The sequence below is a fragment of the Beta vulgaris genome, chromosome 3 (assembly GCF_026745355.1).
Source record: "Beta vulgaris subsp. vulgaris cultivar EL10 chromosome 3, EL10.2, whole genome shotgun sequence".
Classification (NCBI taxonomy): domain Eukaryota; kingdom Viridiplantae; phylum Streptophyta; class Magnoliopsida; order Caryophyllales; family Amaranthaceae; genus Beta; species Beta vulgaris.
Window position 1 is genome coordinate 7470650 of NC_079204.1, and position 288358 is coordinate 7759007.

At 36.8% G+C, this 288358-nt stretch overlaps 25 protein-coding genes, 1 long non-coding RNA gene, 1 other non-coding gene and 1 pseudogene across 47 annotated transcripts; 11 read left to right on the forward strand and 17 right to left on the reverse strand.

Moving 5' to 3' along the window:
• The first annotated feature begins 19239 nt into the window (after positions 1–19239).
• On the forward strand, positions 19240–23109 carry LOC104888476 (receptor protein kinase CLAVATA1). Its single transcript, XM_010673465.4, has 2 exons — positions 19240–21985; positions 22504–23109. Exons 1-2 carry the CDS (start codon positions 19384–19386, stop codon positions 22857–22859), a joined length of 2958 nt encoding a protein of 985 aa, XP_010671767.2. The 5' UTR covers positions 19240–19383; the 3' UTR covers positions 22860–23109.
• Positions 23110–26450: 3341 nt separating this feature from the next.
• Positions 26451–28649, reverse strand: LOC104888478 (FT-interacting protein 3). The gene has a single exon (XM_010673467.3). The coding sequence runs from the start codon at positions 28647–28649 to the stop codon at positions 26451–26453; it is 2199 nt and encodes a 732-aa protein (XP_010671769.2).
• An 863-nt stretch (positions 28650–29512) lies between these two features.
• LOC104888480 (disease susceptibility protein LOV1) lies at positions 29513–39670 on the reverse strand. 2 transcript variants are annotated; one of them, XM_048640967.1, is made up of 3 exons: positions 39596–39670; positions 39009–39082; positions 29513–34022 (listed from the first exon to the last, which is right to left on the reverse strand). In XM_048640967.1, exon 3 carries the CDS (start codon positions 32296–32298, stop codon positions 29524–29526), a length of 2775 nt encoding a protein of 924 aa, XP_048496924.1. In that variant the 5' UTR covers positions 32299–34022; positions 39009–39082; positions 39596–39670; the 3' UTR covers positions 29513–29523. The 2 variants fall into 2 exon arrangements, with proteins under 2 accessions (XP_048496924.1, XP_048496923.1); XM_048640966.1 differs by lacking the exon at positions 39596–39670 and having other exon boundaries at positions 29513–32911; positions 33962–34022; positions 39009–39175.
• LOC104888479 (uncharacterized) lies at positions 33907–36639 on the forward strand. The gene is made up of 2 exons (XM_010673470.4): positions 33907–34048; positions 34440–36639. The coding sequence occupies exons 1-2, from the start codon at positions 34036–34038 to the stop codon at positions 35186–35188; spliced, it is 762 nt and encodes a 253-aa protein (XP_010671772.2). The 5' UTR covers positions 33907–34035; the 3' UTR covers positions 35189–36639.
• A 47-nt stretch (positions 39671–39717) lies between the features above and the next one.
• On the reverse strand, positions 39718–41874 carry LOC125491506 (pentatricopeptide repeat-containing protein At2g19280). The gene has a single exon (XM_048640122.1). The coding sequence runs from the start codon at positions 41872–41874 to the stop codon at positions 39718–39720; it is 2157 nt and encodes a 718-aa protein (XP_048496079.1).
• Positions 41875–45197: 3323 nt separating this feature from the next.
• Positions 45198–45743, reverse strand: LOC109134542 (cell wall / vacuolar inhibitor of fructosidase 2). The gene has a single exon (XM_019248309.2). The coding sequence runs from the start codon at positions 45741–45743 to the stop codon at positions 45198–45200; it is 546 nt and encodes a 181-aa protein (XP_019103854.2).
• Positions 45744–62376: 16633 nt separating this feature from the next.
• Positions 62377–73619, reverse strand: LOC104888482 (nuclear poly(A) polymerase 3). Of its 2 annotated transcripts, XM_010673477.4 has the most exons (10): positions 73023–73617; positions 72860–72937; positions 71052–71159; positions 70037–70099; positions 69792–69953; positions 69425–69538; positions 66597–66659; positions 64205–64510; positions 63757–63927; positions 62377–63278 (listed from the first exon to the last, which is right to left on the reverse strand). In XM_010673477.4, the coding sequence occupies exons 1-10, from the start codon at positions 73161–73163 to the stop codon at positions 62910–62912; spliced, it is 1575 nt and encodes a 524-aa protein (XP_010671779.2). In that variant the 5' UTR covers positions 73164–73617; the 3' UTR covers positions 62377–62909. The 2 variants fall into 2 exon arrangements, with proteins under 2 accessions (XP_010671779.2, XP_010671781.2); XM_010673479.4 differs by lacking the exon at positions 69425–69538 and having other exon boundaries at positions 73023–73619.
• An 8257-nt stretch (positions 73620–81876) lies between these two features.
• On the forward strand, positions 81877–88399 carry LOC104888483 (protein REDUCED WALL ACETYLATION 2). Its single transcript, XM_010673481.4, has 16 exons — positions 81877–82272; positions 83140–83231; positions 84150–84287; positions 84370–84426; positions 84522–84594; positions 84972–85130; positions 85257–85406; positions 85487–85742; positions 85826–85941; positions 86099–86185; positions 86281–86369; positions 86463–86525; positions 86648–86704; positions 87039–87135; positions 87217–87375; positions 87965–88399. The coding sequence occupies exons 1-16, from the start codon at positions 82240–82242 to the stop codon at positions 87968–87970; spliced, it is 1632 nt and encodes a 543-aa protein (XP_010671783.3). The 5' UTR covers positions 81877–82239; the 3' UTR covers positions 87971–88399.
• Positions 88400–89354: 955 nt separating this feature from the next.
• Positions 89355–95421, reverse strand: LOC104888484 (uncharacterized). Its single transcript, XM_010673482.3, has 5 exons — positions 95247–95421; positions 94895–95042; positions 93157–93352; positions 90471–90490; positions 89355–89777 (listed from the first exon to the last, which is right to left on the reverse strand). The coding sequence occupies exons 2-5, from the start codon at positions 95008–95010 to the stop codon at positions 89747–89749; spliced, it is 363 nt and encodes a 120-aa protein (XP_010671784.2). The 5' UTR covers positions 95011–95042; positions 95247–95421; the 3' UTR covers positions 89355–89746.
• A 1504-nt stretch (positions 95422–96925) lies between these two features.
• LOC104888485 (uncharacterized) lies at positions 96926–100896 on the reverse strand. Its single transcript, XM_010673483.4, has 6 exons — positions 100705–100896; positions 100365–100530; positions 100146–100280; positions 99794–99901; positions 97651–97722; positions 96926–97465 (listed from the first exon to the last, which is right to left on the reverse strand). The coding sequence occupies exons 2-6, from the start codon at positions 100506–100508 to the stop codon at positions 97301–97303; spliced, it is 624 nt and encodes a 207-aa protein (XP_010671785.2). The 5' UTR covers positions 100509–100530; positions 100705–100896; the 3' UTR covers positions 96926–97300.
• A 2945-nt stretch (positions 100897–103841) lies between these two features.
• On the reverse strand, positions 103842–107748 carry LOC104888486 (desiccation-related protein PCC13-62). The gene is made up of 3 exons (XM_010673484.4): positions 107253–107748; positions 106316–106541; positions 103842–104440 (listed from the first exon to the last, which is right to left on the reverse strand). The coding sequence occupies exons 1-3, from the start codon at positions 107594–107596 to the stop codon at positions 104072–104074; spliced, it is 939 nt and encodes a 312-aa protein (XP_010671786.2). The 5' UTR covers positions 107597–107748; the 3' UTR covers positions 103842–104071.
• A 1767-nt stretch (positions 107749–109515) lies between these two features.
• On the forward strand, positions 109516–113005 carry LOC104888488 (pentatricopeptide repeat-containing protein At3g48810). 9 transcript variants are annotated; one of them, XM_048640974.2, is made up of 5 exons: positions 109527–111833; positions 111926–112028; positions 112102–112181; positions 112314–112368; positions 112557–113005. In XM_048640974.2, exon 1 carries the CDS (start codon positions 109716–109718, stop codon positions 111705–111707), a length of 1992 nt encoding a protein of 663 aa, XP_048496931.1. In that variant the 5' UTR covers positions 109527–109715; the 3' UTR covers positions 111708–111833; positions 111926–112028; positions 112102–112181; positions 112314–112368; positions 112557–113005. The 9 variants fall into 9 exon arrangements, with proteins under 9 accessions (XP_010671787.2, XP_048496931.1, XP_048496928.1 ...); XM_048640971.2 differs by having other exon boundaries at positions 112114–112181; XM_019248555.3 differs by having other exon boundaries at positions 109527–112028.
• Positions 113006–114521: 1516 nt separating this feature from the next.
• LOC104888489 (hypothetical protein) lies at positions 114522–118510 on the reverse strand. The gene is made up of 5 exons (XM_010673490.3): positions 118086–118510; positions 117473–117527; positions 117314–117370; positions 116395–116472; positions 114522–115346 (listed from the first exon to the last, which is right to left on the reverse strand). Exons 1-5 carry the CDS (start codon positions 118386–118388, stop codon positions 114904–114906), a joined length of 936 nt encoding a protein of 311 aa, XP_010671792.1. The 5' UTR covers positions 118389–118510; the 3' UTR covers positions 114522–114903.
• Positions 118511–119678: 1168 nt separating this feature from the next.
• Positions 119679–129703, reverse strand: LOC104888490 (hypothetical protein). Its single transcript, XM_057393544.1, has 10 exons — positions 129599–129703; positions 125171–126013; positions 124412–124541; positions 123856–124298; positions 123114–123194; positions 122936–123034; positions 121018–121176; positions 120805–120891; positions 120430–120501; positions 119679–120245 (listed from the first exon to the last, which is right to left on the reverse strand). The coding sequence occupies exons 2-10, from the start codon at positions 125921–125923 to the stop codon at positions 119925–119927; spliced, it is 2145 nt and encodes a 714-aa protein (XP_057249527.1). The 5' UTR covers positions 125924–126013; positions 129599–129703; the 3' UTR covers positions 119679–119924.
• Positions 129704–132067: 2364 nt separating this feature from the next.
• Positions 132068–133735, forward strand: LOC104888491 (F-box protein At5g49610). The gene has a single exon (XM_010673493.4). The coding sequence runs from the start codon at positions 132465–132467 to the stop codon at positions 133554–133556; it is 1092 nt and encodes a 363-aa protein (XP_010671795.1). The 5' UTR covers positions 132068–132464; the 3' UTR covers positions 133557–133735.
• A 1056-nt stretch (positions 133736–134791) lies between these two features.
• On the reverse strand, positions 134792–141257 carry LOC104888492 (protein AGENET DOMAIN (AGD)-CONTAINING P1). The gene is made up of 4 exons (XM_010673494.3): positions 140546–141257; positions 139386–139916; positions 137966–138418; positions 134792–136005 (listed from the first exon to the last, which is right to left on the reverse strand). Exons 1-4 carry the CDS (start codon positions 141053–141055, stop codon positions 135523–135525), a joined length of 1977 nt encoding a protein of 658 aa, XP_010671796.2. The 5' UTR covers positions 141056–141257; the 3' UTR covers positions 134792–135522.
• An 11799-nt stretch (positions 141258–153056) lies between these two features.
• Positions 153057–183070, forward strand: LOC104888495 (uncharacterized). Of its 11 annotated transcripts, XM_048640978.1 has the most exons (12): positions 153057–153074; positions 153179–153242; positions 159725–159809; positions 160252–160369; positions 160476–160649; positions 160787–160930; positions 161058–161347; positions 161601–161763; positions 162483–162832; positions 178925–181678; positions 181860–181939; positions 182063–183070. In XM_048640978.1, the coding sequence occupies exon 10, from the start codon at positions 178976–178978 to the stop codon at positions 180968–180970; it is 1995 nt and encodes a 664-aa protein (XP_048496935.1). In that variant the 5' UTR covers positions 153057–153074; positions 153179–153242; positions 159725–159809; positions 160252–160369; positions 160476–160649; positions 160787–160930; positions 161058–161347; positions 161601–161763; positions 162483–162832; positions 178925–178975; the 3' UTR covers positions 180971–181678; positions 181860–181939; positions 182063–183070. The 11 variants fall into 11 exon arrangements, 9 of the variants coding, with proteins under 9 accessions (XP_048496935.1, XP_010671800.2, XP_048496934.1 ...); XR_007272427.1 differs by lacking the exon at positions 178925–181678; XR_007272428.1 differs by lacking the exon at positions 178925–181678 and having other exon boundaries at positions 182073–183070.
• On the reverse strand, positions 173997–177432 carry LOC104888496 (inactive disease susceptibility protein LOV1-like). Its single transcript, XM_010673502.3, has one exon. The coding sequence runs from the start codon at positions 176899–176901 to the stop codon at positions 174304–174306; it is 2598 nt and encodes an 865-aa protein (XP_010671804.2). The 5' UTR covers positions 176902–177432; the 3' UTR covers positions 173997–174303.
• On the reverse strand, positions 182150–185989 carry LOC104888493 (probable LRR receptor-like serine/threonine-protein kinase At3g47570). The gene is made up of 2 exons (XM_010673497.4): positions 183126–185989; positions 182150–182816 (listed from the first exon to the last, which is right to left on the reverse strand). Exons 1-2 carry the CDS (start codon positions 185782–185784, stop codon positions 182404–182406), a joined length of 3072 nt encoding a protein of 1023 aa, XP_010671799.2. The 5' UTR covers positions 185785–185989; the 3' UTR covers positions 182150–182403.
• A 3252-nt stretch (positions 185990–189241) lies between these two features.
• LOC130590685 (uncharacterized) lies at positions 189242–190944 on the forward strand. Its single transcript, XM_057393235.1, has 2 exons — positions 189242–190492; positions 190570–190944. Exons 1-2 carry the CDS (start codon positions 189242–189244, stop codon positions 190942–190944), a joined length of 1626 nt encoding a protein of 541 aa, XP_057249218.1.
• A 1076-nt stretch (positions 190945–192020) lies between these two features.
• LOC104888498 (uncharacterized) lies at positions 192021–192950 on the reverse strand. The gene is made up of 2 exons (XR_789453.4): positions 192453–192950; positions 192021–192360 (listed from the first exon to the last, which is right to left on the reverse strand). It is a non-coding gene; the product is annotated as an uncharacterized LOC104888498 (long non-coding RNA).
• Positions 192951–197966: 5016 nt separating this feature from the next.
• LOC130590686 (uncharacterized) lies at positions 197967–199453 on the forward strand. Its single transcript, XM_057393236.1, has 3 exons — positions 197967–198604; positions 198673–199101; positions 199178–199453. The coding sequence occupies exons 1-3, from the start codon at positions 198512–198514 to the stop codon at positions 199451–199453; spliced, it is 798 nt and encodes a 265-aa protein (XP_057249219.1). The 5' UTR covers positions 197967–198511.
• A 17978-nt stretch (positions 199454–217431) lies between these two features.
• On the reverse strand, positions 217432–221884 carry LOC104888500 (glutamate receptor 2.6). The gene is made up of 4 exons (XM_010673504.4): positions 221356–221884; positions 219807–220095; positions 218766–219185; positions 217432–217769 (listed from the first exon to the last, which is right to left on the reverse strand). Exons 1-3 carry the CDS (start codon positions 221689–221691, stop codon positions 218968–218970), a joined length of 843 nt encoding a protein of 280 aa, XP_010671806.3. The 5' UTR covers positions 221692–221884; the 3' UTR covers positions 217432–217769; positions 218766–218967.
• A 13825-nt stretch (positions 221885–235709) lies between these two features.
• LOC125496223 (small nucleolar RNA R71) lies at positions 235710–235816 on the forward strand. The gene has a single exon (XR_007272920.1). It is a non-coding gene; the product is annotated as a small nucleolar RNA R71 (small nucleolar RNA).
• Positions 235817–243138: 7322 nt separating this feature from the next.
• Positions 243139–255352, forward strand: LOC104888624 (probable LRR receptor-like serine/threonine-protein kinase At2g28960). Its single transcript, XM_048640983.2, has 7 exons — positions 243139–244109; positions 244455–244556; positions 246937–247157; positions 252180–252309; positions 252439–252501; positions 253965–254157; positions 254828–255352. Exons 1-7 carry the CDS (start codon positions 243326–243328, stop codon positions 255240–255242), a joined length of 1908 nt encoding a protein of 635 aa, XP_048496940.2. The 5' UTR covers positions 243139–243325; the 3' UTR covers positions 255243–255352.
• An 8599-nt stretch (positions 255353–263951) lies between these two features.
• On the forward strand, positions 263952–269761 carry LOC104888501 (glutamate--tRNA ligase, cytoplasmic-like; annotated as a pseudogene).
• Positions 269762–272393: 2632 nt separating this feature from the next.
• LOC130590691 (uncharacterized mitochondrial protein AtMg00240-like) lies at positions 272394–273080 on the reverse strand. Its single transcript, XM_057393240.1, has one exon. The coding sequence runs from the start codon at positions 273015–273017 to the stop codon at positions 272496–272498; it is 522 nt and encodes a 173-aa protein (XP_057249223.1). The 5' UTR covers positions 273018–273080; the 3' UTR covers positions 272394–272495.
• A 12598-nt stretch (positions 273081–285678) lies between these two features.
• On the reverse strand, positions 285679–286224 carry LOC130590749 (glutamate receptor 2.6-like). The gene is made up of 2 exons (XM_057393287.1): positions 285856–286224; positions 285679–285738 (listed from the first exon to the last, which is right to left on the reverse strand). The coding sequence occupies exons 1-2, from the start codon at positions 286222–286224 to the stop codon at positions 285679–285681; spliced, it is 429 nt and encodes a 142-aa protein (XP_057249270.1).
• Positions 286225–288358: the final 2134 nt, after the last annotated feature.

Here is a 288358-nt window from a genome sequence, read left to right on the forward strand (position 1 = left end):
TAGAACGATGGTAGGTTATAAGTTGAATTAGATTGTAATGGTGTCATTGATAATGCATTTTTTTAAAGATATATTATGATCACAAAGTTTCACGATAGGTTTGTGTTACTTATTCACGAGACCGTGGCAACGATTTTCGGAGCCCTGTGCAATTTTTTAAAATTGGGCCCTTTCTTTTGACTCTCTATTTATATACGGAGTACATACAATACTCAGTATAGATGATGGCTAAAACTAATTTTACTCCTAGTATATTTTTTTTGAAGGAACAAAATAATTGTGAAGAATTGAAACCATGACTAGAGGGTTTTATTTAAAAGCACTCACCACTGAACCAAAGCAATTTTGCTTGTCATTGTTTGATGCGTCGTTATAATATACCATACCAGATTTTGGGCCCCTAACTGGCGGAGGCCCTGCGCGGTCTCCCCGGTCGCGCGCCCCTCCACCGGCCCTGCTTATTCATAAAATAATGAATACTCTCTTATAAAAAAACAAGGTGATACATTGAGTCGTTCTGGTAATATACAAAGTAAATGTGCATAATAGGGAGAAAGAAATAAATCTAAATCTCATGTATCCTTAATTTCCATACTACTAGATTTTTATTAATTTGTTTATTTTTAAAAAATGATTTGGTGACCTATAAAATTGTATTATCCCGAAAGTGAAAGACAAGGTTCAACTCCCCTAAAGATATCCGCAAATTAGATCCTACACCGAGGTGTAGGATGAGCATCCTACACTACTTTGCCAAAAACGATGTCGTTTGATGGTTTTAGGGGAGCCAAAATTTTGGCAGTATTTTTGAAAGTGGGTCAGCTCTTTCTCTCTCATCACTCACTCATTCACTCTCTTTCTCTCTCATTTATTTGCTGAAACAATTTTTTTAATATACAAATGCATATGGTTTGGTTTACAATAATATACGAGTGTACATTTGGGGATTTTCAGTGATCAAAGTAATGACCATCAGTGTACATTGTATTTATCCTTATTTAATTACGTTGGTTGCGATACCTTTTTTCTTTATTAGCTCCACCTACAGCTGCATGTACATATTGAATTTCATTAGTGAACAAACATCAACACACCCAGTGTACAAAGATTGCAAATTACTCACTTGACATCAGCTTCAGCCTTCAGGAATTGGGTTACTTTCAGCTGGGGGGCTGTCATTGTACATTTTGATTTTGTTAATGAACAACCACAAAGCCAAGCATGTACAAGGAGGGTGAGTGTGGAAAAGAGAGTAGTGGTGAACAGTATATGGGGGAAATGATGGCGGTTGACATCAAATCAGTTTTTAAATGGTGAACAGTAACTATCAAATCAGTTACTTTTTGAATTTTCGACATGTACACTGGATGTAATGGGAATGTACATTAGCTGCCAAATCAATTACTTTTTGCATGTTGATTGATGCGTTTCATTCTTCTTGCCTTACATTTTGGAGCTGAGCATCCTACACCTCATACCTAATTAACTTCTACTAATTGAAAGATATTAACTCGTAATTTAGTAGTGGAAGTTCGATCAAGCCAGCAAGTTTACTTTTGATTGTGATACTATTTGCTTCTTTTGCTACGTTTTTTTTTTTACTAGTCTCATTTTCTTCTTCCTATATCTATTTTAGGAGGAAGTCCCATTTTCTTCTTGGACGATTGTAACAATTCAGTAATCTTCACACTTTCTCTTTAATGTTCACAGCAAGAATTTCCATTGTTTACAATCATCATTGTTTGGGCCCATTTTAGTGGTCAACCTAACTTTATTAATTTATTTATTTTATATAAAATGTCGTTATGTAATATACAAGTGTCTCATAAAAATTTACCATGCATGAAATTACTAAAATATCCCTATAAAAAGGGAATAGAGGAGTCGTTACATGCTGCAACTCACCTAATTTTAACCCCTTTTAATGGAAAGTCGAATCTACTATAACTAGGGAACAGGCTCATCAATGTAAAAATAATCAATTCTCGACGAATAAACTCAAAGCTTCTCCCTCTAAAATCATCATATGGATTAGTCATTTTCATTATTACTTTCGGAGTCTGGGGTATTTTCTTTCTCTAAATCAATCACGTTAGTGACTTAAGTATCAGAGGGACTTTTTCGGAAATACTGCATGTAGTTTTCACCGTGCTTTAATTTGTAACGACGACATTTTCACCAAATTAAAGCTCTCATCGTCTTTGTGATCGATCGAGCTCTAATCTCAACTAAATCTACTCATCATCAGTTTCGAGGCGGAAACAATCACTTGAACCATCACAATTCACACCACAGACTTCATAGAATAAGATTAGAAGACATGTGAGCCTTATCCTCTTATGCACTCCATCTTGGGCATAAACAAATAAGTACGTACTCCATTATTGTCTAAAGATATAATTGGATAGTTGAACACCATTGCAAAAGTCAGGCCCAAAGAACCACACGTACGACAGTACGAGTTGTCTGATCATTTATACATTGGTAATTGGTTACTAAAATGGGGGTGGCCACTGGCCAGCTTTTGCTAAAACTAGTAAACGGAGGCCATCATTTTGAGTTTGTATGTATCTGAGGCTAGGCTTTATGCCTTTATCTTCTTGCCTCATGTTGCTCTTGCTTGAGTAGTGTTTGACTATAATGTTTAAATTTCTAATGCTATGTCGGCCTACAGCCCTACCTAGGGACCAGAAATCCTAACTCCGAATAGAAAATATATAATACGAGAGGGTTGGAGGGACACATTCTTTCAAACTAAAATTAATTTTAGATCATATGTTACTTAAATAAAATTTAAATTTAACTTATAACTATTTGTATCACATAAACGTTTACTTTTAACATAACTACGATTAATGTATATCATATCTGAGAATTTTATATGACATGACTTATATATTGATATCATTGTCTCATTCAATCTTTTATATACTGATCAATCTATATGTTGTGAAATTATGAAATTGATTTCTATTTTATTCAATTGATTTTAGACGAGAAATAGAAATATGCTTCAAAATTACATGATGAACTCTATTCTATAGCCTATAGGGGCTATGAGATGAACTAATTGATAACAAATTCAAACCACACTCTTAAGTCTTAACATGTAGGTTCATTGAAACTCAAAGATATGGATATTTTTTAGAAAAAGGGCCAAAAATAAGTCAATTATATATATATATATATATATATATATAATATAATATTATATATATATATATATATATATATATAGGGGGAAGGATCCGCTGAAAACCACTCTTAGGCTGAAAACTGAAAACAAAGTAACTTTTAACCCCTTTAGGGTAACTTTTAACACTTTTAGGGTAACTTTTGTCAGTTTTGGGGTAACTTTATTATATTAAGGATAGTTCTATATATTTCAACGATAACTTTATTTATTATAAGAGTAACTATTACCACTTTTAAGGTATCTTTTTACCTTGAAATATATGTTAGTGAGAGGGGGGTAACAAATAGCTTTAAAACAGCAACTAATCACAATACTTTGGCAACTAATAACAATACTTTGTATGAATTTCGCCAAATATATGTTAGGGAGAGGGGGGTAACAAATAGCTTTAAAACAGCAACTAATAACAATACTTTGGAAACTTTCTCTCTCCTAATTGTTGAATTGAATTCGTAGCCATGGAAGTAAACTGCATTTACAGAAACCCTAACGCACCAATTGAAGAACGAATTAAAGATCTCCTTTCTCGAATGACTCTGCAAGAGAAACTCGCTCAAATGACTCAAATCGAACGACGCGTTGCATCATCTTCCGCCATTAACAGAAACCCTAACGCACCAATTGAAGAACGAATTAAAGATCTGCTTTCTCGAATGACTCTGCAAGAGAAACTCGCTCAAATGAGTCAAATCGAACGACGCGTTGCATCATCTTCCGCCATTAACAGAAACCCTAACGCACCAATTGAAGAACGAATTAAAGATCTCCTTTCTCGAATGACTCAAACTCGCTCAAATGACTCAAATCGAACGACGCGTTGCATCATCTTCCGCCATTAAAGACCTTGGCACTTTCGTCTGATTGGGCTGATATGATTGATGGATTTCAGAAATTGGCTATGGATTCGAGAGTAAGAGAGAGAGGTCTGCTATGGAAGTTGAGATGAGGTTAGAGAAAATTGCCGGTGAGGAGAGGAAGAGAGAGAAAGCAAACGAAGGAGAGAGAGAGCAGAAGAGGAGAGAGAAAGTTTGAGTTTCACTGTTTCAGAATAAACGAAGGAGAGAGAGGTAGGAGAAAAAAAAAGGACACGCGACGTGGCTAAATCACGGCCATCTAATTTTTTCTTCTAAATCCGATGGCTAATATTACTTGTTTTCAGTTTTCAGTCTAAGAGTGGTTTTCACAAGATCCTATTCCTATATATATATATATATATATATATATATATATATATATATATATATATATATATATATATAGGTTTAAGTTCATATGAGAACCACACTTATGGTGAGAACCGTGAGAACCACTCATTTTTCCTCATTTTACGATGATTTTGATCATTTCATAACATTTTTGCTTATTTTTTGTTTCACTTATTTTATGGTTTTGCTCATTTAACAATTTTCTGCTTATTTATCAACGTTTTTGCTCATTTTACGTTTTGCTCATTTTACTTTTTTTCCTCATTGAACTTTTATATACTCATTTTACTTTTTTCTTCTTTTACATTTTGGTACATTTTACGTTTTTGATAACTTAATGTTTTCTACTCATTTTATGTTTCTGCTCATTTGTTACTTTTTTTGCTCATTTTAGGAAGTTTTTGCGCATAATTATTTTCTTACTTGACATTGTTTAATGGTGTAAGATTGTACTGATATAAGATTGCAATATCATAATATCATTTATTCTTAATCTAAAATTTTATATTTTTGTAGATTGTACAAGTATATAATATTAAAGGATTGGATCAAAGCATATGTTGAGCATGTTGTAACGGTATACTATTATTATGATGTTTTGTTTTAGGTAGCAAAGTTACAATAGTATTATTAGGTTGTTTACTGAAGATCAAACTCTTATTTCTGTTATTCAGATCTCCATATATGTACTTTAATTCATTTATATAATTATTAAAATCTTCTTTCCGTAAATTATGATATGGAATAAGTGGAATACTTTATGCTCCAAAAAAAACAATTTGCATGAATCACTTTTGCAATTGGTCTAGGATCTCTGAGTGCACTAATTGCAATTGGGGATATTGTCAAAAACAAACTAAAAAAAGCAAATAAAAGCAATTCACACTAATAGTATTGCATATCAATGTAGCATCTAAAAGTCCAGTGGCCACAAATTACTATAATTGTAAAATAGACAATCTGTTTCCGAACTTACTTCGGCCAAATAAAATTGTAATAGTGCACTAATCTAATTGATGAAGAATGGTAAAACACCCTATCAGGATCCTACTTTGTATCATAAGGTTGGTAGGATCGAATCGGCAGGAGCGAATCGTAGGATCGTAAGATCCTACAATGTAGGGTAAATTAGTGATAATTATGCTATAATAATGTAGTCAAAAGACTCATGTTAGAACTTTACAATTTACACACATAATAATGATGTTTTTCGTCCCCAAATAGTGATAGTAGCTAAATACTCTAAGATTAAAGTAATATGCGACCAAAAGCTAATAGGAGAAAGATAATATTTGGAATTATTTTGTGAAATTTTATGATAGAATCGGATCGTAGGATCATAGGATCGTAAAATCGTGTTATGATCCTACCATGTGAATTTTGGTAGTTGGGTAAGATCGAAGGATCCTATTAAACTAAAATTCTATATAAGATTGGGATCGGAAAGACGGTCCTTCTGAATTGTAGAATCGTAAGATCCAAATCGAAATTTTAACAACAATGCTATGAACTATTAGAAAGCATTGATGATATCTAAATGTTACTCCATATCAAAAAGACGTGATCATTGAGTATTGTATCTTTGGCGTGTTGATTTATTTTGCATCCACAATTGTTTTTTAACCATGTGACTATCGTATTTCATTTCTTTTATTTTTATTTTGACAAAATTGATTTATAATACTTGGCCAAAGTCCAAACATTAAGTTTTCGGACAATCTTTACCATCAAATTACACCTTTCACAATTACTAGTCAACCTTTGGAGTTTGGAAAAAAAAAATTAAGTCAACCATATTAATTTATGTCAACAATTACTTTTAAAACCCTATCTTTTGTTAAACACTACTTGTTAAGAATTTTTTTTTATGTACTTAATCAGAAAACATTCAATTAAGGATTTGTTTGATTAAACTTATTTTATCTTATCTTATCTTATTTTATCTGAACTTATCCGATCTTTGATATGTCACATATATATATAGTTTTAGATGCATTTTGATTGCATTTAGAAATCCTTTTAGAGCATTTAGGTGCATAATGGAATGAATTACGTAAGTTGTGCTCTACTACTCCCCGTTTGCGTGTTTTGATCATTTTCAGGTTACTTTGATGCAAATTGATTATGATTACCTAAGATCTAGCTTATCAATCATTGAAGATAAAGATATATTGCTCAAGGATCACAATGCATCCATTCGGGACAATTTCGAGTTAGAATGAAGCAAAGAGTTAGCGAACGAAGTGTAAAAACTGACACATGTTCACTATTTTGGCCATAACTTTTGATATACAATTGATAATCACAAAATTCCAATTGTATTGGAAACTAGACTTCAAGGGCTTTCCAATGATAGGTTACACGCCCCAATCCGACATCTGGTTTGAGAGATACAGCTTTCACAAGTTGACGCAAAAATCACTATTTTTCCGCCCGGTCGACCGGGCGGTTTTGCCCGACCGGGCGAAATTATTTTTTCACCAAAATTCAAGGAATGTTAGCCCGGTCAACCGGGCGACCAAATGGGAAAATTTGCTTACGCGCCCGATCGGGCGGGTTCGCCCGGTCAACCGGGTGGATTTGCTTTTTTTGTCGTAAGTTGTAATCACCGTCGCCCGACCGGGCGGTTTTCGCCCCGTCGACCGGGCGGTTTCTCGGAACGCGTTTTTTCAGGTTTTTTAGCCGGTTTTGTAAAGAGTATAAATAAGTTTTTTGTATTTTCGTTTAGACCATCTCATTATATACGTTTTTAGGGCCAAAATACTTAGTAGATTTCTCTCTAGTTTTGTTGAACCTTTACATTGGAAGATTATATAGATCGTCGATTTCCTCTTCCATCATTCTTCAATCATTTGGTATTCTTCTCTACTTAGTTCAATTTTATGAATTCTTTTACTTTGATTATGTTTATTGCGTTTAATATCATCATGAATGAGTAGTCTATTTCTAGGGTTTAGAGAGGGAATCCATGTTTATACCTTTTTTATTGTAGTTTGATGTTCTTCAATAATTGGATTGAATTAGAATAATTCCTATTGATTTGTTATACTTGTTTAATTCATGTAATTGCGCAATATCATGAGTTATGTTTAGCTAATAAGAATTAGAATCGAAAGATCATATTCATTAGAGGCTTATTACAATAGATAGATTTGATTATGTTGAGCGACCGTACTGGCATATGTTAATCTAAGAGTTGTTAATGTCTGACCAAGGATTAACGAAATACTTCATTTATTCGAATCTCAATCCAAGTGTTGTTGAACTATATTATATTGATTAAACTGGTATAAGCATGGTGGACCGATCGATTGCCCTAGGTTTTTAATTATTTGATAAATCCCATTTTTCTGCGTTCTAGTTTACTCTAGCTTAGTTATTAATTCCTCAATTATTTTTCCTTCTGGAAGTAGTTAGATAATTGAACATAAATCTGTAGAACTCCTCTCCCTGTGGATCGACCCGTATTTGCCAGTTTCTGCCAAACAGACACCGTGCACTTGCGGTATATTTTAAAACCCATCAATCTTATCTTGTGTTATCTGATTTGATCTTATCTTATCTTATTTATTTTTTTGAAATGAGTGAAGATAAGTTGACATAACATCTTATTTATCTTATCTGTTAGCAACAAATGCAATTTCTAGGACCTAGAATTTGTTAGTTAAGTTCAAGTTCAACAATAAATGCAAAGTTGTAAACTTTAAATAAGAAAGGTAAGCAATAAAGAGAGACAAATATTTAACGTGGTTCGGTCAATCTTGACCTACATCCACAAGCAAGAACTTTGTAGTTTTCTTTAGCCTCTCTAATGGAGGTATTGCAATGGAGAAGAAGAAGAGAGAGAGGATAGAGAGAGAGAGTTATATTTTATGGCTAATTTGAATCTTAGGTTACTAAATGACTTTAGAATGCCTTATATATGACCTCCTAAAGTTTACACAATCTCCCAAAACCCAAAACATTAAATCCGAAAAAATTCGGATTAAAATCGTCCGAAGCAGGGCAAGCTCCCCGCCCGGGCTCCAACCTTGCCCGCCTGGTGCAGGCTTTTGCTCAAGGTTCTGCCTTCGAGGCAGAATGTGGGGAAGGACCAACGCCCGTCCGAGCTCCCCCCTGGCTCGCCCGAGCTGACCTGCCCGCTTGGGCTGCACTCCACGGCCGTGCTCGAGCCTCCTCGACCGGGCTGGGCTACGCGAGGCTTCAAGGCCCTTTCTCTCCTTTCTCCTTTGCCACGAAACACCAAGGCATATATTATATTATCTGATCTTATCTTATAAGATTTCAAATAAGTTTAACAAAACATATTTAAATTAATTGAAAAAAATAATAATAGTGCTCAAGAAACAAAGTGTCTAAAAAGATATATATTGTCGAGGAAAAGGATACAAAAAATATTTGTTTGCAATAAAAAATTATGATGAAAGATATTAGTTGGCCTCTTACATAATTAAAAAGGGTTACTTTTTACTATGTTAAGTTCGTGGATTCGCTCCTATAGCTAGTTCAGCCGCCAATGGTTGAGATGTTTAAATTTAGACATATTCCTTTTAAGGCTTTTCTATTTCCATTATAGTATTATACATGTATTTATTACTAGCTAAAATAATCCCAAGACCTAAAATATGCTTCTCAAGTGTCAAACAGTGGACTTTCAGTATTGTGTACATTAATGTTACTACAAAAGTGACTTTTTTTTTTGGTAGTGCAGAGTATTCTTGTTGTATATATTCGTTTCGTCCCACTAAAATAGTGATGAGATAATATCCTTCAAAGGAACCGTATCATATTCTTCCAATTTTCCATAAATCTCAGTGGGAGAATTCAATAGTATTATATTACTCCACAATACTAATTATGCAGAATCTACAACTTTGGTAGCTTCAATCTCAAGGCTCTAATTTATTATTTTATTTGAAGAAAGAAATTATGTTTGGATAAATGTATATAGTTGTAGGTCAATGATTTGAGGATATAGAGTGGAAAAGGAGAGAATGTTCTTGCAGTAACTCTAAAAACAGCTTCTTTTACTAATTCAGGTCTCCTAAAATAGTAACACAAATTTTCTTTTGGAATTAGTGTTAAAATTTCTAAATGGATTCAAGTAGCTTTTTATTTTTAAAAGTACTTTTGTTAAGTACATTACATACAAAAATAAGACTCAAGAGATGCTTAGGTAATACTGTGTATCGCCTTCTGATTGAAAGGTTGAGGATATAATTCTTAGATGTGTCCTTACGACGTACGTACAAGGTAAAACAACTATATTATACTTCATTAATCTTTTAATAGATTTTCCGTTTGCTTTTGCATGGTTTCCGACACATATTTTTTTTTTATTCTTGTTTTTTATTATGTGTTATTGAAATTGTAAAATAATTGATATAATGATTGTACATTGAGATTAATTTAACAATTTCTTAAATAAGTTATATATTTTTTATTATATATTGGTGAAAATTTATAGCCAAAATTTACAAAATTTAACTTAGAAAAATATGCGGAGAGTTATTTTGAAATGGAGAAGGATGCCACGATTATAACGAGGAGAAAAAAGGGAAGTTAGATGTGCAAAATCTTTTAGAATGAACATATATGAAATACTATAGTTCAAGTGATCTATCAATATAAATTTACACAAAAAAATTGAAACTATTCATTACTATATACTTCCTCCGTTCTTTTTCTATTACAACAATTGGATTTTTGCACTATTCATCCATCACTCTTTTACAATCTATTGTGATTTTTACGTAAAGAAAAATATAGTCATGTGGGTCTTGTTAAATTCGTCTCGATATATACTTTCACAATATCATATTTTTATATTTTTTACTATAAAGTAATTAAAGATATTTATACTTAAAGTTGTTTATTGACAAGTATGAAAACTCAATTGTTACAATAGAAAAAGAGCGAAGAAGTATATATATATATATATAGAGGTGTAGTCTATGTACTATTTCTCCACATATGATCTATACCAAACATTATTCACTAAAATACTAACGTGTTGGATGCATGTTCAGTGATTTTGAGTCATGCCTTAGAGCTTAAGAGGCCTTCCTTACCATTAAATATGTCAACTTTTTTTTTGAAAGGGCAATATATGTCATCTTCGGTTATAAACAACTAGTACTAGATTTGGGCCTTTTGCAATTCATTATTTAGATTCGCTTTGCTTTTGAATTTAACGGCCCATGTGGTGTGTCATACTGCCTATCAATACACAAGAGATTGAGATTTATTCTGACAATAATTTATAACCACTCTATTTTGAGAGCATAATTTCAATTCTCCACTCATAGTCTCAACTTTCACATAAGAGCCAATATGGCAATATGCCAATATTTATAAAACTTGAGAATATTAAAATACCACACGTCAGGTCAACTTCAAAATTTCACTTTATAATTATTGGTGTATTCGACATTATACATTATACATGTGTTAATTCTTATCTCATCTTACCTGCATTTGTCATTATACATCTTATTCGTTCTAAAATTCATGCAACACTTGAATTTTTAAGGTCAAAATTTCTTAACTTTGATCACGAATTTTCACCCATATATAAGAAACAAAATTATTATGTGAAATCTTACTAGATACATCTTGATGTGTAGTTTTTGAGTATCAAATTTTCATAATTTTTAATACTTATACACAATTGAAAATATAATTGTCAAAATAGTGTATTAAACACCACAAAATTGCAAGTGTGCAAGAATTATAGAATGATGGAAGTAAATGGTAATCTAATATGTTTGGCCAAAAAGTATGTGACAACTCGACTTTATATGAAGTACCGCTTTACTTACTCACTACTTGATTCTTTATTTACAAATCTAATTGTCCTATATGTCATTTACTCAAGTTTTTCTATATAACTTTCAATTTATATATATATATATATATATATATATATATATATATATATATATAACTTTTTCTGTCAATTATTAATTATTTCATTAGTGTTACAGATTTTTTTATTCGAACAGATATTTATAATTAATTTTAATATTACAATATTTGTTTCTTAAATCAATGTTTCATTGGTTTTTTAATTATATGTTCATCATTATTCAAATATAGTATCGAGATAAGGAAATATGAAATATAAGAAAGCTTGTGCTCAAATAAAGTGGAAGAATTCGTGTATCAGGTTCACTGGTTTAATCGTTGAATAATAATAAAGTGAAAGAGTTTGATTTACATGATAAAATTACTAAATGATAATCAATATTTAGATTTTAAAATATTATAAATATAATTAATAATATGAAATTTTATTTTTTTTATTGTGTCAATCAAGTTGTATTATTGTCAATTTAATATTTTGTCAGAATTTTCACACACATGTAAGAAGAGAAAATTATTCTTCATAATTGAATATTTAATCGAAATTTCAAATTCAGTTTCATTGTTATATATATATATATATATATATATATATATGACAAGTAGGGAAAAAAATTATTTATATATATGGCAATTTATATTTATTAAGGGTATATTCTACATTTTGTAAGTGACACCATATTCCTCCCCCGATCACTTATATATATGATGGTAAAATGAAAGGTCCTATCAGACCGAAACCTCTCACAAGTTAACCCGATCGAGTTATAGTGGGCATACACTTTAAGAATTGGGGGGAGGGGGAGGGGCCGAGGATGAGGGGGAGGGGGAGGGGGAGGGGAGGGGGAGGGATGGTAATGAGATCCCATCTCCCAAAGTACCCCTAGTGGGTATTGACCCTCCCCCCTCCCTCCCTCCACACACACCCACGCACACATACATATACTACCTCCGTTTTTTTAATAGTTACACTTTTAACGCATGCCCACTACTTTGAGCATTTATATCTCTACTTTTGTATTTGAAAAAAATATTAAAAGTCGATATTCAAAAAGTGCATACCGAGAAGAATCAAATAAGACCCCACATAACTATATTTTTCTCTTAACCATAAATCACAGATGATAGTCACAGGAAAATTTGTGAATAGTGTCAAAAGTGTAAGGAGCGAATGTAGTATATGGTAACTAATCAAAAGCCATCACTTGCAATATTTGTGTTTCACCAATTAATGATAGATGGAATGAATGCTGGATCTTACTATATCTGTTGTGGAAGCTCTTGAGAAAAATAATACTACAGTTATATGAAGTAATAAAATCAAATACTACTATTACTTAAATATTAAAATATATATGTTATCAAATTTATTTCTTTATTATTGTTGTTGTTGTCGTCGTCATTATTGTTATTGTTACAAACTTATCGGAAAAATTGCATAAATATATTTAGATTTATTGACATTAAATTTATATAAAGGTTGATACTAATTTTTTATGATGCTAATATCTAATATTTTGAATTTTTAACATTAACTGTTATTTCTATCTATAAACATTATTTTAGTTTCTTTTTCAAGACAATTAGATTTTGTGAATTATAGGTGTGATTTAGTTTTCCGATTAAAAAATTTTCAATGATGTTTAAAGTCTCTATACGAGATAAATTTACAAGAGGATCCAACACACAACAAAATTTCAATAATTCAATTTAATAGCTAAAAGTTTAACACACTAACTTCAAATTTGACATGATGAGTGTCGAACCCTCAATCACATAGTTATATGGTGGGATCTTAATCCATTTTGATTATCTTCAATTAACTATTTATAGTATCATCTTCTATCTTACAAAATTAGTATATAAAGTTGAGACACAAAAATGTGTCTCATGGTGAGACCAATAGCATCACTCAAAAATCATTTTCTTCCTTTGGCTAAATAACAATCATAATAAATTGGTGGGAGCAAAGGCAAACAAAAGAAAGAGTGGACTTTCTAAGAGAGCCAAATAAGAGTCAGAAAAAAAGTGTCTCTTTGGGAAAAGACATACTCAGCCTTTGCTCCCGGACTTTTTCGGTTTTTCCTATCCCTCCGAAAAGGACCAATTACTCTTCACAATTCTCCAGAGTAAATTTCATGCAAAAAGACATGCATCAACCTTGATTTTTGCCAAATCACTACTATGCTTAAATAACTTTCAACCAAAGAAGCAAGTCTTTTGTACTCAAAACAAAAAGGACATGATTAGCTTCGACAAAATAAATACTTATTGACAAACAATTTTATTTATCTATCAGAATTCAGAGACCATGAGGTATAAATGGTCCCTTGCTTTCTTGCCATATCCATATTTCCTAATTATTGTTTATATCCTTGTAACTTTTTTACTATCCTTCCATGGAAGAATAGTCAATTTTACCTCTTTACTTTGAACAATTATGAAACTGAAACAATTAAACCCCCTTGTTTCATTATTTTTGAAATTAAGCCCCCTTTGACATTGGTGAATCCAGGATTTTACCCATATAAATTCGTAATTGATAAGACATTAAACAAAAAAACTTCTTAAAATTTGGAAATTAGAACCGATAATGACGGGGATATATAACTTCTTAAATTACAAGGAACAAAAAAAAAACATTCTACGAGCTTTCATACTCAATAAATTTTCAGGCCGAACCATGTCCTGTATAATTATAATATTCGATTTTTTTTATTATATATCCCTGACAAAAAAAAATTATGCACCATATACTCCTACTTTTTGCAAAATTTACCATATTCACCTCAATATTTTGAAATACATTAAAATATTCTTAATGACTAATGACAGTTAACTTCGTTTGTCATTAACCCTAAGTAATCTCAATTAACCCTAATTCTCTATCCCTAACCACCACCACTCAACCACCACCACCTAAACCCCCACCCCAACCGTTAGTCATTACGGCCATTTAGTATTTTCAAGAAATTGAGGTGTATTTGGTGAATTTTGAAAAAAGTAAGGGTATCTGGTGAAAAAAAATATCATGCATATATGGTGAAAAATTGTATAATTTTTATTTATTAATATATTACTTTAAAATTATAATTAATGCCAAACATTACTTGGTTTGATGGTTAAGACGTTAATATAATAACTTGAAATCATGGGATCCAATCTTATATCATACACTTTTTTTTTTTATTGTATATAGATTACATAAATTAAACAGTCTAAGGAATAGCGGATAGAGTCACGTGACATAGTTTTTGCTTAGGAACACCTTTTATTATATCAGTACATATGATTGATGATTTAATTAGGCTTTGTAAAAAAATTAAATTTGTCTTGAGCTCCATTACAAACACTACCAATACCACCAACATGTTCTTCACATCAACCTAACAACTAAGTGTTAAAAGTTTAAAACTATCTATCATATCAAACCATGCATGGAAAACAAATGAAATGTTAGATACTATAGCACATATATGAATATAAAATGATTAATTAACTAATCAACACTAAAATAACATGAAGAGGAAAAAAAAGTAATATAACAAGGGAAATTGTAAATCATTTGGATTCTCACCTACTAATAGATAATAAATAAAATTAGGAGCCCTGTGTTAAAATAAATTATAAAAATCGGTTATTTCACCAAATACCCCCGATAAATCGCGAAATTCACCATATACCCTCAATGTTTCAGATATTCACCATATACCCCAGACTTTTCAAAACTCCGCACCATATACCCATTTTCTAACGGACGTTAAGTCGCCGTTAGCTTTATTTACGATTTTGCCATTATTAACCCTAATTCTAATCTAACCCTAACCCTAATCTAACCCTTACCCTTACCCCTAACCCTAACCCTAACCCAGCCCAACACCCCCACCCGCACCCCAGCCCTACCCCTTCCCCCTCCACCACCGCATCCCCCTCCCCTCCACCACCGCATCCCCCTCCCTTCCACTGCCGGCCTCCCCCCTCCCCGGTAGCATCCCTCCTTCTCCCTCCCCTCCCCTCCCCTCCCCCTTCTTCGTTCACCATTACATCAACTGCTCGCAGGGAGGTCGTTTTTCGCGCAGGGTGGGGGATTTTCGCGGGGGGTGGGTTAGATTTACGCACAGGGTGGTCTATTTTTCGCGCAAGGTTGTCGGATTTTCGTGCAAGGTGGGGGATTTTCGCGGGGGGTTGGTTGGTTTTTCGCGTAGGGTGGTCGGATTTTCGCACAGGGGGCAGGGAGTCGACAGCGAACGAAGAAGGGGTGGGGGATTCCGGCGGAGAACGAAGAGGGGGGGGGGGATTCCGGCGGACGACGAAAAGGGGGTGGGGGATTCGGCGGACGACGAAGAGGGGGTGGGGGATTCCGGCGGACGACGAAGAGGGGGTGGGGACTCCGGCGGAGAACGAAGAGGGGGTGGGGGATTCCGGCGGACAGCGAAGAGGGGGTGGGGGACTCCGGCGAAGAACGAAGAGGGGTGGGGGATTCCGGCGGTGAACGAAGAGGGGGTGGGGGGGCCGACGGTGAACGAAGAGGGGGTAGGGGCGGTGAACGAACTGGCGGTGGGGGAGGGGGAGGGGTAGGGGCTGGGGTGGGGTGGAGGGGTGGTGGGCTGGGTGGGTTAGGGTCTGGGGTAAAGGTAAGGGTTAAGATTAGGGTAAGGGGAAGGGTTAGATTAGGGTTAGAATTAGGTTAGAATTAGAGATTAGGGGTTAATGATGGCAATATTGTAAATAATACTAACGGTGAGATAACGACAGTTACGAAAAGGGTATTTGGTGAACGTTTTTGAAAACTTAGGGGTATATGGTGTATTTCTGGAACATTGAGGGTATATTGTGAATTTGTTGATTTGTCGGGGGTATTTGGTGAAATAACCGTATAAAATCGATTTTTAAATTTACCTCTAATATTATATTCAATAATTTGTAATTAGATTTAGGTTTTTTGTTAGACGAAGAACTAATATCATTGAGCCATTATATTTTGAGGCTCTGTACAGTTGATCATCTTTCACATGACATAAAAGGCTGCGTCAGTTCACCTTATTTTTGCTTATTTCAGATCTAATCAGATCAGATCAAATCAGAAAAAATAAGTTTAGATCAGATCATGCTTATATTTAAAAATCATTATTATTATTAAATATCTTTCATTACATTTTAGTAAAAATTATAATAATTGAATATTAATAAAGTATTCATTGAGACGAATCAAATAATCTCCCCTATGACTATATTTTTCTTATGTATTGAGAAAAATTTAAAAGACAAGATCTTGTTAGACAGATCAGATCATATCAGATCAGATCAGAGTAGAAAAAATAAATTTAAATCAAATAAGATAAGTTCTAATCAGAAAATTTCAGGTGAACATAGCCAAAGTCATTAACGGCCTCTAAAAGACACAAATACTTGATATTTCTATTCACCATTATTGAAGTGTAGAATTTACAGTTTGATGATGTCAAAAAAAAGAAAAGAAAAATCGAAGTGCAGGAATCAAATCTAAAGAAAATACGGATGAGTGTAATATGTGGATTAATAATGTTTACTAAAAGAAAGAAAGAGAGTTGTCATGATTATGCAACTGGGGTGAGTGGCAATCTAAAAGCATGGAGCAAGCAATAGCAACAGAGAAGCAAGTAGTAGTAGTAGTATGACTGTATGAGTATATGAGTCTGTATGAGAGAGCAACATCACTGATGACCTTGAGCCTTTGTCACTCAAAACTCCCCAGCCTTATCACGCCGTCAATTTTGCACTTGTCAAATCCTTCTGCCACTCTACTTCCTAATGCCGCAGAGTGCCTACACACTTCCCTCTGTCTCCGTCACTCCGTCATGCCTGCTCCTTACCTTTTCCGTTACTACTCATCTTCGTATTTTTATACATCCTCCGTGATTTTTTAGTTGCTACATTTAATTTAACCGTCAGATCAAAAAAACATGTGGAGACTGTTCAAAAGTTGATTAATAGAACATAAAGTAATTATCTTTTTGTGTGGTAAAAACAACAATAAGGATATAAAAGTAAATAATGTGGACATCACATAATAAAAGTAAGGTATGTAACAATTAAAAAAAGACGGATGAAATGTTGTTTTTATATTGTACCCCTAAGGTTTCATAAAATGGACCAGATATCCTCGTTGTTTCGGAAATGCATCAGATACCCTTGTGATTTGCATGAAATGCACCAAATTCCCTTACTGACTAACATTGTTAAGTTTCCGTTTGCTTTATTTACCATTTCGTCATTATTAAGCCCCTAAACATGAACCCTAATCATATACTCTAACCTTAAACCTTAACACATAATAAAAGTGATTGGGGTTGGTTGGTTGAAATCGACAGGGGTGGAAGGAATTCGATGGAAATCGACGAGTGTGGGGGGACGAGGGTGGGGGATGCTCCGAGGGGTGGGTTCAGGAAATCGATGGGGAGGGGGGCTGTGGGGGTAGGATAGGGGTGGTGGGATGCTGCGGGGGTGGGGGAGGGGGAGTTGGTGGTGGTGGCGGGGTTAGGGTTTGAAGTTAGGGGTTAGAGTTAGGGTAAGATAGAAGTTAGGATCTAGTTTGCTAATTAGGACTAATTATGATTTAATTAGGATTAGAGGGGTTGATAAATCCAAAAAGCTAATGGAAACTTAACACCGTTAGTGAGTAAGGATACTTGTTGCATTTTATGCAAATCACAAGAGCATTTGGTGCATTTCCGAAACAACGAGGACACCTGGTGCAATTCGTGAAACCTCAAGACTACCAGATGAAAAAATCGTTTTGTTTTCACCTTATTTGTTATACGAAATACAAACAATATTTTTACATACACAAACTATATATATTTTTATATATACAAACAATATTTGTTACACGAAAACTTGTGTTAGATACAACTAGAGATGGCAATATCCAGTGGATCACCCGACCATCTGCTCCACCCGGTTTATTAAGTGGGTGAAAACCCCGGTTTAAACAGATGATAGCCGGGTGATGGATAATCGGGTGATGGATGTGGGTCGGGTTCGGGTGATGGATGTGGGTCGGGTTCGGGTGATATTTTTTAATCCATCACCCGACCCATCATCCGTTTACCACCCGACCCGTCACCCGTTTAAAGTAAAAAATATATAATTTTTAAAATTTTTGACCTTTTCATTTTTACAGCTTTATTAATCTATAGCCCAAAAGTTACAAGATAATAATATAAGTATATAAATGTTAATAATGTGGATTAGGGTTAGTTTGGAGACGGTTTTACATAATAAGTAGAATTATATAAATGGATTAGTGGTTCTTGTTAGTAATTTTTCTTACTTCTCCTAATACTATTTGATTTCACCCGTTAATCACCCAATCCATCCGTTCAACCCGGTTACAAATGAATGGATGGATTCGGATGGAGATGGATGTGGGTGATGGATGGATCGGGTGGAGTGGGTGGATGCGGGTGACGCTCCACCCGCCCGAACCCGATCCATTTACATCTCTAGATACATCTAATCATTAGAGATTTATCAAATCTCATACAAATCTAGTACTTTATTATCACTTATACCACATTTGGTTTTAACTACTTTAGTATGTTGATGTTTGCATGATTGCTGCAAGTGCAACTCCAAAAGTCTTAACTACACTTTCCATTTTACTTAAAGTCTGAAATAGTTACTACAATTTTTCAATTCACATTCACTATATCCGAGTTCAATTTAATTCAGTTCAATTAAGCTCGACGAAATTCAATCCAAATCCTACTCCCCTCCCCAAAATCTAATTTGTGAAGAGTAGGGTCTTACTCTCATCAAATAAGACAAACCCCATCAAGTCCCTTGTTTACAAAATTCGTCAAAGTCAAAACCTCACAGAACCTCCCTCCTCAGTCCTCAGTCCTCAGTGAAGGGACCACCTTCTCATCCCTCTCCTGCATGCAACTCCAATTATCTCCTCTCTTTTCACTACTATTCACTTTCAATTTCTTTATTATGTAGTCCCAAATATTTGATTCTCAGACCCTTCCATTCTTATATAATCTCTCTCACTCATACGTCCTCTCATCTTTACACCACCACAGAATTTATCCCTACTTATCTCATCAATCTTACGCTACTCATTCTTCAGCAAAAATGGTTTCCTCAAAATCTACCATTCTCATAATCATCATCTATCTTCTTCTTCTTCTTAATCTTACGCAAATTATTGCAAATTCCGACAAACAAATCTTACTACAACTTAAAAACTCCATCTTACTTCCTACTAAAGGAAAACAACCCCTTCAAAACTGGCATACAAACAATGCACACTGCAACTTCACCGGCGTTTTATGCAACGACGCTTTTCGTGTTGTTTCGTTAAATCTCTCTTTCTTCCCACTTTTCGGCATACTTCCTCCACTTATTTCGTCGCTTGATAAACTCCAAATACTCAACCTTGCTTGCACTAATCTCACCGGAGAATTACCCACGCAAATTTCTTCTCTTACGTCGCTTAAATTCCTTAACCTTTCAACAAACAACTTCACCGGAATATTCCCAGGAATAATCTTCACTAATATGACTGATTTAGAGGTTATTGATGTCTATAATAACAACTTTAATGGACCACTTCCTCTTCAAGTGATCAAATTGAAGAAAATCAAGCATCTTTCTCTTGGTGGTAACTACTTTTCCGGCGATATTCCGGCGAGTTATTCCGATATGATAAGCTTAAAGTACCTCGGACTTAGTGGTAACTCACTTTCCGGCGAGATTCCGGCGAGTTTAGGTCGGTTAACTAACTTGTCGTTTTTGTACTTAGGTTACTTTAATACTTACACCGGCGGAATTCCGACGGAATTTGGTTCACTTCAGTCCATTGAAAGACTTGATATGGCGGAGTGTAATATTTCCGGTGAAATTCCGGCGAGTTTAGGTAAGTTGAAGAAGTTAAACTCGTTGTTTTTACAAAGGAATAATTTAACTGGAGAATTACCGCCGGAATTATCTGGAATGATTAGTTTGATGTCATTGGATTTGTCAAGTAATGGAATTACTGGTGAAATACCAGAAAGTTATTCTTCTTTGAAGAATCTTACGTTCTTTAATGTTTTTCATAATAGTTTGTTCGGTAAAATTCCTTCTGGTTTTGGAGATTTACCGAATTTAGAGAAGTTACAGGTGTGGAATAATAATTTTTCGTTTGCATTACCGGAGAATCTTGGTAGAAATGGTAGGTTTAAAGCATTGGATATAACTACTAATCATTTCACCGGAAAAATTCCGCCGGAACTTTGTAAAGGTGGAGTTTTAGAGATGTTAATTTTGACTGATAATGCGCTCTTTGGCGCTGTTCCTGGGGAGATTGGTGGTTGTCGTTCATTGCAACGGCTTCGTATCGGTAAAAATCAGCTTACCGGAAGTTTACCTCCGGAGATTTTTAATTTACCGGAGGTGAATTTGATTGAATTGAATGATAATTACTTTTCCGGCGAACTTCCGGCGGATATCTCCGGCGAGAAGCTCGGAACACTTGATGTTTCGAATAATCGGTTTGTTGGTAGAGTACCGGAATCGATAGGGAAGTTGAAAGGATTGCAGAAGTTGTTTTTGCAGAATAATAGGTTTTCCGGCGAGATTCCGGCGGAGTTGTTTGAGCTTAAGCAACTTGCTACGCTTAATGTGAGTTCCAATGATTTGTCTGGTGAGATTCCGGGGTCATTTGGACAGTGTTCTTCTCTGATTGCTGTTGATTTTAGTCAGAACAATCTTGCTGGTGAAATTCCGGCATCAGTGTCGAATCTTGAAGACCTTGCAATCTTTAATCTATCGGGGAATTCGCTTACCGGTGACATTCCGAATGTTCTTGGATCAATACGTAGCCTCACTGTTCTTGATCTTTCATACAACAACTTCTATGGTAGAATTCCATCTGGTGGGCAATTCTCTGTGTTTAAGGCGAGGGCGTTTGATGGGAACCCGAACCTCTGTTATCCACACCGTGTTCAGCCCTGCCCTGTGTATTACCCGCCTTCGAGGAAGATCCATCACACAGGGTGGTTTAGCTCATCTAAGTTGATTATTCTAATCATAGGACTAATCACATTAGTCCTATTATCAATTGTGACTCTGATATTTTACAGGAGGAAGCATCTAGTTGGTTTTAAAGAATGGAAAATTGAGCGCTTCCAACGACTTGACCTTAAGGCTGATGATGTGCTGGATTGTATCAAGGAAGAAAACATCATAGGAAAAGGCGGGGCTGGGGTTGTGTACCGTGGCTCAATGCTTGATGGTACAGATATTGCGATCAAGAAGCTCACCAGTCGGAGTAGTACTTCTGGAAAAAACGACCATGGGTTTGCAGCTGAGATATCAACGTTGGGGAAGATAAGACACCGGAACATAGTCCGGCTGTTGGGGTATGTGTCTAACAAGGAGACGAATTTGCTTGTGTATGAGTATATGCCTAATGGAAGCTTAGGGGAGAAGTTGCATGGGCCTAAAGGAGCACATTTGCACTGGGAGATGAGGTATAAGATTGCTGTGGAAGCGGCCAAGGGGTTGTGTTATTTGCACCATGATTGTAATCCTAAGATTTTCCATAGAGATGTGAAGTGTAATAACATACTGTTGGATTCTGATTATGAGGCTCATGTTGCTGATTTCGGGCTTGCCAAGTTTCTAAGGGATGCTGGGGGTGCTTCAGAGTGTATGTCATCTATTGCTGGCTCCTATGGCTACATTGCTCCTGGTATGATGTTTAATCTCTTTTCGCCATCTAATTAATTTATCGATTGTTGATTGGCTTTTATGTAGTATGGATAATTTAGTATGATCTTGTGCAAACAGTAGGGTTATGATTAGTTGATTATTATGGTAGATCGGTGGTCGGGAGTATTAGTAGAATGATTGTTAGACGTACTTCAAAGTTGAGAATTGGGATGTTGTAATATGTTGTTAAAAGCATGACAAGTGCAGGATCGTAAGCTATGTTATTTGGACTATTTGAAAGTGTAGTACTTGTTAGAACTTGAAAGTATCTCCTACGCTAGGTGTGTTTTGTTGTTAGCTGATATACTACATCCCTGTATGATAGATAGCTCTATTACAAGTGTACAACAAAACCCGTTAGGTCTGCATTTAGTTACACCCATTGATAGTGTTTCGCTCCTAAAGAAACTGCCTATCTTCACTGATGAACTACTTTACTTGTGCCTGATACTTGCTGTTGAACTAATTGGATTTCTTTGTACTTGTTGGTATCTTCAGAATATGCCTACACGCTAAAGGTAGACGAGAAAAGCGATGTTTACAGCTTTGGAGTGGTTCTGCTGGAGCTGATCACAGGGCGGAAGCCAGTTGGAGAGTTCGGAGATGGGGTAGACATAGTGAGATGGATAAGAAAGACAGAATCAGAGATCTCTCAGCCATCAGATGCAGCTACAGTATTGGCCATCCTCGACTCCAGGCTTAATGGGTACCAGCTCTCCAGCGTCATCAACATGTTCAAGATTGCGATGTTGTGTGTTGAAGACGAGAGCTCAAACAGGCCTACAATGAGGGAAGTGGTTCATGTGCTCACTAATCCTCTGCAACGTCTTGTCTCAACTCCCAGCCTGCTTTAACTATGATCAGTTCGACAAATTTTTGAGTATATAAAAGCAAATATATATATATATATACACTTCTATGATATTGAAGAGCTGTAATAAATTGTTTGTTTCCAGCAAACTGATTAGAGTTCTTGTGCTGGACAAAACCAGCAATCACCACCTGGTCTAATTCATCTGTCAAATGTGGATGTACTCTTGCTAGTTTCTTTTGTACTAAATCGTGTAACTTCTTTTCATCAAATGTAAGATATATACTTCGACATGCTTGTGGATTTACCAGATCCTAAATCGGTTGTCATGGAACTCAAACCATCTATGCGTCGCCACTGATAGTTGGCGAGTTGTCTCAAAAACAGAATTGTCGCAGCTTAGAAAGAGGCGATTGATGCCATGGTGGGTCTTTCGTGTGTATACCTTGAACGCACAAAAAACCAATTCAAGTTAATGCATTGCATCTTATCTTGCACCAAAGAAATGTATTATGACTTTGTTGTTTGAGTAAGTGGTAATGGTAAGTGAGTTTTTTTTTTCATAACGAAGAAACGTAGAAACTAGAATCGAAAACCGTTAAACCTATTACCATTAATTGTAATCTCGTGAGATTAGAGGAGACCACAATCAAGTTTTGGTAATAAAATAGTAAAAGATCTTATTTGTGATAATATTTGTAGAAAAACACGATTTTTAATTAATATATCACCTTATTACCGGATTTAAACCAGATAGTCAAACTTTGGGTCATTGACCCTTCCTCTTTGTCTGTTTGATTCCGGAAAAAAATCTAAACTTGCGTGAGTTTCACATGTAAAAAGGAAGGGGAAAAAACAAATGAGAATCAAACTTTTTAGGTATTTTGATTATAAGAGTCATATGATTTGTTTTGTTAAAAAGAGCAAAATATATGTAAAAAATTTCATAGAAATTGCAACAAACAAGGTCTTTTACGACAATTCTTCAATAAAGACATTACTGAAATAGTACTTGCATAAATATGAAGCAGGTCAACAAAGATCTTATCAGTTATGACGTTGATTTACAAAAGAACATTTGAAAGTAAATTTGAGCACAAATAAAAGGAAAACAATCTCAAGTGCATCAAATTAATATAAGAGATATAAATTGATCAATGTGAATAAAAGCTAAACATGCACGATGATATCGATGTGGATACATGCAACTACACAACATATTTTGAAATTTTGGTAGTCATGCAATAATGTGAATAATTACGTCTACAAATCCAAAATAACATATTTTAAAAAGAAAAATATTCGATATTATAATTTATGATACATCTAAAATAATTTTTTTAATGAATTATAAGCAAATCTTGTGAGATGAAAAGCGAAAAATATTTTGATTTTGATCAATTTTTTAGTTTGTTTTGACTATTCTTTTTGAGACCTTGTGCAATAAGTTACTTTAGACATCTTATTTGATGTCTCCATTGTTCTGAGCTGCGCAAGAAGATTAAAAAATTATGTACATATATATAAAACTAATGCCATAGTAGTGTTAACAAAAGGTTGGTATTCAGTAATTCTCCTATTTAGCCATTATTATGGTGCTTATACAAATATATCACCAAAAAGCAAAACGGGACCACAACCTATTTGTTTCATCACTCTAATTTATTGTGATTACAATTCTAGTTTCAGATATAAAGATAGTACTTGATAATATACTCACTTTCTTCCACATCTGTGGATGCATTTATTAACGCTACCCACCTATAATAAATAGATGATTATCAATATGTGAACTAAAAAGGACGTATTTTAATTTTCCCATGTGGGATCGTGATTCAAATTTGTACACAATATCCAAACTACAAGTTCACATCCCCACGTGGTATCAAGGATGTTTCTTTTTTTATATTTGATTTGACTACATTCATTTTCCTCAATTATTGGTTTTGCTACTTGCAAACGAGTCCATCCATTTTTTTTATTTAGCGGGGTCTATATTATTTCCCCCCCCCTATTTTCATACATCTTTCACTTCTACAACTAAAACCTTTCATTCAACTTCAAAGACAATTTGTCAAATTTCTTTAAATCAATCGTCAAAATATGTATTAAGGGTTTTGGATTAAATTTCGTTACAATACAAAGTTTTATTTTTTTTTTGTCAATTTTAGCCACTTAAGGTAGTATTTAAGTTTTAATTTCGAAAATCAGAGTTTGTACAAATCGAAGTTTTTATAATTGGAGTTTTTTTTGAAAAAATTGAAATTAGGACTTCCAATTCAAATCAAATTATATGCTTAAGCGGGTATATGTACTGCACAATTATATTATTTTCTAATAAAGAGGAGGAGGGTGACATTTGATTTAGAGAAGAAAATCAAATCAAACCTTTACTTTAGCTCAACAATCTTAGGCATAATTCAGTTTCACGTAGAAGCCCTGATTCCACAAAAATCACCAACACAAGTATGAGTCCATCACATGAGAAAGATTAAGCAAAGTTTCTTTTTGGGCCCAAGTCTCAAAAGAAGTATAAGGCAAGTGAATCATGACTTAGGCCCATGCCTCCATGTGATTTCCAAACTCTACTTTTCCCGCCTCTCTTTGCCTTCAGGCTTCAGTTTGTAGTTTCAACCTAACCAGATCAAGACCCACTATGATCAATGCTCTTTTGGATTTATTTTCAGTTCAGTTCAGTTCAATTAATTTCAGTTCAGTTCAGTTCAGTTCACTCAATTTCAGTATAGGTCAGTTAGTTTCATCTCACAATTTTTATTCAGTTCAGTTAATTTCAACTCAGTTCAACCCAATTCAGTCCAAAAAAACAAGACCTATATGTCCTCCAACTCAATCTTGTGTTGGACTTGTTAGGCTTGTAAACCTATCATAGTAACATTTAATCAATTTGATTATTAATGCATCTATTCTATACCGTACAGTGTACATGCATGTAGTGAATAGTGATGTTTCTTTCTTTGTTCATTTTGTGTAAATATACTTCTTCTTTTTTTCGAAAGCCACCATCAGTCGACATTGGCACCCATTAGTCTTGACATTTTTAAGAAGTTGTGTAAATGTACCTCCAAAAATATAATAAAATTTGTATTAGATTATCTTGGTATATATTTTTTTAATACATTTCAATAAATAATATTACAAAGCGTGACACAAAATCATATAAAAAGCTAAGTAAATTACATATCATGCAATTAGATAAGAAACATTCTATATTCCTTCAAAAGAAAATATAGAATGAATTTTTAAGAGGCTATATAACAAGAACAAAGGTAGCAACAATCATGGATGTTAAATTGTGTAAAACTCCTTGAGTTTGGAGTGTTGTGTATTGATCAATATATATGTTTGCAAAATCCGAGTCCTAACATAGTAAGGAAACAATACAAAGTAGTATATCCTAAGACAATGAGAAGATAGTGTCCTAATATTATTCTCTATCAATGAATAATTAGCAAAGTGAACATGAATTGCTCAAGCTAATTTAAAAAAGGTCATGGTTGGTACAAGATACAATACCACAACAGAAGCCAGTCATGGTGAACATGAATTAGCAAAGTGAACATGAATTAGCAAAGTGAACAAGTAGTTGATGATGTAAAAGATACAAGTAAAACTACTAAAGCATCATGTCTGTCATGGTTGGTAACCTTGCAAAGAAATTGACAGGGAATAAAGGGACCCTAAAGAGCTTTGGGTGCCTTACCAAATACAAGCCAGTCACAAACAACACCACTCTAAATGGTACAAGATACAATACCACAACAGAAATCAAACAAAATGCCATAAAAATTGCAGTAGCTCTTGGATCTCTCCACAAAACCAGATTCTGTAGTCTCTCCAAATTAGCTGCCAAGTCTGCACCTCCATTCTGAATTTTTGCAGCGATATTCCTGAGACGATCATACCTCATTTTCACTGTGTCAGATCGTCTGGAAGTGGGAAATGTGTCAAACTCTTCATCTAACTCGTCTGAATCTATATCGACAAGAGATGGATGAAGGTCCATTTCAGTATGTTGCTGGGTTCTACGTTGATAGTTCAGAATGGCAACTAAAGAAAGTGAAAGAAAGATGGCAGTTGGTAGTAACTTAGGAGAAAGCAGCAAAGTAATGAGAAGAACATGAATCCAAAGGGTAGCTAAGGGATTCTTCCAATTACATGTCTGATCATAAAGTTGAAGAACATTTAAAGATAAGGCATATTTTGCCTTCAACTTTCTCAAACTGTACATTTTACTCTCTACATCCAACATGTATTCCACAATTTCTCTCCTTAATCTTGGCTCTGATTGGTCGAACCACCTTGAGATTATATCTGTGATTGAGTACTGCAGGTAGAAAATCTGCTGTTCATCCTCTAATGGATCAAGGTAATGTTTTATTGGTAACAATGGCTGTGAATATAAAGACAACATAGTAAGCCAGGAAGAATAAGTGAGTCTTACAGCTAACTTAATTTCACCCATCTTCTTCAACCCTGAAGGAGATAAGTATAAGATTGGATAGTTGAGCTCAACCTTCTTCTGCTGGTTGGCACGAAGGGTAGAAAGTTGAATCCTTACTTTCCCAAATTTGGAATCCTTAAATCCCTGGTTATCCTGAATACAACTATCATCAAATAAACCAATAGTAACAATGGTACATGGATCAAATACCTGCCAACAATACTGCTCATTCCATTTGGGATTCAAGCTATCGAAAATAGTCTTTGTTCGAACCCATTTCTTACCATATTGAACTACACAGTAAGCATCAGCTCTTGCTTGACCATTTATCTTTTTCATTGGCAGGAGGCCATGAGCTTCTATGACATGCAATTCCATGGTTCCAATACACGGTGTCCTTTCAGGTGGCATATAATCACATGAGCAACAGTCGCCTTTGGGTCCAAGCAAGACATGGTACCCAGCTTCCACACAAATTGTCACATGAATCCTGCCTGCGAAAACAGTTTTCTTCTCAAAGTCATCCTCAGGAACAACCTGTTTAGAGAGATCATACCACCTACCACTTGTGTGCTCATCATTAGACATTCGGGGAATATATGGTAAAGGAATAACACACCTTCCACAAACTTGGTTGTTGCTTCCCTTTCCAAGTCTTTCTTCCACTGTCAAAACCAATGGTTCTTCAAACGGCTCACTGGCTACAAAGAGTAATTCTTCCTTCCATTGTGGATTTGAAGTACTTCCATCAGAAAAATGTTTGGTCCTTAAAGACTGATTTCCGAGCATGGCAAGTACATATAACTTAGGCTGCAATTGTACTAACAAGTCATGAGCTTCAATTACATTGACCCTAACATACCAAAAGTTAGGTAACAAATACTCACCTCCGACTGATTGATCACTACTACTACTAATACTACTACTACTAATGAGGTACTTTTCAGTACTATTACCAGCATCTGTAGGTGAGACAGACATTTGTGTAACATCATTAATCCAGATAGCCACCAGAAGTTCTGCAGTCACCTTATCACCTTTCCTATCTTGCAGCCTGTACCAATGTGGTGACAAGGGAGTAGCTGATGTTGAGATATATTCAAGGTTGAAGATAATTCTACCAAGGGAAACATCACGTCTTGCTTTTTTCCATACTCGACTTTTCACCTCAAATTCCACGGTAGGAGCTTGAATTTTATGTTTTGAATATGTAAAAGCTTGATTCCATTCAGGACTGGCTCTAGACTTGGTAGTCTCAATGTGATTTCCTAGTCTTAGTTCTACATAAGTGTCACATCCATTAGATACATATTCCTTGCCCAAGTCCCTAGCCCTGTAAACATGAATATTTAGAAGTCCACGTTCGTTCATATTTTTGCCACTGCTGCTTCCCTCTTTACTAGAAGCTGGTTTTGTGTCAACAGCTGATTAATGTAATGATAGCTTTTATTCAATTTAGCTACTGACCTACAAGTAAAATATGAGATTAGGCTTGTTAGGAACTTCACTTCATAAAACAAAAAGAACAAAACCCATTAAATACTCCATATATTGTTCTTCCTTCATTTTCATGGTCACCCATATATGTCAATACTCACATGGCCTAATATCTAATTTATGTGCCCCTTATTAACTAAAGTAATTGAAAAGTGCACTTATACAAATATGGATGTAAAAAAATTAAAATAACAAGTTGGAACTTTGAAACCTTCGTGTGCAAATCTAGATTACTAAAATTTATACTTTATACATGTATGTATGATTCAACCATTCACTTCAGTCTTAAAGTCCTGGGAGGTAAGAAATTGATAAGAAAGCTCTAATATGTTTATTAGAACCTAATAATAGTCGTAGGATGGGTGCGAAACTTGTCAAATATAGGCATAATAAGAGAAAATTTCTCGCAACAAAGAGAGAAAGATGAAGAAGCTGCCTTGAAGAGCAGCTTTCGTTAGAAAAATGGAGCTTTTTTCTAAAATAATCACGCTTAAAGTAGGGCTTAGCTGAGCAAGAATAGTAATTTCTTGGATGGTTTTGGAGTGATTGGACAGTGGAGAGGAACAAATAACATGCAAGAATGTAAAAGCATATGTATTTGAACAAATCAATTGACGCCTTAAGAGAGTTTATCATGGGAAGATTGTTGAAACTTGAGATAGAATGAGGTCATTCTACAAATCATAATACAAATGTAAATTTGCATCTTTACTCTTGAGGTACAAGTAATGATAACAATAATCGTAGCTCATTGAAAGGACGTCAAGTACTCCATTCGCTGGGTAATAAACTTCAACTTCCTGCAGGACCTAATCTCAATTGCTTCAATGACAGGCAGAGCTCTTTCATCCACAATCCATTTCTCTAATTCCGTCAACTTCCAGAGTTTTAGGAAACGAAGCACAGGAAAGCTCGACGTAAGGCAGGTCAGGCTGCTCCCTATATAGGAATCAGAGAGCAAAGAGAGACTTTTCAGGTTTGAGAGGCTCCCAAGTACAGGCATAGGGTCCTCCTCTAACTTGGATAAAGACAAGGTAATTTCAGTAAGGCTATCAGGGAATGTAGATAATATGCTTTGAGTTATTCCTCCAAAGAGATATAGACTGTTAAGCTTGTTAAGGCCTGAGAGACGCTCAATATAGAGCCGAGAAGGTTCAATCATCTCATCAATTGATCGTAACCTCAGAGTCTTGAGGTCTGTCAACTTCACTATCCAATCTCCTAATTCCTTATGCTTTTCCATTGACATCTGACATGTCAATGCTAATTTTCTCAGGCTTTTTAAGCTACCTAACTCATTTTCTATAAGAGTCTGATCATCCATATATCCACCAGACAGCGTCTGAAGGTTGTTCAAGGATATTATCACGGAAGGATGAGATGGCAATCTAGTACGGTAGCTTTCACCTAGGTACAAGTGTCGGAGTTCTTTCAACTTCCATATGGAAATAGGCACCATACTGATGCAAGTATGTTTCAGATCCAACGTCTGAAGCTTCTGCAAAGACCCAACTGACGCTGGGAGCACTTCTGCATAGGTTCTTCTCAGGCTTACATATCGAAGCTGTTTTAGCTCCTTGAGCAAAACCTCAGGTAGTATAGGACGAAAGACACCTTCAAGATCCAACACCCTCAGCCGTTTACAGCCTCCCATCTTGATGCCTCTATGAAGAAAGTACTTTATGTGTTCTCCTGGCCCTGGTCCCTCTCGAGGATCAGAGGAAGAGAAAGTACGCAGGTATTTAAAGCAATAAGATGTAGAAGAACCATGCGTTTGGTTCTCATTATATCTATACAAGGACCAATCATCAGCACCCTCACCATTGTTGGTGTTTCTTTGAGGATGATGGGCAAGCCTACGAATTCTTTTTTTGATATGATCATAAAAGAAATTGTTTGCCTTAGCTTTTACAATCAACAAACTTCTGATTGCAGGGCGTAAGCGACATGTTTTGATTTCTCCATTGGACTTATTCTTTAATACCTCTATAACAAAATAACTTTTCAGATAAAGGAGGTACTCCTTTGCTATAGCCTCTAAAGGCTCATCTTCATTGCCAGGTTTTGGCTGCACCAGTCCCTCAGCTATCCACAATGCAGTTATTCTCCTTGTTGGGACCTCAAAATCCTTGTCATAAAGAAGAAGAGAGTAGAGACATTTCTTGAGATATGATGGCAAAGCATCAGCAACCAAATGTTTCAAGGAACCTTTTTGTTGGAGCTCAGAAAGCAATGTGGACCAGCGCTCAACAGTCTTGGCTTCCCAGGACAAAATGCCGCCAGTCTCTAGGATTAGGAGTGGGATTCCCCTGCAATTTTCTACAATCTCTCGAGCCAATGGCTGCAATTCATCAGCTGTATCTCCAAGAATGGTGCAAAAGAGCCGCCAGCTGGTTGGTGGTGCCAGCTCCTGTAGATGGTGGATAGAACCTGAACTTGAGCTGGCTTCTGTGGCAACCTCTGCAACCCGAGTAGTGATGAGAACTTTACTGTGACCAGTGTTTGGCAATACTTGGCGCAGCAATCTCCAGACTTCAGGTGTCTGTACATTGTCTAACACTATAAGATAAGGCCTTTCAGTTAAGGAGAAGTGGATACTCTCTCTTAACATAGCCAAGCTCCATGTCTTGTCAGGTTCATCAGAGCCCACTGTAATAACCTGTTTGGCTATGTTGCTGAGGAGTTCTTCGGGTTGAAACTCGTGTGGTACTGTCACCCACACACGAGAAGAGAAGATACGAGAAACGTAAGCATCTTTATATATCAAAGATGCCATGGTTGTTTTTCCTACTCCCTCACTGCCCACAATGGAAACAGCAGAAAGACGAACCTGCTGCCGAAAACCAGGGGAGCTAACAGAAAGACCAAAGTATTTCCCAATATGTTGAATTAGCGTCTGGGTGTTGTCAGATAGACCAGAAGAAGTTCTACCACTTTCTGAAGTTAATGGTACATCTGAATCAAAAGTTTGACGGACAAAGCCTGATGAAAGGTGAGTCCGCACTCGTGCAATGTCTTGCTCACGGCCAATCACATTATTACCTTGAGAAATTGCCTGCAGATGGTGCTCTGCCTCCTCATGTGATGATGATGATTCAGCATCTGTCATCAGTCTCTTCAACTGTTCGATAATGTCACGAACTCGAACTTTTATCACCTTCAATATTTTCATGAATTCTGACCGAGCTTTGGCATCACCCAGAATGTATATACACTTGTGTAACTTTCCCCTCTTCATCTGTTTCTCCCTTGACAAGATAAAAGCACCAATCTGGGTTTTTGCCAACAAAGAAAGTTCCTTTATACTCGCAGCCAACAAGATCAGCTCCTCCTCCTCATCATCATTATCTGATTCTGCAGCTTCCACCAGAGTTTGCAAAGCTCGTAACTCGGGTGCAACTGCTTCTATCTCTTCTTCCATTCCTCGTGTCAATGGTGATTCCTCAGTTATCAAATCTATGAGACTTTCCAACGTTTCAGAAACCTCACCTACTTGATTGTCAACTTCAACTGCTGCCATCATTTATAGCTGCTCTAATCTTATTTTATTTCGCCTTTAGTTCCTAATTTGTAGCTAATACTAATCAAAAGACTCTATAGAATCAGATATAAAGAGCAATCTGGCACTGATATATAGCAGATTGGAGATAAATTAAGAAGGCGGTTTTGGAAGGTGATCAAAGCAAAGATGGGGTTCTAGTGTTGAATAAAAGCAACAAACTAGGAAAATAAAACTTTATTAATCGCTACATGTAGAGGAGATACACATATCAAGGAATACGAGAGACGTAAATAGATAAAAAGGGGGATTCATGTGATATAGAGAGATTGAGATAACATATTACCAAAAATGGATATGTAGCAACTACTATGAAAATTATAACTAAAGGTAATGTTGCGATTAATAAAGAACGAAGGGAGTAGTCGTCATATCATGGGAACCAAATCAACCATTCAGAACAACAATTAATAGAATCAAGCCAACAACATATATGAGAAACAAAATAAATTTACCAGGAAACCTGATGTGAGCAAAAACCACCCAGCAACTATAGTCAAGGATAAACTTTTAGCACCATGTTTACAGTGACTTGAAACTGTTGGTATTGAAGTTTGGAAAAGGAATCAGGAAAAACCTGTCACAAAATTTGAAAATGATGAATCATTCCAAATTTTTGATAGTACTAAAGAAGATTATACTGTACTACGGAGTAATAATAACAACTAAATTGGGACGGAGGGAGTATTAGTTATCATCCCAACTTGCAGCACAAGCAATTATAGATTCTTAACGGGTGCCTACTTTCTTGGATTTCGTAATAAGATTATAACAATATACTCATTAATAGTATATTAATACATAAAGAAGGAGAAAAAGGTAAAGATTAAGCCATATTCTATTAGGAGATAAGTCTATGCACTTGACTAAATAACCTGTTTATCATCAGGTTGGCCATTAGTGACCGTTAAAGGTCCAAAGGCATGATTAATATTAAATATAATAATGAGGCGGCTCCAAATTTTAAAATGTTAATATAAATGTAGTTGTTAAGTGGTAGAATTAAATAAGAAAATGTGCCATTTAAAAAATAAAACAAGTGGATGCCATTAGCTGGCAAAGTCTTGGGATGATACGTAAAATTTGAAATCGAATTCTGTCTTTTTTATTTATTTATTCTGTAATTTACTGACCCAAGCAGACTCAGTCCTCATGAGCTAGGGGGTAAAAAGGGGATCCCAATCCATAAGAAAACTTTCATAGACTGGAAATTGGGTATACCCAGAAGCATAAATCCACACAAACACCCTAAATATGAGGTTGATGAGAATCGAACTCCGACCTTGAGGTTGGAAGGTGAGAGCTCCAACCATTGGGCTCTCACATGATTCTCAATCGAATACTGTCTATGGACTACAGGCATTGTCTTTTGAGACTCTTTGTACACTTGAAAAATAAACAACTAGATAAAACAACTATAGGTGTATTAGAAAAGAAAATACACTAAATCATTGACCTAAAAACGTATTCAGTCTTACCTGAATTTGAGCATTCATATTGTTCAATATCAGTGTACTTGCTGAGTGTGTAAGCAAGAAATTAGTTCTCCTAGTTTCTTCAACAAAGTGGTATGCAGAGCTTAAGGAATAGCTAAAAAAAGTGTTTTTGTCTGAAGAAGTACCATTACCTTAAAACGTCTTCCACTTTTTCAAAAGTCCATTTCCATCTTCAAACATCGGTCCGAATTCCTGAAGTTTATGAATGGCTGCCACAGGTTAGTACTTTCTTATTTCTGGATGAACACACTGATTTAGTTACTTGTATAAGCATGTCAAATATCATCTAAATAATATGCATTATGATAGAGCAGTCCATGTTAATGAACAATGTAAGATATATAAGATTGAGAGTGAAGCTTCTTGATTCTACATTGCGTCAAAAATGATTATTACAAGCTAATGAATTTTGAATAAACTTCTTTTGTTTACATCATCTCTTACTACTAGCTAAAATATACTCCAACAATGTAACATTATGTTAGAAGTCCTGTATTGATTTTGTGTGTTGTTGGGCTTTACTTGATCGAATAATCTCAATAAAGAATCAATGAAATTCTGAAGTTAGGAAAGGGCTGATTGAACGTGCAAAATTTTGTCTAAATACAGCATTGAGCAGTGGGATCTTATATATGGGAGAGAGAAGAATGATGGAGATATTTCCAGATAGTTGGATGAAGCTCTGGAATGAATGGGAAATGAGAACACTGGTTCTAGTGAGCCTTAGTATGCAAATAATGCTGATCAGCTTGGGAAAGCAGCGGAAGCATGACCCAAGGAAAAGAATCCGATATACACTTTGGCTAGCATACTTGTCTGCAGACTCAGTTGCAAATCTGTCACTTGGCATTCTGTCAAATGATCAAGGCGAGACAACATCCGACTCAGGACGAGTACTTAAGGCATTGTGGGCACCTATTCTTTTGTTGCACCTTGGTGGTCCTGACACTATTACTGCTTATTCCATGGAAGATAATGCACTTTGGCTGCGCCATTTTTTGGGCCTTGTAGTCCAAACAGGTGTTGCAGCTTATGTATTTGTCAAATCTTTAAAACCCACTGAGCTAAATTATGTAGCAATTCCGTTGTTTGTGAGTGGGATTATCAAATATGGGGAAAGGACATGGGCCTTAAGATCTGCAAGCACCGTGCATTTTAGAAATGCCCTCCTTCCTAGGCCAGATCCTGGTCCTAATTATGCTAAGTTTATGGAAGAATACCATTTGAGAGAAACTGAAGGGTACAAACCCAAATGGAATAAACTTAAAGACCCTAAAGTAGTAGTGCCTAGCTTAGATTTGATCATCAATGGAGCCAGGGGTACACAGGCTGCTAATGATCGTAATTTGCGTTTCTGAAGCAGCGGTAATTGTGAAAACAGCATATGCCTATGTCAAGACCTACAAACGCCTTTTTGCAGACCTCATCCTGAGCTTCCAAGAAGTTGAGAAAAGCAAGTCATTTTTCCTTCACAATGGGTGGAAGAAAGCATTTGATGTTATTCAAGTTGAGCTTGCCTTCGTGTTTGATTCCCTCTATACAAAGTTCTCCTTGCTCTCCACTCGTTTCGGTAGGCTACTTCGGGCTATCACTTTGTTCTCCACATGTTTGACCTTGGCAACCTTCTATATGTCTAAAAAAACTGGTTCCCACCAAATTGATGTCATTATTACTTACCTTTTGTTGCTCGGAGCCTCAACCCTTGAGATCCTTTCAACTCTTGTGTGGCTGTCCTCAGATTGGGCAGTTATTTGGTTGGATGGTAATCAAGGGAAGCCACTGAAAAAGCTTTTGTATGAATTCATATCATGCTTCAAATTCACAACCAGCAACAAGAAATGGTCTAACCTCATGGTACAGTACAGTCTCATAGCTCACTGCTTTAAACAAAAGCCACCCAAATCCTTGTACTCACTCCCCAGCTATATGTATCACAAACTTAAAGTAAAGACTCGAGCACCCTGCGCATCAAGAATTCCAGATTATCTTAAACGATACATATTTGAACTGCTTCTAGAGGAGGCCTCAGATTCAAGACAAGGCAGGAGATTTTGCTCATACAGAGGTGCGTGGACACTGGAACAATATCAGTTTCAAGACATTTGCTGGAGCATTGAAAAAGAATTAGATCACAGTATTCTCTTGTGGCATATCGCAACTGAGTTATGTTATTATACAGAACAGGAAGCTTACATTCCTCCCTCTGTTGAATGTGAAGTCAGTAGGCTATTGTCGAATTACATGTTGTACCTACTAGTGAAGCGTCCACTCATGTTACCGAATGGAATTGGCCAGATACGATACCAGGATACGTGTGCTGAAGCCAGAGATTTTATTGAAGAAAGATCCATAAAAGATGATAAAACAGCTTGCCGGAGGTTGCTCAATATAAAAACCAAGATCAGGCCTAGCGATATCAAAGGAGATCGGAGCAAATCTGTGTTATTTGATGCTTGTCGACTGGCCAAACTGTTGAATAATAATAAAGAATGGAAATGGCAAGTTATAGCTGGAGTATGGGTGGAGATGCTAGCATATGCTGCAAATCAGTGCAGATCAAATTACCATGCCCAGCAACTTTCTCAAGGCGGCGAGCTGCTAACTCACATATGGCTTCTATTAGCACACCTTGGATTAAGTGAACACATTCAAATATCAGAAGGCCACTTTCGAGTTGTATTAGATGTGAACTAAATGAATTTCATCTATCTTAATAGGCAAAAAGCAAGAAGAATTTCATCTGCGTGTCAGACTTATTATGCAATACTTCATTTGTTTCATCCTCATCAGTCCAGAAAGCATAATGCAATCTCAGGAAATTGAGAGTATTTGAATGGGAAAACATTTTCTCATAAAAACGATTTTTCCCATTTTCCTTTGTTTGGTTTGTGAAGAGTGGAAAATAGTTTTCCAAAGGGTGCTAACAGCTAAATAATCCTTTAAAGAATGAAAAAAACCTTTTCCTTCTTATACGAACAAATGCCCGCATATCGGACTTTTATGCACACAACAAGACCAAAGGCAGCAATCATGAATAATTAGCAACATTAACACGAGTTATTCAGCCTGATTATTACATGTAATTATCTATGTAAATGATACGAATAAAAACTACTAAAGAGCTTTGGGTGCCTCACTAAACCAAGCCAATCACAAACACCGCCGCTCTACTTGGTAAGTACAACTTTATTACTACAACACCAACAAAACAAAATGCCTTAAAAATTGCAGTAGCTCTTGGATCTCTCCAAACTTCTGTAATCTTTCCAAATTAGCTCTCAAGTCTCCATCTATATTCTGTCTTTGGCAGCCATATCTGATCATACCATTGTATAACATTTGAAGCTAAAAACTTTGCCTTAAACTTTCTAAAATTCCACATTGTACTTTGTACATCCAACATGTATTCCGAAATGTATTAAAAACCTGCCAACATTACTGCTATATTATTAGTTCCAACCGATAGCTTACCATATTGAACTACAAAGTAAGCATCAGTTCTTGCTTGACCATTTATCAATTTCATAGGAAAGAGGCTGTGAGCTTCTTAAGTTCTAAGACACGCAATTTTATGTTTAATACATGGTGTCCTTTCAGGTAGGCGTATAATTACAAGCCGCAGTCATCTTTGGGTCCAATCAAGACATTGTACCCGGCTTCTACACAGATTTCAGTATTTCACATGAATCCAGCCTGCAAAAACTATTTTCTTGAGTTGTTGTCAAGAACAACCTGCTTAAAGAGATCATAGCACCTAAAACTTGTGTGCTTGTTATCAGACCTCCAGGGAGCATATTGTAAAGAAAAACAACACACCTTCCATAAACTTGGTTGTTGCTTTCTTCCACTATCAACAACAGTGGTTCTTCAAATGGCTACTAAGGATAACCTTCATTACCTTGTGAATTTAAATTACTTCCATCAGAAAAATTTCTGGTCCTTAACGAGTGATCTCCAAAGTTTACATAACTTAGGATGCAATTGAACCAACATACATGGGGTAATCATCAGCATTATTACCAGAAGCTGCAGGTGATACAGAGATTTATGCACCATCACTAATCCAGATAACGGATGCTGAGATTTGTTCAATATCAAAGATGATCCTACCAAGGGAAACTTCATGCTTTCCTCTGTAATCAACTTTTCACCTCAAATTTATGTTTGGGTGCATAAAGGGCATAATTCCATTCAGGATAGCTACAGACTTGATAGTCTCATTGTATATACCTGCTCTCAGTTCCATATAAGCTTCACATCCATCAGGTAGATATTCCTTGTCTAAGTCCCTAGCCCTGTAAACATGAACATCCTGAAAAACTCCATGTTCAAACATCTTTTTGCCACTGCCGCTTCCCTCTCTACTAGAATGTGCTACTGACCTGCAAACAAATCTGAGATTAGGCTGAACTGCGCCATATTACTAATACATGGCGAACACATTTACTTCAGAGCACATTTTTAATACTTACTACAAACAACAGTTTGCTGTTCAATAATGTCATCAACTCGGACATTCTTGAACTTCAATGTTTTTATGACCTATGACCGAGCTTTGGCATTACCCCGAATCAATACACACTAGTTTAACTTTTCTCTCTTCATTCAATTTTTTCCTCAAAAAGATGAAAGCATCAATCTGGGCTTTTGTCAACAAGGAAATTTTAAATTTGCAGCCAAAGAGACCAGCTGCTCCTTATCCTCTGATACAGAGAGCTTCCTGCAAAGGATGCAAATCTCGTAACTTGGTTCCAACTGATTCTATCTCTTATTTCGATCCTTCTGCCATTGGTGATCAGATATATGAGAGTTTTCAGCATTTGAGAAACCGACTAGTTGGTTGCCAATTTCAACTGTTGCCAGCAGTTTAGCTGCTCTAATCTATCTTGCTATCCTGTTAGTTCCTAAATTAGTAGTTAATACTTATCAGAGGATAGCTGTTTATGACGAAAAAAAACCTAGCACTGATAATACAGATTTGGGATTAAATGTGAAGAATAGGGGGGACTGAAAAGTGGTCAAAGCAAAGACGGAATGCTACTGTTGGAAAGAAGGGTGACAGAGAGATCTCAAAAATAATATCATAAATGGGAAGGAAATAAACCATTTATAGCAACAATAGACAAAGAAATGGAGCAAAATCAAGCCAACATCAAACATGAGAAATAAAAAAATTACCAGGAAATCTGATGTGAGTTGAGACCAACAAACATTGATTATCAAGGGTCAATCTTTGGCACCAATTCCATGTCCTGAAAACAGGTACCAGGAAGGCTGAATAGAAGATAGTAGTATATAATACAGTGATTTCAACTGTTGGTATAGAAGTTTGGAGAGGCACAAACCTGCCAAAAAGATTAAAAATGATGAACTTTCCCAGAATTTGATAGTACTATGGAAAAATTATATTAAAATGATTTTTCACGTACTTAAGGATCTGTTGATTTAATTAATGTTCCTTATATGTTGGAGGATTTACAGTTACAATGCTACAGCACTGGGTTAATCAGCCCTCATTAATTGTTAATGGTTCGCGAGGCAAACATTCACAAAGATTGGATACTTTTTAAGTAACAGGCATTGAGGAAAATAAGCAATCAAAATAATTTTAAGAGTGTTAAGAGCACATTTATAAAGCAATAACAACAGTAAAGCCTGAGATATGATTGCTACGAGGAGCCAGAGGATACAAATCTGACAAAGACAATTCAAATGCAAACGAAATTAGATATGCACAAAAGCATGGGTAACAAAGAGTTGCATACCTGAAATTCTAAACCATTTTCTCATGGAAGATATACCGTCAGGTAATCCCAGTTGCCCAAAGGTCAAAGGAATTGTTTCTGACCTCCAGGATGCCATTACTAGTCAAAAACAATAAAAGTGATCAAATATCAGCATTTATACCATGTTGCTGCAGTAGAAGTTCCAGCTTGTGAGCTGCAATTTCCATGGGATCTCTCATGCCTTGCTTCTCATACCCAAGGACAAGTGCCCTATAAGTCACATCATTTGGACTAATATTATTTTTAACCATCAAATTTATCAGATGGCACGCCTCTTCAATATTACCAGCTCTACAAAATCCATGAATGAGGGTGTTGTACAGTATAATATCAGGAACCAAGCCTGCACCAAGCATTTTGTAGAACAAAGTACTAGCTTCATCCATGCGACGTGCCCTACAATACCCCGTAATTAGAGCATTGCATGTAATCACATCAGGTCTGATATTTTTCTCACTCATGAAGGACCATACAGAAAAAGCCTCTTTAAACTGCCTCCTGTTTGCATAACCAGCTATAATATTGGTGAATGTTACAACATCAGGGTAAAAGCCCTTTCTGGTAAGCTCTTCTAGAAGATCATTGGCTTTGAGCAAAAATCCACTCACGACTAAACCATGTATGATTGTGTTATATGTAACAGAATCAGGAATAACTCCAGAAGATTTCATATGGTCCAATAGCTCTAAACCCTTGTGTACTTCACCTTTATTACTATATCCATCAATTAAGGTGTTATACACAGCAGTATCCAATACCAAGCCTTTTCTGATCATTTTTTGGACTAGATGCCAAGCAGTTTCCATGTCCCCACTCCTGCAGTAACTTGCAATTAGTATAGAGTAAGTAGTAACAGATGGTTCAATGCCATCCTTCAACATCCTGCCCAGGTATTCTAGAGCTTTTCTTCTGATACTTGCTTTACAGTATCCATCAATCATGGTGGTGTAGCTAAAACAATCAGGAAAAATCCCCAAGTTTGTCATCTCTTGGAAAAGGGTGAAAGCTTGTTCCATATCACCATCTTTGGACAACTTTGAAATGAAGCTGTTATACACAAAAGTATTGGGCTGAACATCAAAATTTTTGATCACACATATGGCATCTCCTGGTCGTGCCACTTTACAATAACCATCAATTATTGAAGCCAGCAATACTGAATCTGGAGATATTCCCATCTCAATCATTTTGTAGAGAAAACAAGTAGCTTCCTTTATATAGGACAACTTACAAAGAAAATGAATGAAAGTGGTATAAGCGATGACATCAGGTTGAATGCCATAGTGTCTCATGTCCATCAATAATTTCCATCCACATTTAAGATTGTCTTTGTGGCAATAGTAATGGATGAACAAGCTCATAGTGGTTGTGCTGACCAAGCGTCGGCCCTGCATTTCTTCCAAAAAGCCCCAGGCTAAATCTTCTAGATTATGCCCCAAAAGGAAATTGATGAGTGAATTACAAACCCCAACCGATGGAAAGAGACCAACTTCCTTCATCAAACATATTGCTTCGAAAGCTTCTCCAATCATGTCTTCCATAATATAACATCTAACAAGCATGCTATAAATCACTTGCAGTACACTTCCTACACACAATTGTTGGAGGACTTCTATTAACTGACGAGGTTGTACCTGTTGTGGATAACCACGAATGAGAGAAGTGATTAGATCAACTGCTCTATGACACATGTTTCCAAGAACCAAAATATGAATCAATGTACAAACAGCTCTTACTGTATGCTTCAATCCTAGACTAAATTCTGACCACATGAAGAAACGCAAGGAAAGTGCAGCACTTCCACCTTCATAGTAAAGAACATTCAACACCCTTATTATATCTTCTTCTTCTACATTAACCCCATATGCAAAACCCAATTCCTGCACTTCCAGCACTGACTTTATTACTTCCATCTCAGCATCACCCAGTTCCTCATATGTGGGTGCCATGGAACCATGAAATGTAAACTCATGTGCAACATAGTTCCTAGTAGCATAAGGTTTTGTGATACTGCAAGAAGTAAGAGCCTCTGTGGCACAGTTTCTAGCAGCATAAGATTTACCTGTCTGTTCCGCAGAATCACACTCTAAATTAGCTGGAAGGTGATGTAAATCATCAGGAAGCAAAGTATCATCCTCAGAAGAACTTAAGGGAGTCAATGCCAAATTGACAGAGCTGAAAAATCTAGTAATCTTTCTCTCAAGCACCAAGTTCAACCCATAAGTGTATCCAATTTTAATAAAAAACCGGACCTTCATCAACTAGCCAAAACCAGCGGTATACAACCTGTAGATTGACCAAAACTAGCATCAACACACACACACACACACAAAAATTATCAATCACATAAACTAATGAGCACATCAACCTAGTTCACTTATTAGAAAAAAATCAATCAAATTAATATAGAAGATTTTGAAGATAACATAATAAATGGAATATGGAAAAATGAAGTGCTACAAAGGCAACTCAACATTGCACGACGAGCAATATGCTCATGGTTAAGGTTCTTCCATCACATCTCCATGTTCCCTTTTCATGCTACTATGTTCTTTTATTGTAAATGAAGATGGGACATTGGGATATATTCTGTTTCATGCACTCTATATTTGTGCACCACCAACTGTATGTGCCTTTGGGAGCATGATGCATATCATACTCCATTACATAGGAACTAATTTGCAAACATTGCAAAAGGAAGAAAAATAGAGAAACACGCACACACACAACAACAACAAAAAAAATGCTGAACAAAAATCTCCAATAGCAGCACCAACCACATTACTAATCCACAAAATTTGGACAATTCATGGCAATTGCAATGAATTCAGTGGCACTGAACCCCAAAAATCTGAATTTTTTTATTTGAGCTTGCATATTAGTGAATTAAGTTGATTCTTAATGAAATATTTAACACTGAACTACAAACTTTAAATCTTATAACTTGCAATATATAGTAAAATTAGTAAACAAACCTTCAATTTTTTGGCATCGTCTAAAAAATCCTTTCCTCCACGAGTAACTTCAATTGATGCTGGAAATCGAGAAATTTTTTTTAAAAAAAAAAAAAACTCAGAAAGGAAAAGCGACTGATGTCTGATGATGATTGAGAAATTGAGAAATGAAGGAAGAAAATATCCAAATTTAAAGAGACGGATGATGATAAGCGCACAACATCGACGATGGCAGAGCACACATATAAGTTGCTGATTAGTTGAGCTTTACCTTGAGATGTGTCTGTGTCTTATTTTAGAAGGATTATCTATGGCTGCATCATCGCCGACATTGTTAAATTTTCGCGCAGAGAAGCAGAGAGTTGAAGAGGAAGGAGAAGATGAAATAAGAAGAAGATAGTGTGTGGAGGTTTTTGAAAGTGAGATGGTTCTCGATGTGCCGGGTGGGTTTCTACTTTGTAAGCCCATTAGATGCTCAGGTCCAAGATTTTGATTGGCAATATTTTCATTGAGGGGTTGTTTGGCAATCCGCGGTTGGCTATTGGCTATTGGCTTTTGGCTGGTTTAGTTGGTTTGCTTGACTGGTTGGAAGCATTGACGGTATGTATTGGCTTTTTAAGTTGGTTGTTTAAGCTAGCTGTTTGCAAAAGTATTTGGCAAAATTAAGTGTGGTTGTTGGCGGTTTATTAGAGAGTTTGTGGGCCAACAAGCCAAAAGCCAATCCAAAAAGCTGCTCCAGGCAGCTTTTTCATTTTGGCCTAAAAGCCAGCTTTTCAGCCAACCAAAAAGCCAATAACCAAACACTTTTTTTGGCTGTTTGACCAAATTAAAAAGCCAAAAGCCAAAAGTCAATGAAAAAGTCATTTACCAAACATGGCCTAAATAAAAAAAGGATAAACTGCATAGATGAAATATGTCCTTGCTTATAAGATTCTTTGACTTCACAATTCTATGTGGAATTGGTTCTTTGGGTGTGACAAGCAACATCGGTTGAGTTTTTAGTGAGTTAAGACAATTTCTAGTCAATATGCACTATATTATCCATTTTGTAGAACTTTGTTTTGTGTAGATAATACACCTTGCATGATAAATTAGTTTTGCTGTCTCGTTCATTTCTAGTCTACTTTTTTTTTTTTTTGGGTGAGTGGTGTGCAACCAAATTTGTTGGCTCATGTTGCTTTTAGAAAAACCCATGCCTATAAGTATTTTGAAATCTTGGGTATAAAACGTTAAGTTTTAAACCATTTTTGTAGCGAGGAACAAGAAACAGATATTGGTAAGGAGCTAGAACTGATTTTAAGTCAATGAAGTAAATAAAACCTAGGTTCTTTTGAGTGTTAATGGCCAGGTTCTAGGAATCATCTTAGCAGATATTGTTAAGTGCAATTTATGCAGTTGAGTAGAATTAAGAGTGTGTTTTATTTGGAATAATATTACCTCAATCATTTATCTTTATTCATGTTTGATTAGGAATAATCTTTTAGTGCTTATTTGGTTCAAGCTATGGAATGAAAAGTCGACAGAATCAAATGACGAAGAATGGTAACTAAAAAAATGGTTGCAGAGAGATCTCCATTAACATTTTCTCAATGCATGATAGTTCAAAGAAAATAGCATACCATCTTACTCTCTTTCAGGAGTAACCATCCACCACCCTTGAAAGCATAATTAATATCCCTATTGAATGCCTTTTTGTGCACCTTATTCTCCTCTTTCTTCCTCCATCATTTTGATCTCTAAACCTCCAAAACATCATCAATTTCAATCACGCAATATTATGCAATTTAAAAGAGACAATCTCAAAACAAAATTTGGGGTTCTCAAACAAGAAGATGAAGATCGAAAAGCCGATAAATCTAATCCCAGATCACAAATCTTTGAGCAAGTTTTACCAACTTTAAAAATTCCAAAATCTGAGCCAACAATTTTTTCCCCAAAGCTCTTAAAATATATGGCTTAGATACAACTCTATCTTGTAGAGTTTCACTAAAACTCTAGTCTCTAGAAGATCCGGACTCTATTCCAAGGCATTTCGTTGCTACCATTGCTCCCTGTCAAGATTAAGATAAAATTTTACTGCACAGATTACTGGTGTCATTACGGCTCCGTTTGGTAGGGCGTAAAACATTTTCAGTGTAAAATGATTTTCATGGAAAATAATTTACAATGGAAAACACAATTCCAAAATTAGTTTTCCGTTGTTTGGTTTTATGTAAGAAAAATAATGAAAATGAAAGAAATATGAAAGGGAAAGTAAGGAGGTAGTGAAAGGAATAGGGGAAAACAGTTTTCCCTTCATTTTGAAGGGAAAATGGTTTTCCATCATTGGGAGTATAATTTTACTCCAAGGGAAAATGGTTTTACACTCCTTTGCCAACCAAACAATGTAAAACTGAAAATAGAGGAAAAGAGTTTTCCAGGAAAACGTTTTACGCCCTACCAAACGGAGCCTACAAATTGTTTGTATATGGGAACAAAATGTGAGAACACAAGTGAGCACAAAACGAGCTTAAAAGTTAAAACTGAACTGCATTTTTATTAGTCACAATGTCCCAATTGGCCAATTTATTAGTCACAAGCCGTAGTAGAACACGAGAACTACTAAAATACAGCCAATATAAAAAAAATTAAGTTATGAGCTTGACAATGTCTGCAACAAGTATAGACATATCATGCACACTCATATTTTCAAATGGTCGTTTCATACCCTTCTTTAAAAATTCATCATCACAAGCCTTAGCATAATATGCTGTATACTTAAGAACTCGTATTGCATCATCTTTTTTACCAAAATCAAGAGATTTTGTAGCATATGGAAGAAGAGTGACAACAATTGTCTTGTAATTATCATAACACTTGCTGCATTTCTCTCTTACATACCGCGATTTTCCTTTGTCATGAGCCAAACTTAAGACTGCATCAAGAATTTCTTTAGAGACTGTCAAATCTTTCTGCATTACAATCTTTGCAAGGCCTTTAGTATCAGTTGTATACTTTCGTGAGTCTGGATATAAGATTGACATGCATAAGTCAAAGTAGTGTGTTTGTTTGCACACTTTTGTCACTAAATCTTGTTCTTCTTGACGTGCTAATGAACTCGAACATTTGATTGAGATGAAGAGAGTAATGAGAATACAGAAGGTGGAACTGATTTTTAGTGGAAGAGAATTCATCTTTGGCGTTGTATGTGTGATGTGATAATCCTGCAAAAAAAATAGGTAATTACTACTTACTAGTACGTCAAAATGTTTTGGAGTAAAGCAAACAGAAATGACGGAGAGATTTTGATGCAATATTTGAGAATCATATGGTTGCAACTCCCATGACTTGGTCTTCCAATGAATGTGGACCAAGTTGATAATGCATATACATTTAAACTACTTCTCTATATGCTGTTAGACAGTGCCTAATTTTAAGAAGCACTAGTAATATGTTGCTTGATTATAGGAGTTGTTACAATAACCTTGACTTGGCGTGTTGTCCTTGGTGTTATCAGACCAGTTTAGTGGCGTCGGGTATCGCTTGTCAACATCGGACGTCGGACAGTTGGCGTCATATAAAATATGGCCATAACAGTAAACAAATCTGTTACTAGTACTAGATATCTTTGGGTTCGGAAAGAATATATAAATCATTGATTTTAAAATCAATGGCTATGATTTGTTAAACTCTATATGGTAGAGTTATTTACTAACTCTACTGGATTTAAACTCGATATCTTTATATCTTAGGAGTGTGCTTCAACACATGTCTACTCTTTTCCCTGATTTCTATGCTAAACCCCGGCCCCCGGGTATCTTCTTTTCATTTTTATGTTGTGTGTGCATAAGCACGAACGTGTACGAGTGTAAAATGTGTTGAAAATTTAGCCTTCGGTAGGTATTGTATGCAATGGGTACATTGTCTATATCGGCTATGTTCTATAGTAGGCCTAATTGAGCCAAATGGTATACTGTGTGGCACTTGGTCTAGTTGTAAGATTTGTGTCGGACAAATTTGATGTGAGGGATTTAACCTCATTTGAGGCACTTTTAGGGTGAGATTACCTTACCTTTTCCCCCACTCCCAAGTATATGAAAATCAATGTCAAAAAAGGACGACTTTTATGTAATTTTAATATGATTAAAGTATATTACTCCCTTCGTCCTATAATGAGAATATTTATAGTACTCCTGGGTGTACCATGCTCATGGTACACCCAAGACTATTTTCTCCAAATGAGCAAAATGAGCGAATGAGCAAATGAGCAAATGAACAAAATGAATAAATGAGCAAATGAACAAATATTTCTACTCATTTAAGAAAATGAGCAAACACTTTTATTACAAAATGAGCAAATGATGAGCAAAATGCCCATATGAGCAAATGAGTAAATGAGCAAAATGCCCATATGAGCAAATTTGGTGTCAAATGAGCACCTGAAGTTCTAATTTATTACCAAAATACCCCTGGGTGTACCATGCTCATCGTACACCCGGGTGTACCATGAGTGAACTCGTCCTATAATATAGTGCTTGTATTTCTTTTTGGGTGTCCCAAAATGTTGTACCTATTTCTTTTTTATCAATTTGCTAGGACTAAATTATCCTTCATTATTTCTATATAAAACTTTCCAAAATACCCCTACCTTTCTTTTAATATATGTGCCTCTATTTATTGTTTTACACCATTCCAAGGAATACTTATTGCTCTTTCAATTCATTTTATTTTAAAGGAAAAAAAGAAAAAAACTAATTCCTACACAAAAATACATAAACATGTACTCAAATATATGTTTTTCTGAAATCCTAAAACTCCTTCAATTTTCCTTAATTTTTATGAAAAATAAGAAGTGAATCTCTATTCTATATGGGAAGAGGGGTAGGACACCAAAATATTAGAAACCCCATTTTACCCTCATTACATCTCTATTCTAACTACTTTAATTAAAAATAAAAAAATTTTAAAAAAGAAAACTACCTAATTAATTTAAAAAATAAAAATAGACATTACAAAGACAAGCCATCAACAATTCAAATATCCCTAATTTATTCGATATAATTAACAATTAATTTAATTTTCTACATACCCTAAAAAAATTAATTTTCTACATATTTTCGCACGCATCGCGTGCATATAAAAACTAGTACTATATTATGTGACGGAGAGAGTATTACATACAATACACCTGGTATATAAAAGTTTTTGACATGAAATTTGACTTTTAGTTTGGAATATAGTACTCTACTTAAACTGAGCAAATTCGATACTAGTTGTATTACTCGTTTGGCTTCAAAATGAGCCATCTTCTCTTTTTTTTTCGTTTTCTTGACATCACAAAAAATTGAAGCTTTCTTCTCAAATTAACATCCTTGATTACTTATCATTCATTTCATTACAAAAAACATTTTCTTAGCTCATTATATTTCTCATTTTCATTTTAGAAAAATGGTACGTATTATTCCTTAAATTTATTTATATTTCAAATAAACGATGGTTTATGCAAATCAACATGAAAAACGAGTATTGTTATGACAAAAAACTTATTCATAATAATTGTGAAAAATCAGAGTTTTGATCATTTAAAATGAAAAAAAAAAAACATGACACAAATATCTATTTAGCGAGATGGTATGCCACACGATTTTTTCCAAACATAAATGAAAAAAGCCCTTATGTATGTGGAAAGAGAACTACATAGGGATCGATGTTATTATTTTAATCTAACTACTAATTAATGGGATAATTCAAAAATAAAATGTGACTGACAATATAAAGAAGACATGAGAGTGATTAGAAAATGTAAAGATGTAAACAGAAACCCACAAAAGTATAAACAAAGAAGTAATCAATAGAGAAGAAAGACCGAACCTCAGAAGTTATGAAAAGACAGGGAAGCACAGGTTTATCACAAGAAAAAGAGTTTTGCTGAATTAACTACAATTTTGTGGAAGCTTTTAATCGATTATACTACAATTGCGTGGAAGGAATGTTTACTTGCATAATTAAAATGAACAAAGTGCAATCGCAATTAATTGTATTACTACAAGGTATATAACATGTGTATTTATACTACACTGTTATAACGATATTTGCACGGATCCGCGATCCTCTTTTATTGCAAATGGACAAAGTCCAATCGAAATTAATGGAAGATTCTCAATATCATGGAAGATTTCACTACTCAACATTTAATTTAAGGAGATGATATTAATTTACCTCTATATTATATATAATCCCATAATTGAAACTCATTTGAAGTTTATAATAATGGAATAATGTGTGATTGGAAATGACAATGGATTTTAACGATCATCTCTCCATATTCGATCCACTTTTATTTATACTAGGATTACTTAGAATGCATTTAGATCGGATTCAATTTTCTCGAACCGGGTGAGACTTTGAGTGAATTTAGACTATTTTAATACACACTTTTGGACGTTTTCGGATCCTGAGCACGAGAGATCATGGGATGCATTTTGGGATTAATTGGTATAAACTAATATTATCTGATAATACCCAATAGTCTTTTATGAAAAATATATCTCCCAATATTGGATTGGAAAATATCACAACAATCATGTTATTTATCGATATGACTGATAATGTCAATATATGATTGATATGGATCTTTGCATAATCAATCCTTCATGGATTGGCTGTTAAAAAGGAAAGAAGAATTTACTCCTCCCCTAATACTTGATTGTACTAGAATTTTTTGCACGCGATGCGTGCTTGAATTTTTTTCAAAACAGAAACTCCATTTTCTTCGGCATAAGAGTCGAAATTTGAACATTAGACATACAAAGTATAATTGTTTTTAGTTGCAAAATTTGATTGGTTTAGTTTTTGTCACTTAAGTCTCTCACCATTATTACTTTTTATTTTTTTTTTATTTTTACTTTCGAAAGTTAAATTCTATGAACAAAATAAAAATTTTATTGAATTTATTTATGATTTCTAATATTGTAATATTTTAGTTGATTTTTGAATTAAGTACAATAATTCATAAATTGTAAAGAAAATGGACACTTTGATTTCATGTCAATTTTTTCATAGGCTGTAGTTTGTGAGTGATTGTTATAATTATATTTTTGGTATTTTTGTTTGATGCCCCCTTTGATTTGTAAGTAAATTTGTAATTTAGAATGGGAAGGGGTTAACATAGTCTATTCATTCGGGGACACCATAGCTCCCCCCTTCCCTTATATAATAGAGATCGATATGTTGTACTTTAATTCTTAAATGATATTTACATAAACCTTTTTACCTTAATAATTAATCGTTAGTATATAATAGAAAAAGATAGGTCCAAATATATGTAAACGTTTTATTATATATAGGAAACACTATAAAAAAAAAGTAAATAATTTTTTCCTTGTTTAACTTCTAACTGATTCACTACAAATACACCTCTATTTTTTCATCATGGCCCACCATTAATTGTGAATGATTCTTGAGAATAGTGATTTGTAAGTAAATTTTTGTAAATGTTTTTGTATGTATTGACGTTCTAGGTTAGTAATTTTAGTTTTTATGTTAATTTTAATTAGTTTTAATAAAGCTTCCTGATTATTTGAGTGATTTAATTTGCATGATTTTTATAACGTGATTTTATCAATTGTATGAGTGATTTGTAAAGTTTCTTCTTTTAAGTGATTTGTGAGTGAGTGTTGTAAATTAATTTTCGGTAGTTTTCTTTGAGTGCCGATTTTGATTTTGACATTCCTTTTGTAATTTAGAAAGGGAAGGGAGGGCAAAAAAGGCGTTTCAAAAGAGGACACCATTGCTCCCCCCTTCCCTTATATAATAGAGATAAGGAGGGTGAGTGGAGAGAATTCTTGCGGGACATAAGATACATAGCCGTGAGATGCAAATGAGATTTTGAAAGAATTTTTTTTTCAAAATCATTAAAACACAAAACTATTACATAAGAGTTATTTTAAGGTTCTAGCAAACCTAAGGGTTAATCATACTTTGTGGTGTTGACCTACTTGTGGTGGAACTTTGCTTGACGTTCTAAACATCAATGAGGCACGCATCAAGGATAAAGTACTTCACTCTCTTATTTAGATTCACTATAGTATTATAGGGTGTTCTTGATGGGCTTTATATAAATTGTTTATATTTCTTCATTGTAAATCATATTACACGCTTTCGGACGTTCCCAAGGCTCGGGCACCAGAGGTCGTAGGATGCCTCCTCGGGACATGGGAGGTTATTCCAAGGTCTCCCATGACTTGAAATGGACATATGATGGCTTTTACATCTATTTCAAGGCCATTTTGGATTGCACCGGAAAAGAATAAATATGGAGTATTGAGAGGCATTATGTGGCAATATAAAGGGTCTCAAGCACCCGAGATACTTTACAATTCATGGCAGATCCTCTAGAAAGGTTTCAGGAGAAAAATATGACCGGGCACCGTGGAGTACGCAAATGCCCCAAAACAGACAAGAATTGAAAGTTATAAAGCATGCTTTGAGACGTTCTCGGTGGCCGGGCACTGGAACCTCCTAGGGATAATATGGGAGGTCAATTTAAGAACTTCACTAGCTCAGAGCGAACATATGACAACTTTCAATGTCATTTTGAGGTTGCATTGGAAAAAGTATAAATGTGGTATCTAGAGCTATCTAAGGCAATGCAAAGGATCTCAATCACTCAAGATATGTTATAAGGGCTTGTTCTTGTAATCCCCCATATTTTTAAGATATTTAATTAAATAGTTTTAATCATTTTTAATTATTAAAGCTATTTAATTTCGGTATTTAAGAGCAGAAGGGTATTTTGGTCATTTTACCAAAATAGTATTTGAGTATTTCCACAAAGAAGTATTTTAGTATTTTCAAGGAAGTATTTTATTAATATTAGTGGAAGATTATTTTGGAAATTTATCATCAAATGTATTTTGGCAATTTGATGAGTAAGGGCATTTTGGTCTTTTACCCAAAATGACTACCACTATAAAAAGGGGGAAAAACCTAAAGTTCCCCATCTTTTTTCACTAGCCACTTTCTTCAAAGAAAGGAGTAAGGAGTTCCTTTTCTCTCTCAAACTCTAGTTTTCCTCAAGTAAGTTTTCTTCAAGTAATTTCTTCAATAATTCTAGCTTCTAATCTAGTTTGTTTTTGAAATTTATAGGAAGATCTTGCAATTATCAAAGGGAAGCAAAGAGGTAATGATTTTTCTGATTTTTTTGGGGTTTTCTTCCTTATTTTCTCTCTCCTCTTTGTTCACGATTTCCGGCCACCACAAGGGTGTTTCGCCGGCGAGATCGACAGGTCCGACGAGACCATTGTCGGGACAGCAGTGGTGGCAGCCGACTGGGCACGGGCGCCGCCTGCCACTGCCGCGCAGCTGGTGGTGGTGGTGGTGCTCGTGGTGGCGCTAGTGGTTGTGGTTTTTCAGATTTGTGGTTTTCGAACCACTTGTAAAAAAAAAAAAAAAAATATGTTATTATTTTAGTTAAATTACAGCAGTAATTAAATTAATAAATAATTAATTTTAAGAGGTTTTAAGTACTAGTTTATAGTGGGTTTTGCCTACTAGTAAAGGTTTTCAAGTTATGACTTTAAAAATAGTTTTTAAAGCATTTGTAAGAAAAATCAGCTTTATTAGTATATTTAAAATGCTGATTTTATTATTAAGTAGCTTTGAATTGTTGTTGGAAGTACTAATTGATAGTACTTTATTGTTGGTAGGTTTCAAGAATAATTAAAGCCAGTCAAACTTTTGACTGTTGATTTTGTGTAATCAAGGTACATACACTTTGACCTTGACTTTAGTAGTTTCAAAGGATATTATATTTTATTAGCATGAGGAGTAAGGAGAGGCTTATGCCTTGAATTGTTTGAGTAATGTTGAGAACTTAGAAAGGAGATTAGGAATGGAACTTTTAGTTATTCCTATATTTGAAAAGCATTGATTGATGTTATTGCTTTTGAGCATGATTAAAGTTATTAAAGTTATTCTTGAAGCTAGGGCTTGCCTGAGAATATTTTATTGAGCATGGTCTCATTAGAAGTTATATATGATTGAGCAAGGTCTCACAAGTTGTCAAGTTATTGAGCAAGGTCTCATAAGTTATCAAGTTATTGAGCAAGGTCTCAAATTAAAGTTATTGAGCAAGGTCTCACAAGTAGTTTAATCATTGAGCAAGGACTCAATTGATTGGATCATGGATCCTTAAGAAAGTAAGAAAAGGACTCATGGAGTCATTAAAGTAATAAGATGAGCAAGGTCTCAAAGAATTTAGAATTGAGTTAATTATGGTTTTGTTGCATTCACTTGTTAAAGAAAGATAAGAAATTAATTTATTTGCTAGATGTATTATTGTGATTGTGTCTCACATAATGGGCTTTGGCAATAAAACTCTTGGGATGGATCCCCCATGAGTATTGAACATAAGGGGGAGTTAGTGTGAAACTATACTCCTGCATATAGCTTAGCATGACGATGTTAATGCTTTTATTTTATCAAGCAAGTTTATGGAATTCCAATTATCAAGATCTTTGAGTGGACTAGGTGTCACTCGTATTCTTTATCTCTGAGATGTTGAGTCTAGAGGCTCACTCTCACCCTCGTTCATTACTAACAAGCTTAAAATTCTCGAGTCAAGTTATTTAAAGTTCATGGAACTTTAGTAAGAGGTGTGGGATCTCTTACACAAAATAGTAGCCCGTATGACTCCAAGAGGAGGACGGTGCCCGTTCATTGCCAAATAATAATAAAGAAAGTATTTAGTAAGTTCAGTTATATGCTTGTCGCATGTAGAGTCGTAAGAAGAGCAAGCCGAAGTGATTGAGGATTGCATGCATTATTATTCGCATTAGTTGTTGTGTTATGTACTCAGCGTTGCTGATGTATGTGTTTCTTGTTTCTTTTGGTTGTTGTTTTTCCTCAACAACCCTGTGATGATCCATTTGGTGAGCAGAGTTTAGAGAAGAAGTTGCAGGTACAAGTTCTTGATGTGCATGGAAATCATAAGCATCCGGATGGGAATTATAATACAAGAGTACTTTCTTAATAAAGTTATTTGAATTTATAGTTTGACTTTACTTGACCATGGGGTCAAGGTTTGACTCGTTTTGAAATGGGACTAGATGGGATAGTCTCCGAGTTTGTAACTCAATTATATACTTTCTTATTTCAGTTGTATTAAAGTATTTTCAGTTTATTTTAAAAGACTTCCGCTGTATTATCTGATTAGCCTTACGTATTATCATGCGTGGCATAACAACTCCCGCAATTTCTCCTAGTTTATAAAAGGAGGAGTCGTGGGGGTGTTACAGTTCTCTTCGACGTAAAACAGCCGAACTGAACTGAACTGAATTGAATTAAATTGAATTGAATTAAACTCAATTGAATTAAATTGAATGTAATAAATATATATAAATAATATTTAAACAATAATAATATGAATATTAAACGGTTTTTTCACCAAATGCCCCCGAGTTTTCACGAAATTCACCGGGTACCCCTGCACTTTTGAAAATACATGAGGTACCCCTCAATTTTTGAACAATACACACAAATGCCCTTAATGACTAACGGCGGTTAACTCCATTAACCACCGTTAGTCATTAACTGTTATTTTGTTGTTTTGAGCCATAATTAACTACTAACCCAAACCCTAACCTTAAACCTAACCCTAAACCCTAACCCTAACCCTAACCCCTAACCCTAACCCTAACCCTAACCCTAACTTCTAACATTAAACCTTGTACCCTAACCTTAAACCCTAACCACCCTCCCCACCACCCCATCCACCCACCACCCAGCAGACCCCCCTCCCCAACCCACCCTACCCACTATCTCAGCAGACCGCCCCTCCCCAACCACCGGTCGCGCCCTTCCCCACCCCTCGCAGGCCGCAGCCCCTTTCTCCACCCCCTCGAAGCCGCCCACCCCACCAAGCCCCCACTGGAATTTCGCTCCCTCCCTCACCTCCGATGAGTTTCAGTCCCCTCCCCCCACCCCTTCCACCCTTGTCGATTGTCGCACCCTCCCCCCCAACCCTAGTTGATTTCGGAACCAAACCTCCACCCTCGTTGATGAACAACCCAGAAACCCACGCGTGAACAGAAACCAGCCGGGGTGGAGGGAAGGGTGTCGAAATCGACTGGGGTTGCGGGGGAGGGTACCGAAATCGATTGGGGTTAGGGTTAGAGTTTTGGGTTAAGGTTAGGATTACGGGTCAATTATAGGGTTTAAAATAAAAAATTAGGGTTAATGACTAACGGCGGTTAACGCCGTTAGTCACTAAGGGTATTTGGGTGTATTGTTCAGAAACTGAGGGGTACCCCGTGTATTTTCAAAAGTGCAGGGGTACCCGGTGAATTTCGTGAAAACTCAGGGGCATTTGGTGAAAAAATCGAATATTAAATAATAATTATAATGATAAGTAATAATAGTGAATAATTAATATTGAATAATAATAATAGTATTTTGGATATTTTAAATGATAATTATAAATAAATAATATTAATCATAAATTATTAATAATAATAATTACTGATAATAATAATAATGATAATTAATAATTATTATTTTATATTATTTATATTAATATATTAATACTTGATGATGATTATATAATAACAATAATATCTAAGAAGTAAATTAATATTACTCTTTTAATAATTAAATTTAATAATATAATAATATTTAGTAATAAAAATAATGATTGGATCGGACCGCGCAAAATTGGACCATAAACCGTTTTGACGCGATTTGGTTGGTTTATGGGCTATAAACCTGGGTTTATTTGTGCTTTTGACCTAAACCATGTTCCTCCTAATAATAATAGTAATAATAATGAGTAAAGCTATAATAAACAAAATAATATATAGAAATAATAATTATTATAATAATACTTAATAATAATGATATGAAAATAAATAATAATAATAATAATAATAATAAGAGTAATTAGTAAAATAAATTAGACCAACATAATAATAATATATAACAAAATGGTTATAAAAGAATGGACCTGAACTGAACTAAAAATAAGCTGGGGAGAACAAGCCCTAAGTCATGCACTCATGCCAAATCCCAAGAAAGGTTTTGGGAGAAAAATATTATTAGGCCCGCATAAATTCGAAAATACCCCAAAAATTGCCAAAATTAAAGGTTAATACACGCTCTCGAATGTTCTCGGTTTCCGAGAACCATAGGCTATAGTATGCCTCATGGGGATATGGAAGGCCAATCTAAGAACTCCCATGGTTTAGAACAAGCATATAACGGCTTTCATCGCCATTTTGAGGTTGCATCTGAAAAAATATATGGGGTATTTAGAAATATTATGAGGCAATACGATGGGTCTCAAGCACTCGTGATACGTTATAAGTCATCCTGGATACCCCTAGGAACATTGAGGAGAAAAATATGGTTGGACTTGTAGAATTAGAAAAAGCGCACAAAATAACCCTAACTGAAGGTTATAAATACACAATTTTGGACGTTACCGGACCCCGACACAACAATCCATGGGATGCCTCCTGGGTACACGGGAGGTCATTACAAAGGACTTACATGGCATGGAACACACATATGACGACTTTCACAGCCATCGCAAGGTCATCCTAGGATGTACCAGAAAAGTATGAATGGGATATTTATAGAGATTCTGAGGCAATGCAAAGGGGCCAAAGCACTCAGAATACGTTATAAGTCATGCCAGATAACGTAGTCCGTATGAAGGTTTGAGGAGTAAAATATGGTTGGGTCCATAAAATAAGAAAACGCCACATAACAAACGAAATTGAAGATTATAATACACTCTTTCAGATATTCCTAGGGCTGGGGCACCGAAGGCCACGGGATGCCTCATGGGGACATGAGAGGTCAATTTAAGAACTCTCATGGCCTAGAACAGGTATATAATGGATTTCATGACCATTCGGGATTGCATCAAAAAGTATAAATAGGGTATATAGAGGTATTCTAAGGCAATTTAAAGGGTCACAAGTACTCGGGATACGTTACAAGTCATGTCGAAGCCCCTAGGAAGGTTTTCGAAAAAAGTATTACCGGGTCCGAGGAAGTCCAAAAATGCCCCAAAAAACGCCTATATTAAAGGTTATAATACACACTTTTGGATATTCCAGGGGACTGGGCACCTAAAGCCATGTGATGCCTCTTGGGGACATGGAAGTTCATTCCAAATGACTATCATGGCTTGGAACGGACATATGACGACTTTCAAAATCATTTCGGGACCATTATAAGGTTTCATTGAAAAAGTATGAATAGGGTATTTTGAGGCATTCTGAGGCAATGCAAATGGTCCCAGCCACTCGCAAAATTGTTACAACTCATGCTAGAGCCCCTAAGAAAGTTTTGGGAGAAGAACACGATCGGGCTTGGAGGAGTCTAAAAAGCCCCCAAGATAGCTAGAATCAAAAGTTGTAATACACACTTTTTCAGACAGTCCCCGAGTTTGGGCGTCGTAGGGGACATAGGATACTGGTTGGGGACATAGAATGTCAATTTAAGAACTCTGGTGGCTTAGAACGAGAATATAACGACTTTCACGGCAATTTCGTTGTTGCAACTGAAAAGTATAAATGGAGTATTTAATTAGTGGTATTCTAAGGAAATGCAAGGTTCCTAAGCACTCGGGATTCATTACAAGCCATGGCGGATCCATTAGAACAGTTTCGGGTGTAAAATATTACTAGGCCCGAGTAAGTCTGAAAATGTCTCAAAACAGCCAAAATTGAAGGTTATAATCCACGCTTTTGGATGTTCTCAGGACTCGGGAACTAGAGGTCATGGAATGCAACCTAAGGAGATGGGATGTTAATTTCAGAACTCACATGGCCTAGAATAGGCATATAACACCTTTCACGACAATTTCGTGTCTACACCGAAAAAATATAATTGGGTTATTTCGAGGCATTCTGAGGCAATATAATAGATTCCAAGCACATGTGATACATTATAAGTAATCTCGGATCCCCTAAGAAAGTTTAAGTAGAAAATATAGGCCCCGTAAAAAGGCCATAAAATTGCCAAAATGGAAGGTTCTAGTGGCTCGAGCACCAAAGACCATGGGATGCCTCCTGGGGACATCGGATGTCATCCAAAGGAATCTCATGTCATGTGTTAGAACAGACATATGACCGCTTTAGCGACTATTTTGGGGCCATTTCGAGGGGTTTTTAGCGCAAAAATATTAATGGGGTATTTAGATGCATTCTGCAGCAATAGAAAGGGTTCCAATCACTCTGGATACGTTACAAGTCGTTCCCAAACTCAGAGGAAAGTTTTGGAAGGAAAATATGACGGGGCTTGTGAGAGTCTGTATATGCCCCAAAACAGGTAAAATTGAAGGTTATTATAATGGTATAGGATAATTTTTTCAAAGATGATCTGATTAGATACTCCGAAATTGAACACTCCAAAAATGCCCCAAAATAGAACACTCTGAGAACAGCAACAACCTCAACTCAAACACCCGCTTTAATTTTAAACTAGTTATTAGGCCCGGGCGATGCCTCGGGTAAGAAAATTTTTATTTATTAATATTGTACTTTGATATAATAGCACTAAATACTACTTGGTCTAGTGGTTAAAATTTTAGTACATGAACTTGAGGTCACGGGATCAAAACCTATACTATGCAATTTGTAATTTTTTTTATTGTACATGGATTACATGATCTAAAACTCCATAGGGAGAGCGTCACATGGCACCGTTCCTAATTTACGCACGCCTTTTAATATATTAGTATAGATAATTCCAAGTAGTGACATTAAAGGAAAGGATAATAATAAGACAAAGATGACACCAAATTTACCTTTTTCAACTCTATTTTGAGAATGATATGTGTAATCTACGATATTCATATCGTACGTTACTCGGGCTCGAACGGGTATGAATATGTGTCAAAGTGTTCGACTGAACTATTTTATGAAAGTTTACCCTGATTTTCACCAAAATGATGCATTGAAGTGTCAATACCCATGTTAGAGGGTTGAGGATCAAACATGGTATTTGATGTGAAGTGAAGAGTCCGAGTGACGTAGTTCATTTTGGGACTAAGGTTATGTTCAGCTTACCTTATTTTTACTTATTTCAGATCAGATCAGAAAAATAAGTTCAGATCAGATAAGTTCAGATTATGCTTATATTTTAAAACTTATTATTATGGGTAATGTTATATGTTTCTTAAAATATATTTCTTAAAATAGAAACAGTTTAAAAATTCAAGACAAAATTACACATCATTTGAGGTAATAAATGCTTGATTCAACTTTTTATTTCCATTTTTAGCTTCTTATATGTAGCCCTAAGGGCTATGTATATCATTTTCCTATTATTATTGTTGTGATTATCATGATTATTATGATGATTATTATAATTATTAGCATTACTAATGCTATTATTATTGTTATTGTTATTGTTATTATTATTACTATTAATATTACTATATACTAGAACATTTGCTCAAAAGGATTATTATTATTGTCCTTGTTGTACTTATTAATTATTAATATTGGTAATCATTATTAATGTCGTTGCTACGTTCAATAAGAAGAATGTTCTTTTGGTATTTTTACTTGTTATTTTTATATTTATTCTAATTAACAAATTTTATCTCCGATGTTCTTTTTAATGTCGTACGTATAATGAACATAACAATAGTATGTGATGTTTATTTTTTTTAACAATTTTGATAGAATAATATAAAGTATATGTTACTAGTCTATAAAAAACATGAGTAGCATGGATAACTTAATGGTGTTGGCATCAAGTTCAAATTTTTTCCTACATGGGATTTCAAGTTATCTTTAAAAACAAAGTTTATATAGAACATGACAACGATATAGGAAGAATCATTAATAGTTTTGTGTAAGATCATATGATTACATATATTTATCGGTTTATTTATGATAAAAAACCATTTATTGATATAACAAAGAACATGTTGTTAGTTAAATCCAAACATGTCATCAATATAAAAATAATATCTATCTTTTATTTTTAGAATGTGTTCTTTAAATAGATTATGTATCTCTTTCAATATGTGTTCTTTTTTTTTTATTATGATTATATGTTATTTTCATTACTACCTAAATTCTTATACATGAACAATATATTCTCTTTACCATGAACAATATATTTTTTTAACCTAAACATGTGTTCTTTCTATTTTTAATAGTATGTTCAAATACTAATATGTTCTTTTTCAAAAAAAAAAAAGATAATAATAATAATATTAATAATAATAATTGTTAGGAAATCGGTGTTGTAGTTTGATTGATGCGGAACGGAAAATCAATGAAATAATAAAGGTGAGAAAACAATAAAGATGAACAAACAAAGAACACAAGGATTTACGTGGTTCAGTCAAATTTGACCTACGTCCACAGGTGGGGGATTAGAGCTTCTTCACTATAATGGAGAAAATCAGAGAGAATAATACAAGGAGTCCTAAATTCTAAAGGCTAAAAGTGTTTCATAAGTTGTGTTTAAATAATGAACACTAAGAGGTCCTTTTATAGCATAAGGAACCCCGCACAAGAATCCTAGAATATACTCCGCACAAAACCCTAAAAAAAAACTGATTCGGAAACTTATCTTCAAAACCGCGAGTCGCGGTGGCTACCGCGAGTCGCGGTATGCTCTCGGCAGTCATTCGTAAAACGGAAGTAACTTTCTCGTTTCTCATCCGAATTGGGCATATGACCTATCGTTGGAAAGCTCTTTGAACAAGCTATCACCTCCAATTCGAATCACATCAAAATCATTTGTAGATTGAAAGATATGTGCATTCAAAGTTATCCTTATGCCATTCACAAGATTTCAAGTCATAATTAACAATAATAATAATAATTATTATTATTATTATTATTATTATCATTATTATTAAAAGTTGTGCATAATAATAAAATGATAGTAATAGTAATACTAATACTAGTAATGAAATACAAAATAATAATATGTTTTATAAAACATAAGTTCAAATCAGATCAAATTAAAAAAAAATTCAAATCATATCAAATCAAATCGGATAAGTTTGGATCAGTAGAAACTACAGTTAACTAAGCATAGCCTAACATGCTAACATCTATGAGTCAACGAGTTTTATCAATGGAAAGAACTATACGCTCCTCCATGAACAATTTTGATATTACAGAGTAGGTTTGAAGGACTTTTGTTCTTTTTTTACTTCCCATGTATGATGTATGTATCGTTGTTGTGGTTCTATTTACATTAGTTGTTTCACTTAAAATTAGCTATCACCATTTTAGTACTGGCTTCATTTTGTTAGTTTACCTGATGTGATTTTAGCCTATCATGGCTGCTATGCCTTTGTTGTCTTTTATACAAATCTGTTATGTGGTGTTGTCCCCTGGTGCCTATGGTGGTTGTCGAATTTGTTCTTGAGTATCATAGAAAATAAGAAAAAGACGCTAAAGAAAAAACTCAAAGAAAATCTAGAAGAAAAACTATAAGAAAAAGCAATGACACATGCAATTTAAGTTTTTTATATGCTAGAAATGTTTAAGCTGATTTTTACCTTAGAAGATTCTTATGACCCCAACCCTACAGAATATGTTGACATTGAAAATGTAGACTCAGAGCCGAGTGTAGTCTTCTATTGGGTCTCAATCTGGGTCGATCTATAAATTTTGAAGTAACTTCACTTGAGAAGGAGTTTAGGAACAATATCAGCAACGGCTATAAAGGAGTGTCCAGGAAGATGGAAATGAGTGTTGTGCCAGCTGCAAATCTGCTTACCATTACACAGTTTCCTGCCAGAATAAACACTTGGAGAATACCAGTTTATGATTTGCGAAGAGTGCTTGTGTACTCGAGACACCAGCCAAACTATTTTGCCAGTTACGCTGCCACTAGTGGATACCATGCTAGCTCATAGGATATAGGCTAAGTACTAATTTGCTTTCTTGAAACTGATATAATAAAAAATGAACAATCATGGGAAGAAAAGAAATAGAACTCAACGAAAGTGAGCTGAGCTAGATGAGCTGAACTGAATTGAAATAAGTTAAACAAACTAAAGTGAACTGAAATAAACTGAACTAAAATAAGGCTCAAAAGAACAAAGCTGAAGTGTAGTGTTTGAGGGCAGAATCCCATTATCAAGTTCCCTACTTTCAATCACTTTACTTGCAAGTGCTAGACCAAGGCTATGTTGGTTAACGTTTACTTATTTTCCTCTTATAAAGGAAAATTTAATCTATTTTTGTTATTCCTCTGTCTCTGGTAAGGAGTATGATTATCCTACATGAGTAGTCATTTGTTTTCTTATTCTCTAGGTATGTTTTTTGTGCATCACGTCTTCAGTCCTTGTATAAAAAAATCAAATAAGGTTTAGTAACGACTACTAGGCTAATGAGTTCATATAAGTACATTTCAATAAAAATAAAATTTAACACTCTCACAAAATAAGGTATAATAAGTTCGAATAAGATCTATTAAGTTCATATATGTTCAGACAAACAAAAATAAGTTAAATGAAACACGCTCTTACGCCCCTTTTTTAAACTGAATTGTACTAACCTGAACTGAACTAAACTGAAATTAACTAAACTAAATTGAAATAAAATGAACTAAACTTAGATAAACTAAACTGCAAATAGTTGAACTAAACTAAAGTTAACTAAACTGAACTTAGAAAAACTGAATTACAGATAGCTGAACTAAACTAAAGTTAACTAAACTGAACTTAACTAAATTTCACTAAGCTGAAAATAAGTCCGAAAGAACAGGATCTTAGTCTTTGTATCTTATCTAATGAGCAGGAATTCATGAGTGTAATTATGTTGAAAAAAGGGAGTCCAATCCAAGAAAAGAAACCATGTCATTTGGCAAGTAGAGGAAGTCTTAAAGAAAGAACCTCGAAATGTATGGGAAGTCCACAAATTTCTAAAATCATTAACAAGCCACACTCTGGCCAAAAAATGAGTACTATTTTTGTTCCTCATAACGTCAATCGCATAGCAGCAGATATTCAATGTACTATACTTGCTTTTCCCTCTACAGTATACTCGCACAACGCAAAAGTATCTTCATGTAACCCTTTACATTTCAAAGACAATTCCTAATCTTTTATGCACAAATGATAATGCTACAGATAAAGTAACCAAAAACAGTTATAGGCTTATAGCAACCAATGCAACTATTGACTAAGGTTGCAAAAGCACCTCTCTAGTTGATAATTATCTTTTCGCTCGCGCTGAAACTGTGTACAGACTAGAAAGTTGAGCATAGGTCAGATATACTCTTCTTGTTTCTTTTTTTTTCTCTGATTTTTTTTTTCTTTTTTTTTTTAGTATATCAATTTCCAGAAAGCAAATTAGCACTTGTCCTAAACCCTACAAGCTAGCATGATCTCCCTCAGAGGCGGCATAACCAACAAAATAGCTTGGCAGGTGCCTCGAGTACACAAGCACTCTTTGCTGATCATAATCAGGTATTCTCCGAGTGTTTATTCTGGCAGGATACTGCGCAATTGTAGGCAGCTCTGCAGCAGGCACAACACCCAGTTCCATCTTCCCTGGCACTCCTTTATAACCGTGGCTGAGATTGTTCCTGAACTCCTTCTCAAGTGAAGTTACTTCAAAATTTATAGATCGACCCAGATTGAGACCCCAATAGAAGACTACACTCGACTCTGAGTCTACATTTTCAGTGTCAACATATTCTGTAGGGTTGGGGTCACAAGAAACCCGGATCTCCTCCAACTGCAAGAAAACCAACATGAGAATCTTCTCTTACAACCACAGGCATCAGGGAGAGGGAAAGCACGTTTATTGTAGCCCTTTATGTTACTAGACTAGGCGTACAGGTGAAAACTACTTCTAAGAAGACTAGAGGCAGGTAGGCTTGCAGCTTTACCCACAACAACAAAAAGGTGCTGGAGAAGAAGTTAACGAGTATAACACATGCACACACACATTTAACATAGGAGACATGGTTACATGAATGATAAAAAGGCCGACATATATAATCGAATTCGAACAATTGCAGTTATTCAAGGACACAGATTGGTTTCTATCATTAACAGCTTATGTTAAAAAAATTCAAAAATTCAAAGTCATAGTGCTTGAAGAAAAAAACAAAAGGGGCCATTTACCATTCACAGCTGCACAGGAAATTACTACAAATGTTCATAAACATCAATGGCCTGAGGCATCAAAATTTATAGAAAGTTTCACTTACCTTCAAAATGAGAGAGGGAAAACGTGACTTCACCCATCCAACCCAGTCTCCCAGATCATCTATCGCAGAAGCTACGAGGTAAATTTTGAGAAATCGGGAATATGACTTCCGGTATGCATTACCATAAGGTTCAAATAAATTATCCCAGTTAGAATCAGGACTCAGAATCTCCTGCAATGTTGAAAAAATGTCAAAGGATATGAGTCCCTGAAAGACATAAACTACACAGACAAAGGTCAAATCCGAATAAAACATCAACAGCTACATTATTCGCTGAAAGACATAAACTTCAATACCATTATGACCATTATTACCACTTACCAAACTGCCGTAAAACCCAAAGAATAGTGTGTTTTGTAGCGCTTTTATGGACAATGGAGGTCAAAAAACAATAAGTCACATATATCGATCAAGCGTCAAGCAACTAAGCTTCATAAAACCTACTGACCTTGACAATGTTCTGCCCTCGGAGAAATTCTGCCCTGATTCGGTTGAATGTGCTCCGTGTGATGTTGGACTGGCAGTATTGATATGGGCTGCCAGGCAGTCCGATGGGCATCAAAGATCTTCTCTCAGGCACATCTTCCACAGTCTGCATCATACCATCTTGCAAGAGAACAGGTGTAGGCCAAGGCCAACTGGCAAATGTGTTAAAGAAACTCATCACCAGGGCACTTAGGTAAGCATCTGGACTCCTCTGACAAATAAAAGCTGATAGTACAGCTAAATGTATTCCTCCAAGGAATCCAAACAACTGAACACAAACACAGATTGTTAGATATCTGGTGAGGTAGAGGGTACCTCAAGATGGGAATACCCTAGTGACAAGAATATAAACAGTGAAGGAAAGATGCAACTTAGAAGAAAACATATACTGAAGAAAGTTCTTAAATTCCAAACTTTATCTTGTCTTTGCTTGCATACTTCCACACCCTTTGGCTTTTTTTCCAGAAATACAAAAAACTTAATTTGCATGTCTCATCGCTTCCTCTTCCAATCCCTTTTCTAGTTTTTCTTCTAGATTTTCTTTGGTTTTTTCTTTAGCGTATTTTGCTATGATACTCAAGAAAAAATTCAATTCAACCACCAGTGGGACAGCACCACATAACTGGTTTCCTGACAAATTGGAATCTGGTTTGTATATGGAGTTATGGACTGCTAAAAGACAACAAAGGCATAGCAGCCATGATAGGCTAAAATCATATCAGGTAAACTAACAAAATGAAGCCAGTACTAAAATGGTAATAGCTAATTTTAAATGTAACAGCTAATGCAAATAGAACACAGAACAATACATACATGTGAAGAAAAAAAGGGAAAAAAGTCCCAACCCTTCAAACCATACCCTATAATATCAAAATTGGATATGGAGGAGCGTATAGTTTTTTTCATTGATAAAGCTTGTTGACTCATGTAAGCCTGTTAGTCACATCAATGCTTTCTTCACCACACATTCAAAGCCTAAAATGATCTATGTCACTCAAACTCTCCACTTCACCTCAAGTACCATGTTTGATCCTCGACACTTACAACATGGGTATTGAACACTTCAATGCATCACATTTTGGTGAAAATCATGGTCAACTTTCATACAATAGCCGAATCGAAAACTTTGACACATACTCATGCCCGATCGGGTCCGGGTAATATAGGATATGAGTATTGTAGATTCTGCATATCATTCTCAAAATAGAGTTGAAAAGGGTAAATTTGGTGTCATCTTTGTCTTATTATTATCCTTCCCTTCAATGTCACTGGTTAATTTATCTGAATTATAAGGGGTGTTTGATTTGAGGTCTCTAAGAGATGGGAAGAGATTATCCCGCTTCCTTTCGTTTGTTGTTGTTTGGTTCACATTGTTGTGGTTCCTTTCTCCACTTAGGTGAATAGAGTTACTCCAAATGTCTTCTTCCTGTGTTTCCCTATTCCTTAACCACCAGCACCGCCAAGACTTAGATTTCCCTTATCTCACTTTTGGCTCACACAATGCTATAATCATTCACCACCATACCTATGCCCCGCCAAGAATGCCACCCCCAAGTTTCAAGCAATGTCGCATAATTTGCAGCTTGCTCCGGAACAGGTTCAGGCATGAAATTCGGCTTTTAATGTATTGCTTTCGAGGTACAGGCCCTCTTCCCCTGTGAATTTGGGAATTCTGTTCCAATTCGCCCGTTCCATTTTAAAATCCTCAAAAAACTTGGGCAAATCATGTATTCCTGTGACATTGGTCTTGTTTCAAGACCAACCGACCGACCACCCCCCCCCCCTTCAAATTTATCCCCATCACCTAACACCTCCTGCAAGCAACCACCACTACCATCAGAGCCCTCAATCACCAACATCCAGCCACCACCATCACTATCACTCTCGCCCATCACCCATGACCACAGCGCAAGTGACGACCGCGACTGGTGTTAGTATCCTTTACTAACATGACAAGGCCTATATTATTAAGAAAAAATTACTTAAACCTTTTGTATAAGTCTATTCCTTGTGTCACTTATGGATGGCACAGCCTGGCGGTGAAAAAAATTTCTCAAGTTTTGCTCCTTGCACAGACATTAATTTGGCCTTCGGAAAGAAAAAAATGCATAATGCTTGCACCTTGTGATGGAGGATCATAGCCTTAGTTATGTGAACATATCATGTCACACTTGTTACTCATCAATCTCAGAAATGTATGCTGATAACCAGCAGAAACAGATGCATACATATCATGAAATTAAATGAGTACAAAAAGCATACATTCCAGAGCTTGAAAAACGTCATGTACTACATAAAATTTGAAGGCAAAAAGTCCATCTCTAGTTGAGAAAGTTCGAACAAAGATGACTTACATTACCATAAACACCACGACGTTTGGCCCAAAACTTGATGCATCGCAGCAATGACTGAAAATTCTGCAACATATGTACAACATAAATGAGAAACCCATAATAAAAATGCAAAGTCACACATCGAAGGTGATTGATCTGGTCTAAAGAAATCGCAATAGAGAGATTCCACATAATATTGTTATATAAAATGACGATTGATATCTTTCATCTAATCTTTTTTTTTTTACGGTGATATCATTTATAGATGCGGTTAGCTACTAATGCTAAGGAAATCTGCGATAGCAGCAATGACAGGCTCATCAATCAATCAACAACACACTTGTAAATTATTCTCTCTACCTTTCTTCCACAGCTCTGGTGACTTTTAAATAAGGTCCACTAATTGATCTAATAAAATCAGAAACTTCACTGAGTTAGCTACGCAAAATATCTCCAGCATTCCATTCTTCTAGGAAACATTGCAAAGAAGTTGCAAAATCATTAAAGGTTTTCTTACAAGTTCAGGCACTAGCCCCCCCCCCCATAGCTGTAGCTACTAAAGTCTTACTTCATCCAAGTCGATCCTTCTCCCACTTGTGCAAGGTACAAGCCAAGTTTCAAATATTTCAAAAATGCATCTTACTTAAGTAGCAAATGATGGATGTTATCTATGAAGGACAAGAATATAATCATTATAATCGATGTTTTAAAATTCCGATGAGATTGCAACTAAGAGTAAGCGCAAACCTAGTAATGGTACTTTGCACCCGTAGAGTACTTTTTCCCCAAACGGCCAAGCCTCATACATACAGTCAGTTCCCATGAGCTAAGCCAAGATAACATGCGTATTCGATAAAGCGGAATTCAGACTCATGAGTCTCAAACAATAAACAATTTCGGTCTGAGCAAACGTTACAGCCAATTAACCAGTACAGTTACTGATACTAGAAGCCATGTGTCACAAAACTGTTCATGATTTATTCTGTTCCTTTTACTGATTTACTCTCTTTTTCTTTTACTTTGGAGGTTTTGACACCATCTTTTACGTACTATTTTGTCAATCCCCTCAAAAAGAAAAAGTACTATCTTGTTACTTTTGCTCTTCCTTCAGAATCTCTGTGTGCATTCATTTCTATTATAAAACTACTTTTACTTTCCACCTTACTATATATTCAGTCACTTATTTATTAGCAACCCTCCAGTTCTCAATAGCCATTTAACTCATTCACGGAGGAACTAAGTAAGTAAATCCCAAAGAGAAAAAGAAAGTTCAAAGTAATCCTTGAAATCTTGTATATATGTTGTCTTTTCAAATGGAACCCCTAACTATATCTATTTTTCCTAAACTAACTTTAAAGGGTAAAAAGAAGAAGGCCATAATTTGTGATCTTCAACAACAAGCGGATTCATTTTGCAAATGTTTTTTAAAAAGTTACTTTGCTTCTAAAAATTTTCACAGCTTCTGTTTGAAGACTAACTATCTAATAATAAAGACTATTATTAGGATTGCAACAGACTTTTTTCCTTCCATTAGAATTTTCTCGCATTTCCACTTCATCATTTTTGCTCTATATTGAATAGTTCCATTTCATTTATAAATTAATAATTGTTAAATAGAGTTCGTTCAAAATTAAGCATCTGATTCAGAACTACTGACATGCAAACTTTGGCTTCAGAACCACTCCTTGCCAGTAGCTTAGTGCTACTGCCCTAGATCAATTAAACTGGAAAGCAGGGCAGGTGAATGGAAATGGCTTGTTGTGCAAGCCTCTGAGAAAGTTTTACACTGGCCCCCAATGATTGTGAAGAATGAAATACTCTAGAAAAATCTAGACCCAAAAGGCTGGAATATAACAATAAATTTGAAAATGACACCACAATATCGCACTATATTAGGTAAGTACCGTTTTATTGGGGACATCCTAATCTAGAATTTCAGTAAATATCACAGGAGTATAATATACCAACAAACAATAATTGATCAAAGTGATCCTCATATAGCTCCTTAGCAGGATACCAGATGTTACCAATTAGTCCAACTAGTAATGATAGATCAAACACCAAGATGTGATGAACTGACCTAAGGTAGAGGGGTAATATGGGTAATGCATAATTAGTAAGTATTAGTAGTAACTTGAGGAATAACCGAATAAGATAAAAAGGGAGATGAACTGACCTAAGGTAGAGGAGTAATGTGGATAATGCATAATTAGTTAGTATTAGTAGTAACTTGAGGAATAAGATAGAAAGGGAGTGAGAGAAGAAATGCTATAAATAGAGGAGTAAGGAGAATGAACGGGTATGGAAAAATATTGTTAAGGGTTTCGCTTGTTCTTGGGAGAGAAACAAGCCTCTCGAAAGCTTGTTATTATCTTTGTTTCACTGTCAAATTCCAAATCATCAATCAAAGATCAGTTTTCCTTCTTAATCTTCTTCTTTGATTTGTTTTAAGATATCAGTCCATTACACAACAGCAGTCCTATCCTTTGTTTGAGGGTGAAAATGGGACAACGAAGGTTAATGCAAAGAAGTAAAAACATATTGGACAAGGTTCACCACGATACAGCCCACTAATCAACCCATTATTAGAATATTACTCGAGCAAATCATTATAGGAATAAAAATTAGTATGATTCCCTATTCTGCCATTTTTTGTGATATTGTGGAAATGGTGTGTGCGTGCATGTGTGTGCATGTGTGTGTGCCTGTGCATGCACGTGTGTGTGTGCACGCGCGCATGTGTATGTGAAGACCCTTATACCTAACAAATAGGTGGCGTGCGCCTTTTTCTATAATATGCTGTATAAGACAAAGAACTTAGTAAATTTCTGGAAATTCCATCATATTACCTCCACGTTTGGAACAAGTTGAAGGATGAGTTGGTTAACACGTACGCCGGACAAGCTTTTCCAACTAGTTTCATCAATACTGGTCAGAAATATTGGGTTCAGCAAGTCCACATTCTGCATTTATAGTATGCAGCAAATCAAAAAATGGAAATCGACAAATAAATTATTATATTTAGATGTATTCTCTTGTTGAGTCTTGTACAACTAAGAACTAAGGGAGAAAAGGGAAAATACTTACACGTGGTTACCAAAACAGACTAAACCATGAAACAAAAACAAGCAAAACAAAATCTAACAGTCATTCATCCTTACGCAATATCTATTTATTGATAAGACTTAGTTTCATCTTTAAACATGGAGAGCTTACTTCAGGAACAGACATGACTTGAAGTTGGGCATATGGAAAATCAACAGCAACCCCTTCGAACTTAAATCGCATTAGCGGAACCTTAGCATCCTTAACACAATGAATATCAGACACTTCAGGTCTGCCTTTTAGAATATTGTATAGAACAATAAAGAAATCCTCCTGCAATGACAATGACTAAAATGAAACATCCATAGATAAGCTATACATAAATTTAGATAGTATAGACAGAAAAAGGAACTTACTGCCATAGTAGCAAACCAGGGTCCAACACATAAAGCATCGATGTCTGACTCTGAACAATGAACCTGGGTATGGGATAGATATATAATTAGAACAAAAATAATTGTATCATACTCACTCGTTAAATCTTTCTAGAAGATAACTTGAACATTCAATCAGCCTCCCTTAAAAACAGAACATATTCCAAGCATTGATTCTAAAATTTGAGTGTCACCAACCATAAATTGCTTTATTACAAGCACATTCAACTTCAGATGCACATTGGAGATTATCAACTTCACAAATTTTGGTATCATATCATTTCACTTAATTGTACAAAATTATATACATCCTCCGTTAAATTTTACTTGGAGCACTTGCCATTTTCAGAAGCTTCAAAATAAATGCAACATTAACTTATTAGGCTTTTCAATCTTCTCTTCCCTCTTCTCTTTACATGGCATCTAATTCATCTGTCTCTCTCTCTATTTCGTATTACATGGGCTTTTTATAAAAGTGTGCATCTCCCCCCCCCCCATGTTACAAGTAAAAGAGGATGGATTGAGAAAATAGTTTCAGAAGTACCATCACTCAAACACTTTAGTAGACCTCAAGTACTCATGTTGTAGGCTTTGACCATGTAACACTAATATTGATGGCTTACTATTCATTTGGAACCAAAAACAAGCGAAATTTTCAAACACTAGATGAATCCTTAACGCATACCAATTCCCGACAACAGTTCCCCTAGTCCAAAAAAAAATAGTTTCTGAACAGTCAAAGCTTCCTGCATAGGCAACTTCACATGTATATAAAACCAACTTCCATATAGCTTATCACTTCTCAGGCGCCAAGGATTTTTAGATCCATTAGACATGAAATGCAATCTGATAATAGTATACTAGTAAAACAACACTTCGATACACATAAACCCAAAAAATCTTAACATATTATCTGTGGAAAATGACTTCATATGTGTAGAATTAAGATGAAACATAAGACCATGCACATAGTACAAGGGAAGAACATAAGTCTCACCCCAAGGCCATAGGATCCATAAGTTAATATAGTCGCTGATGCATCTCGAATCACATTTTCGGGAAGTTTCCTCTGCCAAGCAACTTTTGTGATCCATTTCTGTACGATCTACCACATAGCAATAATCACCATGATCCAATTAAAAAGAAAGTCCAAACACATGTATGTAGTTAGAATAAGATGCATATGAGCAACATAGCAGAATATGAATGTCATCAGCAGCTATGCTGACTGAAGCACTACTCTTAGAAGCATGAGGATACAACCAGTGGCGGATCCAGGAATTGAGCTACGTGGTTTCGGAATTGTTCGAACATAAATTCTAAATTACATTTTTATTATCTAGAGTTATAGTTTTAACGAAAAGGAAAACATTCAACAATTGTTCTTAACGAAACTTTCATTCTTGATTAGCAACTACCACAAATATGAAATCTAAATGACTAATAATTAACAACGAATCAACACGACGACAACACTAAAAAGCTCTTTGCATTTTGGGTGATATTGAGCTCTGTTACGAATTTTGTTTAGAAGTGATGTATAAAAATGTAAAAAATTAATAGATAAACTTTGAGTTTATAACATGCACAGTTAAAAAATTATAAAAATATATAACATTAATTATTTACATTTTAACACACTTCTCATTACATATCATATAAACATATGAGTAGTGAATCAAGTGATGGATAAAATGAATTTTTGACTAACTTTACTTAGTGCATATTTAATTTATTGCTCAAGCTAGGGAAAGAGGCCGAAAAGATTTAAACCAAATTCATTACCTTCTCAAATCTCAATGTATTTCATCAAGTCTATACACATTACAATAGTTGTCTGTGAATAGGAAATTATCCTCAAATAATAATTCTAAACAATAGCAAAGAATATCTTAAATATCCTAACATAAAGAAAAAGAAGAGCGAGAAATAAACAGAAGAACACATTGAATAACGGAAAAAAAAGACAATGGAATAAAGCTTCCTCTAAGGAATCGATCCAGCGACCTTGAATACCAAGTTGAGTTAACCTTGCACGCACAAGTTACCACTGAGCCACAATGGTATGCTTAAAATAATATGCGTGTTTTTTTTATATAACATTTTTTTATTTTGCAGTTTCTTCATGTTTCTTACCTGGATCCGCGTGGGTTCAGTTGAACCCACTTAACCCACGTTGGACCCGCCACTAGATACAACTAATTGATGTCAAATACCAATATACTAGTAGCTACTCGAGAAAGCCACGTATGCTAACAAAAAGATTATTCGGAGGCCTTGATTATTGCCATGCAATTGAACAGTATAATATTGTATAACAACCAATTCGAAAATCTTGAATTCATAATCCTACTTTGATGGATTGGCCGAAGATTCAATGAAAATTACACCAAAAATCAGGCCTTATTAAACCTAATTTGGCAAAATTGGCTTAAAGATACACTCAAAAACTACTTCTTGAAAGAGCTTCGCATTGCAAGCCAATATTTCCATTCTTTGATGCTAATAAAAAATTTACACACATAAAAACAATGAGAGGCTATTTCCTTTCTTTAAAAACTTTAAAAAAAAGACTGCATTTTCTTGAATATATCCCAAAATTCTAAGTGATGTTTCCTTCAACAACAGCCTGGAAAAGCAAAGCAGTGAAAGCACATATAGACTGGTTCCAAAAAAAATTTACTTTCGCAATTTATATTCAACGCCTCAAACTCAATCCTCAAATACTACCCACCAATAACAAAATATTAAAATAAATAAATAAAAATAAAAGAAAAAGAAAAATCTTGAAGAAAGACATAATACCTTCTTGAGCTTCTGGATGACTAATTCCCTCTTAAGTTCTTCTTCAGGAGATGGCAACAGCCCCGCTTCAGCCATGAACTAACAACAAGAACATCAAACCATTATTTTCTATAAAAAAAAAAATGAAAAAATTAAAAAAAAGGAAAAAAAAAATCCAAATTACCCGCATTAATGAAAAAGAGCGATGAACATCCATGCGAACAAGGAAAGAAGAACTCGACAGAAAGAAAGAAGGGCGTGAAAGAAAGCCAAAGTCTTGAGGATTTACTACTACTCTTCTTCTTTGATTATATGCATTTGCCATACACTAATTACTACTATGAAACTGCAATTTCCGCAATTGAAAACACACAGAGAAATTTGACGATTCTGAACAAAATCTAGGTTTCCGGAGGAAATCTTGATGTGAAGAAAGCGGAGATTGAAAAAAGAATGTAAATTAGTTCATCTTCATCAAAGAAGGAATTTGACGAAGAATTTGGAGAGAGAAGAGGGGGAAATTGTGGGTTTAAGATGGAAGAAAGTTGACTGAATTAGAAATTAGGGATTTCAAGTTGAAAGAGTATAGAGTTTTAGTAGAATGTAATTTGATTTGAAGGGAGAATTGATGTGGAGTTGTGAAGGTGGTTTTAATACTTCTAGTTTAACGGAGGAGCTGACTGCAGAGGTTGGAGTTGTATTTTTTGGGTCATTTCATGTTTCAAAGCAATGGTGAGCCACGTCCCTGACTCTTGAGGTGTGGAGGTAGAATTTTGAAATATCTTAGGTGGAGTTTCTATATTGGGGAAAAGAGGCAACTTTTATAGAGGTGTTATCCAATTTGAAGTCTTTCAAAAAAAAAAAATCTTACTATGACTTGGTTTTTTTATAATAAAAAAAAACGAAAGAAATTAGGGAGGAATTCAATTAGGGTGCATCTCTTCATTTTAATAAATTAAGTTTCAAATCTAATAAGTTCAGTTAAGTTCAGATACGTTCAGTTAAGTTTAAATAAGTTTCAATCAGGGCAATAAGGTCCAATCAGGTGTAATAAGTTACAATCAGGTGCAATAAGTTCCAATCAGGTCTAATCAGGTCCAAATAGTCAATGATCAATAAACATTTGTATTATTGTTCATTATTTTATTATTCATATCACTATTAGTTGATTATGTTATTATTAGAATTTTAATTATAGTACCACAATGGTTATATCGTATTATACTTGTATTATTATCTATTATTTTATTAAATATTTGTATTATCGTTTATTATTTTATTATTCAAATTACTATACTTTGATTATGTTATTATTAAAATAATTATTAAAGTACCACAATGTATAGTATTATACTTGTATTATTGTCTATTATTTTATTATTCATATTACTATTAACAAGGTAAGACTATTAGATATATTAGTGGTGAAAATTGTACATAGGCAAGTATATAAAATAGTAATTTTTTTTTTTGTTAAATTGTTTATCATAAGAGAAATTCAATAATAATTATTTTTTAAAAAGGGAAAATCTTAATAATTATTATTTCATAATAAATTTTGAGGGATAGTATTTACGTTAGGGTAATATTTATGTTATAACTCATCAATTTTTTTGTCTAATAAGTTCCAATAAGGTCTAATAAGTTTCAGGGTCCGTTATTTTCACCTTATTGGACTTGAACTTATCTGAACTGAATTTATTGGACCTGAACTGATTTGAACTGAATTTATTAGACCTGAATTGAACTTATTGGGCCTAAACTGAACTTATTAGACCTGATTGGCCTCGATTCAATTTATTGGACCTTGAACTTTATTGGAACTAATTTGACCTGATTGAAACTTATTGACCTGATTGGAACTGTTTAGACCTTATTGGACCTGATTGAAACTTATTCCAACAATTGTTTTTTTTACATAGGAAATAGTAATTGCTTTTTTTTTATTAGAAAATTTAATTGGTACGAAGATCAACTCCTGCTAGGCTATTAGCCTGCGGGACACACTTGTTCAGAAGTTGAGTACAAGGCTAAACAGGCAAACAACCCACAAGTAGATGTCCAACATATTGTTGGAATAAGGATACGAGCCCTAAACAATGCCCTAGTATTCGAAATGGTACTCTATTGAGCTACTACCCCTACTTCAACAATCCGTCTTGTATGGACCCGGTTCACACTAAAAAAAGTGTGGACCAGGCCACGCACGTGACCGGTTAAGAAGTACTCACTTATACATATATCAAAAATAGATACACTATATCAAAAATAGATACACTATATGATACATAGGTACACTATATTAAAAATAGATACACTATATCATAACTACGTACACTATATCATACAGAGGTACACTATATCATAACTTGGTACACTATATCCTATAGGAACACTATATCATAACTAGGTACACTATATCCTATAGGAAAATATTTACTTAAACGCATTACAGAAACATACACTATATCAAAAATAGATACATTATATCAAAAATAGATATATTATATTATACATAGGTACACTATATTATTTTAACATACGCTATATCATTTTAAGATATACTATATTATTTTAACATATACTATATCATTTTAACATACACTATATCATATCAATATACACTATCCTAAACTCACGTGATATAGATCGGGTGCACACTAATTAGTGTGCACTGGGTTCATATTAGTTTTTTTACTACTTACAATAGCAATTAGTTATGCATTCCCTTGAAAGAAGGATGTTTTAATTTTTTCTCATGTACAAAAAAAAAAAAAAAATTGCTTATGCATGAAATGTTGATTGGGTCCACCTCCACCCAAATTAACAATGCCCAAACACTTGACTTCACGTCTCACAATTCACATGCTGTTTCTAGTCTTCTCAATTCTCACTAGAATTTTCCCTACACGGCTCCACCCCAATCTCTAATCCCTATTCCTTAACCTGCAAATTGCAATCAGCTTATCCCTCGTCCCCATCAATTATCAACCAACAATTATTCCACTTTTCTATCAAAACAAAATTAATATCCCACCATAACACTTTCCTGATTCCTCACACCCCCTAAAAAAGTATATATAAAATTTGCAGATCGATGTGCAGAATATGGACTGCAACAGCGTCGGTTTTCCGGTGGTCGGAAATTGGAATTCAAGGGGCATCTTCGTCATTTTCCTCCATTTTCCGGTGGCCGGAATTTGATTTCTCGAATTATACGACGGAGAGATTGCAGTGGCTCAATTTATGGGTGGTTGATAACGTGATTTGGAATATGGTGACTGTCATTGAATCTCTTGCTTTGTTTTCATTACTCTGTTTCTTTTATGCTTTTTGTGGTTGTACTGTTTAAATGTTGCTTTTTCATGTATATACTTTAATTAGTTATTATTGAGTACATATTTGATCATAGAGTATTGGTGTTGTATGGTTTAAATTACTGATTTCGTTGTTTGATTATTAGTTTGTTTAATGATCTGCTTTTTGTTTGAGCTTCAATGACCTCGGATTGTTGTTCTTTTTTGTCTATACAAAAGAAATAAATAAGTTGCACATGCCTTTGTTATTAGTTTTTTTTATTCATATGAACCACGAAAGTCATACAAACTATAAAGTACAAAGTAGAAGAAAGGGAATTCGAACTTGTGACCTATGATTCATAACACCTCATTTTTAACTATTAGGCCAAAATATCCTTGGTACATTGTTATTAGTAACTTTGGTGAAATATTATGGTTTTACTCAATGTGATCGGGAAAAACTTTGTTTACCCATTAGGTAATTTACCCATTAGAGAGACATTAATAATAGGGTTTTTCTACATAGTACCCTTGTGTTTTACTAAATTCTATGTTGTACCCGATGTTTTTAAAATTTCCAGGTTGTACCCCTAAGATTTCTTAATGTTACCCACAATACCCTTATACACGATATCAAACAATAGATTTTGGGACTTTCTTACCTTGTGGGGATAGAGTAGGATGTTTTAGCCTTGTTAGTTGACTGAGGTTTGGGATATGATCTGATAAATTGAAAACTAAGTGAGGTTTGGAGTAGGATTTACTATTATTAAGGGTGTTTTGTGTGACGTTTAGAAAGTTTAGGGGTACAATGTGGAGAGTTCAACTCAGCAAAATTATTTATTTTTAATTGTCTATTTCTAATGGGTAGATGTAGCAATCTCTAATGTGATCACTGATCAGGTATCATTTGAATATATAACTCTATGTACAAGACTACAGTCTACAAGCACTATTGTCAATTGTGGAAGGAGAGAATGTTTAGGTGATTTTATGGGTTGGTAATCCTCACGAGGATGTTAGAAAGAAAGTGGTAATTGAATTTCATCATGAAACATGGGGTTGTCTTTGTAAATTTTCATTAATATCCAACACCACATTCATTTTCTTTTTTCTTTTTTTTTTTTTTTTTGACATCAAAGAAATTGTGCATTAATGAAAAACGAAAGTACATCCTAATGCTAAAAACAACCAAAAGAACATAAAACACTAAAAGGAGCTGAACTCGCTCTTACACAACATCTGCTAAAACACAAAGAACATAAACTACAACAAAGCTGCTCGATCCGGTGGAGAACGCTGCTGCTGGTGGATGACAATCGCCAGAATCCTGATAAAAGGAGTAGGAGGAGAGAGCTGATTTCACGTGCGGGGTAACTAGGCACAAGCGTGGGAAGAATCACACGCTTGTGTGACTTAATACCCGTTTGAAAGGGTATTGTAGGCTTCACCTCTGAGGAGAAGCTCAAATGAGTTGACGTGCTGTAACCCCAATTGAATTGGGGGGCCGCCTTCAGATTTCGTTTTGTCAAGGCAATGATCGATGAAATCATTACCAAGCGAGAATGAAATCTAACCAAGGTTAGATTTCGAAGAACAGTCCGATTATGAAAATCGGATAACACAAACCCGAAACATGAAATCGCTTGCCACGCAAACCCTAACCAACTACCGAGACAGATTGATGTAACAAAAACCACCAACATAGTAAGCAGCAACACCATACTTAACATCCAACCAAAAACCTCGACAACGGAAGCAGTGAACTACAACTTAAACTGGCTAAAGGGGACACACTACTAAAAGCCAGATAACCACCAGGGGAAAGGGGCTAAAGACACCACCACCGTAAGAAACTGCCGACACAACACAAAGGGGGAGGGGAGGCCAACCGCCGTGAGAAACACTAAGGGGGGGAAGGGGGAGGGGAAGCCCTGCAATTTATAATCACTGTCTACCCAAGACTAAGGGGGGAAAGGGGAAGGGGATGCCCTACAACAACAAATTTTACCTGACACAACACTTGAGGGGAGGGGAAAGGGGAGGCCCGAACCTGACAAACGACGGGGAGGGGATGGGGAAGCCCGAACTGAAACTATGGGGCGGTGGAGATGGAGGTACCACAACTTGAGCAGGAAACTTGAAGGGAAGAGTGCCGAGGACTAAACACGACCACCGGAAAAAGAGGGGGAGCAGCGACGAAGGGGAACGATGAAGGGGCGACGAAGGGGCGACGAAGAGGGACTAAAACTTAAAAACCCGACGGAAAAACGACTAAGAGGGCGTCGAAAACGAAAAAAAAACAAGGAAAAGCACTCGCCGGAGATCCGCCGGAGACCTGCGCGGCGCCGGATCTCCGGCGAGTTTTAGGGTTTAGATGGTTGTTGTTGTTTTTAGAGAGAAGGCAGAGGAAAGGTGTAGAGAGAAGTACCACATTCATTTTCAAGTGAGAATGAACGATAATGAAAGTTTAAGAAAGTGAATATTTTGAGATGAAATAGTATTGAGGTGGTAAAATGGTAATGATATGAAAATTTTCTTATAAATTTACACTATAATGTATATTATTAGTTTTTACCATCATTTATAGCCACTAATCAAATTGTCTGGAATTAGAAGTACTAAATAGCAGGAAGTATAGATCAAACAAATTAAACTATTGTTGATGAGTAATAACTATTTAGTAAGCTCCTCCTATAAGATAAGGTTCAATAATATTCACTGGGAAGTAAAGTTATCTCTAATATGCAATTTTCTATATTTTTACCAACTAAACAATTTTACATTTTTTTAATGCATGAGAACTTTTGTTTTTCATGTTTTCATATGTCAATCAAACAGATGTACACTGACTATGAATGCTAATTTGGTAACCAAAATGATACTACCTCCGTTTCTTTTTAATTGTTACACTTTGACATTTTACACTATTCACAAATTGTACTTTGACCGCCGTTTGTGATTTATAAGTGAATAAAAACATAGTCATGTGGGATCTTGTTAGATTCGTATTAGTATGTATTTTATTAATATGTAGTTTTTATATTTTTTACAAATACAAAATTAGAGATATAAAGGCTCAAAGTAGTGTATCGGCATGCGTGAAAAGTGTAAGTGTAACAATTAAAAAGAAACGGAGGTAGTAAATGTCAGGCATGATATGAGTTTGTGGGTGATATGTAAGAAATAGGAAACAAAAATTATTAAAAGAGACGGTCTAATTTAAATATATAATTAGATCTAGTCACTAAATGGATTAAACTAGTCACTGAAAGAAATTAACCTAGTCACTATTGGACAAATTCTCTTTTAAATATTGGACTTACCATTACCTAATTTAATTTAAAAGTAGGCGATCTCTTATAAGACAAACTATAATCAATGGAGTTTTAATGTTTGAAGTGTATTTAAGTGCTGAATTTTTGGAGAAAATATGATGAATAATAAGTGGGAAAAGTTATGTGAACTCGTGTGAAAATCCATTCAAAAATCAGATGGAACGTGGTCTATTTACAGGGTAACAGAAAAACAAGATAAGATCTAAGGAGATGCTGCACACTTCGTCTCCCGTGCTTCTGAATTTTGCTAACTGTCTCGATCGTGCGAGCATCGTTGTCGCAGCAAACACTTCGCGCATCCGCAAATATGTTTCGAGCTTTAATTTTGTATCCAATCTTAAAATATTTTTTATCCTTTACTATAAAGTTAATTGGACTTGAAATTTGAGTTTGACTAAAAATACAATTACTTAATTATCAAGAATAATTAATTGAGCTTTTAATACATTATGGGCCTTCAAAAATTATTTTGGACTTTAGCTATTTGGATTGCTCTCCTTTGGGGCAGACTGAGTATGACGATGATATGTATCAATTATCATCATTGAGTACTTAAATGGGAAGACAGGTATATCAACCTACAATAGTTAAGAAGCATAACCATGATATAGTTGATGAAGTGGATAATAAAATGGCGATCGAATGAGAATGACCTGAGCTTCACTAGAGATGCTAATTGAGCGAGTCGAGCTCGAGGCTAGGTAAAGATTCAATTGTATTTCTTATATAATTCATATATTGAAAATTTTGGCTTGGTTCGAGACTAGAGATGGCCAACAGTGCAGGCCAATCCAGCCCATCTAGCCCAGCCCACCTCGTGGGCAATGTGGGTCGGATCAGAAAAAAGCCCAGTCCAGCCCAGCTCGAACCGTGAAATTGGTGGGTGGGCCGTGGGCTAGATTTCTTGAGCCCAGCCCACTAAAGCCCACTACCAAACCGTCAAGCCCGGACCATGAAACCGGTCCAATCCGACCCATGAACCAGACCAGCCCAATCTAAGTAAATATTGAACCAAATTGTGTATATTTTAATCAAATTGTATATTTTAATCAGATTGCATATATTATAATTCAATCAGATTTAAAAATAATCAAATTATTCATTGAAATTAATATTTGTATATATTTTTAATTCATTTTAAAGATTTTATGTAACAATAATGACTAATTTCAATGATTAGATTATTTTGAAAAAAAATTCTCATGCCGGCCCGTCAGCTTGGTCCAGCCCACCAGACCCACGAACCGTGAAAACCGGTAACAGACCGGTGTGGGCCAAAATTTTTCAGCCCGCGAACAAGCCCGCCCAACCCATGAACATGGTCCGGTCCTGGGCCGTGAAATCTCAGCGCGACCCACTACGGCCCACAGTCTGGCCCGCCCAGCCCGCAATAGTGGCCATCACTATTCGAGACTATAAAAGTCCTTTATATTGAAAAAAAATGTACTTAGGAAAACTAGGTTATGATAAAGATTTTTAATAAATTGAAAAATACACCCATTTTTCCTATTGCATTATTTGGATTTCTAAACAATTCATACACCCTCCTTTGATCATGTTTTACGATTAAAATGTAAGCAAAATGTCTACTTTTACGGCCCGTTTGGTAGTTGGTCATAAATGGTGGTAATGAGAATGAATTTGTGTGTAAATTTGTGAAAAATATCATTGTCTATTCCCATAGTAATGCTAATTTATCATAAAATGTCCACTTTCCTTCTTGAATTTTCATTCCCATCCAATACCACCTTGTAGGTGGTAATGAAAATTGCTTCCCTTTGGAGCCAAAAACACAAGTTTAGGGGTGAGATTGCTTGCCCATGGAGAAAAAATGCCTCCCCATGGAGATTTTAAGGGCGCTTTCATAATAAAATTACAATTAAAATTCATTGCTATTACCGCAATTTATTAACGACAACCAAACGGGCCGTAAATAGTTTCAAAAAGTTATCATAGAAGAAAAAAAATGAAATATCTAAATAATAAAGGCATGTATAGTACTTGTCTACCTATCGAATCCAAATCTTATGACCCATAAAAAAAATGCCACTTTATTTAATTGACTGTTATTAATACCACGATATATCCTCAATAATTTAAATTTGAATACACAATAATCAGAAGATGTGATAAGCAAATTCACAAGATACTGTTATGTTCTTTTTGTTTGATTTGATCTGATCTGTGATAAGCAAATTGACTGTTATGTTCTTTTCGTCTGATCTGATCTGATCTGATTTGATTTGATTTGATTTGATTTGATTTGGTGTGATCTAAACTTTTCTGATCTAAAATATGGATTAGTGCTGCCTCTCAAATCTTTAAAAAAAAAAAAAAAAAAAAGAAGGAAAAGAAAAAACAACTGGCGTATGCCTAAAAAAGAAAAATGAATTTTGACACAAAAATAAAGGAAGAATTAGCGGGGAAGAGATAGTGAGCAACTGCCAACTCAGCAATCTCACTCTTCTTCTTTCTCCCTCCTCTGTATCCGCGTCTTTCTCTCTCATATTCACTCTCCTCACATCTTCCCGGCGATTCTGAAGCTGACTACCGACACAGATTTTTTAGGGTTTTCTCTCTCCATTTTTCCCCCAAATCTCGTCGGATCTTTTCATTCAATCAATTCATTTACTTCTCACTTTACTTTAATGCTACTACATTTTCATCATCACTCTTAATTCTCACTGATTGAATTATCTTTTACTCCGATTTCTTTGATTTTTCGTTTTCTCTCGATTTGATTTGAGAAGAAAGTGGAACAACAATGGTGAATCCTGGTCCTGCTTCACCTGGCCAGGTAATTTTAAATTAAATCTGCATTTTTTTTATTTTTTATTTTTAATTTTGTTTTGATTGATTGATTTAAGATTATTATTGCGATCTTGATTTGATCGCTGCAATGTGCTTATTCAGCGTTATTGATAGTAGTAATTATTGATTTCGATCTTATTGTGCTGCTAAATTTAAGTTTAAGTTTGTTTATTAGGATAAAGAGTAGTAAGATTTTGTTAATTATTGTTGTTTGCATGATGTTTTACTCTGTCGGAAGAATTTGTGTAAGCTATGATATCGTACAGTTTTGGAGGAGTTTAGTTTAATCTGAATTTGGAAGAAAGCATATACTATGATTTACATAAAGGATACACCTAGGTAACATGAAGTAAGATCAGTGGAACCTAGAATATCTACGTTGGCTGGTGACGAGGTGAGGCCGCGCAAGTGCGATTACCAAATCACTTTGCCTATTTGTTTGCTACCAAACCGTTTGTTAATTAGCTTTTTTTCATACATAAATACATTTCAAGATTATATCAAAATATAGATTTCACAGTAATAGCTAACAACAAGGTATTTTAGGAATATACTCTACGAAATATGGATTAGAGTAACAAGATAAGTTGAGAGAAGTTAAGATAAGTTCACAATAATCAAAATTGGTTGACTAGGACACTTTAATTGTACAATACAAAACTCACTTATGTAATGTAGTACATTTATTGATCTAAATGAATTAATTGAAGTAAACGTGAAAATGATAACTAATAAGAAAGATTGATGTCATGGGAAATGCTGATTTAAGCCTAAAGAAAAACATGCACAAATGTCATCTTCCTGCTTTTCTAGTTTCCTTCCTTGATGGTTGTATCTTAAAAACATTGTGCAGGTAACATTTCTCCTTGGACTTGTTCCAGTCCTTGTAGCATGGGTATATTCTGAATTTTTGCAACACAGAAAAAAGTCCACCATCTCCAAAGAGTGAGTTTGAATTCTTCTTCTTATCAATTTATTAAAGTTAATAGCATTTGCATTGATCGGTGACTCATATCCTGCGTTTGTTCTTGCTTTGTGCTTTCATGGTTATTGATACATTGCATGCTTGTTCATGACGATTATTACTGTATGAGCATGCGGCTATGAGTTGGAAAGGTAGGAAGGAGCCAGGTCTCTCATGATACATGTCATATTAGTGTTGAAGCCTGAGATTGATTTGTTATACTTTATAACATGTCATCTCGTATGTGGATTCTTAATGAAAATTTATGCTGATATGTAATAATTTGCTTATACATGCAAATGGCAGTATCTTCTATGAGTCTATCCGGTGGTTTATTTCCCAATATTTTAATGAAAATCTTTTATCGAAGAATCAAAGTGTAACTATCTATACCAAGTATAGCCTTTCTGTGAAGTCAGTTCTGTGTGGATCCTTCATCGCCATTAGATTTATACAATGCAGGTTGCCTGTAAAGATGATTCCCTTGTACATAATTTCGTTTCCTTCTACATAGTGTTTTGAGGTTGAGGACATCTGAAAGGGAAAATTTTCCATGGCCTGAGACAATTTTGACACTTTGCCCGGAAGTATGAAATTTGCAAAGTTGGTTGGTTTGTGGAGCCTTTTGTGATTACACCTGAAGTATGAAATATTTCTCTATATCCTAGAGGAGCAATGCTGTTCTTTGAGTTCATCTGACCTATTGTATGGGTGTTAATCTATATATGCTAGTTGCTACAACCTATATCTCAATGTATCATCCTGTAAGTGATGAGATCATAAGATGCAGGCTTGTTGTGTGATGCGATAGCAAGATTCAAAGTTACTCGTTTGTTTATCATGATGGTAGCTGAATAGGACATTGTATTTGGTGCTACCTATTAATTTTTCTTTGGCAGGCGTTCTGAGATTAATCTGGCCGAGGTTAGAAATAATGCAATCAAGGAAGATGAGAAGGATGTTTTGCTGGAAGGTGGAGGCGTGCAGCCAGTGTCTTCAGGAACTCGATATGAATCTCTTGTGCATCATATTTCAAGGTGTGGAGTCTGGCTTCAGGTCATTTAGTGAGTATTTAGGAGTTTGTGCTCCATCATATTTTGATGGACTTTTGTCTTGCAGGTTTCTTTTAATGGATGAGACTTTCTTGCTTGATAATCGGTTGACATTGAGAGCCATGTGAGTATCTGTATTTTCATGATGCTACTTGTAACTTCAATTTCAAAGCTTTTTCAAGGTTGTTATTGTAAACTGAATCCTTTTGTTATCTTCAGGTCTGAGTTTGGTCTCCTTATGGCTTACTTTTACTTCTGTGACCGCACAAATCTTTTTGGTGAATCTAAAAAGGTACACTCCCTGCACTTTGTTTTAGGCAGTATCTGATGCATTACAGATTTACGATTATGTAGCTTAGTAATCATAGGTATTCATATTATGTTATCTGCCTTTGTACTTCATTGTTGGGGACATGCATATGTTGCACTCTGTTATTCATATCCATTGACATTGTCAACAGTTAGTTCTGGTTATGTTTTGATGAGCGTGGGAGTGAAGAGTGAACTATATGAGAGGTTGGAGTGGCTTATCTTTATGTGCATTGTGATATATGTACAATCCTTGTATGTTGCCTCTCCTCTCTCCCCCCCCCCTCTCTTTCAGTATATCTCTTTCAGTTTCTTGACCTTACCTTCTCTCATTCACTTAATACTCTTGTTTGGTTGCAGAATTATAATCGAGATCTGTTCCTGTTCCTCTACTTTCTACTTATCATTGTTGCAGCTGTTACATCATTCACAATACATAAGGATAAATCACCATTCTCTGGAAAATCTATTCTTTATTTGAATAGGCATCAAACTGAAGAATGGAAAGGTTGGATGCAGGTTTGTTCCTCTAAAATTTATGCATGATAGATTTGTTCATTTCAACAGTTCTATGACATATGACGGAGCATCACTTTTCGGGGTTCTTTCCTCAATTCTCAGTTCCTTCTTGTATCTCCCTGGCAGGTCTTATTTCTGATGTATCACTATTTTGCTGCTAATGAGGTTTATAATGCTATTCGCATTTTCATTGCTGCATACGTATGGATGACTGGATTCGGAAACTTCTCCTATTATTACATCCGCAAGGATTTTAGCCTAGTGAGGTTTGCTCAGGTGTGATGCACTTCATTTGTGATGTTTTATGTGCAATAATTACTTGCGGACTTGTTTCTCACGATGTTCTTCATAAGCAGATGATGTGGCGGCTCAATTTCTTGGTGATAATTTCTTGCGTTGTCCTGAACAACAGTTATATGCTGTATTACATATGCCCAATGCATACTCTCTTCACTCTTATGGTTTATGGTGCACTTGGTATCATGCATAAGTATAATGAGATTGGATGGGTTATGGCTGCAAAATTTGGTGCTTCTTTTTTAACTGTGATACTGATTTGGGAAATACCTGGGGTGTTTGAACTGATCTGGAGCCCATTCACTTTTTTTCTTGGTAAATCTCTCTCTTCGTATCTTTAAGTTTAGATTTTCTGCATACTGGTGTTTCTAGATCTGACAGTTGCTCTAAATCTGAAGGTTATGATGATCCAGCAAAACCAAATCTTCCTGCCTTGCATGAATGGCATTTTCGTTCGGGGCTTGATCGCTACATATGGATAGTTGGAATGATATATGCTTATTATCATCCCACGGTGAAGTTCAATTGCTTGCTAAATACCTACATTTTGTTTATTTTTTTCTTTTTTCAACCCTGCTGTGAATTGGTCTTCATTTGTTGAGAAGTTTATAAATTTGTTTATTTGACCTCATAAAGCTTTATTACTGAAGTTCCAAAATTGATTATCACAGGTTGAGCGGTGGATGGAGAAATTGGAAGAAGCAGAAGTGAAAAGGAGGATAGCTATTAAAGCTGCTGTCGTGATGAGCTCTTTGTCGGTAAATTTGTTTCCTTGTCCCTCTCGTATAAACAAACTTTATTTTAGATGAATGCTGAGTTAATCAGGTTATGAGCTAATCACATTGATCTGTAGGTAGGGTACCTCTGGTTTGAGCATGTATACAAACTGGATAAGATTACATACAATAAATTTCACCCTTACACCTCGTGGATCCCAATTACGTAAGCATCATTTCGACAATCTGTAGCCTAGTTTCCTGCAATGCTGGAGACAAGATTTGGAAATACTTATTCCTTTGTGTTTTCTTTCACTAGTGTCTACATATGCTTGAGGAACGTTACCCAGCAATTCCGAGGCTACTCTTTAACACTTTTTGCGTAAGTAGCCTTTAATACTCTACCTATGCGGGGTTTGAATTTGGGATTTGTTGTGGATGATGTATGTTGGCCTTTGCCCTTCTTTATACTGTTAATTCGTGGTAAAATTTTGATTTTTGCAGATGGCTTGGCAAAATAACATTGGAGACTTACATCTCACAGTTTCACATATGGCTAAGGTATGAACAATTTTATAATCATTTTGTGCTAGCAATATGCTATGTATTTGTTAGTCATTTTACTGGGTGAATTATCTCCCTCCTTTCACTTCAAATTAGTGCAAGAGTACAAAGAATGAAGATAGTAAGATACCTAAAGGATCTCTTTGCGTGATTCCATCTAGTAAATGCTTGAGATTATTATTTACATGTAACACTGTTCATGCACTTTAAATCTTCTTCCACCTTAAGTGAAGTCGTCTCTCATCTCTTTCCATCTTGAGCTTTTCTTTCAAGTCTCGGAGGTCATCCTCCACCTTAGCTTGATTATAATTTAAGGTCTGTTCGTTTGCAGATCTGGTGTGCCTAATGGACAACCCAAGCTATTGCTGTCTTTTATCCCAGATTACCCAATGCTGAACTTCATGCTTGTTACTAGCATATATGTGGCTGTAAGAAAATTCTGTTGCTAAAAAAGTTTTTTTCATATGTATGTTTTCAACTCTAATATTCTACATATCAACTGTGTGCAGGTTTCATATAGGCTATTTGAATTGACTAACACACTAAAAGTGGCATTTCTTCCAAGCAAAGATGATAAAAGGCTAACATACAACATAGTTGCAGCTTTGGCCATCTCTTTTATTCTCTACACACTGTCACTAATGCTGCTGAAAGTCCCCCAAATAATGGTGAGAGTAGTTTCATAAACATATTTGTCGTTTTGCATTCTTTAGAATCTCACTTGCTTGTGCGATTGCGGGTTGCATAACTTGCCCTTTTATCATCTATGCATGACCTTTTCATTTATAGTTGTGTGCATTACAGAACCAGTAAAATAGGTCGAAATCATGCATGGTCTATTAAAATTGTTTCCACAGCAAGGTTGAAGCCTTAAGCAATGTTACCGCTGCTCTTTATTATTTTGGGATGATCTGAGTGTGTTCCTGAGGCTTGAAGAAATTCATAGAAAATCCTTTAAAAATTAAAAAGGGACTTACTTCACAAGGAAGGTTATAATGTTTTGGTACAATGTGTTATGATCTTCTAGTATCACTTAGTTATTAGCAGATTTCAAATTTGTGCAGTTATGCCACTCGGTACTCGTGTTATTAAGGTGTTGCACACCCTTCTCAACTAATAGTGACAAATATTTACTTGACGGGGTTCTAGTAGAAGTCCAAAGTTGTATATCTTGTGCGGCTTAATAGACAAAAGTAATTTCATATTTGTCATCATTGTTGCTGGATTTCATGTGGTGTAAATGTTTGTTTGTCACAGGTGTGATTTGAGGGATGTAAATATAGTGTAGAAGCCTGCAAAGTCCAAGTCTCCTCAAGTTGCTAGACATTGAGATTTACACAGTATCGGGAAAAAAACATGGTTGAAATAGAGGCTCCAGACAATGCTATAGGCGTTTGTATCCCCTACAGAACTGTATCCAAGTCTTCGGGTCTGCTGTATAGGAGTAAGCTAAAAGATTGGTGAAAATGTGCTTGCAAGAAAATATGTTTATCATTCAATTTTTGGCCATTCTTTGATATATACTTCCAAACTCAGATAATGTAAAATTGCTAAATATTAGCAACTAGTTGATCAGATATACCAATTAGTAGATTGAATTCTAGATGTAAAACTGTAACACGGGAAATTGATTGGGCCATGCATTCAGAGTTAAACAATTTAGATGCCCTAATGGATGGATTCTTGCATTTACTCTTTCGAGTCTTTTGTGGCGTCAAAATATTAACTAAAATGACAATTTATGACGACTAACTAGTTATTAGGCCCGGGCTATGCCCCGGGTAAGAAAATTTTCATTTATTACTATTCTACTTTAATATGATAGTACTAAATACAATTTGGTCTAGTGGTTAAAACTTTAGTACATGAGTTTGAGGTCACAAGATCAAAACCTATACTATGCAATTTCTAATTTTTTATTGTACATGGATTACATGAAGTAAAACTCCATAGGGAGAGCGCCACGTGGCACCGTTCCTGGTTTATGCACGCCTTTTAATATATTAGTATAGATATGTCGGATCCTAGATGAACAACGATTGTCGACATCCATGCTAGGATATTTAGTCCTTTAAGAATGAAATAAAAAAAAGGCACTTACATTACCCTCTGAAATCAAATATTTTTTTACAATTTGTCTTGTAAGAAACCGTCTATTTTTAATTTAAAATTAGGTATGGTCTAAGTCTAATATTAAGAAGAGAATATGCCACTTTTTTTTTTTTTTTTTTTTTTTAATATTGTGACTAGTTTAATCTATTTAGGGATCAATGTAATCTATTTCATAACCATTTTAATCGATTCAATAATGATATTTATTAACTCATTCAATGACTAGTTTAATCTGTTTCGTAAGACCACCGAGCTTTTTTTTGAAATTGTTTGTTATAGTTCGAGAATCAAGAAAACAAATAAAGGAGAAGAGAAGGGATACCTAGAATAGTGTTAGGTTAGAGTGAAATGAAATGGATTTGTTCGTCTAATTTATGTTAATATTAGACCACCTATTCCAATAATTTGTGTATCTTTTAACATTACTAATGAATTTTCCGGGAAAAACAAAATTGTATATTATTTTCTTTTTTTTTGCCCCTCATAAAAAAAGTTTAGAGAGAAAAAGACATTAATAGTAGGGGATAAAGAACAATGGGAGAAGAAAAAGGATAAGGAATAGTAGGGGATAAATATTATGCTTTTACAAACCAATGAAAGGAAAATAGAAAATCCCTTTTACGGGAATGAATTCTCCTCCGACTATGTTTGTTCTGAAGAGAGTGAAACATATGTAAGTTTAGCCATCTGCTCAAATTAATTGTCTACAGAAAACTTGTGAGAAGAACCAGCTCCACAGTACATTATAAATAAAAAGTATAATAACTATGCAAAGTTAAGCTTGTGTTTAATGGGAAGGCGATGTGGTGAACAAAAAGTGTGTGCCCCATAACTTCTGAATTTGGAAATCCGCATTGCAAACAGGGACTGAAAGTGGCGTGGGCGGCAGCAGCAGCAGCAGCAGCAGCGATTAGGTCCTTTGCCCCATCAAAAAATGTGAACAATATCATAGGCAAATCTACTTATTGTCAAGGAAATACACATTTGAAACTGAGTAATAATCAACAACTTTGTAGAGCATGAATATCATTATATAGCTCAGGGTAAACAAACAAGGACAGGAAAACAAAGAGAGCTCACATGTGATTTTGAACCTAAATTAACACGGGGAAATTTAATTTTGGCTGATGAAGATAACACTTCATTAAGTTTGACACCACTAGATATTTGATTCACTACAGGGATGTCATATTGTCATTACATGGGCCGAGAATTCTGTTCACCAAAAAAAAAATGGGCCGAGAATTCCAGCGGTAGGAGAGAGCAGGGAAACCGCACTCTTGTCCAAATACTTAAGAGGTGTTGCTCAGCATTCACTAAATCTATACACGTTTAGTTTATTAGAGATTTTACTTTGCCTATGCTACCCTGATATTTCTCCAGCACCTATGAGTAGCTTATTTATGGTGAAGAGTTTTTCGATTGTTCCCATCACAAATGAAACAGTTTTTGGATTGTCTAATAGGAGCACAAAGGTGGACAAATTAAGTTAGAGCATCATAAAGTATAATAGGATGTATGGCAAAGGACACAGGAAATACATTTTTGGCTGAGGTCTGAAGTTGACTGGGTTTGTGCATTAGAAAAAAAGATCACACATTTCAACCAAGGAAAATCAGTAAATAAAGAACCAAAGTTGACAGAAGGATACGTCCAAAACAGCACGAACGACTGCACAAGACGAAAAAACAATCGTTAATGAGATAATCTCATATAAGGAATCCAAAAAGAAAATTCAGGATACATCATGATTCAAGATAACATAGAGGCTATCAGAAGGATATATACGGTCTATTTGTCTTATTAACTGGAAATAACAAAAAAAAAAAAACAGGTAACAGCTTAAAGAAAACACCACGCTCAAAGAGTGATCACAGCATCACTTTGGTGCCCTGTTTAGTTAGCAAATGGAAAGCCAAATAAACGTAAACAAAATCCCTTTTGTACATGACAATTGTTGTGTGCAGAACGCAGACCCTTATCCCTTTACCGGTTATATAATCCCCCTCCCCTGTAAAATATATAAGAAAAGAGAAAAAAGGCTGTTCCAACTGCTCATCTTCCGTGATCATTGAAGAAGCAACTAACTTCATCCTTACTCGACAAAATAAATAACTTGACTACTAAAGTACTCCCTCTGTATTTTTTTATCTTTCCTACTTTGACTTTGCACGTTTGCCAATGCACTTATTCTACATTAAATATCTCTCATTACATATTAGTAAAAATTATAATAATTGAATATTAATAAAGTACTCATTGAGACAAATCAAACAAGACCCACATGACTATATTTTTTTCTTATATATTGAGAAAAATTTAAAAGATTCTCTCTAATTGTGAATAGTGTCAAGATTCTAAGTGAGAAAGATAAAAAAATACAGAGGGAGTACCCAGGAAGGGAGAATTGACTGCATCTTGTATGAGATTGAGAAGTGAAGCAGGTGGGCAAAAACAGCAAGATATATAAATATATTCCTCACAAGATCTAGTTGAAAGTTTGAAAGATAATTAGCTTCCTCTTCCCTAATCAAGGCGCAGCCTATTGGAGAGCTGAGTTCTAAATAAAAGAGTAAGAAGTCTGTCTGTTTGTCTATTTGTTTAATTTTGTATAAGTGGCTGTGAGCGCGTGCATGCCTTATCTCATTCATAAGTTGAACCTCGCTCTTATGAATGTTGAGACAGGTACAGCTGGGATTTAGTAGCACAGTGGTGCCTAAGCCTAACATATAGTAGCAGGGCCAAGGTTGTTTGGTGTGTGGTCATGCTGTTATTGAGAGTTCAGGACCAGAAAGCCTTTCGGCTTGATGGACGTGGCATGGAACAACTCCATCAAAGAAATCCCTCGAGGTCCCTTGTAGAGTATATGATGTGAGAATCAAATGGGTTCTTTACAGAATACAGGAGCAGGATGATCTTATATACCAATGTCGTACACTGACGCTCCGAAAAAGGCATGGAATCCTTGTCCAACATATTAAATTTCACCCATACCTAAATTATTTGGATCCATGAATTTGTAGAAAAAACCTAGGAAAAGCAAGGAGACAGTCATCCAATATATGCTCAATAAAGGTTTGAGATAAAACATTAAACCAAACCTACCAAACAAGTCTATCTAAAATGTGCGTATGTGTATGCTAGGTATAAACCAAGACCCATTTTGGTAGTATAAATTTCACTTGCCCAAAATATCAGCAACAACTTCTTAATTACCCTTCACACATATAATAACCCATGTAGAAAACCCGTTATTTATGTATTTATTTTATAAAGGGGACTTGAATTTGAGGAATAGTTCACAAAATTTCATTCCCAGAAAACAGAGTACAAAACTTATTTACTAAATCTAAATTGAACTGGGTTTTGTATATAGCATATAGCAATAGCCCCATGTATACATACTATCAACAAACTTTCATAAATAAACACACATATTACAAAAATTTTAACTATTCTTATATTGGACGCATTGTGTATGCTTCTTAGCTTGTGCATTTGTACTGTGAAAGGACATGTAAAAGTCTTAATATCAGCATTTTATTCTTGAGATCTGTGACTGTGACAGTACATCAGTGTCCAATTCAAGAGTAGGGGCCCTGTGTCCAAAATATGAACCTCAAGATGTTTTGACACGTGGATACGTACTAGTACCCTACTTCTGGCTGGTACGACAGAAGATGAATTAAAAGAAGCATGTTTGGAGCACATCGAGAAATTGTGGGATTTCCCCGAGTGCGTCGTTGACACTCGTCGCACATAAAAGAAAATAGAAAGAGATAAGGTTTCGTAATTGTGGCTAGTCCCAATAAGTGAAACCATAGGTTTAGGATGGGCTTTAGCATATTTGTAATGTTATTGCTGCCAACTTACAAATTTGGCCCAACATGTTCTTTCTAGAAACTCGTTCAACATCTCCATAGGATACTGACCAAAGAGGCAAAGATCTCTTCCAACGGCAGGAATTGGGATCCTACGAAAGCCTTGATTATAATAAAACAGCAATAACAGTTAAAATTTGAAAATGGTCACAAAAGCAGGGGTGTGAGTGGTGAATTGGTGATGGACCTGTGAATCAGGAAGAGAGAGTGGGATTACTGTAGTGGTTAAGGTTTTTTGTCAGGCAAGATGTGTATATGTAGGTGGTACTCCCACAAAAATTACCAAGCATTTTACCAACAGTGGCTTTGGTACTTTATCCGTCCTAACTCCCAAGTGCCTAACTGGACTGGCGAATTTTTTCTTTAAATCATCTTACAAGAATTTGTTGAAGAAAAACTAAGATTAAGGAAACAATTCATATAAAAAAGAGAAATAAGAAGATTGGACAAACGTACCATCAGGCCACCCAAGAAGCCATCAAGCAAAACACGATTCCAGCCGTCAAAATACGAGTGGATAGAGAACTTGGCCTTGGCAGTAAGTCCCACTGAAGTAACAGCCATCACCATTAGGTAGAAGATAAACCCACCAAGTCCGGTGAACCCCAAGATCCCTGCAATGACTCCTCCAATTATTGACATGAATGTACGGCTGCAGAATTCAAGAAAATATTATCAAAGCTTCATCAAATAGTTGTTTGAACTTTAAAATCAGGAAGTCAAATTTCACAAACTAACATAGAAACATGATAAACCAGTAAAACATCATGCAACTTTCTGCAGCTCCAATAAGTTACCTAATGCACATTTTTAAGCTCCCACAAGTAACACTCAAGTTCGAGAGGCAGAAAGAAACTATCTTTGAGTGTATAAGGATTCCATCAAGGATCAGTGAGAAAATGATCAAGCAGCTTCAAGTCAACATTAATCAATGGCGCAAAATGTCCACAATTCAAGCAAAGCGTACTAGCTCAACCAAACGAGAAAGAAAAAGGGAAGTGGAGGCGAAGAAACTGCAGAGCTAAGGATACCAAATGACTGAATCCAAAATATGCATTGCAGAAAACCTGATAACTGAAATCATCCAATTTACCCTCTTTCTTAATCAAATTAGCAAATGTTTGCACTGGTTATTGGGTAGAGGTTGACGGCTTAGCCAGCAAGAACACTATAAGTTCCAACAGGAGCTTGCTAACACAAGTGCATCGTGTATTCAAAATAGAGTCTAGCCTGAAAAAGATACTGACTTTAGTAGCGTTAAACCATTCCAAAAGAGCTGGTCACTCTTTTGGTTCTCCCAGACAAGTCTCTCTCTTGTACTAAAATCACAGTTCACTTTTTTTCCAAAATGCCATGGATCATACAAGCATTGTGATCCTCTACATTTCAAACTTACAGTCCCTTGCTTTTCTAAGTGATAACTACCCACCGGCCACCATTAATACTTGGCTGATGACATATATAGGAAGTGAGTCATAGGCATCGAGATTGTCACTAGAAGAACATCAACGACGTGGAACCAGCAATATCCCATCACCAACAGGTTTAGAGAGATCCCTTATTCAAAACAAATCATATAGCAGCCAGAAAACGCTAGCACCTTAAAATTAAACTTCTTAGGTCTGGCAAGCACATGGTCGGGGACTATCCAGTATACCTAGTTCATACAATTTTAATTCCTCAAAAAGCAACAAATCACACAACAAAATTCCTTCTAGTCCATAAGATACTTTGCCAAAAGTAGATACAAAGTACCTGTTGCTTCAAAGCCCTACATGAACTCCACAGAGCTACTAAAATTCTTCTTATCCCCATCTTCAACCAACAATACGCAGGAGGCGCTATGAATTTAATCACAACAACATCTAATTTTCAAAAGTTCACCCCTCATTACTAAACAAGTGCCATAATATTTAAGAAGACTTATCATTTCAGGCATCTTACATAAGCCTCACATAATCAATGTAACATAGTGTCAAAAGTTCCTAACATCCTTATGTTCAATGAATTTTACTTCCTAAACAAAAACTTTCCAAATCTCTTTCTAATTCCTTATTTACGCGCACGAGTAAATGTAACACTTATTAGAAACAGAGTAAAGTTCCTCTTTCATCAATGTAATACCAGTTAAAATGTAAAATTCTCCAGAGGTTGCAACTGAAACAAAATCTGCCAACTTATATGAAAATTATACCTGTAATATATGACTTTGGTGTTATTCGTCATATTTTCGGCATTGATGACTACTGCATCATCAAAAGCCCCTTTAAGTATCGGGTCCGATAACCCAGAATCACCATGTACCGCCATGTCTTCTCTTATTCTAATGTAAGTACAGAGTGCTGACAAAAATAGAATTAAAGCTTTAATTTTACTTGAAAAAATTGTGAATACAGATCTTAGACAAACAATAAATAGTAAATTTAATTCTAGGGTTCAACTAAACCCCAAAATCTGGAGATATATAAGAAAATTCTCCCTCTAGTATGCGGAAGATCCAAGTTTTCAATCTTCTAAGCTTAAATTAAACTTTCTAATATACCAACCTTCAAATTTTCGGAAGATCTGAATTTCCGATCTCGCCGAAAAAGTTTAATCTGGCCGGATCAATTTGGGGGAAGCCGAAAGTTTAATCGAGGGAGAGAAGTTGGGACTTTTTTTTTCCTCCTCTTTTTTCGTGGAGAAAGAGTTAGGAGGCCTTGTAGAGTTGTAGTTGTCCTTCTTGTGCTGTGCTATTCAGTTTAGGGAGTCCACATCTATGAGTTGGAGTCTATCACCTACTAAGTAGCAAGTACTATCAAAGCCTCAAAGGTGATCATGAACCGGATCGCGTTTTGAAAAAATTGCCCATTGATCGAGTTGGGTCAAATTTTGGGCCAAAATTTTATGCTCAAAGTTTACTATTTCGGATCAAAATTGGACTGGGCCAAAAAATAAACAAAAAAGTCATTTTTTACTTGTACAAAGCCCGACCTAAAATAAAAAAATCGGGCTGGGCCTAACCGCAGACCTAAAAATCTGCCCAAAACCCATCCAAAAATCGGGTCGGTCGGACTGATTTGATCAGGTCTACCTTACATGCATACAAAAACATCTAGATTATTCAATTAATTGTTAATTACATATAATAAATTAGACAATCTTAATTAGTTTATCTCACCTAAATTAGGGAGTTTTAAATGTCAAAAATTTAGTTGATATGAAAGTAATCGATTGTTTTGTAAATTTTCACTATTTTTTTGTTGTTCCCTTTTTTATCTTTTTATTTTTATAATTAATTAGATGGTCACATTTTTCTTATTTTATTTATTCTTTTTTTCAATTTTTTTGTGTCTCATCCCTGTTTCATATAAAAATAGAAATTATATTAAGCTTTTGACTGGAGTTTAGCTCAAAGAAAAGTCTAGAAATATGATAATTAAGGAAAGATTATCTAAGTTTTCAATTATACAATATTTCAATTCAAAAAATATTTTTCACGCATGTTTTAAGCGAAAATTATTTAAAGAGAAGGTTGATATCAGAAAAACACATGAATGGACCAGGTTAAAAATAACCTATTGTGCATCGAAAAGTATATGAAATAGTCAAATTTTATTGAATATAATTACTTTTCATTTCATATATTCTATTTTAGTGTCATATAGTCTTCTGATATAGTAACTTTTCGTATGATATGGTTGAATTTTTTTTACTAATATAGTCAAATTCTGTCACAAAGTTAATTAACTGTAATTTATTGTAAACTTGATCCACCCAAAAACGTTTTGGATTGATACATGCAATGCATGGTTTTAATTTTACGTGAGTAATTTAATTTTTTTGGATAGTAAATCTTATCATGTGAGCCTGTTACAAAAAGTTAGGAAACTATTACATTTCGTTTGACATCAAGTACATTTTTTGGGTGAATCAAGTACATTTTTCTACTTGAAAGTTATCAAATAGTAGTATGCTACTTTCCTGACTATAATACTAGTTTCTAGGGGTGGCAATGAGACGAGACAACTTGCAAGCTACTCGAGATCGACTCGTTCAAAATTCGGTCAAAGCTCGACTCGAGATGTTAGTAAGTTGAGCTAAGCAACTCGATACTCGATTTGAAAACTCGTGAGAAGTTTAAATACCCAGTTATCAATAGCAAAATACCTAAATTCAATATTTTTCTACATTATTGTTGCTTTTAACATGAGACACTTGCAAGCTACTCGAAATCTACTCGATCAATCACAAAAGCACAAAACATTTTATTTAGAGAAACTAAAGTCACATAATATAAAGATAGACAGTTCTAATAAACTGGAAGCCTTCGATTTTACCTTCTTTGCTGCGAGGCTTTTAAATTCAAGATGTACCATCTCGATCCTAGTTAACACTTAACACAATCCAAAATCAGTGTAGCCATGACCTTTATGATATTTATCTGGTACAAGAAACATACAGCGCGAGTACAACTCCATCATCTCCATACGTGAAGGCTTGAACGGGAAAATGGCTACCCAAAATTTTTCTTTTAAATGGCAGAAGCTACAACGAGAGACCATGAAACAACTCCAAACTAACAGACTCAGTTGGATCTAAGCTAAGCTACGGAATATTGTCACTTTCTTCTAACTTTAACTTTCAGAGTCCACATGATCTTTCCCTGGGGCAACGGGATGGACTTTGGCAAGCGTAGTGGTATCTCATGCTCCCCCAGAGCTGACAAAGGATTTGGCATATGCAAATTTTCAGGTTCAACGCGTACAGCGAGTTGCCTTGCCACCTGCGAAAATCGATTGTTATAAGGAAAAAAACAGCTCCTATTTTGAGAATGAAGACGCTTCCAAACAAGTCACATCCATGTAAAAGTGATTAATGAAGCACAAGGTGGTAGACAAATCCTTATAGGGGACAAAGTGATTAATTACACCTTTCTTACATTTTTTAGGAACAAGAGCAAAATCATACCTCAGCAATTATCTCTTCTTTTGTCACAGGTTCGCGCAGTTCATTGTCAACCTTAAAGTATCTTCTTAAAACCTACAAAAGAAATAGTTATCAAAAGCCAAATAATGACAGCCACTTCTATGCTCCAACCTTTGCATAAATCATGGTTAGTTAAAGACAAAATCAGTCATTATTATTCTTCAGGTGGGAGTGTGGGACGAACAAGCAATTTTGTGAAATGAGCAAGATTGTCTACACACTTGCTCCAGCATAAGCAATTTTGAGATGGAGGGCACTCCCAATTAAGAAAGATAACAACAAATGCACAGCACTTCCAGTGGCAGTGGCAGTGGCAGTGGCAGTGGCAGTGGCAGTGGCCGTAAGATAAACATCAACCATTGTGGCAAGCCACTAAAAGCTGATCCGACTTTTTCATTCACTAGACGAAGTTGCTTGTTCTAACTGGGTAGGCTCTCGACATCAATCTGTATTGATAGCCAATCCTCACCTCCTCTGCCAAACTAACTGATATGCCAAAGCTCTAAATCGATGAAAATACCCAGAAAAGAGGTACAAATTCAGGCTGTTTTCACCTCAATTTTGGTGAACTTATCTCAGAAACTTTTACAGCGTATTGAAACTTGTCTGATTTTGAACTTATCGGTACTTATTTTCCTAATGAAGTCCCTTTTTACCGGTTGGAGGAAGAAGCTATAGAGGTTTTTGAGCACGACATTATCAATTGTGATGATGGTTTATCACTTCATTGCTTTCTCCATTTCCCTCATCAAGCAGTGGTTTAGCCTTGAGTTTGTAAGCCAATGTAGTTGAAAATTTAGACATATGAATTTGTGATGCCAAGCTAAGTTCATAGAGAAGCCATTAGAGTTCGTGCTTTCACACTAGTAGAGCATTAATGAATTGAAATTTTTTCTAATAGTACAGGAGCGAAAAATTGGTTTGCCACAGGAAGCTCTTTTACATAATAGTTTTAAACTTTTAATGTATACTTCATGCCATTTGTGCCACACTTGGTTACATAAGGCCTGACCTTTGGTTCAAAATTCCTAAGACCTGCAGGTCCGTCAAAGTAGGATGTAAATCTCAGGAGTTTCTGATTGGATGTGTTACACACTATTATACTGTTCAAGGGCATGACAATAATCAAGGCTTCCTAAACAATCTTTTTGTTAGCACTCATTGCCTTCTTGAAAAGCTACTAGTATATTGGTCAATGACATCAATCAGTTGTATATTCATGCTTCAAGAGTAGTGGTTCGGTGAGCAAAGCTGCTGAAGACACTCAATTTTGTTCCTGTTGTGGGCCTTGTGGCTGATATCCCATTGAGTGGATAATAATTTGTACTACTACCTTTCTTGTCTTGTCTAATTCTAACTGCATGTGTGTTAAACTTATTTTATGATTGGATCATGATGATTATAGGTATGCTGTAGATTGTACAGAAATGGAGCACAGATATCTCTTGGCAGAGAAAACTTCCCGAAAATGCAATCCAAGATGCATTAGAACTTATAAATCCTATGGACATGGGGCGAGAATTCTGTTATACCTTGTACTATGTGCATGGCCTCATCTTTCATCTCAGATCTACACAATGAAGTCATTTTTGACAAATAAGATACATCACAATTCCGTGGTTTATCTATCTATTATATTTCCAGTATACTGTGCTCAGGTTGCATATTAGAATTGACTTTTCGAACTAAGTCTAGACAGTTCCAGAAAGGAAACGGCTTAAGCTCTACATGCAGAATAAATGAATGTTCTAACATGTTCAATAGTTTTAATAAATTTTTGGCTCCTGAGACACCTTTGGCGATTTATTTGCAACCACCATGTTAATCATAGGCAATAGGGCAAACTACAGCTACAGACTACAGAGTTGACTGCAGAGCGAAATGAGATCACTATTGGACCTCCTTCTATCACTCTCTTGAAGAGTTGGGTTGGGGCGGAATACTTAGATTAAGCCAACACTGATTAGTTTGGGGGCCATACATGTAGCCTATGAAAAAGATATCTTCGCATCCTACCAAAGAAATGTTATCACATCATTCATGTTCTGTAACACAGGATATAGACTACAGTGACCCAACAAATCAAATCAACCCTTAAAGAAGGAGATAACAAAATTAGACTAACCAGTGTTGCATTATCAAGCCGCTTCGCAGCAGCAATGTACTCTTTCATCAAATCTTCTTTACTTTCTTTCTCCACCTTAACTTCTTCCTCCTCTTTAGGTTGGTAAATCTGATTATACATAAAGCATTTCTTAAGAACCAACAGCCATAATCTATCTTCAAAAAATTTAAAAACAAATACTAATACAACAAAGTCCGGCTATTCAGACAACTGTTCTCCACCGAACATGTGAGAAAGCGGCATTTTGGTAAACACACTTGGTGCGTACTCCACACCAATTCCTCATCTCTGTTCGTCAAAGAACAAGTTCACCATTTAGCCTTTGTCATACAACAAGATTAACAAAAACTACCTTCCTTTGCTCGCTAACAAGATACGCAAACTTGTCAATGTTGGGCACAGCTAATAGTTTCGGCATAAGATAATTGCGAAAGTACCCAGGTGCTACCTTCACTGTCTCACCAGCTTTCCCAAGCTTATCCATGTTCTACATTATTAAACTTTATCATAAACTTAACATCAATCAATTTAGGCTCACTAATAATATAACAAATTAGGGTTCTTGACAAACCGTTGTAAGAATAACTTCCAATTTCCTGTATCTAACTCCTTGCCCAGTGAAAAACAAGGGATGAACATAACCATCCAATTTCTTAACACCACCATCTTTTATAATCTGACGAAGTATATTTCTCCCACTTTGAAAATACGCCATTTCCAAATCGTATCTACTACACCTTCATCACAAAAAAACAACAATCTATAATCATCTATGATACAAGATTGTTCAATTAAATTAAACCCCTAAAATCTGAATCTTTTTAGCTTACAGTAAAAACGAAGAAAAAAGGGGGGATAAACCAATTTATTATCAATCTTAAAACTTGGATTGAAATTACTGCTAAACAAACCTTTAAAATTTTGGAAGATCCGACTTTCTGACTTCGTGAGAAAAGTTTAATTTTGCCCACGATCCTTAAATTTGTGTTTGGAGAAGGTAATTAGTCGAGCTATTTTTGAGATGAAGCTGAAATGGATGAATTTAGAGAGAGAAAAAGAGAGTTGTGGAGTGTAGTTGTACTGTTGTAGTTGAGGTTTAGTAATGCAAAACCCCAAGTTACAGTATTGGCAATAAAGATTAAAGAGTCTCTCCATGAAACCAGGCCCATACATTATAGGGTTTTTAATATAAGGGGTTGATCATATGTGAACTGGTCGTACCATGAACTTTTTGATATGACTAGTCGCATATAAGAATTTGTGTTTACATTTTCGTTTTTGGAAAATGATTCATTAATACTTTTATATGTATCTTATGCTTTAATGAGAAATTAGGGTCTTACTTATTATGTTATTCAAATAAAATTTAAACTATCTTCTATCAACTAAACTTTTTCAACAAAAGGTACCCAATAACTTCCAAAATAAGGTGTTATAATAATAAAAATGTGTTTTAGTCAATTGAACTTATCTGAATGAAATGACTTATTAGACTTGACTGGACATGATCGTCAACCCTAATTTCACCTTATGTGTAATGTAGATCGTGTGATAGAAAGAGTAGTATATAACATAACATTTAATTGAGGTACTGTTTTGAAAAAACTACAATATTTCCAAACTTTTTATTATAAGATCTTTTACAAATAGCATCTTATATATATTTAGGCTTGTTTTTATACATTATATACAAATTAAATTTCAAACTATCAACTACAATATTCTAAATGTGTATAATATAAATATACTTTAATGAGTACATCTTAGATGTAACATGTTACACCATAACTTATTATGTAACAAACCTCACACGTACATAATTGGCACATAACGACATAGACTCCAACAAAAACGACATGGATTATACAAACAGTGGCATAAATATGAAATTATTTTGTCATTTATTTCATGTCCTTTGAGTTTCTTTTTACAAAAGAGATAGTGATTTTTCGAGTTGTTACACTATAAGTTATGGCGTATACCTAATAATTTGTTTACTTTAATACTTCAGATTTTGTTTGTATGTATTTTTTGTTCTACACAAATTTTTTACTTGCTTAAGAGGCTTTAATTTATTAAGAACATGTTCATATTGCAAATCCAATATGTTAATGTTTTATAATTCTATGTTCATATATATATACATTATAATTGTTCATAGCTTGTTATTTAATAATAGACTAGGTTGTTGTATTATAAGTACAATACAAATTCAATATTACCTTTAGATTCCTTCAAACATAGATCTACAAGTTCTTGATAAATAATTATAACTGGTTTATATTTTTTCCATTATACTTATATGTTCTTTAATTGTGTGAAAATTCTAAATTCTTTTTAGCATAACTTAGTTTCATAAGGACCATGTTCATAAATCATGTTCACATTTTTCATTTACAAGTTCTTTATAATTAACTACTCCATATATATTAACATGTTTATGCAACACAATCCCATATTCTTTTCATTATACCTTCTTTTGTTTCATGCATATCATGTCCTACATCTACATGTTCATTTCATTACACATTTACACCTTCACATAACATAATACTTCTATAATGTAGTACGCCTATAAGATACATTAATAAATTTCTCACATATACCCCATAATCGTTGTTAAAATCCCGATTTAGATTTTACGACCCGAAAAGATTTTACCGATCCGGATCCTACGTAGGATCTTAATTTTGTAGGATCTTTCGATCATATCCACACACAAAAAATCATATCGTACGATCTTAATACGATTTTACGATCTTATTACGACTCTACGATCTGATCCTATTGTAATAGAATCATAAAGTAATTTCACTTTTATATTCCTCTTATTAGATTTCGGTGGTAGGTTACTTCAATCTTATAATGTCGAAAAACTATCACTATTTGTTGATAAGATAAGTCATTATTAATATATGTACATTTTTAATCTGAGGTTCTCACTGTATTCTAGGATAATTATCTCTATTTTACCGAATAGTAGGATCTTACGATCATACGATCCGATCCCACCGATTCGATTCTACCAACCCCTACGATCCAAAGTAGGATCCCGATCTTAATAACTTTGTACCCATTAAGATTTCCTTTCAATCCCTATGTTTTTTTCTTTTTCTCTTACGCTTGTACATTCGTTTGATATACCTTTATATAGTACTCCCTCCGTTTCCTAAAGATCTTCCCTCTTTCCGTTTAAGGGTGTTTCCAAAAGATCTTCCCTCTTTTGCTTTATTCCTTATTTGGCAAAATAAATTTCCCTATTTACCCTCTCATGTCACTATCATATGGTCCACCATTACATTATTAATTCAATTTTACATCCTTTCTCTCTCCTACTTTAACCCCTTTTTATTTGTTTATTTATCTTAACCCCTTTATCTCTCCTATTTTACTCACACCATGCCCCACACAACTTGATTTTCCTTGGTATCTGTAGGAACAGTAATAAGTGGGAAGATCTTTAGGAAACGGAGGGAGTATAAGCACACTTGCAAATTTTTCGCAATTATAATTTTTAATATGCCTCTAGATGCTAATTAAATGATTTTCTTTATTTGGTTTCTATACCATTAAATTACTCTTTACATCGATCACCATGTTCATTTTATAGTAAAATGTTAAAGAGGGGAAGCTAACGAGAGAGGAAGGGAAAAATCGAAAGACATTAACCTAGTTACTAGTGGGCTAATTCTGTTTTAAATAGTGGACTTATCATTGCCTAATTTTAATTTAAAAATAGATGATCTCCTACAAGACAAACTCTTAATATTATGTGGGAAGAGGAATTAAAAGCAAATTGTATATGTATATATATGTACGAGAAATTACTCGCTCTTTCCATTTGAAAATTAAATTGATCTTGTTATATAAATTTATTAGTATTTATGTTTTTTTTTTGAAGGGAAGTATTTATATTGTTCCTGCTGTTGTAATATTTTACATATTATAATTATTAGCAGTAGAGAAAAATAGTGAAATTACGATAATTTACTTGAACTACTTTTTTGTTTCAAAAAAAACTTTTATATTATCATGTCTAATTATCAAATTGTCAACAATGTACTTATAATACTCATCAAAAACTTCCCTAAAACCTTATTGGTAAATTTAAAAAAAAAACTCCTCTTATAACACGATTATTTCTAATTCTCTAGTTAAAACTCTAAACTAAACATCTAACAAAACAACATAAAAAAGTCTCTTAAACATCTTTAATTTGAAATCTTAACTCTCAAACTACCATGCATATTAAAATTAAACACCACTGTTTTTTTGGGTTCAAAGATAAGATTGAGCTATGGATCCATCAGCACCTTTAGGATAAAATCCACCAACCTTCTTCTCATCTCCACTTGAATACACAATTCTCAAAATCTCTTCTGGAGTTCTAGGGTACCCTATAGAGTTTTTATCCCCAGCAAGTATATTGCCACTTACTTTTCCTTCTGCACCTCTTGATGGTTCTACAAATAAGCCTTCGTCCTTTGAGCCTGTGTTACCAAGCTTGTTCCTTAGCTCCGAAATTCGGTTCGTAAACTCTTGCACAGTTATTCTGTAGGGTGGCACCCATTGAAGCCGCCGTTGGTAGAGCATTGTTCGGATCACTGCATCTTGGCCTGACTCCACGGCCAATAATGCTGCTACTAGCTGTTTTTTTGACAACGAGAAAACTTGCATTAATTAAACGAGGAAATACAGCCGCTACTAGCTGGTTTTTAAGGAGCAAGAAGGTACATATGCATATATATTAGCATCACTAATCGAATAATACTAGTTTTGACGGTTAGAAATATACTTTCGGATTGAAAGGTGCATTCTCTTCACTTTAATAAAAAAATAACGTTCGAGTAATAAGTTGAATAAGTTTTAGATTGATTTTAATAAGTTAATCAAATACAAATAAGTTATCTAAATAAGTTGCACTAAGTGCGGATCATATATATAGTTCAACATAATAGATTGAGGTGAAAAAAAACATAAGTTTAGAATATATGGCAGAGAATATTTATAGTACACCTGGGTGTACCATGCTCATGGTACACCCAAAACTATTTTCTCCAAATGAGCAAAATGAGCGAATGAGCAAAATCAGCGAATGAGCAAATGAGCAAAATGAACAAATGAGCAAACATTTCTACTCATTTAAGAAAATGAGCAAACACTTTTATTACAAAATGAGCAAAATGAGCAAATGAGTAAATGAGCAAAATACTCATATGAGCAAATTTGGTGTCAAATGAACACCAAAAATTCTAATTTATTACAAAAATACCCCTGGATGTACCATGAGTGAACTCTATATGGCATATTAAGATGAGTTTAGAGTATTGATCATATACGTGATTCAAGTAGTAACTTTCTAAATTTAATAATTTGAATATTTACACATGACTCTTTTTTTCCTTTTTAATGTACATATATAGTTTTACTTTCATGTTTGGCAATACTAGACCTCGACCATTAATATCTTTAATTACCGATAATAAGAAAATTACAAAAAAAGAGTTAGAATAAAAAAAAGTTAATATATGGAGATAAATCTGATCTAAATGTCAAAATAAAGAGTGTGTAAATGTAAAAAAATGCAGGAAGTACTTTTAATGGCTAACTGCAAAAAGAAATAACAGTAATTGATCCTATTAATACAACCTTTCAGTGATTAATTTTTAATAAGTCAACCTTTCAAGTATTCTTTAATAATGCAACATTTTAGAGGTATTTGTTTTTAATGGGCTTTGACGACGTGTAGATAGTCAGTTTGTTTGGTAAGCCACATTTCACAGTTCGCCTATTTTTCCTTTTCTTGCCTCCATAACCCTATTTCTATGATGAATAGTTAATATTCTAGACGATTTTAAGTCATTTTGACTCACTAGAAACAAATAGGATATAAAGGTTACATTATTCAGGAATAATTGAAAGGTTGGTTTTATTAAGAATTAATCGGTGGAAGGTTATATTATTAGAATCAATTATTCCAAAGATATATATACTTTTGACCATTCTTATTTTTTTAGGGGCTTTGACCATTCACATATATACAAAGGTCCTGTTTGGCAATTAACGGATATATGTTAGTTGTTGGCTGATTGTATTAGCTAATAGTTGTTAGCTAATTATATTAGCTGATAGTATTAGCTGTTTGTGTAAAAGTATTTAGTAAGCAGCTGATAGTTGATTGTTACATTATTGTGTAAAATGACCAATAAGGACATGTACAAAATTTATTGTTGTGCTTTTTATTATTTCTTAATGTATTTTTTAACAACTTTAGGACATAAATGTGGCTTAATAAGCTAATTGAAACATCTTTTTACCAAACACTCAAATTAGATGATTGACTAGTCAAATTTTCAAATATGAGCTCAAACCTTTAATTTTACCCCAAACCTTTAATTTTATTCCAAACCTCTCTTTACCAAATAAGACGGAATTATATCGATTAATGTATTTCATTATTGTTATAAAATGAAAGAGACTAACAAAATAGTGAAAACATATATTTAGCAGAAAGATGTATACCGATTTGGCATCTGAGGATGTAAGTTTCGCATTGGCACCCACGTAACCAGTAAGGCCAACATAGGGGATCAAATAAGAGGCAAGTAAGTAATTAAGCGGACTAATATAAGGGTCAAAAGGAGGATATAGTGGACGTTCAAATGCAGAGTTCATCACATCAGCAAATACTGAGCTACTTAGGTTCAAACTTGGTCTTGGAAATCCTTTCACTTTTTCCTTGATTGCCCTGCAATGCATATATAGAAACAAATTTATTACATTTAGCAAAAGAAATTGAGCTACTAAGCCCAACTAAGATCATCTAAAACACGCATATATGAGAAAAAGAAATACTTCGTTATCCAAAAAGGTCTTTTTTTCATTCTAACCGCCTGGCCTGATCAGTACCTCGCTAGATCTTTTTTGTTTTAATAAATTCATAGAATAAAAAAATGATTTATTTTATTTTATAATGAATTCATAAAATAAAGAGTTATAATAATAAAAATAAGATTGATTGAACCATAAAATAGAAAAAATATCAAAACGCGAGCACACCATTTTTTAAAAGAACAATTCCATCCATCTACTTCTACTACTATGTAGAATCTTGATCGTAGTGTCACAATTTAATCAAAAATTTTCGATGTTACATACGAAAAATATATCGTTGGAAGAATTTTTTTAGGCTAGTCAATTTTTATTTTTAATTTTTAAATGTTTACAATATACTATAAGATATATTTAAAAAAAAACGTAGAGACTGTAAATCTCCTAGCTCAATGACAATAATAATAATAACATTTATGATAAAGAATGGAGTCGCTTTTTTATTTCTTTTTTTTTTTGAGAAACAAACTTCGTATTATTTTGAACATAAAATTGATATTTCAAATTATAATTCAACCAAATTTCATGATAATAACATCAAATATGGAGTAAAAATGACAAAACTAACCTCAAATGACCAACTTCTTGAAGGGCAAATTGATAAATAACGTCATTAGTAAAAGGGTCAAGAAGTGCTTTTCTAACCCCAATGGGAGAAGGACCTCCTTGGGCAAGATTAGGGGCAATTCTGTCCAACCCACTTCCAGTAGAACCCCATAAGAAAAACTCGGCTTCTAAATATTCCAAATTCAATGGAAATTCCAACAAATCTTGATCCAATTTTGGGATTGAAGGACCTCCCCCTAATTTATTATGATCAACAGCGCTACTCTTAACAGAGATAATTAATACATTTAAGAGCAAAATTGGTATTACCAAGAACTTACTACAAGTGAAGAAGATAAACGCCATTTTTTGAGGTTAATATAGCTTTAATTAGCTCTTAAACATTAGTGTAACCTTGAGTGAATCCTTGGGGCCCTATTTATATATTTGTGCATGGGATGATTCTACTAACGTAAGCAGTTGTACGTGTAGTAAAATAACACATCGAGGACGTTATTTTTGTGCTTAGTCAAGATCCAAGGTTTAAGCCATTTGGCTTTATTTTGTACCTTTTGTTGGTCATAGATCTAATGAATTGTTTAGGCTTGCAAGTTGCATCTAGGTAGTTAGCATTTAATTTGGTAAACCTCATTGATATGTCATTGTTTGGTAATAATAACCATAAGAGTATTGTGGATAGGACTCTTTCCTTCTTTTAGGGGGTTTTGGCTAACCATAAAAGTGATTTTTTTTTGGGAGCCAACCTATCTTTCGGTAGGACTTTTCCTGTTTTTAAGAGATTTTGGATGCAAGTAGAGCTGATCAATATTGATCATATCCGAATATATCCAAAATTTTATTAGACACAATTGTCGGGTCGGATCCGTCCCGGCCCTTTTTTGAGTAAAAAAGACTTTGATAATCCAAATTTGATATCTAAAACCAATATTTAACCCAATTCAAATAAAGTCAATCTATCCTGTCTCAAACAGTGGGTTTTGATACCAAAAAAAATTAGCCTAATCTTAGTCCCAACATGTGAGCTTGGTCTGAAATGGCCAATATTTTGTCAAAATCACGGTCCTATGATCGTTCTATCTCTACATATCTTACATTGTTTTCTTGAGCTTAATACTTCCATTCCTTTCTAACAATTGCTGAAATGCACGAGTATTGTGAGTATATTCATCATACATACGGGTGCACTCCACCTAAGACTATTTTGTACTCATTTGACACTCTTTCTTTGAGTAGATTTTGCTTACTTGGAGGATTTTAAATGAGCAACGAGAAAAAAATCGCATTGGATATACGATTATACCATACTCACAATATAATCGAGTGAATGGTAAAAGTTATATACTTCTTGCAGAGGGGTCTCCCGTCTTAGAGACTCAGACACATGAGGAGAGTGAGCGATCCCTCAGAGGCTCCTAATCTTAAGGGGCCTCACCTATATTTTAATTTTTTTTACTTATTAGGTTCTATGAGTTTAAATGGAAAAGACATTTGATAATCCAAATTTTTTGCCCCTAGTCTATTTACTTTTTCTTTTTTCATATTTTATAGCTTATTTTAGTTTAATCTTTGATATATCTTTACTATATTGTTCAATATAAGGTGTCTCCATGCTAAAAATGAAATAACATTAAAGTATTTATAAAAGTTAATTATTTTTTCAATCATTTTTAATAAAATAATTAAATTAGTTATTAATAATATGAGATTATGAATCCATTTCATAGCCCAATAAGGCCCATGTTTAATGCCTAGACAAGGCCTGAAATTGTCTGACACCTCTCTGACTTTTCGGTTGTGTTGGTAGTGGTACTCCCAAACACAAGTGGTATTCCCAAACACAAGTAAGTAGTGAGACTCGAGCTTGTGATCTTAAAGTCACAAGGTGAGTTTCCCACCACCTCCACTAATCAAGCTTGGTTGGTAGGGGTGAACATGTACTATAGATTTAGAATATGATTATTAGTACTTTTTGTTTGAAAAAAACTATAAAATATTTTGTGCCTAATTTTCTATTATTCTCCACAAATTTTTCCTAATATTGATTTTTTTTTTTGGGTGTTTGCACCTGGTTCACCCTTCGGGTTACATCCGGATCAAGGCCAAATTCGGGATAGTTAGGTTTCATTCCTCTCCCAAGGTGTTGCAGGAATTTGAACACGGATCCGTCCTACCAAAGCCAGTTCCCATCACCACTTGGCAACACTTACTTGGTCCTAATATTGATTTCTGAGTAACTAGTATAGTAACTATACACATTTTCTATTACTCTGAATTACATTTTCTACACTCTTCAGTAGTTCAGTCTACACTCCAGCAATTGAGAACCCAATTGTCTAATATCGTCGGCTTGCTTTCCAGGTAACAGTTTCTCAGCTTTCTTCTTCCTCCTTAATTCACTAATTCTGGGTTCCTGTTATCTTCTGCTAATTTATCTATCCAAATTCATTGTTTTTGTGTTAGAATTATGTATTTGAAAGATGGGTGTTCTTTATTATTGAAAGTTCAAAAACCTTCAATCCCTTTTCTTCTCAACAAAAGGAACCCAATTCCTAATCTTAAACCTTACCTCGAAACCAGCAAAAACAATCTCAACGAAAATATGGTTGTTAAGAATTTGGTACAAGAACCTGATATTAGCTTAGCTTTGAGTTATTTTAAGTATATATCCAATTCAAATTCTTTTAGACACACCCCAAGAACCTACAGAATCATTGTTCAAAAACTTGGAAAACATGGGGATTTAGATGGTGTTCAGTATTTTTTGCAACAGATGAAATTAGAGGGTGTTAGTTGTTCTGAGGATTTGTTTGTTGATTTGATTGGTTATTATAAGAACAAGGGTTTAGCTGAGCAGGCCTTGAAAATGTTCTATAGGATTCGGGATTTCGATTGCAAGCCAACGGTTAAGATTTATAATCATTTATTGGATGCTTTGCTTGCTGAGAATAGGTTTAAGATGATAAATCCCCTTTATGGTAATATGAAGAAGGATGGAATTGAGCCGAATGTGTTTACTTATAATGTTCTGATGAAAGCGTTGTGTAAAAATGGTCGCGTTGATGGTGCACGTAAGCTGCTTAAGGAAATGTGTAATAAGGGTTGTGCGCCAGATGATGTTAGCTATACAACAATCGTATCGTCCCTTTGCAAGGATGGGAAGGTCCAGGAAGCTAAAGAGCTTGCTGACTCTTTTTCTCCGGTTGTACCGGTTTATAATGCTTTGATAAGTGGGTATTGTCAAGATGGAAACTTTGAGGAGGTATTTGCTTTGTTGAATGAAATGTTGGCAAGAGGGTTGGATCCTAATGAGATTACATATACAATAGTAATCAACGCTCTCTGCGATACTGGGAAGGTTGTGTTGTCGATGGCCGTTTTAGGGAAGATGTTTTCAAGAGGATGTGAACCCAATATTTATACATTTACTTCATTAATGAAGGGGTTTTTCTCCAGAGGGAGATTACGTGAAGGTTATGATGTGTGGAAGAGAATGGTAAGGGAGGGAGTTGCGCCGAATACTGTTGCTTATAACACTTTAATTTGTGGTTTATGTTTGAATAGTTCCGTGGTTGAAGCTGTATCTCTTCTCCACGAAATGGAGAGAACACGTCGCATACCGAATGTGACAACTTATAGTACCCTTATAGATGGTTTTGCAAAGTCGAATGATCTAATTGGTGCATCTGAAATGTGGAATCGGATGATAAGAAGTGGGTGCCACCCCAATGTTGTCACATATACATGCATGGTTGATGCCCTTTGTCGAGTTGAGATGTTCGATCAGGCTCAAGATTTCATTGATAGTATGATGCGAGAAAATTGCACTCCTAATACTTTGACATTTAACACATTTATAAGAGGATTATGCCATGGTGGAAGAGTTGATTGGTCCCTAAAGGTGTTTAATATAATGCCAAGGTACAGTTGCTGTCCAGACACTACGACATTTAATGAGCTTTTGGATGGTCTTTACAGGTCAAACTGCTTAGAAGAGGCTCTTGGGCTATTTAGGGAGATGGAAAGAATGGAGATTGAGTGGAATCTAACAACGTGCAATACAACTATACATGGATTTTGCCAACTGGGCAGATTTAGGGAGGCACTGCTGGTGGTAGGCAAAATGTTGAGGAAAGGAATCAAACCTGATATTATTACTTACAATACTTTGATTAATGCTTATTGTCAACATGGCAGCGTCGAAAGGGCCATTCAACTGCTGAATGCAATGAAGGCAGGAGAGTGGCACCCAGACTTGGTTTCTTATACTAGTATCATATGTGGTTTCAGTAAATGGAATGATACAGATAAGGCTGTAGAGTTTCTTCAGTTGATGATGAATGAAGGATTTGTTCCAAATATTGCCACATGGGATATGTTAGTTCGAAGTTTATTCAGCAATACAGGATGTTTCTACCAAGAATCTATAAATGAACTGGATATTGTCGCAGGAGAATAACATCAGAAGTCCTGTGCACTTCGTCCGCTACTCCGCTGTGTTAAGGTATGCTGGATTTGAGGATCACTACCATTTATCATTCAACATGAGTAACCTCATCTACCAACCTTACTTCTGAGAAATGAGGTACATTCTATGATCAAGGTGCCTACTTTTTGGGTCTAGCAGGTCAAAACAATTTACGTATATCTGTGGGAATCTAAACTCTCGAGGGATAGTTGTTTTTTGCTTCTTAGAGCACACTTGCCATTGGAGCAAATCCTGGGGATTGTTGTTGGCTCTGCAGAGAATATGTATGTCTGGATTGCAATGGGTTAAAAGGTAAGCGTGTTTCTCATTTCTCTCTTTAATATTACTATGAGAAAGAGGATCCTGGAATATAATCAGTATTCAGATGTCCTTTCAGAAGATTCAATGTTTTGAGAAGGAGCTGTTAACAGAAATTAACTGAAGCGGACAGTTTGACCTTACTCGGTATTACTCATCAATCATCATCCTTGAAGCACAATTCACTTGCTTAAAGATATTCTCTACATATTCGAGCTATCTTTTTTTCTGTTTCATGAGGTCAGATGGGTAATACTTGTTTGCTGGATGTATAAACAGGGCATATATTCATTCAGGGTGCATCATGCAATATTTGATACTCATTCTTAGATAGGTGAGTCAATGTGTAGCATTATCTATTTCAAGCTCTAAACATTTAAGTCATTTAGGACTGGGACATATGATTTATGTAGTGACCCCATTGCATTACCTATGCAAACCCATGCTACTCAGATTTCAAATGAAAGATCTTCTTTAATGTGCTAATCATCCAGAGAGCTAATTTATCATACTGTTTGACAGGCATGGCTGTGGGGCCGATTGATACTCGTTATGCATGCTAACACTTATCATGGGATACTTGATGTCTGAGCCTCTGAGGCACAGAATAATTAAGAAGAGGAAGGTTTGATGAAGAACCAAAACTGATCGGCGTTGTTGGAGGAAATTGTTGATCAGGTCAGCAAGACGAGAATGAAGAACCAAATTACAAATTTTGATTTCCATTGTAGCCGATGTTGGGAAGCAGCAGCGTAAGTTCTAGCCGTAGGAGAAGAGGAAAGACATTCTATGCAGAGCTCCCTTGTCTTGGTCATTCGTGCATCATAGCAAATGATTTTGTTTACTTTTGTCCATTATAGCTTTGATCCTATTGAGCCAATATAAGTGGTCATTTGGTTGTACATATGAAGTATCTCTTCTTGTAAAGGTTTGATTCCCATGAGAAGGAAGACAAATTATTTGGTTGACCACTGGGGAGCTGTTCTTTGGAAGGTTCTATTTATTAGGTATTAGGGATCCTTATTTCTCAGGAATATCAACTATATGTCAAACAACCACCAATTTAAGATTTCTTTTTAGCTCAATCTTTTGTGCTTTGGGATTGCACTGTAAAAACTTCACTTTTAGGATACTCCTAATATAGGTAAAAACTAAGTGGTTGTTTGGTTAGCATAACAAAAACACGGGGGAGCGGAATGTTTTAGGAATTGTAGAATTGTAAAATTCGTGAGTTGTTTGGTTGATGAAATAAAGTTGAAATATAGAATGATTTTCCACTTTCTACATTAGTGACCTAGTCCCTTTCACGTAAGTGGAAATTCCCATGAAAAGTTATTTCTCCCGTTGCAAACCAAACAACATAAAAAAATCCCATTAATTTGATTAGAAAATCTAATTCCTATGAATCTGAAATTCATAAAAACTTCTATTTTCTATGTAAAGCAAATGACCACTAAGAGTGTAATTTAATTTGACAATACGACTAAAACAACAAAAAGTATGGTTTGGAAAGTACATATGGCATGGAGATTATGTTTGCATGATCGAAAGGATTAGATTCGGAAAACCATTATGTTCATATTCAGTGTCTATCGTGTAAAAGAACAGGAATTTATTTGAAAGAGGCTAAATGTTAAACAAGTTCACCAATGAACAAAATATGAGAATTATTATGGGGTCCCACCAACAGATTTAGCAAATTATCCCCTTCCCATATGTTCACCAGCGAACCATTCTCCATTTTCTACACTTCATTTATCCATCCGAGTTAAGTTTCTCAGATATACGTAGCATTATGTTTGATAAAACTGGCAGAAGTTGATCCAATCCGAAAACTTGATCCGAATCTAACTCGAAATAAGCAAGTTCGGGTTGAAGTTTTCGACTCGTTTAACTAAATGGGTCGACCTCAACCCAACTTGAAAACTAAATGAGTTAGATTCGGATTGAAAATTTTAACTCCAAAATAACCCGCCAAACCTGTTTAAATTAATTGTAAAGCCAAATTCACGAAGAGAGAAAGTGGGAAGAAGAAACTCATAAATTAGCCTAATTCATATAATTGAAAATGAAAGTCATTGTTGCAGCTTCGAGTATTTAAAAAGAGGCCTCAAAAATATTGAAAAGAACTTCATAAATTATTGATAAAAGTTATTGGAGCGAAATACCCCCAAATAATTTTTTTTTCTTACATAATTCTCACTATAGAAAACTTGCCCACCTATTCTTGAACCTCGAAAGAAATTTTTAAAAATCAAATTAAACAAGTCGGGTTCAGCTCAACCCGTTTATAAACGGGTCGTGTTCGATTTGGAATTTCCGACCTTTTTAGGTATGGGTCAAGTTCGAGTTTAGAGGTGCTGACCCGTTTATGTAAACCGGCCGACATAAATTTGACCCAGCCCGACTTGAATACCATCCCTAATGTTCGAGCTGTCCAAAACCATTATCTCCCTTTTTCATTTTCCCCATTTTTGTTGATTGTCATTCCAAGAAAATTTCAAACCAATTATCCCAAAATATAGAATACGTATACATGTAATATCAAGCATATACTAGATGACAAACACAGATTTTGGCAACAGGATCCAGGACGAGACTTGCTACGCTTACAAACTTTACATCATCATATTCGAATATATCAGAATCATTACCAAGTTTCACCGTGCGTTTCAACCTCAAATGTATACTCATAGTCATTAATTTCATTAGAATGGGTGAACCAGCAGAAAGGCAGTTACCAGTGCAACAGCTGAGAGGGAGGTACCAGCGCACTTGAACAAAAAATAGTCACAGCAGTTCCAACACAGGTGTCTGAGGCTCTGAGCTTTTCTGACAGCAAAATCCTAAGAGAATGCGCATTGACCACTTATCTAAGTGCCTTCTCACGTTTCAAATTCTCTTTGCCCTTATCGACAACTTTATTACTGCTAACATCTTCAATATCAACATCATCATCTTCATAACCTTCTAGGTCTCGCTCATCTTCATCATATTCCTCACCATCATCTTCATCATCATCGTCATACTCATCAACTTCATACTCATCTACCATGTCAGCTCGCAATGTATGAAATTCTGGAGGGGGTGGACAATTTTCAGTAATTGCCTTGTCTCTTTTGATCACAAGATGGCGAATCACTCTCTCATCTTGGTCTAACATCTGCTTAAAGTCATTTATCCACTGACCACCCACCTCAAAGTTCATCAAAATATAGTGGGCCTGTGTTGCTTTCTGAATCTTGTAAGCTAATCTTCGCATACCCCAATCACTAAACCTCCAAACCCGGCCTTTCTTCTCCCTTATGAAGTCTGCAAAAGATACACGCAATGAGGAAACAATAACGTCATTTCAGGCCTATAAGATTACAAGAAGTTTAAGAAATATGTCACAGCATAGGTAAACCCCAATCAAGGGTATAATGCCTAATACAATTGCTAGCTTAAAATGATACAACTTAATAGGTTGATGATCCAATGTTCATTACTTCTTGTCGATGAGCAAACCCAATGAAATTCATCCAAGAAACACCAAAATATAAGAATCATGCATGAATATGAAAAAGTGAACTCTCTGCAAACTTTTTTAACATTTTAGAAGCACCAATGAACTACAACAAGCAATGGACATTCTTTTAAGAAATCTTGTATTAGTCCCAACGTGCAAGTAACAAACTAAGTTGGTCGAGTTGGTAAATTACTAACGTGTATATGCATATCTTTCACCGATTCTGACTAGCTTAGTGTTAGTCCCACCCCCTTGCACAAAAGGATTCTAAACAACTATTAGATGGTAGAGTGTCCTTACCTGCTTAATCGAAAATTCAATACGATCAGTATATTCCTAAACCAGTCCATAAACATTTAAATCAGAGAAAGGTGGGTAAAATCTGAAATATCAAAATACCAACCAAAAATATATATATTGTTTTTGGTGATTTATACTATTACTTAGCAAAAAAAAAAAAAAAAAAAAAAAAGAACCAACCAAGAGAGAGCTCATCAGTGTCAGTATGACTCCATTTAGCATCTAGATACGAGCTTCTATCACCACATGGAAAGGATGCAACAAAATACACCTACACCTGGAGGATCTCTTCATATTTTCTACGTAATATCATGTATAAGATCAATTTAACTTGAGACATTATGCAGATGACATTTATACTGAGATGCATTACGTCTTCATTAACCACCTTCTGGTGAGCTTTATAAAAGACTTCAAGTTCCCACCAAGTAGGAATTGAACTAGGCATGGTCCACTTGACTACATTTCAGTAGCATGCATTGGTATCAATCATGAGAAATGAAATTAAACATCAATGTTGATAAAAGGACAGATATATAAGTGATTGATTACCTTGAATCTTGGAATTCACATCTTCAACCTTCTCCTTATAGTCTTGATGAATCAAATAAATCACTTCATAATGACGCACTGCATAGGAGAAGAGAAAACATGAATGCAGGTTTAAGTGAGCGCGCGCGCGTGTGTGTGTGTTTAAGTGTGCATGTGCGTTCGTCCGTCCATCCGTCCGTGCATCATCAAATCTAGACTTATAAGTTATAAGGCTATTAAAACCAGCTTCATGTGCGACCAAACAGGGGTTGACTACTTAGGTGCTCAGTCACCAATCAACACACCATCATAGCAAACAGATATGTCAGTACTAGTGACAAACTCTTCATTATTTTCTTTTCCACATATTACCTTTTCTATTGCCCTTTAATTCTTTCTCCCTTGTCGGAGAGCTGGGATAGGAGAGCACAACATGAAGTAAAGTTGAACATGGCATAAAAAAGTTTAAAGTGACTGTAAATAATCAACTTGGGGAAGGGAAATAAAACAACGATCAGAACTTTAGCAAGATGATAGAGAGAATCAGTTGGTCTATTTCTAGAAATGCCACAGCCTTCAAGGAGCTAGGTTCCTCCCAAGATTACAATTAAAACCTAAGTCAACATACTTTTCCACCTACAAACCACAAGCATTAGCAACAGAGCAAATTCACACAGCCAAAAATATGCATGTTTTTACTCGCATGGAGTTCTTGCAAGGATAAATGGATGGAATTTGGGAAACGGACAAATCTTTGGTACACGCCTACACGGGAACTCATGATAAATGGGTTTTGGGGGGGGTGGGGGTAGTCGTGGGGTTGCATTAAAAGAATACATGGTAGCCTTGAATTTGTAGGAAAGTCAACTAATATGATACTGAATTACTGACGGCACAGTAAATCTCCAATAATTACTAAAAGGCATAAGAGTGTGCTTACTCTGCTCAACGTTCAAATCACTTTCCAGCTGAAGATTTAGAAACTCAAAAAGTTCTTCTGCAAAATACACAGACAGATTAAGCCAACGCAGAACTTAACCCTCAAGTAGAGTTCCATATTGAGCAAAAAACAACACAGTTATGTACTAAAATCACTTACGTTCTTCATCGTCCGCAAACTCAGGCAGAACTCTACCATCTTCTTGAACCTTTTTCTGAAGAACACACAGAAAAGAAGTAGTACAGTTAACTTCAATAACAACATAACAAAACAATAAGGGTGTTGACTCATGAAAGTCATGAACACAAGACACATTATTCAGTAGTCAGTCACTCAGTACTATTAATGAACAATCAAGGAAATTTCAATCACACAATTGTAAACCAAATACAGATTTTGAGCTTAAAACCCCACAAATAAGTTACAATTTGCAAATCAAACCACAACTATATCCATAACTAAAATCAACCCTAAATTATTCCACACAGACAATAAGTTACAAATAACTCCAGCATCAAGCAAAATAGCCCTGTTGCACAGATAATTGACAAAAATTGTAACTTCATTCGGCAAAAATAAGGACAGAATTTTGAGGAACAAAGACAACTATGGCTAAAAATTCAACAGAAAACTCACCACTTCAAAATAAAATAAAAAACCCAGAAATCTCATCATAGAACATAGCTAATCTTAGCAACCAGAAATTACAAAAAAATAAAATTAGAAATATAAATTACATAATGAAGCGGAATTTAAAGACAAAAAGAGAAACCTCTCTAAGAAGAACAGATTCAGGAAAAGGGCCAGTAGCTTCATCAGATTTAGGAGCAAAACTGTGAGTGTCAACTTTATCATTCTTGTTCTTTTTTTCATTGCCCTTTTTAGCTTCCACCATTAATGACCTTTTAGAGCTTCTAAAAAGTAGCTTATTTGATGAAATTGGTCCAAAAGATAAGTACCCATTTCGAGATATCAAGCAAGAATTGGCAGAAGAAGAAAACCCAGAAAAATGATTAGGTAGAGGAGAGAGAAAAGTGGTTGCTACTTTGGAGGATGAACTCACAAGGGTCTCCATTTGAGGTAAACTTGGGGGTTTTGGTTCTGCTCTGCAATCTGGATAACACAGGAAGCGCGCCTTCTTCTGTAAACTTGTTTTAGAATTCTAGTACTAACCACTGCTTGCGCCAGAACAAGGTTGCACCTTTATTACCCACACGAGTTTTTTTTTTTTTTTTTTTTTTTTCTGTTTAGAGACTAAAGAGTAATCTGCATGGCAAACATTTTATTATTGGTAACTACTCCCTCCGTCCCAAAATATAATTCCCATTTCTCTTTTTTCACGGTAATTTATGCAAGTTAGGATAGTAAAGATTTTTTGTTTATTTAGATAAATGTTGTATGGGAAAAGATGATTTTAGGAGAGAGAATGAATATAATTGGTGAAAGAGCATTAATTGTAACATCTTGGTTGAATAAACAAAGGAAAAAACAAAATTCAAGAAGCAAATAAATGATGGGACACGATTTTTCTAGGCAAATTACGGAAAAATGTGGAACTAAATATGGAAATGGGAACTATATTTTGGGATACCCAAAATGGAAATGGGAACTATATTTTGGGACGGAGGAAGTAGTAACTAGTAAGTACTAACTTACTAAGTAAGACCTTCGGACAATTGGTAGATGGTGGACTAGTGTACTAGTGTCTACCATTTGGCCAAAACGCGGCTCAAAAAACATCAAACGCATGAAACTAATGTACATCAACTGTTCTCTAGTGAACATGAAACTAATGTACATCAATTGTTCTCCAATAAACATTTCTCTCAACGATTCTCCTTTGTTGATTATTATCTTTATGTTTCTTAGTTTATTGTAAATATTTCTTTGTTCATTGTATTTTCTTTGTTTGTTCATTAAGTTGAGTTGTTGTTCATCAAATATTTCCTCTTATGTTCATCTTTTTTTTCTTGTTGTTCATTGCTGATTCACATGTTCATTAATTCTCTTGTGTTGTTCTTTTGTTCTACTTTCATCTTCATGTTGCTTAGTTTGTTTATTGAGGATGTTGTTTTGTTCACTGTATTACATGTTCATTCGAATGTAGGGAGGAAAGGTAAAGGAATCCCTGCCTCAAGCATCACCATAAAGACAGACATGATTAGAACTATTGTTTTCTTCATTATTAATTATTGCCCATCACACATGCGGTTAATAATCCTGAAGAAGATTGAGAGACAATTGTTTCCTGTATGAGGATCCACAGTATTAAAACCAAAAAATATAGGTGGCTCGGCTGGCAAATTCTTCTTAATAAACTCCCACACTTTCCAAGCTTCACCCGTAAATAAAATTGCTCTCATAATTCTGGGAAAAATTGAATTGCCATTTCTTGCAAGGCACTACAACCTATTGAGTATAATGATCATGGAAACACTGTCATACAACAGAAACTATACAACCTTTGAATGGCTAATTCAACAGCAGATTTGCAGTGTATACTTTCATTCCACATTACAAGATCTGGTATTCAACACATCGAATCTCTTACTTTCTTTTTCTCCTCACTTACAAAAGTCAGGATGGATGGTAATAAGATGGTTGGGTAAGTTTACCATTGTTTCTTACCCTTTTTCTTTTTCCTACTGCTGCTACCACCAGCACTAGTATTCGCACTAGCAGTTTTTGAGTTGTTTTTCGTGCTCGTTTGTGAACTTTCATTTGGAGAAACCCCGTTGAAATCCTCAAACATTCCTGATTGCATAGCATTCTGTAACCAAGCGAAGAACTCTTCCTCAGTCATGTTTTCTTCCATTGCTGCTCCCGCACCACTTCTTTGTGATGAAGACGGTCCTTTCCCATAATTGTTCTTCGTTATACTAGTGTTAACATGAAAACTTGGTTTGTGTGAGTTAGAAGGACATCTCATTCCCTACAATGACAATTTGCAGCAGCAGATAGTCAAGCTCACGAAGATTCATTGTAAAGACTAAAATTGAAATTTTCTTTTAAATTACAGGTATCAGTCACCAATTATAATAAATAACAAATATCAATTCCGTTACTTCATATATATCCTAATGGACTTCCTAGTTCCTAAAATGACTGGCATATACCTGACAGATGTACCACTCTGTGGCATCATATACTCTGCCATCGGCACAAACATATGCAACAGGTAAATCAACCTGCAAACCATAAACATCAATCAGAATTACCAGAAATGAAAACCTCCAGCCTGAGCAAAAATTCTAGCGTCGTTTTCATGTGAGAAGTGAGAACCTAAGGCACTCAGAAGCACGAAATTCCACCCTCGGTATTTTTTTTCTATATGATACTCCACTACAAATTTTCATAGTTCATTCTATTTTACACCTTTTAATTTTGTACATGTTCTTTTGTCAAGGAGCATCAGGCAGAGATAAGGTAGACTAAAAACAAATAATAGTATCATATTGCTATATGCTGTATATAAGAATTGTCTGTAATACCTTCCGCAGTATTCCAAACAACAAAGGTTGGGAAGACTGTTCAACCCATCCATCCCCATCTTTAGCTTGATGAAAATCTTCACAATCCTTCAGCATTTTAGACACAATCAGTCAATCAGCAAATACATTTAGAAATTAAAGAATTATTCTCTTCAATTCTCAACAGGACTTGGTAAGTCATACGAGAAATTCAACTAACTAAACAAGACTAACCTGGCACCATCTTGCTTTCAATTTAGTTTTCTTGGTCTGGTACCATATATGGAAGTTACAGCACTTCTTGCAAGCAATTCTTCTTGCCTCTCCCAGTGGGTCTTCTCCTTCACCCTCTGAGCGTGCAAATCCATTAGGGAAGAAGCCATGCCGCCCATTCTACAGATCAAAACATTTCAAAATTAAATGACCAAATTCAAGGTTATTTTTCTGATTGCGTTTTTGTTTGCTTGAAGACCAGACATAAGTATTTCAGTTATAGCCATTGTAGGTCAAGCTTAAAGAACAATGAATTCAATTTATGTTGGGACTCCTGAATATAAAATGATGGAATGATTAACTAAGAGATCCTGCAAAGTAAAAACACCAGATGGCCAAAGCAGATAAGCACATAAAGAGCTTTAAGCAACAAGAGATACTGACCAAATGCCAGAAGAATTTCTACAGGATCACTATTAAACTTTTGCTTTTCTTTAGGAGGCTGAAAGTTGGCTCAATAAGCAAGCCCAAGTTTACAAGGTAAAGGTGGAGATGAGCGTGTTTTACAAAGCAATCTTCTATCTTAACCCGACTTAAACATGTAGGTATGATCTCGAATATGAACGGATCATTTAAGTCTTGCCTCTCATTTCTTACCATCAGTTGAGATAATATTCATTCCATTATCTCTCTATTTTCTATATTATTTCTTGTGTTTTGAGAGATTGCATTTTGCAAGCATGAAGAGGTAGACCCAAGAAAACTAGGACAAGGTTAATAGGTTATCAGAGACAACTTGTTTAGATTTTGGAGCTAATAAAGGCAATGATCAATGACAGGGTATTCAGGCACTCCAGGATCCATATAGCTGTTCCCAAATAAGGGGTCAGATTTTGTCTTAGTAGCCTAGGTTTGTAGAAAGGAGTGTCTCTTTTATCTCCTACTCCTGGTGCTTGTCTACATTAGGTTCCTCCTTTTTTTCGAGCAATTTGCAGTTCTGTATCCCTCAATATTAAGAACTTTCTCTTCCTCAAACCCCCCTCACCATCTACTATGTCCTTTTCTAGATCAATTTTTCTATTTGCTATTAAGGTCGGTGATTATGTTTCACTACAGCTATTGGAGGCTATCAAGTATTCTTTCCCATCGCGTGAATATAATTTTTTGGTGCTATGACCACTAATTCTATATATTACTTCAGCAACTGTACAGGTATGCTTTCATATCTATTTCCAGTCATTATTCCTCCTGAGATTCATTTTTGTAAGTCTTTGGAAGGAGCTGCACAGTTGCTTCCAGTTAGATAGAATTGAAGGGATAAGGCAGCAAACGCATTGACCTTCTACCAAGGGAAGATAATCCAGTTCGCAGTAACAGTCACCTTGTTTTGAAAATAACTTTTCCGGATGAATAGGACGTATCGCAGCCAATGCTGCGTGAAGCTTTTTCAAAACAATCACATTAATGGGCTTTTAACTTCATCTGCAATTTCAAATTTAAGGAATATTCATTTAAAATTATAATACCAGAAAATTAGTGGGTCATATATTTGGTGAATTAATAATTATATATGCATTTGTTACATTAATTACATATCTAATTAATAAAATATTCTTGGCCAAATTTGACAAGAGAACGGACATGATGAAGAAATAGTTCTAATGTGGCTGACTTTTTGTTACATAATGGATGATCGGCAAGAAAGACATGACATTTATTGCGGCATTCTGTCATGGGGTTTCACGTAATGACAACTCCAAAATCCTTTACAACTCGGCCGTTTAACAAAACAGCAGATTTTAGTAACGTGACTTCCACAGTCCACGATTGGTAAGACTCAAAATCAGATTACTGCAGTCCATGAGATGTCAAATCATAGACTCTAAGAGCATGAGCAAACTCATTATAAAGGGTTGTCAAATTGAGAGAGAAAGTGAACCTTTTGAGAAGCACTCTGAAAGCGGCAGAAATAATTTAGTAGCTCTTCCCTCCTAAGTTCATCATCATATGCTTTTCGTTTCAAAGAGTCCAGCAAGACCTATAAGAACAATGAAGCTTGAGTCAAACATCACAATATGACATAAAATCAAAGAAAACAATAAATAAATAAAAATTACCTCGTATGCATTTTGAAGTTTCTTAAAAGCTTCTGCAGCCTTTTCATTTCCCATATTTTTATCAGGATGAACAAGCATAGCCTAAGCACAGAGTTACACATGTGAGCTGAGGGAAGGAAATAGATCAACAAGTAATATCCCCAAAAGGAAGCACATACCAAAGCCTTGTACACAAGCAGAATCCGAGCCTCAGAAACAAAAAAAGATGCACTCGGAATAGTAACCACTCTGAGGCGCATGTAAGTGTGTTTTTTGTGTGTGTGAGAGAGGGAGGGAGGGAGAGAAAAAGAATGCAGGGTACAGAGCCACAGAGGTAAGAATAGAACTGTTAAAAGTAGAATGAAGATATAGTGAATACAAAGAGTAGCAGTATAGAGAGAGAGAGAGAGACAAAAAAAAGGTTAAAGTTATAGAGGTCGACAATGACAACCTAAAAAGAAATAAGATATTTTTGTTATCTCCAAAAGGAAAGTGGCAAGTTAAATATGGAGCAGAGGATCTTTTTAAGAGAGGTGGCAACTTTGGCTGGACATCCTAAAATAGCATGCCACTATTACGCCCCGTTCTTTCAAACTAAGAGAAACTGAACTGAGAGAAACTGAATTGCAGAGGGAAGCTGAACTGAACTGAAATTAACTGACTAAACTGAAAATAAGTCTAAAAGAAGAGGACCTTAGTTCCAAGAAAAGACTATATAAAACTCATCATCTAAAAGCAGGCAAAGAAAAAGCTAAAAATGTACCTTTTTCCTGTACTCTCTCTTGAGCACAGACACATCTACTTGCTGGTATCGGGACAAGCCCAATGCTGAGTAGTGATCAGTACAATTCAACAAGCGGACGACTTCATCTTCGGATGTAATCTCAGAATCAGCCCCACTAGTTGAAGCAACTCCAGCACTACGATCTGTCGACTGCCCTGAACCGATGTCAGAGTACTGAAAGTGTGCTTCACCATTAGAAAAGTTTCGATCACCTTGAACTCCTTCTGTTCCCTGAAAAGGCTTACTTCTCTGCTCATCTATATTATTTTTCAGGAAGTATACGAGTGCATCACTCGAAATGAATGATAGATTGAAACCCATAAGTACCCCAAACCATCCAACATATGCCCAAGCACAATATATTGAATACACAGTGGTAATCAATAAGGCAAGCCGCTCGCGACTCAATATAAATGCCAATCCTGCATAGAGTACGTAAACCAAAAGAATGTCAAATTTATTTCTAGTAAAAAGTTGAATGATTCAAGATATCGCATTAAGTAAAAAAAAAAATGGAAAGGTTGAGAACTATCACCTGCAAGAAGAATGACAGCAGATGTGGTCCAAAAAGCTCCATATAACCATAGAAATACTCCACCAGTAATAGCAATTAGCAGCAGTGCAATGACGAAGCCCACCAGAACTCCAACTACTGCAGCAGCAGCCTGCATAAAATTTTGTCAATCAGAAGATCTAAATCCTCTAAGGTAAACCAAGTTGTCCCCTAGCGCCAATACATGGAGTAGTTGCTTAGGTCTATCAGTCAGACAGAGTAAACTATACAGCATGTTTCTTTCGACACAAAATTTTCAGGCAACTATGAATTTTCATTGGAGCATTGAGTGTGAGGGGATCTTAACTTATTTCAAATATCAGATGTTACACCATACAGAAACGTACAATTTACAAATTGACTAATGCCCTGAAGGGAGCCCCCAATTTTACAAACATTGCTCATGTATTTCCTTGTTTCAGATACCGCCTGATGGCTTCACTAATACACAAGTTCCACAATATGGGGTCATTTTTAAAAAATTAATCGCAACAAAAATTAGAGGAGACAATTATGGATTGGCAAATCTTTTCTAAAATCAAACATGCATTATCTTCCCTTGTTTTGATATTTAGGGGACGATTCACCTAAGATCTAAAACACTACATCTAGTCGACATCATGCAAGGCACACTTACACTAAACTGTAAAAATGAAGGAAGTGCAGAAATATTTAAAGCATCTTAAGCATAGGGTGAAAAGACCCAGTTTAGATAAATGTTATAAGTGAAACAGGGCTTACCAACACCAGCATAAACTTGAACATTCCGATCATTGCAATAACTGAAAGAATGCCGAACCATAAAATAGTGAAGAAGGAAGTTGTTCCCATCCTCAGAAAGGAGTCCATGCCACGAACAGCACAATCCAACCAAACCATAGAAACAAGCAGCAGTATGTTACCCAGATGAAAAAACCACTTCAAAACAATTGGATATGTCTGAACAAGTTTCAATTGTATATAGTCACGAATTTTGTAAATGTTTCTCACTACAGCAGTGAAAACTGGTTTTTTCCTTTCCAGCCATCCACGAGATGTCCTTAAAATAGACAGAGCATAATGTCTCAGGCTTTCAAGTACCACAACATGCGAAAACTGCACTTTGTCAATCCTACCAGATGTATTACATCCATTTACGGTATGACTAAAGGCACCATCATGACTTTCTGAGCTATGATTACTGACATGTGACATATCAAAGTTCCTATGAAGCTTTTCCGCACACTCTCCTGAAACATTACTGTCAGGGATTGAGGGCCCAACACCCACATCATCCATCTTTGGCTCATCTTTCTTGGTCACATTTCTAGATTTTTTGTTCTTTTTTTTCCCATCTGCAACAGAGGTCCTGTTAGCTTCTTCTGATAAAGGGGAGCTAAGACGCTCACTGCTTAAGAGTTCATCAGATACGCCTTTCACATCTGGGTCCTTTTTCTTACTCTTTGAAGAAGTCTGATCAATTCCCTTTTTCGGTTGATTTCCTCTCCGAGCCATGAATAACAACTTGCAAGATGTTTGCACAAATGTGAAATACAGATACCTAATCACATGGTCTTCACGCACAAAATTGTACAATTTTCTTCTCTGCATAAATAATCAAAGAGAGGTCCATAAATCTTTGTGCACTCTCAGAACACGTTTGACGTAAATACAGATCAATTTAACTTGAGAGTTGAGACAGTTCCAACAATTATTGTGGACGCACACATGAAATTTGAAATACACAAGTATGTTACTCGGACTGGGAGACTCAAGCAATACATGGATACATGTCTGAGTGTCAAATTCAGCTACAAGAAAAATCTTTTTTGGTCCGAAATGAAGTATCATAAGTTCATATCCATGTAGGATCCGATCCAGGTAATTGTGGTGAAAAAAAGATGAAGAGTCCGAACTCCGGGGAATACATATAAGCAAAGAACAAAAATTAGTACTTCCAAACAGTTTCAGTAATCACTCACAAGTATACACAAAGAGAACAGTTTCAATAATCATCTAATCCCTATGATCTCTTCCCAGATCTTTCTAATTATCTCCATTTGAGGAATACGTCCATACGCGACAACTTTTTAGAGGCATTCAGGTAATAATGGTGTATTATTGAAGACTCTACTATCTTGAAAACATAACTCAATCTTCTGAGTAATTAATAAGAGTAGTACATCATGTTACACAGTATAGAATTTAGTTAATAGGATAGGCGCAGATTGACTATGTTACCTCCTCAGCAAATCAGATTAGCTAGCAACTAGGATAACATTTATACATCTTTTCATTCAATAAAAATATATGTAATTATATATGTGACACATTTATATATTTCTTTTATAGGGACTTACAGTCAGTAACTCAATATCCAGTAAGAATTAAGAAAGTGTCAGTAAAAGGGAAAAATTAAAAAAAGCAACTCATAATTGACCACTTTAGTCTAACAAGTCGAAAACTCTCATCCCAGCATGCACCTCAAAAAATGAAAATCCCTACAGGGAATGTCTGGTTTCCCCAAAGCCTCAATAAACACAAATGACTTATTTAGACAAACCTTAGCCTACATGATTAGCAGTCACCTCATAAAAAAGAGAGAAAATAGAGAAAAAGAAAGTAGGAAAAGGTGCTAATATGTTAATGTCAAAACTAATACTCCAAATGATTGTCAAATAAAAAACTTCATTGACAATTTTCGAATAAGCTGAATTATAAACACCACACAACCATCTTCCTTTATGAAGAGAAAAGAGAACCCTCCATTTTTCATTAGTTGCAATATTTGCTTTCGGGTTGCAACTAATCATAGATAAAGAAAGTATTAATCCTAAGTTGATAAGTCAAATTAATTTCAGATAGGTTCACATACTGAGTTTCAATAAGCTATAATGATAACCTTTAATAAGTCAAAATCTGTTGAATCAAACACAGTATATATGTATATACAGATAAATAAGCTATATGATCTATCATGCGCATTTAGCATATCGTCAATTTGAAAAGAAAAAAAACCATTGTCAATTGTTCTTTGAATTAAGTGGAAAATACGTGACAATAAGTATTAAATAAAATAAATAGATTCCACGATTTCATAGTAGTAAAAATCCCTCCAAAACTTACTACCTAATTACTAATTATTCGAATATATAACATATATCAAGAAACACAAAAAATCTTAAAATTTTTAAAACAACTTTTAAAGCTATTTTATTTATTTATCTATACGAGATAATATATTAATTCTAACCAATTTCTTGGAAGTCTCCAGTTCAATATCGATATTTTAGCAATGGATGTAATCATCATAACTCACCCAGGAGACGGTTCCCATGGCCACTAGAAGTATACTAGGAGTATGTTTGGTTCATGATATTTAGGCTCCAAGAAAAGGAACCAATTACCGATTCCCTTTCTTTTTGTTTAGTTCAACCCCTCATCAATCTATTACCATTATTTGGTGGTAATGGACTCCCCCAATTTGTTACCTTTTCCTCCCCCTCAAATAACAAAATGTATTATTTGGTGGTAATACCATTTCATTATCATTCCATAGCTTGAACCAAACACCTAATAAAGGTAACCATTCTTGTTACTATTTCTCTCATCTATTTGTTTTCATTCCCTTTCTATTCCATACCTTGAACCAAAAGACCCCTAGAAACCAAAACAAAGTGATGCCAAAAGTTAAGAACCAATTGTTCCTGAGCATAGAACCACCATAGGAGCACTAAAAGCAATATCAAAAGTTATAGAACCCAAAGCTCAAGCTTAATAACAGTTTAAAAAAAACTAATACTTAACTGCATTTACTCTATTACTACTGCCATTGGAGCCTCTAGAAAAATATTCGAAGATACCCTCTAAGAGCATTAGTTACCTCCTTGCTACCACTCCTCTTCCTACATTATGCTTAGAAGTCATTGCCGCAAACACTCTTAAGTCTCAACATGTTCAGAAAAGCTCCAACGAATCCTCCAGAACATAAACTAAAAAGCTGAAATTCTGTAACAGACCGATTCAACATTTTCATTTGTTTCTTGGAAGGGAGGGGGGAGTAGAAGTTCCAGACTACCAACACAAGTCACTAACACTTTCAGTTACAGATCAAACTCCAGGGTCCTCTATATAGAAAATTGATCAGACATACACGTACCTCAAGGAAGCTAGTTAAGCAAGTATTTCAAGTTAGCTAATCCATAGGTCATTTGAGTCTACACTAACTTCAATTCATTTAAAAATCCTACTTCCTTTCCTCACCTGCTCGAAGCTGTTATCACTTGAGAGTTCAGATCTTCAATCCTTGCAAACTCCCTCATCAAGCACTTCAAAACAAACATTTGTACAAGCATCTCGGTGCAGCACACGACAATACAATCCTCAACCCCATTCAATCAGTCTACTCTATTCAACTTTCATCTTCGGCATCAATTCATATTCATTCTTCCACCAAATATTGCTCACATTCACTTACCCTAACTTCCTAAATTACGTTTCTCCCATAATACCACAAATATTCCAAGATCCGCTTAACGTCGAATATCATCCCAACTGAATTTTCAATTCCCCAACAATATAATATCAAAATCTCCTACTTACCACTAATTATTTACTTCTCCCCCCCCCCCTTTTCCCCTAACTTATTCATCCATTGATTAAAATCCGCTAACTCAATCAACACTAAAAAGGGGAAAAAACAATAACATTTTGCAACTTACATCAACTTCACCCCAAAATTCTCAATTACATAACATAACATAACATTAAAATGACGCAACAAATGCGCAATTTCACACTAAACACAAAAAACAACGACAATTCTTACAGCAAAAAGAGAAAAATCAAGCAAAAAATCCAAAAAAAAAAAAAACAGCCAGAACAAATGAATAAAAGAAATTAGGAGTAAATTGAATTTAAAAGTTACCTGGTTAAAAATTAGGGTTTAAAGAGGAATCAGAAAAAGGGGGAAGTTGTAGTGAAGTGTTATGAAATGAAGCATCAAAGGATCGCGTAGAGGTTTACACGAAAGTAGGTTAGCATTTCCCCCCAAACAACGAAGATTTTCGGCGGAGAAGATGAGAGAGAAAATTACCAAAATGAAAATTATAGTAATAATATAAATAAAATTAAAAGTAAATTATCCACTGCGAAAATACATTACTCCTTAAAGACTTTAGGAAACTGAACTTGTTGGGATGCTGGAACAGCCAACTTGTGGTTGAGAAGTGAGAACTTGAGCCTTGAGGAGGCCTTTTGTTTTGTCTCATATTTCCTTTGTCTTTCCCCTCGAAAGTAGCTTTTCGACTCAACATTACTATTCGCTCTGTTTCTTTTTACTCGCTTTACTTTTACGCTCATCAATACAGTAATCCAATAATATATTACAATATAATATTTGATTTTTTTAATACTAGTAAATAATGCATGGTCGAATAATTCGAAACAGAGGAAGTATTATAATATGTGGAATGTGGATGTAATATGGTATAGTTGTAATGTTTTGTAGGGATGGTATTTAGGATTTGGGATTGGATCTTATCTAGATCACTATGTTTAGTCGTTTATTTACAAAAGAAACTAGAATATAGATATGAAAAATCTATTATGAAAACTAAGTAATACTATGTAACAACTATTAATGTGTAGGTAAAGATATTATTGATTAAAGTTACGTCTTAGGAATTGTGTATAAGCAAATGTAGCAATTAACATTGGATTGGAGGGTATTTGATTCGGGCTTTATTCTTTTTATTTAATTTTGCTAAATTGGAACTTATTTTTATGTCCCTCAATAATAACTTTTTTTATGTGTGTTTTTTAATACTCTCTTCGTTCGTTTGAAGATTTATGCAATTACCATCCATACAGTCAAAGTTACAAAACTTTTACACCATGTTTTGTAACTTGTATATATGACAAATATAAAAACAATACCATTGTTAGATTGGTCGCATGTATAATATTAAATTATGATTTTCTTCCATGATTTCTTATAATACGTTTTTGAAGAAAACAATGGCTAATATTTTGCAATTGAAATGGTTTACAAGGCAAGTAAGTAGATCTCTAGAATATGACATCAATATTGCTAAAAGTCAACTTTTCTTTTAGGGCTAAGGACTTCAAATGTAATTCTGCTAAAATTTCAGTTACCTTGTTCTTTTTTCCCATTTCTAAATCCTTTTCATTCAAACCAATATACCAACATAGCTACCCTCCATCGCATAATATAATGCTTATTACTCATCTTTTACGAAAATTAAGGTAAGCAAAACATGCAATGACAAACAATTAATATTATGCGAAAAAACTAATTTGAAGAAGTAAATAAATGATAGTGCACATGTTTTTTGGGTAAATCAAGGAGATATCTAGAATATTAAAAAAAAAAGTAACATTATGGTCTTCTAGGACACTCAAAATGGAATACAAACACTATATTATGAGAAGAATAACATATATCTTTAGAATGTGAACTTGCGAAGTCTGATTTTTGCCACGGGGAACAGCTACGTGGCGTAACCATACTAAGGAAATCTTATATAAATATGTTATGATTTTGCCTTAACTTTTAAGTTCTGCAGACCATAAGGATGTCAATTGGGTGGTGCGAGTGTGAAGGATGGTCCCTCCACTCATGCATCGGCCTAAAAATCTCATTACATCCCCGCCCACCATCCATTGTGATTTCTAGACCAAACCCTCCCCAACGAGTACGTTTTCAAAACCATCTATGTCTCCCCACCAACGTATCCACACTTACTTCGTACCCGACCCAACTATCCTCCCAACACATTCTACCACTACTACTATAATATGGTCAAATAAAATAGTTATATCTAATTGGAATTACATCTTATATTAAAAGGGAACAATTGACAATTTGGTAATTGAGAAATGCAAGAAAAAATAGTGATTCAAGAAAAAATTGTAGATTTAAGATTAAAATCAAAGGAATATATCGTAAAACAATTTGCCTTCTTCAATGATAAATCTATGGAGGAAAAACAGGGTGGGTGGAGATGAAACGATGTATAACATAAAACTAGTTATGAGGCCCAGGCTGCGCCCTAGATAACAAAGAATTTCATTTATTAATATAATACTTTATGATAATAACAATAAATACAATTTAGTCCAATGGTTATGACTTTAATTTATGTACTTGAGGTCACGGGATTAAACCTTATACTATGCAATTTCTAAAAAAATTTATTGTACATGAATTACATGAACTAAAACTTCCTAGGAAGAGCGCCATGTGACACAGTTTCTTGGTTATGGTTATGCACGCCTTTTTAATATATTTGTATAGATCCACACCCGCTCCACCACCCATACAGTAACGCCTTTTAATATATTTGTATAGATCCATACCCGCTCCACCACCCATACAAAAACTTCATAGGAAGAGCGAGACGTGACACAGTTTCTTGATTATGCACGCCTTTTAATATATTTGTATAGATTCACACCCGCTCCACTACCCATTATGAATACGATTTTGATCCCCATACTCACCTCATCTCCCACCAAACTAGACCCATTCCCACCCAATTTACCTCCCTACTAGACTACTAGTACTATGGGGGATCGGCCATTTGTATTCACTGCCATGAGCCCAATAATTAAATGTGGTGTGGTTGTCATACAAAACAAAAACAAAAACAAAAACAAAAACAAAAACAAAAACAAAGTTAGGGTCTTTTAAAAAAAGAAATTAGGGGCATATGCAGTCAACGTGCAAACTATTGATGTCCATGTCTCTATGAGATAAAATCATAGAACCGGAACTGTCTGTTTCTCCTTCGATGTATTCTTTGATCATCATTCATAAGTGATTCATCTATCAACCACATCTCTATCTCTCTCACCAATTCTTGTCCCTCACAAAAATTTATTCACTTAAAAATTATTCAAACCCCATTTCACATTTCATGAATATGAATAACCCCATCAAATTCCAGCTTACAAAGTATCTTCCTTGGTAAGCAAATTTTATTCCTTTCCTTTTCTTTTCTTTTCTCGTTGTTTTGGTTATTGCAATCAGAAGATGAATTCAGTGAATTCAACAAATGGGTTTTTCCCAGATGAAGTTATTCTTCACATTTTAGCAAGATTACCCATAAAATCCCTCTTTAGATTCAGGACTGTATGCAAATATTGGTACCAATTGCTGTCTGATAAGTACTTTGTTCACCTATTCAATGAAATGTCTGCAAAAAGCTCTATGATATTGGTTGAGATTACTGAGGTTTCTGAATTTAAATCTAGCTTAATTTGTGTTGATTATTTGAGGGGTGTGTCTGAATTTCCATTGGATTTTCTGAAAGATAGGGTTAAAGTTAGAGCCTCATGTAATGGGTTGTTATGCTGCTCAAGTATACCTGATAAAGGTGTGTTTTATGTTTGTAATCCTATGACAAGGGAGTTTAAGTTGCTCCCAAAAACTAGGGAAAGACCTGTCACTCGGTTTTACCCTGATGGTGAGGCAACTTTGGTTGGTATAGCATGTAATTTATCTGATAATAGCAAATTCAATGTTGTTTTGGCCGGGTATCATCGCCCGTTTGGTTATAGCCCCACTAAGACATTCATATGCATGGTATATGATTCGGATGTAAACAAATGGAGGAAGTTTGTGACATTGCAGGAGGAACATTTCACCCAAATGAACAGAAATCAAGTTGTTTTTGTGAATGGGATGTTACATTGGTTGACAGTGAGTTATTCCTGTATACTAGTATTAGATTTGGAGGTTGATGTTTGGAGGAAGATTTATTTGCCGGATAAAATGAGTTCTGGAACGGGAAATAGGATGTATCTGTTGGAATCAAATGGTTGTTTATCGCTGATGCAGATTTCTGATGCTTGGATGGATATATGGGTTTTGGAGGATTATGAGAAACAGGATTGGAGAATGGTAGATAGGGTGAGTCTTAGATGTATTAGAGGATTAGGTCCAGGAATTTTCCCGATTAGTCAGACGGGCGAGTGTGTTTTTCTGGCAACACATAAACAGGTATTGGTCTACAATAGGAGCACTGCTGTCTGGAAAGAAATGTTTGCAGTAAAGAGCAACTCGGCACTTCCTCTGTGGTTCTCTGCGTATGCTTTCCGGAGTACAATATTTTCTTTTCACTAAGGTGCCGGAAATCAGTGAATATCTGTACATAAATTTGTAAGCCAAAGTACTACCAATTCATGCATACTGAAAATGACTTTGGAATTAGTCACTGTGATGTTTGTGTTGTACCATTGAATGTAATTTAAACAGTTGTAAAGCTGGTTTATTTTCCAAATGCAACATACATTTACATGTCATTGTCTTGGGCTCTCTTTTGGCTGAAGTTATTTAGGATTTTTTCAGTGGTTGTTGCATATGGAGTGTTGAATTCGGAGTGCTATGTCGATATGATCAACGGCATCTGACTTGCCATTGTCTAATTTTATTGCTGTGTAGTTAAGAATCTAAGATTGAAGTCCTAAGTAGATTGAATAGCAGTTCGGATAGCCCTCTGCATTATATTATATATATCCCTTTGTCCCTTTTCCCCTTTGCTGTTATCTCCATGTTCTTTCTAAGTAGATAAGATGAAGGTGCTCTCCTTTCCACTAGGCCAAGCTTAGCTTGATCTGCTGTTATTGCATATGTTTGTTGATCTTAACGAATTTTGACACCCAAAACTACAGATGGGAGCTAATCAATGGTGAGTTTGTTAGTTGATCGGAACCAAATTTGTAGTTCAGAGGTTATACAGGTTCGAATCTTCAAGTCCTCAAGGATATAAACTTTTGCAGCTCTCGTAGGGTTATAAACTTATAACACTACTTTGCCGAGGGTTTCCTTATGCATAACTGCAATTTGCAAATAGTAACATGTCACAAAGTGTTCAGGAAATTATGTCGAGTAATAAGAGGTGCTTGGGAAAGTACGTAAGAAAATTCACCCTCTAATTTTTCCCGAAATCATTCAGAGTACCTTTGTTATATGCACTATCCGCGTGTCAAAGTTCTAAATCAGGAACTCTTAATTGCAGGTTTCCTTATTAAACAAGTTCTCCCAAAATTGTGGACTTGCTCCACCCTAATTAAAGTAGTCATGATCACATTAATTAGGTGTGTCAAGGCTGTAATGATAAGCTGTTTAATGTTTATCGGTATCTTGATCACAGGATTTTCAATGGTATACTCTGACAAAATTTGACATCATTGGCTGACTGCGACAAGTAAATAAAATTGTCTAATAGTGAAATGATACGATCCCTTTTCACTAATGGAAGAGTTGTCTTCTTGTGAAATGATAGTTTATGAGGCAATATTTTAAAACATGTTGAAAGCACATAATTTGGTGCGTAGGGGATACGCAAGCCTTGGCCCTTCATAACAGTTATATATTCCCATATAATGGAGTCAACTTTGCAAAAGGGATGGATTTCAACTATATACATACTAAGTTTATGCTAAACTAGTAAACTATACAAGAGTTAAATGGAAATGGGTAAAATATGATTTACAACAGTAGATGTTGGGAAATCTGGACGATCTAGCATCACACTCGAAAATTGGCATTTTATCTCTGAATTATTTAGTGACAAGAGTACCAGACAAGGCCAAATTTGATGAATAGCTGGAAGAAATAACACCCATCAACAATAATGGTAGCCAAAACCGAAGAATGTAATGTCTCGGACAAATTCTTCTCTTGCTGCTCGATGTCTCCAAAGTCCGATGAAGACGCATAAGGATCTACACCATTTAATTTATATTTTGATTTCTTTGTTTAATAATATTGATTATGTTGTCGTCAAAAGGTTTGTAGAAATGCTGATTGCGCCATTAGGTTGTTTCTTGTTTTCCCGTTGCCAAAAAAAACAATAAGGGTAGGAGAAGGTTCATACGTTCTCTGCGGAACAAGAGAGAGTACGATGGTAGGGCCCACTCCAAGGGAAAATTACAAAATTATCCCCTCTGAGTAAACTTACTGGTAAACAGTTTGGTAAATAGCCACGGTGGAGATAACTCTGACTCTCTGAGTAGAGTTTGCAGACTGTTGAATTCTTCTCAAACTAACTTCTCAGTTAAAACATCAGTCTCCTGCAAATTCGAAGTCATACCTTATTTGCAGCTATCCAGTTCCCGTTAATCCATTCTTGACGAGTCCTCAAATATACATCATCAAATTCCAATTCCTCTCTGGATGTTTCGAAATACACCATGTATTTCTTATCAGCAAGAACTTTAGAAATCACACCTTCCCACCACCCATCATTATACCAGGCATCGACTTTCTCAAGCAAAAAATAGCAGCCACTCACTTCTATCTTAGGAGGGCATGGTCTGATATTTTGAGCCTCAGTCTCTTCTCTGAGAGATTCTATTTCATCCTCTGTCTTGAGTGTCAGATACTGTACCAGATATGTACCCTTTCTTGTTGATCTAACAATAACTGCAGTGTACCAAGATCCTTCATAGCCTGGCTCATTGCTTTTAACCTCAACCCTTGTACCCTTGCCAAAACTTCTGTCAGCTTCGCTTTGAGCGCATCGCCTTTCAGAGGATGAAGTTCTCAATTTTAAGTCAGATGACCTATGCTGCATGCAATAAAAATGTCAGCATGCAGTACGTGGGGAAAAAATATTGGTATATGCAGAATCAATATATCCAGGGTACCACAATAATATTTTTTATAGCATAAGAATATGAGGACACACGCTGTTCATTGACCTTCGAAGAAGATAAAGAATGTACTTACAACCACTGCTTTTTGAAAAAGTTTTCATGTCTGGATTTATAGTTAGAAGATCCTATTTACATTATCACACTTAACAATAAGGGATACCAAGACTCAAAATCACATAGAAAGCATTAAGCAATTACTGGCATACCCTATATGCTGGTGAAGTATATGGTGGAACTGAATGCAACTGTATATTAATTACTAGCAGTAATCTTCTTCCTTGTACATTATCTATTTTGTACAATGTTTTCACCTGTACTAGATCCACCTTTTTTTTTTTGTTCCCTTATTTTTCTGAAATAAATTTCTCAAGGGACAAGATCTAGATTAAATCCAAGTTTTCATGTATCGAATTTCCTGATCGAGAGACACAGTATTTGTTAACTGATCAGTAACAGTATTTGTTAACTGATCAGTAGAGTGGTGAGTGGTCAATTGGTCCCATCAAAAAAGCTTATGCAGACTTCTACTACCATGTAAGAATCTATAAACACCAGAACCACATAAAAGATTCTGCATCATTCATTTACAGAGAGATAATGTAAGATATTGGTGCAAGTCTCCAAGATGAGAAAATCAGCATTTGACAATCTAACCTGTGAACTAGAGGCGTGCTTTTGGATTTATCCAATTGCTTTCATGCCTTTTTGCAACAATGAATCAGGAAAAGGTAAGTAGCCTAAACTATGTGATTTTCACAGAAACTCCGGCAAAGTACTGAATTGGTCGCCTCCAAGGTTGTGTTTTATTGCAGACAGCTTAAATGAAAGGGTGATGGAAAGGCGCTTTAAGAATCAAGTGTTTGAATGATATAATATGCAGTTGGCTAGATATAATCAGTGTTTTCCGCAGAATGGCAATATTGACGCTTCTGTGACCACTCATTCTAGAGCTTACTGATGGCCTGGAAGTTACTTAATCTAAATTTCTCAATTATCAATTGAGTCTCAAATTTCCATGCAATTATGTCCAACCCAATTCACATTGATCTTCCATTACAAAGATGAATTGAAGTGATTTTATAGCAGTTGTTTAAAGAAAACTTCAGTCACAAATTATAGATTTCATTTAGCAGAACGAAGCATCAGAACATATCTAATCTAAGGATGTCGATTTGATGTGGCTCCTTAAGTGTGGTGACACTTAAATTCTGAATACTGCATCCCCTTGTGCAGATCACTGAAGCCACTTCATTGAGCTTACCAACAACAAGGTTGCCTATAATGGTTTTCAATTTCTCATGCTATAAGACGGAAAAGAAAAAGTGGCGATTCAGTTTTAAGCATGGCTCTCTGTGGGCTCAGGACCGTGTCTAATGCTTTTCTGGGAAATTAGTAGCCAGACTAAGAGCGTGTCCCAATTTACCTTTTTTACAACAAGAAAAGTAATCAACGTCAGAAAAAAATGTCAACAAGAAGTCCTTTACTAAGTTTTAGCTGCCCAAACACACACACGCAAACAGCGCCATCGACACACACATATGCACATATTTCATATGGAACATATAAGAAGTAAATTAAGCTTGCGCTTGAAAATTATAAACACAAATAAATAGAACGTGCAGAATAAGCAGGATTAGTAATATAACTATTCTCCAGTATCATATAAAACCCCTCAGTGGCATATGTGACCACCTGAAAGGTACATCGGAATAATGCAGGTTTCATTTACTGTCATGGCTAAAACTACCTTAGCAAAACAATATGTTTTATGCCTCTAAGCAATTTGGGGAAATGAAAAAAAAAATAAACTCAACTTCCAGACAAATAAAAATAAGTTTATCAGACGAGGAAAAGGAAAAGGAGAATAATTACCTCATGAGTTATCCATTTTCCATCAATCCAATCCTGATGAGGTCTCAAACTCATATGATCATATTCCCACTTATCACCACCAGCAGAAGAAAATTGCACAATATACTTATTTCTATTCAGAACTTCTGAAACTGCACCTACCCACCACCCACCATCACGCCAAGCATCAACTTCCTCAGAACATTTATACCGACCAAAATGCAGATTACAAGGAGGCAAAGGTCTAACGTCGATAGCAGACACTTCTCGTCTTAAAGTGTGCTTCTCATCATTAGTTTTCAGGCTGTCATATTCAACCAGGAACTTTTTCTTCTCTACAAATCCGATGATAGTGGCTGTGTACCAGGAACACGTGTCACCAGCGTCATCATTTCTGACCTCTATCAGCATACCTTCTCTAAAATTTTCTCGTAGTGCTTCTTCTGAGGCAAAATTCATCTCGTTTATAGAATTCTGCAGCGCAAGCAAAAAGATAGCTGTGAAAACTGAAGACACAAGAAAAAAAAAAGTGAAAAGGCCAAAGTCCTCAAATTTGACCATAAATTTAAAGAAAGGAATAATATTACTCCAGAAATCTGAAGTATACAATTTTGTTGTTGTTAATCAATCTGAAAAAAAATATCCTACATTTAATCTGTGTCTAGCAAAAAAAAAAGGAAGTTACTTCAATCAATATGTATAACCACGAAGAGGAAAACTGACAAGCCTTCCCTTTTTCTTTTTCCAATTATTGCTCATGGTCACACTAATAGCATGATTTACTTGGATGCATAAAGAGGAAAATGGTCATCTTGTGACTTGCAACATCTCCTATGACCTCTACTCTAGGCGATGTTAGTTGACAAATTGTTCTAGAAACCTGCATCTCAGCTTACATGTTCCCACTACCTAACCTTGCTAAAAACTATGGCTAAAATACTTGATTTTCCTGGTTTCGTCCTTGTTGGTACATGATTATGGAGTACTAAGTTTAAATCTTTGAGAAGAATTCAAGAAAACAACGGGAATATGAAATGAAAAGTCTTTGAGCACATATGAGTCATGTCACTTCGGTATTGCATATTTAGAACTGAATAAGTCAAAGACAACATATGGATGAGAAGAAAGGGTGTGTATTGGATGTTCAACATTGATGAAATCACTTTAGGACAATGCTCCAGTTATTTTAATGCATTTAATCTATTTTTCCGCGAGTCAGATTCAATTGGTGTAACAAAGCAGCAATTTCAAGAACTGTTTTGATCAACACAACCAGACTAGGTCGGTAATTAGGTATATAAAGGTTAGAAGTATGGCTCACACAGACAGCGGCTTCATCTTATGCAAGAAATCTCCTGACTGGCGGACTATTGCTACTAAGATAGTACAACACAATCAAAGCACAACAAAAAAGGCCACATACAGATTCCAAAAATCATACCGGCAAAGCTAGAACCCATTTCCCATCAACCCAATTCTGGTGAGGTCTCAGGTTTGGATGCTGATAAACTAACTTCTCGTTTGTTGAAGCAAAGAAGACAATGTATTTCCAGTCATCAAGAACCTCATAAATTACACCTTCCCACCATCCATCATTATACCAAGCATCTACTTCTTCATGGGCCTTGTATCTATGATGTCGAGGAATCTCCGGGGGGCAAGGTCTCATGTCCTGTTCATTTGCAACTTCTTTGAGGAGCTCCATCTCATCGTCAGTTTTGAGGGTCTGGTATTCCACCAGAAACTTGCCAACTCCAGCTGAGCCAACAACAATAGCAGTATACCAAGAGCCTTGATACCCATCCTGATCACTTTTGACCTCAACAGCTGTCTTAGGGCTAAACTTCGCCTTTAATAATCTTTCGGCCCCTTTGAACCTTAACTTCAATTTCCTGCTATTGGCATGAGTTCTGACTTCAGCGATCGTCTCTGGCTTACAAATAGCATTTTGTTCCATCTTGATTGAGTTTCTCTGAAATTTCAAAATCACAATGGTAAGTAACAAGATCATCAAGTAAACAATTACTGTATTAATCAATTATAAAGCAAAGAAATATGCAGAAAATGTATATAAACCATCAACCAACAGCCATAACCTAATTAGACACATAAAAACATCAACAAGTACTCTAATTTAGGGCCGACAAAAGCAGGGAAATGTTTAATAAGAACTAATGGTAGAGATAATTGAAGATAGAGCTCGAATTCCAAATGCAGCAAAGAGATTAGCCACAACACTTTGTTTGATAATAGCCTAAACATCAAGTGAATACACAAAAGATAAACTGAATGTGCAAATCCTGCTCATTAACCCAAAATTCAACCACAAAATCAGTGAACAACCACCAAACCAAAATCAAAACCAAAATTCAAATTGTACCAGCCAAAATTCACCCAACAAAATTAGTAAAATCAGAAGAAATTTGAACAACTCAACAGTCATCAAACCAAAAACCAATCACACCAGCCAAAATTACCCACAAAATCAATATACTCAAAAGAAATTTGAAAAACCAAATTCTACACCAAAAATCAAATCACACCTACCAAAAATGTACCGCAAAATTAACAAATTTCGACGAAATCCCAACAAATCAATACCTGAACATAATCAAAAGGAGGATTCCAAAACCCATCACACCAATCACGATGAACCCTCAAACAAGACCTACCCACTTCAATTGGAACATCATCATCACCATCAATTTCCACCAAATACTTCAAACCCTCATACAAAATCCCCAAAATCGTACCTTTAATCCAACACCCATCTCGCAAAACATCCACTTTCTCGTGAATTTCAAACTTCCGGCGATCAGTGAGGTCATTTTCCGGCGGAACAGGTCGAATGTCGCCGGAATCAACGAAATAAACAATGTCGTTTAAATGGGTTTGATACTGTACCATAAAAACCACCTCTTTTTCTTCATCTTCTTCATCATAATCATCATCATCTTCTTTGTTTCTCTTGTTCTTCTTCCTTCTTTTTCTCTTGCTCGTTTGATTGTCGGTTTCTTGGAGAATGATTTTTGCTGGGTAGAATGAAGTCGTGAATTTCGAGGTTTTGATGATTTCTACGTTGTCACCTGGAGTAAAATTGTTGAGTTGCATGTTTTTTAGTGTTGTTTGATGATCGAAATTCTGGGTTTGAGGAGAGAGAAAGATTGGTTTGTCAAATGGCGGGAGTTACAGTGTGCCTGCTTAATGCTTTGCGTGATAAAACTGCGTGTAATACTAGTACAGGAGTAATTTTTTTTTTTTTTTAAATAACATTAATTCATTGATTCAAAGTCATACGACATTTATAATAGAAATAGAAAATAAACAAATACATATCAAAATGAAATAAATACAATTCTAATATGATAAAACCACGATCGTTGAGTAGATCTAGCACTTTTGAACACCCTCGTCTTTTACATCGCTGTCTGATGCAGCCTTCTGCAAGGGGGTCTGCCGATCTTTTGTAGTTTTGAAATAGAAGTGGATTTAATTCAATTGATTGTAAATGAAGTCTTGACATCTGTTGCAACTCCGCGCAAATTTCGATCAACAAATTAACATCTAGAATTACACAAAAACCCAAAAACAACGTCTCCAAACTCTCACATGGAGAGAGATAAAACCCAATATATGGGTAGATATAACCTAATATATGGGTAGAAAAAACTCTCCATTAGAAAGAGACTAAAATTTATTAGAAACATAAACATAAAAAAAGCTAATAACAAATGGAGAAAGGGGGCTTACCACCGCCCAAAAGGGTGGTGATAGCCCCTAGGTTGAAAATTAGGGTTTTGTGGAAGAGGAGAGAGAAGAGAGTAAAAAGTTGAGAGGAGGTTACTAAATCTCGAGTGATAAATCAAATTTAGTACAGGAGTACTTACTATTGCTTCTTCTCTAGTACTCTTGTAATAATGTTTGTAAATAGTCAATAGTATAGCATTTTATGGATAAATGAATGTATAAGTAATGGGCCATTTATAGGAATATTACCTAATTCTCATGTGATTGTGATTCCTAATCCTGTTATAGTTAGAACTTTAGGAGATGGTTTCTTGCAAAATGCAAATCGAGCCTGCTCGCTAATACTAATGTGCATGTTAGAATAGAACTATTTTAACCCTGTAATTCTTAAAGTGTAATATCTGTTTTGTTATGGAGGAAGTATATACGATATAGAAGTATTAAATTAATGTAATGAGTTAATATTTCGTCCAATTGTCAGTTATTTTATATATCATTTAGAAATAGTAATTGATTAAATTTCAATGTTTTTATTAAAAATATCTATCATGCTATTGCCATTTTTTAAAAAATTTAGTAAACTTTTTTGGTTGATGAAAATAGAGTATGTCTTTATACAATGAATTAAGGGTCAAATTTTACAAATGTGTACGAGGGGGGTTTCTCATCACCTATTCACCTTAGCCCGCTACTGCTAAAAGCAATTCACAGAACAAAAAATTACGTAGGAAATATAATAGAAAAAGTGGACTTTAATTTCATAACTACCATGTATTTTCCTATATATATAGTATGCACATAGGCTCATAATGACATGTAAATATGGCCGGATATACTTGCGAGATGCGCCAGTTTACTAGGGTCTTTTATTTTACCTACTTAAAAAACATACATTGTTATAATATTCAACTCGATGATACTTTTTCCTTCACTTTAGCGCGCTCCTTTATAATACTACCATCACTTGAAACCACCACCAAAATATTTTTTTTTTTTAATGATCATCATATTCATCAAACATAACTAAAACAATCAAAGTAGTGCATTAACATGTGTAAAAGTCATCAACATATTGCATATATTGACAAACAATAGTATCCAATTTGCTTGACCATATTAATGTAAATTAATTTTGTCCCATAATATGTTTAGGAGAAACCACTTTTATATTTGCCTGACCATAAGATCGATGTCATTGTTTTTTTGGTTTTCAATTTGCACAATTTTTTTCGTATTACTACTTGTAGATAAATTTATGGCTTATCAATAGTAATTACCCCTAAGTGCAAGTTAAATTATGAAACCACCTCCCAAAAAGTTGCTTGAAACGACCCCTAAAGTCCTTAATTACATCTTTAATGCCACTCATGAGTCCATGACCCATCAAAATCAATTATTTAGTTAACTGTTACAATACCTTAAGTAACAATAAATGGCGTTATTAACTCAAATAGAAAATCTTACCTACACAACATAAACATTAGGAAAAATTGACAGAAATAATCTCAACTATGATCGTTCCGTTCAAAATAATCTCAACTATGAGCTATTCTGGAATCTGGAATAATCCAAACTATTTGGGGTACCTTCCCAATTAAAATAATCCAAACTTTTATTATTTTTCCCTTCAATGATCCCTTTTGGGTCTATTATATATAGGATAATTAAAAGTTTGAATTATTTTGAGAAAGTACTTTCAATAGTTTGGATTATTCTAAAATAACCTATAATTGGGATTATTTTGAGCGGAACAGTAATGGTTTGGATTATTCTTATCAATTTTTCCTAAACATTATCATACCTTCACTCTTTTACGAGTTAGTCTTATGTTTACCTATTAGTGTAGACCAAAGTCATCTATGTGATCCGTAGGGAGTTTTAGTTCATGTAATCCTTGTACAATAAAAAAATTTAGAAATTGCGTAGTATAGGAGTTTGTTCCCAAGACCTCAAGTACATATACTAAAGTCTTAACCACTAGACTAAGTTGTATTTAGTGTTATTATCGTAAAGTATTTTATTAGTAAATGAAATTTTTTCTTACCGGGGCATAGCTCGGGCCTAATAACTAGTGTACCATTACTTCCGTCAGGTAAAAATATACCATTATTTAAAATTGGTGGTGAGTTGTGGGTAGATTAATTTTGATTAGGTTTGTAATTAGTTGATTTGGGTAGTATAATATGTGTTTTAGTTTTTTAATAAGGATATTTTGGTAATTTTAGGGGTAAAAATATATCAAAAATAGAAATAAGGAAAGTGTTGCATTTAATTTAAAACATCCATTTTTAGAAGCTGTTGCATTTTAATTTGATAAGGAGGAAGTATATTCCATCTTCGTCGTGATACCAATATTTCAACAATAATCAACCTCGCAAGGGCAAAGACAAATGTGAACCATCGAAAATAGTTCACTGATCAATTATATCAATTAAGTATTTCGGTACATAGACTAATCTTATTAGTCAGAGGTGATCATCGATCGGGTCGACTGCGCCTAAGAAATTGCCCATTGGTCGGGCCGTGCCAAAATTTTGTGCCCAAAGCCCGCTATTTCGACCCGGGCATTTTTGGCTTGCCAAAAGCAAAAAAAATCAGGTCGGACCCAATCGTGGGCCAAAATTTCTGTCCGAAACCCGTCCCAAAATCGAGTCGGACCGGGCCAAGATGATCGGCTCTATTACTAGTGCATGTCAATTGTATTGCACATGCAATAAGACTACCCTAATCACCACATGAGCTTCGCTCTAGTGGTACGGTTTATTGGCTTCTTACTACATCATCTGTTAATAAAGAGAGTAATAACCTAATTACATTTTTCAAATTTTCTTATTATTATCACTAACTAATAATGGGATAGGAATATAAAATTGTGCAATTATATTAGGGCAGGTCAAAGAACTTAGTTAGCTATTTTGTTAAATCTATATATTATAAATTCCTTTATTAACTTAAGCTAATTTAAAAGTTTTATGGGATAGTGCTATGTCTCAATCATCAATAACTTATTTAACAATTTTATAAAGGTGACATATCATTATGAAATAGACCGTCTAATGTTGGGACAACTATGAGATAAAAAAAAGTTAAAATAATTTTAACAAACCAATCATACTTGAACTATTTTCTAGCAAAACAATTTCACATAAAATAAACTTTCCATAAAAATTAAGAGAAGAAACCTAATTTAATTAGAAAATTTCTTCCTTTATATAAACTTGGACCAATTTGAATCTACTTACTTCTATGGAGAAAACAATTTCTTCTTACTTATTAAAACAGAAAAATAAAAACAATGTCGTGTCTCTAACTAGAAAATTTCTTCTTACTTATTAAAACAGAAAAATAAAAATAAAAATTCAAATTTACATTAGTAGTATTTCAGTATTAAATTATCTATCATTGCTCAAATATTTAATTACCTTTTTTTATCTACCTTTATATAAAGTTGAACCAATTTGAATCTATTTACTTCTATGGAGAAAACAATTTGACTGCATTATCATATGAGGTTTGATAAATATCTAACGGGTAGGTGTATTAGATATAGAGGTGATCATGGGACGGGTCGGACCACATCAAAAAGAATTGCTCATTGGTCGGGCCAAAATTCAGGCCTATTTTTTGTGCCCAAAATCTGTTATTTCGGGACAAAATCGGACCGAGCCAAAAAAAACTGAAAAGTCATTTTTGATTTGTCGAAAGCACAACCCAAAGGCGGGAAAACGGGTCGGATCGGACCCCCGCGGGCCAAAAATTCTTCAATCCCGCTCAAAAAACGGACTGGGCCGGACCTGCAGGACGGGACGGAGTTGATCAGCTCGAGTTAGATACAAGTTTTTGAGTAAGAAATGTTGCTTATGTATATAACAAATGTTGTTTGTGTATAGAAAAATATTGTTTGTTTTTCGTATAACAAATAAGGGGGAAAAAAATATTTACATACACAAACAATATATATCATATAGACAAACAAAAAACAATATTTGTTACATGAAAATTTGTATCTAACACATTTACCCGTCAAATATTTATCATTCCTCAGTATGCCAAAATCAGAATGCACCCAAAACTTTCCCAAAAACCATCTATTCAAAATAAAGAAAACTTTCCAAATAACCGTTAAGGACTTAAGGTACGCGTTTCTTCAACGCGCATTACAACCAATAGCACAAATATACAGCTAACATAAACGTCATCTTACGCGCATTACAGCAATAATACCATTGTAATCGCTAATGTACGCGTACTTTTACGCGCATTATAGCTAATTATACAATTCTAACGGTAGAATGCATCATCTTTATATACCTCACCAAAGATGTAAACGCTCTGACAAATACTCCATTTTCGCGCACTAATTATATTTTGGGTGTTCCTCAAAATTCTTTTTTTTGTTTTTTTTTTCTGGGTTTAGATTTTCGTCGAAGATTAATACTTACTTACGTAAAAAAAAACGCAACAAATCAATATTTTATACTCATAAATAATACCCAAAAATGAGTGAGAAAAAAGGGAATTTCAAAGCATTATGATGATGATAATGGAGATAAAATTCCAGAGCATTCAGGAAGTTCAAATACTTCTTCCAAGTTTTGGGGTTTGTATGATTTTAACTGGTTTTTCTTTCCCGAAAATCTGAGTATTATGTTTTATTTTCTTTTTTTTTGGGTTGATGAACTTTACTCGGATGGTTTACTGTTTTGTGATATGTTAATGTTCTTGGAATGCTGCATTATATTTTTGTTTTTGTCTTTGTTGGAGGGTTTAATTGTTAGTAGGTGTAGGCATAAAAAATTTATTATATGCCATATCACACATTTAATTGACCCATTAAAATCATAAAAGTCAAATGTTGACTTTTATGAATGGATAATCATCAAATTTAATTAATTTGGGCTTATCACTAAATTAGGCCTATTTTAATTAATCATCTATTGTTGGGTCAATATCCATTAAATGAACGATGGGCTAATGAAAAGGTTATGTCCATGAGGCCCAGGAGGCAAGATAAGTGAAAACCCTAGGGTTCTCCTAACTCTATAAATAGAACTCTCCTCTTCACTTGAAGGAAGAGAAGAAATCAGACTCCAGAGCCAGCAAGGAGAAAAACACAAGGCAAAACCTAAACTTCTCAAGTAGTCTCTCTACCAGTCAAGTTACATCAAATTCTCTCCCGGTACATCAAATTCTCTCCCGGTACATCAAATTCTCTCCCGGTAGAAGGAAACAAAAATCAATCTTGGACGAGATCAAGCCTCGACGGCCCTTATTCAAGAAAGTCAAGTCAACAGTTCATGAACTCACCAAATTAGTTCATGAACTAATCAAATTCAAGTGGAGATTGAATCAGAGGAGAAAATATTAGAGATTGTACTCATAAATTCAAATCAATAAAATTGACTATTTTGTTACATTTATTTTGACTCTGTTTTGCAGATCATTGTTAAAATTTGTGTTTACAAATTTGGCACGCTCGGTGGGACAATCTCTACCTCTCATCTTTTTCTCCATTCAAGCAATGAAGCAAATTCACTCGACCATGGTGGCCAAGAGCAGATCTGTTCATGACAGCAATAAATCCTTTTCTCCAAGCGTGGATCCTTCGACGGAGTCAATCAATGGAGCGACGGACGTTGTTAATGTAAGTGTCATGACCATTGAAGCAAATACCATGGAGGAAGAATTAGCAAACATGAAGATGCTCATTCACAAACTCGCCAAAGAGAATGAGGAAAAAGAAGAACAAATCAAATTTCAAAGCAAACAACTTGCTGCTTTAACAAAGAAACTTGAGAAACGTTCGATTGGTGAAAGCGAAGGCGATAGTGGTGGATCCAAATTTAGCATGAAGTCAAAGACTAGTGCAAAGGATGGAGCTATTCATGGCGATTCATTCAATTTCCAACAAATTCAAGATATGATAGCCACAGCTGTCAAACGCCAACTTGGTGGAGATTTTGACGGGAACGACCACTACACCAAGCCTTATACAAAGAGAATCGATGCCCTAGAAATGCCTATGGGCTATCAACCTCCCAAATTCATGCATTTTGATGGCATTGGCAATCCCAAGCAACATATAGCACACTTTGTTGAAACTTGTAATAATGCAGGTACTGAAGGAGACCTACTCGTGAAGCAGTTCGTTCGATCTCTGAAAGGAGTGGCATTCGATTGGTACACCGACTTAGCCGCTAGATCAATTGATAACTGGGAACAAATGGAAGAAGCATTTATGGATCGTTTCTTCAGCACTCGCCGTATTGTCAGCATGACTGAGTTGACACAAACCACCCAGCTGGAGGATGAGCCTGTTATAGAATATATCAATCGATGGCGAACGTTGTGTCTTCAGTGCAAAGATCACCTGTCTGAAGCATCCGCTGTAGAGTTGTGCACCCAAGGCATGCATTGGGACCTAGCTTACATATTGCAAGGAATTAAGCCAAACACGTTCCAAGAACTGGCACCTCGGGCTCACGAAATGGAGATGACCATCGCCAACCATGAAGAGAATTATGATTAGACATCTATGTCGATGGTTGTCATGGCTGCAACCTTGTGAAAAAAAAAGAAATTCACAAAAGGAAAAAGATACCCAAAAAAAAAACTCCTAAGTAAGAGTATAAACTGCATACCTGGAACAAAAAAAAAATCACTCCTAACCAAGAGTATAAACTGCAAATTAAAAAAAAAAAAAAATTTACTCCTAAGCAAGAGGATAAACTGCATACTTATCAAAAAAATTGATAATCGAACTACGTTTGGCTTGATCCAAAAAGGTGTGAAAAAAACCACTTTATTTGGTGCGTAGGCATTTTGGATAATTAAATATTCAAGAGCAGCAACAAAACAAAAGTAAGTATGATTTTAAAATTGTACTCCATCAAGTCTAAATATGTTTTAACAAAATATGAAACACAAGCTTGGGGGCATAGCTATTGTCCACTTGGCTTCACTAATCACTTTGTCAGATGATGAAGCATGATAAAAACTTTGCGGTTGTCGTTCACTCGAAGTTCTGGAGAAAGCTATCAAGCACCAGAGTTTCAACAAAAATGTTAAGCATGGAGATTGGAGAAAGCTCTCATGCACCAATACTTCGTCAAATCTCCTCGAAGTTCTGGAGAAAGCTTCCAAGCACCAGAGATCCGACAAAAATTTAAGCAACAAGATCGATGGAGAAAGCTTCCAAGCACCATCACCTATCAAAGTTCGTTGGAGAAAGCTTCCAAGCACCAACACTTGGCCAGAAACACTTCAAGATTGAAGTGGAGAAGAGATCAAAAGCACCAAAATATCTTGAGTCTTGAATGATGGAAAAACTTTCATAGCACCATCACCGTCAAAGAAGCATGTCTTAGGCCATTAGAAAATTTTCTACTGGAGACCTGCAAATAAAAAAAAAGAGACATCACAATTGGAGAAAGCTTCAAGCACCAATATCGTGGCAAGCAAACACCAAACACAACCATCAAGCAACGCCTACATGTCAAGGCAGTCATGTTAGGATTTCTAAGACGGCTTCACAACAACGATGTCAAAAAGGATGAATCCTCCATCAAGGTGTTCGAGGCGTCCCTCCTATAGAAGTCATGGTAGAATGTCGACTTCTCCATGTGCGCCAAGCTAGTGTTGCCCAAACAGAGCCAATGGGTTTACCTCCAAGATGGTGCTCGAGTGATTTTGAAAATATGGAAGGTGATGATGTAGCTCCGACGTTCTAAAGGCAGTAACTGGTGTGCTCTACTTGTTTGTTCCTTTCTATGAGCATTGTGGTTCCACGGCTCCGCTATCAAGGCATGCATGGCTATTAGAGGCGAGCAAATGACCTCTAGCTTACATCATCCATATACTATCTGTCACAAAGATGCAAAGGAAAGAAAAAAAAATGAATAATTAGCCTATGAGGTAGTTGGCTCGGCTCGGCTCGGCCGTGATTGCAGCAAGGTAGCAGACAACTTCCTCCTCCGCATCATAGCAAGGTGTAATCCATGAGCATTGTAGCTCCTCGTCTTCGTATGTGGCTTCCGAAAAAAAAAAACATGACAACAACTCAAATCCTCCATGACTCTTGACTTTGATGTCGGGTGAATAGCTTCGTTGGAAAAGTGGAAGTTCTTCCCTGTATGATGAGTCATGAATAATGGTCTTGAATGGTAGTATGTCCATGCTTGGCGTGAGAAGCTTTGAAAACAAAAAAAATTATTATCATGACATTATCGAGCAGCCCCAAAAAAAAAAAAAAAAAAAAAAAAAAAAAAAATTTGAAAACGTGCAACATGGAGCATTATATATCACACCATCATATGTGACATTTGATCAAAAGGTAGGAGATTATCATGGCTCACATTTGACAAAAATCCACACTTACGAGAATAACAAAAAAGGGGGCATATCATCATGAGCACATCAAGAAAATCATAAAGGTTAGTACAATAAAAGAAATGAAAGTTTCTACAAGGTCTCACAATATGAAGATTGAAGATGAATATCCCGTCAAAAAAAAAAAAATGTTGAAGATGAATATGGAGGCAGCAACTAACGACACCATGGATGGAGGTGGCAAGGAAGGGCTTCGGCTTCGGTTAATCTCTGGCTTGGATAGCAAACACCAGGGCTTCGGGGCAGTGCGGTTATGGCGGCACGACAAGGCTCCGTCATGTCTACCACTGCTCCAGAAATCGATCCGCTATGGCCTCAAGTATCTTGTTGAAGTATGGTATCAAGTTCGCCTCCACTTTCTTCCTTTGGGGTTTGCAAGCGCCAAGCGAGATATGTTCACAGTTCATGGCTTATGGCGTCGATTTCGCGTCACAACAACTGCTTCATGGCATCTCCTCCATGGTGTCATGTTTGGCGTAGGTGACTCCTTGAGTATGCGACATTGGTTCAGATGCACGGCTTCAAGTGCTCCGCACTGCAACTTGGATTACAAAATGTTCTCAGATATCTCGTGGTATATATAACCATGAGGTAGGAATATTCCCCAAGATATTCACGCGGCCGAATAACCATCAAACTTATCTTGAGAATTTGTTGAGTATTATGTGGGTCTTGTTATTTCTCGTGTTTATCTGATAAGATAGAGAGCAAAGTTACCCAACATTCTCGTGAAGTTAAACAATCAATCGGCAACCATGGATTTTGAAAAAAAAAAAGTTGAAGTATAACATTATATTGTCGTGGGTTATTACAAATGCAACATATTGTTTGATTTTTTGTAATCCAATATTATCAAAAGCTAACTTGTTTCAAACAAAATGAAGCCAGCAGAAATTTGTTTTGATGATAAAAAAATCGAGACTTGATCACTCTTAAACACTTAAATGGTGTACGTGATACAGTCTCGAGGGGGCAATTTGTAGGCATAAAAAATTTATTATATGCCATATCACACATTTAATTGACCCATTAAAATCATAAAAGTCAAATGTTGACTTTTATGAATGGATGATCATCAAATTTAATTAATTTGGACTTATCACTAAATTAGGCCTATTTTAATTAATCATCTATTGTTGGGTCAATATCCATTAAATGAACGATGGGCTAATGAAAAGGTTATGTCCATGAGGCCCAGGAGGCAAGATAAGTGAAAACCCTAGGGTTCTCCTAACTCTATAAATAGAACTCTCCTCTTCACTTGAAGGAAGAGAAGAAATCAGACTCCAGAGCCAGCAAGGAGAAAAACACAAGGCAAAACCTAAACTTCTCAAGTAGTCTCTCTACCAGTCAAGTTACATCAAATTCTCTCCCGGTACATCAAATTCTCTCCCGGTAGAAGGAAACAAAAATCAATCTTGGACGAGATCAAGCCTCGACGGCCCTTATTCAAGAAAGTCAAGTCAACAGTTCATGAACTCACCAAATTAGTTCATGAACTAATCAAATTCAAGTGGAGATTGAATCAGAGGAGAAAATATTAGAGATTGTACTCATAAATTCAAATCAATAAAATTGACTATTTTGTTACATTTATTTTGATTCTGTTTTGCAGATCATTGTTAAAATTTGTGTTTACAGTAGGGTATTTCTCTCTCATACTCAAATTTCTACTCTTTTCGGTTATTTACCTTGTTGTGGGTTTTTGTATGTGCTTTTTTTCTCATGTTCACTTGTTTGATTGGGTGATTTTTCTTTGCTATAGGATGCTATCCTAGCCAGGGGCGGATCCAGGATTTCGAATTTGGTGGGGCACCAAATTACAAAATAAAAATCATAATATCATATTTTAAAACAATACAACACTTTAATTTTCACAACCTAATAAATAATATTAAGTATTCAATACTATTCATTTTTATATATATATTTTTACTATTAATCAACAGATACAACTTTTATTTCAATTTGTTTTTGTTTTTTGACGAAAAACACACCCAAATTTATTAATCAATCAAATCAGCAGCTACAGCATCCCCTACATCCGTAGGGACTTCTTCTAGCCATACAATTAGTTCATCCACCTCTAAGCTTTTCTTTGCTAAAGAATGGGCTACTCTATTCCCAGTTCGCCTAACTAGGCTAAAAGAAACAGTCCCACACTGAGACAAAAGCATAAAAATGTCATGTAAAATCAAACCAAAGGTGGACGCCTCTCTTTTCCCCCGTTTGAGAGCTTCATCAAAGACCATCACACAATCCGTTTCAAGTACGAAATGCAGAAAGCCCGCCTCCATAGCTATTTTGATACCTTGTCTTGCCGCCATCGCCTCACCTTCATGAATGGCACACTCTCATCACACAATCCGTTTTTTTTGCAACTTTTATTTCAATTTGTTGCTAAAGTTTATAAGAAGTATATAATTTATTTAATGTAAATAGAATCAAAATAAAATTTAAATAGCAAATTTATTTTTAAGTATTTGTAAATAAATCTTGGTCATAATTAATATATTTGAATAATGTCGAAAGTCAATTGTTGCATTATTTGTAAATAAAACAAAAGTAATGTTATATCAAAAAAACAAGGTTAAAATTAGAGCTAGAAATTCAGGGAGATGGATACTATTTAAAAATATGAAATGAAGATTCAAAATGGAGAAGGAAAAAAATGCTAAATAAAGAAGAGAAAAAGTAAGAAGTAAAAAAGAAATAAAAAAACAAACAAAACAAATAAGCAAATAAGAAAGAAAAAAAAAAAAAAGCGTGCAGGGGAGTCGAACCTGCGCGGCAACAGCTAGCAATTAGTACAAGTTACTAAGTGAACCAACTGACCAAGTTACATTATATGTAATTATTGGCGCGCGGTTTTAGTTTTAACTATTCTAAAAATTTGCTTGACGTTAAAAGTAAAAAAAAATTCGATTTTTTTTGGTGGGGCACGTGCCACCCAGGACCCTTAATAGGTCCGCCCCTGATCCTAGCAGACTTAATTGTAAGTGTTTGGGTTTTGCATTATGAATAACTGATAAACTGATTCAATTTTCTGGTTCAGTTTGTTGTTTGTTTCTTGTTGCATGACTCTTTTTGTTGTTCCAGGACAATTCCATTGCAATTTGCAGGCAGTGTGGTCTAATGGCAACGACGAAAGGAAACTGATAAAGTAATTAATTTGCTCATCTCCATCTTAACTACTTCCTCCGTTTCGTTTAAATGCAACAAAAAGGTATTATTTGTGAGATATAAAATATTCATTTGTTGTATTTAAAATTGTGAATTTATGAAGTTCACAGTGGCAAAATATGCAAAGCTTAAAATAGATGAGCTGAGAAAACTAATCTCACTTTTCTCTATATTCTCATACCTGAAATAACGGCTACACAGATATTTATACTACAGGTACAGCAGCAATCCCTAGACCTACTTTACAGAAAATACAGGTGTACAAAGAAAGGAGGAACCTAATAAAGTGACATCACAGAAAAGACAAATATGACATCACAGAAAAGACAAAGATTAGCTAGCTGAGGACAGTGATAGAAGGCGCCCATAATTTCACAGCCTCCCCTCAAGCTGGAGTGTGGAAACAAGTCCAAGCTTGGAGACCAGAGTGTAATGCTGAGAAGATGGCAGTATTTTGGTGAGAACATCAGCCAATTGAAGTTTACTAGGAACATGTTTAGTGTCAAGGAAGCCAGACTGGATGTATTGTCTCACATAGTGACAATCTCTGGATAAATGTTTTGTTCTCTCATGGAACACAGGATTGTGAGCAATGTGTTCAGCTGCCTTATTGTCACAAAAGAGAGTGATGGGCTTAGGTATCTGGATCTGCAAGTCTTCTAACAAGCCTGATATCCATACCAATTCACTGGTACTACTGGAAAGGCTTCTATATTCAGCCTCAGCAGAAGACTTGCTGACTGTCTTCTGCTTCTTGGTTTTCCAAGAAATCAGGCTATTTCCCAATAAAATACAGTAAGCACTTAGGGATTTGCAACTAAAAACACAAGAGCTGAAATCAGCATCACTATATCCACTTACAGTGGGGTTGGAGTCAGCAGAATAGAACAACCCATAATGAGAGGTGCCCTGGAGATATTTGATAAGGTGATAAGCAGCTTGGATATGAGGTTTCCTAGGGTTGCTCATAAACTGACTTAAATGTTGCACAGAGTATGAAATGTCTGGCCTCGTGATCCCTAAATACAGCAATCTGCCCACAATTCTTCTGTAAGTAGAGGGATCTTCCAACACTTCCCCTTTATCAGTTGAGAGCTTCAGACCAAGTGGTAGTGGAGTCACCACATGTTTGCAATCTTGCAAGTTTGAGTCCCTTATGAGGTCCTTTACATATTTCTGTTGGCTAAGAGTAATTCCTTCCTTCTTTCTGGAGATTTCTATGCCTAGGAAGTAGCTGAGCTCCCCTAGGTCTTTGATTGTGAAAGTAGTATCAAGAGCCAATTTTATCTCCCTGACATGTTCTTGGCTATCACCAGTGACCAACATATCATCTACATATACCAGTATAACTGTAAAACTCCCTTCCTTCATCCTTGTGAACATGGTGTAGTCTTGCATAGATTGTGTGAACCCCAGACTCACCAGGAATTTGTGCAGTTCTTTGTTCCATTGTCTGGATGCCTGTTTCAGGCCATATATAGATTTCTTCAACCTACATACCTGTCCAGGCAACCCTTTATCATATCCAGGGGGAGGTTTCATGTAAACCTCCTCTTCCAAATGGCCATGTAAAAATGCATTGTTCACATCTAAGTGACACAAATTCCAGCCTTTTATTGCTGCCACTGCTATAACAGTTCTCACAGTAGCAATTTTTGCTACAGGTGAAAAAGTGTCAGTGTAGTCCTTTCCTGCCACTTGATGATATCCAATGGCAACTACTCTTCCCTTTAACCTTTCAATCTCTCCATTTGGCAGCAACTTGGTCTTGTATACCCACTTTGATCCTATGGCTCTTTTTCCTTCTGGTAATTCAGTCATCTCCCATGTGTCATTCTCCTCTAGGGCTTTAATTTCTTTATCCATAGCTTCAATCCATCCAGGAGATTGACTAGCCTGATAATAGGACACAGGTTCACTCCCATGTTCTGAGGGACCAGTAGCTGTGTTAGAGGTGGCTTCTCCTAATTCAGCAGCATTCTGTAGGAGTGTAGGACATATGAAGTCCTTGTATTTTTCTGGAACTCTCCCTTGTCTAGAAGATCTTCTTACTTCTTTCTCCACTTGCACTGCCCTTGTTTTGTCTTGTGTTTCATCTGTGTCAGGGACAACATTTGTTCCACCATCAGTTCTCTCTTCTCCAGTTTCTTCGTTTCTTATTTCCAAATCATCAGGACTTCTCTCATGCAAGTTGCTGAAAAAATCTCCTTCAAATTCATATGTTTCTTCATCCTTCTCTCCACTCTGCTGGGCTGTTAGGTTTTGCTTTCCAGCCTTGTTTTCCTTGTAGGGAAAACAATTTTCCACAAAGTCCACATCTCTAGATATGAAACATGTCCCAGTTTCTAGGTCATACACTTTATAGCCCTTCTTCAGGTATGGATAACCAATGAACAAGCATCTTCTACCCCTAGGATTGAATTTATCTTTCACTCTCTCTTTGTTGTGAGCGTAGCATAAACACCCAAACACTCTCAAGTGTTCATAGTTAGGTCTCCTCCCATAAAGCACCTCAAAAGGTGTCTTCCACTTTATTGTGGAACTTGGCAACCTGTTTATCAGATAGGTTGCAGACAGGATACATTCACCCCAAAACCTTTTGGGTAGGTTGCTCTGAATCCTCAGAGCCCTTGCAACCTCCAACAGGTGCCTGTGCTTTCTCTCCACCCTCCCATTCTGCTGTGGAACACCAGCAATGCTGGTTTGGTGGAGTATTCCTCTGTCTTGAAACATCAATGCACATTCTTCCTGTACAATCTCAGTGCCATTGTCTGATCTAATGTATTTAATTTTCTTCTCAAAGTGATTTTCAACCATTTTCATGAAATCACTGACAGTCTTAGACACTTGTCCTTTGTTATGTAGGATAAATGTCCAAGTACTTCTGCTATGATCATCTAGAACAGTTAAGAAATAGGAGCCTCCACTCAAGGTTTTGACCTTGTATGGTCCCCATAGATCAATATGCACCAACTCAAAACATTTACTAGCTATATTATCACTCCTAGTAAAAGGTACTCTGTGATGTTTTGCCAAATAACAGACATCACATTTGTAATTCAAAATACCAGTGCAATCACATTCATTCAAATGTTGCAGTTTTGACAATGAAGCATGTCCCACTCTAGCATGAAAAACATCCAAAGTTACCTTATTACAGTTTGTGCTACTAACAGGAAATTTTAAAATGTTTTCATTTTCTGCTAGACAGACAGATTTGGTGTTCTTCTGTTCTCCTTCCTTCCTATTTTCTTCTCGATTAAGGTAGTAAAGACCTCCCCTTCTTCTCCCCACAGCTATCACTTCTTCAGAATCCAGCTCCTGAAAACAACATTTTTCTTTAGTGATTATCACTCTCATCTTTCCATTATCAAGCATCTTCCCTATTGACATCAGGTTGTGCTTGAAATCTTTCACAACAAGAACATCTTGTAGTAAAATTTTATCATTTACTCTTAAATTCCCAATCTTATGAACGAGTTTCTTGCTTCCATCAGGTAACCCTACAGGGATAGGTTTCTTTAGAACCCTCTTCTCACACAAAATAGATTCATCATGGGTCATATGATCTGTGGCTCCTGAGTCCACAATCCAGTTCTGAGCATTTTTCAAAGCATTAAGGGGTTTATCAGGGCACAGATCAGGTTTATGTTTAATACCTGCATAATTAGTGAATGCACTGCTCCTGCTTCCACTAGCTTCCCCTTCAGATTGCTTCCCTTTCATGGCCTTGATTACCTCCTGCACTACATTATTGACCAGCTTCATGTCCATATCAGCATGTTTCTTCCCCATTTCTTCATACTCGAGTGGGGTGTCGTATTCTTCATCATGAGTTTCAATTTGCACATTTCCAGCAATTTTTCCTCCACCTCTCTTTTCCTTGAGAGCTAGAAACCAATCAGGAGTTCCATTAATCTTGAAACATTCAGCCTTGGTGTGTCCCCTCATCTTGCAATGCTCACATATCTTCTCATATTTTTCTTTCTTCCACTCCTTCTTACCACCAGAATAGCTCTCCCTCTGCTGTTCTCCAGCTTGTCTGTACCTTCCAGTTTTCTTCACCATCATCGCACTTGCATCCTGTGAAGCTTCCTGCATTCCACTTATCTCCTTCTGTTTTTCCACTTGAGATGCAATAGCATAAGCTTTGTTTATGGCCGGTAGAGGGTCCATGGAGAGGATGTTGGTGATGGTATTATCAAAACCGCTGTTTAGACCCAATAAGAACTGTATCAGCTTTTCCTCAGATTCAAAGTCTTCCAATCTCTTCAGAAATTGGCATGTGCACTTGCTCAGCGCCCCACAAGAACAGTAAGGCATCTTCCTGAAGTTCTTCATTTCATCCCATAGCCTTTTGAGTTTACTGAAGTAACTCATCAAGGACTGGTTTTCTTGTCTTAGATTATCAATCTCCTTCTTGAGTTGATATATCATGGGTCCATTTGTCATTCCATATCTTTCAGCTATCTCATCCCACATCTCCTTTGCCGTCTCACAGTGAGTGAAATCATCTGCAACTTCAGAAGTCATGGAAAAAAGGAGCCAGCTTGCAACCATACAGTCACATCTTTTCCATCTCACGTAACTCTTATCAGATTCAGCTGGCTCTTCTGTTGAACCATCTATGAAACCGATTTTGTTTTTTGGCACCTAGTGCCCTCTTAACATTCCTAGTCCATCTCAGGTAGTTTTCACCATTGAATAAGGTGGAAACCAGGGGGTTATTAGCATTGTCAGAATGTGATAAGTAAAGGGGGTCATTGTAGAAATTACTTCCATTTGTGTTGCTTCCTTCAGCTTTCTCACCCATTTTTCAGAAGATGGAGTAGAGAAACGCAAAGAAACAACAAGATTCAAACTTTCAATATCTCTCTTTGCTGTCTACTACCAGACACCAAGACAATCAATTTTAGAGCGAAAAACAGCTCTCCTGCTCTGATACCATGTGAATTTATGAAGTTCACAGTGGCAAAATATGCAAAGCTTAAAATAGATGAGCTGAGAAAACTAATCTCACTTTTCTCTATATTCTCATACCCTTAGAATAACGGCTACAACAGATATTTATACTACAGGTACAGCAGCAATCCCTAGACCTACTTTACAGAAAATACAGGTGTACAAAGAAAGAGAGGACACCTAATAAAGTGACATCACAGAAAAGACAAATATGACATCACAGAAAAGACAAAGATTAGCTAGCTGAGGACAGTGATAGAAGGCGCCCATAATTTCACAAAAATGAAACGGAGGAAGTATATCTGTTGTTCTAGTAACATAATATCTTTATATATTCGATATGGTTCTTGTGTTAAGTTATTCCTCATCAATGGCATTTTTGTATGGTATTTAAATACTTAAGTATGTCAGGACTCAGGATTTGAACTTGTTCTTCGGTATCTTTGTGCTTTCTTGACTTTTTCTTCGAACGTCTAATTTTTTTTTTGCTAGCTGAAGGAGAATATAGCCATATAGGCAGCATTGTTTGTAATAAGATGTGTTAATCTTCATCATTTTGATGTTAGGACTTTGAGATTTTTCGTTCTCCAGGGAAAGAGGAATGTATGGTGTAACCTTTACATTGAAACTGGCACAATTAATTTATACTACCTCTGTTTTTATTTAGTTGCAACGTTTTGACTTTCACGCTTGCCAATGTACAATTTCAAATCGTTTTATCTCTAATTGTATGTAAGTAAAAATTATAAAAATTTGATATTATGAAAGCTTACATCGAAACAAATCAAACAAGACCCACATGACTATATTTTGTTTAACATATAAATCAATAAATGTGGTCAAATAAGAGAACATGAATAGTGCAATTTGTCAAACGTTGCAACTAAAAAAGAACGGAGGTAGTACATACTTCACTTGTCTTTTTTCAACCTAGACCTTTAGAGTGTTTGTTATTTGGTCATTAGGTCATATCTGTCCCCGAGACAGTGGAATGTGAAGCTATTTCTCAAAGGAGATAATTAAGAAAATGTTTTATGTTTATATGTGTCAGCGCTGGGATCTCAAAATGCTGATCTTTTACCTAATGTCTGAATTGATGATTTTAGTTATTCCTTTTCCTTAATTTTCCTCTTTATTTAATACATTGAATTTAAATGTGTATTACTTGTTCATCATATGCAAGTTTATGAATCAGTTTGCAATTTCTATCTTTAAGCCTCCCCCACCAGGTGGTATACGCCTACACGGCTATATGCCGAAGGTTTTTTGGGATTATCTTTTCTTTGGAGATATAGTATCGTTTTCAATGTTATGGATGGTTAAATAATATATCTATTGTCAGTTATGATTTCTCAGTTAACTCTCCCTCTGCCACTGTAAACTCACTTATTAACCTTTCTGCAATATAAGGCTACTGGCTACATGTTAGAATCAGTAACTGCATGATGGATTATTATAGTTAACTTATTTGATTAACCGACAGAGGAATTTGTTTTGCAGTGTTGATTCTTTACGAGGATAAAGTTTCTGTATTTGCTACTGGCCTTGGAATGGATGGAAGTGACGAGAATTCGATAGTGAAGTGGTATTTTCAGTTTCTCCTTTTGTAAAGCATGTTTTTAATGGCTTTAGTTTGTGGCTATAATTACTAAAAAAAATTTCTTCTTTTGCTCTATTTTCTCCTACATGGTTCATATTTCTTATGCTAGTTTCTTGGGTGGTTGTTTATTTTCTTAATTTATCAGTGGGAAAATGGGTGATTCAGTTAACTTCCAAAAAACTTGCGATTGGCGAAAAACCTCCATATCTAACGGTAGTGGCAAAAGTTTTATCCAACATAGTAGCAACCATATGTAGAGAGAGACTCACAGTTCTGCAGTAGACAAAGCTGTCTTTGGAAATAATATAAAGCCATTAAAAACCATGCTTTACCAGAATGTCATTGACATAAAAGATTTACCAGAATGAAATATCATGGAGTTGATAAAAACAACTGAGCAAATATTTATTGATTCTTTGTGATTCAGGATCTTGCTGGGACCTGTCATGTACTCGTGTTACTCATCTGCAGACATTTCTTGGTTAGTTTTAAGGAGATGTTGATCACACTATAGTGACTGTACATGATTCGAACAAGCCTGGCAGGTTAGATACTTTACGATTCAAACACTTTCCAGGCTTTGATGATTCTCTATGATATACTTTTTAATCTGGGAAGACGTGTCATTCTGTCTATTACTCTTCCTTTTAGAGGACATCATTTTGTTGATTAGACTATCGAGATCAACATGTACAAAACATGATACCATTTCTGATCTCCGAGCCTCAGAACAGCTGAATTTGAAAGATATATGCTTCTCAATCAGTTTCTGATGCTGTAAAGCCTGTGACAAGCAGGAAGAGGTCTGCATTGCGAGACTCAGAGGTATAATAAACAGGGGATACCAGATCTTGTGTTTGTTCTATATTGGAGTTAATTGATTCAACTGTGTACTAAATATGCGGAGAAATCTGAGCAGTGTCCACCCCTTGCTCAATTTAACTGCATTATTGTCTGTATAGGTTACTGTTCCGTATGTTGAGGAGTGTGATTTTGCATCTCCCATCCAAACTCAAAATATGGAGCATGGACCTCAATCGTCAGATGGGAAATTCGCATCTGGGAATTTGTCCACTTCTATTGAGTCAAAGTTGCCAAAGAAGCAGGTAGAGTAAGAAAACATAAATATCTTGGTTCGTTTTGAAGTTATCTCGACATTATATGGATGAACGTATGTATTCTAAAATCTCTAATTACAGTATGAAATATTTACTTCTTTTTCTTGTGTTCAAGGCTTCAGGCTGACCTTACACAAACTCCAAACAAGCAGTCTGATCCAAGTTACAGGCTTTATGGTGACATTTTCAATTCTCCAGCAGGGATGATCCCTTTTGCTGATACTTGTACACCTGACCGGTGCAATATTTGTAGGAGGGAGGACCTGGCTCAGAGGACTTTGAGGTAGAATTAACTGCAAGAGTTGTGCAATATGTACCATTATGGTTCAGCTGTTAAAGATCAAGAAGAGTGCTTGAAATTGTGTGTTCTGCGCGAAATTGGAAAAGACTTGACACAACTACAAGGTTGGCTTTTTCTACTTTTTTGTCCCTGAAAATTTAAGAAATCATACAATTCTCACAACCATAGGATCTACTTCTGATCATAGGCATCATGTATCCGTACGTATATACTGGATTTGATGGAAGCCTGTTCGGCAACAACTTTTACCTTTATTCATAGAATTATTGTCTATGGTCGTGCTTTGTAATTATTCCCATTCATTTTTACCTTCAATGGAACTACTGCCAGTATCTCATGTCAGATTGCTTGTCTCAGAACGAGGTGGTGCTGGAAAAAAAGAAGAGAATGTTGATTCAGCAGCTTCCGTATATGGCATTGTTTTCAGGAAATTGATTATTAGAGTATCGGCACCCTGAGTTCATGGACGATGTGGTTGGCCTAGTTGCCCTTCTTGCAACAGCTTCCACACCTACGCTTGGTAATATTTTATATTTTTTTAGGTAGACATGATTGATCAAGAAGTATCTTATCTCTTATAACTTATGCCCTTAGTTATGTATTCAAATTCAGTTTATTGGCCGAGTATTTGGGGGAATGTCAAACAATAGCCATCGTTTGTCAGTCTAGTATTGCATTGACAACTTCTGGGAAGTATGGAGACATCCTAATGTCCTTAGGAGGTGAATCGGGAAAATGCATCAAAAATCGTCAACTAATTATATTTTGAAGATTTAAGGTAAGTCATATTATTGAGTTTAAGATGCAAACTCTCTAGAATTTCATGCAAAGCCACTAGCAAACATGGTTGATAGAGCATATGGTGGTGGCATTATGGAAAGTGATCCTCAAAGAAGACTGGCCTTACTTACAAAACAATTCCACTTGGGTTTTTTTCCGGTTATGCTGTTAATATGATGTGAACCATCTCCAAATTAGGACATGTGCGGGTCATGGCCTTCGTAAAACCCTTTCTCATCGACTCTTTGGAGAATTTTAAGTGTATGATATGAAAGAACAAGTGAAACATACTCCGTGAATGCATAACAAGAGATGGTGCAGTATCTCTGGATGGACTAAACATGAGAGAAGAGGAATTGTTTCCCTAGGATCATCTGAGTATGACACACTTTTCATTTCAGAATAGACTAGTGCTACATAAATTGAGGTGACTCTGATTCATTTTCCTTCTTTTTCCAGGAAAGTGAGCGCGGTGCATTTTCCTACTATCGCTCAAGATTGTGGATTGGTTGTCTCTTCGAGGGAGGTCATAATGAGATTGAGAAAAAGAAATTGGAGTTATGCTTAGTGGAGAAAGTAATCGTGCATGCAAATGAAAAAAGCTCTTTTCTGAGAACAGGCAGTACTGTTATCACACAATCATCCAAGAGAAGTCCTATGGCTCTCATGATCTTTCTGACGCAACAAATAGAGTAAAAGTTGGATGAAAAGATTAGCTGATGTAAACATCAACGCCACTCAAAGAACAAAGCATAGATTACAGTAGAAATTATATTTTTCAAAAGTTCTTTCTACGGGGCTGGTGCCTGGTAAGTAGTTAAATACTCTCTTTTCACTTCTTTATTTCACGGTTGAAAAGTTCAATACATTTTCCTATTAAATCTATCAAGTATTTGTTCGCTGCTTAATTCATTGCTATATATATTCATTATTGCAATTACTTTACACTGTAGTATAACTGCATTATCAAACATTAAAGGGTTCTAATTTGATTGTAATTTCTGGCATGTTTCATTCAGTTTTAAGGTTTCCAATTCAGCTTTGGTCCTTATATTATTATTTCAGATTGAATTAGGGATTTTAGCTTATCAATTGTTTAACTTGTCAACCATTTTCGGAAAATTAAACTTCTTCACACTAATTGAGATAGTCTGCCTTAATGATGTTGCTTCATTTAAAAGATCAACCTCATTATCTTGTGAGTCATCAATGTTACTACTCAGAAGTTGTAGTTAGGATTATGATTTATGACTAACTCAAGTTGAGCCTTAGCCTAGTGAAAAGTCTTGGACTAGCTTGTTAAGGTCCGTCTTAATCGTAGGGCTGGGCTTAGCTCGGACTCAAGGTGGATTTTGGTGATACTTCTTACCTGGCTCCATTCCATGTGGCGAGTCCCATTTTGACTTTGTGGCCTATTTCGGAAATGTAGTATTGGAGGAACAATGTGAGAAGAAGTGCATTAGAAACTGTGAAAGTGGGAGTAGAGGGACTTAATTTGGGACACAAAAGAACACGGGACCCTTAAAAATGAGATGGAAGAGATTTATTAAATGAACAAGAAGTTAAAGTTTTTAATTATACATTGAAATCTTGAATAGACTAGGCTACAACTATGTTATAAGCCTTAGACAAAATGCTGCATGAATGTACTATCACAGCATGTAGTCGGCCTTAGAAGGCAACCTTGAAAAGAAGTTGACTGGTGCTAGAGGAAACTTGATGATGCGGAGCCATGGGTGCCTCAGGAGGTAAAAGCCGAGTACAGCGGCAATTACTCTGAATTCTATGTAATACAGTAGTAGAGAAGTACAAATACAGAGAGGCAGAAATAACGCAGTTCCTCTGGGATCTGTCCAAGTAAGTAAGGACTGCAACCTTTCACATACAGAAGCCCAGTCCTCTAGTTCAGCCTGGAATCTACTTGCTTTACTCCTTAAATGATCATATCTCACCTTGACTGTATAAGTTGGTTGGGAGGTGGGGAACGTATCAAACTCCTCATCTAGATCATTGAGGTCATCGATATCACCAAGAGACGAGTGAGAGTCGATATGAGGTTGGTGCCAAACACGCCTATATCTGTAGTTCCAGATGCTAATCAAGAAGAGTGAGAAAAAAATTGTGGATGGTAATACCTTAGGGTAGAACAAAAGAGTTGTGAGAAGAATGTGGATGAAAATAGTTAGAGAAGGCCTCTCCCACTTATATATCTGATCAAACCATCTCAAAAAGTTCTTGACTTTGAGAAAATTAGCTTTGCTCTTTCTGGAACTCCATGTAGTTGAGTCTACATCTAGCAGGTAGTCAACCACCTCTTTCCTTAATGGCGGCTCTGCCTTACCAAGTCGGTTTGATATAATGTCAACGGCTGAATCTCTTAAGTAGTCAAGATGCTGTACTTTGATTGGATAAATGTAGTGCATTTTAGGGAGCACAGGTCTTGAATAAAGTTGCATCATGTTTATCCATGATGTGCAAGTGAACCGTACAACCAATTCAATTTCACCCATCTTCTTCACCCCCGAAGAATGCAACACTAGAAGTGGATACCTATACCTGTTAATTTGTCCAGATTCAAGACTAGAAACACGAATTTTGACCTTTCCCATTTTAGAGTCATTTTCTCCACCATAACTATGAATGTGGTAATCATCAAACACAGCGATTGTGATCATTGTATATGGATCAAATACTTCCCATCGATGCTGCTCATTCCACTTTGGATTAGAGTTGTCAGTGATAGTACGTGTTCGAAACCATTTCACTCCATATTTGGCTACACAATAACTGTCGGTTCTTCCTCTGTCATCTTTTGTTTTCATTGGCACCAGCCCATGAGCACTTATGACTCCCAGTTCCAAGACTCCGATTGCTGGAGTCCACAATTGCTTTCCTGTTGGTTTAAAATCAGTGCAAAGCTTTGTTGCTTCACTTAAGACATGGTATCCACCCTCCAAACAAATCCTTAGATGGATCCTGCCATAATATCTTCTCTGCCTTCCATACTCGTCAGCAATGGCATCCACTGAAAGAGAATACCACCTACTAGCCACTGGCTTATGGTCGAACCTTCTTTCAACTGCTTGTACAGGAATCGTACACCTTGCAAGGGTTTCATATCTACCCAATCCCCCTACGTCTTCCACTGTCAGAACCAACTGTTCTGCAATTGGTTCAGCAACTACGAACAACAAATCCTCATTCCAGAAAGGATTGATGCTCTCACTATTGCTGGTCCTGGTTCTGCAAGTTTGATTCCCGAGCACTGCCAACACACGCACATTCGAGAATCTGCCGCTGTCACTTGGTACCAGGTCCTGAGCTTGAATGACATTAACCCTAACATACCAAAGCTTTGGGAGAATATACTCACAAGACATCGTTGCAGCATCAGAATGCCAAGCTTGTTGGAAAAATTTATCAGCTTGATTACCCATCCAAATAGCTAATAATAGTTCTCCTTCAGTGGCATCCTCACCTACTGTGCCATCCAGGCTATACCACTGTGGTGCCAAGGGGTTTTGTCGGTCACATTTGGGGATTTGGTTGAGATCAAAGGCAAGTGACTTGCCAATGATATCATTATCTCCCAACGCAGTCTTATCTTTGATTACAACTTCTGCAATTGGGGCTTGAACTTGATCCTTTGAAAAAGTAAAAACTTGGTCCCATTTAGGATTGACCTCCTTCTCGACATCTCTAGTAGTTACTTTGTAGTCTCCTAGTTTCACTTCCACATAAGGGTTGCAACTGCCAGTGTTTGCATCTTTGGTTGGCAAATTGACGGCCTTGACAACGTGAACAAATATGTAGTTCATTTTTTCCACAAGGTGGTAAGAGGACATCTCGTCATGTCCTGGCAGCTTTCTTCTGGCACCTATTTGTGGTCTGGTTTCCTTAAGAAGAAACTCTTCTTGTTTGGTGGCTGACGCCATGGATGAAATATCTTTGTTTTTCAGTAACGTCTGAGAGAGGAATGCATAGGAGTTAAGTTGATTCAATATTCAGAACTTTATCTACAAGCTGGGAGAAACTTCCTGACCTTGATAAACATTTTTAGGGGGCGGCCATAGAAGTTTCCTGCTTTTGTAGTTGTTTACTGATATTGCACCTTTAAGCTAAGGTGCTAGTTCTATCCTTACTAGATGCATGTGGACCAGAAAGCAGTCTCCTGAAAAGGTTTGACCAATCTGACATATATTGCTCTATTGGTAAACATATTAGAAGTCTCAGAAATTACATAAAAAATTTATCTTGTTAATTATACTAATAAGAAGAGCAAAAATTGTAAAAAGTTACCCTCTTTTTGTTGACAAACTAAGATTTCTGTCACTAACCTCTCGTTAATTTGGTCAAACCTTTTGGGCTATGATCTAGTGACAAGATTATGAAAAGAAGAGAAGCACATGTTCTTCAATAAACAAAGGTCACTTTGGCTATGTTCAGTTCACCTTATTTTTGCTTATTTCAGATCCAATCAGATCAGATCAGATCAGAAAAAATAAATTCAGATCAGATCAGATCAGATCTGTCAGTTTTTAAACTCATTTTTACTATTAAATATCTTTCATTACATATTAGTAAAAATTATAATAATTGAATATTAATAAAGTACTCATTGAGACGAATCAAACAAGATCCCACATGACTATGCTTTTTCTTTTATATTGAGAGAAATCTAAAAGATAAGATCTTGTATTCAGATCAGTTCAGAAAAAATAAGTTCAGATCAGATCAGATCAGAAAAAATAAGTTCAGATCAGATCAGATAAGTTAGATCAGAAAATTTCAGGTAAACTAAACATAGCCAAAGGGAAGTAAGAATAATTGTCTCAAATTAAATAATCTGTGGTGGTGCCTGATGAGTGATGCCTTCCCCACTCCACCCCTCCTAAAAAAGTAAAAAAAGTACAAAAGAGACTACAGCTTCCTACAGGCAAGTGGTTGAAGTATTAGAGTTTTGCTTTGGATAACAAATGAGATCAGAAATTCCAAAACCATTAGTGGATTTTTCCTTGAGGTGCAAATACGTGCTTGAAATGAAATACTTTCTCATAGAAAGTATAAGCTATTGTCTGTAAAAAAAAATAATTCACAATGAAGCTACACCAAATTCTGGGCTGCTTGGTGCTTGTTATATGCACTTTTTGTGGGATGTCCAAATTCCACTGTATTATGTCTATTTGCAGTGGCAGATTGGGAAAAAATTTAATGGGAGTGCCATAATTGCTTTGCTGAAAAGCTGAAAGTTTCTTTATGGGAACCTGTGGGAATGAATGGGGTTTGAGTGTGTTTTGAAAAAGGAAAATGCATTGGGCTATACAGCCAGGTTTTAAGCATTTCATTTGAAATGTTGGATTTGGCCAAATAACATGTTTGGATAATCCAAACATTTGGATTTGGAATTGACCCAATTCCAATCTATTTAGCGTAAGTCCATATTTGAGAACTTGAAATCCAATATCAAAACTTGTCATTTGAAATCCCAAATGCACGTCGCTCATTCTCTTTCTTCGTGCTCTGTCTCTCCTTTCCTCAAACTTTCTCATGTCAAGCTTTCTCTCTTCTCAAGCTTTCTCATGGTAAGATCCTTGATCAAATCTTCTACTTTGCGCTGAATCCCAAAAAGTATATGCTTAAGAATCGAAATGATGAATTCATAATTTTTGTTTTTTTCCAAACAGATGATTTGGAATTGAATGTGAGTATTTGAAATGTAGAATTTGAAATGTGTCATTTGAAATTAATTCCTTCTATCCAAATGCTATCTTAGTCTAATTTACTTGTCGGTTTTATAGTAATACCAGAGATGGAACACAGCATGCCAGTTAGGCTGTTTGAGGGTTTTAAATTGTAATGGTGGTGATTGTGGCAATATTTGTGCATTGATGTAGCATACTTTATTTCAGTGTCGTGTAATCATTGACCTGGCACATGTCATTTTAATAGCAGCCTTTTCCACTCGCTTTGGACCTATTGATATGTAGTACTCCCTCTGTCTTTTTTTATTTGCTACAAGCACTTTATCACAAAGACCAAGGAAAAGGGTGGGGATCACTGTACAGTGGGTGTGCAGTGGGTGTTTTGAAGAAAAGTAATTGTGGTTAATTAAGTTGTGAAAAAGCAGATTAGAAGGCAAAAAAAAGAGTTGGCCCACATTTTTTTTAAGGAAGGCGCCATTATATAGAAAGAGGGATTTCATTTCCCTCCAAAATTTTTATACAAGCAATACAACTAAACTATTCTGTTACAATTATACAACCAAAGGGAACAAAAATTTTCCCTCCAAAATTTTAAAGGTAGATTACATAACAGGTATTGAAATTTTACCCAAAAATTCGAACTTAAGGGGGAATTGAATTTTCCCCCTAAAAACATGAAAAAAATCCTAACAAATTGTGGACTATATATACACAACCACTTTTACACTTGCATTTATTATTTTCACCACTTCCATCAACATAACCAAACAGACCAACCAGCAGTCAGCCACCACCACCATCAAAGACACCAACCAGCAGCTTAAACCACCATAAAAACCACCCAGCAGTAGCCATTTCCTTGGGGGGGGGGGTTTGGGTAGATTAACTCTCAGAGCAAAATCATCATAGAGTTTTATACAAGCCATTTCTGATTTCATAGCTTCACTTGAGGAAAGTGTGGAAGCTTTCTCAGCTTGAACATGTCTGGCATCCATAGCTTAGCTATGGCCCCCCTAGACAGTTCTACTGATAACACTTCAACACCATCCCCATCAGCTCTTAATTCACCACCAACTTACCCAATTTTGATCTGAATGACCCACTGCCAGAACCAGAACCAGAACCAGAACCACAACCATTACCAGACTTACAAGTTCAACCACAACAAGAGGCCTTTGATCTTAACAGAGCACCAGCAACATCAAGTGAAGAAGAAGAAAATAACTTCTCAGCAATGGAACATGGGAATGATGAAGAAGAGTTGGTGGCTGAATGGTTAGATGATGATTCAGATGTACACGTCTCAGAATATGATTGGACAGATAGTGAATCAGAGGAAGAACATGAAGAACATGAAGAACATGAAGAACAGCAACAGCCAGAAATAGTGGTCAACAGCACACATTTTTTGCACAACAACTCAAGATGTCATGTTGCAAACAGGCTACAACAAGTAGCTTACACAAAATTTAATGGCATATTCACTATACCTCAAGGGGCTATCAAAAAAATTGCCATTGAATTGAATACTTCAAGGTGGACAATTGGAAGAATATGGAAGAAGTTAAGACAACAACTTCAAGAAGATGCAAGAATAGATGTGAATCACAGAAAAACAGGGAGGGTAGGAAGAAAAAGAATTCAATTAGATCCTCAAAGGTTAATGGCAATTCCTCTAAGAAAGAGGACTACTATAAGAGCAACAGCAGCATCCCTAGGCATACACAGGTCTACATTGCACAGATTGGTGAAAAGGGGAGCAATCAAAAAACACACTAATGCCATAAAACCACACCTGACTCCAGCACATAAAATTGCAAGGGTTTTGTGGTGTTTGGGTTCTATCATACCAAACACTATCCAAACAATACCAAAATTCAGCAACATGTATAATTTGGTGCATGTGGATGAGAAATGGTTTTGCATGAGCAAAATTTCTCAAAGGTACTACCTAGCTCCTGGTGAAACAGAGCCATATAGAAGATGCAAAAGCAAGAGGTTCATTGTCAAAGTGATGTTCATAGCTGCACTAGCAAGGCCACACATAGCACTAAGTGGAGAGGTCAGTTTTGATGGGAAGATAGGAATCTTCCCATTCATAGAAGAGGTGGCAGCAAAGAGGTCAAGTTGTAACAGAGATGCTGGGGTGATTGAAACCAAAGCTCAATTAAGCATCACAAAAAGATGCATAAGGGAGAAACTCATAAATCACATACTGCCATCTATAAGAAACAAGTGGCCAGATAATGGATGCAAGCAAATATGGATTGTCCAAGACAATGCAAGGCCACACATAGCAAGTACTGATGAGCAGTTCATGTTGGAAGCACAAAAAGATGGTTTTGATATCAGATTAATCAATCAGCCAGCACAGTCACCAGATATGAATGTGTTAGATCTTGGTTTTTTTAATGCAATTCAAACCTTAAAAGATCAAATAGCACCTAGGAGTGTGAAACAGTTGGTGAAGGCAGTGAACAAGGCATTTGACAACTATGATCCTAAGCTATGCAATCACATTTGGTTAACTCTACAACAAGTGATGAAGGAGACTCTAATAGTTAAGGGTAACAACAATTACCACATACCACATATGGGGAAGAAATCACTTGAGAGGAGGGGTGAGTTACCAACAAGTATTGTCATTAGCCCACAATTAGTAGAAGAGAGCAGAAAATGGGCAGAAGAAGGTCATCTTGAAGATGATCAAGAAGAAGCAAACTATGGGGATGAAGATTCAGATGATGGTATTGGGATAATATAAAGCAAAAACAGCAAGCAATGGGCATTTGAAGGCCAATTTTTTGGGCATTAGAGTGCAAGAACATTTTGTAAGTAAAATACAACATATATAGGTTGTTAAACATTTTGTATATGTAGTTAAAAACATTTTGTACTAAATCTTACATTTATAATATGTAAACATGTTGGGTTATGTTAAGTTAAAAAAATAAAACACTTGATATATCATCCATAAAAAAACAGTTAGTAAAAATAAAAGTTCAAGTTTAGTTAGGTTTACAAAAACTGTAGTGCAAAAAACGTTAGTAAAAATAAAAGTTCATGTAGGTTAAGAACAAAAAACAGGGTATCATTGTATCAAACAAATGATCGAGAAAAAAAGAAAATCAAATTGAACATTGTTTCACAAAAACTTCAATTAGATTTCATTTTTTTCTCGATCATATTTAAGACAAAATGATAATGAAGGCCAATTTCAATAAAACACAGATCAAGGCATGATTTAAGTTCCTCTCAGGGAGTCCCCACTCATCCATATTACTCAACACATGCTATTAAAACAGAGGAAAAGTTGAAAAGAAGAGCACAAAAAATTGGTGGCAACATGAGTATACTGGTCTTAAAAGGCATAATGTCCTTAGTATAAATCATCTGACCTCATTCATCATTGAGGAACATAGTGCACCTCTCATGTAAACTTTGTATATGTCATTAAAACTAAATTGGACAGCCAAACAAAAACCAAAATATAACACAAATGCCTCATCAATTCTTTATACTACAATTCTATTCATTTTACCACTGATTAAATGCAAAATGGAGTAACAATTTGGATGTAACATCCTATTTCATCATAGAGGATCACACCAACACACACACAAATAAAGGCAAATGAACATATATTAACAAATCAAGGCAAAATATCATATAAACAGAACTAATCAAGGGTAAAATGCACAAGTTTTAACAAATCAAGGCAAACAATCATATAAACAGATCAATTCAAGGATTAAATGAACATGTTTTAACAAATCAAGGCAAAATATCATATAAACAGATCAATTCAAGGATTAAATGAACATATTTTAACAAATCAAGGCAAAATATCATATAAACAGAACAATTCAAGGATTAAATGCACAAGTTTTAACAAATCAAGGCAAACTATCATATAAACAGAACAAGTTATGGCTTCAATGAACAAGTTTTAACAAATCAAGGCAAAATATCATATAAACAGAACAACTCAAGGATTAAATGAACATGTTTTAACAGATCAAGTGAAAATATCATATAAACAGACCTAATGAAGGCTAAAATGAACAGTTATATACAGATCAAGCAAAATATCATATAAACAGAACAACTCAAGGCTTAAATAACATGTTTTAACAGATCAAGTGAAAATATCATATAAACAGACCTAATGAAGGCTAAAATCAACATATATTACAGATCAAGGCAAAATATCATATAAACAGAACAACTCAAGGCTTAAATTAACATGTTTTAACAGATCAAGTGAAAATATCATATAAACAGACCTAATGAAGGCTAAAATGAACATACATATACAGATCAAGGCAAAATATCATATAAACAGAACAACTCAAGGCTTAAATTAACATGTTTTAACAGATCAAGTGAAAATATCACATAAACAGAACAACTCAAGGCAAAATAAACAGAAATTAAACAAATCAAGGCAAAATAAACAGAAATTAAACAAATCAAGGCAAAATAAACAAGTTTATAAACAGATCGAGGCATAAACAACATGCGTATAAACAAATCGAGGCTAAAACATGAAAAAAACACAAAAACCTAAACATGCAATCTAATCAAACGCAACCCCACAGGCAAAGCAAGTTAAAAAAACTTCCTAAAATTTTAAAAACAAAGATTTAAGTTAAGGAGTGGACCGATCTGAGTCAAAATTTGAAAGGGGACTCTCCGAAACCATTTCGAGATGGTTTTTATACCAAGAGAGGTAAGCTCGCCATGATTTAAAGCCTTCCGGAGGTGGATCTTCCAATTTTTCAGGTTTTTTGCCCTCAAATACACCACCAAATTGAAGATCTGGTGGTTTTCTTGAAGGCGCGCCACAAGACCAACAAAACGAACCAAAATCCAACGATTTTTTTGCAACCCTAGAATTTTTAGCCTCCGCATCTAACTCGTCCATCAAATCAAAGAGCCGTTTCTTTGATTTTGGAGTAAACTCATCCATGAAATACCCAAAATCACTCAAAATACCGAAGAAACAGGGACTCGTTTCTGAAATCACTCCAAAATGACAAAATCTAGGTTTATAATGATCGCAGAAAAGAGTAGATAATTAATCTACTGTTTTTTTCAACAATTTTGGAGTAAAAAACCCTAGATCTGAGGGTTTGAAGAAGAAGAAGAGAGAGGAAAGTGACAGTCAGAAGGAGAGAGAGAGTCAGAAGGAGAGAGAAGAAAATGACAGAAGTTATGACATTAGGGTTTTGGAGGGAGTAGTTATAGGGGGGTTGGGGTAGGGTTAAATGGAGGGAGTGGGGTAATAAATTGAGTTAGGTGGGTTGGGTAGGTTTAGGGAATTTGATTAAGTGGGCTAATTTTTTGGGCTGAACTTTTGGATGTTTGTTTTATTATCATTTGTAGTAATGTTGGCAAATGTAGCAAATAAATTGAGACACCTCTAAATGGCAAAATGTAGCAAATAAAAAAAGACGGAGGGAGTAGCTCTTTAGTCCTCTATGGCTGAAAAATCATTACATAGCTGCCAATAGACAATTTGTTTGTGAAAATGTATGTATAACCAAAAACGGACCGCACTTAAAATCGGGTCAAGTTCTAATTGTTCAATCTGACTACGTAGTAATAAGATCAGCTAAGCCCTATTTGGCTACTCCAGGAGCAACAGTTCATGGCCATTATGGGGAAATCATTTATGAAGGGGATACATTAGTTACATTTATATATGAAAAATCGCGGTCTGGTGACATAACGCAAGGTCTTCCAAAAGTGGAACAAGTCTTAGAAGTTCGTTCGATTAATTCAATATCGATGAATCTAAAAAAGAGGATTGATGGTTGGAACGAACGTATAACAAGAATTCTTGGAATTCCTTGGGGATTCTTCATTGGGGCTGAGCTAACTATAGCGCAAAGCTGTATCTCTTTGATTGACAAGATCCAAAAGGTATATCGATCCTAGGGGGTGCAGATCCATAATAGGCATATAGAAATTATTGTACGTCAAATAACATCAAAAGTCTTGGTTTCAGAAGATGGAATGTCTAATGTTTTTTTGCGCAGAGAACTAATTGGTTTGTTTTGAGCGTTCATGTATCGCTGAGATTCAAACCCACACTCATTCATGTGAACATTTTTATGGATAAGGTTATCTTATTAGTGATATTCACAATAGCTTTAATATATATTATGTGACACAAGAAACAAGAAAGATGATAGAGACCGATAGGAAGAAGGTGGACCCATGTGACCATAAGAGAGATAAAATAAAATAAGGTAAAACGAAAATGTTAAGCTTATTGTGAAACATTTATATCGAGTGGATGTTTAAGATTATTGAGAAGCACAAAAGAAGGTGCTGATCAAGGCCTCAACCAAACCAAAAAAATAAAATGAGGAAGACCAAACCAGCAGTTATCCTGAGAAATTCTGGAAAGAATGAAGCAGTAGTGATGTCTAGTTCACTTAAAAATCAGTACCTTGGGGCTTGGCTCAAGGAACTGTTGTGGTATGTACCATAACCTCCAGCAGTCCTTTATAGCAGCGCAGAGAATATCTTCTAGCTCCAGTATTGTTTGTTGTCATATGCTATCATGCTCACTGAAAGTAAATTAGATGCTTCATTTCTTGTGGAAATGTTTTTAATTTCATACAGGACCGAATCTCAATTGCTCCAATTACCGGCATAGCTCCTTCATCCACATTCCAGTCTTCCAGTTCATTTAGTTTCCAGAGTTTTAACAAATGGAGTTTTTGAAAGCTTGGAGAACGACACATCATGGTCTTTCCAGTATAAGATTCAGAGAGCAAAGCAAGGATTCTTAAGTTTGGAAGCATTCCCAATACCGGCATTGGATCTTGTTCTAACTTGGACAGAGACAAGGTAATTTCCAAAAGGCTTTCTGGAAGTGTGGTGAGCAAACTAGCATGTGTAGATTGACTAAATTCTATCTTTCCGATTAAATAAAGGCTAGTAAGATTTGTAAGACCTGAAAGATGCTCAAGATAGATGCTAGATGGTTGGATCATTTGATCAATCAACCTCAATTTCAAGGATTCAAGGTGAGGCATTTTCACAATCCACTCTTCTAGTGCCTTCTGTTTGGAAGCTGTCATTTGACATGTTAATGCCAGTTTTCTGAGGCTCTTCAGTCTATCGAAGCCATCTTTGACTAGACTCTGATCATCTATATACCCACCCCACAATGTTTGGAGATCGGTTAGCGAGATCGGTGTCCCACTGGAGGGAGAAGGTAATTCTGTACGGTAATCCTGACTCAGGTACAAGTGTCTCAACTCCTTTAACTTCCAAATGGAACGTGGAACAGTGCTTATGCAAGTGTGCTTCAAGTCCAACGTGAGAAGTTTGTGCAAGCAGCCAACTGATGTAGGCAGGACATATAAATAAGTCCTCCTTAGTCCTAAATATTTAAGTTGGCTAAGTTCTTTTAGCACAGTATCAGGTACAATGGGGCGGAAAACACCTTCAAGATCCATTATTCTCAAGCTCTTGAAGCCTCCCATCTTGACATTTCTGTGAAGAAAGTTTCTGATGTGCTCTCCTGGCTCAGGCCCTTCTCGTGGATCAAAGGATAGAAATGAACGCATATGCTTGTAACTAGTTGCCAAAGAATTACTTTGTTGGTTTCCACCAGCAGCTCTAACAGCAGAGGTAGCACCATTAATTTCTGGAAGATGAGAGAGCCTACGTATATCAATCACATTACTTCTGCTGTGATGAAAAAAATGACTTGCCTGGGCTTTTGGTAGCAATATGTCTCTGATAGCGTGTTGCAGGCGACATGTCTTAGCATTACCGTTTGGCTTCTTCTTCAAAACCTGTATGACTGTTCGCTGTTCCAGATCAATGAAGTACTTCATTGCTGTAACTTCTAGAGGAATCTCATCATTGGACCCTTCCGAGTGCACAAGTCCCTCAGCAAGCCAAAGTGCAATCAATCGTCTAGCAGGAATTTCATAGTTTTCATCAAAAAGGAGAAAATAGTACAAGCATTTCTTCAGATTAGATGGCAACGCATCCGCAGCTACATGCTTGATAGAACCTTCTTTTCGAAGCTCTTGCAGTAGCTTACTCCAGCAATCCGCAGTTCTTACTTCCCTAGAGAGTATACTTGCAGTTTCTGATATTGTCAGTGGCAAGCCCTTGCAACTTTCTACTATGTCCCTTCCCAGTTGCATCAACTCTTGGGGGACATCTCCAAGTCTAGCACAAAACAGCTTCCAGCTCTCTTCTGGAGTTAGCAACTCGACTTGATAAATTAGCCCTCTTAAGCTAGCTTCCAATGCAACCTCTCTAACCTGGGTGGTAATGATAACTGCACCAGCACATGTGATTGGCAACACTTCTTGTAGTAGTCTCCATACTTCAGGTGTTGGCACATTATCCAGTACTATGAGGTAACGCTCACTGCTACTCAAAGCCAATAGTATACTCTGCTCCAGGTCTCCTTTGTCGTTTCCCTGCAACACTTGTTTGCCTATGCTCTGTAAAACTTCTTTAGGCTCCAAATCTTGTTGTACAGTAACCCAAGCACGACAAGTGAAATGACTAGATATCATGGCATTTTTATATACCATGGATGCAAGGGTCGTCTTGCCAACTCCTTTCACGCCCAAAATAGAAATTGTAGAAGCACGATGACGGTACTCGGAGAGAAGGTAACTTACCAAAATTTGCACACTTTCATCACACCCGACAACACTATCTTCATTCCGTAGTTGAATCCCAAATGACAAGTCTGCAACTGCTGTTATGCCTAGCTCTTGAGCACGTGTAACGAGTTCAGGAATTTGGACTTCTATTGACCTTAAAAGTTTGATGAGTCTCTTGTGATCCCTGACATTTCTCATGAATGGCACAAACCTCCTGAGATGACCTCTTTTTATTGGCTGTTCTCGTTTTATTATGTAATCCTCAATGTGGGTTTTTGCAGACAAAACAACTTCTTTCATCTTTCCCATCAACACTTTCACCTCCTCCACATTTGAGCTTCTTTGTGCTTCTGACCCTTTCAGTATAGCTTGTAAAGCTCTTAAACCCGGCTCAAGTGATCTAAATAGATCCTCAAATCCCTCTATTAATGGAGATTCCTCATAGATCATATCTGCAACTTTTGGGAGCATTTCAGTCAGATCAACCTCATTTCCAGTTTGAGTTTGAGTTTGAGTTGCCATACTGCAAAATATCCTGCCTACTTTCTTTCTCTTTCACCAATGAGGCAAAAGAAGACACAAAGTTAACTGGCACGATAAAAGATTTAGGTGTTGGAAAAATGATGAATTGTAGAACATGCTGCTGCCCTACGTTACTCCGACACCCTATTCAACCTCGCGTGTCGCGTGTCGACTCGACACGACGCGCGACACGCCTGGAAATGGGCGTCGATAACCGTATCGGAAAAGTGTCGGAAATTGGACACCCATTTGACAAAACTAAGAAAGAAACACAGAGAAAAGGGTGAAAAATTACCTACTTTGTTGAAATTGTAAACCCTAGATCTGCTAATTGAGGTCGAATTACACGAAATTTTCTCATAATTTGTTAGGGCTTTTACTCAGGAGATCAAGTCGTGATGGGCAAATCAAAGAAGAACGGTTCGCACTTTGCACTTTCGCAGGCTGCCATTGTTGCACAGTGAGAACTGAGAAGAGAAAGAAGAACGAAGGGTGGTAGAGAAAGAAGAGACTGAAAATTGGAATAAAATACTCACGTGGATTGTTAGCTGTATACCACCCCTCTTTCTTTTCTTTTCTTTTCTTTTTTTTACTTTTTTTACTGCCTTTACTATTCCCTTTTGACTTTTCAACTTCCAATATATTTTTTTTCTTTTTTCAAATCAAAGACCAAGTAAGCACATTATAGTACTAGTTCTTTTCTTTATAATTTTCTAAATATATTAGTATTGATTTTATTTTAGTATTGATTTTATTTTTATTAAAATATTTTTCCGACACTTTCAATCATTGACGTGTCTAGTATATTGGTCAAGACACTCTATTGACCGTGTCGGAGTATCAGCCTAATTTTCGGAGTAGGGTGTCGGATCCTCCGATCTCTACTTGGATACGACACCCGTATCCGTGTTGGAGTAACATGGCTGCTGCCTCTCTTTTTCTCTTCTTTTGGATCTTTTTTTTAACTACTCCCACAAAGTTTAGTGGTGGCTTTATTTTATTATTAATATATTGCTACTGCCTACTTGTTCAGTAGGGTTAGGTAGGGCTGGCAAAAATTGACCCAACCTGATAACCCAACCTGAAATTGACCTGAAAATTCCGGGTTTGGGTTGAGATTTTCGACCTGAAAAAAAATTGGGTCGACCCAACCCGACCTGAAAATATAATGGGTTAGGTTCAGGTTGACCTTTTGAACCTGAAAGTAACCCGAAATGACCTGATTTAAAAATAACTTATATTATGTTAGTTTAGCCCTTAGCCGGTTATGTTACAATATTTGGCCAAGCCCAACTCACTTCAACATGAAAATTCTGGCTTTGAAACTTGAAACTTAAACATGTTACATGTACAATACCTTTCTGAATTAAGTTGCCAGTTTTTTTTATCATTGGATATTTAGATTTTTATTTCAGGTCATTTTGGGTTGATTTCGGGTCAACCCGAAAAATATAAGGTCGGATTTGGGTTGAGGTTTTCGACCTGAAATATAAATCAGGTCGGGTTTGGGTCAAGGGTAAGAGACCTGAAATATTAATCAGGTCAACCTGAAATCGACCCAACCCGACCTGATTGCCAGCCCTAGGGTTAGGTAAGAGTAACACTCAACAAACAGTGTTATTCATATTTGAAGTTCAAATTGTTTAGGTGTCGATTTCATATTTGTTGTGACTATGCTTTGGAACCACAAGATAGCTGGTGCTCTTTTTTTCTTAAATATTTTTCTAAACCTTGTGTGTGCCAACATGAAACCCCTCTAAATCTAATAGTCCTATAGTAATAAACTGAAAGAAATCAGATGCTATTTTACTTCCTACCATAAAAGAAAATCAGAATGCTCATCACCTGGTCTGCCAATCAGAAAAAGAAGTAATAAAGCAGGCCAGTTGGCCGGGGATTTGTTGTGACTCCACACTCCAAGCTTTGCCTCTAGATCTTGTTTTGATTCAAGGGGTATCCTTGATTGAACTACAGATTAGACTGGGAAATAGAATATCTGAGTATATATTGAAAAATGGTACAGATTCTCCCAAGAACTTGGCCCAAGCTCTGGAACCGATGGGAAGTCCATGCGATGAGGCTGTGGAATGAATGGGAGATTCGGGCTCTGGTTCTTATAAGCCTTTGCTTGCAGTTAATACTTATTTGGTTAGGCAAGCAGAGGAAGCGTGACCGACGAAAGCGGATAAGGTATACCCTTTGGCTTGCTTACTTATCTGCTGATTGGGTTGCTACTGTTGCTCTTGGCAGTCTGTCTAACGCTAACCAACAAGGTGATGACACAGTCAATTCCAGCAACATACTGAAAGCATTGTGGGCACCGATTCTTCTCTTGCACCTTGGCGGCCCCGACACTATTACTGCTTATTCCATGGAAGACAATGCATTATGGTTGCGACACTTGCTGGGACTGTTAGTCCAGGTATTAGTAGCATTTTACATCTTTGTTAAGTCTCTAAGACTCACACAGCTCAACTATGTCGCTATCCCAATGTTTGTCTCTGGAATCATCAAATATGGAGAGAGGACCTGGGCTTTGAGGTCTGCAAGCAGTGACCACTTCAGGGACTCATTACTTCCACGTCCAGATCCAGGCCCCAATTATGCTAAATTCATGGAAGAGTATGTTTTGAGAGAAGCTGAAGGGTATAACATCCAATGGACGAAAATGAAGGATCCCAAGGTGGTAATCCGTAGCTTAGTGACTGATGGTGCTAAAGACTGCCATATTGAAGCAGCTTCTACTCCCAGAAGAGCTTATGAGTACTTCCAGATATACAAGTGCCTCTTTGCTGACCTCATCCTTGGCTTTCAAGAACTTGAGATGAGCAAATCATTTTTCCTACACGGTGATTGGAAAAAGGCTTTTAGTGTCATTGAAATGGAGCTTGCTTTTGTCTTTGATTCGTTTTACACAAAATCTGCCATACACTACACTAGATGGGGTCGCATATTGCGGTCTCTCACTCTCTTATCCACTTTTGCCACATTAGCAGCCTATTACTTCTCACAAAAGCACCAGTATTCTCGAGTTGATGTGATCATTACTTACATTTTGCTGGTTGGAGCTGTTTCTCTTGAGATTCTTGGTATGATTGGGTGGCTTTGCTCGGATTGGGCCTTGATATGGTTGGATCATCATGAGAAGATTCCAGTTAAGCAAATCTATAAGGCCATCTCATTCCTGAAACTTTTCGGTAGTGAGAGTAAGTGGTCTAACCAGATGATGCAGTACAATCTGATCAGCTCTTGTTTTGAAGTGGAGTCAACTAAATCATGCCTATTTTTGCCCTGCTATATCTATCATAAATTCAAACTGAAGACAGAAGCAGAGCCAACTGAAAGAGTTCCAGACCTGCTGAAGAAGTACATATTCGAACAACTTCTTGAGCATACATCAGACTCCAAGGAAGATAGGACATTTTGTACTTCCAGAGGTTCATGGGTATTGGACAGGTATCAATCACAAGATCTTAACTGGAGTGTCGAGAAAGAATTTGATCAAAGCATTCTTCTTTGGCATATTGCCACTGATTTATGCTATCACAGAGATGAAAACTTGGAACCTCAGTCAGTTGCCTATGTTGTATGTCATGTGAGCAAACTATTATCAAATTATATATTGTACCTACTTGTGAAACAGCCATTTATGTTGCCAAATGGAATAGGGAAAATCAGATTTCAGGATACCTTTGCAGAGGCAAAGGATTTTATTCAGGAAAGATCCATAGAGGATGCAAATACAGCTCGGCAAAGGTTGCTTAACATAAAAACTATCATACTGCCAGGTGATGTCAAAGGAGATAGAAGCAAGTCAGTCTTGTTTGACGCTTGTCGCCTGGCAAAATATTTACAAAATAGAGAGCGGAAATGGCAGATTATAGTTGGTGTATGGGTGGAAATGCTGGTGTATGCTGCAAGCCAATGCAGGTCGAATCACCATGCTCAACAGCTAGCTCAAGGAGGGGAGCTTTTAACTCATGTATGGCTTCTGCTAGCACATGTGGGGTTAAGTGAACATTTCCGTATATCAGAAGGTCATGCTCGAGTCGTGTTAGATGTGAGATGAAATGTGTACTTCGAAGAGGTTGTTAATTGTTATACCTGTAGAATCTGCTGCACTTCATATGGATATATATTTATTGTCAACTCTGGAAAGGATTGCTGCCGGCAATGTCATTCTTTGTTGTTAGTCCCGATCATATGAGATTGAGATCTTATCGAGAATTATTATTCAGTAAAAGCAGCAAAATGACAATTGATCTAGTTATATTATCTTAAAGCTATACTGGTCTTACATCTTGTTCCTAGGTAGCAATTAGATTGAAAATTTGTAAAGAAATAATGGTAAAGAAATTTTTAGTAATTACATGATGCTTTTCTTTGACGAAGATGACAGCCAGAACTAATGGAGCATATTGACTCCTAAATGCATCATACGTAGGTATATATGGCATAATCATGAGCGCGAAGCCTCTGAAATGCCAAGATGGCCCCTTGACATCATGTAGTGGAGAGTGGAGAATCAACCATCAAGGTCTCTCACACCATTTAATAAAAAGTTCATGCAGCAGGTGAAGTTCATAATAGGAGTACAACAATTTTGGGTCAAAATTTCAGGTAAGTGGTAGGAGCAATAGTAGCAAAAACAACAAAATCAGTTGATTGAGCATGTTTTGGATTTCAGAGATTTCAATAAGATGCTTAGAGTTGGTTGGTTCATGGTTGTCAACTTGTTGTACTAGAGCTTCAAGTTCAATCAGGAGTATCAGAGAAGGTGATTGAGCAGGGTGTTTCTAGTTTGTTGTTATTTTCATTTTCATCTTGTGGCAGTTGATTTGAGCATGCCACTCTATTTTTCACCATGGAGACCATGCACTCTAATGTGTTCTGTAGTATCTCTTGTGTTTCTGATCCTCCTCTATCAGCTTCTTGACTTATATTCTCCAAATGTGCAGAGTCTGCAATCTGCAACACTTGGTCAGGCCATGCTGCGTTATGCATACATATGGAGGTTGATGTCTTATTTGAACATTTTGTAAGTGGGGTTTTTTTTTTACTGTCATGAGCTCAAGCAGTAGGATTACATAACTGTAAAACTATAAATTGGAAAATATTGGGATCCTATTGCTTACCTATTTGATTAAGTAAGAAAATACAGCCTCTTGCAGATACCAAATCTTTATCAAAGTTTAACGAACAAGAAAGAGGAAACTGAAGCTGAAGGTGGCAGAGGTGAAGCTATAGGTGATCCAATATTCTGAATGATTCTCTTTGATAAAGATGAAATACAACCACGGCAATGTGAAAATACTGTAAGAGCTCTTACACGCGGATATTATTGTTTTTTTTTTGTTACAATCACATATAGAGCAAGTCTAGAAAGCCAAAATGGGTGCTTGTATTTTGATTTTGATTTTGATTTGGATCGCCCAATTTGTAGCACTAGCTCAACAGTATTTACAGAAGTAACAAATACAGTGTGCAGTTGATTTGGCATTCTTAGATTTCCCTGCCTCTTGCCCTGTTATGTCTCCGTCTCGGATTGAGAAGGATTTCTCTAGCTTGCTGTAACTCCCTTATGGCAACACTTATTTCCATTCGTTTGCTTGGGAATTGATTAGAGCATGCCACTCCAATCTTCACAACAGAGATCATGCACTCATCTCTTTTTTGAAGTGTTGCCTGGTTTATTGGTTCATTGTTGTCTGGCTCTTCATTTTCAGGCTCTAGAAGTGTTGTCTCTACAATTTGCAACACTTTGTCTGGCAATGCTCCCTTTGCATACATATGGAGGTTGAAGTCTTCCTTGAACATATTGTCTGTAGGTCTCTTTCTTGTCATAAGCTCCAACAACAAGATTCCGAAACTGTAGAGATCAGCTTCAGGGGAAACTTCACCTCCCAACCCGTACTCTAAAGAGAAAGAAGTTTCATCAAAATTTGAGAATAACAGTAGAATATTTTTGCCTACATATACATGCTTGTAATATATTTTCAAAAGTAGATAGGTATATTAGGGAGGTAATGGTTATAATGATCTAAGCTAGTAATAGAAATGTCCAGGAGCTTCAGCTTACACTAGAATGTACTTAGAATTGTAATGATCTCATGAAGAGAATTCTATGTCCAGAAAATATTGCAAGAAATATAATTATAATTTAGTTCAAGTTATTAAGATCTCATTTAGTGAAACAATTATATTCTTGAAACAAAATCAATTACCTGGAGCAACATAGCCAACTGTTCCCCTGATTCCAATTGAGCTGCTTTGATTTGGATGTAGGGGTTGGTTAAGAACCTTTGCTAACCCAAAATCAGCTACATGTGCCACCATGTCGTGATCAATCAAAATGTTGCTTGGTTTAAGGTCGCAATGCACAATCGAGCTCTCACATTCACAATGGAGATAGTTGAGTGCATGAGCAACATCAATGGCTATATCCAACCTTTGGAGAAGGCTAAGATTTCCACATTCGTGTAACCATCTATCAAGACTTCCATTGGGCATGAACTCATAGACAAGAGCTTTAAAATCATTTCTTTGGAAATCTGTACTTGAGCAAGCTGTTAGTATCCCAACCAGATTACGATGACGAATGTTCTTCAATGCCTCACACTCAGCCATGAAACTCTTAGACCCACCTCGTTTTTGCAAGTTGAGTACTTTGACAGCAACCGTCTTTCCATCTAGGGTGCCCTTAAACACAGACCCAAAAGAACCAGAACCAAGTAAATTTTCATGACAGAACCCATCAGTTGCTTTGAGTAGCATGTCGTAGGAAACTTTCAAGTATGGTTCCTTCACTAGTTCGTCTGACGAAGCCAACTTTGTTTTCCTATTATGACGAGTGAAGTACAACCATATCCATGTAACCATGGCCAATACTGCAAGAAATGCACTAGTTACTATAATTGCCAACTTGAGAGCACGCGAAACTCTTCTTTTCTTCCTTTCATTCTCCACACATGTTGGTAGATGTAGCTCAGGAATTCCTCCACAAAGCCTGTTATTTCCAATAAGACCTCGGCCTATCGCACTCGCATTTGCAAAAACTCCTTTTGTTGGAACTCTTCCCTCAAAATTGTTGTAAGATAAGTTGAGGTATATCAAGTGAAGCGAAGAGAAATATTCTGGAAACTGGCCAGAAAGATTATTTTGGGAGAGATCAACTTCTGTAAGGCTTTTTAAAGAGGTAAATGATGGAGGAATCGGACCATGGAAGACATTATCTGCCATGTACAATTTTTGAAGAGCAGTTAAACTGCTAAAGACAGTTGGGATTGTCCCAAAAAACTTATTTTTTGATACATCAAAATATTCTATATTTATTTGCCTACCAATCTCCATAGGCAAGGACCCTTCTAATTGATTTTGAGCCAAATGAAATTCAACAAAGTGAGTTTTTGCAAAGAGCTCATTGGGTAAGGATCCATTGAATCGATTTCGAGATAAGTACAAGTATAACAAGTTTGCACAATCACCAAGGCTTGCAGGTATTTGTCCCTGAAATTGGTTATTATCTAAACTAAGCTTGCTCAAGTATGATAAATTTCCAAGTGAAGCAGGGATTTCACCTGATAGTTTGTTAGAGTTAACAAATAACCTCTCTAAGTTTTGAAGCTTCCCAATATCTTGAGGAATAGTTCCTATGAGTTCACTTCTACCCATGCCTATAAACCTAAGGTTAATAAGATTAGTTATACCTATAGGAATTTCTCCACTTATTGGATTTTGGTCAATACCAAACCATGTTAAATCAGTGGAAAGATTAGCTATAACTTGTGGTAATATCCCTGTAAAGTAATTACTTTGCAAGTCCAAAACTTCTAATGTGCTACAATTAACAAGAGAACTAATGAAGTTTATGTCACCTACAAGATTATTATCAGAAAGACTTAAGATTTGTAAGTTATAAAGGTTTCCAAAATCAAGTGGCACAGTGCCTGTGAAGTTGTTTGATGATAACTCAATCACTTGAAGACTTGTAAGGTTTGTTAGTGAGATTGGAAGTGATCCTGAAAAATAGTTATTAGAAAGTTGCAGAAAGCGTAATACAGGAAGAGTGAAGGCTATATTTGCTGGAATACTTCCATGTAGTTGGTTGAAAGACAACTCTAAATCCATAAGGGAGGAAAGGTTAAAGATAGACGAAGGAATCGTACCAGTAAGTATATTTGATGAGAGTCCGAGCCAAGATAGGTTCGTCATCCTAGAAATGGTGTCAGGAATAGTTCCGGAGAATTCATTGAAACGACCATCTATGAGTTCTAGTGATGTAAGGTTGGCTATAACGTCGAAGAGAGGTCCACTAAAATGATTGGAGTACATCCATAGCCATTTAAGGTTAATCAATGATCCAAACTCTGTAGGAAGTTTTCCATGTAGATTGTTGTAAGGCATAGAAATGAGTTGGAGATTGATGCAACCAGATATGTTGGATGGTATTTCTCCTGTAAGGGAATTGTTGAAAAGATATAGTGATTCTAGCCTGAATAGACGGCCAATCTCAGGAGGAATATGGCCATATAGGCTATTATTTGTAAGGCGTATAATTCTTAAGAAACTGAGGTTTCCAATGAAGGGAGATATGGTTCCTGCTAAACCTTTAGTGTGCAGATCTAACACAGTTACTCTGTTGTGTGTAAGTCCGCAAGTAATTCCTTCCCAGTTACAATGGTGAATAGAGCGATTCCATGAGCTTAAAACGCCGCGACGATCAATTAGCTGAGTCTTGATAGCCCATAATGCTGCACGATCAGTTTCGTTACCTTGATTTTCAGTGCTATTAAGGGTAGTAGTTGCTTTAACTTGTTGGGTTATAAGAAGAGTAAAAAAGAGGGAAAGAGCTGTTGGTATGAAAGATAGATTGTGTTGCTTCATTTTGTATGGGTTGTTTTTGTGTACATTATCTGGTTTTTTGAGGTGGTTCACTGGTCAGTTAATAACACAATCAAAATATGCAATGTATGATTTGTTCTGGAAACTGAATAAAAGATAGTACATTGGGTAATTAAGTCATTATTGGTGGCTGTAAAAAGAAAGTCTTTATTGACTTCAACTGGTTGAATTATAAAAAATGTAAAGGAAAGAAGGAACGGGGTGCTGATATGAAAGAGGGTATGGGGCTTCATTATGGTGTGCTCGTTTTGGTTTCTTTTTTGGCTCAAGTATCTAGAAAAGTTGTTCTAAAATATCAATATAAGCAAGAGGATAATATTATATCAATAATTGATGGATCCCCCCTCAAAAAAATTAAAATAATTGATGGATCCAATCGGTAAGAAGAAACATAGTGTAATCCGCGCAAAAATATATATATACTTCATCCGTTTCATAATACTTGCTACACTTTTCATTGTGATAAGTTTCACATTACTTGCTACACTTTTTTTTAGGCAATAAATTCTCTCTGTCTCTCTCTTCTCACACGGGTCCCTTTTCTTTTTACTCTCTACCTCTCTCTTTTCCAAAAATTGCCTAGGAGTCCGTGAATTGAAAATTATAACGAATAATATGAAACGGAGGAAGTAATAAAACAAGAAAGTACGTGTTTTTACACAAAATTGTTAGTAATCCTACAGGTTGTTAAAGGGAAAAAAGCATGTATACCAGTAATACTACTGCTTACTACTTCTGTGTTTATGTGAACTGTTAACTACTAATGTGTTTATGTTAAGTAGTTCATGCAGTAGTACTTTACTTTTGTGATTGATTTCATTTAGATTATCATAATGTAGCTTCTATCTACATGCGTCTTTGTCTCCTTCAAACTGTTTTATTGATCTCAAGATATATTATTGAGTTGTTGCTATTTGGTTAAAAAACTAATACATCTTTCTGCATCGACTTAGGAACTGTATCCTAGTAGCTAGTGGCTGCCTGATGCCTGTTCTAGTGTCACATAAAGGGTCTTTTATGTCACCTCATTTTCAGTGCTTATAAGAAAATAAATTTAGATAAGTTTCATTCAGCAAAAATAAAGTCGGTCATATTTATAAAATAAGGTCTACTAGCTTCCGATAAAATGTCTAATAAATTTAGATAAGTCTACATAAATTTAGAAGTAATAAAAATAAGTTGAAAAGAACTGACCCAAATTTTATTTGTTTGCATATTGGGATATTTTATTTGAACATCGAAAGTGTGGGTGTAATGAGTTTATTTTTATTTGTATATTGGCCTATTGAGTATTGATTTTTGTGCTTGTCTATAAGATTTTTTTTTTTTTTTCGTGGCACCCCATTCTCTAATAATTAGGGGACCCTCATAAACTGATCGAATTTGGATGTGAGTGGGGTTGAGTGGTCAAATTGGACGTTGATCTTCTTTGTTTACGGAAGATTCATAACAGAGTCTGTGGGCGGAAGAGATTGTGATTACGACCTGTTTTCTCACGTATATTCAGACTTGGGTTGCTAAATTATTTACTACTCGATAAAACAATTAAAAGAAATAAAGAATATAAATTTGTATGACAAATAGTATTTCAATTAAAATTAAATATAAATGTCTATTAGGTGTTTCAGAGATGGTTAACAGTGCTGGCCAATTCAGCCCATCCAGCATCTCGGACCGTGTGGGTTGAGCCCGCGAAATACCTGGTCTAGCCCAACTCGAACCGTGAAATTGGAGCGTGGGTCGTGGGTCAGTTTTTTGAGCTCAGCCCATGAAAGCCCACTACTAAAACCGTCCAGTCCGATCCACGAAATTGGTCCTGTCCAGCCCATGAACTGGACCAGCCTAGCCCAAGTAATTATTCAACTAAATTGTGTAAATATTAATCAAATTGTATATATTTTTAATCAAATTCAAAAATAATGAAATTATTCATTAATATTAATAATTGTATATGTTTTAATTAATTTTAAAGGTTTTATGTAACAATAATAAATGATTATATAACTTTGGAAAAAAAAATTCTCATGCCGGCCCACAAGGCCCACAAACCGCCAAAACCGTTTCCCAAACTGTGAAAATGGGTAATAGGCCGGCGTGGGCCAAGATTTTTCAGTCCGTGGATTATTCCACCCTAACCGTGAATTTCACGGTCCGGTTCTGGACCTTGAAATCTCATCCCGGCCCACTAGGATCCACGGACCAGCCCGCACCAGTAGCCATCTCTAGTGTATTTTATTACTCACAAGACGTAGTCAAAAGATAACAGAGATGTCAGTAAGTTTTTTTCTTATAGCAGCTCAGAATTTTGAATTTTTACTTCCTCCGTTTTTTTTACATGTTACACTTTCTATTTTATGAAGTTTCAAATTAGATGTTACACTTTTATTTTGAGTAATAACTCTTCTCTATCTCTCCCCTATCACATGTTCACATGAGACTCTTTTGTTTTATTTCTTTCTCTCTATCTCTCTCTACTCCAAAAATTGTCTAGAAGTTCGTGAATTGAAAAGTGTAATATAGAAAAAAAATGGAGGAAGTATGAGATTACAAAGGAGCCGGAGACCGTAGAGAGTGATGAAGAAAATGATGTTAGTTGTTATTCTACAACTCAAGTAGGCCGAAGCGTGCAATGAAAAGGAGGTTAATTTTTCAACACCCTTGAAGTAAACAAACAAGTTGAAGGACTTATAGAAAAGAGATGAAAGAAATTAGATAAAGGCGATTACTTAGTTGCTTCCTTTCACAATGCTTTAACCAATTTCAGCAAGATTTTAGACATATCCAATGTGAACCTTGTGAACACTGAACATGACTAGTACGTGGTCAAAAGCTGAAGAAATGGAGCAAAACTCGGATGAAAAAGCTAACAAGAAGATTACCGTTTTTGGAAACCTTGAAAGTGGCAAGTATTTTGGAAACTGAAATATATAAGCTTATAGTTTTTGTCAATTGCTTTTGATGAATCTTAAGAAGTAATATGTCCTTGATCACGTTGGAAAAAGTAATTAGAACATTAATACTTAGTGCAACATTTTAACTTTTGCATTATTCGTACATATTATTTTGATGTTAGGATTATAAAAGATACCGTTGTAAAATATAAGATATGATAAGATATTAGGAATAGGTTGTTATTCCTAATATCTCTAGACTGAGGTTGTATATATATACATTGATGAGATGAATGAAAAGACGGACGAGAAATTAACCTAAACTTAACATGGTATCAAGAGCCAGAGTTTGAAAAATCTCTCATCCCTAAACCTGACAAACCGAACGAACGAAGAAAAAAAAAAATAATTTCCCACCTCACAATCTGAAAAACCGAAGCTTTCATCCTTGAATTCCACCGGAATTTTTTTTCCAGAACCCTCGACATCCAGCCTTCACCATTGATTCCCCTCTACGCACCTACTCACGTGGTGTTCGACGAGTTATCATGACGGAAAACACCGAACCCTCTATCCCTAAACCTGATCATGCCTATTTTTTAGGCTCTAATGATAATCCTGGCACTTTAATTACCCCTATACAATTGAAAGATGATAACTTTGATGAATGGGCACGCGCGATACGCATGTCTTTGAATGCGAAACGCAAACTGGGTTTTCTCGAAGGCACGATTGCCAAACCTACCACACCGGACAAATTGGCTGACTGGAGCACGGTACACTCTATGCTTGTATCGTGGTTATTAAACACTATTTCTCCAAATATTCGAAATAGTGTTTCGTTTTATGAAACGGCTCATGAATTATGGGCTCATCTGAAAGAACGTTACTGTGTTTCTAATGGCACCCGAATCTGTCAATTAAAATCTCAGATTAGTGATTGTAAGCAGCAATCGATGGAGTCTTTGGCGGATTATTTTGGACGTTTAACTCGTCTGTGGGACGAATTATCTTCCCAGGAGGTGGCGCCTACTTGTTCTCGGGGTGGCGCCCAATGTGAAGTTGTGAGATTTCTTGAGCAGCAGCGTTCCGACGATCGTCTGCATCGTTTTCTGTTAGGGCGTGATGATTGTTATGGCCCCTTGCGTTCGAATCTTTTAGCGCAAGCCCCCCTTCCCACTGTGGCTCGCGCGTATCAGATCGTGGCTCAAGAGGAGCGTTTGCGGGGCACTCGGTCTTCCTCCCAACCCTCGCCGAGTGATGCCCTGGCTTTCAAGGTCGATAGCCGGTCGAAATCCCGGACTCCCAGTGATTCGGTTACGTGTTCGAATTGTCATCTGGAGGGACATGATCTAGCGGGTTGTTTTGAGTTAATAGGTTATCCCGAGTGGTGGGGGGACCGTCCTCGTGGCAGGCGTGGCGGGGTGGTGAACAGAGGCGGCCGGGCTGGTCGCGGCCGTGGAGGCCGAGGCGCGCCACCAGCACGCGCCAACAAAACCGTGGCTGCCGGAGGTGGCGCCACCGACAAACCCAGTGGCGGGGCTTCTATGCCCCGCGATCCTGCAGGTGCCGGCCTTGCAGGGATTTCCTCAGATCAATGGCAGAATTTACTTGATTTACTGAACTTGCCTAAACCGAAGGATCGTCTGACGGGTGAGTGTTTATGGATTATTGATACGGGTGCTACACATCATGTCACAGGGCAATTTTCGCAGTTGTGTACGTCCAGAAAAATTACGGGATGTCCAGTAGGGTTGCCAGATGGTAGTTCTGCACAGGCTACTCATGAAGGAGAAGTGGTGTTCCGGGAAATTTTAAACTTCATAATGTTTTATTTGTTCCTAATCTTGATTGTAATTTGATTTCCATTCCGCAGTTAGTTGAATCTGACAACTGCATTGTTCAGTTCACTAAATCATTATGTGTTTTACAGGACCGCAGGACGAGGACGCTGATTGGAGCGGGTGAGCGGGAAGATGGACTTTTCTTTTTCCGGGGTGTTCCTACTGTGAAGATACATGCTGTAGATGGGCTGGCATCGATTGATATCTGGCATAAGCGATTGGGTCATCCTTCGGAGAAAGTTTTGAGGCATCTACCCTGTGTGAGTCCTTCCAGTAGTAGTAGTTGCAATAAAGATGGGTGCGATGTGTGTTTTCGTGCTCATCAACCTAGAACTTGTTTTCCTAGGAGTACTAGTAGGGCTAGTAGGATGTTTGAACTAATTCATTCCATATCAAAAACGGATTAAACTGGTAAATAAGAGTATGAATTAAGTCCCTTAGAGAAGGCTAATGGAAGGCTTGACATCCAGACCCCATGAAAAGCTTGGTTTTGTGACCCAGCAAATAAGAAACTCAACAATAAGAAAATTCCAAGGACCACCATTATCTTCATTGCATCACTTGATTGCGTTTGCCGAGTCATATTCAAGAATAATGTATTGGTGCCAAATGCGATTGCCGCTCATGGAGATTTTGATGCCTTGGTGGATGGCAAAAATTTTAGCTGAATGAATTTCAACGGGAGGTATAGGACTTTATGTTTGAAGTTGTAGCTCAACAATTAGACTGAGTGTTGATCTTTGAGGTTATCTTTTAATCTAAGAAATTGAGTTTTTGTTATGATATGATGTGAGTACCTTCTATTTTAGCAATAAATCTATTCATTACTATTCCTTTGGGATTACAGTGAACCAAATAAAGAAACAAAGTGGCTTAAATTTAATTTATTCCTCTACTTTTATTAGTTTTTGCCCTTTCCATTTCTAAAGTTGAACAAAATAAGGACAATGTTTTTTTCTATCTTTAAGAGTTCATAAAATTTGTGACATTGACATTTCGTCCAAACGTTTTGGGACCTTTTGACTTACTTCACTATATTCTTTAAGATTGTTTATTGCCTCTTAATTCTAGCAGAGGTGATCATGGATTGGACCACGCCTAAAAAATTGCCCATTGGTCAGGCCGGGCAAAATTTCAGGCCGAAATTTCGTGCCCAAAGCTCATTATTTCGGGCCAAAATCGGGTTTGGCCAAAAAATAGACTAAAAAGTCATTTTTGACCTGCCCAAAGCTGAGCTCAAAGCAAAAAATATCGGGTCGGGCCGGACTTGCCCGAACCCGCCCGAAAATCGGGCCGAGCCGATTTGATCGGGTCTAAATTTTTGGGAGCTTTGGACTTACTTCACTATAATCTTTAAGATTTGTTTATTCCCTTTCAATTTCAGGATTCACTCCCTTGTAAATTTAAACCAAAAGTATCATAAATTATCATCAATAAGTACCAAACATATAAGTATTAAGTACTTGAAAACACACGAGTTCAATTAAATTAACTAAAAATAGAAACTTGACATTGAGTATTTGAAATTACATTTGCAAAGTACATATATAGATGGAAAATCATTACATACATGATAGATGTATAAGAATCAACCTTATAAACAACTATGTCCTAGCGTATATTTCTATGACACAAGAAGTGACAAAATACTTCTCTTTGATCTACTTAATCAAATATGTTGAATAGTTGCGACAGAAGGAGTCTTGTACACAATCATTTTATTTGAAAGCTGGGAGCTAGTGAGGCATGGTCACTCAATTACCCTTTTCCGGGATATATAGGGCTAGAATCACCACCATGTTCCTGTCCAGCCGAATATGGGGCTGCAAAACAATATTATTTTAGTGTTAAGTTATGTATATTATCAACATTATATTGAGTGCTTGGGGAAGAAAAAAGGAGAAAGAAAGGTCACCTGACTGTTGAACGGAATCGTAGTTATCATCTGAGTTCTGACCCGAAACCTCAATCGATATCAGAAGAGCCATGGCAACCACGAAGCAAAACAAAAAAGCCACCTTTGAGAAAGAGTATCCCATTTTTAACAAGTTAAGCTAATGAACTTTTGTTTGGAATTTGGATGAGAAAGGCTAAGGGTGGGAATTAACTCTATTTATAGCCTCATATTTTAAAATATTGGACCCCGACTACTTTATTATTATTATTATTATTACTACTGAGGCCTTTATAGTTCTTCTGAGAACACCTAAAACTTGATATTTTCTCTCAAATTCTTTTGCACGTAGTCGTTCTGGGTGGATGATTATTTTATGATGTTTTCTATCAACTTTTTATTTTTTGAAGTGAAAAAGTTAGGTAATTTTTATCGTCATAGTAATACGTACTTTATCATTTGAATAGTTTTACCCTAGCTAGGAGGGAGTAAAATAGGAATATTTTGAGTCTCATGATGTATAAGGGGATGGAAACACCCTCTATCAACTTAGTCAAGGTCGTTGTCTCCCTTTCTAAATAAAGTGCACACATTTGTGAGAAAAAAAAGATGAGTTGGTGAGAGTTTTAGTGGGATGTGAGGTGTAAGGAGGAAAGGAGAGAGAAAGAAAAAATCCAAAGACCAATTAAGACCAACCCACCCATTATACATGCTCTAAGGGATGGGGTGGTGGTTGGGTGGTTGGAGTTAGGGTATTAGATTAGGGGTTAGGGTTAGGATTAGAGTTAGGTTTGGGTTAGTTAATTAGGTTTAGAGGGGAGATTGGGGGTTAATGACTAACGGAAGTCTAACACCGTTAGTTAAAAGGATAATTTGGTGTATTTTTTGAAAAGTAGAGGGTATATGATGAATTTCAAAAGTTGAAAGGATATATGATGTAAAAAGAACTTGTTAGGGGTATATGGTGAAAAAACCGTTATTATTATTATCCTCCCTAATATCTATTTTTGTATAAGAATAACTTACACAATTGCGGTAGGATTATTAAAATGACTAATCGTGATTTTAAACTTGTTCTTTCAGTTTTTCTCTTAATTACTTAATGCAAGACATGTTTTAAGGTAGAAATCAATTAAATTTCTTCATATATATTTAAGTCACATTATTTATCAATTTAGCTATTGTACACATATCAAATCTTCTAGACAACTGACCTCACGATTAATAAACATATGACCGCACGCATAAAAAACTAGGAAACTATTTTAAGACATCAATAACCTATAACCCCTTCAATTTATATATACAACACAAGTGACTGTAACCCTCATAAATAATTCCAAAAATAATATAAGTAATCTCTATTATATTGATCAATATTTCCTAAGATAATAATGCCAACAAAGGACAAAAATAACCCTAAAAATTATCGATAACCCCTACTATTATAATAAGTAAATCCCAACAACTATAAATAACCTCAAAATATAATAATTAACACTATATATCTTGGCCATTTTCTCCGCAATTTCCATTTTTTTTATAGAATAAAGACCCATACTCTGATGACGACTAAGACTTAGCCATTTCTCCGCAATTTCCATTTATTTATAGTAGCACAAAGACCCATACTGTGATGACGACGACGACCATGATGATAGTATCATACTAACAAAGTGAGCATATATTCTAAAATTGGGACGCGCTGAATCTTTTGATTTAATTTGTATTGATAGTAACATGTACTAGACCACAATTGTAGACTTTGTTCTTGGACTGATATATGATTACAATTTTCAAGCCTACTACTACTTTTTGATTGCGCTCCAATGAGGAAGATTTTTGCTTAGGAGCTAGACTTGGACTACAATTGTAAAAGATCAGCAGGAGAATGAGAAAGTCCCTACATATTTTTAATCGCGGGGGATATAAATAATAGGAATTCTAGAAGGGCTATTAAAAGTGATTAAATTTTGTTTTAATTATAAACCACTTTTACTATGTTTAGTATTCCCTCCGTTTTTTTTAAATGTAACATTGGACTTTTCACATTTGTCGAGACACAACTTTGACCGATAATATTTCCAATTGTATAAAAGTAAAAATTATAAAAAATATATATTTGGAAAGTGTATACCGTGACGAATCAAACAAGATCCCACATGACTATATTTTTTCTTATGTATAAATAACAATTAGTCGTCAAAGTGTATTGGATGAATAGTGCCCAAAGTCAATATGTTACATCTAAAAAAACGGAGGGAGTATTAATTTACCAATTTTATTAGTATCAAGTGTTTTAGTAGAAATGGCACAAATTCCCTGGTGAGAGTCTAATTATAGTATGCCTCATGTTCCATTTCCTTCTCTAATCACAATTTTTATAAGTAATCTCTATTATATTGATCAATGTTGCGAATTCGATCAAAATAACCGGTCAAACGCAATTCTCCTATATATTAGTCTTTACTATGTTTTTAAGCTTGGAAAGTTGATTTCTCAGTTGGATTTGGTATAGTTTATGTATTATTTAAACTAGTTAAAGTGTCTTGCAACTCAATCAGTTTCAAATAAACTTTCAGTTTTAATTGAAGTCTTAGTTGATAAATTTATAGTATTATTTAGGGGTTAGTTTTTGTGGTTCTTGTTTCTGTCTAGAAATTAAGGGTTCTAACTCCTTTGCTTAGGGAATACCGGGTCAGATTTGAATGTCTTGAGTCTAAAGTCCGTACGCCGGAATCCTGCAAAAGTAATGGTTAGACTGCCCCGGGGTTGTTCCGGGATCGCCTCTCCGACGCTCAAGTCAGTGATCAAGCTTAGAGAGATAAAGTCTAGAGAGAGATGCTCTGGTTTGTTAGGTAAGAATTCAATACCTTCTCATTGATGAGGGGTTGAGTATTTATAGTGCTGGGGATATCCCAACTGTAGGCCAGCTGGAAAGCACTGACAGCTGGGAGGCATTGTTACAGGTGGGGCCCACTGGAGGTTTAAGGCTTTATTGGGCTGGATTATCCTTGGTAAGCCCAACCCAGGAAATAAGCCCAAACAATTAGCCCCACGCCAGGAATGGGAAACATCGAGGCCTTGCTGAAGTGTCTCCCGTTCGTGGCGGAATCTAGACAGTTTTGAACCCAGGCCGACCTGCTTCTTAGGCAGGAAAACAGGGCACGTGCCGACCCAGTCTCCTCAAGGAGGAGGGGTGGCTCGAGTGCCGACCCGATCTCCTCAAGGAAAGGGGTGGCTTGAGTGCCGACCCGGTCTCCTCGAGGAGAAGGATGGCTTGAGTGCTGACCCGGTCTCCTCGAAGAGAGGGGTGGCTTGAGCGCCGACCCGATCCCCTCAAGGAGAAGGGTGGCTTGAGTGCCGACCCGGTCTCCTTGAGAGAAGGATGGCTTGAGGCGACCCGGTCTCCTCAAGAGAGGGGTGGCTTGAGTGCCACCCGATCCCTCAAGGAGAAGGGTGGCTTGAGGCCGACCCGGTCTCTCAAGGAGAGGGGTGGCTGAGTGCCAACACCGGATCTCTCAGGAGAAGGGTGGCTTGAGTGCCGACCCGGTCTCCTCGAGGAGAGGGGTGGCTCGAGTTCGACCCGGTATCTCAGGGAGAGGTGGCTCGAGTACCGACCCGGTATCCTCAGGGAGAGGGGTGGCATGAATGCCGACCCAATCTCGTCGAGAAATGTAGGGGTGTGATTAGTTTACGGCTCGGGCTAGGGACCAATGAGCCCCATGCTTGTCCGAGCCGGTGTCCTCATTTGCTAAGTCAATCAAGGAGGGCCTCTTTAGGCCGAGTCGGTTGGACGCGGCTCGGATGAGGGGCCAACGAGCCCCATGCTAGTCCGAGCCGGTACCTACACTCGCTAAGTCAATCTGGGACTTGGGAGACTTACTCAACCAAGGAGGAGTGCCTCCAAGGGCCGAGCTAGTTGGACGCGGCTCGGATGAGGGCCAATGAGCCCCATGCTTGTCCGAGCCGGTGCCTGCTCTCGCTAAGTCAATCTGGGACTTAGGAGACTTACTCAACCAAGGAGGGGTGCCTCCACGGGCCGAGCTAGTTGGACGCGGCTCGGATGAGGGCCAATGAGCCCCATGCTTGTCCGAGCCGGTGCCTGCTCTCGCTAAGTCAATCTGGGACTTAGGAGACTTACTCAACCAAGGAGGAGTGCCTCCAAGGGCCGAGCTAGTTGGACGCGGCTCGGATGAGGGCCAATGAGCCCCATGCTTGTCCGAGCCGGTGCCTGCTCTCGCTAAGTCAATCTGGGACTTAGGAGACTTACTCAACCAAGGAGGAGTGCCTCCAAGGGCCGAGCTAGTTGGACGCGGCTCGGATGAGGGGCCAATGAGCCCCATGCTTGTCCGAGCCGGTGCCTAAGGTTTTGGACCACTGGCTGAGGTGACCGAGTGGGTAACCTTGAGCTAATGAACTGGCAATCTTGAGCTGGTGAACTTAATAGCTTCTTGAGAACCCCCCCAAATGCCACGTGGCAACGGTGGATTATTGGGGTGCTTGAAAACATGGTGGCGATTCAACTTCTGGTTATTTATGACTTTTGTGACGATTGGTATTCCGAGGGGTTGTACGTTTTGAACAGTTTTGGGCAGTTGGGAGGCCCATTAAGGTGTTGAAGACACAAGGCCCGGTCCAAGAGATGACGTGGAACACGGGGACCGAGGAATTTTGCCATAAGTAGGGAGAGAGAGAGAGATTTTGTCACTTTTACAATTCTCTCTCTCTCTCTAACTTGAGTTTTCTGCTCTCTCTCTCTCTACTTCAGAGCATTTTCTCTCTCTAAGTCCGGGCTCCATCTTCTCGTCCGACCAGGTACGCTTGTTTTTTTTTGCTAAGTTTTCTTCTCTTTCCTTTAATAAAATCGGCCGACCCCCTTCTGTTGATAAATAATGGGGAGCTCGTCCGAGTCAGTGACACCCCCTCCCTCACCTCCTTATAATTTAGCCGAGGAAGTGAGGGGTATGGGAATGGTTTTGGTGTCAACTTTAATTAGTTGCCCGGATCCCTCGGCTGTGCCTGAGGCGCTTTCCCTCCCCAGTACTCCTTCGCAAGCCGAGGAGGAGGAGGCCGAGGGTGCCATCCCCTACCCTGGGAGGTGTCCCTGGCCTATCCTTCTTCGAGGAGTTACTTAGACAAATATTTGTCTGATGGTGTAGTTAGGGTAGCTATGCCGGGAGAAGAAGGCGAAGCTTCTACATCAGGTCGGCTCGCGTATCCTGAGATCGACCCCCGAGGCGGTCCGGGAGCGAAATTTCCACTGCCTTCTCTAATAAAGGCCTTGCTGGAGGATGCCCGAGGCCAAGCAGCAAAGTTCCAAATAAAGGACCCCTATATATTGGTCCGACCCGATGCAAGTCACACCATTCTTGAGCCCACCCCTGGATGCACCGCCTTTTATTACAAGGCCATGGAGATGGGCTTGAGATTTCCGCTGACCCAGTTTGAGAAGGATATACTGAATGCCTACAACTTGTGTCTGGGTCAGCTATCTCCGAATTCTTGGGGCGGCATATTGGCGGTTAGGTGATATGCGAAATCATCGGTGTCAAACCGACCCTCACCCTATGGCGCCATTTGTACAAACTGTTCGAGATGCCCGCCGGGGATCATGGACCTGGTTGGTGGTGCTTCCAGGCTCGGCGGGGCTACCGAACCGTCCTCGACTTGCCCACCTCACAGAAGGGTTTTCGTCGAGGATTTGCCTTCGTCTACTATGGGGGAGAATGGGGCATCCCCATCGTACCTCCACCTGCCGACCCCAACCACTGCCTTAACTTCAAAGTACCCGAGCTATCGGAAGACGAAGCAGTGGCCGCCATCTACATGCAATTAGAGGCGAAGATAGTGGACGGCGGCGAGGTTTTTGTAGCGGGGAATTGGCTCCCAAGCTGTAAATTGTTCAAGAATGAGCACTTCCTCGCCGCATTCGGCCTGAGTCCGGCCTTCCCCAAGGGTAATTCGGCACGAGGGGGTCCGGTTGACTTGTTTGTGCTTTACTTGTTATATTTTTTGCTAACTGTGCTCTTCTTTTTGCAGAAGCTTCTTTGTCCTTTTTGAAGGAAACAGACCCAGAAATGGCCGAGCGACTGACTTCTGCTGCTCTCAAGGCCGCTCGGATCAGGGCCGAGATGAAGGCGAACAAAATCAACAAGCCTTCCAAGCCGAAGGTAACCATTTTTTCATCCGACCCGGTTTGATATTCTTTGTGTTTTTGCTAACTCTTGGTTTTATACAGGATCCTTCCAACCCCAAGCCGAGGAAGCGAAAGGAGAGGGCCGAGGAAAGGGTCGAGCTAAGAGAAAAGGCTCTGGCCAAGGCCCGAGCTGAGAAGGAGGCCTCAGCAAAAAAGGCTCGGAAGGAGCCGTCGGTGGAGGTGAACAGCCCCCGGCCCGACTCTGGAGGGGGGGACACCCATATCTTACTTCGTCCCTTGGACTTTGAACCTGTCCGGAGTCTGGGACATGTTCAAGGGGCCTCCGACCCATCTTTGGCCGAGCGCTCTTTGTCCGAGGCGCCGGTCCCCTTCACCCAAATGTCCAAAACGGACAAGAAGAAGAGGATCTCCGACGCACTGGAGATCCTATGCACTCAGACCGACCGAGATCACATTAATGAGGTCAACGGGAGGAATGAGTCGAGCGAGCTCTTCCGCTCTTGGATGGACGTAAGTTCAATTTTTCCCCGTCTTTTACTTGCTTTTTATTAGCCAACTTCTAACTGATTGTTTATTATTCTGGCAGTTTTCCATCCGTATGACTAAAGTGGCCGAGGACCGGCTTGCTTTGGTCCAAGAAATCCAAGAGCTGAGGGACGCGGCTCGGTCCCACTTTGACGAGCTGTACCGAGCCAAAGAGGACAAAAGATTGGTCGAGCTCCGCAAGGAAGAGGTGGAGGAGAAGATCCGAAGGGCGAGGAGGCCTGGCAAAAAGAGCAGCTGGAGTGGAAAGGAAGAGAGAGCCAACCTCTCCTTGGCTAAGGAGAATGCTGAGTCGGCCAAGGGTCACGGCCGAAACTAAGCAGGCTCAGGCCGAGAAGGAGTTGGAAGAAGTCAAGCTCCAGCTCTCTGCGGCTGAAGCTCAATTAAGGAAGCCGAAGCGGCCGTTTCTCGCTCTCAGGAGGAGTGGTTCAAAGTCTGGCAGGGTCGGACGACTGTACCGATTTCTGTGCCGACGTGGGCCAGTCTTCCCATAAGATGGGCGAGGACGAGGCGCTTGCTAGGCTTAAGGTAGCCTTGGTTGATTCCTGTCCCGAGGCCGACTGGAATTCAGTCTGGTCTCGCTACCAGGAGTTGGCCGATGCCGAGGCAGCTGAGATTAAGGCCAAGATGGCTGAAGAGATGAGCTCGGACAGCGACTCTGATGATGAAGAAGAAGATGCTGGTAGCACCGAGCCACCTCCACCAGAGCAACCTGCCACCGGTCCTTCTACTTAGCTTCCTCAGGATTTTTATTTTCTTAGCCTTGGCCTTGTCGGCCCTTTTTTTCTTCTGTCGACCCTGCTTGTTTGTAAACTCTTGGTTGTATTTTCAACTTTTCATCAATTGGAATACAACTATTTTTGCAACTTGTCATTTGTCGTACATTTTTCGTTACTTGCAATATTACAGCATTTAATAGATAATAAACTGGTTAAGTCTTTATATTTTTGGGGCAGAAAGCCGACCTGGTACATGGACTGGTTAAGTCCGAGTTACATTGGATTATCTTGCTAAACCGACCAAGTAGTGCTGGCCTTACATCATGCCCCTAGTGTAAGTAACGAAAAAAAAGTTACACAAAGAATCTTTTGAGATTGTCTAGGTTCCAAGGCCGAGCCAGAGGGACCCCTTCAGGAGATTCAAGTCGGAATGTCCCTGGCTTGATGATTTCTGTAACCTTGTAAGGACCGTCCCAATTTGCCCCCAACTTTCCTTTGAGATGGGAAAGTCCGGTGGCTTCGACCTTCCGGACGACCCAGTCGCCTAGACTGATTGGCCGAGGCTTTACTCGCCGGTTAAAGTGCCTCGTGATTCTTTGCTTGTAGCGGATGGCTTGTAGCAAACATTGCCTCGGGTTTCTGGCAACATCTAAATTGATGGGCTTTTTCTTCTTCATTTTGGTCGAACTCATAGAATGTCATCCGAGGGGAAGGAATTCCCACCTCGACCGGAAGGACAGCCTCGCTTCCATAGACCAAGCCAAAAGGGGAGTGCCCCGTGGCCTCTTTCACCGTTGTCCGAGCGGACCAGAGTACTCCGGGTAGGTCGTCTACCCATGCCCTTTAGCCGCATCAAGGGATTTTTTGATACCCTTTAGAACAATTTTATTGGCTGACTCGGCTTGTCCGTTGGTCTGAGGACGGGAGACTGCCGAGAACCTTGTTTGTATGCCGAACCGGGCACAATATGCTCGTGTCGGCCCGCTGTTGAACTGTCGGCCATTGTCTGATACCAAGGCTCTTGGAATTCCGAACCGGGTAATGATATTCCTCCATATGAACAACTGAACCTGCTTGTCAGTAATTGACCCAATGGCTCGGCCTCAGTCCACTTGGTGAAGTAATCGATAGCCACAATCAGGAACTTCCTTTGCCCAGACGCAGGGGAAAAGGTCCGAGCAGGTCCATGCCCCACTTGTCGAAGGGCAGGACGCTTGAATAGTGGTGAGGGGAGTGGCAGGCGCCCTTGGAATGTCCGAGTGAATCTGGCAGGAGGGACACCGTCGGACTAAGTCCGAGGCATCAAGCTTTCAAAGTAGGCCAATAATACCCTGCTCTTAGCGCCTTTCCGGCTATAGTTCGACTCCCTTGATGGCTTCCGCAGGCTCCTTGGTGTATTTCCCGGAGGACATAATTTCCTTCCTCGGAAGTAATACATTTGAGGAGGGGATGAGTGAAGGACTTTTTATAGAGCTGCCTTTCATGCCAAAGGAACCAACCTGACTTATGCTTAACCCGGTCGGCTTCTTTAGGATCGCTAGGTAAGGTCCCGTCTCGCAAGTACTCCACAATTTCACCCATCCAGTTTGAGGATCGATTGAGTACGAGCTGCTCTTTGGCATTTATGCTAGGCTCCTTCAACACCTCCCAAGTTATGGTTCTGGGGGCCGACCCCTCAGCAGAACTAGCCATCCGAGCCAGTGCGTCTGCTTGCTGATTTTCCGAGCGAGGAATGTGAGCAATCCGGAATCCGGATAACCTCGCAATGACAGCTCGGGCTTTGGCCAAGTACATCCTCATGTTGTCCTCCTTGGCCTCATAGTCTCCGGAAATCTGACCCACTATGAGTTGTGAGTCGGACTTGGCTATGATAGAGGTTGCCCCAGCTAGGATGCATAGCTGTATTCCGAGGATGAGAGCCTCATACTCGGCTTCATTGTTAGATCCGAGAAATTCGAACTTAACAGCATATTCAATTTTCTCCGACTGGAGGTTTGATGACCAATCCGGCTCCACAACCACTCTTTGTGGATGATCCATCAACAAGCAATTCCCACTCCTCTTGCGAACCGACCGGGGGTCGAGTTGCGCATTCAGTGATGAAGTCAGCGAGTGCTTGGGCCTTGATGGCTCTTCGGGGCTCGAACTCGAGCCCAAAATCTGCTAACTGGTCTGCCCAATCACTCATCCGACTCGAATGATTTCTATTTTCAATAAGCTTCCGGAGCGGTTGTCCGGTTAGGACTTTGATGGGGTGTGCTTGAAAATAGGGCTTGAGCTTCCGGCTTGCCATTACCAAGGCAAAGACCATTTTCTCAACATCGCTGTATTTCGCCTCGGCCCCCATAGGCGTGGCTGATGAAGTAAACAGGATGTTGCTTTCCTTCTCGCTCGGCTATTAGGACGGCGCTAAGAGCGTAGTCCGAGACAGCCAAGTAGATAAACAGGGGTTCCCCCGGCAAGGGGGAGATCAGTTTGGGCAAAGATGCCAAGTGATTCTTGAGGTCAGGAAGGCTTGCTCGGCTTCGTCATCCCATGCGAACTCTTTTCGCTTCAGGGCCTTGAAGAACAACAAGCTTTTATCGGCCGACCGGGAGAGGAACCGACCAGTGCCGCTAAACAGCCGGTTAGGCGCTGTACTTCCCGAACATTCCGAGGCGATTTCATTTCTAAGACCGCTTTGATTTTGTCCGGGTTGGCCTCTATACCTCTCTCATCTACTAGAAATCCGAGGCACTTTCCCCCTTTAACCCCGAAGACACATTTTTTGGGTTGAGCATCATCGGTATTTCCTTAGGGTGCTCAGCGTTTCTTTCAGATCTGCAGGGTGATCCGACTGGGCCTTGCTTTTGACTATCATATCGTCAACATATACCTCAATGTTCCGACCCAATTGGTCGCTGAAGATTTTGTTCACGGTAGCTGATATGTCGCCCCGGCATTTTTGAGGCCGAATGGCATCATTTTGTAGCAGTAGACACCCTGAGGAGTGATGAACGCTTATGAACCCTATCCTTCTCGGCCATGGGAATTTGATGATAGCCGGCATTTGCATCCATGAAGCTGAGAAGGGCGTGCCCTGCCGTTGAATCGACCAGCCTATCGATCTTTGGCAAAGGGTGATTGTCTTTTGGGCAGGCTTTGTTTAAGTCGGTGAAGTCGACACACATTCGCCATGCCCCACTCGGCTTTTTGACCAAACCACATTGGCCAGCCATTCCGAGTATTGACACTCTTCTATGAAACCCGCTTCGAGCAGCTTCTTGACTTCTGCTGCTGCCGCGGCGATTTCTTTCGGGACCTTGGTGCCTGAGCTTCTGCTTGATTGGTCTGAACCCCTCTTTGATGTTAAGCTCATGGCACATGATTTTCGGGTCGAGCCCCGGCATTTCTGTGGCCTCATAGGCGAAGACATCTTGGTACTCCGTGAGCACTTGGATGATATCTTGCCTTGTTTGCGGGTCCATGGCCTTGCCTACCCTGACAGTCCGACCGGGGTCCTGGCCGATCGCGACTTCTTCGTCATCCTCGGCTGGCTGAGGACGCCGTATTGCTTGGGGTTTTCAGTTATGTACACCCCGAGGCTCGTTGAGGGCTGACCCCTTCATATTTTCTTTTTTTCGAGTCCTTTTGGACGTCGTTGTCCGAGTCCTTTTGGACGTCGGTATTTTTGAGGCTATTCACATAGCACTCTCTTGCGGCCTGTTGGTCGCCTTGAATTTTTCCTACCTTCCCGTCATCAGTCTCAAACTGCAAGAGGAGCTGGTAGGTGGAGATGGCGGCCTTGGCTTGTTTAGCATGGGCCTCCCCATTATTATGTTGTAAGGCAAAGGGATGTCTACCACCAAGAAGTCGATCGGTAGGCTTCTCCCCTTACCCTTTTCACCCATCCGAGTGGGTAATTTTATTGATCCGACCGGTGGACAGAGTTGCCCCCGAAGCCTATGAGCGGCTGAGCCATGGGGGTAACATCCCGTTCGGTGTACTTCAGCTTTTTGAGGCAGTCAAGGGTGATTATATCAGCGGATGAGCCGCTATCCACCAATACCCTCTTCACCTTTGTATTCGCTACCTTGAGCTCGATGACAAGGGGGTCGTCGTGCGGAACCGCAACGTCCGACTAGGTTCCCCAAATGTCATGACGGGGCAGCTTGCTCGGGGAGCTGAACATCAAGACCTGATGTTTAAGGTTCTGGAGGTGAGCCTTGCGCGCTCGGCCGGTTAGGCCTCCCGACGCAAATCCTCCAGCGATGACACCAATGAAGCCTTCGGTGTCCCCACTGTTCGACTGACCCACCTTTTGCTTTCCCTTTTCCTCGCTCGAACGCTTTAGGTAAGGGTTGAGTTTGCCCTGGTCGGCCAAACCGTTCAAGGATTTCTTGAGCTCCCGCAGTCGTTGGTGGTGTGCCACATTCCTTGTGGTAGTCACACCAAAACTCTTATCCCTCCGAGACGATGATGTCCGGATGGGCGTTGGCCTGGGAACCAATTTTTTTCCGGATGCAAAGTAGATTTCCTTCCGGTTTTTATTGAATCGGGGGTCGTTGCCATTATCGTGAGCCGTCCCCTCGGCCCCCTGTTCTTTGATGCTTAGGCTGACCCGCGTGACTCCCTTCATCCTTCCTTTTCTTGCCAACCTCGTCCGAGTAACGGCAGATATCCGTTGCTTGGATGAATCTTTGGGCCCGAGCCATGGCTTCCGAGTAAGTTTTGACTTCATTCTCGGCCAATGACCATCTAAGCCGACCCGGTTGGAGGCCGGACATGAGGGCAGCGAAGGCTACAGCGTCCTGTAGGTCGGTTATTTTGAGAGACTCTTCGTTGAACCTCTTGATGTAGTCCGACAAGGATTCATTCTTGTCTTGCTTCACCCCCATGAGGTGAAGGCTGGTTTTTCTTTGCCTCTTTCCCGCTACGAACTGATGGATGAAGAGGTGCTCCAATATGGCGAAGTCAGTGATGACCCCCGCCGGCAGTTCTTGGAACCAATTCAGAGCCAACCTCTAAGGGTGGTAGGGAAGAAGCGGCACCAAGTGGCCTCGCAGCTTGTCTGCACGCTCATTTGAGCCTTGTAACTAGCCATATGATCATCTGGGTCGGTTAGGCCCGCAAATGGCTCGATCAGGGGGGTTTTAATTTTACCCGGAGGTTGGGCCCCTAGGATTTCCTGACTGAAAGGGATCAGGAACTTGAGCCCTCCTCCAGCTAGCCTAGGGGGTTGAGAATGAGCCGAGTCCCCTTGGCCCTCTCGGTCATTTGCTTTCTTCCTGAGGAACTCCCGAGCGTCATAGCCTTGGCTGAGGCGCTTCTTGTTGTTAAGGAACTCCCGGGCATCTTGGGGTTTCCGACCCGCACCCCCCCTTGGGGATTTAGATACATGGGTCTCTGCATGCTGACGGGCCGACCCCTGTCGCGCTGACTTTTCTCTTTCCCGGTGGCTCGGGTCTCTCGCATCGGACCGTGGCCGGCTAGGCTGCGGGTCTCGATTAGAACGAGAGTTGTCCCTCTGAGAGCGGACGACCGTGCGCTCCCTGGGCTCATGCTGATTGAGCGGGACGACTTGTTGTGGCTGCCTCTGCTGAAGCATGGCCATCATGTCCATCATACCCTTTTGGAAGGTTTCCTGGAGCTGAGCCGTGATAAGGGCCAGGTCAGATGCAAAAAGCGGCTGAGGCTCCACATGCTGAATAGGCTGGGATACCGACCGAGGGTCCAGTGTTTGGACGGTAGGTGACCTCCGAGCCGGTGAGGGAGTCCGTTCGGCCTCCCGGTTATGCGCAGGTGAATGACCTCGCTCCGGTCGGGGGATTGGAGGATCCCGATTATGTGCAGGTGAATGGCCTCTCTCTGGCCGAGAGACCTGCTCGGAGACTGGCTTGCCGCGAGTGTTTTTGGTTGGTGCCATGGTCAATTGGCGTTCTGAGCTGAGTAGCTGAATGAATAAACCTGAGTGAGTGGTGGCGAAATAACTTTTTGTACTTTCCCCACAGACGGCGCCAAACTGTTTCTGTCTAGAAATTAAGGGTTCTAACTCCTTTGCTTAGGGAATACCGGGTCAGATTTGAATGTCTTGAGTCTAAAGTCCGTACGCCGGAATCCTGCAAAAGTAATGGTTAGACTGCCCCGGGGGTTGTTCCGGGATCGCCTCTCCGACGCTCAAGTCAGTGATCAAGCTTAGAGAGATAAAGTCTAGAGAGAGATGCTCTGGTTTGTTAGGTAAGAATTCAATACCTTCTCATTGATGAGGGGTTGAGTATTTATAGTGCTGGGGATATCCCAACTGTAGGCCAGCTGGAAAGCACTGACAGCTGGGAGGCATTGTTACAGGTGGGGCCCACTGGAGGTTTAAGGCTTTATTGGGCTGGATTATCCTTGGTAAGCCCAACCCAGGAAATAAGCCCAAACAGTTCTTTATGATGTTTTCCTTGGAGAATTATAAGAGAGTTAGGGGAGAGATTAACCGTCTCCTCACAAAAGGAGAAGATCTAATGGAAGAAGATGAATTTCTGATTGATTTAATCTCAAGTTCAAAAAATTTAGAGGGTTTTATGTGTAAGAGAGTTGAAAGAGGAAGGGAGTTTACTTTTTAAACAAAAGAAACACGGCAAGAAAAATCAGTAGAAGAAAATGAAATGGTTCAATGTTTTGAGCTGGCTATTTGTGTTCTCTTAATCTCTACGACTTGTTTCAGCAGAAAACATGAATTTGAGTAGGTAATAAGTCGCGCTTTTGTTCAATAGTCTTAGATTTTATTAACCCGAATAGTGTTAAAGCTTTGTTTAGACGAGCTATTGCTGCAATAGAGTTAGGGAAACAGGATTGGACCTATTGGGACTTGTTGTTGGCTGTCAAGATGGAACCTGGAAATCGAGAGATTTTCATGAAACTTGAAGAGATTAAGAGCTTTCTATTCAAGAATAAATCGAATATGCACTGTGAGGGAGATATCCTAACAGATTTATTAGGATCGAGGCTTTCTTCTCCAAACAGACAGGTCAAAGCGTATCTGGAAAAGAAAGATAGTTTTGAGCAGGATATACAAGGAAATGATTCCTCTTCGAGTTTGAATGACAAAGACAGGTTCACATAATCTCCCAAGTGTCGAAGGTGAAAATAATTCAATTAAGACGAAGGAAGAGGTGAGTTAAGAGAGAATGGAGGATGTTGAGGACATTCTCAAAATGGAAATTTCTAATATGGATGAGCCCAAGTATCGGTTTGCTAATCGAAGGAGGTCGGACTCTTTTATTTCCATTTATGGAAAGATTATCAAGTCTTAATCAAGGGAAAGTCTATTCATTGCGTTAATTTTCCGATCCATCTGGTTCTATAATGAGTATAAGAGTAGTCATGAGTTCCAATGTTGGTGTTAAGAAAAAGGTGACGTGTCAAAATCAGAATGTGCCTAGTTCGACAATGGTTGATTATTTAAAGCAAAATAAAGCGAAAATGAGTTCAACATGGAGTCCAAGGACAAGCGAAATGAGGACTTAGTAATGGAGACCTCGTGTGAGTCCACGAATAGAGAAGATGGTATTGGAGTCAACAATTGTGTTATAGGCCATGATACCAAATCAAGTATTGAAAGCTTATCATGGTGTATGCACATCTCAAGAGGGAAGCAACATTCATGGTTTTCTATTGCAGCAAGGAGAACAAAGATGCAGTCTCGATCACATGTGAAGAATAATAATGGTGGTAGAAGGAACAATTCTAAGGGTACGTCTACAGTTTGTTCATCATCGAATCATTCTTGAGCATGCAGGGTAGTCATGGGCAAGAAAAGAAAGGATTTGTTCCCTCCACCAAGCATCTACATACTATTGTCCTTGGAAAAGTGTCATTTGAATAATGGTTGTCATATTTGTAGTATGAATGTTAGTTTGGATGATGTCAATAATGTTTTGCTTTGTAATAGTTATTGTGGGTCTAGTGTCGTAATTCACAAAGTGGCCTTAGGTCACCAGTAGTGGGTTTTGTACTGTGTTGTTTTTTTGTTTGTGAGTACTTATTATAAAAAACAAAGTGACTTAAATTTAATTTATTCCTCTACTTCTATTAGTTTTTCGGCGTTTCCATTCCTAGAGTTGAACAAAACAAGAATATACGAGTAATCTTTTGATCTTTACGACTTTATATAATTTTGTGACATTGACATTTCATCCAAACGTTTTGGAAACCTTTTTACTTACTTCACTATAATCTTTAAAATTGTTTATTGCCTTTGAATTTTAGGATTCACTCCCTTGTAAATTTAAACCAAAAGTATCATGAATTATCATCAACAAGTACTAATATATAATTAGTACTTGAAAACACATGATTTCAATTACATTAACTAAAAATAGAAACTTGACATTGAATATTTGAAATTAAACTTACAAAGGTACATATATAAATGGAAAATCATTACATGATAGATGTATAAGAATCAAGCCAATCAACCTTGTGAATAACTATGTCCTAGAGTATATTTCTAAGACACAAGAAGTGATAAATACTTCCTCTTTGATCTACTTAATCAAATGTGTTGAATAATTGCGAACGGAGTCTTGTACATAATCATTTTATTTGAGAGCTCCGAGCTAGTGAGACATGGTCACTGAATTACCCTTTTCCGGGATATATAGCATTACGTCCTCTGCGTCTAGAATGACCACCCTGTCCCTGTCCAGCCGAATATGGTGCTGCAAAACAATATCATATTACATTATTCCATTATTATAGTGTTAAGTGTTAACCATGATTCCTTTTTTCTTTTGGAATGGGAGAATCTGAACTAAATTGTAAGAAACTGATTTGCGTAAAGAAACTGAATTGCACTGAACTAAAATAAACTAAACTGAATCGAATTGAAATCAACTGATCGAACTGAAATTAAGTCGAAAAGTACATGCCTATGAATAATAATATATATCAACAAAGCACACATAATGAGTGCTTGGGGAGGGGAAAAAGAAAGGTCACCTGACTGGCGAACGGAATTGTAGTTATCATCTGAGTTCTGACTCGAAACCTCAATCGATATCAGAAGAGCCACGGCAACCACGAAGCAAAACAAAAAAGCCACCTTTGAGAAAGAGTATCCCATTTTCACGTCTTTAATAACAAGTAAGCTAATAATCTTTGGGTTTAGATGAGAAAGGCTAAGGTGGGAATTAAGTGTATTTATAGGCTCAGATTTTAGAATTTTGGGCCCCAACTACTTTATTTATTTATTATTATTACCAAAGCTAGAACACCTAAATTTAATTAGATGCTCCCTCTCAGATTCTTTTGTATATTTTATGTATTGCTTATGTGAGCAAAATATGTGATAATTGTGAAAATAAATGTACTTGGGAGCAGTGAAGCACATAGTCGTTCTAGGTGAGGTGGATGATTATTTTATTTTGTTTTCTACTCCCTCCGTCCATAATATAAGTCCTGATTCTGTTTTTACGCGGGAATTAAGGTAAAGTGGAATCTTCTTTTATTTGAATAAAAATAATCATTTTTATTGGGAAACACTTGCATTGTGTTTTTCTTTTTAATAAAAAATAAAAACTGACATTAATGTTGTATGGTTTAATGTGTAGAGTAGTTCAATGGGGTAAAAGATTGCATTTTGTCATTAATGATGGTGCATTGAAAGCTGAAATTATGAGGACATTTTGGGAATTATATTATTTTCATGAGGATATTTTGGGCATAATTATTGACTGAAAATAGAAATAAGACTTATATATTGGGACACCTTATAAGGAAAGGGGACTTATATTATGGGACGGAGGGAGTACTATCTTCTATTTCTTGATTCTTTTTAAATAATATAAAGTGAAAAAGTTAGGTAATCTTTGTTGTCATAAATATATATACTTTATCATCGTGAACCCTTTTACCTAGCTAGGAGGAAGTAAGATAGGAAATTTTTTAGCCAGGGCCATGGGTCATATATAGATCTTGGTCTTTGGGGAATAAAATTAACTTAACTATCTTTTTGGGTCAATAATTTATGAGCATTTAATGATCATTTTTTTGTAACTGTTGTTTTTTCCCTGAATGCCCTTTTTCCTATTTTACTCTCCACGTCTTGTTGTCTTCAAACATTAACACCATTACTGACCGTTTTCTCCCACGTTATCAGCCATGATCTGATCACGTTTGGTTTTCTATTTTCCTATAAATACCGTGTTCAGGTATTCGTTAATCACACAGAAAAAACACAAACAAAAATTCCTCTTCTTCCAATTTTCTCTAATATGGGCAATATTATAGAGCGTTCTCAATCTATTTTTCTATCAATATCGGAAACGTAGAAAACTGTATATTCTTGGAGGTTGATTATTGTGAGTCCGTGTATTGTAACGAGGCAAATTCAACTTTATGACAATATTTATGTCACACCACGATTATCAAATAAGTGAATTTAATTTAGGGATATTTCATTTGGTACCATTGTACTTTTGGCTTTTCCATTTGGTACCACTATTTTTCAGAAATTCTACATGGTACCACTATAATTTGAATTTATTCTCTATTGTAGCATTCAACTAAGTAAAGTGTTAATTTAAGTTAGAATAGGCTAGAGTTTTACTTCGATTTACATATTTTAATTTGTGTTAAGGTTTTAGTAATTGTTTTAGTCGTTAAGGTCAAAGTTGAGGTCATATTTGACAATAAAAAGACATAGAATATTATGATCATTTTTATGAAAATTTTGACTGAAAAATAGAGCTTTCAGGGTTAAAACGACACCCTAAAATCTTAATTTATTAAATTTTTGCAACTGCAAATAGAAACATGCAAAATCAAACAAAATCGTATTCTTATTCAACCATTAACTAACAATTTACTTAAAAAAATGGTATGATAAAGATTAATACTCCATCCGTCCCAAAATATAGTTCCCATTTCCATTTTGGGTGTCCCAAAATATAGTTCCCATTTCCATATTTAGTTCCACATTTTTTCGTAATTTGTCTAGAAAAATCGTGTCCCATCATTTATTTGCTTCTTGAATTTTGTTTTTTCCTTTGTTTATTCAACCAAAATGTTACAATTAATGCTCTTTCACTAATTATCTCCATTCTCTCTCCTAAAATCATCTTTTCCCATACAATATTTATTTAAATAAACAAAAAATCTTTACTATCCCAACTTGCATAAATTACCGTGAAAAAAAGAAATGGGAACTATATTTTGGGACGGAGGGAGTATTAAAGTAGAGTGGTATCATGTGGAAATTTAAAATAACAGTGGTACCAAATGGAAAAGCCAAAAATTCAATGGTACCAAATGAAATATCCCTTTAATTTATTACCAATTTACGTTCCCACCATGGAAACACGCCTCTCTCGCTCAACTAATTAGTCATGGTCATTATCTCCTTTTCTCATTCAACTTCTTTTACTCATTGCATTGACTATCATTCTCATTGTACCTTCGTATAATTGTTTGCATATCTGTTGAGTTTTTCGTAATCCATCACATCTAATTATTTCTTTAAATAGATTTAGAGTGGTAATGTGCGAGAACATTATTATTTGATCTTGAACCTACAATTATTTTAGAATTGCGTTATTTGTATGGATATTGCTCTACATACCAATATACCATATATTGTTCATTGTAAAATTTGAACCTACAAATCTACAATACTCTCTAGATGAAGATACGACCCTAGGTGGACATGCTAGAGTTATATCTCAAATCTACTCTACTAACGAAAGTCTCTAAAAAGGATAAAGGAAGTGATTCAAGGCAATTAGATTAGTTCCGTCTTACTCTTGTTTTGAGTTCACAGTTGAATTCAACTCTTTAATTAATCGCAAAGCCATAATTACTTTCTCTGCACATAGGATCGATAATGTATTACTTAGATGCTATAATGCTGATTCTAGGCAAATTAGTGAGATGTATGTTAATCAATGTGCTATATTATTATTAGCATTCTCTCTAATCTCTATATATTCTTGTATGCGGGATTAATTTACACAATTACAGTAGGATTTCTAAAAATGACTTAATCACTATTGCAGTAGGATTGGTAAAAATGACTAAATGGTGATTTTAAACTTGTTCTCTCAGTTTTTCTCTTACTTACAAGACATGATTTAGGGTAGAAATCAATTATATTTCTTCATATATATTTTAGTCAGATAGCTATTGTACACATAGTCTTGTGTGTAGTTGGCCTGACGATTAATAACCATATGATCGCGCGCATAAAAAACTAAGAAACTAATTTAAAACACCAATAACCTATAACTCTTTCAATTTATATATACAAGTGATCGTACCCCTCACAAATAATCCCAAAAGATTACAATTAACTCAAAAATAATATAAGTAACCTCTAATATATATATTGATCAGCATCTCCTAAAATAATAACCCCAACAAAGGTTTAAAGTAATCCCAAAAATTATCGATAACCCTACTATAGTAATAAGTAACTCTAATAAATATAAGTAATCTTAAAGTATAGTAATTAAAATTATATATATGTGGACCGACCATATTGTTAATCATTTATGGTATGATTTGAAATATACTTACTCTGTTTTTTTTTTAATCATTCTCCCTTAGAATCTTGACACTATTCATACTTAGAGAGAATCTTCTCAAGTTTTTTCAATCCATAAGAAAAAATATAATCATGTGGGGTCTTGTTTGATTCGTCTCAATTAGTACATTATTAATATTTAAACGTTATAATTTTTACTAATATATAATGAAAGATATTTAAGTTCAAATATGTGCATTGGAAAATATGCAAAGGAAAGTGAGAAAGATAAAAAAAAAAAACAGAGGGAGTAAGACATTAAGACTTCGCCATTTCTTCGCGATTTATAGAATAAAGACTCAGAAAGTGAGGAATAGCTCAATTGATTAGAGCTTTTCTCTTAATTCCAAGAGATCCTAGGATCAATTCTCATCACCTGTTCTAGTAACTCTAAAATAAAAAAAAAAGACCCATATTGTAATGATGTTGACGACCATGATGATAGTCCATAGTGAGGGGCCTGAGCTAGCGCTGATGTGTACCCAACTAAATTCTCTTAAGTTTCCCTCTTATGAATTTGAATCTTTTGGTGTAATGATAGAACATGTACTAGACCACAATTGTAGACTTTGTTCTTGGACTTATTTATGATTACAATTTTCAAGCCTACTACTACTTTTTGATTGCGCTCCAATGAGGAAGATTTTTTTGCTTATGAGCTAGACTTGGACTACAATTGTACTATTGTAGAATATCAGCACGAGAATTAGAAGCCCCTACATCTAATCGCGGTGTATCAATTGGACTTCTACAAGGGCTATTAACAGCGGTTAAATTTAGTTTTGATTCTGCATTTTTCTAACCTATGCGGGTCTAGTTATTTGATTTGAGTTTTATTTAAGAATTTGATAAATATAACATAATTAATAAAATATATTATTCTCATAATAAGAATTAAATATTAATTATGCGAATAACATCTTCTAGTATTAATTTTGCCACTTCTATTAGTATCAAGTGTTTTAGTAGAAATGACACAAATGCACCGGTGAGAGTCTAACTGTAGTATGTATCATGTTCCATTTTCTTCTTTTTTTTTTTTTTTTTTGAGAAAAACAAGAACAGATATATAAATAACTAAAGCCTCAAATCCAACATCTTAGCCATGGTCCGAGTGATCAGGCACCATGCTACCAATATTACAATTACGCAAGTCTGCATCTAAAAACTTAATACAATCCGGGGGAGGGATACAAAGTTCATGCAAAACATTAAAGCCTACGGTCCCCCCTTGTCCATACTTTGCTATTGAATCCGCAAGCTTGTTGGCGAGTCTCCCTTCAAACTGTAGCTCTAGACCGGGATTTCCTTGGAGCAATGCCCTACAATCATGAACAACATTACAAACAATATTCTTGATATTCCTATTGCTTTTTATTTCCTCTAACGTGTTTGTGCAATCCGATGCGATAATGCATCGGTCCCAATTCTTGTTGGTTGCCCACTTGATAGCCATTAATATACCTCTTAATTCAGCTTCCATGGCGTTAGAACAATAAGTGCCCAAGAAAATCGCACCCTGCCACTTACCATAGGGGTCTCGGCATATTCCCGCTAAACACGTTTTTTTTTATAACACAAGGAAGGAACTGTCCACATTAACTTTCAGGGTAGATGCTGGGGGAGGGGCCCAAACTGGCTCGCTATTCGGACCAAGTGGGTTGCAAGGAACACATTAATTTCCATTTTCTTCTCTAATCACAATTGTTATAACGGTTTTTTCACCATATATCTTTGACAAATTTTTTTTTGCACCATATACCCTTTCAAGTTTTCAAATTCACCATATATATACCCTTCACTTTTCAAAAAATACACCCACTTACCCTTAATGACTAATGGTGTTAATGTCCGTTAGTCATTAACCTCTAATCTCCTCCTAACCCAAGTTAACTAACCTAAACCTTAACCCCCTCTAGCTTAATTAATCCTAAACCCTAACCCCCTTTAGTAATCTCCCTTCTAACCCTAAACCTACCTAACCACACACCCACCACCACCCCCCACCCCACCTCTTCCCCCACCCCATCCGCAACTCCCTTCCTTTTCCTCGACGACCCCACCCCCTCCTCTTTCCCCGGCAACCCCACCCCCTCTCCGCTCCCGCGCAGCCACCACACTAACGAGAAACTCCACCACACCACACCCTGAACCCTCCTCCACACCAACGAGAAAATAAAGACCGGCGACCCCCACATCCCCCCTCCCCTTCGAAAAACAGAGACCGTGTGCGTTTTTTCGGCAAAACATAGGAGATAATCCGATGGGGTGCGGTCCGGCGAAACAAAGGAGAGAATCCGATAGGGTTGGGGTGCGAAAAAAAGTGGTGATGTCGGGTGGGGTGCGAGAATCCGGTCAGGGTGGGGGTAAGGTCTGGTGCGAAATTCAGTGGGGTGGGGTGGGTATGGTGCGAAAATCCAGCCAGGGGTGGGGGTAGAGGTCAAGTGCGAAAATTCGATGGGGTGGGGTAGGGTAGGGTGTGAAAAATCCGGCCAGGGGTGGGGGTGAGGTCAGGTGCGAAAATCTGGCGGGTGGGGTAGGGTGCGAAAAATCCGGCCAGGGGTGGGGTGAGGGTCAGGTGCGAAAATTCGGTGGGTGGGGTAGGGTGCGAAAATTCGGCCAGGGTGGGGGTGGGGGCCAGGTGCGAAAATCCGGTGGGTGGGGTAGGGTGCGAAAAATCCGGTCAGGGGTAGGGGTGGGGGTCAGGTGGTGGTGGGTCAGGTGGTGGTGCTGGTTAGGGTTTGGGTGAGGGGGGTGGTGGGCTATGGGCTGGGGATGGGGGTGGGTAGGGGATAGTGGGCTTTTAGGGTTAGGTTTTTTGGTTAGTTAGGTTTAGGGTTGAGGGTTAGTGTTAGGGTTTAGGATAGTTAATTAGGAGTAGGAGTGGATTAGGGCCTAATGACTAATGGAAGTCTAACACCATTAGTCAAAAGGGTAAGTTGACGTATTTTTCAAAAAGTGAAGGGTATATGATGAATTTGGAAAGTTCAAAGGGTATACGGTGCAAAAATAAATTATCAGGGGTATATGTATGGTGAAAAAACCGTAAACTTAATTATTACTCAATTTTTTGAAACTATCTACGACTTGCTCATTAGGGTGGGGGAAGGACAAATCCAGTTATCTAATAAAGCAAGGGTATATCTTCTAAAAGGCTAGCCTGGGCCTGACCCCTAAAAGATTTTGGAAGAAAAATTTAACACAACTTGCTTATTGCTATTATACTGTCCAAAACAGTAGTAGTCACGCGTCCTTAATGTACCATTGACTGCGTAAAGGGGAAAAATGAATTGGGGAAAGAGGACGAGGGTCCCACGTATTGTGGGATATGGCTTAGAAATTTTCGATGTTGATGCTTTGTAATCACGTGCCGAAAGCCTGAAGCCTTTTTTTCGTTTTTTAAGGGTGCGGTTTTCTTTTCTATTTCAGTAATTAGTATTTTTTTCATCTGTATCCAGTTTGTCTTATACATGTTTAGCAATGATAAAACATTCATTGTGAGCAGCTACAATGCCCACTTACAATAATTTTTTATTTTTTTTCCAAAAAATACCTTTATGTAAAAATAAACTTTTATGATTAAATAAAAATATAAAAAATTACATAGATTTACGTGTCCATTTTAGCTTTTGTCCCAAAAAAGTACAATTGCTTATTTAAAAGAACCAATGTTTGTGTGTTTGAAACCCTGGTTATTGATAAACCACCCCTTGTTTGTGTGTTTGAAACCCTTGTTTTTGTTAAATCTCCCCTTATTTGTGTATGTAAATATGTTGAAATGACCATATTATCCCTGTTAAACATGTGAACTCTTCCGTAAAGCAAAATTTTGCATTGATTTGCATGCCTCATTCAGCTTTAATTTGTGTCCCCAAAAGAATAATTGATTATCTATAAGAACCCCTGTTTATGTGTTTGAAATCCTAGTTATTGATAAGCAATTATTGTTTTGTATTTGATACACTTGTTATTGTTAAATCAACCCCTGTTTATTCATGTGAGTGGACAAACTACCCACTCACAATGAGCGTTCTATCACTACTCATACATGTTTATTTCACCTTATGTTATTTAAAGTTTTTGAACTTTTTTGATTTTTATATTTTGTCTTATTGTAAAGTTGAAAATTATTTAAAAATTTAATTGATATTATAGATATATAATTAAATAATTATATCTTCGTATCTGTGTCTCCGTATCTGTGTCTAACTTAGAACGAAAATTGTATAATATCAATTTGATAACTCATACGCAAAATTGACAAGTATAGACACTTATTACCAGGTATAAAAATTATTTCTTTCTGTATTTTTTTTATCTTTCTCACTTGGAATCTTGACACTGTTTACAAATTTGAGAGAATCTTTTAAATTCTTCTCAATATATAAGAAATAATATAGTCATTTGGAGTTTTGTTTGATTCGTCTCAATAAGTATATTATTAATATTCATTAACTATAAATTTTATTGATATGTAATGAAAGATATTTAAGATTGAATCAGTGCATTGGAAAATCCCACAGTCAAAGTATGAAAGACAAAAAAAAAATACAGAGGGAGTAATTTATAACACTTAGTTTATTTTGAAAATTTTATGTAGTACTTCCTCGTTCTTTTTCCTTTGCAATATATAGTTGAGTTTTTTTTACATTATTCACCCACCACCCTTGATATATTGTGATGTTTCCGTAAGGAAAAATATAGTCATATGAGACATTGTTAGATTCACCTCGATATAAACATTCACAATATCAAAATTTTCATAACTTTTAATAAAAAGTAACTAAAGATATTAATAGTTCAAGTTCTGCACTGACAAGTGTGAAAATTCAACTGTTGCAATAGAGAAAAAGAACAAAGGTACGTATTAGTAAATATGTTTATTTGGTTACTTTGGACTTGAAAATAGTATTCATATGTTTTTATAGTTTAATTTTAGACTTCCAAATATATTACTCTGAAATTTTTCTAGTCTCTAATAGCAAAAGTTTCAAAATTCGAAACTGTAATAAAACATATACATGTTATTTTTATAATTAAAATACATTAACGTAGACCATAAAACATCAATGTAGACCACTCATATACAATTTAGAGTTAATTTCTTAATTCATGCACGATCTTCCACAATAAGATAGAAGCATGACAATCACAAGTACGACTACAAATATGGCACTTGCCACTGGAAGCCAAAGAGAGACACGATCTTGAAAGCTAGAAGTAACGCTTACACTTGTATGTGGACATACATTATCCAAATTACCAATCGTCCTTGCTTGAATCTTTGTGATTTCTTCATTATCAATCAGTCTTACAATGGCTTCTGAAAATCTATTAACTAATGAGGGAGATTGATCTTTTGGAAAAGCCTGTGTGACAACATCGACCCTATAACGCGTCAGAGATCATAGAATCATACAAATTAAAGGAAAAAGAAACAAAAGAGTAAATGAATGTGTCAATTAAAGTACAAGAGAAAAAAAAAAAATGGAGATGTAAAAGGTCCTCTTCGTCACACTCACACACGTTAATAAATATTTTGAAGTTATGATAATTGATAGTGTAGTATAGAATTTTGAAAGAGTTAAACTTAAAGGGCATAAATAAATAAAAAATAGGTTTTTTTTTGTCAGAAAAGACCTAATAAAATACAAGTTTGTGGAGAAGGACCTAATATTTTTTTTTGTCAAAAGGGACCTAATAAAATATTTCCGATTGTGAACATGGAACCACTTTATGAATTTTCGACCAAATTTACCATTTATCGGCGGCGTTGACCTTTTTTTTTACTCCTAGTTGACTCTTTAATGTTCTGTTCCTATTTTGAATCCAAGGGGATGCAAATTCTTTAGATGGGTGGATGATGAGATGACAGAACGACAATGAATTGTGATTAATGATCTTGTTGAATGAGTTGAAGGTGGTAAAGCAAGAAATGACTTTGATGAAGGTTGACAAATTGAAAGTTGAAGCACAATTTGAGAAGTTGAAGTTGAAATTAAAGATGAAGAAGGAGAAGGTTAAGCCAACGGGAATATTAAGTTTGGGGATTCAATAGGGATTTGTGTGCTGTAAAATAAAGAAACTAAACATTAAAGAGTCGGCTAGGGGTAAAAAAAAGGGTCAATGCCGTTAAATGGTAAATTTGGCCGGAAATTCATAAAGTGGTTTCTGTCCACAATCGGAAGTATTTTAGTATGTCCTTTTTGACAAAAAAAATTTTATTAGGTCCTTCCCCACAAAAGTTGTATTTCATTAGGTCCTTTCTGACAAAAAACCCAATAAAGATCGAGGGTAGAAAAACCCATTTTTATAAAGAATCTAGAGAACGAAAATATAAGAGCAAGATCGAGAGAGAGTATTACAAAGCCATATCCTGCAGATGGGAGACGAAAAGTTGGTATAAGGGTGAATTGGTTGCAATCTTTAGATTGGAAAAGCTTGAGATTATCTATACTTGCAACAAGAGCATCAACACCACCTTCTTCACCTCCTTTCTGTAGTTTATCAACCATTTCTACGTCTGAATGTAATTCCACTATTTGTGATTCCAAAAGACCACCTTTACTAAGCAACAGATTTTTCTGAAAGGCAGCTTGTCGATAACCAACCTTCGCATCCTTTTCTTTTGATGTCATCCAAGTTCTTTATATCGTCCACCAAACTTTGTATTGGAACACTTGTTGGAGTTATGGGCGGCATATAAGAAGCTATTGCGAAGAGCAAGACCATAAGGACTAGTATGATCATTAGTCTCGTATCCATTGTTGATCCAGAAGTTGCTACTGCGTTACACAAATTACAAATTTTATAATTCAGTTTGATATATATATATATATATATATATATATATAATATATAATATTATATATATATATATATATATATATATATATATGGAGTCTTAAGGTCTAATAAAAAGTATTAAATATACTTCATCCGTTTCTATATAAGTACAACACTTCTTGTTTTCACGTTTATGATTTTAACCATTAATATCTTCAATTATCAATAAGTAAAAAGTATAAAAAGCTGATATTAAAAAAATTCACATTCAGACGAATCTAACAAAATCTCACATGATTATATTTTTCCTAAAATGTAAATCACCAAAGCTAATTAAAGTTTAAACTGTAAATAGTAAACACTATGCAAATGTTGCACTTATTTAAAAACGGAGTAAGTACTTTTTAAATGGTAAGTATTACAAAATTTATGACAATATCACACGTTGATTGGTGTTATTAATAGTTAGTTTTTGCTTAATGATGTTAATTTACACTTTTGACTTCTTCTATGGAGTCACAAATCAAACAATAATTTTAGAATGGGAATGACGGAGGGAGTATTATATTATTAGCGAAGCTATGTGATCAAATGATACAAAGTATAATGCTACTACTTACTCTTGAAGTTGTCATTGAGTCGAGAGGATTGTGTCAATGGCAATGCACTACGATTGTATAAACATAACTTCCAAATCCAGATTACTACTGCAACTAAGATGGCAAAGGCAAGTGTAGCTGCTAGAACAAGTATTATAATTGAGGCCGGTGTTAACGACTCTTTTTTGGTGTATGTAGTGGGAACCCGCACCAAAAGGCCTGTATCCGACTCCAAGTAAGGTATTGTAAAATCGACCCGTTGCATCCTATAAGGCAATATTGTTACGTCACCAACTGCACCATCAAACTCCTGCACTTACGATATATATAATCATCAATAATATGCTCCTTGATGGGAGTTTATGCTTCGAAAAATGCTCGATAGCAAGACCGATTTATTGGCCTAGGCTTAAGGCTGATTTGTTATCATTCTACAGTAAACAATAATAATAAAGTAGTTTGCAGTTTTCTGTAAATATATATACTTTCTTCATTTGAAAAAAAAGAGATTGCAACAATTTGATATATATTTGCACTATTCACGTGCTTATGGTATGTGTATGACCCAAGTGTAATAGCGGACACTCCGATCCCAAGAGGTCCGCAAACACTATTAAGGACGCGAACGTACAAACATCATCTATAACCCTATAGGCAAATTTACTAATATGGCCTGACAACGTCGTTGGCGGTTGCCTAACAAGACATATAGAGGAATCTTCCCTTTTGTCAAATATAATTACACGCCTTGTCAGAGGAATAATACTTCTATAAATAGCCCGGCCACTAGTACCATTTCTGCAGGTACATTTATACAGACCTAAGATAGCTTATCTCTCTATACTTTCTCTCTCTTAAATTTCCTTGTGCGCACGTGCTGGCTTGAGCATCAGAGGGTGTTTCCTCGCATCCCCCCGAGGGTTTACGGTTCCTCTCTGTGCAGTTATTCACCAGCGGATGCTAACTCCACTTATTGACAGGCTCTTCTCAAGACCGCCAACCCGTTCTACAACCGAAACACTTACTTTTTTTAAAAGAGAAATTTCATTAATTGAAAGCCAAGTATTCATTTGCTTACTTTGATCATATTTTTTTAACTCATATATAGAAAGAGTTGCTATTATTTAAATTGTTATTAATTTTTTTTCAATGTATATTTTCAAAGCATTAACTTTTTATAATTTTTACCAATGAATACTAAGACATACTAGCGGTCGAACTCATGCATTAGCGAACATGCAATTCAAGGTATTGCAAATTTAAAAAAACAACGGAAGTATATATATATATGATTGATATAAGGATGATTATAGTTGAGTAACTTTCTCTTTGAAAAATATTATTACAACTTATATGATGTGCCGTTTAAAACATAATAAAACCACAATTTCATAAAAAATTAGCAATGACACAGAACAAGCCCTTCTAATTAATCTGGTTATCTGTTAATATTCATTTAATTTAGGACAACTGATATATAGGGCTCAATATATGCCAATTGAACTTAAAAGTTTGTGGAAAGGTATTAATTCAATGTTTGAGTAGGAGGAAAAAGATAGAAAATACGAACCTCATTATGGACTGCATCGAGCATATCATCAAAAGTGCCTTTCATGGTGCCATCAGGATTAATAAATGGAACTAACTCGTATTCAAGGGAAGGAATGGCTATCTCAGCCGCAGCTCGAAAGACTTCAATGGAGAAACCACTGAAGTTATATTCACCATCCCTCAAACTTCTGAATTTTACGAATTCGTTCAACTCTCTTACAGGTACTACAAATCGTAGTTTTTGCGAAGTTGTAGTTTGGTTTGTTTGGTCTGTGCTATTTTGAGCCCTTACATGGATTGTTATCAAGGACATTGTGGAGAGTAATATGAGAAGGGAAATACCAGAATTCTTCATTTTTGTTTGTTTATTTTTTTGGTCTGCTTCTGCACTCTTCTAGTCTCAAGTTAGTTGCTGCAAAAATCTTTCTATATGTAGATTAATAATGTTAAGTGAAAATTTCAACCTCGAAAAATAGGAATAAGTAATGGGATAAATCATCTTATTGCCTAAGTCAGCTCTAGCAGAAGTGGTGTTATGCGTATGATAGAAGTATTGGTAATATCAATTATGTGTTATATAAGGAAAAAGACTAGGCCAAAGTCAGCTTAAATCGTTGAATCAATTATGCTAGTACTACTTGCAATATTTTGTTTCAGGCACTTAGCGAGTTGCAACATTAACAAATTAAAAAATTTATGAAAGTTGCTGTCATCAAATTGGATAAATTTTTCTAGGCTTGTGTTGTTATAACGGACGTGAGAGAGAAACAAATTATAAATGCAAAAAGCGATAAAAACAGACACCAGATTTACGTGGTTCACCAATTTGGCTACATCCACGACAGAGAGGGAGAGAATATTTTATTATGTGAGGAAAACCAGATTACAAAGAGAATTTAGGCTAATTCGACGTTTAAAACCTAGTTACAAATAACTTATTTATACTTAGCGCTCAAAAACGCGTTTCCGCGTTATCCGCCGACCCGCCCGGGCGCCCGGGCGAAATCCGCCCGACCGGGCGGTCCCCAGCTCTTCCAGAATAGCTTACGCGCCCGACCGGGCGAAATCCGCCCGACCGGGCGAAGACGAAAACAGTTTCGTCAGTTCTTCGTAAAACTGACATAACTTTCTCGTTTCTCATCGGAATTGGGCATATGACCTATCGTTGGAAAGCTCTCGGAACAAGCTATCACCTCCACTTTGAATCACCTCAAAGTCATTCATAGATTGAGAGATATGTCCATTCAAAGTCAGCCTTATGTCATTCCTTCTTAACGCATTCTACCAAACACCTTCAAGGCACCATTCAAGTCACTATTCTTACAAATCTCCACCTTGACTTGAATCCTCTCACAATACCATAAAACAGATGCATTGATCACAACGCCAGAATCTCCCTACACCAGATTTGTCCCAACAGACAACCAGACCAGATTAGTCCCTAAGGACCCCAGAATTGCCCCCATATGAGTCTCACCCAATCTCGCCAAGATCGCTGACCACTCATCATGAACGACCCGGTCTCACAGCCTATGAGACCCCATGTTGCACATTCACCCAAAGCCCAACTTATTACCCGTCGAAAATCAAATCGTCTTCACTGAATCGCAAACACACTAGCTCCACCTTAATCAAGACGAGCCAGTACCCTGCCAGTTGCTCCAACTAGAGCCATTTGCACTTACGTCTAAGTACCCAAAGCAGATCACCCTTGGCGCAGGGGAACTTCCGTCGAACTTCTTCTATGCTCGCGCCGGAGCACTCCATCCCGTTCTCACTGGAACGCAGGCAACTCCTCCTGGAGTTCCAATCTAGCTACCTCTTGGTGACTTCTTGCAGAATCACCTCTCAACCCAACACTCCCTGGCAAAGACATGTCGCTCGAGACCCCATAGCTATAAGCTGGCACACAAGTATCGATAGAACCGAACCTTATCATACCAATCTGCTGTTGAGAGACCCTTGGTTGTTCTTCTTGATGACCCTTAGTTTCAACCAGTTGCGTAGAAGTTCTCACAAACTCTACCTAATTGTTGACACTCTCATCCTCAACCCAAGTAGTACTCTCAAACCCGGTTGTTGAACTCATTCCCATTGACTCTGACCTCTCAACCTGTGAAGAAGCCCCCATAAGCTCCACCTCACACTCAAGACCATCACTTGTCAACTCAGAATGCAGCTTCAACTCAGATAACGTAGACCCTTGCAACACATACAATGTCTCCCGTTTAACCCCTTTCAGAATCATCTTTGAACCCCTGTAGACATACAACCCTCCACCCTCACCTTTGAAACTGAACCGTTTCTTGTCTAACAGACTAAGTGAAATCAGATTCTTTGTGACCTGTAGAACATGCCTAACATCATTCAAAGTACAGACTTTGCCATCACATGTCCTAATTCTGATGGACCCTATACCAACTGTCTTACAGACCTCACTGTTGGCCATAGTAACACTTCCATCAACCTGTTTATAGTTCATAAACCATTCCCTCCGCGAACACATATGACAAGACGCTCCAGAATCTAAAACCCACACATCACTGCAATGTGTTTGTTCATTAGCAACTAAAGCAATATCATTATCAGAACTGAAATTTTCTGCTGCAACAGCAGCAGAACCAGACCTAGATTCATCCTCCTGATCCTTCCTTTTAGGACATTCCTTTTTCCAATGCCCTTTTTCCTTACAGTAATTACAGATATCATTAGGTTTAGGACCCCTAGAAGACGGTTTCCTGGATTTCTTCCCCGAATTCTCATGTCCATTACTACTGGCTACTAATCCAGCAGCCTGATCGCCTGTACCTGTACCAGATGCCTTATGGCGCAATTCCCTAGTATGCAAAGATGATCTAACTTCTTCTAGGGACACAGAATCTTTACCAACTATGAAAGATTGCACAAAATTTTCATACGATATAGGTAAAGAAACAAGCAGGATTAAAGCGGCATCCTCATCCTCCACCTTCACATCAATATTACGCAATTCTAATAAAATTGTATTTAATTGATCAAGATGATCTCTAAGAGGCATACCTTCCTGCATTCGCAGACTGAACAGACGTTGCTTCAAAAGCAACTTGTTGGTTAGAGATTTTGTCATGTACAAACTCTCTAATTTCAACCACAGACCAGATGCGGTTTCCTCCTCCGCGACTTCAGTGATTATGTCATCTTCCAGACATAGCATAATCGTTGAATGAGCCTTCTCCTCCAGAACGGCCATCTCAGCGGTGACTGAATCCGTTGCTTTCTTTGCCAACGGTGCCCACAACCCCTGTTGCTTCAGTAAAGCCCGCATCTTGATCTGCCACAGACTAAAACTATTCCTCCCAGTAAATTTATCAATTTTGACATTCACCCCAGACATCTTTCTCACACAGATCGAACACCAAAGCTCTTGATACCACTTTGTTATAACGGACGTGAGAGAGAAACAAATTATGAATGCAAAAAGCGATAAAAATAGACACCAGATTTACGTGGTTCACCAATTTGGCTACATCCACGACAGAGAGGGAGAGAATATTTTATTATGTGAGGAAAACCAGATTACAAAGAGAATTTAGGCTAATTCGGCGTTTAAAACCTAGGTACAAATAACCTATTTATACTTAGCGCTCAAAAACGCGTTTCCGCGTTATCCGCCGACCCGCCCGGGCGCCCGGGCGAAATCCGCCCGACCGGGCGGTTCCCAGCTCTTCCAGAATAGCTTACGCGCCCGACCGGGCGAGATCCGCCCGACCGGGCGAAGACGAAAACAGTTTCGTCAGTTCTTCGTAAAACTGACATAACTTTCTCGTTTCTCATCGGAATTGGGCATATGACCTATCGTTGGAAAGCTCTCGGAACAAGCTATCACCTCCACTTTGAATCACCTCAAAATCATTTATAGATTGAGAGATATGTCCATTCAAAGTCAGCCTTATGTCATTCCTTCTTAACACATTCTACCAAACACCTTCAAGGCACCATTCAAGTCACTATTCTTACATGTGTATTTCGGAATTGTGGGGAAATTTCCTTACGAGATTTAGAGCATTTTTTAGGGGAGGAATAGGGCTTTTTTTATTATTAAACTTTATGGTGAAAGTAGCATTTAACATTACATAGGCCTATTAGAATAGTTGGTTAAAATCGTAAGATCATAGTTCAAACAATAATAACGGGGGTTGTCGGAAAGAATCGTAATTATGTTAGTATATAAGTCACAAATCCTGTAATTCCCTAACTTGCGCATGAAATGCTATCATATGAAGTCATATATGTCATTGGTGCCACTACGTTTGAGCACAATATCGACTACTATTTCACCATCCGTATAGACGATGGACTATGTCAACATTCCTAGAGTTTGCTAATGTTAGACCCCTCTTGTATATTCCCATGATCAAATAGCGTATATTGAACCTGTTGAGTAGCAGTAGCGACGCTATCAGGAAAAGTTTTAAGGAAAGAGATGAGATAGCAGGAAAAAGCTTGCTTCATTCATTCTCTCAGTAGTCCATATATATGGGTACACAATCCCACACAAATTAAATAACCTAGCTAGCTAACTGACAAAACACACTAAAGGACAGTAGTATTGTTGATCCCTAAGTAACAGAAAAAGGAATTAAAAACAGCTACTGGGCCCGAGCCTTTATTGGATTAATGCAGGTACAGGTAGTAAAGGACTCGCTAGCTTGGTATATCAACATCGCTCCCTTCAAGCTGGGGGTAAAGGTTCGTTGTTGAAGAACACCCAACTTATGTAGAATGGCCTGGTGTTTGGCCACAGAAAGACCCTTAGTCAGTATAGCTGCCAATTGATCATGGGTAAAGATATAAGTGGGCTTTATAGCACCTTGACTGACCTTGTCCCGGATGAAATGGCAGTTAACCTCCACATGTTTGGTTTTTTCTTGGCGGAGAGGGTTGACTGCAATAGATATGGGCATATGGCTGCCTGATTATCACATTTGAGTAGCATAGGAGCCAAGGACTTGACACCTAGCTCTTTAAGCAGTTGAGTTAACAAGGTGGCTTCACATGTGGTAAGAGCCATTGCTCTATACTCAGCTTCAGCTGTAGAGCGTGCCACCACTTGTTGTTTTTTGGTTTTCCATGAGATGAGAGAGTCACCATGAAGTATGCAAAAGCCAATAGTTGATTTTCTAGAATTGGGACAACCTGCCCAATCACTGTCACTGTAAGCAGTCAAGTGACAGGCTAAAGTCGCATCACCTAGTCAAAAATAACCTAAGGTCCACTAACTAGTAGTCAGGGAAGTCAGGATCGAATCCACAGGGAGAAGTTGTACTATTGTATCTGAACTTTAATATTACACTAACAAAATCAGATGAATGGTTGTGTTACTAAGCTAAACAGGTAACAGAATTAAATAAGAAGATGTAAATATATCAGTAAAGTACTAGAATCATGGATCACTATGCATACAATTCGGGAAATCAAGGATAAACGATAACCACCTAGTAAGTCAATTGTCTAGGGCACATGTAATTTCTCTCGAACATTACCTCCCTCAAAGATCACCCAGCCGCTCTCGCTTAGTCAAGGGTCACTTTGCCTAATAATTGAAAGCCTATACGGTATCTCTCCTCTCGAAGTAGATTCAGTATTGCAGAATTAGAAATATAAATCAGGCCTAACTTATAATCCTAACATGAAGAAACAATCAAAGGAAACAATTGAAATACCAGATAATCAAACTAATCTATCAATCCCTTATTGTATACATAGATCTCCACAATTCTAGATATAGAACTACTCACTCATAATCATGAAATCAATAACAAGAATCATATAAAAACTCATACTTGGAAACATGACAAATAACTAAGAAAACAATATATTTAACAATGGAAGAAATAACAAAGAAGTAAAGCAGAAAGATTACCGAATTATATTGAACTATGAATAAGCAAAAGGTTTGATCTTGAATTGAAATCACAAAGCAATGAATTAAGGTTCTTCAAACACTCTAGAGAGAAAAAACTAATAATAAGAACTAGATCCGAGTTAATAATTCTCATTTTTCTATTTATACAAGCCCTAAAACCATAGAAGAAAATCTCGAAAAAAGGGCCCGCAATCATTAAAAATCTCGCGTCACGCCAGCCGCCCGATCGGGCCAAAGTCGCCCGACGGGATCGGGCTCCAAAGAAGATGATCAAAGCCAAAACCGCAAGACGCCCGATGCAATCGGGCTGACCCGCCCGATGACATCGGGCGGCCTTATGAAATGGGAGGCAGAGTGCTGGAATGGCGCCCGACGTCGGGCCATCTCGCCCGATCGGGCGGAAGACCGAATTACGACAGGGCATGAAACGCCCGATCGGGCCCGCAGCTGAAATATGAAGCACTGGTATATCGCCCGATCGGGCTGGGCCGCCCGATCACATCGGGCCGATGGGCTTATCTTCGTTTTCTTTTCTTTCTTTGCTCAAAGTCCCGGAAATCATCCTCGGGATCTAGAACTCGGCATCTAACCTCTCTAATCCACTGTGCAGTCATGTAAAGTAGGTGAAAGCTTCCAAAACCTACAATTCAATACAAAATAGCAAACCACAACTAGATGGAGAGAATTAGTACCAAATGGCTCCTAAGAGCACCATAATCACAACTTTTAGCACATAATTAGGGGAGAAAACTCTATATAAAACCATAATATCAAACTCCCCCAAGCTAAACCTTTGCTTGTCCCCAAGCAAAGCACAACATGAATATGAATAGAATTTGCTTCACCCCTTAAAGTACGAAACTCAAACATTTTGACCTCAAAAACCTTCAAGCAAGCAAAGTTTAAGTTCAGTTGATCAGATCACTTTTGACTACCAATCACTTAAGCAGATCGTCCGAAATAGCAACCATACATAACTTGCACATCTTGAAAAGGAGCTCACCAGGATGTCACTCCTCTCAATTTTTGTGGCGAGCATAAAGTGTGCCCGAACGCTCACCAACCCAACCATAATATCCCTTCCCTCTCACACTCTCATGTGTTTAGAAAAGGTGAAATATCGCTCATCCTACTCAAGTCGACTCGAATAACAAACTTAAACTTCGACTTTGGCACATTGACTCTGTATCATTCCAATAAACATTAAAACAAGTGCTCAAAAGGTCTTTCTGAGGGTTGTAATGGGGCTCGGGTAAAGGTATGGGAATTATTTGGGAAATGTGGTGGAAAAGCCCAGAAAAGGGGAGCAATCAACACTAGTAGAACTAGGTGTGGTAAAATAGTTTCCATGATCTCAATCACATACCCAAAATAATGACCAACTTTGAATTTTTCGAACCAACCGACAATTGTTTCTTTGATAGTTTTCAGCAAAATGTATTGTCCTGGTTTTTACTCTTTTTTCATGACTTGTGACTTCTTGATCCTTTTCATGTGTTATTTTCTATCTATTTATTTATTTTTTTTTTTTTTTTTTTTTTTTTTTTTTATTCACTTCACTCATGTCATCATGAGCATATTAATTCCAATCAACCCGAAAATCAACCACACTAGTTCTATCCTAACAAATGCTCCCCCAAGCTAGGCTTGGGACAATAAACATTGAAAAGGCTCAAGGCGTGTAATGTGGCTTGATATAGATCCAAAGAAACTCATTAGGCTCAGCGGGGCTAGGAGGGAAATGATTCTTTTGTAGAAAATTCTGAGGCCAAAAATCAAAACAATTGAACGCCTCTATCACAGCACAATGTTCAAAGTCATCAGAAATCAACGAGTACAATGCCAAAGTCAAGATAAGAATGATATGAGGAACTAACACACAAGGATAATTCGGACATAAATGTGCATCCGAAGGCTCGAATGAATCCTTACAATATAACCAGTCCAAGCATGCAGTTAAAGTAGGTGTTTTATCATCAAAATCTACTCAAGACCAAGGCAATCAAAGATCACATCACAACATCCCAATCACGAATGCCCGATTTTCCAGTATAATGAGTTAAATCATTTTTAAAGGCAAAGTTTGGGGCACAGGGAAGCAATTAGACTATTCATGTTCAACTCGTATTTTTGGTATTTTTTCAGCAATATTTCATGTTTTTGTTGTTTTGTTGTTATGAGAAGAAAAAGTTAACCAATTAACTAGCTTAACTAACCTAAGAACACAACACTAACCTACCTAAAAAGCAATAATAGTGAGAGGGGTACTTACAGAAATCCTCCCCCAAGCTGAACGAGGCAATGACCTCATTGCAACAAGAGGAAGGGGGGACATGGATATCAGTCATCCATGTGCACGTCCTCACTAGCATCATCGCCATCCACCTCAGTGCCGGGCTGACTGTAGCTCGGGTTCCACGTATACCACGAAGGATGCGCATCATGCTCAGCAATGCGATGCAAGCGGCAGTTCTCGTCATACATCGAGTACAAAGCCAGGTGTTGATCGTTGGCTAGTGTATCGACCCGCTGACTAAGATTCTGGAGAAGAGCACCATTGGCATCAACCTGCTGGCTGATACCTTGGATAGCCGCTGTATTGGCTGTAATGCCAGTATCCATGCGGTGAAGCAGGGTCATCATTTCCTGAAAATCAAAGGAAGGAGGAGCAGTAGAATATGGGGGAGGGGGAGCATCAGAAGATGAGGGGATATCCTCAACATGGGGGCGACGATAATATGTACGTTCAGGGATCTCGGGGCGGGGAGTGGGAAAGTCAGAACCTGCAATGGGAAGGTGATAGTGAGGTTGGCCAGGTTTGATTTTGGCCAAAGGACTGGGCAGGTCAATGGAACGCATTCCGTTAATTTGCCACTTGTATGTGTCCCCACCCCGTTCTAACCAATGCAGGCGAGTGAGATAGGCATAGTCCAAGAGGGTAGGGCCTAAGGCTGGCTGATACTGGGTCTCGTCAAAGTCTGGAATGGCCCTAGCAAAAAGAGTGACTAGCCCCCCGTTCACGATGGGCCATCCGAGCCCGATCGGGCGAGCTCGCCCGACGCCATCGGGCGTCCTTTTTTTTTTTTTAATTCGCCTGAGGTTGGTTGCGCGCCCGATCGGGCTGCCACGCCCGATGTGATCGGGCTTCTGCCTTCTTTTATTTTTCTTAAAGAATGATGGTTGCGGGCCCGATCGGGTGCCTACGCCCGATCGGGCGACATTTTTTCGTCTTCTCAATTTCAGTTGCGCGCCCGATCGGGTGTAGGCGCCCGATCGGGTCATTTTTGTCGTAACATTTTTGACGGTGTTTCGCCCGATCGGGCGGGATGGCCCGATAGGATCGGGCGACGCACTTTTCCTTTGTTTTTCACTTGCTCGTTGCGCGCCCGATCGGGCAGACTCGCCCGATGTCTTCGGGCGGTACCCAGTGAGCTCTGTCTCGTTTTTTTTTTTTTTTTTTTTTTTTTTTCTTTGGTAGGCACTCCTGCACACATGTAACCTGAAGAGGGATATCAGTACCCTCTCACTCTCTCACCAAACTACAAAAAATGAACAAAGTAAAAAAAATCAATCAAAAAAATAATAAAAAAAAAAAACCTAGAAAAACTACGAAATCAAAAAGAAGGAAATCGGGTTGCCTCCCGATTAGCGCTGATTTATAAAGGTCCCGCACGACCATAATGCTTCATCCCTCAAACAGAAGGGGAGGGGGTTGAAGGTATAACTCCTCCACAGATCCAACAGGGATTCCGGTATAGTACAACTTCAGACGTTGTCCATTAACTTTGAATTTCTCGCCTGTTGCATTCATCACCTCAATAGAACCAAACTTGTTAGTGTTAGTGACAGAAAAAGGACCAGACCACCTAGATTTCAACTTACCAGGAAAAGCTTTAGTCTAGAGTTGTATAGTAAAACCTTGTCACCAATTTGAACTCCCTACTCAGAATTTTCTTATCATGCCATCTCTTAGTGCGCTCTTTGTAGAGCGCGAACTATCATAAGCATTTAGTCTAAGTTCATCAAGCTCATTAATCTGCAGTAAACGTTTCTTCCGGCTAATTTAGCATCAAGGTTCAACTCTTTAACCGCCCAAAAAGCCTTATACTCTATTCGACAGGTAGGTGGCATGCTTTTCCATAGACTAGGCGATAAGGGGTGGTACCAATAGGGGTCTTAAAAGCAGTTCTATAAGCCCATAAGGTGTCATCTAACTTATCACTCCAATCTTTTCTCGATTTAGCTACCACTTTCTCCAAAATAGATTTTTATCTCCGGTTAGACACTTCTACTTGCCCACTTGTCTGAGGGTGGTATGCTAGGCCAGTCCTATGGTAGACACCATACTTTTTGAGTAGGGCTTCAAAGGTTCTTTTGTGAAAGTGGGATCCCCCATCACTAATGACAACTCTTGGTACCCCAAACCGTGGAAAGATAATCTTTTTGAACATTTTCATGACAACCTTAGAGTCATTGGTCGGTGATGCAATAGCTTCTACCCACTTAGAGACATAGTCAACAGCAACAAGTATGAAATTGTTGCCTGAGGAAGAGGGAAAAGGACCCATAAAATCAATACCCCACACATCAAATAGTTCAACTTCTAGGATTTTGGGGCATCTCATGTCTACGGGAAATATTTCCTGTTAGTTGGCATGCATCACAAGACTTAACAAAAATACTAGCATCATGAAAAAGTGTTGGCCAATAAAAACCAGATTGAAGTACCTTTGCTACGTTTTGGAAGGCCCAGCATGGCCTCCACATGGAAGGGAGTGAGAGTGCTTCAGAATGTCATGCACCTCCCACTCTGGGATACATCGCCTGTATATATGTCAGCACAGAGCTTGTAAAGCAAAGGGTCATCCCAGAAGAATTGTTTGGCATCATGGAGAAATTTCTTCTCTGCTGGTAGCTCAGCTCTGGAGGGGTTTGTCCACTCACACAAAAGTTGGCGAAGTCCGCATACCACGGGGTAACAGAAGTGACTGCCAGGAGCTTATCATCAGGAAAGGAGTCGTCAATGGGAAGACCTTCTTCCATATCTTGCATACTGCAATCGGGACAAATGGTCAGCTACTACATTTTCTGCACCCTTTTTATCTCTGATCTCCAAGTCGAATTCTTGGAGCAGCAAAATCCACCGAATGAGTCGAGGCTTGGCCTCCTTTTTGGCGAGAGGTACTTCAATGCAGCATGATCAGTGTAGACAATGACTTTAGACCCAAGCAGATAGGTCCTGAACTTGTCCAAGGCATAGACCACAGCTAGCAGCTCTTTCTCTGTAGTGGCATAATTGACTTGAGCTTCATCGAGTGTCTTGCTAGCATAGTAGATGGCATGGAGGATGTTGTCTTTTCTCTGACCAAGGACAGCTCCCACAGCATAATCACTGGCATCACACATAATCTCAAAGGGAGGGTCCAATCTGGAGATCGATGATAGGAGCAGTAATCAAAGCTTGCTTATCCTGTTAAAAGACACTAGACACTCATCAGTAAACAGGAACGGGGCATCCTTGAGGAGCAACTGAGTAAGTGGTTTAGCAATTTTAGAGAAGTCCTTGATAAAGCGGCGATAAAATCCCGCATGACCAAGAAAACCTCTAACACCCTTAACATTCACAGGAGGGGGTAATTGCTCAATCACTTGAATTTTTGCTTTGTCCACCTGGATGCCTCGTTCAGAAATAATATGACCAAGTACCACTCCTTCAGTAACCATGAAGTGGCACTTCTCCCAGTTCAAGACAAGGTGGACATCCTCACATCTTTTCAGTACTTTAGTCAAATTCAGCAAACATGCATCAAAATCAATGCCATACACACTAAAGTCATCCATAAATACTTCCATGATGGACTCAATAAATTCAGAAAATATGGCCATCATACAACGTTGGAAAGTAGCAGGGGCATTACATAGGCCAAAGGGCATCCTTCTATAGCAAAGGTACCATAAGGACATGTAAAGGTGGTCTTCTCCTGGTCATCTGGGTGGATAGGGATTTGGAAGAAACCAGAATAGCCATCTAGATAACAGAAATGAGAATGACAAGCTAGACGTTCCAACATCTGATCAATGAAGGGAAGGGGAAAATGTCTTTCTTGTGGCAACATTTAATTTCCTATAGTCAATGCACATACGCCACCCAGTAACTACTCTTGTAGCAATTAATTCATTTTTCTCATTTTTAACTACAGTAGTACCTTTTTAGGAACCACTTGAACTGGACTGACCCACTTAGAATCAGAAATAGGATAGATAATCCCAGCATCAAGCAGTTTCATAACCTCTTTTTGACAACTTCCTGCATATTCGGGTTCAAACGACGCTGACCTTGTATACTAGGACGATGATCATCCTCAAGATGATTTTATGCATGCAAAAGTCAGGGCTTATGCCTTTCAAATCATCAATGTTATATCCAATGCCTTTTTATGTTGTCGCAAAACAGACAAAAGTTGAGACATTTGACCATCATTTAATGCAGCACTAACAATCACAGGGCAATTTTCAGAATCATCCAGAAAAGCATACCGCAGAGAAGGGGGAAGGGGTTTCAGTTCAGGTTTCTTTACCTCTACCGGTGGAGTAGCACATACTAACCGTTCATCCTCATGAGTGGTAGTACCATCAAGCTCGACACAGGTAAAAGCTGCTTCCCAAGCATCCCTTCAGTAGTCCGGATAATATCATCACCTGTGGAAGAGTAAAACAAAGCAAAGCCTCCAGTGGATCCCGCATAAGGGATTGAGGCATGTCATCATTAACCAGCACATCAATGACATCTATTCTGTAACAGGCTTCCTCTAGCATGGGACTTTTCAAAGCATTGGTCAAACTAAAAGTTACCTTATCATCCCCCACAGTCAAAGTTAATTTCCCATTTTTTACATCTATGACAGCTCCAGCAGTATGAAGGAATGGTCTCCCTAAAATGATTGGGATTTGAGTATCCTCTTCCATGTCAAGCACAACAAAATCCACAGGAATGTAAAATTTACCTACCCTCACAGGAACGTCCTCTAAGATACCTAGGGGGTATTTAACAGAACGGTCAGCCATTTGAAGAGTAATGTTGGTACATTTTAAATCTCCCATGTCAAGCTTTTTACAAACAGTCAAGGGCATGACACTAACACTAGCACCTAGATCACATAAGGCTTTGTCAATAAATATGGTGCCAATATTACAAGGGATGGAGAAACTCCCCGGATCTTTCAATTTAGGGGGGGATTGATTTGGAAAAGAGCACTACATTCTTCAGTAAAGGCAACAGTTTCTACTGCATTAAAGGCTCTTTTCCTAGTCAAAATTTCCTTCAAAAATTTAGCATATGCAGGTACTTGAGTAATGAGTTCAGTAAATGGAACAGTTACCTGAAGATTTTTCACTACCTCCATAAACTTACCAAGTTGGTGATCCAGCTTATTCTTGATAGACGAGTGGGAAAGGAACCTTGATCGCAGGAGTGGTGAGGACTGTTTTCAGGTATTGTCTGCTTCTCTGCATTTGTGTTGGTGGTAGCCTCAGGAGCTGACGAAGTTTCAGTTATGTCTGCATTTTTTTCTGCTCAACCGGACCATCCTTAGGCATTGGGGGACCATCATAATGTGTCCACTCCTAAGAGTGATGGCGTTGGCAGTGTCCCTTGGTTGCATTGATTGTGAAGGTAAGGCCCCAGGTGGCCTACTAGCAGAAGAACTAGCCAACTGAGCTAGTTGAGTCTCCAACATCTTGTTATGCGTGCCCAAATTTTCCAGTTGAGCTTTTGTGTCAGCTTGAAAAGCATTGAACCCTTCTGCATCTGGAACATCATATTCTTCAACTCTGTCATGGCTGGGTCAGCAGGAGGAGCAGGCTGTGGAGGGCTTGATTTCTCTGAAAACCAGGTGGAGCTTGTTGTGAAGGTTGGTATTGTTGACCCTGTTGTTGAGGTGGATATGGTTGTTGAGGTTGAGGGTTCAACACATTAGTACTCCTATATGAGAGGTTGGGATGTGTCTTAACCCAGGATTGTAGGTGTTGGAATAGGGGTTGAATTGGTTCCTAGGTTGTGATTGGAAAGCATTGACAGCCTCACAGTTATTTCCCAGCGCAGGACACTCTTGAGAGTTGTGCCCAGATATTCCACAAGCATCACATACATGCACATTATAGTTAGAAGCACTAGCCATCGCATTAACACTCATATGGGAGGAATCATTACCTAACTTCAGGGAGTCAATTTTCTGAGTTAGAGTAGCTAGTTGCCCAGACAGTAGAGAAATGGCTTCAACATCATGTTTACCACCTTTTTCAAAGAGGAACGAATGGTAGAGGCTTGATTAGATGCTAGCTTCTCCAAAAGTTCATACCCTTCCTCAATTGCTTTATCCATGAAGAACCCACCAGATGCTCCATCAATTACCCGTCGTGTATCTGCATCAACTCTAGTGTAGAAAATCTGACACAAGTACCACTGGTCCAACCCATGATGAGGACATAGACGCTGCAGATCCTTGAACCGCTCCCAAGCTTCATATAGAGATTCACCAGGATCTTGGGTGAAAGTAACTATGGCATGTCTCATATCTGCAGTTTTCTGGTAAGGGTACCACTTGATGAGGAAAATCTTGGAAAGTTCTGGCCAGGTGGTGATGGTGGAAGGCAGCTTGTTATACCAGAACAAAGCTTTATCCGCAAGAGAAACCAAATAGAAGGAGCTTCATCTCATCAGGAGTAACACCAGCTTGCTTCTGAGTAGCACAACACTGTAAAAATCTCTGCAGATGCTGATTTGGGTCTTCAGATGGTAACCCAGCGAACTGATTGTTCTGAACCATATTCAAAACATGAGACTTGATCTCAAAATTTGTAGCAGCAATAGTGGGCATCCGTACCCAGTAGGCACGTTATCAGGAGATGGTTGCGCATATCTCTAAAGGTTCGAGTAACATTCTCACCCATGTTGACAGTAATAGGTGAGGTGGGGTTTTCTGGATGTGGGGAAGGTGGTGGAGATGGTGTCTTTTGGGAGGGTGTCCCTGCAGACAGCTTAGCTTGCTTAGTTTTCTTTCTGAGTCTACGAGCGGTCTTTTCAATCTCTGGATCGAACGGGATGAGATTTGGAGATTTCAATTTCCTGCTCATACACCAAAAACACTAAAACAAACGTGAGATGCTCCAAAGAACAGGTGTTCTTCAGAGTAGAGGTTAGTTTAATATTATAATTCAGACAAAATAAAATAAACCGTCTCCCCGGCAACGGCGCCAAAATTTGACAGGCTAAAGTCGCATCACCTAATCAAAAATAACCTAAGGTCCACTAACTAGTAGTCAGGGAAGTCAGGATCGAATCCACAGGGAGAAGTTTACTATTGTATCTGAACTCTAAATATTACACTAACAAAATCAGATGAATGGTTGTGTTACTAAGCTAAACAGGTAACAGAATTAAATAAGAAGTGTAAATATATCATAAAGTACTAGAATCATGGATCACTATGCATACAATTCGGGAAATCAAGGATAAACGATAACCACCTAGTAAGTCAATTGTCTAGGGCACATGTAATTTCTCTCGAACATTACCTCCCTCAAAGATCACCCAGCCGCTCTCGCATAGTCAAGGGTCACTTTGCCTAATAATTGAAAGCCTATACGGTATCTCTCCTCTCGAAGTAGATTCAGTATTGCAGAATAGAAATATAAATCAGGCCTAACTTATAATCCTAGCATGAAGAAACAATCAAAGGAAACAATTGAAATACCAGATAATCAAACTAATCTATCAATCCCTTATTGTATACATAGATCTCCACAATTCTAGATATAGAACTACTCACTCATAATCATGAAATCAATAACAAGAATCATATAAAAACTCATACTTGAAACATGGACAAATAACTAAGAAAACAATATATTAACAATGGAAGAAATAACAAAGAAGTAAAGAAGAAAGATTACCGAATTATATTGAACTATGAATAAGCAAAAGGTTTGATCTTGAATTGAAATCACAAAGCAATAATTAAGGTTCTTCAAACACTCTAGAGAGAAAAACTAATAATAAAACTAGATGAGTTAATAATTCTATTTTTCTATTTATACAAGCCCTAAAACAATAGAAGAAAATCTCGAAAAAAGGGCCCGCAATCATTAAAAATCTCGCGTCACGCCAGCCGCCCGATCGGGCCAAAGTCGCCCGACGGATCGGGCTCCAAAGAAGATGATCAAAGCCAAAACCGCAAGACGCCCGATGCAATCGGGCTGACCCGCCCGATGACATCGGGCGGCCTTATGAAATGGGAGGCAGAGTGCTGGAAATGGCGCCCGACGTCGGGCCATCTCGCCCGATCGGCGGAAGACCGAATTACGACAGGGCATGAAACGCCCGATCGGGCCCGCAGCTGAAATATGAAGCACTGGTATATCGCCCGATCGGGCTGGGCCGCCCGATCACATCGGGCCGATGGCTTATCTTCGTTTTCTTTTCTTTCTTTGCTCAAAGTCCCGGAAATCATCCTCGGGATCTAGAACTCGGCATCTAACCTCTCTAATCCACTGTGCAGTCATGTAAAGTAGGTGAAAGCTTCCAAAACCTACAATTCAATACAAAATAGCAAACCACAACTAGATGGAGAGAATTAGTACCAAATGGCTCCTAAGAGCACCATAATCACAACTTTTAGCACATAATTAGGGGAGAAAACTCTATATAAAACCATAATATCATCAAGACAGCTGATGACTTAGAAGTGAATAGTATGCCTTGACCTGGGGAGCCTGCCATATATCTCAAGACTCTCTTTGCAGCTTGCATAAGGACAGTGGTGGGTTTTTGCATGAAATGGCTTAGGGTGTGTACATTGAAGGCTATATCTGGTCGAGTGATGGTAAGGTAAATTAGCTTTCCTATGAGGTGTTGGTAGGAAGTGGGGTATGTTAGGGGATCACCCAAGTCATGGGTAAGTTTAGTTTGTGAATTAAATGGGAGTTTGAGGGGTCTAGCTTGTTGAAGGTGGAATTCTTAGCTTGTAATAGGTCAAGGACATATTTTTTCTGTGAGAAGAAGCTGCCATGTGATGATCTATCCACTTCTATGCATAGGAAGTACCTTAGGCTTCCTAAGTCTTTCATATGAAACTATTGTGCCAGTTGTGCTTTACTTCAACTATGAAAGCGATTGTCGCCTGCCACCAAAAGATCATCTACATAGAATTACACTGCCGCAAATTGGTTGCCTCTTAACTTGGTGAACAAAGAGTAATCAGCTTTGTATTGCACAAATCCATAGGTATTCAAGGCTCTTGGCGGTTTAGCAAACCACTGTCTAGGTGCTTGTTTGAGTCCATATAGGGACTTGATCAATTTGCACACTTTGTGAGGGTTATGATAAGCATAAGGATGATCCCCCTGACCAACCACTACAGGTTTGCCTGGGCCTTGATAGCCAGTTGATATTTTTATGTACACATCCTCTAATAAATCTCCATGTAAATTTTAAAAACGCATTCTTTATATCCATTTTGTATACATACCAATCTTCTCTAGTACCAACAACCAATAGGCTCTCACGGTTGTGAGCTTAGCCACAGGAGCAAATGTCTGCATCCTAGTACCACAAGTCTAGCCTTGTGTCTTTCTACAGTGCCATCAAGGTTGAATTTTGTCTTGTAAAGCCACTTGCAACCTATGGCTCTCTTGCCTGCAGGGAGGTTGGTGATGCTCCATAATCTTCATCCAAACCAATGAGGAACCGGAAAAGATGTTGCTCTTCTTGCTGCTTGTTTGAGATGAACTCATTTATCTTTGTGTTCATGGTTGTGATTGGTGGCAAGCTGTTGAGTGATTCCAGTTCTTCCCACAGTGCCTTCATGTTGGTGTAATACTCATTCATTGAGGCTCTATTTTGCTTCATATTATACAACTCTCTACCGAGTTTATATTTTCTTGCTCCATGAGTGACTTGAAATTTGTTCTTCAGTTGAATCCATATGGCTCTGGATGTGTTAAGATACAACATAGACTTTTTCACAGCTTCAGTCATAGACCCATGTAACCAAGATATCACAAGGCTGTCACAAGTATCCCACTACTACTCCTGTTTTTGAATGTCTTCACCATCTCTTATGACCGTGCCTGTCACAAATCGGAGCTTCTTTTTGGCTGCAAGGCTAATTTCCACGGATCTTTGCCATGTCCTGTAATTTGCCATGCCTTAAAGCTTCTCGATGTATTTAATGTTTGGTCCATCTGATGGGCGGAGATCAGTGGACTTTGCATGCATGTCCAAAAGACTAATTTTTTCCTTTGACATTTTAGTATAGACAAAGGTGAGAACTTTGGTTGATGGTTTAGTTTTTGAAAAGGAAAATTTTTTGTAAGTTTGCGGAAGGAAAATGTTTATGACTGGTTTTAGATTTTGCTGAAAAACTTCATCTTTTTCTTTCCTTGGCTGAGCTATAGCTCTGATCTGATACCATGTTGAGTAGCAGCAGTGGCACTACCAGATAAAGTTTTAAGGAAAGAGATGAGATAGTAGGAAAAAGCTTGCTTCATTCATTCTCTCAGCAGTACATATATATGGGTACACAATCCCACACAACTAACCTAGCTAGCTAACTGACAAAACACACTAAAGGACAACAATATTGTTGATCCCTAAATAACAGAAAAAGGAATTAAAAACAATTAAATACTGGCCCTGGGCCTTTATTGGACTACATGCAGGTAGTAAAGGACTCGCTAGCTTGGTATATCTGCATCAGAACCACATATTACATTATGTATGGATGATATGTGCTACAATAGCAAAATACATTATTACATTATGTATGGATGATATGTGCTACAATAGCAAAATACATCCCGCAGAGGATATAATTAATAAGATAGCTAGCTATTGAGTATTCCCATATGAGATATAGCCATGTAGAAGCAAATCACAAAGTATTAGACGTTGTACGGGGTTTATTTAGCATGTAGAGTACAAAGAAGACCTCATATCTCCAGTTAACTACTAGCTAGGTTCATGAGTTTACACTAGTGTAGATAGAACTATAGAAGACCAAGCAAGGATTATTGGCCTAGTGGTAAGAAAAAAACCTTTCAACCTCAAGGTTGGGGTTCGATCCTCACTAGGGACACTTTTCAATCTCAAAGTATCTATTCGCAAACTCAGATCGGATTAACCTGTGAGAGGTGTCGGTCTGACAGGGCCATTCATCTTACCATAAGATCCCCAATGAGATAAAAAAAAAAGGAACTATAGAAGGGTGTGTAATTTGGTGAGGAGAACTGCAAGTAGATTTTTTATGAAATGATTTATTTGTTTCAAGTCAGCGAAATCATTGACTAGCTAGAAGTTATGACAGACTTGAATTATTTCTTTTTAACTAACTGCAATTACAATGTTGCTCTAGGTACTTGTCCCTTGGAACATTGACTTTGATACGTTCTCGTTTTTTCGGTTGTTTATTCCAAGTTTAGAAGGACTGCAATTATAATATTGTTTGATGCTTTTGGTATATATTTGACTATGTTCTATTTTTAGGCGACTGCATTATTTTTATTAAGTTATATGAAGGGAATAACTTATGAAACTGTATTAGCTTAAATCATAAATAAACGGTCTCCTGTTGATTAACGATATGTTGTCGGGATGTGTGTGGAGAGTGAAGACCTTGAACAAGCCTGTAACTGCATTGACTAGATGTTGTGAGTCAGCCTGAGCTGTCCAAAAATAGAAATAATATCAAGTTGCTTTAAACAAGTTAATAACGAACTACAAGATGCATATATAGCAGACATTTCTTTGTAATTGACCTTGAACACGTATTTAGTAAACTTGAACTTATATTTTACAAATCTTAAGTTTTTTATTCGATACTACTATAACTTTTTTTTTTTTTTTTGAATAGCGATACTACTATAACTTACTGTAAGAAATTAAAGATGTCTCTTAAATAATATTTGAGTAATGACTCATTCTTTCAAATTGAAAAACCACTTTAGTTTAGGGTTTTTGTCATATTATACCTAATAAAATACAAGTTTTGTAAAAAAGGACTTAATAATTTTTTTTTGTCTAAAAAGACCTATTAAAATACTTCAGTTGTTAATAACAACCATTTTATGAATTTCAGACCAAAACACTAAATTCCAGCATTGATTTTTTCTTTAACTCCAATGTTTCACCACCTCATCACTATCAGTGTCATCTAGAGATGGCAATTGGTAGGATCTGGACAGGGTCCTCTATAATCCAGATCCAGATTCGTTTTTTAGGCAAGGATCCATATCCTATCCGGATCCACTGGGTAATGAAAATGAGGATCCAGATCCAGATCCGTATGGATCCTATGGATCTGGTTCCTAAACGGATCCAAAACGGATCCTTGCCTATTGTCTTCAAACTAAACTAATTTTCACAATGGTTAAAGATTTTAAATGATAAGGTTATCTAACATCAACCAAAAAATACATTTAATTTTGAAAAATAACCATTGCAACTACTTACAAGTATTCAATTATCAAATTGTAGATTAGTTATCAACCCAATTTTTGAACTTAATTATCCTGTAAGTTCGCACAAAAATATCATACATTAATTAAAAAATAATAATCCGAAATTCAAGCGAAAATCCGTTTTACATGTACTAACTAATATTATAATATTATCTAAATATAATATTAAATTATAATAATATTATAAAAATGGGTAAACGAATCTGGATCTGGGTAATAATTTAGGACCCGGTCCAGATCCCTTTTTTTCAAGTAGGATCCAGATCCATAGGGTCCAAAAATTTGAGGATCCAGATTCGTCAAAAAAAGATCTGGGTAGGGTCCGTCCATTACCCACTGCCATCTCTAGTGTCATCTTGCTGACCTTCATCTTAGATGAGTTTCTAAATATTTTGATAGAATTTGAGCTGCTAAAACTGCTAGCTGCTTTTTTCTAAGAAGATGAAGTGAATGAAGTGTGAGAAGATAAATTAAGAGCACTGAGCTGGAAGACATAAAGAAAGAATTAAAAGATCGAGTCCATTGGGATTAAAAAAAATTCAATGCTAGAATTTGGTGTTTTGGCTTGAAATTTATAAAATGGTTGTTATTAACAACTGGAAGTATTTTAATAGGTATTTTTAGATTAAAAAAATTATTAGGTTCTTTCTTACAAAACTTGTGTTTAATTAGATATTTTTTGACAAAAATACCCTTAGTTTAATAATGGATCTTTTTATAAGTGCCTAAAACAAAAAATTTCCAATATCACTTTATAGAGTTGTTAAAAGCTGACCCAACATGAGGAACGAATCGGAAATTTAACTTGTGGAGCATGGTAGCCTATTAAGATAATGGATTTCAAATGTTGTAATATGTCAACTTGGGGACAAAGAAATGGCAGGATATTTAACTTCCTGCAAATTAGTACATTAGACAATAGACATAGACAACGAAAGATGAAAAGGAGCTTTTTTATTGGACAAATTCACAAAAGAGGGTCCAATTATTACTCATTTTCTTTTGTAAGTTTCATTTATAGATTATTCTCTGCAGGTCCCAAGTTTACTATTTTGTGATTTTCATAGGTCTCGAGTTATTTATAACCGCTTTAGAAGGTAAGATTTTTAAATATTTACCATCTTCGAACACTTTCAGCAAGTGACAAAGACCTATAAAATGGGACCGACGTTTAAAAATCTTACCTTTTGAACCGTTTATAAGTAATTCAGGACTTATAAAAATTACAAGATGGTAAGGTTCAAAATGGTAAACTTGGAACCTGCAAGGAAAAATCCGTAGTTAAGACTTATATAAAAAAAGATAATAGTTGGACCCAATCTTATGAATTTCTCCTTTTTTATTTGGGTGTCTTGACTTTTTGAATACATTATACATGAAATGCATTGAAAGAGTCTACTTACTTCATTAGAGATCATCTTAACTCAACTCAGATTAAAATTTCTACAAGAAAGCTCAAAAACATTTGCAATTCAATTTTGTGTAGGGAATTGATGTATACAATCTCATCTTTAAATTCACAAACTAATACCCTATGTAGATTATGATTTGATTTGTAAATCCTGGGAAGATGCTGAGCCTCATCATCTTCACCCTGCTACTAATTTCACCTACATATACATTTTCTTCAACCGACGACGACAACATTAACCCTCCATATCACCATTGCCCAGACAGTACTGGCTACACCTACACCTCAGGCAGCATATTTGAAGAAAATCTCAATCACACCCTTCACACACTAATTCCGCCTAACACGTTGCGAAATTTCTCCTCTGAGCTCACCTATGGCACAGGCATTGACCAAATTTACGCTCTCTACTACTGCAGAGGTGATGCTGATGCTGATACATGCTACAGATGCATCCAGGATTCGATACAGGAAATAGTACAGAAATGCGAATTTAAGAAACAAGGGATTGTTTGGTATGAGTTTTGCACCTTACGTTATGCCAATTATACCATATTCTCACTTGATGAGGAAAGTCCTTCTGAATCACACTATAATCACACTAGTTTGGTGAGCAACCCAATCCTTGAACCACACCGTCAGCTATTCAACAACACTATGAATGATCTTATTCGTAATGCTGCGCATAATGGTAGCCGTCTTGGTTTCGCCGCAAATGAGGCCAATCTATCCTCATCTCTTACATTGCGCGGCCTTGCGCAGTGCAGTCCTTTTATTAGTAGTGACCTTTGTGAGACATGCCTCACGGCTGCTTTTAGGCAGATGGATCTATGGTCCAACACTATACTGTTTTTGCCGAGTTGCAATATTGGGTTCGAGTTGCTTGGATTCTCTCTGCAAACTGAGCGACCTTCATCTCGTAACCCAGATACCCAACGAACAGGTAATATACTCCCGGAATTTACATAAAATTCTTATTTATGTTGTATGAAAATTGCTCGAGTTTTAGGATTTCATTAACACAAAATTTCACCGATTTCTGGCTAAACAGCAAACAGTTTGTTAGCAAACAAAAGAGAGAAATGGGGTGGGGCCACATAAGTGTATATATTACTTATATGTCTGGCCTCTCTCTTGTTTGCTAACATACAGTTTGTCGATTTAATTTCTTTCTTTCAGATTCGAGAGGTCTTAGCCTCTTAGGTCTCAAGAAGATTTTGTGCTTCACACATCCTAATATTATATCTTCTAAAATTTGACAAACAATTTATGCTTTTTATTTTTCCAGAGCGGTCTAAGGTTGTTATTATCGGCGTACTGATACCTGTCATTGTAATATTATTACTTCTGGGTGGCTTTTGGTTGTGGAGGCGGCGAAGGCGGTCACCAGGTAAGCTTAATCATGTTATATATTCATATAGGAAATAATGAAATTCTCCCTTCATCCATGAATTAGTCACCGGTTCTTGATAATTATGTTGCTAAACTTTTTTTTTTTAAGGGTAGAACTAATTAAAATACTTCCGTTGGCAACTTAATACCACATTATAATTTTCAGGCTAAATTGTCAACTTTTCGGCGTTGACAATTTCTTTTCCTCCAAAATCTCGTTTTTTTGTTTTGTCCATTTCCCCTTCTTAATATTTAAAAGCCCTAATTTCCCCAATTTTCCCCAATTTATTGAAGCTAAAGCTCTCATCCTTGACCTCGGAGCGGGTAATAGTTTAGTTAGAAAACTCAAAGCAAGTGCAATCGTCCGAATTCGTAGAGGAGACACGAGTGAACCCAAAATCGGAAATCAGGTTTGTTTAAATAAAAATCTGGAACAATGTGAGCGAGTGAGGAGAGAGGGAGAGAGAGTGTGTGTTAATTAGTGAAAAGATGGAGAAGTAGATAAGAAGGAGAAGATGACATGAAGATTTGAGAGAAGGAGAGAAAAAAGATGGCGATCTTGTGAAATAAAGAGGAGAAAACAAAAGAATGTGAGTTGACAAAACTAAAAAGACCGAGGTTTTGGGGGGAAACCAAATGTCAATGCCGGAAAGTTGACAATTTGACCTGAAAATCGTAATATGGTGTTTAGTTGCCAACGGAAGTATTTTATTTGGTCCTTTCCTCCAAAAAAAATTTAAGTGGTGTTTCCCCACAAAAATCATATTCTTATTGGTCTTTTCCCACAAAAAATCCTATCTTAAATTAAAATTTCTTTTCATGTACTTTCAATTTCATCTATAACGAGCAAAACAAACAATATCAAGTGTAACTTGGTAGATTGGTGTCTGTTTGAATTTTCACAATATCAACTGTGACAATCGTTACTCATATGTTGATATGTACTTAAATACTTCCTCCGTTCTATAATAAGTGAAATACTTACTATTTTAGAATGTTTCAAAATAAGTGAAACATACCTTAAATGGAAAAAAGAAAGTGACAAAATGACAAGAGTACCCATCATAAACTTGTGTAATTTGCTTTTCTCTCTCCTACTTTTGACAACATAAAAGGGTATTTTATGACTTTTTGGCTTTTGAAAGTGATGTTTATTAAATCTTGTGTCCAATGCCTATGTTTCACTTATTATGGAACGGAGGAAGTATATGTTAACTGTTAAAGGTGTGCCTTAGAAAGTATGCAACAAATGTTATTGAAACTATTATCTAATATTAACGCTGGTTTGCAAAAAAATAAAATAAAAGAGATCATTTCGAAAGAGAGCAAGTGTATTACGATTTTTGAAAACTAACTAGTTATTAAGGAAAATTTTCATTTATTAATATTATACATTAAAATAATAACACTAAATATCACTTGATCTAGTGGTTAAGACCTTAATATATAACCTTGAGGTCATGGAATCAAACCTTGTGCTATGAAATTTCTAATAATTTTTTTTCACTGTATGTGGATTACATGGAGTTTAATGCTTTAGGAAGAACGCCACGTGACATCGTTCCACGTTTAGGAACGTATTTTGATATATTATTGTCATAAAGTGTTGTCATAAAGTGCCAAGTAGTATAGATCAATGATATACATATATTGTTGTCATAAAGTGACAAGTAGTAATTGCACAAACTTGTATGAAATTAAGAAGTAATTGCACAAACTTGTATTAGTCCAAGTAATTGCCAAACATAAAGCTGATTAATATACTATTTGGTCAAAGTCCACTCATGATGAAATTTATTTTACTTCATGTCATAGATTAAAAGTCAAACTAGAATTTTATGAGCTTATTATGCAATGACGAAAGTAATTTGTGTGAATGTAGGGCTCCATTTGATTGCAGAAATATATTATTAGAGGAGTATAGTTTTCCATAAAAACCTCTAGAAAGGAAAATACAATTGTTAATTAATTTTTCTTTATTTAGTGTCGAGCTCAAAAGTTATAGGGAAAAGGAATAATGAAAATGGAAGGGAGATGACTGATAGGAGGAAGGAAAATAAAATCGATTTTTCTAATCTATGCACCTAGTGCAAAGATTTGACTATTTGTTTTTAGCTTTATTAAACAAAATTGAAAAACATGACATAGTTAGTCAAGTATATTATTCTCTTAATTGATATATAATTGATATCTAATTTCTCCGATTAATTACAATGATTCGATCCACATCCAAGTATCCGATGAATTTAATCTCCATGTCGAATTATTGACTTGTGTTAGGAAAAATTCATTTGCGCTAGCTTATAAGTAGTTTAGCGCTCCTTCTCCAGTTCCCCTAGTCCTTTGACCTTTATGGGTTCATTTTCGAAATTTAACAGGTGCAGGAAGTGTAGTAGTGGAGCCTAATATTGAAGAACCTAGGATGCAATTGACTCGATTTACGCATTCTCAGGTGAAAGCCATGACAAATGAGTTTGAAAGAGTACTTGGTGAAGGTGGTTATGGGATTGTTTACTATGGTCGATTAACTGATCCTGACCGAGAAGTCGCCGTGAAGGTGCTATCAAAGAACGATGCACCCATGCAATTTAGCAATGAGGTTAGTAGCCCTCACAATATATATACTCACTCAGTTTAGAATTAGTCATTGTTTATGCTGATTTTGTACCAAATACGCAAAAGAAAAAGGGAACCAACAACGAGATCTTTACACTATTGCAATCTGTGAGTTGTGACTTGCCGAAGGAGGAAGGCAGCAGCTTGCGCGAGAGAAGAATGGCTCGGCACGAGTGGTGCGCCCGCACCAAATGAAGGTGCGCCCGCACCAGGTCAGGTGCGCCCGCACCAAGTAATGGTGCGCCCGCACAGTCACGACGACAGATTTCAAGAAGTGAGGCAGAAACTTTGGTGCTCCCGCACTCGAGGCATGTGCGCCCGCACATTAGGCTGGTGCTCCCGCACCAAATGTTGGTGCTCCCGCACCAAATGTTGGTGCTCCCGCACCTATCGGGGAGGCGAAATTTTTCCGGGTTTTTTTTTTATCTTACGACTTAGGGCTTGTATCTTAGACTTCATATAAATATGTTTTGTCATATTTAGGGCTTATAACCACAAAATACTAGAGAGAGAGATTAGGGAAAACACAATAGAGGAGACTAGAGAGAGTCTTTGAGATTCAATTGCAAATCCATTCAATTGAATCTTACCTATTGTATTTGTAATCGTCTCGTTCATAGTAAACGATCTTTTCCCTGCCTTGAGGACGTAGCTATCACGTTGATAGTGAACCTCGTTAAATTTGTGTGTCCTTTATTCGCTTTCTTGTTTTTCTTGTGTGTGTGCTTGGTTGTTGTGAATTCTTGTTGGTTTAATTAAACGCTTCCGCATAATAAGTGGTATCAAGAGCTACAGGTTAACACCGGGGTTAATCGCTTTTGGGACATGGCAACAACAACCTTAAAGATCGACAAGTTTACGGGAAGGAATAGTTTTGGGCTATGGCAGATAAAGATGAGAGCTTTATTGAAACAACAAGGTATCTGGAAACCATTGATTAAGGGTTTCACAACGACATCAAAAGAGGGAAATCTGACTGGTCTAACTGAGGTCGAGTTGGAATCTATGGAGGAAAGAGCACACTCCACTATCTTGCTATGCTTGGCGGACGATGTCATCACAGAGGTTGCAGATGAAATCACGGCTGCAGGTTTGTGGTTGAAACTGGAGAGCTGTACATGACAAAGTCGCTCACAAACAAATTGCTATTGAAGCAAAGGTTGTTTGGCCTACGCATGAGAGAAGGTATGTCCCTAAAAGATCATCTCGATCGTTTGAATTCTATTTTACTGGACTTGCGTAATTTAGATGTTAAGATTGAGGATGAGGATGCTGCGTTGATATTGTTGGTTTCATTGTCAAGTAGCTATGAACATTTTGTAGAGTCTTTTGTGGTTGGAAAAGACACTGTGTCCCTAGAGGAGGTAAAGTCAGCACTTTACACTAGGGAATTGCGTCATAAAGCAACTGGTGATATGGTAGAGGATCGTGATTATTCTGCAGGTTTGGTAGCAAATGCTGAGAAAAATAAGGGAGATTCGAGTAGGGATAGGAGAAAACCTAGGTCGAAGGGCCCTAAAAGTAGTGATCTTTGCCATTATTGTAAAGAACCGGGTCATTGGAAGAGTGAATGTCCTAAGAAGGATGGTTCGGCTTCTTTTGCAAAACAAAATAAGGTTGACTACGATTCTGAGGAGGATTTAGCTCTAATTGTCCATGAGGAGAAACGCTTAGAAGATAAGTGGGTTCTAGATAGTGGATGTTCTTCACATATGTGTTCTGACAAGGAGATGTTTTCGACCTATAGCTTATGCAAGAGTAGTGTTACTTTGGGTGACAATACGGTTTGTGAGGTGGTTGGAGTAGGCTCTGTGAGGTTTAGAATGCATGATGGGAGAGTTAAGGATCTTAGAGGCGTGAGGCATGTTCCACAACTTAAGAGAAACCTTATATCTCTTGGGATGTTAGACCGTAAGGGTTTTCGATTCCAAGGAGGGGATGGAGTTTTGCGTGTGGTGAAGGGTTCTTGTGAGTTACTTCGTGGCGTGAAGTCAGGTGTGGGTAACTTGTATGATTTCAGGGTACGGCACTGGCTAGAGATGATTCTGAGTTGAAGCTGCATTCTGGGTTGAAAAATGATGGTCTTGAGTGTGAGGTGGAGCTTATGGGGGCTTCTTCACAGGTTGAGAGGTCAGAGTCAACGGGAATGAGTTCAACAACCGGGTTTGAGAGTACTACTTGGGTTGAGGATGAGAGCGTCAACAATGAGGTAGAGTTTGTGGGAACTTCTACGCAACTGGTTGAAACTAAGGGTCATCAAGAAGAACAACCAAGGGTCTCTCAACAGCAGATTGGTATGATAAGGTTCGGTTCTATCGATACTTGTGTGCCAGCTTATAGCTATGGGATCTCGAGCGACATGTCTTTGCCAGGGAGTGTTGGGTTGAGAGGTGATTCTGGGAGAAGTCACCAAGAGATAGCTAGATTGGAACTCCAGGAGGAGTTGCCTGCATTCCAGTGAGAACGAGGTGGAGTGCTCCGGCGCGAGCATAGAAGAACTTCGACGGAAGTTCCCCTGCGCCAAGGGTGTTTTTTTGGGTACTTAGACGTAAGTGCAAATGGCTCTAGTTGGAGCAACTGGCAGGGTACTGGCTTGTCTTGATTAAGGTGGAGCTAGTGTGTTTGCGGTTCAGTGAAGGCGATTTGATTTCCGACGGGTAATAAATTGGGTTTCAGGTGAATGCGCAACATGGGTCTCATAGGCTGTGAGACAGGGTCGTTCATGATGAGTGGTCAGTGATCTTGGCGAGATTGGGTGAGACTCATATGAGGGCAAGCCTGGCATCGGGTGAAAGATGCATGAGCAGGAAGGAAAGGAGTATCTCGCGTACTGTTGCAGAGGTACATGATGTGTTGATGGTTTCGAGGTGGAGTCGTGTGATAGATGCAAGTCAAGGTGGAGATTTGTGAGTTGTGACTTGCCGAAGGAGGAAGGCAGCAGCTTGCGCGAGAAAAGAATGGCTCGGCACGAGTGGTGCGCCCGCACCAAATGAAGGTGCGCCCGCACCAGGTCAGGTGCGCCCGCACCAAGTAATGATGCGCCCGCACAGTCACGACGACAGATTTCAAGAAGTGAGGCAGAAACTTTGGTGCTCCCGCACTCGAGGCATGTGCGCTCGCACATTAGGCTGGTGCTCCCGCACCAAATGTTGGTGCTCCCGCACCTATCGGGGAGGCGAAATTTTTCCGGGTTTTTTTTCTTTATCTTACGACTTAGGGCTTGTATCTTAGACTTCATATAAATATGTTTTGTCATATTTAGGGCTTATAACCACAAAATACTAGAGAGAGAGATTAGGGAAAACACAATAGAGGAGACTAGAGAGAGTCTTTGAGATTCAATTGCAAATCCATTCAATTGAATCTTGCCTATTGTATTTGTAATCGTCTCGTTCATAGTGAAACGATCTTTTCCCCTGCCTTGAGGACGTAGCTATCACGTTGATAGTGAACCTCGTTAAATTTGTGTGTCCTTTATTCGCTTTCTTGTTTTTCTTGTGTGTGTGCTTGGTTGTTGTGAATTCTTGTTGGTTTAATTAAACGCTTCCGCATAACACAATCAATATTAACGAATGAATGAAAGACGTAAAGGAAATAACGCAATAAAAAGACAAAGGAGTTGTTGACGTAGAAAACCCAATTGACGGGAAAAACCGCGGGTGATACTCTTGATCACCAATCCACTATTATGCCGATGACGTCAATACAACAATAAGTTACAATGGAAAGCTTTTTTTCGTAACAATGGCAGCTATAGCAGTAGAGAGTATAGAGAATGTGATTGTGTGCTAAAGAAAAATCAGAGAGAGAAGCTAGGTTTACATCTAGTTACATATTTATATCTAAGAATATTCCCAGCTGCAATTTGAGTTGTTCCTCCATGTACGGGCCACGTCAGCAGAATCTCAGCGTATCCCCTTGTATTTCTCAACTACCAAAATGCCAAAATAAACTGCTGCTTGACTTGGTCATGCGCACACCATTTCTTGGCCCAACTGCCATGCAAATTTGATTTCAAAACGAACCCAAAATACCGCCAAAAGCACAAAGATTTGGGGCCCAACAATTGCCCCTGATTGACGCGTGTCCTAAAATCAGCCTTTTGGAAAACCGTCAATCATCCACGTTGGGACAACCGCCCCCTTCACCAACCTAGCACGCATCCTTATTTAAAACCAACCCCCTCATCAATTTGTCTTTTCATCTTTTCATCTTCCACTCCTTTGTTTCTCTCTCTTCCATTATTACCAAAAGGTCATTGTCTTCAAGAACGGTCGTTTCTTCAGGTGCTCCATCAACTCCAAGCGAACCAAGAACTAGGTATTTCTTTCCTTAAATCTTTTACATTGTTTTCATGGCCCCTAAGGAAAATCTTCCTAGAATTAGAAAATCAAAAAGGGCCTCTAAAGCGATGGAAAACCCAGTTTAGAACGATGCACCCATGCAATTGATCAGTTAATATGAATTATCCAAATTCATATGACCCATTTTTTACCCTAATTAATATTAACTCACACCTTAGAACCTTTCACAAATAGGATAATATAACTATAGTTCTCCAAACTAGTACAAAATAACTGAGGCGTCTTCGACCCGTATTCTTCCTAGATCAGGTCACTAATTTTTACACGTAACAAATAGACCCAAATCCCACCACAAAATTGATTATCAATTCATCTATTTTAAAATTAAAAAAAAAACTAATTAACTGACACTATAATTTGTATCGCACAACCTTGACCCAAACCCTGACTCAAATGACTCGTCACCCAAATAGCCAAATGTGACTCATACGAAACAATCTATTTGCCACCTTTATTAATGATTTTACAAAAATATCTTATGTGATAATTGTATTAGATCCTATTCTCTCTTTATATCACTTATTATAAGTTAGATTGCATTATTAAGTAATGTATGATAAAATATTTCTACTATAGGAAGGGTGACAAACTTTTTCCAATAGCTAAGGTTTTGATGCGAAACAAAAATTGTTGGGTCGCAGATAAAAGTTTTGGGAAGAATTTATCACAAGAACTTGGTTTCTTTGATTGGATACTGCGAAGAAGGAACGAGCAACTTGGCACTTATCTATGAATACATGTCTGGAGGAGACCTGAAAGCTCTGCTATCAGGTGGGGCTAAACATATTAACTCTAATACCATTGTTTTATATTAATGTTGCATTTTAATTGAATGAATATTAAGACTATTATTTTTTATTATCCTACTAACACTTCAACTCTTATCTTCTTATCAACCAGAACGTTCAGGTGATGCTGTAAGCTGGAAAACAAGACTTGCAATTGCCTTTGACACAGCTCAAGGTGTGCATGGAATGCATCTATTTCTATAATAATATCCCTGATTTCGTCATATATATATTATTGCACCATTGCTATTTTCACCCGCTTTATAAAAACGAATGAAAAAGTAAAGAGAAAAAAATTGGGTGGATGGGGATGGGACTCAACCCGAGAGGATATATGGTAGAGAAACGAAGTTAATTATAAAATAGAATGAGATAATAAATTTGACAAAAAGATAAAGAATTTAGGGCATGCGAAGTTGTGGGTAAGATAAAAACATTTACTTGACACCTTAAGCAAAAAATGAAATAGAGAGAGGCCATATAAGTGTAACTATGATCTTATTTGGATTTAGTTTCTATAGTTGTTCCACTTAAATTTTTGACATAATTCACATGTCAATTTGATCATATTTTGTTACAAATATTTTAACAAACACGATTAAAGCCAAATTAGGGAAAGTATTGATAAAAAGTAGTAGTTTTGGCGATGGTTATGATATATTTAAATCAGTAATTATAATTAATTCTTCCCTGTATAGAATTTTTTTCCTGACACGTGTATTAAAAGATATATAGTAGATTTCTTATTTGTTTTTCTTTCTTTCTCCTCATCGCATGGTTGCTTTTACTCTTTGCATTAAAAGGGTCTCTTCGTATATTGTTTAATTCGTAAGAAACATACATGCAGGGGCGGCTTTTGGTTGGGGAGGGTGGGGGATCGGCCCCCATAAATGTATAAGATAAATTAAGTCAATTGTAATTTATGTTAGTAAACAAACCATGGCACAGTGACTTTGAAGCAAGATGTAAAAGGAAGTTTGAGCTCTAGAGATTGCAAGTTCTAACCTTGCATCAACACATTTGGATTTTTTTGTTTTTCTTTATTTTAAATGCTTCTCTTTTTTACTTATTTCTTTCTTCTTCCCCTTTATCTTTGGCTTATATCAATTTGCCTAATTTAGAAATAAAATTCCATTAATTGTACTATCTTTTATTCTTCTTCTCTAAAAAACTTTCTTTTTTTATTAACTATATTAGTACTTCTTATTTCCTCAAACTCATTCCTAACCATCATAAAATATAAGCATATCTATTTTTTTGTGACTTAAGAAACCAATTTGGTAATTTATTTAGATTTTTTTCAACTAGAGTAATTTATTTACTTGCTAATGAACTATACCTTCAATTTCTTAAAAAATTACTCAACTTTTTGAACTTTTCATAATGGTCAAACAAATAAATTGAAACAATTTCTTAAAAATTGCACCTTTGAGATTTTGATTTATTACATTAGCTACAAGCTCTTTGTAGCCATACATAATAGTATATTAATATTTTGTTGTGTATCAGGGTTTTTATTCATCATTTAAAATTTTACACTAAAACTTTTATTTTATCAACTCGGCCCCTGTTGAATAGTTAGTTAAGATTCACCACTGCATACATGCCTCATACAAATCCATCATTTTGTATCACCAGGATTGGACTACTTGCACACTGGTTGCAGCCCATCCATAATCCATAGAGATGTGAAGCCCGCCAATATACTACTCAATCAAAATCTTCAAGCAAAAGTAGCTGATTTTGGCTTCTCTAAGATCTTCCCAGCTGACTTTGTCTCAAAATTACCCACAACAAGGGTCATTGGAACACCAGGTTATGTTGATCCTCAGTAAGTCGACACTTCTAGTTGTAGACAAACACATGGTTATCTAATTGATAGCTTATTAAGGGTGATTTCTTTAAATTGAACTTATTACATCTGATTGGTACGGATCATCCTTAATTTCACCTTTTTATATATTATTGGAAAATTTGTCAAAAAAAAACTTTTTAAAAGTTCAATTTTGCGAGAAAAAACCTTTTAAAGCATTCTTTGCAAAAAAAAAAAATCACAAACTTAAATTTTCTTGCAAGATGAAACCTATTTCCATTTTTCAGTGTAGTTTTTGTGATGAATAGGGGTGGTGCTGCTGTTAATGAAAATTGGGGTCAAAACTAGATAGAAGGGTCATCACCGGAATTGAGAAAAAACGCATATCAGAAAATGGGAATAGGTTTCTTCTCGCAAGAAAATTTTAGTTTGTGGTTTCTTTTTGCAAAGAATGTTTTATAAGGTTTTTTTCGCAAAATTGAACCTTTCAAAAGGTTAAATTGGCAAATTTTCCATTATTATTAGACCAAATTTGTCTAAAAGTAGCCATGTTTTCATACCTAATAGGGTTAGGAACTAATCTACCCCAAAACTTTTTTAATGGCTAAAAGAGCGTACATACCCTTACTAACTCTTATTGTCTCGTGCTTCAAAAACTAAGAAATGCTGAAATAATTTACGAGTGCAGGTACCATTTAACAGGACAAGTGAACGAAAAAAGCGATGTTTATAGTTTCGGGGTGGTTATGCTAGAGCTCATCACAGGACAAAAGGCAATAATAAACCATAGTCATACTAATTTAGTTCAATGGGTAACGCCTCTATATGAAAGAGGAGACATAGGCAGCATATTAGACCCTAGGCTGCGACTAGAGGTTGGTGAAAACTATAACACCATTTGGAAAGCAACAGAGCTAGCCAAGAAATGTGTTGAGTTAGAGGTAACACATAGGCCAACAATGAGCTACATTGTTATGGAATTGAGGGAGTGCTTGGCTATGGAGAATAATCTCGGTGCCAGGAATTCGAGCTCGGCTACTACCTCAATGGAGATGATGACTGCCGCGGTTTCAACTGCTTCGTTAAGCCCACAAGCACGGTAGTAATATACTTCCTCCGTCTTTTATTAGTTTACCCTTTTTACTTTTGACACTATTCACATACATGACTTTGACTATCTTTTGTAATTTGTATTTAAGGAAAAATATAATCATGTGAGATCTTGTTGATTCGTCTCAATGTAGTGTATTATCCAAATATAACTTTTTGTAATTTTTGCTTATCGAAAATTAGAGATATTAAGGTTCAAATTAGTATTTCGGCAAATGTGCCCCAAAGAAAGGGGTAAACTAATAGAGGACGGAGGGAGTATATCACTATTTTCTGATAACTGTGTTACTTAGATTACACTATATATCGTTGTAAATATCCTTTTGTTTATGTCTGTTGCTTCAATTAATACAACAATTGTTGCTTATTGGTGCATCATTTACAATCCTAATTAAGGTATTAGTGCTGGTAAATTCTGCATGATAATTTATTGTAGCCATTGTATCATATCTCAAGACTCAAGCTGTTGTTGTTTAATAGAAAAATCATCATCGACAATTCGACATTGATAGAGAATAATATTAGGATAATATTTTCTCATTGGTTTACAATATATTTTGTATTATTTCTTGAAAGGTGGACATAAACTGCTTACAAATTTTAATGTTTTGATTTTCCAAGTACGGGACAGCTGGACATATTTGGTTATTTTTCATTAATTTTATATAAAATATAGTTTTACTATATTTTTTCATCTACTTTCTATAGATAATATATCAAAAAATTATAGATATATATTATTGGTACGTAGCTATATTTTTAATATTAAATAAAGTTTGATTACAAAAATTACCTTATTATTGTTATGAAATTGTTACGGATTTAACTGTACGCAGCAATAGACTATGTGAGGGAGAAAAAAAAGAGTTCAAAATAATTTATTGCTGCGTTTTCGCAAAAAAAAACAACAGCAATAAACTATATTTTTTAAAAAATTATTTTACTTCCTCCGTTCCGTTTTAAATGAAACGTTTGCTTTTTCACGCAACCCAACGCGCTTCTTTAGTCATTAATATCTTTAGTTGTGTACACAAAAAATAAAAAAAGTTATAATTTTGATAGTATGTCTCGAGACGAATCTAACAAGATCCCACTTGACTATGTTTTTCTTTATATAATAGCGATAAATTGGAGTTAAAATTGATCAATGAATAGTGTCATTTCATCCAATGTTTTATTTAAAACAGAACGGAGGAAGTATTTAATTTGTTGTTGTGGTTCTATATAAGAACCGCAACAATAGGCCCACGTTCAATAATGAAAGTAGCCAAAGTTTTCAAAAGCCGTCATCTACCCTCTTAGGCTCTACTCGATCACACTCCTTTGCTTTCCTCTCACCGAGCTTCTTCACCCTCCCCTTATTCTCGCCGTACGATTATCGCCATCTATTTTCGTCGTCGAATTCTCGCCTCAAGCACCATTTTCACGGGGAGTTTTTCAAATTTTCGGCATTGCAACCATAAATTGGTGAGCCTTCTTTTTCTCTCTCTCTCCTTGTTTGATTATGATTTATGTAATTGTGTTACAAACGTGATTTGGTTTGGGGCTTTGGATTAAAATTTTGATATCTAATAAAAAAAAAATGGGATCAATTTATGAATTTGTTCGTCCACGTACTATCTCTCCTCCTTCGATGACGAATAAATCGGGATCTTGTATCCGAACATCATGCTGGTGATTTCTCGATTTCTACCAATTTTTTTGCACTTATTTGAGTTCATCGATGTGTAAGACTTGAATTTCGACATTCCGGTGGGTTGTTGATTATGCTGGTGGTGGAGGTGTTTTTCGTAACGCTGATAGCTCCTGGTATGTGGGGTTCTCAGCTAAGTTCTTCGCTTCTTCTCCTCTTGCTGCTGAATTCATGGCTTTAAAGGAGGGGTTGTCGATGGCTAATAATAGTTACCTAAAATATGCATTGCAAAGTGTTGGAATATACAGTTTTAGTTATTGTAGTTACTTAGTGTTAGTTTTATTACTAATTGTAAATAGTATAAATAAGATAGGTTGTACTATTCTACTTACTTTTATCAAATAATACAATGTAGTCTCTAACTTTTCCCTCCTATTATCCTTCTCTCACCTCTCTTCCTCTCTCTACTGTTTCTTCCATTTCTTTCTCTAAACTCCATTAATGGAGTTCAACCACAAAAGTTAACATGGTATCAGAGCGGGATTCGAATCCTAGCTCACTAATTCTGCGTTTTTTTCTTCGATCAACAATTTCTGGAGATTAAGTTTCTTCTGCTCCCATAATTCTGCTTCTTTTCGAGTTCATTCTTCTCATTTTCCGCTGCGAATTTCTTCAAATTTTCTTGCTTCAAATCTGTCGAGTTTGTTGAATATAATCAGTTTATTCAATTTTTTATCCATTAATCTTCAATCGATTAATATTCAATTGAAATTCAACTACTTGAAAATTTTCCCCAAAATCTAGGGTTTCTCAAATTTCAAGCGAACTGGTGTGGGGATTGGATTAGTGTTTTCCAGTATGTTTCATCTGCGTTTCTTGAATACTTAGAGCAATTTTATGAGTTTGCAATTTCTGGGTATTAGAGGTTGAAGGTTTAATTGGTTGTTGAAATAAAAATCTGGATTAGTGATCGATTCTTGAAGCAAAACTCTGCATCTTCACGATTCTTTAGAGTTTTACAAGTTTGGATTACCATTCTTGAGTTCGTTGTTTGAATTTTGTGGGTTCTTGTCATTCGTGTGATTTCTTCTGTGGTTAGCAGTTTCTTCAATTGTTGGGGATTTTTTATGTACGAGTTCATTGTTGTGTTCTTGCTTCATCTGTTCTTGGTAATATAAGCAATTCGGCTAGCAATTTTCTGGATTCATGAATGGTGACTTTCATTTCCAGTTTCTACTCAGGTGAAGTTCCGTCCATCTTCTTTTGGGAATTCTAGTTTATTGGTGAATTCGGGTTGCTGAATTTTCTTGGATTTGTTGTAGTTGTGTTGGGTGTGATGTTGTGATGATGATTAATGGTTGTTCTTGGTGGTTAAGAATTGATGCTCATGGTAATTGTTTGTGTTTCATTGTTGTTGATGATGATGAGGTCTTAGAGATCATTTTTTCTTCTCTCTTTTCTTTTTTCTGCCCATAGAGGCATGTTTTGTGACCCATAATTGGTCAATTTCGCCCATAGAGGCTTCTTTCTAAGACCCATAGTTGGTCATTTTGCCCATAGAGGTTTGTTGCCCATAGAGGCTTGTTGCCCATAGTGGCTTATTTTGCGCCCATAGTGGCCTTTGTTGTGATCCTTAATGATCCTTTGATAGTCTTATGACTTTAACCTCTTTGATAGTCTTATGACTTTAACCTCCTTGATAGTCTTATGACTTTAACCTCTAACCCATAGTGGTTTTGATAGATATTTCTCTTCTTACTCAAATCCTAAAGTTTGTTCTACAAGGATTATTAGTCAAATTGCCGAGGTTAAATTTCCAGAGAATTTGATGGATATCCTATTGTTAAACACAATCTTCTTTCACATTTTATTTTCTTTCTCATCTTAACATCCGAGTCAGTTGGTGTACTTCTTTTTCATTCTCCTAGTTTGCTGCATATTCTTCCTATTAGAGCTACATTGGATTACAGTTGAGGTTGGTGTTGATGTTGAGGTTGTTGTGGTGATTGGTAAAGTGATGACAACCTCCGTCTCGGAACCATGTGGGGTTAGGAGTAAAGCATCCCGAGGTTGGCGCATCGCATCTAGCAAATTATGGTCTCTGATGTAGCCAACTTGCAGCAGCTAGCATGATGATTAAAGGACGTTTCACAGTGCTTTACTGGTATTTTGGTGACGTAGTAGTTGCAGTTGTGATGTTTTTGGGGTAGCGAGATGCTGAACTTGATGCAATATGTGGTTCTACTCATGGTTCTTTTGTCTTTCTATTTCATCTTGGAGTTGTGGGCTTATGGCATATGGTTGTTGTACTGGTCGAGTTGGCATGATAGAGCAACGTTGATTGGTAGATCTCAGTTCACGTCGCATTGTATGATCTAATAATACTTCCCACTTCAAACTGTAAATACTTTTCACCATTTCCAGTTTGAGGGGGGGTGTTGGAATATACAGTTTTAGTTATTGTAGTTACTTAGTGTTAGTTTTATTACTAATTGTAAATAGTATAAATAAGATAGGTTGTACTATTCTACTTACTTTTATCAAATAATACAATGTAGTCTCTAACTTTTCCCTCCTATTATCCTTCTCTCACCTCTCTTCCTCTCTCTACTGTTTCTTCCATTTCTTTCTCTAAACTCCATTAATGGAGTTCAACCACAAAAGTTAACACAAAGAATTAAAAAAAGCTTGTTTGATTGGAGTAATTGATTGATTTTTATATTACTAACATAGTCGTTTTTTTTTCTCTAATTGATTCGTTTCCTTTATTATATAATACTTAATTAATATTGTGAAAACATAATTTTTCAACATGATTTTAGGATTCAAATCGGTAGTGCATTCCTAGTTTAATTTGTTATTTTTGTTCTTTAACTGACAAAATGCTGGAATATCATGATTTTAGGTTTTTGTAATTATTGCCTTCCTAATTTGAAGCAAGAGAAATCTAGTTATTGATTCAATTAATTGACACATCAACATATTATGAGAACAAAATAAATTTGGTAACTAAAAAAGAAAAATGACACATGTACATATTATTAGTTGTTTGACACGTAAGCAAAACCTTATTATTTTAGGACATTGCTTGGTTAACCCACCGGGTATACTACCCGCTACTAATAGATAATTAAAATATTAGTATTTAAGTCTAGTTGGATTCCACTATCATAATTACCATAACTTAATATTATGGGGTGGGTAGTGGTGTCAAAACAGGTTAGTAAACAGGTTCTGGGTATACCCACGGCGAACCAGGTCATACCCGGACAGGTCAGGATTCTAATTGTCAGTACCCCAGGTCATGACTGGTCAGGTTTTGTTCAATTGGGTCGAACACATTTGAATCATTGGATTCCCGGGTGCCGAACAGGTCTGAACGTTCCGTTTACAAGTCGATCCATTCTCGGGTATAATTGCCCTTTGACATTTTTTTAGCCGGGTTTGCGAAGATCGTATTTAGGTTCCATGTGCGGTTGAGTTAAGTGAAATGTACTCGGGTTGAATTAGTAATGATCTTACTCATCTTAGTTCGATCATTGTGAAACATCGGGTCCATTCGCTGTTGAACGCCAATTCAACTTCGGGTAACTCCTGATCGGGTCATCTTGATTTTGTTAATGAATCATATTAATAAAAGTATTAAGATCGATATATATATATAATATATATATATATATACATATGTGTGTGTGCGATAAATATAAGGATGACAACGAAAAATCAATAAAAACACTATATTGATTACCGTGATGTTTAATGTAGTCTTTTAGTCAACTCTTATTTATCAACTGCGTAAAACGACTCTAATGAGTAAAGGAGTAGAACGACTATTCATATGTTTTAATATTATATATTATAACCAACGACAATAATAACGAGTATACGATCAATTCCAAACTTTATATAAATGATTTATTATTGTAAGCATTATGATTGATATATAAGTTTGTAAATAGCTATGATGGTAATGAGAACAATACTACAAATAAACATCAAATGAAAATGATAATAGTTAATCATAAGAACATGTAACAAGTAACAACCATAAGTTAAGTAAAGTAGTTAATCATAACTTATTAAACAAGTAAAATATAGTTTAATACTAGTATAAGATTAACAACAATAACACTCCCTTGTCTTTATAAGCTATAATATTATTTAAGTTAATTGTTTTTATGTTATACTATAGTTTAATACTAGTATAATATTTGTGGTCTTCTCTTAACTTTGTATATATATGTAAATGAATCGTATTAATAAAAGTATTAAGATCAACATATATATACATATGTGTGTGTGCGATTAATATGTGGATAATAACGAAAAACCAATAAAACACTATATTGATTATCGTGATGTTAGTGTATTCTCTATCTTAGTCAACTCTTATTTCGACTAATCAACTGCGTAAAACCACCCTAATGAGTAAAGGACTAGAGACGACTCTTCGTATGTTTTAATATTATATATCATAATTCATAACCAACGACAATAATAACGAGTACAAGATCAGTTCCAAATTTCATATAAAGGATTTATTATTATAGTAATACAAATACGAAGAGGAATAATAACAATAACAATAACAATAACAATAACAATAACAATAACAATAACAATAACAATAACAATAACAATAACAATAACAATAACAATAACAATAACAATAACAATAACAATAACAATAAATAGTATAACAAATGATAATCATACATTCATAGATTTACAACGACGGTTCATATGACTATATGAGGTCTACCGCCTACGTGATTATAACGCGGGTTCATATGTTGCACAATACTAATAAATAGTAAATTATATCCCTATATCATTACCCCATATAAAAGCTAACTATAACTTATTAAAAGTAACATCAATAAGTTAATTGCTAAAAAGTACTTACTAGTTACTAAATATAGTATTTATGGTATTCTCTTAACTTTGTATATATATGTGACTATAAAGAAACTATTTTATCAGTAGGCTTAAATGTATTAGGACGATTATAATATTGGAACCATTATAGCGAACGTGATTGATTATTTGATTATTAACGAGTATGAGGAGCATCGACTCTTAATATGCTCTAATAACTTAACTACCGATAACATAATGAGAATTATATATTAACAACAAATATACGATCAATTACTAGATTTATATAAAATATAAATGACTCGATTATGGTACGCATTACGATTTGAAATAATAATAATAAAATATAAGAATAATAATAATAATAATAATAATAATAATAATAATAATAATAAAATCACAACCGTTAGATTAGTTGTTATAAATAATAATTTAGTAGGATTATTTGTTTTCTTAAGGCAAAATCCAAAATCATCTAATGGGCAAAATCTAAACCGTTAGATCATCATAATCAAGGGCACTCAAGAAAATAACACAAAGCACACGGATCATGAATATTAACCGTTGGATACATGTCATGAAACAAAATGAACCGTTAGATCGTCTCCTACCCAACCTTCTCCCATCTCTCCTCCAAACCTAAAAATCCTATTTCTCTATGTTCAGCCGCTGCTCTTTCATCTCCTCAAAAAAAAAAAAAAAAGTCGCTGCTTCTTCCTTCCTTTCTCTGTCCTTGCGGAATTCGGACGCCACCACCACGGCACCACCCTTCCTCCCTTTTTCGATGCTCTTTCTCTCTCATCTCTCTCATGATCCTCGCTGAATCGACGCTCTTCGCTCGTCGTCGTCGTTCGTTGTCGTCGGTCCTCGATCTTCGTTCGTAGTTCGTTGTCGTCAGTAGCACCAACACCCTCTCGTCTTCGCCGTCGTTAAGCTACGATTTTCCGAAGTCGAAGCTCCTGTCAAGTTCTCTAATTTCATTATAATTCTTGAATGATTTTCGATTTTTATTTTTGTAGTTGTTTTTGTTAGATCTATCAAATGTATAATGCTGTGAATTTTTCCTTGAATTATTATTGTAATTACTCATTTCAGTCATGTTTCTCTTTGATGAATTAGTTTATATATTCTTAATTTATTTCAATTTATGAACATTTTTTTGTTCCTTACTTTTAACTACATTCACTTGATTCAGATTCTTGTAGTTTTATGATGAATCAATTTGGTATAATAGAGACATCAATTTTTTTTGTTCTGAGTAATTTTTTGTTAATGGTTGCTGTTGAATTTGAAGCATGGGAGATGTTCCTGATTCTTTGTCAACTTCATTCCTCTTCTCAGAATGTATTTAATGTAATGTATTCCATTGTTTCTCGAATGCTGAAGAATTGCAAACTTAGCTTAAGATTCTTATGGCTACTTTTTGCAATACTGGTGTTAGAATGCCCATATTGCTCCCACCATTCTCCAGATATTAAGTAATATTGTCGGTTTGATTAGCTATTGTCATTTATTTTAAATGTCAAATTAAAACAAGAGAGTAATGTACATAAATAATTCAAAAATAAATGAAAATAAAAATATAAACCAATATATGATATTGAAAGTGTAACCTTCAAATAGTCAAATTAAATATAATTTAATTTTTTATTTAATTAATTATTAAATGTAGGCAAATTTATAAATTAACATATTTAAATGATTTTGTAGATATAAAAAAATAATTGAATTTTAATAATATCTTATTGATTACGGTCGGGTTCGGGTTTGAAAGCAGGTCTGTCTGAACAGGTCAGGATATAATCTTGTCAGGTGCCGGTCAGGTCTGGGTAATCCCAGGTCAGGTTTCGGTCAGGTCTGGGGACTGACCCTCACAGGTCGAACCAGGTTCAAGTCAGGTCAGAATCAGGTTGACCCAGCGGTCAGATCTGTTTCTGACACCACTAGGGGTGGGTAGTCTACCCGGTGGGTTAACCAAGTTTTTTCCATTATTTTATAGTATTATATAGATATATATAATTTAGATTCTACTCTACTTTGTACAATACTACAGTTTCATTAAAACCTTAAAAGATCTGAACTCCAATCTTATTGGCTAAATACAATATTCGAGAAACCAAAATGGGTCCGACAAAATCTTTACATAACCTTAAAGGGAGATAAACTTAACCTAACTAGTAACTACTAAGCATATGAACAGAAGAGGGTACGTAGTACGTACTACGTAAAATTGTGGACTCCTCTTCTACTTCTTCCTCACCTTTCTTCTTTCTTTCTTCAAATTCTCTCTCCTCCATTGCAGTTCTACTGGAGCTTTCTTTTTGTCTCTGTTCAATTACACCAGCCTCACCTCTTTCTCTTCCCCCAGCGTTTAAGCGCGGCACCACCATCGCCGATTACAACCACCGCGCATCACCTGTAAATTTACTAGTTTACTCTTATTCTTTTCTTCTTTAATTTTCACATTAGGGTTAGAAAATTGTGAAATTAATTCTATATAATTTTCGTTTTAGGGATTGCGAATTTGCGTTATTGGAATTTTATTATTCAATAACTCATTTTCTCTGTTTCGATTATTGTTAGAAACTTAGAATTATGCATCATATGTTGTTTGATTTATTTAGCTTCGATTATCATCAGAATATGTAGTATAGTTCATTTGCTTCATGCAGTCTCTCTCCGAAATTCGATATCACTAGAAGATTTCACAGGGTTAATTACTTAATTTATATTTTCGTTCAAATACAATTTATTTTCCCTTTTTCCCCTTAAATTTCGACTGAATTAGGGTTGTAATTTTGTTATTAATCAAATAATTGTTGTGTTGTATCTATGTTTTTGTTAAGGTGAATAATTGCAGCAATATAATGGACGCGAAGCTATTATATGCAGTTGATAATCCTCCACTAGCAGCCATTGCTGCTTGTAAAGTTACCCGAATATCTATTTCAATGGATGCTTCACTCCCTTCCTCGACTGCTCCCTTTTTTTATTCCCTGATGGGTAAATTATCCTATTCTTATTTCAGTAATCACTAATACTTCATATGTTATTCACTTTTATCAACTTAACTTTTTTGTTATGTAATGTAATTTTAGATCCAAGATTCAAGGAACATACGTTATTCTGCGACACATTGGACGGACAATGGAACTTTATGGGAACGATGCTTTTCATTATGGACAGGTACCTGCTTTGCCCAATTCACCATTTTTTTCCGTCAAGATCGTTATATAATTAGTATTTCTAGTCTCAAAAGTAGTACAATTAATTAATAAATTAAGTTGTGTATTGGAACCCAAAATGTCATTGTTTTTTTTTTTTTTTATCCATATGAGCCACGAAGGCAGTACAAAATACAAAGAAGGGAGGAGGGATTCGAACTTGTGACCTACAACACCTCAATCTTAACCACTAGGCTAAGACATCATTGGTACCCAAAATGTCATTGTGGCATAAGTCACATAACGGTTGCTGCATTAAAATGTTATTTTTCCCGCTGGGTTCATACTGTTTTTGCCAAAAGAAGAGAAAAGGAAAGCATATATTGTAACCACAAACAACATGCACACACCAAACAGGGAGAAGAGTGTGTATGTTGGCTGTCAAGTTGGGTAATATATGTGGGTTTGTATATTTATATGAGTATGCTTTCGTTTTTTAAGTAATTATTCACTCATCAAATATATAACCCAATCATATGTTAGGTTTGGTCATATCATGTTTAGAGAATGATCCTTAAGGTTAAAATACATTCATGTGAATCTCACTCACTTTAGCTGTGATTTTCAAACAAAAATTGCTCCTTTTTTTAGAATCCATCAGAAGTTTCTGCTACAAGCTGCTTATGTGACATCACGACGGCATCCTCCATTTCCTTCCCTGGTTAATAAAGTTCAATAAGGCAATATTTTGTTTTGATGAGTTTAATGCTATTTTTTGCTTACCTTGTTCTAGGTCCTTCTCATTATGACATATTCTTATGATAAATGTTATTTGAATTGGTATTAATCAAGAGGAATAAGCATTCCAGAGTAAACTAGACTACATCCGACCCGACCATATATGTTCTTGTGAGTGAAAGGAGCATTATGTTATTGAGAACTTACTGTGGTTATTAATAATTCTAGGAAAGTTTAGGACACCAGACAAGAAAAAGTAGATCACATCAGACTAAACCAGGAAAGATCAGACCAGATTAAACTTAAATTTTAAAATTCAGTCTACATCTTATTGTGAGTGAAAGGAGCATTATCCAACTCCTGCCTCCGTGGCCGTGGAGTAAACTAGGAAATATAAATCTGCCATTTTTTTTTTTGGTACAGTAGGATTGTTCATGTGGTGAGTACCCATCTTATAGGATGCCTCGTATGTCGTATCAAGAAGTCAAGTTATATGTTGGATTTTTATATACTGGTTTTATAAATATACTATCTTTTGTAGTTAATAATATACTATTATTTGCGTTGAATATACCACCAAAAATTGTTTTGAACGAAAACATTCACAAGGGTTATGAACTTATGATTTAGGAATTTCTCGTGAAGTTTGTAGTTTTAGTTTTATTTGAATGCTAACATGTTCTGTTTCTTGTATGTTTACATTTAGGTTGATGAGTGGCTAGATTATATCCCCATCTTTTATCAAGCCTCTGAGTTTGAAGCAGCTTGCAGCTATGCAGATGCTTTTCTCTCCACATCTTCCTTTTTGGTTGGTTTTGACTTTTCAATTGCGGATATAGCTTTATGGTCAGCTCTTTCAGGTAAGATTCTACAGTTATAAACATTACCTACTCTGTATTCTCTTAAGGAATTAATGAATTTTTTGAGCTGCACATTGGATGTGCTCTCTAATATAACGCTGCCTTGTAATGCATGTGACGATTACAAGTTTACAACTCTCTATACATAAACTAAAAATAAACAAATAAAACCAAGATCAACTTCTAAAATTTAGGAAACCACTACAAGGATACTGGCTAAGTGCATACTGTTTGAACTTTGAACGTACTCAATGTGAACATCACATGAACTACAGCGATATTTCAGAAGCTGGGCACAAAAATTAGACACAACAAATGCATGCCCTGCAGACTACAGCAGCTTGAGCAAGAACACCGCAGAATCTGAGCACTTCTGCTCTTTGAATTATATTACATTCGCAAAGATGCTGGATTCTTTGCATTATCCATCATTGTTATTAATGTTGCTCTAAGTAACTTAATTATGTTTTGTTTGTTGTTGACATCAAATACTATTTGCGACCTACAGGAACTAGTCAGAGGTGGGAAAGCTTGAGGAGATCTAAAAAGTACAAGAATCTTGTGTGCTGGTACAACTCTTTGACATATGAATACAGTTCATCCTTGAATGAGGTTTTAGGAATGGCTGTTGGAAAAATTAAGCTAAGAGCAGGAATTCCAACAGATTTAAATTCTAACAATTTCTCCAAGATTCATGCAAATGGTGACATTATTGAGAAGACTAAAACACCTAGCTCTAGCTTGCCTGAAATTGATCTTCCTAATGCTGAATTTGGGAAGGTTTGTCTGCGATTCGCACCTGAGCCCAATGGATTTCTCCACATAGGGGATTCAAAAGCAGCCTTACTAAATAAGTATTTTGCTGATAAGTATGAAGGCCGCCTAATTATTCGCTTGGATGACACAAACCCAGCTAAAGAAAGCAACGAGTTTGTGCAGAGTCTTCTCAAAGACATTGATAGTCTCGGCCTTGTTTATGAAGTTATAACTTACACATCTGATTACTTTCCTCAGTTGATGGAGATGGCTGAGAAATTGATTCGTGAGGGAAAAGCTTATGCGGATGATACACCAGTTGAGCAAATGAGGACAGAAAGGGATGCAGGGGTTGAATCAAAGTGCAGGAACAATACTGTGAGTAAAAACTTAGAGATGTGGAAGGAAATGATTGCAGGATCTGAAACAGGCATTAAGTGTTGTCTTAGGGGAAAGTTAGACTTCCAGAATCCAAACAAATGTATTAGAGTCTAGAGACCCAGTTTACTATAGATGCAATCTAGTTCCTCATCATCAGATTGGATCACAATATAAGGTTTACCCAACCTATGATTTTGCAAGTCCATTTGTAGATGCTTTGGAAGGCATAACACATGCACTTCGGTCAAATGAATATTGTGATCGTGATGCTCAATATCACTTGATTCAGAAGGATATGGGAGTTAGACAAGTTCATTTCTATGAATTTAGCAGATTGAATATGGTCTATACGCTTTTAAGCAAGCGTAAGCTTCTGTGGTTTGTGCAAAACGGAAGAGTTGAGGGATGGGATGATCCTCGTTTGCCAACTGTGCAAGGGATGGTTCGTAGAGGTCTTAAGATCGAGGCATTGGCCCAATTCATACGTGAGCAGGTATAACTTGTTTTGCTTTCATTTTGTTTTGCAGAAACTAGTGCTCTATTGACTAAAATTCTTGATTATATGTTAGTGCAATATTATTAGTTGAAGTAGTGTCTCTTTTGCTGGCATATATATTAATGCAAGTTTCAAGCCTTTTCTTTTTATGTACTGCAGGGGGCTTCCACAAATCAAAATCTGATGGAATGGGATAAATTGTGGTCCATTAATAAAAGGATTATTGATCCCATTTGTCCTAGACATACTGCTGTCTTTGAGGATCGCCACATTATGATTTCCCTCATTGATGGCCCAGTAGAGCCCTTTGTGCGCATTCTACCTCGGCATAAAAAGTTCAAAGATGCTGGAGATAAGTGCATATATTATACCAAGAATATATGGATTGACTATGTTGATGCTCTAAGCATATCTGCTAATGACGAGGTGACTTTAATGGATTGGGGAAACGCCATCATCAAAGAGATGAAGAGGGATGAGACAGGCACTATTGTGTAGTTAATAAGAGTTTTGCATCTTGAAGGATCTGTTAAAGCAACTAAGCTGAAGCTAACTTGGCTTCCTGAGATGGATGAATTAGTCAGGCTTCAACTTGTGGAGTTTGATTATCTGATTACGAAGGAAAAACTGGTATTGCCAGATAACTAGTCTCTCAGATTGGTTTATTTATTGTCCCAGTCATTTGTTTCTTGACTGATTTAATTTCCTCTATAACTCAGGTCAAAAGCAACAAAAAGAAAGGAAAGGAGGAAAAGATGCAAGAGGAGGAAGATTTTCTGAAGACACTCAACCCTGTCACCAGAAAAGACACCTTGGCACTTGGGGACTCGAACATGCGGAATCTGAAATCTGGAGATATCATACAGTTGGAGAGAAAGGGTTACTTCAGATGTGATGTTCCATATTTGAGACACTCAAAGCCAATGGTTCTGTTTGCGATTCCAGACGGAAGGCAGCGTAATGTTGTGCAGTAACTCATTCAGAGTGTAGTGTGCAGAAAAAAGTCCTCTTAGTTTATTGACGGCAACTCATATCATGTCTAGAAGTTTTGAATATCTTGCAAAGGAGCTGCACCTGTACGTACTTGTTTTAGAAGTTTTGAATATCTTGAGACCTCTTTGGGGACATTTTTTCTAGAAATTGAAACAACTAAACTTGGAATAGATGTCGAGTTCTCACATATCTAATTAACTTGCGTTGTCTTATTCTTACAGCGTCAATAACATTACTAGATGACACATCCAGAAACTCGTATGTCATATCACAACACATGAATCATTATAGATTGGTATCATCCACAAAACTTGCATCTGATGGACTACATTTACCAGCAATTCAAATAAATTCGATATTGTATGAATAAAAAACATTATGTTAAGAAAACCCAAATAGAGCATCTCCTTGATATTTTTCTTTGCACACTCTCTCCTCATTTGCTGATTATGGCCATAGTTGGGCTGATAATATCGGCTACAAAACTTGTGGGAGTATTAGTATCATTGACGATTGCAGCAAATACTTTCTCTTTCTCTCGTTTCTGAAAAAAAAAAAAAAAAAATCTCCGCTCTTGTGATTCTCCTATTGATGAGTCTGCTGAAAATCTTGCTCTGTTCATCGTCAATCCTTCAGGTTAGTTATTATTAATTTTAGTTTTCTGACTTCTTTTTTTGTGTTTCTTTACTTGCTCAATTATGTTTAAGTCGTTTATTATTGTGTTTGCTCATTTAGTCCAATTGTTGTTGTTTTGAATTTTGATTAATCTGTTAAATTGTTGTATTGAGTGTCGAAATCATGGCGAGTTTTTATGGTAGTAAAGTTTTTTTTCCCTCTTAAGTTAAGTGTAAAATTAGTGGAACAAATGCACGTAAAATTTTGGACATGTATGATGAGACTATGGTTTACTTAGCAAAAACTAATGATGCTCCCTTTCGTGTCACAACTCACAAACATTTGCTCACTACGTATGACAGTTACTGGTTTCCCTTTTTCTGTTTTGGGACGAGATGCCTACCACATCTTTTTACTCGCGTCTTGTTACTTCAGTAATTGTTTTTCTCTCCCTAACCCTTTTCTTTTAGTTTTTTCTTTTCCCATTTCTTTGGTCTTGATAGAAACTGGCTGAAAATTAATATATGATCTGGCTGTTGTATGTTCTGTGGCTAAAGATTTTGGTTACTAATCTGGCAGTTGATGAATACGGTCTCAATGAATTTGGTTCCTTTTTTTCTTTTGGGATTCTGTCTTATCTGAAAATTCAGTTATACAAGTCATATCTACATTTACATTTTATTCTAGATTTTGAATGGTGTGATGTAGCATTGTCCTCATACTCTTGTTTTGTTAAAGATTTGAATTTCTTTTTATTGATGGTAATTCAGTGTTCTCTATGTTACAGTTTCAACTTTCAATATTATGTATAGGTTCCCAAGTAAAATTTATACACCTTTATATTCCTCTTTGGTGCTCAAGACATGTACAAAAGGGTTACAGTGACCTACCCTAAACCTAACTAACTGTTGAGCCAGTTAGTGGCAGGAAAGCAGCTTATATTGCTCAATTCTATCTTTGGTTTATCATACTGTTATTGACTTTTTTATCGAATATTTTGTGATTTTGCATACATCTTGCCTACTGAGGACTTTGCTGAAGCAGCCATTAATTTTGTGCTGGTCATTTGCTGCTGTTCTGTGCTTGAAATTTTAAGTGACCCTGGCACTTGGCTTGATTTGCTGAAATATGGTTCTAGTTATCTTGATGAATTACTGATACTGACCTTTGCTATATGATTATTGGTTATATTGCTGAGACATTTCTATATTCGGTTTTTTATACATCTTGCCTTCTTCGATGAAGGTCTATGTGATTTTTGGCTGACCTAAGGATCAGTAGTTCATGTTTCTTCACCTCACCATGACTTTTGAAATGGTTCAGATGTTCTGAAGTTCTATACATTAGCATCCTATCCAAGCCAAAATAGAATGCTTATCACACGTTTGAGTGATTTTGAGGCAAAGGTTCACTACTAAAAATATAGACATTTACGACAAAGGTATTATGACAGTCTTAAAGGCAAAGGTTCTCGTAATATGAATGCATCCTAATATTATATTTTCTTTATTGATTATCAGCCATTGTGTACTTTATCAAAAATGACCTATCCTGAACCGATTTAGCTGTGGCCTTCCGTTTGCAGGCAGATTTTATCATTTTAAAAAATTGCTCGTCTTTCGACTCACACGATAAATATAGTATAGAGATATATTCCTCAACTGTTCCTCGCTTTTTTAATTATTTTGGATCTGAAGCTGGAAACTTGTCCAGTAGAGATTCTTTAAGCCTCGTTGAAATAGAAAGAGGTGTTTTGTATATTCATTTATCTTCCTTCCCTCTCCAGATTGAACTATCCAAATAGTTGCAAACTTAGTTGATTGGCTCTGTGTTGAGGCTGCTTAATGTCTGGAATGAGACAGTTCTCTTTGACTGATTTCAATCTAGTGTACGAGCTTCCTTATGCCCATACAGAATGCAGGCTCAACCATTCTTTGTACTTGCAGACTGACACCAAGAAGATATCAGCTGTGTCCATATTTTTTGAGACTATCATATAGATTGGATGAAAGTGTAAGAAGTTTGGGGTATATTTATGTGGAAGGATTAACAAAATATATTTGTGGATGTAAAGTTAATGCTCTTTATCACTCATAAACTAAAAACATAATATAATACTTGGAATTTTGGTTTTACAAACTTACTAACATTCCACTCATTTCCCACACACAATATTAGCTCACAAGAGCTTTTCTTGATGCACTCTAAAACTTACGATGCATATCTTAGCAGCAAAATGCAATACCTATTTATACTACCCAAATGATGTAGCATGGAGCAAGCTTTTCAACTTTTGAGAGCTATGCTATAACTAGCATGGTGTAGCCTTTACCTTTGCATTTAAGTGAAGCTCACTCATTTTGACAATTTACTTCACTGTAAATCAAGAGGAAGAAAATTGAGTGTGAGCTAGAGTTGTTTTATTTGACTAAGCCCCATCTAGAAGCTAGGAGAGAGAGAGTTGTTGAATTTTAACACTCCCCCTCAACGACTACTCTCTCTCAGAGTAAGTCTCGAGGTCATACCAAGTTGTTTCCGGAACTTTTCAAACTTTGGTCCTCCAAGACCTTTTGTAAATATATCTGCAACTTGGTCCTCCGTTTCACTTGTTAAGTTCAATCTCTCCCGTAGAACCTTCTCTCGGACAAAATGATAATGTACCTCCACATGTTTTGTCCTTGCGTGAAAAACAGGATTCTCCGCTAAACGTATCGCAGACTGATTATCACAAGCTAACTTGATTCCCGATCAATTGGTTGATGCAGATCCTTGAGTAATTGCGTCAACCACACAACATTCTTGTGTAGCCATAGCTGCCGCTCTATATTCCGCTTCCGTACTTGACAATGACACTGTTGGTTGTCTCTTGCTACACCAAGAGACTGCTCCAGAACCCAGATTAAATACATACCCGTAGTTGACCGACGTGTGTCGAGATCACCAGCATAGTCAGCATCACAGTATCCGACAACTTCAATCTCTTTATCATTGCGGTACAGGATTCCATAGTCAATGGTTCCTTTCACGTACCTTAATATCCGACGTACGGCCTCCAGGTGACGTTTCATCGGTTTTTGCATAAATCGACTAATCACACTCACTGCATAAGCAATATCTGGTCTGGATAACGTGAGATAGATAAGACTTCCCACCAACTGTCTGTACATGGTCACATCTTCTAGATCTTTGCCTTCGACTGAACATAACCTTGCATTAACCTCCATTGGAGTTGACATAGGCTTGCAATCGACCATTCCATATTTTTCTAGAAGATCACGGGCATATTTCTGTTGGCATAGAAATATCCCATCCTTAGTCCGTTCACTTCAAGACCAAGAAAATGTTTTAGTTCTCCGAGCTCTTCATTTGAAATCGTACTGAAAGATTAGCTCTTGTTTGTTGAATCTCCTCTTCAAAATCTCCTGTGATGATAAGATCATCCACATATACAAGAACTATTGCCAACTTTCCATTTTGAGCTTTCACAAATAAGCTCGAATCGCTGGTGCTACAGAATAACCACTCTGTAACAGAAACTCCGCTATCTTTCCATACCAGGCACGTGGTGCTGCTTCAAACCATAAAGGCCTTCTTCAACTTGCATACATGGTGTGGATAAGATGATTCTCAAACCCTTAGGTTGATCCATGTAATGTCTCTATCCAACTCACCATGTAGAAATGCATTTTTGACATCCATCTGCCAGAGCTTCCAAGAATTACTAGCTGCAAGTGCTAGTAAAACACGAACTGTTGTAATCTTGGCAACTGGGCTAAAGTTTCATCTAGTCTAGCCCATATTGCTGAGAAAACCTCGAGCTACAGTCGTGCCTTGTACCTTTCAATGGTACCATCAGGTCTAGTCTTCACTTTGTATACCCATTTGCAAGAAATAGGTTGAACTTCTCGAGGCTTTGGCACTAACTCCCAAGTTTCGTTCTGGTGCAGAGCTTGAATTTCTTCTTCCATGGCTTTTCTCCAATCTTTGCTTCGAGCTGCCTCATCATAGCTACTTGGCTCTTTTACATCCTCAACCATTGCAGCATTTGCATATCTTGGATTTGGCTTTCTCTGCCTTGTGGACCTGCGTAGTGCTGGTGAGGTTTTTCTTCTTCAAAATCTTCAATTTGACTTGGCCTTTCTTCTCCACTATTTCTATGATGTGTTCCTGTTTGCCATGGACTTTTCTCTCTTCTGTTGGTGTGGTGTAGGTTGAGATATCTCCATCTCAAGACTACCACCATCTTGACTAGACTGACCTTCATTTTCTCTCCATCTTTTCTTGAAGCTTTTCCTCGATCTCCTTCGAGTCTGGCAATAATCAGCTTGTGGTGACCACCAAGATGATGCTTCATCAAACACCACATTTCGTGACACGTGACATTTATCTGTTGTTGGATCACAACACCTCCAACCTTTTCTTTGATCATCGTATCCCACAAAGATACAACGAATAGCCTTTTTATCAAACTTGCTACGCATATGCTCAGAACAAAGACGTAGCATACACATCCGAAAACTCGAAATGGCTCACTGCTGGCTTCATCTTTCTTAGCTTCTCAAATGGTGAGACAAAATCTAGTCTCGCCTGAGGTAATCGATTGTCACATGTGTCGCTGTTCTATACACTCGACCCAAAAACGTGGTGGCACGTTCTTGCATGTAACATGCTTCTGCATGTCTCTGCAAGATGTCGATTCTTTCTTTCAGCTACTCCATTTTGTTGTGGAGTATTTGGACAAGTGAGCTGGCGTCGGATCTTGCAATCTTGCAAGTATTGGGAGAACTCTCTGGATGTATACTCTCCTCCGTTGTCTGTACGTAGACACTGAATTTTACCGCCAACTTCTTTTTCTACTGTTTCCTTAAACAGCTTAAACTTGCCAAATGCTCCAGATTTCTCTTTCATGAAATCGACCCAGACATATCTTGAAAAATCATCAATAAAGTGATCATGTAGCGTAAGCCACTCAAGAATGTTGCTTTACTGGACCAAACACATCTGAGTGAACCAACTCCAAAGGTTCCTTCGATTTGAACTTTGAATCTTCATATGGAAGTTGATGTGCTTTACCAAATTGACATCCAGCACAAACTATATCTTCCTTGACATCTAGTTGAGGAAGACCCTTGAGCATCGACTTCTTCATCATCACCTTGAGCTTGTTGTAGCTCACGTGACCCAAACGTGCATGCCATAAATCAGCTGTCTCATTTTTCCTGCCTTGTCTACATATGCCGTTTGAGCAGACATTACGTAGACTGATTCAAGACGTCGTCCCTCCAATATAGGAGAAGAATTTCCTTCCATTGTCTTGTACACCTTTACGTCACGAGGACCGAAAACAACATGGTTTCCGGATGATGTCAGTTGTGAAACTGACAACAGGTTCTATGTCATACTAGGAACATGGTAGACATTATCCAGCTGAACTTGCTCGTTGCAAAATCGTGGAATCACCACTGCCTTGCCAATATGGGTTATGGCAATTCTGAGTTGTTTGCTGTTATACAACTCGACCACGCTTGTACTCGGACATGCTCAGAAATTTCTCTTTGTCTCCAGTCATTGATTGGAGCAACCAGAATCGATGATCCAATCATCTTTGTAATTGATCATCTCGTCGTTGACTACGACAAGTGCAGCTTCCTCTGGCTCCGTACTGCTGGGTGACACTACCTCCATATCGAAGATCTGTTCCTCTTCAACTGCGTAGGATGCTTGTGCATCCCACTCGACTTCACTTCGGCTTTCATGCTCCACGGAAGTTGCAGCATTCCCTTCTGCTGGTTTGGACCAACAGTCTCGAGCATAGTGTCCCTTCTTCTTGCAGTTATAACACACGACATCTCGTCGTGTTTGATTTTTCCCTTCCTTCTCATCCTGTTGTCGATCTTGTCGAGCTCCCCTCGATGGAAGCCTCTCTACGTTGTCTTTTTTGAATCTCCATGACTGTCTGTTTGACTTGCCATGTTGATTACTTGACTCGCCTGTCTTATCACCTCCCTTATTTGACTTCTTGCTGCCAAAAAGAGCTTTCTCTTCATCCTTGACGGAAACTCCAGACATCTGATTTTCTAGAGCCTCTGGTTGGCTAACACATTCTCAAACTCAATTAGAGATGGTTGTGTAGCCCAACCTCGGATCGCCGTGACAAGACTACTATATCCAGGCTTTAAACCGCGGACAATAATCCTGCGCATCCTTGTCTCTGTGATAGGATTTTCAGGATCTAACTTTGTGATTTGTTCACACAAAGTTTTGACTTTGGTGAAATACTGGTTCACCGTCATGTTGTTCTGTTGCATCGACAACAACTCATTCTCGAGAAGCTGAAGTTGAGCATCGTTCTTCTTAGAGAACAGAGCTGCAAGGGTGTCCCACGCCTCCTTGGGTGTCTTCGCATCCTTGATGCGGTATAACAACTCGTCCTCGACGGTTGCTGCTAGCACGTACATGGCTCTTCCGGCCCTAATCTTCCACTTCTTTAATTCATCTGGATCGGTTGGTATTGTAACTTCACTACCACCGACAATACCCCAAAGATCTTGTCCCAACAAATAGAATTGCATACGTGTACTCCACGTACTATAATTTCCATTGTTGAGTTTCTCAATATTACTAGATGAACTAGCAATATCTGCCATTTGTGACTTGGTATTGCCCGGCAATATACAAGTAAGCTTGGTCCCTGACCAACAAGCTTCACAGTCCCAGACTGTGCACTAATGGAAAATCACCTTGCAATACGGTCCCCGACCGTTAAGTTAGCCAAAAATATTTTTGACTATACCGATAATATCGGTCCCCGACCGATATTTGCCAAAAAATGGTCCCGAAAAATTTAACGGAACGAATGGCTCTTGATACCAATTGTAAGAAGTTTGGGGTATATTTATGTGGAAGGATTAACAAAATATATTTGTGGATGTAAAGTTAATGCTCTTTATCACTCATAAACTAAAAACATAATATAATACTTGGAATTTTGGTTTTACAAACTTACTAACATTCCACTCATTTCCCACACACAATATTAGCTCACAAGAGCTTTTCTTGATGCACTCTAAAACTTACGATGCATATCTTAGCAGCAAAATGCAATACCTATTTATACTACCCAAATGATGTAGCATGGAGCAAGCTTTTCAACTTTTGAGAGCTATGCCTATAACTAGCATGGTGTAGCCTTTACCTTTGCATTTAATGTGAAGCTCACTCATTTTGACAATTTACTTCACTGTAAATCAAGAGGAAGAAAATTGAGTGTGAGCTAGAGTTGTTTTATTTGACTAAGCCCCATCTAGAAGCTAGGAGAGAGAGAGTTGTTGAATTTTAACAGAAAGCACAAGGTACATCGACTATGATCAGCCAATCAGGTATCCTCTTTCTGAGCTTCATCATTTCTCTTCGTGTAATGAACATTTTCGGTGCTTGGGTGTGTGTTCAAGTAATTTGCTATTGCCATTCTTTTTGCTCAAGGATAGATGAGAAATGGATTGAATTCTTTTGGTCTTGTTAGATGTCACTTTGATGTGTTTACTTTACCAGGATAATATGGATATATATGTTCTTCTTAGATATTTCATTGATGCCCACTTCTTGACTGAAGTCCTTGAGATATAGCATCAATTTCATTCCATTGACGAACTGGTTTTTTTGTCCCATGAGTAAGGTTTTCATGTGTAATTTGTCATACTAGATGGCTCCTAAAGTTTATTGTGGAGAAGTTTTCTACTGAACTATGGTAAAACCTGTGGAGTATGACTTGTTCTGTTTAATATGATTCATTGCAGCTGGAGAAGAGTGCTGCCCTGTTTAGACCTAAACTAGTAGTTGCTGGTGCAAGTGCTTATGCACGCCTATATGATTATGTGAGCATCAGAGGTGTCCTTTCTTAGTTTATCCTTGTGTTTCTTATGCTTTCTTCTTTCTCTGTTCGTGTCCGTGATTTAATATATTTCAGAATTAATAGTATAATAGTTCTTTCTCATTGATCTAACAGGTTTTTGACAAGCAAAAAGCTAAATTACTACCAGATATGGCGCATATCAACGGGTTGGTTGGATCAGAGAAGCTGCTACTGCTCATATATTTCACTTGGTTATCCTATTTACATGTATATGATTGTGCTATCTGGTGAAATATATGAGCAGTTGCACAAGCTGCTCGTACCAGTATTTGTTACTATATACTGCTCAGATATGTCTATTCTGTTAGCACAATCATATTCTATAGATTGGTAATTCTATTTACGTGTACATAGTAACAAATCTACCTAATAAAGTTTAAAATGAATACCGTAAGTGCATGATGTTTGTTGTTAAGACTTAGCAAATACTGGTTGATCCCACAAGTGGAGGAATTACATTAGTTTTTTCTCAATTACTAGTAATTCAAGAAAACGATTTGGATTTTGCTAAATTTCTAAAATGATGCAAGCAATCGAAATTAGGCATTTACATAATGACCAAGTGTATACGTTCGGGCCCCGTCCACTATTTTTATACCAATCCAAGTACACAAAACAGCTCAATAACAAATAAACTACCTAGAGGTCGAGTAATTGAAGTGATTATACCTTTGATCATCTCAACCCCAGACAACATGCAAGCAAGCTAAGGTGCGTGGTGGAAACTTGGAAAGTGCAGTGCCTAATAACTTACTTCTTAAAGCACAGACTGGCGCAATAAGATAGAAGCATGACAATCACAAGCACGACTACGAATGCGGCACTCGCTGCCGGTAGCCACATTAGCATACTATCTTGAAATGCGGAACCACCGGGTACAGGTTTTAGTACACATTCTTTATCTTTCAAAGTACCAATTGTTGCATCTTGAATCTCTGCCATACGTCCATTGTCAATCAGTGTTACAATTGCTTCTGAGAATTTGTTTCCTAGAGTAGAATGATCTTTCCGAAATGCCTAGGTGAGAAAAACACACCGAATTGTTAGTGCATCATATATATCATAGATTATCTATTAGAACTAGAAAAAGGGTGAAGAAGATGAATACTATGAAATACGAATCTTCTAGGCGTGTGTAGACACTTTCCCAAAAGTGATATTCCGACCCTATACGAAGCACGGGTTTCACGGAATTCAATTTCGAGATACAAAGAAGAACAACAAGAGTCACGCTCGTATGAATCTTGTCAAAATGAGAATAAGATTTGTGTTTTGTGTTTGATGATTAATCTTCTCTTAGACTTGAGAGAGAGTGCTTGTTTTTGAGAGAAATATTCTGAAAAAACTCTCTTTCATCTGTGGTACTAATCACTATTATACACGCAAAATAACAAAACCGTCAAAAACCGCACAAAACGCACAAAGCCACGACAAGAGACAGGCTCTCGTCGCGAGCCGCGACAGATCTCGCGAGTCGCGAGCGGGCCTGTCGCGAGTCGCGACAAGCATCGCGAGTCGCGATGCTGCTCGCCTGTGCGCTGCGATGCCTGCTCGCCTGTGCGCTGCGATGTTGCTCGCTGCCTGTGCGCTGCTTGTGCTAGTATGTGCGAGTATACATGCTACTGCTTTGCTGCACCATGCTTAGCTATAACCACCAAGCATAGTATGCATTATACATATTGATTCAAGTAACATTTGTACTTGTTTGCGGTTTCTTTATTCTTTCAAATCTTATTGTTTACTACACCATAAACAATCTACGTGTATATTTAACGTAACTTGAACAACGACACCTTAACCAAGTTATTCAAGTTATACGTTACATGAACTCAATCAACCAAATACTCTAAATTATCCAACAATCCTCCCCCATTTAGAGTATTCTAAAAGATAATTAGCACTAAACATCATCAAACCAAACATCTCATGCATAAATGAAAGTGTATAAAACTTGAACTTTCATATAGTAAAGTACACATTCCAAGTATCCGTATCCAATTGGTGTCGATAACGATTGAACCAATTTCAATACATAATGGAAACCCGAAGATACAATACACACAAGATAAATATTACTTAAACTCATTATAAACCGACACATAAAGCCTTGTGTCCATATCTATTCATAAGTGTATCAAAGCTATGCCCCAATAGCTCTTGAAGCGGCTAAACTTCACACTTACATAGGTAGATCTCTAAAATACATGCTACTGTGAAAAGCATAAACAAGAGACCTATTAAGTTATACAACCTCCTTATACAACACAGTTATAGAACTATAAACTTAGGATGAATAAAAGTTCTACAATCATCTAAATGAAGAAATTAATCTTATTGAACTTAAGACCCAACGTCATATTGGGCGTTAAGTTAAGATTCCCTCATTCGTGATTCTCGAGGGGCTCCAATCCTAAACCGATTGCCATCCTCTTTACATTATCTCTAGCCAAGGCCTTTGTAAAACAATCCGCTAGATTATACGTTGTACGTACATAGTCAACAGTGATTACACTATCCTTGATAAGTCCTTGGATATAGCTATGCCGCACACCAATATGTCTCGACTTACCATTATAGACTTGACTATATGCTCTTGCCAAAGCAGCATCGTTATCACAATGAATCGCTATGGGCGATATCGGTTTTGGCAACAAAGGAATCTCAATCATGAGATTCTTCAACCACTCCGCCTCTTTGCTTGCGGAAGATAAAGCAATGAATTCCGAAGTCATGGAGGAATCCGCTATGCAAGTTTGTTTTTTTTGGAAGCCCAAGATATAGCACCTCCCCCAAGTAGAAATACCCATCCACTTGTGGAAGAGTGATCCTCTTTATTAGAGATCCAACTTGCATCCGAATACCCTTCTAAAACCGAAGGATATCCACTGTAGGATAAACCATAGTCCTTGGTTTTTCCTAAATACCTTAATACTCGACGAATAGCTTGCCAATGTTGTACACTAGGATTACTAGTATACCTACTAAGTTTGCCTACCGCAAATGCGATATCCGGCCTAGTACTCGTCATAGCATACATCAAACATCCAATCACCCTTGAATACTCAAGTTGAGATACAGCACTACCTACATTAGGTAGTAATTTCTCACTAGGGTCCATTGGAGTTGACACAAAAGAGCAACCACTAACATCGAATTTCTTAAGAACCTTTTCGATGTAGTGAGATTGAGACAAACTCAATTTACCTTTGCTTCTTTTAATTCTAATTCCTAGAATGACATCCGCCTCCCCCAAATCTTTCATTGAGAACTTAGACGATAGAAAAGATTTAGTCCACTCAACTTGGGATAAATCAGTTCCAAAAATTAGCATGTCATCTACATATAAGCAAATCATAACACCATGACCATTGTCATCAAATTTGCTATATACACACTTATCTGAATTGTTCAATTTGAATCCATTAGACAACACTACCTCATCAAATTTTTGATGCCATTGCTTAGGTGCTTGTTTTAGCCCATACAAAGATCTAATTAGTTTGCAAACTTTTGTTCTTGACCTTTGACAACAAACCAACCGGTTGTCTCATGTAAACCTCCTCATCTAATTCTCCATACAAGAAGCAGTCTTGACATCCATTTGATGGATCACAAGATTATGAATTGCTGCAAGGGCAATCAATAATCTTATAGTGGAGATTCGAGCTACAGGTGCATATGTATCGAAATAATCGATACCCGGCTTTTGAGAAAAGCCTTGTGCCACTAACCGGGCTTTGAACTTGTCAATAGTTCCATCGATTTTCATTTTCTTCTTGAAAATCCATTTGCACCCTATTGGTTTACATTTAGGAGGTAGGTCCGCTAAAACCCATGTGTTATTCCCCATGATTGAGTCCATTTCATCATCAATAGCTTCTTTCCAAAATGAAGCATCTTGAGATTGCATGGCCTCATCATATGTTAAAGGATCCCTTCCACATTATAGACATATGGAAATTTAGTCAAAACACTATCTCTTGATCCTTCAACCAAATATACATGAAAATCCGGGCCAAAAGATTTCTCTTTCCTAACCCGTTTACTTCTCCTTGGTTGAGTTGATGTAGATGCAACATTTTCATCTAGAATTTGTTCATCTAACTCATGATCATCATTTTGATCAATCTCTTGAATTTCGGTACTTGGAGTTATATCCTTTGGTCTAGGAACCGATGAATATCTATTTTCATCAAAAATTGCATCCCTTGACTCCACAATAGTGTGAACCGACCAAAAGTCGTTTTGTTCTATAACATAGAACCTATAGGATTTGCTATGAGAAGCATATCCTATAAAGATGCATTCAACTCCTCTTTCACCTAACTTTTTACGTTTAGGTTCCGGCACTTTCACTATTGCCCTACATCCCCAAACTCTAATGTAACTTAGATTTGGTTTTCTTTTGTACCATAATTCATAAGGGGTAACTTGTTCTTTTTCATAGGAACACGTTTAAGATGTAACAAGCGGTTAAAACCGCTTCACCCCAAAAAATCACTCAAACCCGAGTAGGATAACATAGAATTTACCATCTCTTGTAAAGTTCTATTTTTCTTTCCGCTACACCATTTTGTTGTGGTGTATAAGCCGCGGTTGTTTCATGTATTATTCCTAAAGCTTGGAAATAACTAGGATTATGAAATTCACCACCTCTATCGGTTCTAAACCGTTTAACCTTGTCACTTAGTTGCAATTCTACTTCATTTTTATAGATCTCAAATTTTCTAGGGCTTCATCTTTAGTAGACAATAGATATACATAACAAAATCGTGAATGATCATCAATAAATGTTACTATATATTTTTTGTTTCCTAAAGAAGGTGTACTATGAAAATCACAAAGATCACTATGTACCAAATCAAGCAATTTAGTATCTCTTTCCACATTATTAGGGAAAGAACACCTAGTTATTTTGGTAAGCATGCATGTTCTACACTTCTCAATACTTGGATCAAAAGAAGGAATTAAATCATCCTTAGCCATAGAATATAATTTTCTATAATTAACATGACCAAGTCTTAAATGCCAAAGAGAAGAATTATCATTAATAACACACACATTGTTACTAAAGCATTTGAAATGCTAAGTTTAAACATACCATTACACAAATAACCAAGTCCAACAAACAAACCACCTTATAGATAATATAAATTTGTCCGACTCAAAAACCATTTTAAAACCTATTCGATTCAAGATAGCTCCTGACACTAGATTACGCCTAAGTTCCGGAGCAAATACAACATCTCTTAACACTAGAGATTTGCCGGAACTAAAGACCAACTCTACTTGTCCTACACCGAGAACTTGAGCTGTAGAGTCATTCCCCATGTATAGAACTTCTCCATTGTCCACCTCCTTGAAGGTTTTGAATGAAGACCGCTCCTTGCACACATGCTTGAAGCTCCTGAATCGATATACCATGAACAATCATCCTGTACACAAAAGATTTCAGAAATCATACACATATAATTCAAACTTGAATTACATGAAAGTTGTGTACAAGTACCTTGTTTGGCTTGGGATTGGCTAGACTCGCCTTTCCCTCCACCTTGCTCATTCTTTTTGTTCATTTTCCTCTTCCATAGGAAGCAATCCTTTTTGAAGTGTCCGGGCTTGCCACACTCCCAACAACCACGTTGTTGAACACCTCCACCATTCTTAGGCTTCTTAAAGTTGTTGCCTTTGGTGAAATTATTAGCCCTCTTCTTAGGATTTGAGTCTTTGAACTTTCCATCCTCCACCATGTTAATGGTAGAAGAATTAGGATTTACCTCCTTTTGTCCATCTTGAACCCGAATGCCCTCTTCAATCCGAAGATGAGCACCCAATTGTTCACATTTATATCATCTTTCCTATGTTTAAGAGTATTTCTAACATCCTTCCAACTTGGTGGTAATTTGTCTATTATTGAAGATACAATAAAAGTTTCATCCATACTAATATTGTGTTGTTTAAAACTTCCTAAAATCCTTTGAATTTCATGGAATTGTTCCATCACAGGCCTTGTTTCATTCATCTTAAAGTTATTGAAATTACTAACTAAGAACTTCTTACTAGATGCATCTTCGGCCATGTACTTTGACTCAAGGTCATCCCAAAGCATTTTAGCGGATTCATAAAATTGATAAACATCAAATAAAGTGTCAGACATACCGTTTAAAATGTGACCACGACATATATAATCGTCATTCTCCCACTTGTTCCTTCTCCTTGAGGCCTCCAAAGTTTCTCTTCCACAAACTCGGGTTTTGGAGTACTCAAAACATATGCCACCGAAAGAGAAGTGAGAAGAAAATGCATCTTCTTTTGCCATCTACGGAATCCCACACCCTCAAACTTTTCAAGTTTCTGAAAATTCGAAGTCATTTCACGTACCGTAGCCATCTTCAAGAATATCACTTTTGGATTGTTAGAACTAGAGAAAGGGTGAAGAAGATGAATACTATGAAATACGAATCTTCTAGGCGTGTGTAGACACTTTCCCAAAAGTGATATTCCGACCCTATACGAAGCACGGGTTTCACGGAATTCAATTTCGAGATACAAAGAAGAACAACAAGAGTCACGCTCGTATGAATCTTGTCAAAATGAGAATAAGATTTGTGTTTTGTGTTTGATGATTAATCTTCTCTTAGACTTGAGAGAGAGTGCTTGTTTTTGAGAGAAATATTCTGAAAAAAACTCTCTTTCATCTGTGGTACTAATCACTATTATACACGCAAAATAACAAAACCGTCAAAAACCGCACAAAACGCACAAAGCCACGACAAGAGACAGGCTCTCGTCGCGAGCCGCGACAGATCTCGCGAGTCGCGAGCGGGCCTGTCGCGAGTCGCGACAAGCATCGCGAGTCGCGATGCTGCTCGCCTGTGCGCTGCGATGCCTGCTCGCCTGTGCGCTGCGATGTTGCTCGCTGCCTGTGCGCTGCTTGTGCTAGTATGTGCGAGTATACATGCTACTGCTTTGCTGCACCATGCTTAGCTATAACCACCAAGCATAGTATGCATTATACATATTGATTCAAGTAACATTTGTACTTGTTTGCGGTTTTCTTTATTCTTTCAAATCTTATTGTTTACTACACCATAAACAATCTACGTGTATATTTAACGTAACTTGAACAACGACACCTTAACCAAGTTATTCAAGTTATACGTTACATGAACTCAATCAACCAAATACTCTAAATTATCCAACATTATCTACAGGACGTTGAGACAATAAGAAAACTGGATCAAGTATTAAAAAGAGATTGATCCTTTTTGAATGATAAAACTAAAATTGCTTATGAATCTACTGCGTAGACTTTAAATTGGATGGCGGAGGAATCACATAAGCAACAATCGTACTAAATATATAAGGAACGATAAGCATCTAATCAGGAGATACATCTAACCCTAACTGAGAGTGTTTATGTGCAAAATTATATTCGTATGTTTGTAAAGTAGTAAAATCGATAGAAAACAATGTAAACACAAATAATATTTGTTACATATATGAATTTTGTTAGATGCATCTAACAATTAGATTTTTACCATTCTTCCTAAATATATCTGCTACAAATTTGTTGCAGCATGAGGAGGACACAAGTTTTAAGGGGTGCATGTAATTAATGATCAGGGAGAAACAACAAGAGAAACGAAAAAAAGAAGGGACCTATTTAATGAGGCAAACTTTTAATAAAGGGAACTCATTATCAAATAATGTAATTGGAACTAAATGAAAACTTGCTAAAAACAGAATTGTTCCAACTAACTTAGAATGCAAGTCTTATTAATTTTTTAAAACTACCTACCTGATAATTAAGAAATATTTACTTTTGTCATCCACATGATAATTGTGAGTGGTACTAAAACGGAACAGCTAGCACTTTGTATCATGACATAGAATATTATAAATGTTGCAAATCATTTTGATTCAAGGGAATAAGGGTGGCACAAAATTTATAGAACACAGCAAATAAGTAAATTTAGAGTCCGTTCTGTTCAACTTATTTTAACTTATCTAAGATCTTCTAAGATAAGATCAGATAAGATAAGATGTTCGGTTAACTTCTCTTCCTTCATTTCAGATAAAATAAGATCTTATAACATCTTATAAGATAAGATAGAGACAAAATAAGTTGAACAGAACACACCCATAGCGAGCTAGTGGAGAGAGGATATAGAGAGACATACAAAGCCAAGTCCTGAAGATTTGAAGGTGACATCTTGTACAATGGTAAAATTCTCGCAATATTTTTCTTTGAAAAGCACCAGATGATGTGTACCAGCTACAAGAGCATCAATACCATCTTCTTGACCTCCTTTTTGAAACTTGTCAAGTATATCTACTTCCGTCCTTAATTCCACCAATTGTGATTCCAAAACACCAACTTTGCTAGTCAAGAATGGTTTCACAAAAGCACCTTGTCTATAGCCTACCTTCAATTTCTTTCTTCTTAGGTCATCTAAGCTCTTTATGTCCACATTATCCACGCCTTTTGTTGGAAGAAATGATGAAGTCTGGGGTGTTATATAAGAAGATATTGTGAGGAGTATCACCATTAAGACTAGTATAATGACTAGTCTTGTGTACATTATTGATGTCAAACTTGTACCTGCGCTTCATAAAGATGACGTGCATGTCATTTCCATTAGTCGCGATAGAATGGGCCGGATCTAGTTAAACTTTTATAAAATTAGCAACACAACAACATTTTTTTCAATTAGAAAAGATAATTAATCCGAAAACGAACCCTTGCTAGGCTACTAGCCTGCAGGGCAGGCCAGTTCATAGTCTGAGTATAAGGCTATACAATCAAGAAGTAACTTTCCCAACATATTGTTGGGATGAGGATTCGAACCCTAAACAATGCCTGAGAATTCGGGTGTACTCCATTGAGGTACCACCTCTCCCTCGTAGCAAAAACATAATGATTGAATAAAAAATCGGTTTTATATCGGTTATTTATCATGAAATATGTAGTATATCATGAAGTTATATGTTGACTTGTAACATTGACATTTTGGCAACCCATTCTCTCTATATCTCTCCTACATAATATTCATATGGTGTCTTTTCTTATCTTTGCTCTCTCCCAAGGTATTTAGGATAGAATATGTGAAAATCTATCTTTCCTTGTTTCTTGATGTTTCTAACTTTTATTAGTCTTAGCATTTTAAACACTCTTATGCATTGATTAATGGAATTCACTCCGATATTAGCGGCCCGTTTGGTAGTTGGTAATAAATGGTGGTAATGGGAATGAATTTGTGTGTAAATTTGTGAAAAATATCATTGTCCATTACCATGGTAATGCTAATTTATCCTAAAATGTCCACTTTCCTTCTTGAATTTTCATTCCCATCCAATACCACCTTGTAGGGTGGTAATGAGTGGTAATGAAAATTGCTTCCCCTTGAGACAAGAACACAAGTTTAGGGGTGAGATTGCTTGCCCATGGAGAAAAAATGCCTTCCCATGGAGATTTTAAGGGTGCTTCCCTAATAAAATTACACTTAAAATTCATTCCCATTACCGCAATTTATTAACGACTACCAAACGGGCCGTAGGAGTTTTCTCTAAATGTATGTACATATATATCAATTTTTTAATGGATTGGAGTTACATAAATACTCCATCCCACAAAAACCAAGGAGGGAGTGGGGACCATTGCCATAACAAGAATTAACAAAAAAGCAAATAGGTAAATTGTGGGACCTATGTACTATATATGGAAATATTTACAAAAACCAAGGAAGGAGTGATGGCAAATTTGTAAATAAAGTGTGGGACCTATGTATTATATATGGAAATAGTTGCAAATGTAGCAAATAAATTGAGACACACCTAAATGGCAAAATGTAGCAAATAAATTGGGACGGAGGGAGTAATTAAAGATATTGAGGTTAGAAATACTTCAAATTCATGCAATTACCTGACGAGGGTTGTGCCAATGACGATGCATGATTGTATTTACAAAATTTCCAAATCCAGAATAGTACAGCAACCAAGATGACAAAGCAAAGTACACAGACGAGGACTAGAATTAGTTTTGTGCGTGGTGTCAACGAAACACTCTCGCTGTTTTTAGTTATTAGCATGTCCCGCCACACCAGTATGCCTATCTCTGTGTCCAAGTAAGGCATTGTAAAATCCACCCAATCCATCCTTGAAGGTATTATTGTTATCTCCCCATATTAAGGAAATATTGTGATATTGTGATATATTTTCCATATATTTGTAATTATCTTTTAGGAGTATCTTGTATATCTTTTATAACATGATTTCAGGAAGTTAGGTGTTTTAGGGTTTTGTAAAGCCTTGTATATATGGCTGTAACTTCTGGTGAAATGATATACAAAAATATATTCTCCTAAACACATCTAGCCTCCTTGTTCTTAACATGGTATCAGCTTAACATCGTTCTTGGGTTGTGTTCGTTTTTCCGCTGCGTTTCTTTTCTGTTTGTTCGTGTGCGTACCCCATGGCAGGCGATAATGATGCTGCTCCTAAGTCTTCTGGTTCTCGCTATGAACCTTTCACCGAATATTATTTACATCCCAGTGAAGGTACGGGTGCGGTGATCAGTCCTATTCTTCTTAAAGGCGACAACTATGAAGCATGGTCGAGGTCTCTTCGCAACAACCTGCGTGCCAAAAACAAATTAGGCTTCATCGACGGGACTATTACGGTACC

Excerpts from the sequence above, each read along its gene's own strand:
- LOC104888476 (XM_010673465.4), top strand. The coding sequence starts at position 19,384 with ATGGTTTCCTCAAAATCTACCATTCTCATAATCATCATCTATCTTCTT. Across the intron at positions 21,986-22,503 it reads CTATGGCTACATTGCTCCTG|AATATGCCTACACGCTAAAG; the intron begins GTATGATGTTTA and ends TGGTATCTTCAG.
- LOC104888478 (XM_010673467.3), bottom strand. The coding sequence starts at position 28,649 with ATGAACGAACGTGGACTTCTAAATATTCATGTTTACAGGGCTAGGGAC.
- LOC104888480 (XM_048640967.1), bottom strand. The coding sequence starts at position 32,298 with ATGATGGCAGCAGTTGAAGTTGACAATCAAGTAGGTGAGGTTTCTGAA.
- LOC125491506 (XM_048640122.1), bottom strand. The coding sequence starts at position 41,874 with ATGAAGGTCCGGTTTTTTATTAAAATTGGATACACTTATGGGTTGAAC.
- LOC109134542 (XM_019248309.2), bottom strand. The coding sequence starts at position 45,743 with ATGAATTCTCTTCCACTAAAAATCAGTTCCACCTTCTGTATTCTCATT.
- LOC104888482 (XM_010673477.4), bottom strand. The coding sequence starts at position 73,163 with ATGGCAAATGCATATAATCAAAGAAGAAGAGTAGTAGTAAATCCTCAA. Across the intron at positions 71,160-72,859 it reads TCATCCAGAAGCTCAAGAAG|ATCGTACAGAAATGGATCAC; the intron begins GTATTATGTCTT and ends GCTATGTGGTAG. Across the intron at positions 63,928-64,204 it reads GAGGGCAGAACATTGTCAAG|GAGATTCTGAGTCCTGATTC; the intron begins GTCAGTAGGTTT and ends TCAACATTGCAG.
- LOC104888483 (XM_010673481.4), top strand. The coding sequence starts at position 82,240 with ATGGTGAATCCTGGTCCTGCTTCACCTGGCCAG. Across the intron at positions 82,273-83,139 it reads GTCCTGCTTCACCTGGCCAG|GTAACATTTCTCCTTGGACT; the intron begins GTAATTTTAAAT and ends AACATTGTGCAG. Across the intron at positions 83,232-84,149 it reads AAGTCCACCATCTCCAAAGA|GCGTTCTGAGATTAATCTGG; the intron begins GTGAGTTTGAAT and ends TTTCTTTGGCAG.
- LOC104888484 (XM_010673482.3), bottom strand. The coding sequence starts at position 95,010 with ATGGCGGTACATGGTGATTCTGGGTTATCGGACCCGATACTTAAAGGG. Across the intron at positions 90,491-93,156 it reads GCTTCTTGGGTGGCCTGATG|TCGTTCGTGCTGTTTTGGAC; the intron begins GTACGTTTGTCC and ends CGTCTTGTGCAG. Across the intron at positions 89,778-90,470 it reads TCGTTCGTGCTGTTTTGGAC|ATTTGCCTATGATATTGTTC; the intron begins GTATCCTTCTGT and ends GACAATAAGTAG.
- LOC104888485 (XM_010673483.4), bottom strand. The coding sequence starts at position 100,508 with ATGGCGTATTTTCAAAGTGGGAGAAATATACTTCGTCAGATTATAAAA. Across the intron at positions 100,281-100,364 it reads TGGAAGTTATTCTTACAACG|AACATGGATAAGCTTGGGAA; the intron begins GTTTGTCAAGAA and ends TTAATAATGTAG. Across the intron at positions 97,466-97,650 it reads AAGAAGAGATAATTGCTGAG|GTGGCAAGGCAACTCGCTGT; the intron begins GTATGATTTTGC and ends CGATTTTCGCAG.
- LOC104888486 (XM_010673484.4), bottom strand. The coding sequence starts at position 107,596 with ATGGCGTTTATCTTCTTCACTTGTAGTAAGTTCTTGGTAATACCAATT. Across the intron at positions 106,542-107,252 it reads CAAGAAGTTGGTCATTTGAG|GGCAATCAAGGAAAAAGTGA; the intron begins GTTAGTTTTGTC and ends TATGCATTGCAG. Across the intron at positions 104,441-106,315 it reads CATCCTCAGATGCCAAATCG|CTAGTAGCAGCATTATTGGC; the intron begins GTATACATCTTT and ends TCAAAAAAACAG.
- LOC104888488 (XM_010673485.4), top strand. The coding sequence starts at position 109,716 with ATGTATTTGAAAGATGGGTGTTCTTTATTATTGAAAGTTCAAAAACCT.
- LOC104888489 (XM_010673490.3), bottom strand. The coding sequence starts at position 118,388 with ATGGAGACCCTTGTGAGTTCATCCTCCAAAGTAGCAACCACTTTTCTC. Across the intron at positions 117,371-117,472 it reads GTTTGCGGACGATGAAGAAC|AAGAACTTTTTGAGTTTCTA; the intron begins GTAAGTGATTTT and ends TGTATTTTGCAG. Across the intron at positions 115,347-116,394 it reads TGTGAATTCCAAGATTCAAG|ACTTCATAAGGGAGAAGAAA; the intron begins GTAATCAATCAC and ends TATCTTTTGCAG.
- LOC104888490 (XM_057393544.1), bottom strand. The coding sequence starts at position 125,923 with ATGGCTCGGAGAGGAAATCAACCGAAAAAGGGAATTGATCAGACTTCT. Across the intron at positions 123,195-123,855 it reads AGAGAGAGTACAGGAAAAAG|GCTATGCTTGTTCATCCTGA; the intron begins GTACATTTTTAG and ends CTCTGTGCTTAG. Across the intron at positions 120,502-120,804 it reads TGTTTGGAATACTGCGGAAG|GTTGATTTACCTGTTGCATA; the intron begins GTATTACAGACA and ends TATGGTTTGCAG.
- LOC104888491 (XM_010673493.4), top strand. The coding sequence starts at position 132,465 with ATGAATTCAGTGAATTCAACAAATGGGTTTTTCCCAGATGAAGTTATT.
- LOC104888492 (XM_010673494.3), bottom strand. The coding sequence starts at position 141,055 with ATGCAACTCAACAATTTTACTCCAGGTGACAACGTAGAAATCATCAAA. Across the intron at positions 139,917-140,545 it reads CTCCTTTTGATTATGTTCAG|AGAAACTCAATCAAGATGGA; the intron begins GTATTGATTTGT and ends TTGAAATTTCAG. Across the intron at positions 136,006-137,965 it reads GAAAATGGATAACTCATGAG|CATAGGTCATCTGACTTAAA; the intron begins GTAATTATTCTC and ends TATTGCATGCAG.
- LOC104888496 (XM_010673502.3), bottom strand. The coding sequence starts at position 176,901 with ATGGCAACTCAAACTCAAACTCAAACTGGAAATGAGGTTGATCTGACT.
- LOC104888495 (XM_048640978.1), top strand. The coding sequence starts at position 178,976 with ATGAGGCTGTGGAATGAATGGGAGATTCGGGCTCTGGTTCTTATAAGC.
- LOC104888493 (XM_010673497.4), bottom strand. The coding sequence starts at position 185,784 with ATGAAGCAACACAATCTATCTTTCATACCAACAGCTCTTTCCCTCTTT. Across the intron at positions 182,817-183,125 it reads AGTTGGCTATGTTGCTCCAG|AGTACGGGTTGGGAGGTGAA; the intron begins GTAATTGATTTT and ends CTTTCTCTTTAG.
- LOC130590685 (XM_057393235.1), top strand. The coding sequence starts at position 189,242 with ATGACGGAAAACACCGAACCCTCTATCCCTAAACCTGATCATGCCTAT. Across the intron at positions 190,493-190,569 it reads CTACTCATGAAGGAGAAGTG|TTAGTTGAATCTGACAACTG; the intron begins GTGTTCCGGGAA and ends TCCATTCCGCAG.
- LOC130590686 (XM_057393236.1), top strand. The coding sequence starts at position 198,512 with ATGGCCGAGCGACTGACTTCTGCTGCTCTCAAGGCCGCTCGGATCAGG. Across the intron at positions 198,605-198,672 it reads ACAAGCCTTCCAAGCCGAAG|GATCCTTCCAACCCCAAGCC; the intron begins GTAACCATTTTT and ends GGTTTTATACAG. Across the intron at positions 199,102-199,177 it reads TCTTCCGCTCTTGGATGGAC|TTTTCCATCCGTATGACTAA; the intron begins GTAAGTTCAATT and ends TTATTCTGGCAG.
- LOC104888500 (XM_010673504.4), bottom strand. The coding sequence starts at position 221,691 with ATGAAGAATTCTGGTATTTCCCTTCTCATATTACTCTCCACAATGTCC. Across the intron at positions 220,096-221,355 it reads TCGATGCAGTCCATAATGAG|GAGTTTGATGGTGCAGTTGG; the intron begins GTTCGTATTTTC and ends TCGTAAGTGCAG. Across the intron at positions 219,186-219,806 it reads ACTCAATGACAACTTCAAGA|TAGCAACTTCTGGATCAACA; the intron begins GTAAGTAGTAGC and ends TGTGTAACGCAG.
- LOC104888624 (XM_048640983.2), top strand. The coding sequence starts at position 243,326 with ATGCTGAGCCTCATCATCTTCACCCTGCTACTAATTTCACCTACATAT. Across the intron at positions 247,158-252,179 it reads CCATGCAATTTAGCAATGAG|ATAAAAGTTTTGGGAAGAAT; the intron begins GTTAGTAGCCCT and ends GTTGGGTCGCAG. Across the intron at positions 252,502-253,964 it reads TGCCTTTGACACAGCTCAAG|GATTGGACTACTTGCACACT; the intron begins GTGTGCATGGAA and ends TTGTATCACCAG.
- LOC130590691 (XM_057393240.1), bottom strand. The coding sequence starts at position 273,017 with ATGGTCGATTGCAAGCCTATGTCAACTCCAATGGAGGTTAATGCAAGG.
- LOC130590749 (XM_057393287.1), bottom strand. The coding sequence starts at position 286,224 with ATGGTGATACTCCTCACAATATCTTCTTATATAACACCCCAGACTTCA. Across the intron at positions 285,739-285,855 it reads AATCTTCAGGACTTGGCTTT|GAAGAGAAGTTAACCGAACA; the intron begins GTATGTCTCTCT and ends TCTGAAATGAAG.